Source organism: Argiope bruennichi, chromosome 5 (genome assembly GCF_947563725.1).
Source record: "Argiope bruennichi chromosome 5, qqArgBrue1.1, whole genome shotgun sequence".
NCBI classification, from domain to species: domain Eukaryota; kingdom Metazoa; phylum Arthropoda; class Arachnida; order Araneae; family Araneidae; genus Argiope; species Argiope bruennichi.
This window is the reverse complement of record NC_079155.1, coordinates 52,512,735-52,756,527: the sequence shown is the minus strand read 5'-3', so window position 1 is coordinate 52,756,527 and position 243,793 is coordinate 52,512,735. Positions and strand designations below refer to the sequence as shown.

General features: G+C 29.1%; 4 protein-coding genes and 1 non-coding gene across 5 annotated transcripts; 1 reads left to right on the top strand and 4 right to left on the bottom strand.

Moving 5' to 3' along the window:
• Positions 1–8,633: 8,633 nt before the first annotated feature.
• LOC129968570 (reversion-inducing cysteine-rich protein with Kazal motifs-like) lies at positions 8,634–130,651 on the top strand. The gene is made up of 22 exons (XM_056082590.1): positions 8,634–8,764; positions 38,619–38,686; positions 72,284–72,367; positions 84,202–84,238; positions 87,353–87,435; positions 89,998–90,079; positions 92,746–92,940; positions 94,120–94,253; positions 95,415–95,567; positions 97,864–97,960; positions 99,659–99,932; positions 104,320–104,456; positions 110,742–110,879; positions 111,749–111,934; positions 112,029–112,142; positions 113,807–113,888; positions 114,967–115,056; positions 116,895–116,956; positions 118,843–118,967; positions 125,194–125,323; positions 126,982–127,077; positions 128,610–130,651. The coding sequence occupies exons 1-22, from the start codon at positions 8,644–8,646 to the stop codon at positions 129,044–129,046; spliced, it is 2,925 nt and encodes a 974-aa protein (XP_055938565.1). The 5' UTR covers positions 8,634–8,643; the 3' UTR covers positions 129,047–130,651.
• Positions 130,652–135,646: 4,995 nt separating this feature from the next.
• Positions 135,647–158,693, bottom strand: LOC129968620 (D-3-phosphoglycerate dehydrogenase-like). Its single transcript, XM_056082702.1, has 11 exons — positions 158,458–158,693; positions 155,516–155,667; positions 150,030–150,095; positions 148,669–148,822; positions 147,094–147,226; positions 146,118–146,266; positions 143,948–144,100; positions 142,828–142,960; positions 141,146–141,273; positions 138,726–138,948; positions 135,647–136,456 (listed from the first exon to the last, which is right to left on the bottom strand). Exons 1-11 carry the CDS (start codon positions 158,647–158,649, stop codon positions 136,275–136,277), a joined length of 1,665 nt encoding a protein of 554 aa, XP_055938677.1. The 5' UTR covers positions 158,650–158,693; the 3' UTR covers positions 135,647–136,274.
• Positions 158,694–160,711: 2,018 nt separating this feature from the next.
• Trnam-cau (transfer RNA methionine (anticodon CAU)) lies at positions 160,712–160,800 on the bottom strand. Its single transcript is given in 2 exon segments — positions 160,712–160,747; positions 160,764–160,800. It is a non-coding gene; the product is annotated as a tRNA-Met (tRNA).
• Positions 160,801–200,466: 39,666 nt separating this feature from the next.
• LOC129968780 (COP9 signalosome complex subunit 5-like) lies at positions 200,467–210,012 on the bottom strand. Its single transcript, XM_056083023.1, has 6 exons — positions 209,731–210,012; positions 207,667–207,901; positions 206,306–206,434; positions 205,179–205,244; positions 203,102–203,299; positions 200,467–200,710 (listed from the first exon to the last, which is right to left on the bottom strand). Exons 1-6 carry the CDS (start codon positions 209,862–209,864, stop codon positions 200,474–200,476), a joined length of 999 nt encoding a protein of 332 aa, XP_055938998.1. The 5' UTR covers positions 209,865–210,012; the 3' UTR covers positions 200,467–200,473.
• Positions 210,013–222,912: 12,900 nt separating this feature from the next.
• On the bottom strand, positions 222,913–224,127 carry LOC129968262 (uncharacterized). Its single transcript, XM_056082118.1, has one exon. It carries the CDS (start codon positions 224,125–224,127, stop codon positions 222,913–222,915), a length of 1,215 nt encoding a protein of 404 aa, XP_055938093.1.
• Between the last annotated feature and the right edge of the window lie 19,666 nt (positions 224,128–243,793).

The following is a 243,793-nucleotide window of genomic DNA, read 5'->3' as shown; positions in this document are numbered from 1 at the left end:
ACTAATCATATGGGGAATCATTATTTTAAGGTATACTATTGCAATTTCTCAAAATTAACCTCACAAACAAATCTAGTATAAGTTTCTCAGAATTAAATTGAATTCATGGCATATGTGTTACAGTAAAATGATTTCTAAGGAATCATCTTGTTTTCGAAGGATATGGTGATCGATCAAGTCAATAATTTTGACAAATAAGTCAAAAGATTAGAATCTCCTAGACCGATTATCCTTAATAGAATATAAAAAATGGTATTCTAATAATATTCTAATTTTTTTTTTAATTTTTTTTCTATATCAGCAATTAACTAATTTTTAAATATCAGCAATCAACTAATTTAAAGGTTTATACAGATATCAGTAAAAAAAATTCTACGAAATAAATATGCATTTCCTAGAAAGAAATGTGATTAATACTAAGAAAATATTATAAATAATTAAAAATCTATGTAATAAGAAAATATAATTGAGAAAAAATGGTTTAAAAAAAGCAAACAATATTTTTTTAATTAATTTAAATAAATATATTAAATTTTTTCTTCCAAGGACAGCCGAAAAGGTTTATATTTAATATTTAGTACTTTTTGTAAATAGTGTAAAATCAGTAAACAAACAGAAAGAAATTTTAGTAAAAGGAATGGTACTAATTTTAATTAAAAAATGTATTAATTTAAAAATAAATCAGCATTTAAAAATCGAATAGTAAGCATCACAATTCCCATCTTACATTTAGAAGTTTAAAAATATGAGATACTTTTTATTTCTTCTTCTTTTTTTTATTACTGAATTTATTTTACAGTAATAAAAATTTCGAATGAATTAAAACTTTAAAAATTATTTATTTAAGTATGATTACAGGGAACAAAAGTGTGAATATGCTTATTGTAATTGTTGTAAAAAATTATATTACAATATATATATATATATATATATTTTAACATTTTTTTTTAGTTTGAGTAGCAAATTAATCAAAATAAATTTGAATTCAGTCAACATTTATTATTAATAAGAAATCTAAGGAACCAGAGGAAACATTTCTAGTTACAGACGAATATAAATTAAAAAAATAATTAATAAATAATTAATTAATAGTTAAAAAATAATTAATAAATTAGCTCAATTCCACTACACTGTAATTTTTTTAAATAAAAGGCAAGCAAATTTATATCAGTCAATAGAGAGTTTTTATACTAAATTTCTTCTTAAACATAATAAGTTATTTGCAAAGTACTATTTTCTAAATTTTATGATATTAAATTATTCAGAATTCTAAAAATAATAAAATATGCATTACTTTATTATTTTTTAGTAATTATAAAATTCTGTATTATTTTGAAGATAATTCTATTTATTAGAGAAGTTACAAAAATGTAATACTTTTCATTATAAAATCTTTTTTAATTAATTCTTTGCTATTTATTCTTAGTAGCAGTCAATAATTGCATTTTAACACCGTTATTTAACGTGCCTTCTTTTAATTTCATAATACAGAATTCTGTTTCCTATTTTTCATTCTCTTATGTTCTCGAGCTTTGAAATCTCGTACATTAGTGTGCTCGCAATGACAATACACTGCTTTGAAATTTATAAAACAATTATTATTAAACTGATCCATTCGTTTAAATTTTGTTTCAATATTAATTTACCAACTGCAGGTAGTTTAAGCTAAAATAGATATAAAGTTTTCATGATATTTATAATAACAAATTACCTAATAAAAATTACAAAAAAAAAATTAGAATAATAAGAGATATTCTTATTTTTAGAAAATTAGTTTAAGAATGTGTTCTTAAATACCTTTTTTACTGTAGTTTCGTTAGGTATGAATCTTTTCTGAAAATAGTTAACTATTTCTTCAGTATCTATAAATTACTATTGATTTCTACATTATATCTCATAATAAACGTGTTATCAATTTTATTTATTTAAGTAACAGGTCGTAAAGATTCCAAACCACATTACAAAAATGTTGCGAATATTTTATTGATAGGAGAAAAATATTTATAAAAGCCTGAAAAATAAAATGACAAATCCAAAGAAGATTAGCAAACTGCTATAAGATTTTATGTCTGGAAAAACAGAAAATACAAAAATTGTTCAAACTTAACAATGGTCGGAGACAAATATAAATTCAAAGTTTTGTGTTTTGGCTTGTACCTATTTGTTTTTTCAGATTGTATTAGCTTGTGTCAAACTAACCGTATCCAATCGCAACCGTCTTCTACATGTCTGAAGACAGCTAGACAACATTTTTGTTTTATGCTGTTTCATATAAGTCGTAACTCAGATAATGGATTCATATCAATATTTGTACAATTTGTCTGGATGTACTGAGAAAAAAAAAGTCCCTTTTCGTGTTGCAATTCCATGTTCTATAGCAAATATGACTTGTTTAAATACCCATTACGTATTATTAAATTTTGCATGCAATCTTTTTGAGGCATTTTGCCTGCAATGTAAAAGTTTAAACCCAAAACAGAGCCGGATATTTTATCTTTGAGCCGTTCAGACAAAGACAGAATTCCTCTCATTGTTTTTAAATATCTTAAGCAAATGTAATACAGAAAGTAATATCTTAATTTTTTTTTTAATTATAAAGAACAATCTTAGCTGTATTTCTTTCTGTTTTTCTGAAATTAATTCTTCTTCATCTCTGTCTCTCACTCTCTCTCTTTTCGTGTCTATTTATGTATGCTTTCGAGTCGTACAATATAATAAAAATTGTAAACGGATAAAAAAAATCTAACCTCTGTATTAAGTATAAAAGTAATGAAAAATATAGGTGAAACTTATTATTGCACTATGGAAATCCATAGAGCAATAATACATAAGATTTGATTCATTTGCCTTGATTGCATCAACTTTCGCGTTCTTAATGTAAATCTTTTTTATATTACTCAATTTACGGAAAGAATATATGCACACCCGGTTGTCCGCCTGCCTATCTGTTTGTTTTATCCTCCCAGAAGAGGGGGAAGATATCTCGAAATAAGGATGAGAAGCTTCCGGCATGGTGGTTGGTTCTTGCCACCCTGGAGGGTACATGAAAAGGTGGGGGTCTGGCTCCTCCCATCGATGATGGGACATACTTCCTCAGGGAAGCCGGTGTCCTGGCATAGGGGTAGCGCGTCTTCCCCAGATCTGGGCGTCCCGGGTTCGAGCGCCAGTTTGGGCATGGTTGTTCTTCTATTTGTGAGATGTGTGAATGTGCCCTCTTGTAAAAAGGGGTTGTGCAAGCGAATGAATGATGCGTGAATAGCTAAGTCGTACTGTTGGCCCTAGTTGGCACTACTATAAAAACAAGAGACGCTTTCCCTCCGGCTTAAATCGCTGTCTTCGTAACAGCGGGCTTGTCCATGGAAAGTGCCATAAGAAACAACAACAACACTTCCTCAGGGAAGTGTTGTACCGGGGCCGTTGATGGCCTTTAGGACTCAACCATAGTTCCCGCCAGTGTTGCTGCTGCGGCGGTCCGGTCATTCAGTTTTATTATCCGTGTGCCTTCGGGCGGGTCGGAAAGTCATTAAAGAAGATCAACTTTCCTTAAATTCAATATGCCAATAACTAATTTTAGGTTAATTTTTTATATAATAGCTATGTGAAAATATTTATGCTATTATTTATTTATTATTCCTCATAATTACGTTTGTACCTAATATTATTTAAGCAGATGCTATGTGTTCATAAAAACTGCAATAACAAACTGAAAGTATTCAAATGAATTGAAATCTGATCAATTATATTTGATAATTAATACAATCGTAACATTTTATAATTACTAGAATTAACAATTTGTTCCAATTAAATTTATTTGACAATAAAATACATTTTGGTAAATAACATTTTTTAAACAGCATGTCTGGAACCTTAGCCCAACGACCTTGTGCCTAAAATCGGCCTTGTCGGCAATCTGTCTGCTACTGACGCAAGACAGATTTTTTATTGGCAGATTTCATCTATATTTAAAATAGCAATTATAGTTCAATGTCTAATTTTTATTCATCTAATTGGTTTCGTTTTTTGAGTTACTGTTCAGAGACGGACACAATGCCAAAAATGATTTTTTCTTGACTTAGTCTAAAACGCAAATATTCATCAAAATTCTCACAGTCCTTTTTTCTTACATCTTATACGAAAAAGCAAAAAGATAAATCCCTTACCATTGTAACGGTAATGATAGCAAAACGTTACCACAATGATACCCATTAAAACTGTACATTGTGATTCAAATTACATTTTAGACTTGTGAAGCAATAGTTCCCCCCTCTATTGTTTTATTTTTATTTCATAGTACCCGAAATATTTTTCACAGCATTTTATGCATCACTTACCATTTTAATGTTGATGTGTAGATTAACACGCATGACTTGTTTTGCACTGCGAATCGTAAAAGGTTATAAAAATAAAACTTCTCGCGTCTTTTTATTTTAAGTGATTTTTCTCTGAATTTTCAGAGTAATAATCACAGAGAAATAATCTTTCAAGATTGAGCTTTTACTGGTTTTGAAAAATTTAATCTTAAACAAATAACAAAATGCTCCCCTTGGTTTTTTTTTTTTTTTTTTTTTTTTTTTTTTTTTCCTTCTTTTTCCTTCTAAACCTCCCGTGGATTCCCCCCCCCCTTCTTCTGCTAGAAGCCATTAGACTTTGTTGAATTCTATTTTTCCTTTCTTTTTTTGCAGATCATAATATATAATTATAAACGAACAAGCGCCTTCTTGTAGATTTTTTTTTAAATCGATAAATTTGATGTAGAAAAGCACTGAAGCGATTAATTTTGAATATTTCGTAACAATTCTTCTAACAATTCAATTGTATGCTACGATTTATTCGTTCAACTTCATGCAAAATGTTTTGAAAATTTGACTAATTTTCACTCTTCATATAGAATAAGCATTTAAATTTTTCTATTCGCTGAAAGTTAAAACACAAATATTTTACATACTTTTTTTAAACATTTCAGATGATAATGTTTGCGAAAAAGAATTAAATGTAAATTTTTTATTTATTTAATGCGTCAAAGATAAAGATAAACAAAGTTTATAATAATAATTTTTAAAAACACACATATATATCTGTATTTAAAAAATGATTTTTAAAAAATTTTAATTATTATTTCTTCGTCACCAGATGGCACTACAACTATGGAATCAAAATTTAATTAAATTAAACAATTAACTGATAAATGAGTTCTAAAAACATTAAAGTAATCTAGTATCGTCAAAAATCTATAAGTGTACAAAATTTCAAAATTATAACTTAATGAAAGATGAGAAAATTTTACCACAAAATTCCATCTATACAAGCCTGAAATAAATCAAGTTAAATAAAAGTTTAAATAATAAATTTAAATTATTTGTGACCAATTTCACACTGTCATGCTTCAGCATAAGTTTTAGTGGGTTGGACTTTGAAACTATTTACCATACTGTATGCCCTGCTGGTAAGAGTCATCTAGAAATGTTTTTTTTTTTTGGGGGGGAAGCTTCCGGTTTAAAAGCCGGGGTTTTTTTTTTTTTTTTTTTTTTTTTTTGTTAGTAGGTGCGGCAATGTTGAGGGATCGAGTTACGTCCATTCAAATGACAAGGATGTACCTCCTACTGGGAGGATCCAAAGAAAATCCGGTTAAAATTTGAACATTAGATAAACATGTTTAGATAAAGGGTAAGTAATCTGAAAAGAAAAGTTTTTAAATCAAAAAGCTGTAAGTGAAAGATCTATAAAATGAGTTATCGAAAATTATGATAGTTTATTTAATTTAGGAGTAAATTTTAAAAAGGCGCAGATTTTGGAAAATGTTATCCAAATTTATTTTTATTGCTATTTCAGGAAAAATTTTGGAATTCCATTTAAGTACATGTTAGATAGGAAGGAATAATTCGTAAAAATTTTAGATCAATACTTTGTAAGGTTTGATTTCACTTTGTCAGGAAAAAAAAAGGGCGTCGTAAAATACCTTTTCTATTTCTGAATTCACAAATGGAACAAAAAAGATTTTAAATTAAAAATATTATTCTACAATTACAATTGTCTTTTAATGATCGATTTTTGAAGTGTTAATAATAAAATGCACCCAGCGGAAATGGTCTATCTGAAACCTTCTGGCATATCCCTAATAAATGTACTTGTATATACTATTAATAGCATGCCACTGACGAGTGATTATAAAAGAATTTATCAGCGTGCAATCCTTGGCGATATGTTATACAAGTTAATACACAAGCACCAGAACACTGAATGTGTATCTTGGACTTCCTTCTTTTTGCCTATTGAAACCAAAATATGTCGCAAAATTACAATTATAGGTATAAAATCACCTACCAAATTTCATATGCTTATGTTATTCCGTTTTTGAACAATCGCGTTTACATACGTGTGAAAGCATAAACTAACAGACGATCAATTCCTTGATGGTCTTTGAATTGCTTCGAAATTTGACAAGTACACTTTAAATCTTAAATCTGTGTACTAATTTTTATCCATAAATCGCTCTTCGTTTTGTATTTATGGTGTTAATTTATATGTGGATAGCCGGTTATAGATAGATTTCCTTTGAATGCAATTCAATCAAAATTTGATAGAAGTTTACAGATTTTATATTAAATTTATCTGTCTAGTACAAACTGATTTTTTTTTAGTTATTGTGTTTACAGACATACAGACATTATACCAAAAATGTTTTTTTGAGACTCAGGAATGTCTGAAACATAGATCTTCATCAAAATCTCGAGTTCGAATTGTTTTGACGGTTACAATATTTTCTCTTTGTATACTTATTTACGGGAAGTAAAAAAGAATAGCAATTTACTTTGTGACGACTGTTTCTGGACCATAGAGCTCGCGAGTGTAATGTCCATCGGCAATAATTGAGACTTCAAATTTAATTTTCGTTGCTTCGTTTTAAATATTGGCCCAAAACCATAATCCTAGAAAAGATGCAAGCTTCTCTCTCCTATTATGCTTACAATTTTTAATTCTTCCAATCTTTAAACAATTTGTAATCGATGCAATTGCGTTAAATAATCCTGTATTATTGATGTAAAATTATTCTTGTGCTCATTCTTTGTGAGATTTTATAGGATATTATTTTCGTAAATAGTTATAAGGGATTTGCTATGTATGTTTTCATTCATTTTGTTTTAGACAAAGACTGTGTTGCCGCAACATGGAATTTTGGAGAGTAAGATATCGATTCAGCTATTTCTCTTGATATCAGTCCAAAATTTCAAGATGTTTCTTCTAAAGTTGTCATAAAGGAATAGCTCGATTTCCACCAACAAACTTCTTGAGTTGATCTTGTATATCAAGACAAGCGACTTTTGTAAAATAACACGGGTCCGAATCACAAAAGGTGACTTCTACAGCAAGTACTTTGCCAGTAAATTAAATAAATAAAAGGGTAAATAAAGTGAAAAATTCATGTTTAATATAATTCAAATTCACAATATGTCAGTTGTAGGGATTGCAATATCGGCCAAAAGTTCAATATCGGTATTCGGTATTTTTTAGATCTTAATACCAGGATACCGGTTTTAATACCGGTAGTAGAAATTTTAGAAAACGAAAGAAAACCCAGGTGTTTCTTTGTTTTATTTGCCAGTTTTATTAGAGAGTGTAAATATCACAAAAAATAATTTGTAACTTATAAATTATAACAGTATATAAAGAATCACAAAAAAAGTAAAGTATATTACCATTTTTTTAGTCCTGAATTTGCTCATTCTTATTTCTTTTGCTTATTTCATATATATATTTTTTTCTTTCTCTTTTTTTTTTATTCTTCAATTAAACCTTATTTTATATTTTTCTTTCTATTTCCTCTTTCTTTCTTTCGTATTTTGTAGCCTAAATCATTGACAAAGAGCTGCTATTCACCGTTCTGCTTACATCCTTCTTACTATTTAGTGATGGATTTCTATCTAGGCAGACTAGTCAACTGCCTAGGACCGTTGAAGTGAGAGGGACCTATAGGCGGATCGATTAAGAAAATCTATTAAGTCTAAGCAGCAAAATAAATTAATTTCTAAAATATACAAATTCTATGAATTATAAATTATTAATATTAATACTTGTTCAAGTATAATTGGTTAGACTTATATCTGTTTCATTACGTTAAATTAGTAATTACAATAATTATAAATAATAAATGACTGTTTAAATATAACTGTATATAAACTTAAATGTCCTGGAGTTATAAGTTCATAATAAATAAATAAAATCATACATCTTCCTACAGTTCCTAAAATAAAAAAAAGAAATTAACTTAAAAGAATTCATCAAACAGCTGATTAAGTTTAATACAAAGTGTTGAAATGTGAAGCAAAATTGACTAATTTATTAAAAGAGGAACCTTTTAATGTAACTGCTTAGGGCTGCAATATTCAAAATCCATCTCTGGTTCTATTATAAAAGTTCCTTGTCCTAACATGTAGGATTTTTCCTAGAAAACTGTAGGGTACCCTGTATATTTATAAAAATCGCAACATTACTCGGACAAATCAAAACAATCAAACGATGCGAATATCTTTCTTTACCTTGCAACTTTCCCCCTTTCGCCAAGAGGAAGATAAAATCGCCAAAAGGGCAAAGGTTCCGCGTCTCCTGCGAAGTGTGAAAGAGCAGGAGTGTGACGAGTTGAATGGGATGAATGAGAAGCTTCGTGTCGATAGAGCTGGAGATGCCCGAGGGGTGTTCTTGGATTTAAGCATGCCGTCCCTGTATCCCGTGCTGCTCCTCCTCGGATACTTCACCGCCAAGGCACAAGGTGAGAACTCTCTCCCGATCGGATAATTTCCCTATTCTCCACCGATTCTCAACCTTTTTAATAGAAATCGAACTTAATATATTGGTTTATTGAAAAGGCCTTTTGAAGATTTGTAAAGAATTTTGTGAATTCTGAATTGGTCTTTGAAATTTAATGAAATATCACTTATGATTTTGAAAATATATTCGATTAAACTTTTGAGATATTTATACATTGTATTCGTCGTAATTTTTCGTTAGATTATATGTAAACATAATTTTAATTTATTAATTTAAAAATAGGACGAATTAATGGACGTAAACACGTTTAATCACTCAATCTTTTCTTAATCACAAAAACAATCAATTTTGGGAATATATCGTTACAGTTATTCTATGGAATCTTTGTGCTATTCATGGATTGGTTTATAGTAATGTTTGCACTAATTTGTCACAACAGAGAATGGTATGATTTTAGTTTATTGGTCTAAAAAATGATTATTTGACGAAAAAAACTGAAACGTTTAATCATATAACTTTTTTATCTTCTCTGATATTTAATTTGATGGCCCCCTTCTATTTTGGAAATGCATCATTACAATAATTCAATGGACTTATTAAATAGATGGTATTAATGGAATTGATTAGGTGACATAATTTTGGTTTATTGGTATAAAGTTATGAGACGTATTAACAAATGATTCAATAGATGGATTGAATATTAATGAAGTGATGTATTATGATTTTGCATTAGATTATTCGGATAACGTAATTTTAAATCCGTGTGCCTTAGGGCGGGTCGGAGAGTTAGAAGGTTATAGGTTTAAAAATACAATGATATGGCGTAACTTAAGCATGTTCAATCACTTAGCTTTTTGGTCTTCTTTGATATTTAATTAGATACCTCCTTCTGTTTTGGGTTAGATACCTCCTTCTGTTTTAGATTAGATACCTCCTTCTGTTATCATTACAATGATTCAAAGGAATGGTTAGCAATGCTCATAGGTTGGATTATTGCAATGTTTGCATCAATTTATCACAACAATGAATGACATAATTTCAGATTATTGGTTTAAAAATATGAGACCTATTGACACAAAGATTCAATGGAAAGATTGAGATACTTATGACGTGAATTCATGTAATTTTGCTTCAAATTTTATGGATAGTGTAATTTTAAATGACTGGTTTAAAAATATGATCACGCGAATTAAGCAACGTAAGCATATTCAATCACTTAACCTTTTGTTCTTCTTTGATATTTAATTAGATGTCTCATTCTCCCTATCCCTCTCTCTCTCTCTCTCTTTTTTTTGAGGAGGAGGAGGAGAATGTATTTTTTATCATGATTCATTGTGGGTTAGATTATAATAATGTTTGTATAAAATTTATTTCGTCTTTCATCAATAAATGACATAATTTTAACTAATTGGTTTAAAAATATGAGAAGTATTGTCACAATGATTCAATGGAAGCATTGAGATGTTTACGTAGTATATTTCATGTAATTTTGCATGAAATTATAAAGATAATGTAATTTTAACTTATTAATTAAAAATACATGATCACGCGAATTAAGCAACCTAAGCAAGTTAAGTCACTTAACCTTTTGATCTTCTTTAATATTTAGTTAGAAGTCCCTTTTTTTTTCCTCGAATGTATCTTTATAAATATTCAATGGAATACTTTGAGATGCTAGGGGATTGGGTTATAATAATGTCTGTGTTAAATTTTTCCGTCAACGAATGATATAATTTTAGCTTATTGGTTTGAAAATACTATGCCTTGGCACAAGTAACTAAAGCATATTTAATAACCTAATTATTTTTCTTTTCTGATATTTAATTTGATGCTGCTCTTGTTTTAAGAATGCATTGTTTCAATGGTTTAATGACAATTTTTGGTTCAAATTATAGCGTATGTAAATAATATAATTTTAGCTTAAGGATAAAGCCCGTTTGATGCAGGAAACGAAAATTAAGAAAATAAATGATTAATAATAAAATATATTATTGCGTTACTTGTTGTTACTGCCTTTTATGTAAGACATTTTATATTTTCAATAATAAAAAGCATTTCTTAATTTTTGTTTCAAAAATTAAAATTTTTATTTTCATGTTATAGCATTTCTAAAGATACAGTTAAAATTTTTAAAAAAATTCCCTTATTTCATCAATGAGATATTTTATTTCTAGCATATTTTTGATTTATATTGTAAAGTAGACATACATAAAAAACAGATTCAAATAGAATTTAATAATATACAAAGATTCAATTTAAACAAAATGATTAAACTTAAACAGAAATGTAGTTAATAATGTGTCCAATAAACGAATAAAAAAAATATTAATAACAAAAATAAAAGGAAAAAGTAACAATTAATATTTCGTCTGCTTTTCTTGTATTTTATCTTTACCTTTAATCTGCTAGACATAAACGACACTAATTTTTTTTTGTCAGTCTGTTCAAGGTTTTTTATGTAATTCTTTCATAATTGTTTTTTCAACTCTTCCTTAATCTAATGGCTTTTTTGGCGTACTTATTTATTCAGTTATACTTATAAATACTAAATGAAATCAATGCTTGGGTTTGCAAGAGCTGATCTTATGTACTCGTAGAATCACCATTAATTTATAATTTAAATGTGTTTGAAATCATTTTCATACTGGAAGATCCACGTTCGTGAGAGTCCCAATTGTCCAATCTTAAATTAATGCAAGGAGCAACGTTTTCTTTCCAATGAGTTAGATATCTCATTTTGTAGATTATAGAATCAATAAATGCTTAAATTTAATTCCTTATCCCTGGTGGCGCCATTTCTCTCCCCTCCCCCTAGATCAAAACAAAAACGCCATGTTTTTACGTTTAACTTTATTCTCTAACTTATGTGCATTCTTCCATCTGCGCCTATTTCTTTAAGTAAAAAATGTGAATTTTTAAAAATTACTAAATAAAAGGCTTTCCCAAAAATTTAAATTATTGTTAGGATACTTTCGCAAGTGCAGATGTTCGTTCTAATTTGCTTTAGACATGGACAATTTGTTTCTTACACGAAATCCTACCACGTAACCTTTGTTTATTAGGAGTCCTTCTAATACTACTGTATTTTCTGTTTTTCCTGATGTCTGCAAAATATTTTGTGAATGTTGTTAAACATTTGGAACTGGATTTGTTTTGACTTCTGGCGCCAAAACTGTAACTTGTGTGTCAGTGTGTCATCTTAGCTTTCTTGTTCTCTGAAAATTCTGTTTGTACTTGAAATATTTAAAGACAGTTTTCATGACCGAATAGTACCTTTTAGCAATTTTTGGTACTTTATGTAAAGGTTTTCTACTTTTTAAAAAAAATTAATTTTAATTTTTCTCGTTTCCAGTGGCGCTTATTTTCTAATGGCAAATTCCCTCTCTCTCTTTCTCTTTCGGTCACTCTTTTTATTTTTAGAAAATGTCAGAAATTAGCTCAAGAATGATTAAAAATTCAACTATTTTAAAATTTTGTAAAAAAAATGATATCTGCAAAACAGGAATAAAAAAAAAAAAAAACTGGAGAGAAAACTTGTTATAGCTTACTTTTTATGGCCTGTAAAAATGCGTGCAGTTTTTTGCTTAGGTGAATTTTTGTTTGTTATTACATTTTATTTACTATTAACAAAAAGTTAAACTTTTTATTTATTGTTACTTTATTATGCAATATTATTTATATTACAAATCAGTGATAGATTTGTAATAAAATATTTCATATTTGAAAGATAGGTGTTTACTTTTTCTCACTCTCACAGTAATTAGATAAATCATTGTGCATCTTATGTAAAGTACGTGCAATATTATACTAATGAATGTTATCTTCTTCATTTTCAATTCGCAATTATGAAAATTATGGATTTCTAATAGTGTTGAGACTCTACCTGAATTTCATTTCATTCAGTCGTTTCTCCGCTAATAAGATTCAAAGATGTGGGATCGTAATGTGAAATAATCCACTCGTTATTAATCCGACTCCATTTTATTATCTCTCTAAATTACAATTCTATTTACATGCTATATTTATATTTAGTTGCCATATACAAAAACATACATTGGTTTCGCGCGCAGTTAATTCTGATTTTAGAGTTGTAAAAGCAAGTTATAGCTCTAGTATGATTAAAGTTAAAATTAGTTTTTAGCCAAAGGCGCTCGTAACATCCTCCCACCTTTTGATTTTTAAATTAGGAGGTTACAAAATCAAAATTAACAAAATATTGCATTCAAAATATTTAGAAATCAAAACATGAAATGCACATATTTGAAAAGTACATAATAAAGTTTAAAAGTTAGTTAAAACGTGAAGGTTTAACCACTTTTCTTCCACTTCTAGTTTTTGTTTCATAGTCGTTATTTTCCGAGCTCGGGATTTCGATTTCTTCATACGAAGCAACCGGTTCGTTTTTTCTCGCACCCACAGGATCGTCATGGTCTAATTCCAAGGGGTATAAACGTTGCACTGGACGCACAAGTTCCCCACTCGCTGTTTTTAGCTTCACTACTCGGATGCAGCCATCTTTCCCAGGAAACACTTCGATTACCAATCCCAAAGGCCAGTCTAGTCGCTTTTTGATATCACTTTCAATTATAACAATATCTCCCACTTGCACTTGTCTAGATTCCTTTCCTTTTGGCTTCTTCTGGATTAACAAGCTTAGATATTCTTTTCGAAATCTTTTCCTCAAGTCCTCTCGTAATTTTTGTTGATACTGATATCGTTTGGAGATATTTACTTTATCCAAAGTATCCAAATCGGGAACTCCTACCTTTGTAGTCTCTTGAATGAACATTGAGGGAGTCAGTGGAATTAAATCATTCGGATCTTCCGATAGATAATTCAAAGGTCTAGAATTGATGTTGGCTTCTACGTCACAAAGAATAGTGAACATTTCTTCGTAATGAAGCGATGCCTTTCCTAAAACTCTTCTTAAAAGCTTCTTCACCATCTTAATCATGCTCTCAAAAAATCCGCCCCACCAAGCAGCTGTTGGGGGGTTAAATTTCCACTGAATTCTTAAGACGGAGGCTTCATTGACAATCTTGTCCCAATCAAGAGAACCCATCAAATTATTTGTTCCAGTAAAATTTGTTCCGTTATCGCTGTATATAGTCCTAGGTCGCCCTCGTCTTGCGACGAATCTTCTAAAACCTAGAAGGAATCCATTAGTTGAAAGACTCTGTATTAATTCCAAATGAATGGCCCTATATACAGCGCAAGTAAAAAGCAAGATCCAGGCCTTTTTCCCATCCTTTAAATGAAGCGGCCCTGCTAAATCCACTCCAGTGCCTTCGAATATCAAGGCTTCCCGTACACGATCTTCCGGTAGTGGCGCAGGAATTGATTCAATTTTCTTGCTCGTATATCTTTTGCATCTTATACACCTTGAGAGCACTTTCTGGACAGTTTTTCGGCCCTGCAGAATCCAAAATTTTTGACGGATATCTGTTAGGACAACTTGAACTCCAGCATGGGAAGAGATCAAATGATGTTCGAAAATCAATCTCTCCACTAATGGGTGCTTACAAGGCAATACTAGAGGGTATCTAAAATTTTCTTCATCATCTCGTCTAGTAATTTTAGTTTTCAATCTAATTAGTCCATCAGAATCATTAAACACACAGAGTGATTTAAGTTTTGATCTTGCATCTTCGTTATTAAAGGTTTCTTGTTGCACGATTTGTATCACCTTTCTTTCGGCGGCATCTAGTTCTGCAACAGTTAAAAGATCTTTCATCTTGTTAATTGGATTTCGGCAATTTTGTACAAATCGTAGCATCCATGCTATCATTCGCACAATTTTGGAATATCTTGAGAACTTGTACAAATACCAGGATTTATTCAGATCTGTAGAGTTGACTAAAGTTACGACCCTCTTTTTCCTTTCCCGGAAAACCTCTTCAAAATTGTATTCAGAGTCTGTCGCTGGCCATTCTTCTTCTGGAAGTTTCAACCACTGTGGGCCCTCCCACCATCTCGATTTCAAAAATCCTTGGATTGAACAACCACGGGAAGGGAGATCAGCAGGATTGCAAGTGCCTGGGAGATGCTTCCAAGCATCCTTTGAAGAAAGACTTCTTATTTCTTCTACTCTGTTATTCACGAACGTACCCCAATGATCTTCTTTTTGAATCCAATGAAGAGCAACAGAAGAATCTGTCCAATAAAAAGTAGGTACGTCTCTCAAAGACATAGAATTTTTAATATCTGAAGTTAACCTAGCTCCAATGCAGCATGCTAGTAATTCTAGACGAGGTATTGTAATAACCTTTAAAGGTGCTACTCTACTTTTTGCCTCTATAAAATATATTTTGACTTCCTCTCCCAAGGTATTTCTCAAAAATACGACAGTACTGTATGCAACTTTGCTGGCATCACAAAAGGTATGAAGACTTAGTCCTTCGGTGCAGCCATTGATCTTTACACATCTAGGGATCTTAACTTCAGACAGCAATTTCAAATCAACAATCAAAGTTTTGAATTTTTTCTGAATGTCATCTGGTAGAATTTCATCCCACCCTAAGTTTCTTTTCCAAATATTTTGCACTAAGAGTTTTAAACATATTGTCACAGGACATAAAAATCCAAGTGGATCAAATATCTTTTGAGACGTTGACAGAATATTTCTTTTACTGCAAACATCAAAATTAAATTCTGTATTTTGTAAATCACAGAAAAGGAAATCTTCATTTGTATTCCATAACAGTCCAAGTACTGAGGTTGGAACAGTTGGCTCGTCCCGACTTAGGTCCCTTGTATATTCCCAACCTCGAAGATCAAAACAAGCCTTGGAAAGCAACAGCTTTGCTTCTTGAATGAATCGGGTAAGATCATCTTCATTGCGCACGGATGTCACACAGTTATCTACATAAAAGGAATTCTTCAATATTTCGGAGGTTTCAGGAAAGCACTCTTTACTTTCCTCTAGATGATTCATCAAAACCGCTGCCAAGAGGAAAGGACTACAAGTGAGGCCAAAAACAAGACGGCGGTGACGAAGTATCTCAAATTTTCTTGTTTCGTAATCTTTCCACCAAAGAAATCGCAAAACATCTTGATCCTCTTTTGCAATTGAGATTTGAAGAAAGGCTTTTTTAATATCAGAAATTACCCCAATGTTATTTTGTCTGAATTTTCTTAAAATGGGTGGAATTTGCTCTATTAAATTTGGTCCCTTTTCCAGACAGTCATTTAAGGACGGAACTTTCTTAACTCGACAAGAAGCGTCAAACACTGGACGTACTTTGGTTGATGAGTTTTCCTTAAAAACACCTCGGTGCGGCAAATAATAACTTGGATTTCCCTCCTCCATTTTGGGCACTTTCTCTATTATATTTTCCTCAAGCCATTCTTCAAAAACAGCCTCATATTCTGCATATTTCTTTTCATCTTTTAACTTTTGTGAAGTACGGATACAACGTTGTTCAGCTGTGGATCTATTGTCTTGTAGAATTTCTTTTGCTTCTATCCAAGGTAGCTTAACTATGTATCTGCCATTTTCATCTCTATCCACTGCTTTCATAAAATGATCCATTGCGTTTCTTTTCATTTCTTCTTTAGATTTAGTTTCAACTGGATCCATAATACCTAAAGTTTCTAATTTCCAAAGATCAGAGATAGAGCTATTTTGTATTAGCATTGAAGTCACCAGTTGAGCGGAAGTATTTTCCTCTTTTCCTCCAAAAACTTTACCCATGATCAGCCAGCCTAATTTTGTTTCATATGCTACTAATCCACATTTCAGAGCATATATATTTCCTGAGAATAACTGTCCGCAAAAGTCAGCTCCTATCAGCAATTCAATGTCCGGACAATCTTTGCCTTGATCAGAGAGTATTATATTCTTTTTCTTCAACTCCTTTTGCCAATTTCCTTTGTGGATCCGAGGTATTTTTCCGCATATAATTGGTTGATCGAGGACTTGCATATCGTAAGTGAATCCCGTATTCAAATTCTGAAGGGTTATTTCATATAGTCCATGATCTTGTTTTTCTAACGTAGATCCACCAAATACCGAATGTATGATATTTTTAACTTCAATGGGCCTCAGATTCATTTCTTTAATTGTTTTCTCTAATAAGTATGATCGCTGCGAACCACTGTCAATAAGAGCTCGTACTCTGCGTGTTTTTCCTTCTGCTTTAATATTAACTTGCAATGTTTGAAGGAGAACTTCTTCAGCAGCACACTGATTGGATAAATTGACATTTAGATTCTCTTCCACCTCAGGTGTTTTGACTTTTGGTTTGTTTGTTGGCAGATCTGGACACATCAAAGTCCAATGCCTCTTATTACAAAGCAGGCACTGTACATTTGACTTGCAAATTCTTGACCTATGGCCAGGCTTTAAACAAGTGAAGCAGCACTTTTTATTTTTCAAAATCTTTTGTTTCTTTTCAAAATCAAATTTTTTGGCATTGTAACATTCTTTGCTTTCGTGAGGGTTTTCACAAAAAACGCAGATGGTATTATGTTTTCTTTTTTCTGTACCTCCTGAAAACAAATCTGTAGCAGTAGCCACAGAATCAGAATTCCTCTCCTTACACACCTTAGGCGCAAATCCTGATCTCGCTAAGCGAATTCTTTCCTCACCTTCTATTTCTGTTTTCAGAAAGAGTAATAAGTTTTTCAGTTTTTCTGAATAAGCATTGCTTTCCGGGTCATGATTTGCTATTATAATTGGATTACGCAGCCATACCCTGAATATATCTTCAGGTATGCAGGATTCCACCAGGGGGAAAAGCATTGCTGAATACTTGTCTGATGTTAAACCAATTGATTCTAGAGCTCTTAAGTAAGTTTCTAATTTATCATAAATTTGCGACGTGCTTAATTTCCTTTTAGCTTCTGAAGCATTTATTATAACTAATTTTAGTAGCTCACGAACGTAGTATTCAATAAGCAACTCATCCTTTCCGAAACGCGATTTTAAACTTTCTATTGCCTTGCAATAATTCGCATTTGTTGGAGGATAACTGTCTATAATTTCCCGAGCTCTAGTTCCTTCACTTACACATTGGATCAAATATTGAAATTTGTCTTCATTTTCTAATTTATCATCATCATGAATACGCTTAAATTGACTCCAGAAAGCCAGCCAATTCTTAATTTCACCGTTAAATTTAACGAGTTCTATTTTAGGTAACTTAAGTTTTCGTTTAATTCTAGGAGAAACAGAACCAACGCTTTCCTTTTCAGCGTAAGAAAGTTTAGTCAAATATATGTCCACATTTACTTTCGCTTCAATCATTTTTGTGCTGTATTCTTCGATTTTCATATACTCATCTTCATACTTTTCGGTATCAGAATTTTCCAGAAGAAAACTACATATTTCATTATCTAATTTGGCCAAATCCGAATAAATTCGTTCCAAATTGCCGAAAAGTGATTTAATCTCTTTTTCCTGAGGTTCATCGACCTTTAATCTTTCAATTAAAACATTATACGTTTTCGTAAAGTTAGATCTAATAGGTATTCGCTTCTTAACGGACATCTCCATTTTTATTTCACTACTTAATTCTTATTGCAAATAAAAACAGACGTACCGTATTTTTAGCAATCACGTCCGGGTCACCACAATGTTGAGACTCTACCTGAATTTCATTTCATTCAGTCGTTTCTCCGCTAATAAGATTCAAAGATGTGGGATCGTAATGTGAAATAATCCACTCGTTATTAATCCGACTCCATTTTATTATCTCTCTAAATTACAATTCTATTTACATGCTATATTTATATTTAGTTGCCATATACAAAAACATACATTGGTTTCGCGCGCAGTTAATTCTGATTTTAGAGTTGTAAAAGCAAGTTATAGCTCTAGTATGATTAAAGTTAAAATTAGTTTTTAGCCAAAGGCGCTCGTAACAAATAGTTCTTTAAAATATTCTGTTGGTGTAAAATAAAGCTTTAAAAAGCATATTTTAATTGCACTATTTTCACTTTAAATCATATCTTTACTTGATGATTGTAGTAAAAAAAATCAATATAAAAACTCTTGCAAAAAAAAAAAAAAAAGCTTTTCTTTAGATAAGATGGTTTTTTTTTTTCGTATCTTTTTCTTTCCTATCTTTCAATACTAGTGAATTTTGAAACATTTTCTTCTTTCGAGATCATGAATTTTTCTTTCTTTCTCATTTTAAAAAAGTTCATGTAAAGGAAAATATTAAGAAGCTTTTATCTAGCACACATCTCAGAAGTTCAGAATCACTGCCGTCCAGAAAATAAATAGTTATAAAAGACTTTCTTTTTTAGAACTGAGTTCTTAAAACTAAAATGCATAGCAAAACAGTTATTTTCATTGTTTTGATTCATATCTTGTTACAGTTATTTTTTTTCATCTAACATGCAGTTATTTCTTTTTTGAAATTACATTTTTCGTTTTTCTTTTCAATTTTTTTAATATTTTATTGGATACAAACGTTGGCGAACGATAGCAATGTATGCAAATTCAGCATTGCTACTTAGCGCCATAATTTCACTCTCTTGTGTTAAACTCTTTTACTCGGTGAAACAATAAATAGTTCAGTTGTAATTCATTGTAAGTTTAGTTTGCAACTTAGTGTAAGTGTACTGAAACTATATCTGTGTGTATTCCTAAGTGGCTCGTCATATTACCATCACCGTGTTTTTAATCAATATGCTTTATAAAATGGACGCGCCGGCGTCCTGGCATAGGGGTAGCGCGTCTTCCCCGTGATCTGGGCGTCCCGGTTTGGGCATGGTTGTTCTTCTGTTGTTCTATCTGTGAGATGTGTGAATGTGCCCTCCTGTAAAAAGGGGTTGTGCAAGCGAATGAATGATGCGTGAGTGGCAAAGTCGTACTCTTGGCCCTAGTTGGCGCTGCTATAAAAAATAAGAGACGTCCCCCTCAGGCTTAAATCGCTGTCTTCGTAACAGCGGGCTTGTCAGTGGCAAGTGCCATAAGAAACAAACAAACAAACAATAAAATGGACGCGGTTTCTTTTCCTACACCTTTGAAATTCCAGTTCCAATTTAATTTAAATTCATAATTTTATCACATTATCTCTCATCCAATTTAATTTAAATTCAATTTTTCACATTTTAAGCGGGAAACGACTAAATACGTTTTAGGCATATTGTTGTTAAAACGCGAAAGATGACAAAAGTTGTTTCTACAAATGATCAAATTAGCTAAAAATCTATAGCTATTTTGTGCGCGAATTGCGAAAAAAATCGCTCGCTGCATGGTAAGAGTTCGAGAGTAAGAGGTGGTGCGAGAACAACCACCTTGAAATGAGTAAATCTAAATTTTATATATAATGTTTTCCAAATGAAAATTTGTGTCGTTTTTATTCCATGTAATTTATTCCTTTTAGAAGTCTTTAAAAAAGTAGTAGTTTGTAGTTTAGAGTGCTTTAGAAACTGAGGCAAAGGCAGAGGAGGAGGGGGGGGGTCGCTTTAAAATAATAAGTTGAAATCGAGAATATAAAATCTGAATATAAAAATATTCAGAATCTAATAATATTCTAACGAATTGTGAAGAATTATTCATTGTCATCCTGTGATTATATTCAATGCATAATAAAAGTCAGGAGAAATTTGTTTTCGGAAGTTAATTTTTAAATTTAAGTCATCATTTTAATTTCTTTTTTTAATTATCATATCTAAAATAGAAAAAAAATTATCCTTACCATTTATTTCAAAGTAAAAAAAGAAGGACTATTTATTCAAATTCTAGACAATGATAATGAAATCGATTTTTAATTTTTAAATCGGGAGTTGTGTGAATATATGCAAATAAGTGTACGAAATACAGATTTAGTTTAGTTTAGTTACATTAAGGTTCCTCTTTGAAGCAACACAAAAGCCACTTTGGGATAAATATCATAATTTTGAACTGCGGTCAGATGATGTACGATATGCCGAAAAAAAATATTAAAAATAATTTGAACTAAAATATATTTTATGATTTAAATTTTTAAAAAAAAATCGTTCCTGCTTTAAGTCAAGATTGTAGCAAGTAAATTATTTTATCGATTAATTTTTACGTCATTATCGTTTTCCATTATACTATTTTTAATGACTATAAATTTACTATTTATCATTAGGATATAATGCTTTATTCCTTTATATTATATTCTTTATATTAGGATATTATATTATTATATTAGGATTATTTATATTCCTTACTATTAGGATATAATGCTTTATTCCTTTAGCTTAGCTCTTTATTTTTTGAATTACTGTTTTTACATACACACAATAGGCACACATATTTTCTGAAAGGGCTATCATTAGGACATAATGCTTAATTCCTTTTGCTTAGCTCTTTAATTTTTGAATTACTGTTTTTACACACAATTATCACGCATATTTTCTGAAAGAGGGATAACGGCCTTTGTTGCTATGCATCCCATACTGTTAACGTTCAAGTCAAATCTCTCATGTATTTATTTATTTTTTACTTTTTTACTCAAGGATTTTTGAAACTAGATTCATAAAAACTTCGAATACGAGTTACAACACCTTATGTCTGAAGAATATAGTACCTTATATGTACGCATAACCAGAACATTTATGCGTAACTAGAAAGTAAAAATAGTAAGTTGCTGAAATACGAACCTCTAAAGATTTTTTATTCTTCTAATATATAATGTATGATATAAATTTTTTTCTTCTGATATATATGCATATCAAACTCTTAGACTACGATTTTTGCATCACACACCAAGGAATAATTATTATACCACAACGAGCTTCTTTTACAATAATGATTTCGAAAGGCGCATTTCTTTGAGAAACTTTCGTAATTTACTCGCTGTTAATATCATGCATTTCATTGTGTTTACAAATGAAGGAACTTGAGAAACGGGCAATATTTTCCGGCAAAAAACCCACTGAAGGACACTTTTAGAATTATTCGAACGATTCTGAAATACGAAATAGTTCGAGATAAAATTATTTGATTTGAAAGAAAAAAATTTAATAAATAATTTTTTGCAAATGATATTGATCGTCTAAATTGTAAGAAACTAGATACTTTTTATGTGATTTTCATTTAGAAAGCATAGTAAATTTAAAAGAAAATATTCTATATTATCTTAAAATAAGCCTAACAGAAAATATGTCTTCGTCTGGAATCATAACAAGAAAAATAACGAAATCATTTAGAAGGGCAAAATTTAATGAGAAAGCTATTTTCATTTATCAATGTGACGCTCTTTTGTAGAAGTGCTGTAAAATCTACAAAAGTGTGTGGGCGGTAATTAATGAATTGTAAAATTTCCAAGCTATCGTAATAACGTGCGCCTAAAAAAATGGATTAAAGATTTTTTGTGAGTGTGTTTGTGTGTGCGTGTGTTTTTATTGTTTTTGGCGCAAAAGTGGAGAACCGCTATTTTTAATTGACTTGGTCACACACTTATCATATTGTAATGAAATTCTAAAATGACCCCTTAATTTTTTTTAAAACTGAAGCATTTAAAATCGTGGTCTTGTATGAATCTTCTTGCGCCAATTCTAATTTTTTATGCAGTTAAAATTTAGGATGTAGACTGATTATCTTTTTTTTAATTATTATTATTGATTCTATTTTTTTTTATTTAAGATTCTAAACTATATATTGCCTATTCATTTGATGGTTTGATGATCGATATTTATATTCGTAATTTTATACTCTAGTAGATTTGTAAAATCATTGGATTATTGAACAATATATAGAATTCGACTTCATGATTAACATAGGTACCCATCCTAATTGATGCTTCATGTTATAGTTCGTATTGGTCTTTGTAAATTTTTATTTCTTACTTTTCTACACACAGACACGTATACAAAAACTATATATCTATTTTGAAATCGCCACGTTTTAAATAAATCATAAATTTGTTTGCCTTCAAAAATAATTTCTACTTCGTTTTGGAAATGTGATATTTTCTTGTTCGGTGCATTGTTTGTAGCAGTTGAGATGGTTCTAAAGTCATCTGTCATAAAATTATTCTGAAAAATCATTTCACATATTTACTTTAAAAATATGAACACCTTTTCTGTAAATCATGAGATTAAAATGATATTTGCTTTTAATAAATTAATGTTCTTTGAATAAAGAGTGAAATTTCCATTCTATGACCCAGAATTAAAAAAAAGAAAGAATTCTGCGATAATTTCAAATAATTTTGTCTAATAACAGATTTAAGAACTGTTTTGTAAAGCTAAACATTTTTAAGCTTGTAAATATTCGATAAAAAAACGCTGAAGAAATAATAATTTAGATTGTAAAATGACAGTATAATAACATATATTATTATTTCTATATATTAGATAAAGATAAAATAAAAATTGAGTAATTAATTTATTCGTCTTTAAAATAAAGCACTCTAAATTATACCAATAAAACATTACGTAATCAAGAAAATTAATATTTCAAAGTATTTATTCGTCAAAATAAAAGAATATTTGCCTGCAAAGTGCCTTTATTCTTGTTTTGTCAACTGTTCATTGCTGGGGGGGGGGGGTGAATAGATTGGAAGAAGATATTTCATTGTTTTACTTTGGAAAATATTTTTTTTTTCTCTAATGTGCAGCATGATATAAACCTCTCGGTAAAATGAAGATTTTAATTGGTTATTAGCTTAGAATTTAAAGAGAAAAAAAAGTAGCTAGGCATGATTGATTTTTTGGACATAGAACATAATAGAAAAAGAATATAATAGTGATTTGATAATAAATTGATTCGATTTTGTAACAAAGTATCTTAAATAATTATAAAGAAGATTTCAATAGTTTAGAAAATAAATACCTCCAAAGTATTTCATTAGGAGAAGAAGAGATTGTTTTATCTACAGAGTGTTCAAATTCTTATTTTGGTTACAGTTCAAGTGCGGGGAAAAGGGAAAGAAGATATTGTATTCGCACGTACTCTTTCAAATGTTTCTTTTCTTTAATGCGCACTTTTTTTAGGGGTTGGGACTCTAAACATAAACTACTTGTGTGCCAACAAAGATAACACAAGGCTTGCAAATAGTAAGCCAATACTCAATCGATTGTAAAAGAACATTTCATTCACAAAAGGCATAGGCACAAATGCAAAAAGGGGGAGGGACCAGAATATACACACAAATATATATATATATATATATAATATAAAATTTCTGGAGCAGGAATCATTTTAGAAGAAAATACCGATAAGGATCGATCCAGTATATATTTTGTCGATAATTGAATCCTTTAAAATCATAACGCGTTTATCAAGTCTGGTTTATCATACAGGTTTCTGCAATTTGTTTAAATATTATATAAAATAAATACATTTTTTTTTCAAATTTCCTTTAAAATAAAAATAATTTATTGAAAAAAATTTGCAGCCTCCACCTACTGCAGCATCCACCTACAAAAAAAAAAAAAAAAAAAATCACATAATAAATTATCTGAACTCCAGTTCGGGAAAAAATAAAAGATACCTGCAAACAAAACTACCCGTGTAATGACAGAAAAACGATGGACTTTGATTATGTTCAAACAGTGGTATTTTAATAAGATGTTAACAAAAAATATACGAAATGTTTTTTAGCTATTTAATAACTACAAAATCCTTTATCTTTTCAATTACAAATTTTAATTTAATGTCATGAATAAACATTTTTTTAATACTCAGAAACAACCTCCTTTCATCTATTAAGTATTATGTTTTATTGCAAAATTTGTGAATCAATTTTGTGTTTCATTTTACAGAATAAACAAAGCAAAAATTTTTCGTGAAGCTTTTTTTTAACAATAAAAATATAATTGCAGCAGTGATTTTTTTTTCTTTAAATACTTTATATTTTCATTTCTGTCATAAATTAAATTGGAAGAATTACCTTTCCCTGAACAACTTTTTCTAAATATTCAAATTCGAAGGCAATTTTTGATTTGTGTGCCAGAACTTTTCATAGGAAAATTGAAATAATTCCTAAGAAACCTAACTAATAGAGCTTTTTTTAAATTTATGTTAAATGACTTTGCACATGAAAAAAATAAGTATTATTTCTGAAGTTATGATTTTTCTCACCTTTACACTCACTTTGCTTTGAAAATAAATTCTTCGTCTTTTTACATGAACGTTAAGATAAAGAAGAAAAATATTAATAATTGTCTTTCATTTAAAAAAGAAAAACTTGGGCCCTTATGTCTGATGATATTTATTTTTAATGAGTCTTGTGTTCAGTAGAATTTAAATATTCTTGAAAATAAATTTTGAAATTGTGTTTTTGCAAATTAAGACTTATCAAAAATACCCTTATTGAATTTTATTAATTTTGAAATGACACTTTCGCTTTTCTAAATTAAAATTCTACTTGTTTGTTAAGTTTTTTTTTTCTTAATTTCCGTCTTTATTCGTTAAATTTTTATTAAAATTAACTCATCTCCTATATTTAAAGAAAAAATTTCGTAATAAATATTTCACTCACTTCCTGATGCACTGGAGGTGCATCAGGTGATGTGGTGAGAAAGTTTGAGGAGAGGGGGCACCAGTTCAGAAGTCCTCCACGTTGTCTACCTGGAGTTCAAAGTTACAAGGTCCACCTCAAAATAGCTCTAGTGTTGCCTTCAAAGGGACTTAATATAACTAAATTGAAAATTTCTGACAAGAACTTCAAAATTTCGTAATTTGCGCATATTTGATGGTAATACACTATTTGAACATTTATCAGAATTAATTTCTCAGTTAATCGATTAATTTAATCAGTTTTGGTTCCATATTTAATGTGTTACCTAGTAAGGGAATTTAAAGGAAAAAAATAGATTTTAAGATTCCATAATATTTATAACACTGAATTGTTGATAAAAGATTGGAAAACAGGAAAAAAAATTAAATTTATAAAAATGTACCTTTTGTACACATTAATAAAAAAGGGATTTTAAAAAATTGTTTTTAATTAATTTTTTATATTGAAATTTCAGTGTTCCTTAACAATTAAATAATTAGTTAATTTTTTATTAATTAAAAATTCTTTCATTTGCGCGTGCTGACACTGGGGAAAAATTTGTTTAGTGAGCGCAATTTAAATGAGTCGACACATGAAAAAGAGAGTTATTAAAATAAAATTTATTCATCCAGAGAAATGTTTTTTTTTTTAATTTAAAGCTATCTCAAGGTTTGTTACACTCATATTCCATGTTGTAAACACATATTAAGTTTCCACTCATAAGATTTAGTGATATTTTCTTTGAAAATTATCAATAACTTAAGATAAAATTTTTCTGCAGTTGTAAAAATCATGTGGGATTTTGAAATCTGTAATTTTTCGAGAAACTAACTTAAAGCTCTATGATACCACAGATTTCCCCATTTTTTTGAGAAGTAAAGGTTATAAATAATAAAAGAAATTTGTGCATTATTATATTTTACTTAAAATTATCTTTTGCATTGCAAATAAGTTATTTAAAATGTGTTCTTTGCAGATGCTTTGATATTTCTTTGAGTGCTAATATTAAATGGAATTTGTGTTTCTCGTATATAAGACATACCTAAAATTTTACTCACAAATATTAGAATTAAATAAGCCGTTTACTTTCCATTAGTGCGACGGTGTGGTTTCGCCAAAATTTTATCGCATACTCTCTAATAATGGTGTGATCCCAGAGAACTCCTTGCCTGGCACTGGCATACTATAGTTGTGCAATATTAATCTTTGGCGTGAATTTAACATTTTTAATGAATCCATCTTATGATCTAGGCGAATTTTTTGGCATTTAATCCCTGGCATGCAGTTAATAGTATCCGAAAATCGAATTCATGCGTTAGGTGCGTTTTTTTCAACCGATTAGAAAAAAAAGATTTTGACTACACGAGCAATTGCTTTTGTATCGTGGTCATGTTGCTGGGCTGCAAACCATAAGGTCTCAAGTTCTATCCTCGCTCATCGCAATCGGCTACAATTTCATAGAGAACTAACTATACTTGTAGCTATAAAATAGCATACCATATTTGGCATATTTAAGTCACTGAGTTTACATTTTTCTGAAAGTACAGACCGACAGATAGTCAATTCCGTGTTGAATCTGGCTCAGACTTTGATAGATGTCAATATTATAGATGTTAAATCTGCGCACTGAATCTTATTCTCTTCGTTTTGTAGTTATTGAGTTAACTTTTATCCGAACGGCCAGACAGACAGACTTTCTTTGAATAAATTTTGATAAAAATTTGATATAAATCTACGAACTTGGTGTAAAGAACCATGTACCAAATTTCATTCATCTAACTCAAAGCGTTTTGTAGTTACATTTGTCACAGACAGACATTTTCTAAAAATATGTTTTTCGCACTCTGGGAGGGAGGTGTAAAACTTGAAGTTTTGTTAAAATGTCATATTAGAATTTTTTGATGATCACAATACTTTTTCTGTACTTCGGATACTAGAAAGTGAAAATTGAAAATTTTATTTTCAGCAATGCTGGTCATTTCACCTGTTTCCTTTGCAATATTTTGTAATGGAATTTTCGCTTTCCGAAGTTAAATTCTGCTTGTTTATAAGATTTTTCTATTTGAACCTTCAACTTTGAAGATTAGTCCAATCGTTTATATCATTTCCTCATGTTTTATATAATTATGCCTCCAATTTCCGAGGAAGGAATTGGTAGTATTGTAAGATAGTTCAAAATCCAAAATTCAATTATCTGGGAAATTATTTTGGTAAAAGTGAATTATAAAATATTTAGTTTAATTAGTTTTGAAAACAACACTAGGATTGTTTCTGGAAGGGCTTCGTTAGTTTGAACCTCGAACAGATCACGCGGACGACATGTAAGTTACCCCTTTCCTCCCCAACCTTCCATAGTATACCAATAGGAGGGTATTTGCTTTACGACTTCGGGCTTAGCACGAAATACACTTGTATGGAACCTTCCTACCGTTAACCCGATACCTTACCATTATGCCGCCGTGATCCTTCGAAATCGCCAGAAGAAAAGTTTTAACTCCATTCGATTTTATAGTTATTACAACTGCTCTGATTTTCAGTCTAAAGTCATTATAGATACTTTCGTTCATTTCCCTATTTATTCCCTTATTATTTCCCTATAAATATTCTTCGTCAAATTTAATCATCTGTATTTGAGGTTGCATTAAATTATTTCTCTAATGTGTTAAACGCAAACGATTTTCTAAAATCAAAGAATCATTTAATTTTAATGCGTCAATGCAGACGATTTTAAATATGCGAAAAGTTATAAAATTTTTACTTGTATTCTTATTTTTCTTTCAGTTAAATTTAATTTTCCTAGAATGGCAACAAAAAAGTAGTTGTTAAAAATAATACAGAATTAAAAATTTTGTTAGAATAAATGAATAATTGCTTTAGATTATTGTCTTTTCTATAGTATGTCACTTCTGGTTGTGTTAATTGTGCAATGCCTATTCCTCGATTCAGTTCATATTTTCAAATGAAAATTTCAGTATAGAAGAATTTCAAGAGAAAAATTTCAGATTTTCTTGTACATCTATAAGAACAAACAAGTAAGAATTGATATTCTTTTACCATGCGATAGTATTTCACAGGATACCGATTTTCTTTTCTGTTCTTACGTGCATAATATGAATAAATAAATATTGATATTCTTCAGATATTTTTCTTCTATATTTCAGAATGCGATTCCTTGTTCTTCCTTGAATACTTTTTTTATTTCTTACTGATTTTTTTAAGCTATTTTGCAAAATATTTGTCCAAGATGTGGAACTCGCATTACAAAAAGTTTCTGTTAGTTATATCATTTTGTATTTTTTAAAAATATTTTTAGATAACGTTTAAAGGCTTATGATATTACTCTGGATATAACTATCACATTATGATATCACTATTGCCCATTACGCTGAATGAGACCCAAAACAAACGCTTTTATAAACATAGATAATACAATAATATGCTTTGGGAAGAAATGGATTAATCTATAAATGTGTGCTGAAAATTGAAACTAGAATTTTTGTAACTATTCGAAAAAGGAAATTTAAATAATTCTGTTTTTTATAAAATGTTGTTTAATTTCATAGCCGTAATACTTCAGATATAGCGAGTGCAAACCAGTGATTATTTTATAATTTTTCAGTATTTGGGCTCCTTAAATTAAATCAGCTGGAATTTTGTCTTCAAATCCGATTTTTGAAGAAAAAGAAGGAAAAAAAAAAACATTTCGGAAATTTTAGGACATACACTTGTTTTATGTTTAGTTAAGATGTTTGAAATTTTCCATATTTCTGATACGATATAATTACGTTAGATTTCCATTTATTTATACTGCATGGATAGCTCCATTTTTAAGCTGTTGTTTTCTGAAAACCAAGTTTATATTTAAATATTGTCTGCAGGTCGAAAATTTCAGACAGATAATTTTAATTAAATTACGAAATTTGTAGAATTTTTTTTTCTCTACTTATTGTCGAACATCAGAAATATTCATTCTAGATTGCATAATATTTTGTTTATTTCACTATCTATTCGTGTAACAACGTGAATCTATATATGAAATTCAGGAGTATTTTAAAAACTGCGATTAAAAATAAAATACTCAGTGAACTGAAACAATTTCGAAACTAAACAAAGAATTTCTAATTAAGACTTATTTGGGACCTCTGGTTGTTCTTAAACGAAAAGAAAGAGAAACTGAATCGTCCAAGAACCACAAAGGTATTATAGAAAATAAACTCACAGATTTGAGTCTGCTATTGCAGTCGAATAAAATTGTACAAATCCGGATCAAAATCAGACTTTTAGATTTTGCAAGTTTCGGAACTGCGTGTTTTTTTTATTGTTTTTTTTTTTTTTTTCCGTTTAAACTTTTATACTTCGGAAGTGTTTTAATACATTAAATTTAATCTAATTTAGTTATTAACAAGTATAATAACTAAATAGTAACTATATAGTAACAGTGAAATAATAAAACATTTATTTGTAGATCTCATTCAATAAAATTAGTTTCAGAGAGTAGCATATGAAAAAATTAAATTTAAAACTAATTTTTGGGGAAAAAAATTATAATTTTTTTTTAACACATTCTAAACGCAGATTAAAGAATACGTGTCATTCTGTCAACACACGCAAAGAAAGGGTAACTTCGTTGAATTGGGCCCAGGCGAATTGAAACATATGAGAAAAGTCTATGCGAAAAGTTCTGAAATTTAAGATTTTGATTTTAATTTGTACTCATTAGAACATTGGCTCTATTCTTCAAAAATATCTAGGGGTCTCGGAACCCCCGAATTTGAAACTTATAGGAAGTTATCTACTTTGACAAATTGATAAACCGGGCCTGCTGCTCACCATTTTTCAAATTTATCATTTCTTTTTAAACCAAGTGGCATTCCTGAGTCAAGGCATATGGCCAAAATATCTTTCACACCATCTCTGGTTATTACAACTAAATTTCCTGCGTTCCATTGTGTAGCTGAAGAAGATTTTTTTTTCCAAGCAAACGTTCTGAAGAGTTGGGTGAGAATTAATGTGAGCCTTAAAAGACCCTCCCCTTCCCCCTCCAAAGAGAAGGACGACACCAGATGCCAGAGGGCATTATGTTCCACTTAGGTAAATAAAGAAGTCTCTCACCGATGAGTGAAGGAAAACACGCATTCTCTACATGGAGGCGCGAAAATTGAGGGGCACGACCTCCTCCTACCGTTCTTTTCAACGCTCACCCCCCTTATGTGTCAAGAAAAATCAGAATCCCGCGTCCACCCCCACCTCCAGCCCCTGCAAGAGGAGGAAGCACGCTTTTCGAATTCGCCGCCTTGTTTGCTCTGTCTCTTGTTGCCCGCACAATGCTCGCCCGAGCGGCTTTCAATTTAACCCAAATTTTCTCTTTTGCACGAAGAGTTCTTTTTATTATTTCTCGCTTCAAAGAGAGGGAAGATGGTGGTTGATGGAAAAAAAAAATGTTGAAAGCATTATTCGAAGCATTGCGTCAGAAATGAAATTGTCAAACGATGGCTAATTTGTTGCCAGATTGTAAATATTTGCCGTGGGATTTCCAATCGTAATAACTTTAGAATCTTTGCTTTAGATCTTTGAATTAACAAAAAATATTTAGTTTTTCACATCTGTTTATGTATAATTTTGTCAAGGAACAGAAATTAAGGAAGAATTTTTTTGGAGGTGTTTTTTTCTCTCTCTTTTTAAAGAACACGAGTATTCTTCTTGCATAATTAAAAGCCATTCAAAGCATCAACTTGAACTGATTGCAGTGGATGGCTGAAATATGTTATTTGTTATGTCTGAATAAAGGAAACCTAGATTTTAAGATATTAACTCCTCATCAGTCATTTTATAATCAAATATTTATGGCTTATTTCGATAAATTTTACAGTATTTTTTTTTTAATATTATGTACAGGGACAGATCAAAATCTTTTACTGATCACAAAAATTCTTTACATAGACATGTATTTATTTTTATAAAGTGTAAATTCCATAACCGGTTTTATAATGAGATCAACTAACTTAGCTAATTAATGTATTCTCTTTTTATCTCGAAAAATTCCAAAATGATATTTGTTAATTAAAAACTTTAACGAACTAGATGGTGCTATGATAAAAAAAATTGCGTTATTATTTTAACAATTATTTTGTTTTAATATTTTGTAATCAGGAATTGAGCCAGTTTTGTCACAAGGCACTCTTAACGATCGTCTAAAGATGCCATCACAACGAAATAATTTGTCAGTCAGGGAACTATTATTAGTCAGTCGGACTTCAGCCTCTCCTAATAAATATTCAATTGCAAAATATTTTTACTATCATTGTAAATGAATTATTAGGCATGTTAATGATGCATAATGCCTAAAATAAAAATTATTGCAAAATTTTAAGAAAATTAATGATTTTTTTTTAATAATATGCGCAATTTAAACGTTACTAGATTAATTAAAAAAACAATAAAATTGTACATGAATTTGTTTGCATTGATGCCGGAAAAGGTACATGAATGTTCTTTGTCTAGAGAGATGCTACTTAGCTTCTCACAGGCTCTGGTCATGTAGAGAATTTGTAACATCCTGTATATTTCTGGTGGAATATACAGGATTGATTTTTCTACCAGGATGTTTCTGTTAGAAAAACCAATCCATTGTATTATTTTATCGTATTATTATTATTACTATTGTATTATTATTATTACTATTTAAACCATTGGGAGTGATCTCTCCAAAATTTTCACGCATACTCTGCAATAAGCTTGTTATACAAGTGAATGCCTTGCATGTCATTGGAATACAATAACTACAAAATATTACTTTTGTATGAATTTAATATTTTTACTGAATCTGTTGTGTCAACCTTGGCGAGTTTTCTCTCGATTAATCCTTGTCATGGTGTTAATAGTATTCGAAAATCGAATATATGCTTTAGATATATTTTCCTTAATCGATTGAAATAAAAATGTGATACAAAACTGCACATGTAGTCATAAACCCGTTGTCATATGGTCTCAAACTTTGGCAGGTGACTGTCTAAACTATAGATTTTAAATCTGTGTACCGAATCTTATCTATATCTTCGTTTTGTATTTATCGTGTTAACTTATATTTGAACAACCGCATAGACGGACTTTCTCTGAACAGATTTTACTCAAAATTTGATAGATATCTGCAAAATTGGTGTAAAGGCCGTATATTCATCTGTCTTGCTCAAAGTGGTTTTGATCTATCTTTGTCACAGACATACGGACGGATATTTTCCAAAAATGGGTTTTTCGAACTCCGGAAGCATAAAACATGGAGATTCGTCAAAATCTCGATTTGCAATTTTTTTGAAGATTACTATACTTTCTATAAACTACGTATACGAGAAAATCAAAAACAATATAAAGCTTAAATGTGTATTTTCTTAGCTATTCAGATGATTGCTAGTCGTGAGACAAAAAATTTCCGTTATTCGTAAAAGGTAAACAAACTGGAAGGTTATCCATTAATGTTGCTGCAAACGGTGGGTTGAAAAGTAGAATTAAAAAATGCTGTTTTAAACTCAATTATTATTCGCCTATTAATTTGGAGTTAACTAAAGCCTTATTTTTCCTTTTTTGTCACCATTTTACCGCCAAGTGCAAAATACTTGCTACAACGCAAGAATAATTCTCTTTGAATATTTCAAACAATATTGGCAAAACAAACCTCAAATGGCATGAGTTAAGTGACTCCATATCTACCAATCACAAAGCGAATAAAAGGCAACATTTACATAATTTTTTTGTGGAATAGAAGGATATATATTGCCGGAATTTGAAGACTATTTGAGTTTCAATAATTGTTTTCCATTTTATTAGTGAAAAAATTCAGTGTGAGTAAAGGAAATTTTATTGATTGTTGAAAGTTAAAGTATCCGTATAATTTGTGATAGAATTAATATTACTAGAAACAAGTGTTTCTATAATTAAGTTTCTTATGTTACTAATTTCTATGTTATTATTTCTAAAAAAATTTAATATTTATCAGAGTTTTATGTTTTCCGAAGACAAAGAAAATTTAAAAATCGTCTTCTAATTTTGTTATTAACAAAGTTATGACAATAAATAAAATTTCATTCTTTTTTGTAGCGAAATTTTGAAAATTTCTTTCGACATAATCAATACTGAATTGAAATCAATACTAAAATGTACATTCTATGTGCCATAGAATGTACAATATAGATAGATAATACAACGCATTTTCCAAATATTGTTTGCAATATAAAAAGTTATGTTGCACAATGGACTAGAATTAATTTAATTTTGCAGACTAATCTACAGACATTTAGATCTAATTTTTAGTTCTATGAATTGGTACTTGATTGCATAGTCGTGCTTATTTAATAGATAAATTTTTAATTTTATAATTATCGAATGTGAAATAAGGAAGTGGTCAGATTTGTTGGACTTAAGTCCAGATCATTTTATCGTTAAGTCTCCATTCCTGGCTAAGGAAAAGAATAAGCCGAAAATCTTGGAAAAATTCCAAATAATAAATTTTAAAAGAATTGTAGACTATATAATAGCTAATTATAAAAATGTTTAAAAAAATTGATGGGGTTTAAATGTAGTTTAAGTATTTTCTATTTTTTTTAATATCTTTACTATATACTGATTTATTGTTATTAAACTGATATAATCTTTGTTTATTAAATGTTCAAAATAAGAATTTTTCAAAAGGTGGAGTCTTTTAAAAAAATTAAAAGTAATATGAAATATATTCTAAAAAATATAAAACAGGGCAGTACAGGACATTTCATTCAAATACAAAATACATTTTGTTTTCAATCATGGTTTATTTTTCTGGGATTTACATAGAATTAAAAATAGAAATTGATTCATGATTCCGCGATGCCTGGTTAAATTATTGGCATAAAAGAAAAAAAATTGAAAAAAAAGAAAGAAAAAAAATGCATTTTTTACATTCCTTTTATTTAGAAAGAACTATTGGAATACTTTTTGACAAGTTAAAGCGCATTTTTAAAAATATAAAATATTTACTTAAAAATAAAATCCATGACAATTTAGAACAAATTCAAAACTTGCCTTTCAAAGTAAGACTTTCCTTGCTAAACCGCTACATCTCTGTCGCTCGAAAATTAAAGCAGCTATGTTTATACTACTGTTCATATTTACAAATTGGAATTCAATAAATATGGTTCCTAACAAGTGAATAATTGCTTTTCTTCATTTGATCTAAATGTACAGTGAAACTCCAATTAATCGAAACTCAATTTTAGAAGACAATTTTGAAGAAAATGTTCAAACAAAATAACAAATTTGGAAAATATTATTGGTGGGAGAGGGGACAGTAACCTTATGGTTTTTCCAAACAAGAGATATTATTTTTAATAACTACAACAGGATTCATACATAATATATTGATCGTATAAATTTTAATGTTTATGTATGCATGTAATGGATCTTCATACATGATTTAATTTATGGTTACATGTTTGAGTTTATCTTACAATACTTACAATTTCTGCCTATCCTTATTAAATTTAAAATATAAAAATATACTTATATAAAACTTAAAATATATAAACTTATAAAACTTATTATTTCTTATCCTTATTAAACTTAATATTCTTAACTAAAATTAACATTCTTTCTCTGACGGCTTTTTCATTTAATTGTTACGGCGTATAATTTTTCAAATCAATCGAATTTTCACATTTTCGAATCAACTCGATTTTCGTTTAATTAGAAAATTGGGGTTTTGCTGTATTTTCATGTAAGGTATCCCAACACGTTGAAAAGGTCGATTTCCAGCAAAAATGATATTTTTTGATGATATTGGATAGACCAATCTTTGAGCTATCCAAAACCGGTTTACTTTTATCTCTACGTTAATTAGAAGTCAAGATATTAATATTTTCTTAATGATCGGTGAACCGGAAGTTGACATTTGAATAACAGGAAGTACTGATTTAAAGGGCCAAAAACATATTAAAAATTTGTATAAATACAAATTTAGTTTTATATACGGAACAGTTTTTGCACTGCAAAATGAAAATTGCCAATGAGAGTGTTAATGATGTTTTGTGGAAATTTGTACCTAAAGATGTCTTTGTTGAGCTCCGAACCCTCAGATTAAGGGTATTTATGTCTTCAATACATTTTAATGAAGGTTTTATAGGATTACTGAATGTTCTTAAGGTTATTTTATTAGAGTGTATAATAGTGTTAATGCAGTTAGAGGCATTTGCTGAGCTCGTCAAAAACAGAATATACGAATCTAAGCGGCATTCACTGTCAAACAAAAAAATTGCCAGAAAAAAATGATTAAAAAAGGGAAATTATTAAATTCTGGGGAGGAAGAAGGTATAACCTATAAATGAGGTGAATTTTAAGTGTGTACACACATAATTTATTATTAAAAATGTTACTGTATATTTTAACTGCATTTTTCTCAAAATTGATTTTTATTTATTATTTGCTCACTTCAAATCAAATAACTCAAAATATAATTATCATATTACTATGAAATTGGGTGTACTTTGTCTTTATATTATGTTCTAGGGAAGGAACTAAAAGAATTTAGATCGTGGGAATATTTTTTTTTAATTTACAGCCTATTTTTGAACAATAACGTCATAAATTTATTAAAAATTTCATGATAAATTCTTCGCCTGGTTGTAAAATTTTTATTTATTATTATAATCACGTGATTGTAGTTCATTCCCTAGAGAAAACTACGTAGTTTATTTTGGTATAAGATTTGTGCGGATAAGAGTAATAGTTTTTGGTGTAGCCAATTTGAAGTTTTTAAAGAATTTGCTTAAATTTATGCTATTAAATGCCAATTTTCAAAAAAGTTTTAATATTTATTTCAAATATTGACATCCTATTACTAATTTTGAATAGTCTTAAACCCAGAAATTTGGTTAAAGTATATCTACACCATGTTTTTCTAAAAAAAGTAAGTGCTCCGAACGTATTCGCATATCTTAATCTTTTTTTGCAAATGCGCTTGTTTTCCTTTACAGAAATCGGTCTTCAATCATTTTGAAATTTAGATAAAAATTTGATGTATTTTGAGTTAAATGGAACATTTGCATTAATTAAAATTGAATAATTGCTATTAAAATTCAATCATGTCATGCTATATTTATTTATTTATTAGTCTGAAATAAACAGACGCCGTAACGTAAGAATTCTTTATCTTTTGACATTTATAGCAGCTGTTTATTTGAATCTAATTTTCTTTTCTTTTTTTTCTTCAATATTTAAAGTAGGCCACATGTTTTGATAAATTGCTCATTTCGAAGCTATCTGTCATATATTCCAAAAGGATTAAATTGCGTCTCGAAATGCTTTTTCTCATTTTCATTTCTATGATGGATTGAAAGCAACTTCTTTTGCGATGGAAATTCCATGTTTATTTTTAATTTAAATTATGACAAGCAGACACAACAAAAATAGTGCCTAATTTCACATATAGGTCGTTTTTTTTATTTATTTACATCTTCGTCTAATATTATAAAAGGCTTTTTTTTTTTTTTTTTCAAATCTGTATACATTTCAAAATGGACTAATTAACTGTTTTTTTTTGTTTTGTTTTTTTGTCATAAATTCATTTTTGTTCTGAAGATTTTTTTTTTACTTAATCCTCTATTAATCTAAATATTTTTCATTTAAATCCATTCAAACATGCTCGATTTTATGATCATTGATCGTGCATATTACAATGATTATAAAATCTATCTATCTAAATCTAAAATCGATTATTGCATCCAGTTTTGATAAATTTTCTCTTATAATGATAATAATTACTTCTTATAAGACTATTCTGTAAAAAAAAAAAATGATGTAATGCATCTGAAACGGCTAACATATGGCGATCACATGTGTATTTATTAAACATAGTGAAATAAAGAAGTGAAGTCAAAGTCGCTGTGAATATGGAGGTCAAATATAAAGATTTAAATAAGTTATTCAACGGCATCTTTCTCTGGCCATCAAATAGATCTATAAAATTAAATGGGCTTCTATAAATTCTATAGTCATCTTGACTATTTTCTCCATTGACAATATATATTGTAAAGTAGTATTTTTTTTTAATTCGATTTCTTTCGAAAGTAATAGATACAAGTAAAATGGATGATGTATTTAAAGGTCATGAATTTTCATATGGCATAAAAACCTTCGAAATCGGTCCAATGAGAACAATAGTTGCGACATATAGATCTTTGGCGTCGTGAATCTTGCATTTTTTTTAATGAATCTACCGTGCGAATTTGTATTTTGGGTGAATTATTTCCAACCAGTTGATACCAAATTTTGGTACAGTACTTCAGTTGTAGTCAGAAAATCACATACTGAATTTCGTTAAGTTATTGTGTTTATCATTTATTGCGTTTACATACGAATGTACAGATCGACAGATAATTAACTCTTTGACAGATTTAGTTCAAAATTTGAAAAGAATTTACACTTTAGTTGTTAAACCTATATATTTAATCTGTCTAGCGGTTAACATTTTACTTACTGGATTAACTTGCACTTTAATAGTTAGCCACACAGACTTTTCTAAATTGATTTCATTCAAAATTTGATAGAAACCTACAAAATTAACTTCATATACTAAATTTCATCTTTCGTAAAGCCTTTCCGAGTTATCGTTCACAGACTGATGAACAGGCATAAAACCAAATTTTTCGAACTTTGAGAAATATGGAATGTGAAAATTCATCAAAACCTCATATTTGAATTTTTTGACGATTTCCACACTTCCGTATAAGAAAAAATAAAAATGGCCGTTCCGGTCTTGGAAAGCTCTAAAATGTGAAGATTTATCAATATATTGAAATCGATGTGATTGGCGATGACAATATTTTCTACTTTTAAACTTCATATGCACAAATAATAAATGTTCATAAAACAACCTTTATTTTATTAACTTGAATAATTTTCTTTCTATTTTTTATTTACATTTTAATTAAAACATAAATTTAGTAATTAATTTAACTGAAAAAAGCCCATATGTCCCTTCGAAGATGAATTGAAACTTATTTACGTGAAACGTCTTATGGTAAAATTCCGCGTTGAATGGTGGCAGTGAGAGTCAAATATCAGAGTCTAAGCTTTAAAAAGAGAAGATTATATATTTGAGACCCAATTGTGCCAAGGTATGTTGGAAAGAATGCTGCACGTTGATTTGTCTTATAACTCAAAACGGCACGTTAACTTTCCAATCGCATTCTAGATACAAACTTTATAAATGCATGCAATTACTTTTCTGAATCGTTATTTCATATTCAGTGCTATGATAATTGTAAATAGAAACTCATTATCTCGAAAAAAAATTGACTTTTTAAAAATTTATTGAATTTATTTTTGATTTCTAAACACTTGTATAAATTTCGTTTTTAATAAGTTGTGCAAAATGATGGTTGAGGAATTTTATTTTTTACATTTCAGAGACTGTGACTTTAACTTCAAGTTGTTGCACTTTAGCTACAGGTTCCTGCAGATCAACTTGTGAAGAGGTAAGTAAAGTTTTTAAAAATTAAATTTCTTTTTTCATTCGAAAATGTACTTATCATTTAGCATACCGATTTAAATTAGTAATAAAATTTGAATCCTAGCGGAGTCAGTTGACCGCATTTAAATAGTTATAAATAATAGAAAAGCTGAAATAGAATTTTCTAAACTTTGTGTCTTGTAAATAATGATAAGAATTTTGACATAAATTTCTCTGCTTTGATTTAAAAAAAAAAAGATAAATAACTGAGAAAAGAAGAATTTGGTAATCAGAATAATTTATGTTAAAGATATATGCTGATTTTAGGTAGACACCGATGAAAAAATAAAATATAACAACTATTCCGATTTACTAAAATGATTATTAATTGAATAAACATATTAACGTATTTTAAATAAATGTAGCTAAAAAAAGGGCAAAAATATCTACAATATTTTAAAATTGCTTTCTTTGGAGAAGGTTGGATTAATCTAAGATGATTAGAAATATTTGTTGTACATATAAAGTAATCGGACATTCCGAATGTACAGGGGTAGGTTCGATTCTCGACTGTTTATCTTTCTAAAATTGACTGAAAAAGTGGTAAATATGTAATAAGTTACTTTGAATGGCTCGCATTTAATTAATAAATATTTTGTTTTAATATAACTAAGATATTTATACGTATGTCCTATATATCCTTTCAAGCACTTGGACAAAAATTTGGGTAAATTTTGTACACTTATTTCAGGGAGGGAAAAGTATTATCAACTTTTCAAAGAACAAAAATTAGTTAAATATTCAATTAATTAGAAACTAACAGAAAATTTGAAAAAAAGAAAACCTAAAAGAAAACCTTTCAAGCAAGTTTAACAATTTAAATCAGAAAAAATGTTGATTTAGTTTATTCTCAACGTTTTTTTATCAATGGAAACTTATCTATTTAATTTCTCAATATGTTCTTTATCACTTTCCTTATACTTCAGCATTTGTGAATCAATTTTTGCTGTACAAATATAATAAATATTAATAAATTATGGAGGAAAATCAACTATCGGTGGCTTTAAAATCGTCTGCTTCTGTTAATTTTAATTTTAAAAAATCATTTCAGTTGATAAAAGGATTTGTGTATTATAACATTTTGTACAAAAGTAGTTTTTACTTTAAAAAAATTATGCATGAAAGGTTTCCAAAGGCTCTTCTGAAGCGGTTTCCTTTTCAACTTTTATTGCATAGAATATCATTTCTTTAAACTGCTCTTTATCGTGGAATCAATTGGGAAGAATAATAATAAAAGTAATATCTAAATATTTTATTTCTGTCTTTAATTTCCTATTTCTTTTTTTATAATCAATTATTTTATAGTCTCGCTTTTTAAAAAATTTCTTTATGGATTATAAGACTTTTCTATTCTTCTAGCAAGAACCCTAGTTTAAGAAAATATGGCCAGTTTAGTTTCAATTTTTGGGGGCCTACGCTGAGAAATAGGCTCCTGATTATTATTTTTATTGTTTTCTTACCTTCTATGCGTTACATAAAACACTCAATTTACTTCTTTAATTTTGAGGAAATGGGCACATAAATAACTCAATTTAGGCTATCCACCTTAAAATAGAGTATAAAACACTATCCTATCCGAGAACAATACCATTTGGCAGACGCTTGTGTAGTCTGCGGGAATGCCGACCATCGACACCGAACATGGTTTTATTGCCGATTATTTATGCTTCTGATCCATTACGGCACTGGGAAACAATGCCAAAGATGACGCACACCCCGCGTACGCGTACTTTTCAGGGACAAACATGCTTTTTTATCTGTCTTCTCGGTAACTTGTTTATGTTGCTGTTCGGCCCACACGCGGGAAAGGGTGCAATCTCGAGTATGTGGCCGACGCTCACTTTACAAATGACATGAGTCCATTTTATGCGATTTTCCGGAAATATAAAAGTCGGAAACAATGGGACTCTTTGGTAGGTCGCAGAGGTCGTAAGTTTCACTGAAAGAAATATTTACTTCGTTGGCTCAAAATAGTTCACACGTTGCACTACCGAAAATTCCTGATAATCGCTACTGGCTTACTATGGCGTTTTCGACTGTAGACGGGGCACATTACGAGGCAACTCTTTTTTGGTTTCACCAATTGATACTGATTAGTACCGATATATTTCTTATCAACAGATTTGTCATGATATCAACAACTGATTTATTTTTAATTAATTTTTTTTATTTTCGTAACTTTGTAAAGATATATGTATTATTTATTTTAATTTAAGACTGCGCAGCATTCCACTTTTATACACAATTATATTTAAACAAATGCTTGTTGCTTACAGATACTGTAATAAATAAGTGAACACAATGAAATATGTAAGAACTTGGCCATTATACTTGACAAAATGTTGATCTTTTCCTAATATATAATAATTCAAAACAACTTGAATAAAGTGTACTGATTTATTTATCAGGCAATTAGACTAATAAGAGTTTTTAACCGACCTGTCTAGGGCCCCTCTCAGCCCAGCGGAGCAAGGCAGTTACATAATCTGAAATCTGCCACCAATAATAATTGACAGTTTTTTTTTTAACACGTAAATTTTTTTTTAACACGTACACTCCTTGCAAATTCGTTACAATTTTCTGCGACAGTGGACCTTGAAAACTTTCGACTTTTCTTTTAATTATCATTGATTATTGTTTCATTTTCATATATAGTTTCGAACAAATTGTTCGAGGTCTTTACCAAAAAAAAAAAAAAAAAAAAAAAAAAAAAAAAAGGAGTGAGAGAGAGATTAAAAGTTTCAAAGTGAATGAAATTGGAAAAAATTTCAAAAGTCCTGTTATAATTAATAGTTAAATATTTTTTCAAATTGGACTCTCCTCTGGAGCAAGAGAAAATAAATTTTTTATTAAAAGTTAGCAAGTGTTTTGAGCTAAATACTTTACAACAACCAAATATAAAAGGCCAGAGTTCATGCAGGCTGTAAATAGAAAAACTTTATTTTATTAAAACATAGATTCATTTCGAAACGGGCAGAATGGAAAACATCCCGTTAAACTGTAAAAATTTTTAAAGATAAATTTATACATTATGAAATATAAATATAATTGGCTTATCTCAAATTTATATATTGATACTAAAAGCAACAACATCTTGCTTGATGACATAAAAGCAATGCAATATTATCAGTTAAAGCTTTCTAAAATATTTTGTATGACACTGAAACAATTACACTTACTTGAATATAATGCAAATACCTTATTGTATTAATATTACCTTAATATATTGAAATAATTGAATATATCGAGGGCCTACTAAAGCCTGTCTGCTGAAAGAATTATTTTTCTTCCCTCTAACAGGGAGCATCTTTTTTTTTTTTTTTTTTTTTTTTTTTTAGAATTTTGTCTGATTTTGGTATTACATTCAAAATTGATCCAAAATAATAATGAAACTTGGAAAAAGGCTTATTTATTTTAAATTGCAACTATTCATAGCGCCGGTTATTTTTCATTGAGGAAATAATTTCATGAAGAGATTTTTAGTTCTTTTCAATATTCCCTTCCAAATATATATAAAAATTAGTCATCATCAACTTTAGCAAATTAAAGCTTCGAATCGAAATTAAGCCAAATCCATTTGATTTCTATTCGGATACGATTAGATTAGAATTCTATGTTAATCAAATAAAAATCGGAAAATGAAAGAAAAGAATTTTCGAAATAATTGAAATATGCAAATTTTTATTCAAGTTTATTTCTTATAGTTAAAATTATGCGAAAAGATTACAGATGCAACACAATTAACAGTCATCAACGGCGAATATAGCGATAAAATTTAAAAAATTATCTCAAATTTTGTGAATTACTGATACATTAAAGTGATTGTGGTAAGCAATATTCGAATATGCATGCCGTAAATCGACAAATAAGAGCTTTGAAACTTTTGTACTAAGTTTTATTTTACTGTCCTTTCAATCGATTTATGGATACATTGTTGTCCTTTTTAAATAGATAATTTTTAAAGATTATTAAGACTAGGATTATTTAAGATTTTAATGGTAAGATTTTAATGGTATTTTAATGGTAAGATTTTAATGGTATTTTAATGGTAAGATTTTAATGGTATTTTATGGTAAGATTTTAATGGTTTAATTTCAATGGATCTGAAATTTAATTTAAAAATTTAAAAAAACTTTTCCAAATGTTTCATATGAATGATCAATTACCTTTGATTTCCTAGCACATACACACAAAATTAAAGCGTTGAATTTTTTACAACACAATTAAACACATGTCGACTGTCGCCATCTGGTTTCTGACAGCAGTTGTCTGCCAAAGAACAGTGGATTAGAGTTCCGATATCATTAAAGATCCCTCATGTATATAGAAGCCTGACGCTTATCAGATTACTGGCAGATCGAATGTCCAATTTGTTTTGGGTTTTGGTTTTGGAAATTTGGAGAAGTATGCTGTTTCAAATGTCATTTGACAGTGTTACAAAATGATGAGATTCATCACAAAATAGTATTCGTATAGTATCATTTAATTAAACGAAACTTTATACACCCGAACGATTCATAAGTTTTTGAAATCTGTAGTGGAATGGAAAGCCATTGGGACATTTTTAGCTAAATAATATTGCAATATATATTTGTTCTGAAAAATGAATCATTGCATTTAAAAATTTCAATTTTTATGAATTTGTTTTTTAAAAGGTCCTTTATCTTCTTCTTAGAATGGCACGATTTATTTTATAAAATTAATTTTTGTCTTTATTATAATTTTTTAATCTGAGATGCATAATTCGTTGAGCTCATAGGATATCATAAAACAGTATGAAGTAAGCCTTTTTTTCTTCTTCTTTTTTTTTTTTTACATACATTGTCTCAATATGTAATATGCTTACGTAATAATTTCTTTTAATTCCCAAATTGTATAATTTTTCAGCTAATCCATCTAAGGATATATGTCTGAAAATAATTTTAAATTAGTCCAATGACTTGGCTTTTGTTCAAGTATTCAGATTTTTTAAATTTATTTTTATGCATTTTTACATTCAGCTATAAATGAACGAAATATATATTTAAACTCGAGATGAAGTAAGTTTCTAACTATGGATATAAAATAATAAAGCCATAAAACATAAATCTATATATTTTCATTATAATCTCTAAATATACCATATATATATGTTTATAATTCAACAAACCATAAAATATAAATTAATGCATATTTATTGTAATCTATAAATACACCAGATATGTGTTATTAATTCAACAAACCAAAAACATTTAAGGACAATCAAGTAAAAAAGTATTCAACACGTGTATAAAGCTTCCTGTTGTAGTTCTTTCTTTTTCATTTTCTCGTATACAGAAAAAAAGAAATTGCAATCGTCAAAAACTTCGCATTCGAGATTTTGACGAATCTCCACGTTTTAGATCTCCCTGATTTCGAAAAACACATTTCTGGAATCATGTCTGTCTGTGGCAGCCATGATTGATATATAATATGATAATGATAACTTAAAATATATAACATATGAATATAGTAACTCAAAAATACTTCAAGATAGATATACAAAATTCCATATTCAATTTTAAAATCAAATTTATAGATTTCTAGCAAATTTTGAAAGTATTTCATAGAAAGTCTGTCTGTTCAAATACAGGTGAATCCAATAAATGATTTTTAAAAAAAATACTTTAATGACAAGATAAACAAAATTTAATACACATAGTACATAAAATGTAGATCCTCATCAAAGTTTGAATCAAATCCGACAAGACGTTGATTGTCTGTCTGTATTTTTGCATGCTTGTAAACACGGTAAATCAAAAACTTAATCAATTACATACATAAATAAATGAAATTTGGAATATGATCTCATAATTCATATTTTGGTTTCAATCGGTGGGTAAAAAAGGTGTCTAAAATTTTTTTTGGATACTTGTGTATTAATCGAATACCAACAATTATTTGCCAAAGATCATACGTCAGAGTAAGTAAAAATCACTAGATTTACAACAAAGATCGATATTTTGTAATTATTGTTCGCCAATACCTTTCAAGCATTCTTGACCTTGCCAAGGGTCCACAAGTTTATACTGAGGCAGGAGGATAATACCCTTTATTTGAGAGTATACGATAAAGTTCTGGAAGGGAGGGGGATTCCTACTGGTTATTAAAAGGATGAATTTGCTTGGGGTAGTAGAAAATAATTCACGAAAGAAAATTAGAATTCGCATATTCGGACACCTGATGCTGGAATGAAATGTCAAAAACTGCCTATAGACTAGATAGTATTTATAATTGTTTTTTAACACAAGTGACTCTTTATATCTTGACGGTACTTAATGATACCGCTTTAATCTAATGCTGTGATATTCTTATACGACCTCATTGCTGGAGGTTCTGACAAGGATATGAATAGGGTAGTTCTGCCTGGCAGCTGAAGGTTGAAATTAAATTATTTCGGTTATTTAAATAAATATAATCCTTTTTTTAGTAGGGATTCTAAACAAAATTTATCTAAAGATATTAAAATAAAATAATCTTTACATACAAAAAAATATCCGAAGATGCAAAAATGAAATGAAAAGGTTTTTGGTAAATTTAAAAGGATGCAAACACACACATATTCTTTCTTAATAATTCTTATTTACTTTATTCTGAATTTTATTTAGGGTATGACCATCCTAATTTCAGAACAGAAAAAAGCGGTTTCTTTCTTTCTTTTTTTTTTTTTTATTATTTCCGTGCAATTAAAGAAAATATTTTAACGTATATTTGCATAGATTTGAAATGGAAGATGGTTAAATATAATAAACAGATCAGAACTTGCTTAACTCTCTGAAGCATCGTTTGCATACAAACATAATTTTTCCTATAATGAATCATGAAAAACGATACTAAGCATTTCAGATTAGTTGGCTAATTATAATTTATAACATTTTGTATCATAACTGAGTAAAGTGCCCTGCTTTTTCTATATAAATTTTTTATTTTGTAATAAAAAAAAAAAAAGAGGAGAACGTAGAAAAGATAATTCGAGTTAAAAACTAGCTTCTCCTGCCTTTCACATCTTTTATTAAATAAAATTCTATTTCAGTGCATTAAGTTATTTAAATAAATAAATTCTTTAAATACTATTAACTTTCAATCAATTTGATCTCATACTGATCATACGATCCGAAATTTCCGAGACACTCTCTCCAAAACAGTCTCCTTAATCTTGTCTTGGACTTAATATCTCTCGCATTAAAACTGTCCCAAACTAGAGCTCAATAAATTTGATCGCTTCATAATGACCAGAAAAATGTACATTGACATATTAACCTAAATATTAAAGGAATTGCAGTTGTATTTCATATGTGATTATCTGTTTTCAAATATTAACTCTTTAATTAAAGTCATCGGTGATCAGTTAGTCTGAAGTGAGCAGTTATTTTGGACGTTGGTTGAGGTGAATGCAGATTACATTGAATAAAATCTAATAAAATATGTGGAAATGCAATAAAATAAAAATTAATGAACAATGAAACGAGTTAACTGATTAAGAAACGCAGAACAAAGAAGGATAAGCGCATATATATATATATAATTTCAGAATAAAACAAATCGAGAATCGGAGTTGCAAATAATCTAGAATGTCTAATGTCTTTAAATGTATAGCAAAACTTGGAAATTAGAAATTAACTTTCTAACTAATAATTTAAAATTAAATCTAGATAATTTTTCTTTTCAATGCAAATTATTTATTTTTTAATAAAAAGAAAAGGGATAAATCGAGGACACTTTACCAATCCGGTACAAATAGTCAAAATTCGAGATTGTCCTGACTAATTTCTAGAAGTCTGGTACGCTAAATAATCTGTTTTGAATACTTTATTACAAACTCTATTTTTTTTAATTTCATACAACCACTTTTAAAATGACAGTTTTTATAAGCTGGATACTATTTGTAAATTTGCTAACCATGATGCAGAATCATTTGTCTGCATATGATTCTGCATCATATCTGCATAGAAAACAATTGGAGCTGGAGGTGGTTCTTTCTACAATAGTAAGTGTTCTGTAAGGAGAGTTAGTCAACACACTAATTAATTTTTTAAACGAAGGTTATTTGAAATATTTAGTCATACCTTCTTTCTCTATAACTTTCAAAAAAAAAAAAAACATTGGATAAAAACTTAAAAAATTGATTTTTTGGTGATATTAGTTTCGTCTTTATGCAATTTTTTTTCCAATTTTAATACGGTTTTAAATATGTTTTACAAAAATGCCTTTTCTTTTTCTTAATTTTTGTTTTTATGGACAAGGACACTGCGACAATATTTGTGTGTGCATTTTATGGTTGCTTTATAATATAAGAGTAAAGTTTTAATACATATTTTATTATATTATGAAATATAAAAGTGAATTTTTAAAATATTATATTTTAATATATTATAAAATATCAGAGTGAATTTTTAAAAATTATATAAAGATAGATTAATCATGCTTGAAACATCATCATGCTTCGATCTTTTGGATTAAAAGTTGGAATCCATTAAAAAAAAAATTCTGTGTTTTTAGACTTGTGCCAGTCTTCTAGTTAGGTGCGTTCCACAAGTGGAAGGCCGGTTGTTTTCTTTTCTTATGAATGCTGTTTAAAATGCAGGAAGCTGCCACATTATGAAACGCGTTCTTCGGTAAGGCGTGCTCGTTTGTTAAAAAAACACAAACCAAAGGGTTCGGTTATATGTTTTCCAAAATAAACAAAAAGTTAAACTGCACAACTTAATTAAGCAAAAATGTTATTTTTGACTTGTAATAATGAATATGTATTTCAGAATTCTTATTTCTCCGATGGATATTATTATTTTGATATCAGCAGAAAAAAGAATTATTGTGTCCTTCTAAATGTTTTTTTCCTTCAAGTATTTGATCGTTTTTATTTCAAAAGAAGATTAATGAATACGTGTGAAGAAGCGTGCATTAGTCACTTGTAGTCATAAAACATACCAAACGTGTATGTTAACCTAATATTGTTAACATACATGTTATTATTAACATATATTTGATCATTAACATACCAAATTCCGTATATTTAAATCATTGTATTCTCGAATCATTTCGTTTACAAGCTTGTACGGACTTACAAATAGACAACCCCCTGACAGATTTGGCTCTAAATTTGATAATGGATTAAAGATGCTAAATCTGTGCACCAAATTTTATCTATATAGCTCTTTACATTTTGTAGCTATCGTGTTTACTTGTACTCGGACAGTCGGACAAACAGATCTTTTCTTTATGGATTTAGCTCAAAATTTGACAGAAATCTGTAAATTTGGTACAAAACACCCATACACCAAATTTCATGTTTCTAGCTCAAAATGTTTTTGAATTATCGTGTTCATAAGCAGACATTATGTGAAAAAATGGGTTTTTTTCGGATTCAGGGAGATCCGAAGTGTGAAGATTCATCAAAATTCTGTGTTCATATTTTTAGACAATTAAAGTTCTTTCTTTTCTTTTCAGTATTTTCATATATGAGAAAATACAGATGGAAAATATAGTTTGGATTCACACACTCTCTATTCCGGGTTTACTTGATACAAAATTTTATTAATTTATTACATGAATATAAAATAAAAATGCTAATTTGAAAAAAGGTCAAAATTTTAAAAAAATGCACCTAAATTATAAAATTTCGGTTATCGGTACATTTTTGGACTATTCATTTAGTAAGAAATGCTAAATAGGTATTCTCTTCTTGTGTACAACTAATTTTAATTTCTGGTTCTCAGAAAGAAATGGTCTGTTAAAAATTTAACCTTTCCTCTAAGTGCATTTTCTTAAAAAGAATTTTAGCTTCCCGTCAGAAATTGAATTTGTGGAAAAGAATACGATACAAAGTTTTTTTTGGCATATAATAATGTAGTGACGATTTTTATCGGGGTTACTAGAAATCTTATAATAATAGCTATTCTCGTTTCTAATGATTATATTTTTCTGATCATAACGATTTGATCGTCGCTTAACGACTTCTTCCAAAACCTGCACCTGTTAAGAACATTTGATAATCGTAATTTCCTGTTAAAACGAGCTTGCATTTACTCAACCGTACTGTTGCTAAGCGAATTCAAACTAGTATCCGATTTTATCAGTGGCAATTTTCTCGCTGTTTATTAGTCCTGCATTTCCTCTCGATTAAGACACGTGCTCTCAAATCCCAACAAAGACACAAACAGCTCTTTATTTAATTTAAAACACCACTTTGCATTCACCAGTCACATACCTGGAATCGATCAATGCTTCAACGGCCCTCATTTCACTTACCCTGGAACTCTTAAGAAGCGAGAAATTACCCATAAATTGCCCATTGTAGAATCCAAACGATGTATTCAAATGCAAATCCCACCGAAGAACAACAAATGCATTGGCAGTCTAGTAAGTAATGCAAGCTTCTGCTCGCCCACTGGAGCGTGAGAAGCTTTGGGACAGGAAATGAAAGGAGAACTTTTACAAAAACAAATGAGAAATCTTTTTTTTTTCTTTTTCTTTTACACCCCTTTTCCCCTGGAAAAAGAAGACACGGCATGGTGGATCCGGACCCAAAACTTATAATTTTGTCAACCGAATTAAGAGTAGAAGGAAAGGTAAATCACGACGCATTGTCATTCAAGCAGATCAGAGCGATCAGCCCCAAGGTCCTCGCCATTGTGTACCAACCCCCAGAAGTAGTGATTGTCCAGCCAAAACAACAGACGTGATCGGGATAGTTTATGAGATAAAATTGGATGTTTCCAGGCAAGAAAATAAGTTTCACTTTAACACGTGCTTCTGCCAGGGCAAAGTGGAGTGGTGTCACGCAAACTCCGTCTTCCTTCACTTTCTCAGAACAAATGTCTCTTCATCAAGATATGTCATATTCTAAACTTTAATAGTGGAAGTAATTTTGTCCGCCACGTTATTTTTCTTTGGATGACGGTTGAATTGGGTACGGATATGTCTTCATTTTCAGAAGAATTGTGGAAGAAATTCTTAAGGTATATCTTGCATGCTTTAGATCTACCAAATGAATCACGCAAAAAAATCCCGAATCATTTTATGTTTCCTTTTATTACTTTATTTGAAAGAATGGCTTGTTAGATGTTATTCTAAGGTCATGCAGCTGGCTAATTAAAATGTCCGCCATTTAATAGAATCCATTCTTATGACAAATGTAATTTAGCATTTCATTTAATATATAATTGCTCATTATCTTAGAAAGCGATATAAAGTCATAATCTAATCTCTCCACTAAAATGCGAAGTATATTTCAAAATTAAATTGATGCGAGGACATGAGCTGACTACATTAAATATATTCCAAGCGCTGTTCTTGATACTATAACTGGAATATGTTTGTTAATGATCATATTAATTTTGATTACTTGAACTTTAGATTAATATTCCATTAACTCCACCTTTTACAATGCTCAGATGTTTAAATCGTATATATTTAATTTATTATAGAATTTTTTTATGATAAAATTTTTTATTCAATTAACGTAGCAATTAATCTAAATGACAAATAATCTTTTGAACAAATTTAATACGTTTCACGTTTTTATATAAATTCAAATAACGATAAGAACTCAAAATAAACTTATAATATAATTGGATGGTTAAATAAATTCTACGTTAACGATTAAAAACAGTAAAATTCGGATTGCAAATATCTCTGTCAAATTCTTCTTTTCTAAATAGACAAAATTATTAATTCAGCTATTTTCATTTCAAATATTTCACCCAAAGACATGAAATTTCTATATATTTTTTATTAGTAATTATTTGCTAATTTGTTTGTTCTTTTTATGAGCACGTTTGTATACTTGTCTCAGTTACACATCTTTACATTATTTTTGATACATAACTGAAAAAAACAAACAACTTTTTTTAAAGTTCCGATTTCATTTTTTTTTTTAGTAAAGACATAATTTCTTAGAATTTTAAAATAATCTGATAGTTATTCCTGCCGTTAATGATAGCAGAATTAAAAATATACACGTTATTTTTATTTAGTTTAGGAAAGGAAGAGGAATATACAAAATTTCAAATTATTTAATTGTTTGCTCGGTTATTTTTATAATATTTTCGCTAAATATTTCTATGAAATGATAAAATTAAAGCTGGACTCGGCGTCTTTTTTTATCATCATCTTTTGTTTTTGAATCCTTTGTTCATGTTCCTCCCCCTTTTTTCTTTCTTTTGGCATTTCGTCCCTATTATATCAAAATATCAAGTCTCAAAAATCGCATACAGCATATCGTACAAAATTTTGATGCAATCACTAGCATCAAAATTTGTTCGATTTTCTGTGGTATTTTGAGATATCATATTACTACACATATCTCATGCGGCAAATGGGGAATGGGTGAAATTATCCTTTGCAAGTATTTTGCATCAATAAAAGATTTTGGAAAATATTAAAGGTGAAAATTGAATAATGAAAATTCATGAAATAAGTATCAGACGAAATTTTGATCGGCTTCTTTAAATTTCAATTTTTAAATTCTGTGAAACATCTTTATTACGTTGCCTATTAATACATCGCTCGCCTTAGTACGTCGTTTTGTCTTGAACTGATTCATTTTTATGTATTTTAATGCTAAAAAAGATTATTATAATTCGCTGGTATTCGATAATGTGTCCACCTTTTCCAAATATTGATCTCTCTTTTTGCAAAATTTGTATTATTTTTGTCAAGCGCACTGTAGCTAGTCAAATGTAGTTATTTGACTGGACTTGATTTGAAATTTGACTACAGTTTGTCACTGTACCTTATTTTTAAATCTGGCAATGGTGGATTTAGACATTTGCTGCCCTAGACAGAGCACATCATGAAGCTCTTTTTTTTTATAAATTAGTCGGCTTAGTTTCGCATTCTAGTATATTTTTAACTTAATCAAAATATTAATAACATTTTAGATTATCTTTTATTTTAGCAGTTTTGTGAAATTATTTTTTATTTGTTCATTGTGATTCACGATCTCGCAACATCCACATTTATTTACACTATTGTTTAAGCAAATACGCATTGTTATAAAGGCAGTAATAACTTTTACCACATATTTAACTTAATGATTTATTTTAGGATTTTTTTTTATTTTAATAAGTTAGTAAAAATTTATTTATTATGAATCATGCACGGCATCCAGATTTGTACACAATTATCTTTTAAGTATACCCTTGGCGTTTATCAATATTGTTCTAATTAAATGAACGTATTGAAACAAATGAATAGTTGTCAAATTGTTAATATTATTATAATATTTAAAAATTCATAGAATTTCTGTTTTAAGAAATTGTTTGGTAAAACAGACATCTTTGAAATATTAACATGGTTTTAATCCACTTACCTGCGGCTCCCTTTCATCCTTTTTCTTATACAGTTACCTAGCCTGCCTATTCGAAAATATGCTCTGTTTATAGGAAGTAATTAATAGTTGGCTAGGTAGAGAGAGGTCGTGACAGGGAGCAAATATACATGATAGGAAATGAATATTACTATATATCCAATTATAAGAAATAAACTTTATTACAGAAAATTCAAAAAAGAACAAATATGAATATATTGTTATTCAAGATGAAACAAGCTTGGAAAATGCTCTACTTATTCATTAAGTGTTGTGTAGTCATTAAAAAGAAGAAAAAAAAAATGCTTTTAAAATTTGAAAATATTTTTGAATTTATGAATATTGTCTTATATTCTAAATATAATAACTGTAATATTCTCATTACAGAATTTTAGTTAAAAAAAATTTCATTACATTATTTGACTTAAAAAAAGCGAGATTTCGAACCAATATTCGATCATTATCATTCTTATTAGTACGTCACTTTAAAATGGTATTAGATATTTTCTCTATATATTAGAATTTACTTTAGCAACCGAATGTAAAGCAACCAAAAGAAATATATATGAAACAGTGAATAGCAATTCCAGTACTGTAACAGAACCAATCCGTCAACCTCCACAGCCAAGAAAACTGCTTTCACCGTGATGTCTCATATTCGTTTACAAACAAGACGGATGCTTTTTCCGGTTTCATCTACTCCATTTACGTAATTTATAATGACAGTGTGTTTTGTCAGCGTTGCTCTGGCCTTCCAACAAACTGTGTGTACACGCAAAGGATGCACGCCATCGGTGTACATCCCGGAGCCATCTGATTGTCTTCTTTGTGCACACCTAGAAAGATATTAAGTCATTACACCGAACGCTGAACCTTGTCGCCGGTTCGCGTCTCGTCCGGCCAGTCTTCCAAGAGTTGGAAATGTGGGAAACAAAACGTCACTTGCATCGCGTACGCAGTTGACAAGTTATTTTCAAATATTGAAATAAGTTTGACTAAAATTGAATATGGTATGTCATAGCTACAACATAATAATCAATGATCGAAATAAAATTATTGAATTTGTTAAAATAGTTAAATAATAATTAGTTAATTAATAATTAATGATTTTGTTAAAATAGTACTTATTTTGCGTAAATAATTTCCACGATTATCAGGAAATAGAATTATAATGTAATTTTCCTTTTGTCCTTCTGTTTTGCTTACAATTAGATATGGATAGACAGTTTAGTTTTCTGTACTACAGCGTGTAATGCTAACTGGTGGAACTGGTAATGCTAACTGGTTTAAAATAGAAAGAAACAAATTTTAAGCAATTTAAAGAATATACCTTTTTTTCATATTTGATATGAACATATATGATAAGAAATTATTTTTGCACTTCCATTTGATTTATAAAGATCGTGTAAAAGACAAATAAAAATAAACGTCGCTTTAATTTTAAAATGTAAATTTTAGGATTTTTTTTTTCTGTTTCCAAATTTGTTTCTAGATTAGAGTGATGAATATCCCTGGCAAATTTTGTGATAGGCTATGTAAATTATATCAAAAACATTCTTTCCTTTTTATTTTTACGATTTTGAGTAACATAATTTTTTTAAAAAAAATTATTTAAACTTGATGTATTGAAACCTACTCTCCTTAAAGTGATCCCAATTATATGTTTTGATATTTCATTTAAAAATGCTCTCTTAAAGATTCAATTAAATCATCAAAATATATATAGCTTTGGAAGATAAGGAAAAGAAAGAGAAGCTTCGAAATTTGGTTTGTCTAAATCTCTTGCAGCCCTTAATCCTGCCTTGACTACAGACTGATTTTGAAAAATCAAATCTTGTTTAGCTAATTCCAAAACACAAATGTTTCGAAAACAGAAAGTGCCACAACTGTATTTTTTTTCTTAAAATATCATCCTGATGCATTTTGATTGATTGTTATTTTTATTCCAAGAATTGAAATTTGTGCTGTGGATGAACCAATAAGAAATGAATTCACAACCGTGTATTTCGGCGCCTTTTGGATTCGTTCCATTCAGAATTAACTCATACAAATGATTATTGCTCTGATTGGTGCAAAAAAACACAAAAAGCAACCATCCTGCTGCTCATTGGTGAAATTATAATACGGACTTGACACGCATCTTTTTGCTTGAAGCCGCCAACAGAGACCGCTTGGGCACGCTTTCTTAGAACGCGAATTCAGGATGACTTTTCTTTAATTTCTCATTATCTAATTAACTTGAAGGACGGTTTAAGAAACTGAAGACAGGGGGAAAAAAAGAACACTTTTTTTTTTTCACTTATGTTTGCCATTTCCTTTCCTCTCGTCTCGAGACTATTCAGTGAGTTCCCTGGTGATTTAAAAGATGCCCCAAAAAAGCTCATTGAGACAATTGAAACAATTACTACGTTAAGTGTCTTGTTGACATGAATTGAAGTGTCAGCAAGTGTAAGGATGACATCTCTTATGTTATGGAATAGCGGGGGGAAAAGTCTTGAAGTAAATTTTTTTTTTTTTTTTTTTCCTTTTCTTATCGCACTTTCCGTTAGAACATCTGTGGGAAATAATTTATAACTAAAAAGCAGCAAAGTTTATAAATTCGATTTCAAATATTATTGAAAATTTTGAAAAATATATCAAACAACTATTTATTGATTTAGCTGCATATTATTTAAAGAGAATTTTCTAGATCATAGAGTAAATTGTGGATCAGAATGCAAAATGGAGTACAAAATAAATGGATTCAGAGAATTTCATTCAAATTCTTTTTCTTTTAATTTGTTTTTCGCTTTATAAGCAAGCACAGTTAAGAAAAATATTGCAATTTTAACAAAATTCATCAATTGTTTTTCGCGTTATTTATTAATTAACAATTACTAATAAATTCTAGTATATTTTATATTATCTCAAATTCATTACTCATTGATACCGCTAGTAGAGAATCCAAATCTAACTAATTATTCTAGAATTGTATATTCTTCGACAGTTTATAGGGGTACAAAATTTCATAACTCTAGCACATTAGGAAGTGAGTCTAAAAGCGATTACAAATTCCAACTTTGCAAACTGAAATGAGTTTAATTAAATAAATATTTATTAGAAGATTATTACTTGTAGATTATTTCACTAAAACTGCTAAATATCTACTTTTAATTAAGTTTTCTTTTCAATTATCCTTAATTAAGGCTTCGTTGTTTCACTGACTCTGGGATTTTCGAAAACCACTGAAATGGAAAGGAAATGATATCAGGAATTTTTATTTCCTCCATACTAAACAGTTCTCAAGCATAAGAATTTAACTTCTTTTCCGTGCATAAAGTTGAAAAGTTATTGATATTTAAATGCGTAATTAAATAAAAATATTTAAAATCAAAAGAAAACACTTCTATGATTTCTTTTATATCGAATATTTTAAATGTTCGACACATTTTTATTTAGCATTATATTTCATACATATAAAATAACTTTTATGAACGATATTTCATTCACTACCTAATACAATATTTTGAAATTTTGCAAACTATGAGTGCTTGATTATAGAGTATTATAATATTTTTAGAACTATTATTAATTATTATTAATTAACTCAAATAAATTTTGATTCCTCATAAGTGTTGTCACCTGATAGTGAATTTGTAAAAAATTTAAAAAATTCATAATTCATAATATTCAAAAATTCATAATATTTATAACAATACATTTTAAAATTTTATTAATAATATGTTATAAGTAAAAATAATGCAATGAAATTAAAATAATGAACTATGAATCTCCATTTATAAAATGACGTGTTTGTGTTTATTAGTGATGTCCAGACAAATCTACCGTACGTATAACCTTGAAATTTGACAGCCAGGTAATCACAACTTGACCTATAGAAAATTTTATATACCCAAATTTTAAAATTTATAGAAGAAATTTTTTATTTGCTACTGTATACGTGTTGTTGTTTGCCTGTAGTATGGTTTCTGGCGATTGTAGAGGGAAAAAAATGTTCGAAAAGACATAATGAATTTTAAAATAAGGAAGATGGATATTTTTAATAATGAAAAGGAATTTATTGTAATGAATGTTGAATTTAAAATTAAAAAGTAAAAAAAAATATTGAAATAAAAATCTATCTTTCAGTTAAAAGTCATTTTCAAAAAATGATTTTAATAATTTCATTACAAGGTTTGAAACAACAGTCATTTCTTCCATTAAGATTGTCATTTAATTAAGAAGTTTAATAAATTTGTAATTGAAAGGGGTTGGAAGTGCTGTGCATAAACGATGTTTTAAAGAAATTTTGAAAATAGTTTTACGTTCATCCAACTATACAATGTATTTTTCCTAGATTTTTCTGGAAAAAATATATATATATAATGTAACTTTTTAAAAAATTTTATTTCAATTACCAATCTCTCCCACTCCGACATTTTTCAATCTGATTATAACAACATCCCTTCTCATCTTTAATTAGGAAACAAAACCAGCACAGCAAGGAAAAGATTATATTAATTTTTTCGATAAAAAACTGCCAACGAAAATGTTGCTTAATACCTTTTATCATCCATTCCCAACGCGTCCAGCATTTTCCCACAATTCGGAGAAATCTCTCCATCGCCTCGCTATACAACCTCTACAGGCTCCTTATCTCTCGGCCTCAGGTACAGCAGCGTGAAAAGCCGTCGATACATGAATGGATTCTCCCTCTCCTCCTCGACCACCATTGTTAATAGCCAGAGATCTCACAATGGAATCGGCTCGGGATTCCGATCACGCATTTCCTCGTTGCGAGGGAAAGGGGATTCACCTCGGTCTGGCGAGTCCCCAGCGTCCAGCGAATGAGTGGACATCCTTGGATGATTCCCGTCCCTCTTGGAACGAGTCGGCCGTTCGATGATAATTATCAATGACTCGATTAAACAAAAAAAGGAATGGACTCGAGTTGGAGTAGTATGTAAGTTCTCTCAGCCTAAGGATACGTTCTTAGGCACGAAGATCTCGTGAACGTTCGTAATGCTGTAAGATTCCCAGCAAATAATATGGGAAAAAAAGTTAGACGCATGATGTCATATCGTATGACATACGTAACTACACATGCCATTTAAGAAAGAAGTATACAATGTGTTGTGATGTAGTGACACGGACAGCAGAAATATATAAAGGTTCTGGCTGACAAGTGCAACGAAGATAACTAGTTTTTCACTATATGCCACTTTTCGAAGCCAAAGATAATAAGAAGGGCGAAAAAGTAAGATTTACCTCAAGCACCATGGGGGCTAAAAATTATAGTATTTTTCGGGTGCCACTTGCTCCCATAAAGCCACTGATGATGTCACGTCCTTATACTTTTCTAAAATAATTATAAACTGTTCAAAATTTTTAAAAATGCTTCAGATATGATGATAAAAATGGATCACAAATAAAAAATATAAAGAAAATATTTTTGAAAAGTGAATTTTTGCTTTTTATTGCATTTATTAATAACTTTTAATGCATTTTAAAATATACCAAGTATCTTTTATTTGCTGATGGTAAGGAATTACCATCTGATATAGATGCTGCTTTATTACAAAGTAATTTGGGCAATTTGTATGAACTGCGCATGAACAACAAATTACTTCTGAATATTTGCAAAATACAGCGCCGTTAGTTTCATTTCGAAATCTCAGCTTTTGGTTTACTCTCATCAGATAAACCATCTTACTTTAAATCTCCCATATTCAATTTCTGATCTTGGTATTCTTTTCGACACAAAATGATTTTTCACCTTGATGGCGTAATCTCAAAAACGCATATAAAAACTTGGATTTCTCAAACGTAGAATTAAAGAATTTTCTAATGAACTGATTTTGAAGGTTCTGCATTTCATTATTTTCCGATCTAATTATAAATACTGTTGTTTCATTCGGGATCCTTACTATAAAAATAAAATTGATATTTAGATGAGATACAAAATTCTAAAAATGCTATTTGTGAATAACTATCAAGTATTAAATTTAAGCTCTATTTATATTATAAAAATGACTGTCTGTATTCATAAGATATATCTTCAATTTATCTTCATAATATATTTGACATTTCTTGATTGAAATCCTGTCGTGACGTATTTTTAATAAGTCGCCAACAATATACTAAGTTGCTGTGACCTACTAAGTTTTATATGCTTTGCTTTAACAACCAGAATTTTTCGGAACATTAGCTTATTTGGGAACATTTTTGTCAAATATATTTATATTGAGTAATTCCCAATTTATAAATTTTATAAAATGTTCAAGAACCTTTCTGGAGGGGATATTTTTAATATATTCTTTTTAAAAAAAAAAAAAAAAAAACTACTGTCTATAGCTTTCAAATTCTGGAATTTTTAAAGTTTTTGGTTAAAATTATTTAAATTTCTAATGCTTTTTTTAATGTTCTTAGTTTTTATTATATTCAGCTTTTGAATTCCTAGTATATTGATGTTTTCTAAGCTGATTATATTCCATTTTTGAATTTCTGGCTGCTGTTAATGTTGTTGATTTTGAATAAATTTAGAAATTCAGTTTTTAAGTCTCTTATGCATATTTTAATATCAGTAAATCTTCTAATGTTATTTCAGAACTTCTTAGCTGTTATGTTATTTTAATATATTTAGATTAACTACATGCATACACTAAATGATTAATGTGTGCTACTGTCTATAAGAATATTAATATAATTATAATATTCTTATTATTCACTACTTATAGCATTATTATTATTGTTTTGTATATCTGATGTTTATCTTTGTAACTAGAATTTTTTTATTGTGTGCATTTTTTATTCTAAATAAATTAATAAAAATTAATTCAGTTAATATTAAAAAATAGAGTGCCTCCTCTTCAGCTATGTAGGATGGTGCTTATAATGCATGTGCGTTTCGTCTATGAGCCTGGAAGGTTCCAAATTCGAAAACCCGATTCAATGAAAGCTCCATCTTTCACGAGAGTTTGAACCGTGTTAAATATAACGTGGCAGATCAAATGTCTTCCTACGGATGTGAATGTTTTGATTGATTATGTCGATGTCATCATCTGATCACAAGTCTAAATTTAGAAATCTCTCTCAAAATGTCATTCATATTGTTTCAAAACGAGCAGTTAACATAATTAAACTAAATAAAGTTTCTAAATATATAATGGGAATCTATTGTGGGTGTATGCCATGTATCTGAACACGATTCATTCACAATTATATGAAAAATGTATTTGGAAAAGCTGTCGAAGTTCTAGCAGCGCAACGTGTCATTTTATTTTCTCCAACAAAAGGGGTGATGGATTCAAATAATAAATTGAGACGGCACAAATCTGTTGTGCTATTAAAGCTTGAATTTATTTCATTTGGCGAAGTTCTTTTGCCTGATAATTGCTTCAGATTAAGCTTAAAATTGAGCGTTTTATAGAAGCATACGTGAGAATCGAAGGGGAACACGTGATTTTTTTTTTTTTTTTTTTAATACGTTGTTCTGACAAGATCTTTGAGATTATTTTTTTGTGACAATACCTAAATGTCATTACCTGTAAAAAATTACCAATGAATACATACACCATACTACAAATGGCACTAATTATTAATTTTATTGTTAATTTATTATTTAAAATTTTTGACCCATGAAATGACTGAGAGCAGAAAGATCTTTTGAAGTGAATATTAAATAATATGGAGACTTTCTGCAAGCTGAGAAAACAAGTTTATGATGGACATGATTCGGTCTTAATGTGTTTCAAACCAGTAGCATAACAACGTAGATGGGGGAAAACACATCCAATCTTCAGGGCCAATGATAGAGGATAATAAAGTACAGAGTGCACGAATTCCATGGCCTACTATTCCCAAAGCCTATTAATTTTATTTACTTTAGGATAATTTTAGCATTAATTAAAAGGAAGAACTCATTAAGCTGGTCAAGAATGCAAAAATTATTTTTATCAGTCACTTTAGGTAGCTTACTTTTTTATTCATTAATTCATTTATTTTTTCGTTTTTTTCGTTATGTTGTATAAATTAAAGAAAGATTTAAAAAATGTGATCATAGTTATAAATTTTTTTTATCTGATTATTCTACGGAAACTTGTAACAAATATGTTTTTGCGTTGAAACGCTTTTATCTATTCGGGCATTTACTCTTGTTTCTCCACTGTCACAGCCCGTCATAAAAAGATTGATTTGTTAGATTTATGGCCCGTGTTCAAGCTGCTGGATGTTTATTTGAACCGCATTAACCGAAAGAAGTAGAAGAAACATTTATCATGCAGTTAATTTTTAGTATTTCCAAAAAAAAAAAAAAAAAGTTAACGAATAAACGGATGAACAAACAAAACGGATAAACGGAAAAAAAATGATGTTTCTTACAAAAACCTGAAATGTTTTTTTTTTTAATCCGAACAGAACATCAGTAAAAGAAGTAATTCAAAAATTTTTTAAAAAAATCGTAGTTTACAAAGAAAAACATTTTTTGTGGCTTAAATCGGCAGAATCAAACCAAATTTGCATTACATTCTTTGAATAACTTGTGGGCAATTTTTACAAAAACTATTTCCAAACAATAAACCTCAGGCTAAAGATATTTGAAAAAAAATAAGAAAAAGCAAGCATTAAATCTAGCTAAAGAAAAAAGAGAACAATAATATTTTACAAAATATCTAAAAAAAATGAATAAATTCGCAGACAAAAAAAATTCAGTTAAAGACAACACATAAAAGCTTGTTTTATTTTATTATTATTATTTTTTTTGGAATAAAAAAGAAGCAAAATATGCTAAAAGTCGACGAGTACAAGCCCATGATATCCATTGATGCGAAAAAATTTCAAGGTTACGAGCATTTCCCACTTGCGACTATCGAGAACCACATTTACAACCACTTATTATTATTTTTTAAAGTTCGAAGTGCTTTGTTTTGGGCTTTTATTTACTAGATGAGATACGACTGGATAAAAAGAAAAGGACACGTCCGTGCTGCCACTCACCTGAAACGAAAATTTTCTTTTCACTTCGCTACCATGCATTTTGAAAGCGACGATTTGACGCGTGACTGTGTAATACGTTAAAGAACACATATATATAAAACAATTGGACACGCCTTCCATGCGCGGTTTCCTGTTTACGGCTCATCGTATTGCCCGAGCAAACTCCTTCGATAACATTGAAAAATCGTTTTGTTCTGAGAGGCTTGGAAACATGGGCCAGACCAATCTTTGAAATTTCGTCCCAGGGCGAATTTCCAATTAGGCAGGCTAGGCTTCTGCCTAGGCTGAGAGGAGACAACAAATAGGAATATTAAAAATACTACTTCGTTGTTCCCTAATAAATAAGTTTGAAAATAATACAAATTTTTAGAATTATAAAATACTAGGATAATACTAACATTTTATTGCTAGAGAGCTCGACGCCTAGCTCATCAAGTCTGAAGTATCGCTATGCGTGCCCTATTCGTTTCGTTTGCTACAATGCGGATTTGTTCCTAGCACAGTTATTGTGAAAAATAATTGTGGATATGTTAATACATTTGATAATAATTCCTAAATTCATATCAGAACAGGATAAAGTTTTTTTGGCCTTGAAAAAAGCCCTTTGCTTGATATTCGTAAGCACTTAAAAGATGAACAAAACGAAGTAAATCATGACAGTGCAAAATAAAAGACATTAGAGTTTCAAGATTATTTAAGAACTAACAGATTATTTAAATTTAACATTAAATGATTTGACAGCACAAATATAAAAAAAAATGGCCAATTTTGTAGATTAATAAAATTATTAAATTGATTTTCTTTTGAAGCCTACAATAAGCCCTCTTTAGCCTTGAAAAGGGTTTTTTTTTTTTGTTTAGTAAACGAATTAAGAAGACAAAAGACGAATGAAACTATCCAAGAAAATTTTAAAGTGTCTGAGAAAAGTGAAGAGTTCGTTTTCATATTGAGACTGTATATTGTTGTTACGCTAATAATTCATTGATGTTTATGGAAATTTTCATTACATTGTGAGAAATTTCTGCCCGTTTTTTTAAAATGAAATAATTTTTACTTTCAATATTCATCAAAAATTGGAATAATAAATGGAGTTCTAACATATATATATATTATTTATATAAAAATTATTAATAAAATCGAAGGAATCAGGAAAATAAATAGTTTTGTTTAGCTATATTGAAGTCACAGCTTGAAGCAACAAGACCATTATTTCGAGAATGCCCTCATGGCCTGTGATCAGATGCGAAGGACGCTTTTTTAATCGGTAATCCTCACTTTTCCGAACTTCCACACCACAACAGCGAAATACATCTTTAATCCTTGATGACAGATGAATGCTTTTCGTAAGAATTAGTTTTCAAATATGGAAATTTCCAGTCCCAAAGCATACCTTATCATTAAAAAATAAAATAGAAATAAAATTGTATGAAAGGATACCTGTCAGCTTCGCACAGATGGTGATAGATGCATTTTACTTTTTATATTTCAATTTCTTATTACTTTTTACAAAGAAATAATTGGGAAAAATCGGAATGAGTGGGACCTGATTTTTGATTCTAAACTCTAGTTCGAAACAATGATTTCGTAAAGTTTTAGGCTTGCTTCGCCTTTCTTTATATTATTTTTAAAAATTTATTCTTAAATATAACAGTGATAATTTCCACACAAGATATTATGCATATAATATTGTACTAATGTACTTATATTTATTATGTTCATAATATCCAGTAATTAAAAAAATGAAAAGCTATTAGTGAAAATTATGCTTGATTTTTTTTTTTTTTTTTAGATTTATCAAAACAAGGAAAAACCGTAGAATATAAATAAAATTGATATAATGGAAAAGCTATTTTTTTTTTAAATTTAAAGTATACAAAAATTACTTTTTGCGCATTAACATGCTCTGAAATCATTGAGGAAAATATTAATATTTCGATTAATTTTTAATTAAGAATTTAACCAAAAAATTAAAAAGAAATTCTGTCTCAATAACTATTTGTCAAATTTGGTAGCAAATTTGATCAAAATAGGTTTGTTTTGTAAATGATAGGTTAATTTTTACATCATATATGATGTATGATAGAATGTATAGATCATATTCAACATTGTCATTTTTTTCATAAACAATTTATGTATTTAATGCAAGTTTCAGTTGTCAAAATTGTACAAGAACCAATTTTTGGATCAAAGCTATATCTGTAGTTCGATGCAATTACTAGCATACAGATATCACTTCAAGCAAATCACACTCTATCCGGTTTAGCCTTCCTTTGTCTGCTACTCATGCTGATCTCTTGAATGGCAGGTAATGGTAATGAAAATGAAATGTAGTTCAGAACAATGCATCTGTGCATTTTCATATCTTATTTTGAATAATTCTTTTAATAGTGTTAGTTATTAAAAATACCGGTAAAAATAATCCAATTTGAAATTAATTTAGGAAATGGAGTTCTCACTTTGAAAAGTGCCTATAACTTGTAGTTTAGAAAATAAGTATTGAATTAAAAAAAAAATTAACTTTCATAAATAAAGGATGATTTAGAAGAATGTTTATTTCGGAATAACGTACTTTAAAAACAATTTGATTCAGGAATTATAAAATTCAATTTTTAAGTGCTATAGAATAGACTTCACCAAAACTTGAATTAGCGTAACTTTAAAAGTTTAGTTTTTTAACATAACTTAAAATATAGTTTTTAAAAATTAGTTTAAACGGACATAATTTTGAGGAATTAGATTGTTTCTCATCTATTATGCTTAAATAAGAAAATTTATGCCAGAAAATATTTGAGACCCAGTTCACAGTTCTGATTAAAAGTTTGGAGCTATAGGGCGATACAATGAAAGCTGCTAGAAATTTGCAGCATATTCTGGAAATATCTGCCCGAGATTATTTTCATATAGTCCAAAACTGGAAATTTCTGAAGTAATTTGGAATGAATGACACGTTTTCCATTCCAGAAATCTTGCTCCCTCTTATTTTGAAGGACCGAAATTCGATACTCTATAAGGGAATTATTCATGGTGCGCAAGAATTCGAACTACGACTCCTTTCCGAGCACGTGCGTCTGAGAATTTTTCCCTAATTTATGGGCTGTCACAGCCTGCTGCTGGCACGTAAGGAACACCTAAAAAACGACGAGAATGGAAGGGGAAAGAAAAAATAAAAGAAAAAGCAGGCAACATTTTCATTCGACACCCATTTTCACGCCATTCATCGTCTGTCGTTTTTAAAAACTCACTTTTCTTTTCATCACTCCCCCCCCCTTCGTTTCTGAACGTTAAAACACAAAAAATGCTCTTTGGTGCTCACCGAATTAGATCACCTCCCGTGTTGTCACCCTGGAAGAGCTTTTTCTGAGAAGACGACGGACGGACGGACGACAAAAAGTGCGCGAGCGAAGGAGGGTGAAGAACCTCGCTAGAAATATTAGGAACTACGCCTAAATTTAGATGACTCTTCATAGTTTTAATAGAAAAGTATTTTAGCTACGCAAATTAACATTTTCTTAAGTTCATTATCTTGTAATCATCATTCCGGAGAGTATAACTAATGTGGTTAAAAGCAGTTTGGATGAAAGACTGGGACGCATTCCAAGAAGCCTGTCACAGCCTGTCCACAATTAATCTCTAGTTTTGTAGTGACACGACATGAATGTCAGACTGGTTACTTCTTCAAAATTCGTTGGAAACAGATAATAATTCAGTTTAAAAAGGATATCCGATTTAGATTTTCTGTTAAATTTATTTATTTTTGAGCATGCATTAAAAAAAAAAAATCCAGTTACAGCGCTGCGCATTAGAATATGCTAATAAAAGATAATTACACACAAATAAAAGGAGGTGCACAAGAAATAACGAAATAAATACGCACGAAATATTTACATATCAGGGAACGATGCATCTAATGAAAGAGCATACCAGTCGTTTATAAGTTTAAAAGTTGAAGACATTTAACCTCAAGTACTTTAAAAGACCCATAGAAAACATCAAGTTCTTCTATTTATTAAAAAGCTTATAAAATATGTAAAAAAAATTTCCAATGTATTCAAATTTAATAGAGACATTTTAACTCCCAAAATTCTGACTGAAAGGGGGAAAAAAAAATGAACATAGCAAAATATTCCAGAGCAACCAATGATACTATTAACAGTTTTATATAAAAAAAAAAAAATAGCAAACAGTAAATGTAACTAAGGGATTTCAAATTATGAGTATTATAAATTGCGCTCAGTTAAAGAGAAGATATATACAGAGAAAAAATATCATTAATTCTATAAAGCGAATAACAAAAGAATTTATTTTACACTTGTTCAAGAACTGTTAAATTATTTTTATAAAACGGATTTCAATTAACCCTTTCTAGGGCCATGGGAAGTATGCTTCCCACCAAATTTATCAATCTTTGTATGAAATTATGTAGGTTGGCATAAGTTCTGGCAAATTTTTTTAGAAGGACAAACTTAGATGCTTCAGTTCTTTACCTCACACAAAATGGTGTGTCTTGATTTGTTACTTAATTATTAATTAACCAAATTAATTAATCAAATTAAATTTATCTAATAAGCTAAATGAATCCCTTTTCTTATTCTAATTTCAAACCTAAAAATATTTAAACATAGTATGACTAGAAAAAAAATGGCCCTTTTAAAGGGTTAAAGGATCGATATTATTATTTTATTCTCATTTTAAATTATTTGTAATTTTAATTGATGTCTGCTTTTGAGTTGGTTGAGAATTAATTGAGAATAAGAGATCAGATTTTCTGGATTAATTGTGACAGTTCCGATTTTTCTTCTTTTTACGGTTCAGATAGAAAATGCTTTAGTTGTGTGTGTGCTTAAATGAAATGTCCTTCGTTTCTTTTTTTTAAAATCTACATATGTTAAAGTGAAATTCATAAGTAATTTAAAAGTTAGAGAAATTGAGACTAATGAATAGATTTTCTGCAAAATATGTTCATAAATACAACATAGCAAACGGTGACCATTGATTAAATTGTATTAACACCTCTTGTTGAAAAAGCATTGAGGTGAGAACTAAATGGCACCATATTTTTAATATGGATCCAAATACAATTTGGTTAATAAAAGGATAAAGTAAATGTGCATTAATGGTTAATCTTGGAAATTTCAAAAAGTGTTACACATGAAACTCCTCAGTGGTAAATGTGCAACTCAAACTTTTTTTTTTTTGCTTTATCATGGAATTAATTATTGTTTCTGCTTTTTACTATAGATTAGAGTTTTCTATAATAATCTTCATTGATAATCATTTGACCTTTCTCTGAAAATCTACATTTATGTGAAACAATTGCTCGTTTTGTACAATTCTGCTTGTTTGTATCAATTTCTGCTCGTTTTGTTTCAATTTTAATAGTCTACAAATCAATTTTATTCTTGATTTCATATAGAACTAATCAGTGCTCATTTTTTATGTCTCCCAAAACAAGGTCATTATTTAGGAGAGACATTTAAAAAACGGTTGATTATTGGTTGATATTTTTCAAGTTAGTTTGTTATCAAATTAAAATGACATGGAAATGTTTTCTTGGATAATGGTGGGATTTAATAATTTTCTTTTCTAATTTCTTTTTAATAATTTTCTTGAATAATTAAAAGTAGACATGAAAATGTTTTCTTGAATAATGGCGGGCATATCAAATAGTTGTTTAGCTGAACTTTGTTAAAATTTTGTTTTTGAAGAATAGTATCTGAAATATTATTCTTTCGAACTTGAAATATACGTAGAATATACCCAATTTAAGTATTATTAAAGTTGAATGTGGATGAATAACTTAGAAAAATAACTAAAGATAACTAAACACATTTACATTTCTTTATCGCTTTCTAATTTCTTTGAAATTTTTCTAATTATTGATTATTTTATTACTACTGAATAATTTTTAATTATATGTAGAATTTTGTTCCATGTTTTTAACAGTCGAACATTTGTCACCTGACTATCCGGAATGAAGTTTTAAAAAGTTGGTTACTTTATTTAAAAAATAATTTTCTTTAATTTGAATCATTAACAGCAATTTCTCTTCTGACCGTTAAAGCTTTTATTGCTGTTATATATCAGTCTTATCTGTTATTTATATTACCATATGCATATAAAAATACTGTTTTGTAGCGTTGCACCTAATAATATTTAGTTAGATGATTTGAGGCAACAAAATTTTATAGTTGGTCCGAGTATGCATAAGATGAGAGAGAGAGAGAGAAAAAAAACTTCAACGCGGTTGGCAAAAATGACAAATTCAAATCCTTCAATACAACTGAGATACAGCAGATTCAGTGAAAAACAGTTTAAATTCTAATAATTTCATATGTTTAAACTGTGAAGTAGTTCAAGGTTATTTCGTTTCATATAACTCTAAAAAGTAATTGCATCCATCAATATATGTTCTACATTAATCTCTGTAGATTTTAAATTTGTCAAAGTCTTTAAACAATGTGTCTTGATCTTTGTAGGAGACGCTGTCATGAGATAAACATGGATTTGAAGTCCCGCTTATCAGAATCGCCAATCAATGAATCAATTAATCAGCATTGAAAAGAAGAAAATTTGTTCTATACTAATTCCTTTAGATTTTAAATATGTTGAAGTAGCTTAAACAATGGGTCTCAACCTTTGTTAGATCTCTTTCGTAGCTGGTCTTTTCTTAATAATGCTATTTTGAGGACTCTTGCATCAGTTCTCTTCGTTATACTCGTCTGTTTTTGATATGCCAAATATATCTTCAGAATTATGAATGCTTCTATGCATAGGAAAGAGATTTTTTGTTTTAGAAATTAAACGCCTTTAGTGTATCCACCGCTGATGTGATAAATATGTAGTACTCAGTGCTGCAATAATTTATTAATTTGTTTTCTGTATATAGGATTATTAGTTACGCATCCCAAACCTGAGATTTTCTTATGGGCAAAACCAAATGTATCAGTTAATTGACTGTCTGTCGGTCTGCCTTTTCGTGTTTTTGAAAACGTGGTAACGTAAAAATGGAACAAGTTGTTTAAAGTAAGTTTAGTATGAGGTCTTCAAAACAAAATTTCAGAAAAATTGTAACACATTTTGTAACCAATCGGTCAATGGGGGAGAAGTTTGAAATGTATACTCGATTCTCTTCCCTATACAACGATGCTAAACAAAAAACGTTCCAGATTATTCAAGTACTATAGAACTTCAATAGTCCGAATCGCTTTGTGGGAAAAAGAAACCACAAACAAAACCTTCCTGAATGCAAAACGTAAAAGCAGCGAAACAAACAGCTTTATCTGTATTAGTAAGAAACTAAGAACGAATGGATGCATGAATGATGAATGGATAAATGAAGAGAAACTTCAAGTGACAACTAAAAAAACAATTTAATAATGCCTATCAACTGTATAAGTTTTCCTTTCACGTAACGCCAAAATTAAGTTTTAATTTTAGTGAGAGTTAAAAATAAGTACGTTGTTGGGTTTTAAAGATTGTAGATCATTGAGGCAGTGTGTTCCGCATAAACACTTATCACTGGCGCGTGACTTCATCTGATATATAAAAGCAATGATGTTTTCATGTAATATGATAATATTTGAATTATAAATAACATTATTTTTATAGACATTAAATTAATACATTATAAGGAACTTTTTAAAAAAATCTTATATTTCATCAATTATTCGGACTGATTATCTGAATCGGATCTGACCCCAATTATTCAGAATTAGTTGCCTTTGGCGGCCAATTAGTTAGCCGAGAATATTGATTATATTTAATTTCATTTAACTCGTATAGATATAATGACTCCCTCAAATTGTTAATTATCCTACATATATTCTGTTATTGTGTACATGAACAGTTCTAATGGAAACCAGTCTTATAATATCAGAGCAGCGATTAAAAACGCAAACGTGCCTTTCATCTGTCCTTTAAATTTCGTGTTATTGTTATTTCATTTTTTTTATTCGCCTTGAAACTGCATAGATATTAAACAAAATTCCTTTTTCTGTTTTTAAAAATGAAAGAAAATCAAGCGATTAAATATTGGAGGAAACAGTAAAAACGATTCGAATTTCAAAGCAACAACTTAATCTATTGTTGGAAATTGGGTACAAAATATATATTTTTAAAAATTTCCAAAATTTACGAAAAATTCGAACGATAATTAAATTGTACCACTATGAGGACAATTTTTTAAAATTTAAAAACGATGTCAAATTTATTTTTGTGAAATAATATTTTCGAAAGTTATCATGAAAAAACGCCAAAATCTATCTTAATTTTTAATTATAATTTTAATTTAAAAAAATCGCTCTGCAGTGACCTAGATATATATGTGCCATAACTGGTCGTTGTATGACAAATGCGCCAATTGACACACATTCATATTCATTACTTGTAAAGATTAATTCAAATTCTACTGTAGATGGAAAAATGGAGAGGAGAACACGTCCGCTAGTTTCCAGTCTCTTCAAATAAGAGACGCAGTAACCATGGCGTTTCTTCCGACTGATTTATTTCGCGAACATAAGTTCTTATTTGAGTAGACGGTGAGGTTTGTCAGCTTCACTTTTTAAAAAGAGAAGTGTTACTAGCTTAGTTAAAACCTGGTTTAAAAGCAGATGCTTATTTTGGTCCGTAGCCAAATGTGTTTTCTTATGACGGTGGTACAAGAAATAGAAGGGGGGGGGATCAACCACTATACTTTCCCATCGTTAAGTGCTATTAAAAATTCTTCGGTCTCACGCTACACATTTTTTTCTCAATAAATTACATGCTTTTTGGTATGGTTTTGTAATATAATGAAATAATTTAAAGGAAATCCAAAATATTAGTTCTAAACAGCTTGATACTATTTTAGGCTTGGTTTTATTTTTAAGATTTCTTTATTGTATAGCGACGATAACAGGTACGGAAAAAAAAAATATTTCGCATCGTTGCAATATGGATAATTTTAAATCCAGTTATTTAACAATGAAAAGCAATGTTGTAAAATATACCTAAAAATGTTAATGAAAAGTTATTAAAACAAAAGAACTGTACAAAAATAAAATTGGCATCAGCGAAAAGCTAATTTTTTTAAAACCTAAAACGGAGTAAAAATCAGTTTTTGTGATATTTTTAGAAGTTGGTGAGAAAAAAAAATAGAAATATCGATTTATTTTTAATACAAAAATTTATTAAAATTTAAAGGAAAAAATATTTTTAGCAAAAACTAATATTTAAGAATCATTTATGAGTCAAATTTGATAACTTTATATCCAGTGGTCTGCCCTGTAGAGTATTTTCTGTGATTAATATATGTGCGTCGCATGACAAATAAGCAATTTGCAGATTTAATTCAATCCATAAACATTATCAAGTTAAAAAATAGTTCGGTGAATAAATATGTTATAAATAAAGATAATAATTTCGAGGTATTGTAATAGATTAGATGATAATGATGTTAAAGATAAGGTCACGTGCAGATTATTGTTCTACAGAAAATTAACTATCATATTTTAATGTTTCCCATCTTAGGTATTATTTAATGAAACAAATGCTATAAAAATACCAGCTAACTTTCTCTCCAAATTGTAGATGGGGATATATTTGATGATGTTAATTTCATTGGATGGATGGTACCATTAATATATTTTTAGTGTTATATAACTTATTTTTTAAAGCTAATCTTATTATTATTCATTAAAGTAAGAAACTAAGTAAAAGACTATTTATTAAATAGAATTACGATCACATCTTTTATCTTTATGAAATGATTATGTAACTTTACATACTTGATTATGTAAACAGATGATAATTTTATGAAAATATTTTATTTAAATGCCCTCGTTGATTAGTACTGTGGAACAGTGCGTACAAAGGATAAGAAACTGCAGCATTAAGTTTTATTTTTGCCTCAATTCTTCAGAATTGGTTTCAGAAATTATATAAAATGATTATTACAGTAGAACTCCAAATATCCTTATTAATTAGGGACTAACTCGACCTAGATAACTGATAAAGTTAGTTCTAAGAATGAAAGGGGATTAGTTTGTAAGTTAGTGTTTAAATAATGATAAAAAAAAATAATGTTACAAAAATGTTTAAATTTTGATTATATGCATACTATATTAAAATATCAGTGCTGGAACATATCGATTAAAGTCAGTTGTTTTATTGACTTTACGCGTTTTTATTCAAAATATTTTATTAAAGTTTATTTTTTATCTGATAATTTGAGTTCTTTTGTATTTCATCTTTCTTGCACGTTCAAAGAATGGCACTCAAGCTTTACAATCTTCTTATGCCCCATAATTCAGCCACTGTTTCTCTAATATGAGATGCCGAGTAAGTCTGCGATTTTTCAAGCTGCAATTAAAACTTTGGAATTGCTAAGCGAATTAAATGGCATCAGCTGTTTTGTTCAGTCATATTCAAGTCAATGAGTCATTTTAAGCGCATTAATTAATGAGTCACTTTCCTCTTAATGTCTTTCAATATGGCAAAGTTGTTTTCTGTTTGGAAATTCATATTCTAAATTTTAATTTCTACATAGCAAGGATAATAATGGGTACAAAAACAATTTTTAAAATTCGTTCAATCATTAGTAATATTTTAAACATTTTCATTGTAAGCACTGAGAAAGAAATTCAGACATGCAAATTCTGTCTGTCTGTTAAATTGTTTTCGTGTTATAAATACATTTGAAAGATACGAGCGGTTTTTCCAATTTGAGGAAAGAAGAAAAAAAACTTGGAAGAGGCGGAATTATTTACATTTGTCTTGGACTAGTTTTAAAAGTTATCTCTGTGAACAAAATTTGATTCAAAAACAGAAATACTACCTTCTTTTTTTTATGTTGCACTTTTTTTTATACAAGATTATTTTTGATTTTAAAGAACATTTAAATTTATACATATAATTTATTTAGCACGCATTACCATTAATATAAAGATATTAGAAAGGTAGATGGAGTTTTGAGGTTATAAATGTAACGCATATCAATTCTTACAATACAGTAAGTAACAGTTATTTCATTTTATATTTTTCTAAAATCAAATATGATGAAATTTGTAAAAAAGTATTATGTCCCATAAGTGGTGGTAACGCAATTTCGCTTTAGGACTGAAAAATCACGGTTCACTAAAATTCACTTAAATGAAACTAACCAAAAATAACTAAACAAAGATTCATATGGTTTTGTTGATACTTCTTACTGATTAAGTTATTTTTTATCTGCTTATTATCCTTACATATATTTTGAAATATTAATACATTTTTTCTCTCGCTTAGATTTCTCTGGTTGATCTCGCTACAAGCAATGATGATAGATGGCGTTATATTACAAAACTTACATCATTCTGTTCTCAGCAATTAGTAAGTTTTTTGAAAATGAATTAGTGATTGGTACACAGTAATCTTCATTTTCATGTTTCAAAAAACTGTTTTTCAATTTATAACTTATAAATTTTAACTATACATTATTTATATGTAAAGTGATAGTATGTCATAGTATAGTGTAAAAAGTGGCTATAAATAAATGAGATATATACTTTCCTACATTCTTTATTTTGTAATTTAAAATACTTAGACGAATTAAGCAACTTTATTTCATACATTGCACATTGGAATGGAATCAATTTACGTAGTAAATCACCTCGATTATTTAATTTTTATATCATTATTTATTTTTATAGTGGTGTGACACTTACGCACAGATCATTAATGTCTCAACAATTGTCGGTAGCTTATAGAAAAGTATTGACCAGTATAGGTTTGCAAGAATTATATAACACCAAGTTTTTCCCTGCAGATCAATACGTGTGGCTTATTTATGACAAAAATATCTTGTTGATTTATTATAAAATTATTACATCCATACTTAAGGATACCTCACATTATTCAGCGCATTAGAGTAGCAATTAATCCATCCAATGTAACCATTTTAATGCCACTCACTTCCCTTCTTTTATTCTACAAGCACAAGGGAAAAAATTTAAGTGGCCTTAGTAAAATACCATACATTTTTATAATCGGATTTATTGAATTAAACAAATGAATGCAAAATGAAAAACGCTAAAAATAATGAAATACAATATTTTTTTTATTATTTAAATTTATTGTACTTCAGTGAAGTAATGAAATGATATTTCAAATGTCAGCTGATTAAAAATAAATAAAAAATATATTATTAGAGGCGAAAAATTCTAAAATGGTATCTACATACGTTGTGCCTGTTTGCAGATACGGAAATCTCTCCTCCTGCCCCCCCCCCTCCCATTGAGCATACACTCGTCGAGTTTAAATTTACCAAAATAAGATTGAGTTGAACACACTTTTATAATACCTTTATACACTTTTATATACTTTAATTATATATATTGAGAAGAGAGAATTCCATTTTTACCAAACTATATAAATTGTTACATTATTTTTTATTAAGCTAAAATAGTATTATTCAAAAAGCAGATGAAAATTGACAAATCAAAGAATAATTCAAAGAAAAACGCGCCGAACAAAGAATCCGAAAAATCTCTCTGAATATACATTGCATATCAATACTCTTCGGAATAAAATTGTCCTAATGTGATAGTAACAGAGAGACGAAGTTCATCATCATATAAGTTCATCAAATAAAATGCACAAAGCCGAAAGTATCCAGATCAATCCAAATTTTAATCAAGATCGTATAAAATTTCGCCCTTTTTTTAATATTGTAAATATATTTTACATTGTTGCAATCTTGTCGAAAACTTGTTCTTAATAGTCATAAACAGATTATCAAAAAGTCATTGATCGATAATTAATGACTACGTATCTGCAACTGTATGCTAGTTCCACGCAATGATATTTTTTACTTCGAGTTTTAAATTATAGCATATCATAACGTAGCATTAAACATGTTTAATACTGATGTTTTTAATGAGTTATAACAGATAATGGAAATCAAGCCAAATTCACTTAGTCGTAATAAAAATAGAATAAAGTTTTTATAGAGTAAAATCATGCTATTTGAATACATCATAATAGAAGATATTACGTATAATATATCTTTTAAGCTCTAAAGAGAACTTCAGATTGAGTTTTGACTAATAATATATGCTCAAAATGACTCAAAGTTGACTAAATTCCTTTGTGCATCAAATGCCTATGTAATTTAATTAACGATGCTAATTGACAAATGTCTTTACTTTCGCATGAGATTGTATAGTCATGTGAATTGATTTTCTTTCTCATTTGAGCTTTCCTCTTTTTAACAAATTAATGGAATAGGAATTTCATATATGTTGCTGTTGACAATGATGAACGCTCATTGGAACAATTTTAAAGAGAGATGCACAACAATTTTCATTGTTGTAGCATCTATCATTCATTGTCAACATCATTGTTGCGGCATCTATCGTGAATGTCTTAATGCAAAAATCTCAGATATTTCTCCTCATTCGGAAAGCCTGCCGTAATAAATATGTTTTCTCCGAAAATACCCAAATATTTGAGATGTTGTCTCATTTTGCTGGTTTTTTCTCTTTCCATTTCTCTTTTGTTAGATTCGTGTTTATAAACTTACTTTAATGTATGAATATAATTTATTTTTAATGTTTATGGTTTCTCAAAAAAAGATCATTGAGATTTAAAGTCATATTATCTATCCAAAAGCTTATTCGGCCATGTGCATATCATATTATTATATTTGCTATCATAGATCAAGAGATCATTATGTTTTAAATTCACAAATTCATATGCCCTGCTCATCCGTTTAGAAGGATTCGAAATGATTGCTTTCATTCACAAAAACACTCATATAATTCTAAAATGTCCCGCCTATCTAATTAATTAATCGATCAATATTAAAAAAATATTTGTACATAAATTGGAGTCATCTCTGTTAATGTCCTTGAAGAGAAAACGGGTGAAAAATTTTCGGATGAACCTGCCCTTCTCTAAACCTCATACCTTCGTACACGCCCTTTAACCTTTCATGTCTTTAACAAGAAAAAATGCTACGCCTTTATTCACCAATAAAAATCAAGCGAATATTTTGAATCTTTCAAACAATATCGATTAGTTCCACATGAGCACGTTTTCTCAACTGTCCCCAAAAACTCACCTCCTTCTTGCGTGTTTCTGGAAACCCGTTACCGGAGGAATGCTGTGAGAAAGCGAAAGCAAACGAGCAGCGAATGCGTCCGCCTACACTCTTCTCGGTTTTCTCTAAAACAACAGCGGGAGTGGGCATCAACAGCTCTTTTTCCAGTGGAGCGCATCCCCTCAGTGTCTTCGCTTAACCTTGACCAGAGTCGAGGTTCTCACATTGTGCTATTGTCATAACGACCCGGTCTTCTGCGTACTCCATCCCTCGATAAGCATCTCACGACGTCACCTGAATACCAAAACAAATGCCAAGCGATGCGCGCACTCACTTGGAGAAGCTTGGTGACAGCTTTCACTTCGGCCTCTTCTTCGGAAGGAAAATATTTTGGGATGTTTTTGTTCTCAGGAGAACTTTGGAATGAAGAATTCATTTATAATTGAAAAGTTATAAGTTGAATGTTACAGAAAAACTGATGCGTTTTTTTTTATTGGATTATGTAATCATTAAGTGTTATAATTACAACCGAACAATCAAGAAAATTAGTTGATTGTGGAATGACAGTTTCATCCATAACAAATAAATCAATGTAGTATTTTTGTTTGTTTGTCAATGAGAAAAGTACAGAGTAAAATGATATCGTGAAAATAAATCGATAAACGTTTACTGCTAAAAATTTAAATTTTGACGTTTTTGTCATATTTGAACACGGACAAATACACACGAAGTATGAAATAATGTATTAAAGTAATAGAGTAAAATTAACTTTTTAAATTTTAAAGTAAAATCCAGTCATATTTGAAAACTTGTATAAGTAAACATGAGAATTTGATCTATTAGTGTGGCCCAGTGTAAATGAAATAATGCTCAAAAAATTGCAGGCTTTATATTCTCACATTTAAAATTTAGGGTCTAATCCACAAAACAAGACATGCATTAGTGAGAATGTGTGTTTAATCCTCAAACCAAATTTATAGTCAAAACAAATAAGCATTGGTTATATTATATCAATGGGTAAATCTAGTAATCAGATGCGAAATCTAGTCATAATGGCGTTACGTTTGTAAACAAACATAAGGATCATTAATTAGGTTTTATTTTTATAAACGAGTTTATGGCATTGGGGGCATCCTGCGTCAAATTATGAAAGTTTGTCTTCATTTTAAATAGAAATGGCGCGATTAAACGGGTATTTGTGCTTTTGCATATCTATCTATATCTATATCTATACTTATAATAAAGCTCAATGTGTGTGTGTGTGTGTGTGTGTGTGTGTGTGTGTGTGTGTTGGCGCTCTACAGGCCAGACCGTTTGACTTACAGCTACCAAATTTGGTACATGTATACCTTGGAGGTTGGGAATGTGCACCTGGGGTTCCTTTTTTCGAATTTTTAATTAGAATTTTAATTATTAATTAAAAACTAACTTTCCCGCCAAAAAAATCTTCCATTTTCCCCACCGCCAACTTTTTCGCCAAAAAAATCTTCCATTTTCCCCAACGCCAAATGAGAAAGGCTTCAATTTTTTTTCTCCCAACAGTAATGAGGCTAGGGTTAAAATTTTTCGGCGGATTATTTCAATCGATTCTGTTTATTTTCTTAATGTTTGATGCATTTAAAATTAAACATTGTTAATTAATCGATCTTTCAGATTCATTCTGAAGTACTTTTGAATTAAAATAAAACAGAATAAAGGAAATTAAAAATTTCTAATCCGCATAGCGTTACCCCAACTGGCGTAGAAAAAATCACATATTTGCGTTACGTAACTGGGGAAGAAAATTCACGCATGCGCATTCTGTTCTGATTGTTACTATGGCAACCGTTATCAATGGATGATTTAAATTATTTTTGAGTTAGTCACATGCTTTTGTAAGTAAATTGTATTTATGTTAGTTATATATTTTTTGTATATGCTTATAGTTTTAAGTACATCGTTTTTTAAGTAGTTTTTTTAAAACCTGTTTTCAACCGTTTATTTTAAACGATTCGTTTTATTTTCTTAGTGTTTGATGCATTTAAATTTAAACATTGTTAATGAATCGATCTGCTCATAATGAATCTAAGAAAATTTTGTTGACAAACTCTTGAGATATTGCATAAATTAAAAAAGATATTCTTTAGTGCCCATAAAGTTTAAACGCTGAGTGACTCTATTTTCAGTAATCAGATTATAAAAAAAATGCTTTGTTTCAGTAAAAAATATTATTATATTAATTGAAGATTCATTCTTTCCACTTTAATTTAAAGCATAAATTCTACGGGTGCTAACAGAAAATGAGAGATACGTATTACGTTATGACTGAAGGCCTTTATAATATTATGAATGAATTATATGACAATCAAAATTTGAAGTTTTAAAATATTTTGATGAAGAAGCTATTAAAGTAGAAATTGTATAAAATATTTAATTATTAAAATTTTAACGAACATTAAGATTGGCGAACCGGCTCGTCGCCAAAGGCGGCTGTACTTATATAAAGCTCAATGTGTGTGTGTGTGTGTGTGTGTGTTGGCGCTCTACAGGCCAGACGGTTTGACCTACAGCTACCAAATTTGGCACATGCATACTTTGGAGGTCGGGAATGTGCACCTGGGGTCCCTTTTTTTGAAATTTTAATTAGAACTTTAATTATTAATTAAAAACTAACTTTTCTGCCAAAAAAATCTTCCATTTTCCCCACCGCCAACTTTTCCACCAAAAAAATCTGCCATTTTCCCCCGCCAAATGAGTAAGGCTTCAGTAATTTTTTTCTCCCAACAGTAATGAGGCTAGGGTTCACATTTTTCGGCGGATTATTTCAAACGATTCTGTTTATTTTCTTAATGTTTTATGCATTTAAAATTAAACATTGTTAATTAATCCATGTTTCAGATTCATTCTGAAGTACTTTTGAATTAAAATAACACAGAATAAAGGAAATTAAAAATGTATAATCTGCATAGCGTTACCCCAACTGGCGTAGAAAAATTCACGCATTTGCGTTACCGTAACTGGCGTTTAAAATTCACGCATGCGCATTGTGTTCTGATTGTTGACAACCATTATCAACGGATGCGGACTTTATTTAAATTATTTTTATTTTAGTTGCATACTTTTTTAATTAAATTGTTTTTATGCTAGTTATATCTTTTTTGTATATGCTTATATTTTTAAGTACATCGTTTTTTAAGTAGTTTTTTAACCTGTTTCCAACCGATTATTTTAAACGATTCATTTTATTTTCTTAGTGTTTGATGCATTTAAAATTAAACATCGTTAATTAATCGATCTGGTCATGATGAATCTGAGAAAATTTTGTTGACAAATTCTTGAAATATTATATAAATTAAGAAAGATATTCTTTAGTGCCCATAAAGTTTAAACGCTTAGTGACTGTTTTCAGTAATCATATTACAAAAAAATACATTGTTTCAGTAAAAAATATTATTATATTAATTGCAGATTAATCCTTTCCACTTTAATTTAAAGTATAAATTCTACGGGAGCTAACAGAAAATTAGAGATACATATTACGTTATGACTGAAGGCCTTTATAATATTATGAGTAAATTATAAGACTATCAAAATTTGAAGTTTTAAAATATTTTGATGAAGAAGCTATTAGAGTAGGAATTGCATAAAATATTTAATTATTAAAATTTTAACGAACATTAAGATTGGCGAACCGGCTGGTCGCCAAAGGCGGCTAATACTAAATAAGAATAGGTTTAAATATAAAATGCGTATTTCTTAGAAAATTTAAAATTTGGCATCGTGATTCGTGACACACCATGTCAGTGATAGAAGGTACTTCTGCAAAAGATCTAAGGATGTGTAGTGGATTCAGCAAGATTCATCTCGCACTTTAAGAAACTACTTCCCATTAGTTGCCCGGTACTGCAAAGCTGGAAGAAATTTAATTGCGGTAATTTCTAAACGGCTAATGGTAACAAATATTAATTTTTGAATGTCAGTCGGATGATGACCATATTGAAAATCTAACAACTGATTCAAAGTCTTAAAGAGTACTTTAACGCGTACTGGTTTTGTGCACGTAACAAATCTTTCAGGATTTCAAGCACTATCTATATTTACTTTCGCCCACAAAACAGGGTCATTATAAATTTAAGCTTTTAGTAAGCCTGGTACATGTTAAATCAGCATTCTGTAATTATTAGGCATAGTTTGGAAAGTCAGATGACGCATTATACGTTTACTCTTAATTAACAATTTGTAGAGATGTCATGTGACCTCTGATAATTTATTTAGATAAAAATAAGTAAAGACGTCTTTTTCATAAACAAGCAATCCAAAATTATGAAAAGCATATCAAAATAACAGAATGCTTAGCAACAGGATTTTAATGAAGCAAGTTAAATCCAAACATCTTTAATGCAAAGAATTCAAGTTATTTAATTTTTGACTCTAATTAATCAACAATTTTTGGAGACTCATTTAATCTTCGATAAATTTATAAAAATAATTTATATAAAAGTGAAAATCAATAAAATTAAAACAGGTTCGTAAAAATTACGTCTTTTACTAAACAAATTAATAAAATTTTCTGTCTTTAATAGTAATTAAACGTTGCTCTATGGGCAACTATTTTTAATGAAATATCCTTTTATGTTTTTTTCTTCAAGTATTAAACAATGTAGATTTGAAATTCCTCTCCAAAACTACAAAATCTATTTTGAGATATGAAGTTCCTTATTAACTACAGAAAAATTTTTATATTTAATTTAGAAATAGGACATAATTTTGGAGGAGTGTGCACTTTCGTAAGATAATCCTTGCAGTTTCCCATTATGAAGACCCAGAAATAGCTAACTTATTTCTCTTAACACCTCACAACGTCTTTTTGCGCCCATAGTAACAGAGGAAAATTTAAAAATAAAACACTGTAAATAATGAAACAAATGTAGAAACCGAAGCAAAACGTTTTCAGACTTGTGATTCTGCAGAAAAATTTTTGATATCGCATGCCTTCTCTTGTTAAATTATCAACAAATTCTTTCAAAAGCAGAATATTTCGTGGGATATTTCCATGGTTTTTAATGGATTTTGTTAGAAAACAGGGGGGAGGGGGAGTATTTCAATCTCGCTTTTTCTGATTTGTTTACCCAATACAACGGTTTTTGCATTTAGCTTCGTAGTCAATTGAATGGAATCAAATATATATTTTAAACTTTTCGTTGACCAATTGTGACAAAAATTTAATACATATACATTAGTTAGATCATGGGCATATATCAAATTTTATTTCATATTTTTCAATTATCACACACTTTTATTGATTAAGCTTGCATGCAAATGAATAAACTAGTCTATATGTTGAAAGACTGGTTTATACAGAAAGTCTGTATGTTGTCAGATTTCATCAAGATTTAAAATTCTATCGATAAAACTGTTTAAAAATTTCATCTATTTCATTGCGTGTTTCAAACATCGTGTTCACATGGAGACAGAAAGGCAGACACATTTTCACTTGACGGTTTTCATCCTAGATTCTTTACAGATCTACTGTCTCGGAATAAAGATCACATATTAAATTTTAATTGATTTATCATTAACATTTTTAAGTTACCAGATAAGAAGTCCTAATAAGCAGACTGATAGATAGCCCTGACCTTGAAATGTATTTTTTAGATTTAGTGATGTCTGAAAATAAAGAATCGTTTTTCTAACATTGTAATGTTTCTTTATATAGAAGAAAGTAAAAATGTAATAACTGGAGGTAGCTCTTTAAACGTTAACTAAAAGGTTTCGGAACTAATTAGAAGATTATCAACTTAAATGATTTTAAAACGAAGAGAAGTAATAAATAGATTTAAATATGTAATCGAAATTTAAATTCAAAAGAAACACTTCGAGTTTTAGATTTCGCCTTCAAAATCACACAAAAAGCTTTAATTCTGCTTTTCTAAGGTACTTATTATTAATATGACTTTAGGTATTTTGTCTAACGTTGTTACGAAAAAAAAATTACAATATTCTGTTTTTAAGGCTGTAAATGATCTGATATACAATGAATTGGAATTGGCTAAATTTGAATCGAAAAGGGACCATTTAAGCATAAATCCGTTTGTCGTGGCTGGTTCGTGAGTGCTTTGAAAAAATAGGCAAATAGAAAACTTAACAAATTTATTGCAGACTCGTTCGAGTTACTCTGCTCAGTAACTCCTTCTCCAAGAGCAAACATTCGAATTATATCACTCTTTTAATTACACTCGCGTTAGTTTTCTAGCGCCATCTATGAACGTTTATTTCCTAACGCTTCAAAATCCAATCAATACACTGTTTTATAGATTTTATAAGCATATGAAATGGTGGATAATTACGGATTATATGATTACGTTAAGTATGCCACGACCCATTTTTGAATATTTAAAAATAATTTAATCATTAATTGATAGTTTATTTACTAATAACATCTTTTGTCTTAAAAGTATTAGGAGTAAGGTTTTAGTAAGAAAATGTTAAGTAAGTAATTATTTAGGTTTTAACTTAATAATTGTTTAAAATAAAAAAAAAATTATTAATTAAGTTCAAAATAAAAAAAAAATGATCATTTAACAGTCAAGTCCAAAATAAAAAAATTACTGTGTATAATTATGTTCTAAATAAAAAAATATTTATTTATTAAGTTCACTTTAAAAATGTCAAATTATTTTTCCTGGATCACAACACGATTTCTGGCGAAAGATAAAATCACCTCAGCAAAATCAAAGTACGTTTGTGTTATACGAGGTCTTGATAAAGTGACTACCTTTCAATAATTTTACTGTCACTTGCTAATAAAATAAAAATATTTGTGATGAATTCAAGTTAGTCCTACGTGTAAAATAATTTTTTTAATGACTGCTATTGAAAAGAAATGCACTCTGATTTTAATTGAGGATTAAATAACATTTTCACTTTAAAAAAAATCGCACGAACCTACATTTTTCAACTCCTCACTCTCCTTTCTCCGCCCCCCCCCCCCAAGAAATATTACTGAATTAGCAAAAATCCGGTAATTTTTCAGTTTTAAAAGCATAAAACCTGTGACAACCTCCAGTTGATGACCTCCTGCTAAATTTCATCATAAAAATATTAAACTAATATCTTTTTAAAAGTTTCGGAAGACTTCAAACAAAAACGTGAACAATTCTTCAAGATATCTCTGCATTTACAAACAATATTTTTGAGTATATATTATGTTCTAAAAAAGAGAATGAGCCTTTAATATCGAATGAGCCTTTTCTTTGTTATTTAAAAAGTGCAAATAGTGACTTCAATGTCAATTAACAAACGCAATTGCGCATGCCATCTAGCATCTAATTGTATGTTCCCTGCCGCTGCTCAGTAATATAATATACCAAGTAATAAATACATAATATGCAAAGGAATTTTAAATTAAACTAGTGCAAAACACTTGACGTACATCACGTGATTATATCTGACTTCGCTGAAAAGAAATTCTTTACATTTCACAAAACAACTGCGCATGCTAACTAACATTTAATTGCACTTTCTTTATGCTATGCAGTAACTTAGTAATGCAAGTAACAAATACTACAGTGGAATTTTACTTTCACTAGGGTGTCGCACTTGGTCCATTACATGTGAGCATATCTGATTACACCGAAAAAAAAATGCAACAAACTTTTTGATTAATAGGATTCTGAAAATTTTATTTTACATTAACCGCCTGTAGTGCCCAGCTGGTTTGGCGGAGTTAGTGGCTGTTAAAAATTTCAATTAAGTTTTTCTTATACGTAACTTGATCTTAATGGCTTGCTCGGCAAAGAATTTTTTAGCTACAAGTTTTGATTGACATGTATTTAGAAACTTTACACCCTTCCGTCCATCGTACTGTACATCTTCTTCATTTTCTGTCACAACTACGATCATGATAATAACAAAAAGAAAAATATATATATAATTTTTTTATTATAAGCATGCTTTAAAAATAAAACAATTCAATAGCCTTATCATTCTGTTTTGTTTATAAACATTGGAAGTAAAAAGATGAGATGAGATTCTGTTATCAACCATGTAAACGATTTGAATTTCATTACAATAATTTAAAAAAATTAATTAAAATTAAACATAAAAAATGTACTGCAACTAAAGTAGTATTATTGAATATATATATATTCAATTTTAAAATTAATATAAAAATTATTTTTGTTTGTAATACTTTATTTTAAATTAAGCTAAATTTTACTTATAATTACTTGAAATTTTAGTTCGAGTTTTAAAAAAAACTCTGAGACCTTATAATCATCCCCAAAAAGTATATATGGACTAATTTAATATCCTAGATCAAATGTTCTGTCCTGTAGCACATCAATATATGTACACATTCTCCTTTTTCATTTCTAGAGAAATCAGTGCGAATATTTATTTCACTTAATTGCATATTTATGCATTATTTTCATAGTGTTACAGTATCATTTTATTATGGGAAAATTTTACTTCTCATTACATTTAAAAAAATCATTTTATATAGTTGTGAATAATTATATTGCATATATTAGGTTACTTATAAAGAAGTGTGTTGTTTTTATTGAAGAGCTGCATAATAGTGTAGCCATTTCAAAATGAAAAAAAAAATTAGTTGCTAATTATATTTAATTAATTTATTTTACTTGTCGAATAGTATTTATTCTAGACATTCTAGACATCAAAAATATTATTTTCGTCAAATTATTTTGACATGATTAAGATTTTTTTTAAAATTAGAGATGGAGAAATATTTTATTGCTTATTTAATAGTCAACTTACATTTGCATGATAGGCATAATCTTGCATCTCACAATGCTTAAAAATGCTTTAATGAACATTTTTACGTACTATTTATTATTCTGGCAGATTTTTTTTCTGATTTTCTTTAAATAATAATAATTAAAAAAAAAGGCAGATGTAAAAATACTCAGTGAAAACAAAATTTAAGCAGAATAGAGCATTTTGTGTGTACTACTAGAATACGTTTAAACTTCATTACAGTGAAATGTGTATGTGTGTGTGTGTGTGTGTGTGTGTGTGTGTGTGTGTGTGTGTGTGTGTGTGTGTGTGTGTGTGTGTGTGTGTGTGTGTGTTTATATATATTCTCAGTGTTGTCATGATTCTTTTTTTCTTTCTTCTGAAATAGGTTCCTTTTTGGTCATGCATGAATGAAACATTGTCTGGTGAGTTTTATTTTTGCTACTATTTTTATATGCGTCTTATGTTTTTCTTAAGCATTTATAAAATAAATAATTCATTGTGTACTGAAGATTTGTAGTCTTTGATGATACTGAAGAATATATGTATATATATATAATATCTAAAAAATGGAAATTTAAAACTGCTTTGATGGACAATTTTCCAAACCATTATTCTTATGAGTTTTTCTGGGATTTTTTTCAAATAAAAAAAATTCTTGCGTTGAATTGTTTTTAAAAAAATATTGTACGAAAATGCTGCCAAAATTTTGAATAAAACTTTATAAGAAAAATAAAATAAAATTTACATTTAAATTTGCAATTTAGCTACATTTATTTTATATCATAGCATTTATTTATGAAAATGCTGCCAAAATTGTGAATACAAATATATTCATAAGATAAATAAAATTAAATTTCTAAGATAAATATAAAACATTGTTTGCTAATAGAATGGTTGTCTGTATTAAACTAAACTTGTAGTAATACTGATAATAATACTAATAACAGCTTGTTTACTTCAGTCTCTTAAAAACAGTTATTTAATTCGTTTGTTACTACACTGTTTTTATTAATAAATGCATTTAAAAAATTGGAAATTTTGAATTGAGTTGGAAAGATATCACTTCTATTTTTGTACGATCATACTTATTTGCTTTTATAATTTTTATATGGATTTTTATATTTTTCTTCCAAAAGCTTGCTTTTAAAATCAAAATTATGGATGCATGCAATTATCTACATTTATAAAAATGCTTAAATGATTTTAGAAAATTTCAATACAATTTCATTTTTTTCAATAAAGGAAGAAATCGATTAAGCCATTGATAAGCTAATATACCTTCTGATTTATATTTTAAAATTATAATCGAATATTTATAAATTCTTATTTAAAGTTAGAGTAAAAAAAATTACCAGAATAATTTTTTATTTATATCGGGAAAAATTTCATTTTAACGTTTTGACTGACAAAATAATTGGCATTTATTTACCTAAACAAAAATATGCTATGATAAGTTTCTTCTACGAACAGTGAATTTATGCTTTTATGGTTAATAAGTAATTATTGTAATAAATTTATACTGTCCAAAGTTAGAAATCCGATTTGAACTTACATGAACCACTCCTTCGTAAGTGAGATTGAGTAGTTATTTCTTATTCCAGAGAATTTTTTTAATTATTTTTTATAAGCTTAGCTGACAGCGTCTAAATGTTGTTTGTTACTCAGTCGTTACTCAGATTCTTCTTGTCAGCTGGGAGAAGTTAAAAAATGATCTCAACTTCCGCTACTGTCTTTCCTAGAAAAGAAAAAACGAGTTAAATAATCTTTTATTGTTTGCTTTTTAATTATACTGTGCGAGCTTGTTTAATGATGTATCTGTTTATGCAGATCACGTTTCAGCTGTACAAACAAACGCGTAGGAATAGGATTTCCTCTTGCCATCGATCAAACGAGGTCTTTTTCCAAATAATAAATGATATAATTTTTTTTTCCTTTTCCTAAAAGATTCACAGCTCAAAAACTTATTTTTTTACCCATCCTACTTTTCGAACTAAAAGCTTTCTTAGTACATGCGCATTAGAACGGAAAATTGTTCTCCCATTTTTTTTTCATGGTATTAATTACTGTGTATAATGCATTTCTTGTTTCATTACTATATCGGTTAGTTCCATACATACTCAACGGTTACTTGTACAGAATTTTACTAAAATCTCGAAGCATGTTTCTCGCCACATTCCGGCGGAACTACCATTTAATTGGTTTCCAAGAAGCACTTTTTTTAATTTGAAATTATAAAAATACCGGATGTTTGAGTGATATTATACCCCTACTCGGAACTCTAGAGAAAATCAAGTGGTTGTAATCTTGCCACGTTTTGCTGACATGCATTCAGTACCGGATTTCCTATAAGATGACTGACAAATAGATTTTTAAAATCTTATTATCGTAATAAACAATAAATAAATTTATAAAACACGAGTTTTAGGATTTCGTAAAATATTAGGATAATATTTACACTTCCTAAAATATAATTGGTATGTCCCCATTTGTTTCATTATGTTTGCTTTGTTATTACAGTATTTATAAACAATGAATTTTTTTTTTTCATAAACATGAATGCTACTGCATAGTAACGAAGTATAATCAATAAATAAAAACATTAATACTTTCGCGAACTTGCCGACATAAAACTTAAAATACATTTAAATGTGTTTATTTAAAATAATGGGCTCATAATGTTCATTGCCAAGAACTCAAAACGCCTAAAATCGCCACTGAATGCATTTCAAAACATGTGGAAACAAATGATGCAAAGTTTCAAAAAATGAATTATAGGGGAAAGTATTTGAACAAGGAAGTTTATAGAGATCACTATTTTTATTTCATTTCAGTCGCCCTTTTCATCTTAAAAGCAATATATTTAAAATTTTAGAAAAAAATCGCAATTTCTTTAATATAAAAAAAAATTAAAGAAAACTTTTTCTTTGGTGGAAAAAGTCTTGAATTGTGCACTTAACTTGGATTGTGCACTTGGCAGCAAGATTTATAAATTAAGAAAATTCCGAAAATAAATGGATACCGGTTAATATCCATTAGATTAGCATATTTGTTAAATTTTTATGCAAGCTAAAATGTGTTTTATTTATTTTTAACTAAATCGTACAAAAACAACTTACTGTTATTTTGAAAAAAAAAATATTTATTAGAATTTTATATTGGACGCCTTTCTAAAATTTGATTTCTATAAGTGCGGCGAGAATCGAAAAAGTGTGAGAGCTATTGGCTGATCAATTAGCTTCTGATAAGCAATTCTCTCTTAGCAAAATTAAAGATAAAGCGTTCAAAGCACTGTGTGTAAAAGAAAATCTTCTAGAATAATTAAGGCATTAAAATATGCTCTTGAAATGATTGCGAATGAGAAAAAATATTACCCTTCATCTAGAAATGGAATCCTCATAATTCTTTTCTAGGCTGCATCTGTATCCATTGTGCTTTCGTCGTCTAATGAGCCATGAAGGCAGATGAGTTTAGATGCACGGGAAATTTTAATCTCTTCGAACTAGAATTCTTTTAATTTTTCTTTGTTTCTTTTGCAGAAATTGATAAAGGACAAGGCTTCTTCGGTCGTCCCTGTTGTACATTACCGCAGTCTCAAGCCTGTATCATGGTCTGCCTCCAGGTAATGAACATACTGAACAGAATTATTTGCATTCTTCATCCCATAATCAATCATATTTCTGTGTGAATAACTTTGCATACGACAATCCCAGAAGAAGAAGAATCGGTGTAATTCGTTAAGGTTGAAAACATTCGAAGCGAAAGGGTTGCCACTTTTCTTCCCTTAGGAACAGTTTTCTTCATTTTTGGTGATCGATGATGTATGAAATTAGCAACATAAAGTGAGATTTATTCCAGAAATCATTACTTTACAAATGTAGAATATCAATTTTATCTTGGCAAGATTTTTGAAATGAAAATGAGGTCTTAAAAAGATCTTTCCATATAGAATGGGATCGCTAGTTTTAAAAGTTTAAGAAATTTTCTTGTAAATAGTAAATGAGGCATGTTGAGAAAATCATCAGTAAAATTACATAGTTACATGTTTTGTATAGCCACAGTGGGGTCTGAATTGCATCAGGATATCGTACTAAAAATAATTCAGAATAATTTTATAAGTTTTAATATATGCCAATACTCTAAAGTCTATTCATAATAGGTATTTTGTAAAGAAAAAATTCCTGCCAACAAGCTGGAAAGAGGAACAGATTCCTTATTTGTATAAGTTAAATGCAAGTATACTACATTTACACATGATAAATCATCCGAAGAATCAAGTCTCAAAGCCAAGAGTCTATAATGAACCCACCATATTTCATCAAATTGAGAACAACAAAACTTAAAAGTATATTGTAATAAATATTTATTGTATCAACGAGGATGAATATCAATTGCTTATCTTCTAAAGATTGTTAAATATATAAGAAAAAAACTTGTAATCCAAAAAATGTAAGCTAAACATTCTAACAAATAGCCGTAAAGTCTGCTTATAACGTATAAGGTACTTTTCTTTCTGACTAGCGACGACTTCTAGTTTTTCCATCTTTTCACATCTAATTTCTGTAACTTTAACTATCCATCAAACTTTCGTATCAGGTAAAATTCAAACATCTAAACCAAATGCTTGCTCATCTATGTTTCGCCAAAATCCCTTTCTCGGATTTATACAATATCTGAACGCTTTCTCAGGATCTCTTCTGAATTCCTGTGATGTGCATATCACTTTAGTTTGCAATTGAAATAACTATTTCCCCACAACTTTGTTACTATTGAAGACAGAAAGATTTTCATATTGGGTAAATAATCACCTCAATATAGCAAATAAATTTTATATTAAAAGTTTTCTATTAACAATTGCTTAATAGTTAAGATCTCACATTGGGAGGTAGGGAAATTAGGGGCGATTTTCAAACCTTAATTTTTAATTACTTTTTTAAACCTAGCTCTCATTACTTGCCTTCCTTTCCACCTTCCTTCATCCACTTTTCTTATGAAAGTAGAGAAAGAAATAGTATAAGGAGGTGAACTTTATTTTTTTGCCTTATATTTTAGGAATAAGGAGCCAACTTACACCTTCGGGCTTTCCCCTTTATTTTTTATTACGATATTACTTTAATATTCTCGCTACTGAAATTCTTCCTGCTTATTATTATTTAATTTTTATCCTTTATTTCATTTGTTATAAATCATTCAGACAAAGATAATTTTTCTTCAGTTTGGTATATAATTTTTTTTTTTTAGTTTCTTTTTACGCCAACATTCCTGCAGAATCATTCATAACTCACAGGAAAACAATAAAATCTGCTCATTTAACGCTATTAAAATGAAGGAAATTTGTTATATCGAATGTAAGACTTTGAGCTTTGTACCAGTTAGATACTTTATTTTCCCTTGTACATTTTTAGTATAAAAGTTAATCATAATAATCAATTCATCACAGAGATTTTGATAAATCTATAAAATAGTTTTTCTATATACCTATGAATAGGATAACACAAAATCTTATGCTAGACTTATGCAATTTAGTTAGTAGCTTTTGCGTTAATGAGGATTAAAAAACAATATTCTGGGAGCTATTTACAGTTGTAGCCGGTCCATATTTATGTGAATGTAATAATTTATAAACGCAATGAGCTATGTGGATGAAATTGAGCACATTATTTTCTATCAGAATTGTAAATCTACATCAAAATGTGGGCCTAATCCGTGAACGAATCGACTTTCCGTTCATTTTTCTATTGGTTTGTACAAGATTTGAAAAGGTAACAGATAAATGACCTTCAGTATATGATCTAAACATCGAAAGTTTTAAATTGGTTTCACTTTTTGAATACAATTAATTTATGGAAAGATCTGAAAAATGTGTATTTAATTTTTTTTTAACTGTATGACGATTCTAAACACAAACGCCCTGTATTATGTACGCTTACAGGAGAATCAAGGAGGAGATAGTGCTGCTCAGAGTAGTACTATAGTAGAAAGTAGTACTGTAATCTATCCACAAGAACAGTAAAACTTTCAAATATTTCTGCAGCACAAGATGCCATTAGCATTACAACAAAATTATCAGCAAGTTATTTGAAAAAAATTGATTTCTTTCCTTGGTGAAAGTCCATCTGAATAAAGAAATTTTATTTATCTTCTGCACATCTATTTTAATTAAATTCATTTATTCTTTTCATAGGCTAAGGACCGGGACGAGCTCATATCCGCCTGCCGCCCGAGCAACGAAATTACTTTCTACTCTTGCCTCGAGCGCCAAGAAGGTAATTATAATCATTACTCATGAAGTGCGTGTTCTAATTGAATGGTTCGAGTATCAGTCATGGTATTTAATTATCACTTCCTTATTATCACCCATTATAGGCTTAGTGAAGAGCTTTCTGGTTAAATTTTAAGTCGATGATGATACTATTAATAACCAAAATCGAATGTCATTTGATGTCGTAGTTATCTGGTTCTCTAAATAAATTTCTCTAGAAGTTTTTTATGTATGATGTTTAATGTTAAGAATTTCAGCCTTGATTTTTAATTAGATTTAGTTGGCCTTAATTATTTTAATTATTCAGATGGTTTAGCCGTAATAAATGACTTGACAAAGCATCCAGATTTACGAGTGGTTTGTAGAGTTGTAGTGGTTACTGCTTCTGCAAGACAAAAGATTGAGAAGCAATTCTCCAGAAAGTTAACAGTTACATCCAACACCCAAGCAACACAAAGACTAATCACTGATCGTCCTATAAACAGGGAAAACTCAACAAAGTATTTTCGAAAATCAGATCGCGCAGCAAAAACGTAATAGAATATAGACATTTTAAAAAAATTTTGAACTGTTAAAAACTTTGAGTTAAGTTGATAATCCATTTCACCAACATTTATTTTTTCATTTTATATTACAATTTTAAAAAATTAAGATAAATAGCAGACACAGAAAGAAACAAAATTACAGGAAAAATAAAAGAAAAAGATATTTGAATGTCACAGACGAAGTCTAAAGCTGGTTTTCAAAGAGGTATCCAGTACTGCATTCATAATGTAATATAAAATTGGTAATTTTATATATTCTAATGCACAGACAAGCATGAATTAGCAAAATAAAAACAAATCTGATATCAAATAAATATTGATTCTTTTTTATTAACGAATCATTTTAACTATGTTAAAAAGGGGGAAAGTTAGTAATATTCGTTAATTTTCATTATTTGCATCAATGATTAATTAACATTGGCAGTTATAATTAAGTAAGTGTTGCAACTCAATATTTATTATTCTCTAGAAATATTGTTCACATTGTGAGATAAATCGTTTAGACATAATCTCTATGTCCGTGATCCCCCCCCTTCCAATTGTCTGTCTGACATTAGACATGTGTATTTTAATAGCCTCACTCACTGCTTTTTGTATTTATGAACTCTTCTAATGGAGACTAGCCCTGTGACATCAGAGCACTATTAAAAATTTTAGTCAACATTATCTGACTTCTAAATTTTGTTATTATCACTTCCTTATTCGTTTTGAATATTAAACAAAATCCTTCTTCTTTAGCTTTCAACAGTAGAAGAAACGGGGAAAATGTTTTGAATTTGAGGATATTGTGTAATACATTGCTGAAAATTAGGCAAAAAAAAATATTCTTAAAAAATTGCCAAAGACCAAGAAAATTCGCGCTGTTAAGTTGATATCATTTAAAAGAAGTTTTTTAATTTTAATTTTTAAACGGCGTAAAATTCATTTTTATGCAATAATATCCTCGGTATTAATCATGAAAAATCATCAAAATTGAACCTAATTTTAACAAATTAAAAATTTAGTTAAAATTTCAAAAAAGATCGCTCGACCCTCTAAAGTAAACCTTTGTCAAATTTGATAGCTGTATATCAAACGATCTGGTCTGTAGAAACGCCAACATACACACACGCTTGAACATTTGTCTTTATTATTAATAGAGATAGAGATGAAGGACAGAAATCCACAGAACAAATAATAGTTTCACTTGAGAGACCCTTGGCAATCGTCTAGGGTCTCTTAATGGTAAACCGATGCCGCACAAAGTGGCTATCAAAAATTTAAATCGATTTTGCCCAAAGCAAGAGACTTAATACTGTTTAAAGATTAGAAATTTAACTATTAATATGTACAACATTAGCGTTTAACATGCAATTCTAACTAGATATATATCTTTTACTTTTTCTGTTTCAAAAAAGAGTATAGAAAATTAAAAAATAATTGACTCACAATAACTAAAATCTGAATTTCTACGAGTTCTTTATTGATGAAACTCTGAAACGGAGTTTCTTTTGTTTACGTATGTAGTCGATGCACATGTTTGCTATTTTAAATGGTCACGACTGAAACATGTTTCAATGTTCCTGCTGTTTATCTACTTCAAATACACACTTTCAAGTAAGAAAAGAGAAATTTAAAAATTTGCTTCATAAGCTGGAACTTATGTTCAACGAAAAATGTAATTTCGCTTTAGTGTAGCTTTAGGAAAACAGTGATTACAGTACCATGTATGTGATTGCTACGTCGCAACTTCTTGTTATTCCATGGCATATTTTAATTGTTACGATAATTTTAATAACTGGCAAATATTTATTTGATCTGTTTGCCTAGTTGCCCTAATAAATACCCATTGAATACCCCGAATATTTATTTTGTATGTCATGAGATGCAATATTTGATGTCTCCTTCGTTATCTCACCACAATTCAAAGTGGCGAAACTCTTCCTCAACAATCCTCGTGTAAGTCGTAGTTGGAAAGTTAAACCAATTCCAAAAGTTAATTATATTCTTTGCCGTTACAAAATCTCTGTTTTTTTTTTTAATCTTAAAAGGTAGCTCTTTTAAACCAAATAACATATAATTGTTCCATCAATCAGAACTTTTAAAAAAAAAAAATCTGAAATGCATTGAAAATGTCGTTTTCCAGTGGGCCAGCAATGCTGCAGTCGAGCTGGCAAGCCTGAGTGTGCCAGTGCCTGCAAAGAGCTCTTCGCTAGCACCACCGAGCCGTCCGTGCAACTGAGGACATACGTGAACAATATGTGTGCCCACGATCATCCGAGTGTTGCGAAGTGTGTAAAGAACTATACACTCCTCACTCCGGCTGAAAATCCAGCCAGAAGTGAGTTGACACTTTTTTTACTGAAAAAAAAAATTACTTGCTTTCGATTCAATCAACGCTGTTTTAACATTTAGTTGCATACATTTCTATAGGTGATATTAAATTCGTAAGTGCTTGTAAATATTAATATGCTTATTTTATTATTTTTAATAATAGTCGAAGTTGATGAATTCATATTGTCTCATAATAATAATATCAAAAGAAAATATAGAACATAATATTTATTATAAAAAAACGAGATTAAATTGAACAATAAATTAGAGATATTGCTCCTAATTTATGCTTTAAATGCTCAAATGATTTTTTTCAATAATTTTTTATTACATTTTATAATTGTAGATAGCATATACCTTAGCTCCGAAGTTTTTCTTTCTTATTCTATTTTATAAGAAATGATTTGATGATGTCTAAAACTCGTTTTATGCTTTTTCTTTTTTTTCAAAATTCAAAATAATGGTAGATTTTGGAGCATAATTGACGTGAATTGCTGATCTTTTGTTGACTCTTCTGTAAAGAGACATGTCTATTTTCTCTTTTTCTTTGCAATCTTTGCATTTATTTACAAAAGTTTGTTTTTTCGGAGAATCAGCATGAGTGTAAGATTCACCATACAATTATCTATGGAAAGAAGTTCCGAAATTCTTGATGATGTCATTCTGTTGTACTTAAATTGTTTTGCATCTAACATAATTGTACCTTTATGCAACTTTTCGTAGGAATTATTTTTTTATTTATTTAAAGATCTAGACAACTGCAAATTCCGTTAAATATTCACCTTACAGTTATTATTATGGGACAAAGAAAGTACTTTTTTTGCTTTTTCGCATACGAAGTGAATAAAGAGAAAAAAATATAATTGTTAAAAAAAATTCGAACTAGATATTTCTAAATATCTTCACTGTGCAGATTCCCTGAATCCGTAAAACACATTTTTGGAAATTGTTACCCAGAATTTTACAAAATTTTATCAAAACCATTCTTGATTTTTTTTCTCTTTTTTGAATTCTAATTATCTGAGTTTACAAATAATATAGCGGCTTCATAAACTTTAATTAGAACTACATGAAGTGTAAAATTGAAATTCGACTTATGGTTGAAAGGGCTTAATGAAATGCTGAAAAAGCGTTTCAACTTAGTTTCAGCTCTGATGTACTTTTTTTTTTTTTTTTTTTTTTGCAGATTTGCATTGTTGCGACCGGTCCTCCAATGCAGATTGCCGACTGGCGTGCCGGAATATTCTAAGGACGCAAACAATCGGCCAGGAGATAGTGGACAATCTTATCGATGGGGGATGCGGTTTCCCAATGCCACACGTACGTATCTCTAGCAATCGTTTATTGCAACATCAATTTTTTGGGGGGAGAGAATATTAATTGCACTTTTCACTATAAATAGCACATGAAACGGTAATGCCATGCACTTGGTATCATAGAATTATGATTCGAATACTTATTTGATAAATTTGATACTTTACACTTGTTCCATGAAATTATAAATCGAATATTTTGTTGAATACATTTGATTCTTTATATTTGTTACATCAAATTATACTACGAATACTTTGTATTCTGTAAGTTTGTACTTTACATTTAGTATTTTGAACTATAAATCGAAAATCATTCATTTTTATGATTTGAGTTTTAAAAAGGAAATATTTGAAAAAAATTATATTTTATGACATATACAACTCTTTCTTTAGTTATTTAAATAAAGTCTCTCACCAGATCTTGTCAAATAAACTTCTTCAAAAGGAAAAATAATTGCTTTCATTTTGAACGAAGGAAAAAAGGACCTTATAGGTACAACTAGTTATAGAAAGCGTTCATTTTATAATGGGAAATAATTAGTAAAAACAATAATTTTTTTCTATGGGCATCACCTTGTTTTTTTTTTTTTTTTTTTCATTTCAAAAAGTTGAATTAGACCAGAATAATTCCTTTTTCCTTAATATATTTGTATTGCCAAATTGTTTTTATCGTAGTGAATGCAATTCAATTTAAAGTGTAAATAATTACGATGTAGATTTTTATAAATATTAGAAAACAAAAGTTTTAAAGATACCTTTTAATTATATGATCTCATCGTCCATAGTTTTTATGATACCTCTAATATTAATAAATTCTTCCTAATAAATTGTGGGATTTGATATAACAGTTATCAAAAAAACTTTAATGTTTCCTTTATCTATTTACATTTTTATAAAAGTACACTTTATATACTTTTAGTTAAAATTTCTATAGCTATAGAAAGTAGTTATTTCATTTTTTTTTTGCCTTGATTTTACTTGAGTTTACTTAAATATGTTTTCTATTTTACGTGATCTATGTATTTCGTTAACTTCGTTATAATAGTATGAAATACATCATACTATCATAGGTCGCATATGAATAAAAATTCGTTTCATTTCAAAATCTGAACAAATATTTGAAAAATTCCACAAAGTGAGATTGAAACATTTTATTTTGTTATTTAAGGACAAGCTGTGGCAGTGTTTTCTAACCAATGCCGATTCTAACAAACCGGAGCCGAAATCAGTCTCCCGTCTGGACAATCTGGGAATGGACAGTGCGAAACTCCAGTGCTGCTTTCGGGCGGCCACGATGACGTGTCAAAGATTATGCATCAAGGTCAGAATGATTTTACACCAATACATACACAAAGACACATAATCTATTAAAAATCAAAGAAATGTTTTTAAGAGGATTTAGCGGGTCAATGCCGACATTTCGCTTATTTTTTAATATATTTTAATTTCACATAAAAAAAAATCGCTCCAAAGTACATTTTCTACCCTCAAAAGTATATCTGAGCTCAGGATGGTAGCTCTAGGTCAGACGTCTACCCCGTAGAACGCCAATACACACGCACGTGTATACATTCATCTTTATTGTAAGTAAAGATATATTTCTTAAGCTTACTTGCAGAGTTGCTTGCTTTTGATATTTAGCTTTCCATACGCAAAATAGTCAGAATGCCATCCCTACCTCAAGTTTTAATTATCAACTGCAATATTTTGCACATAATAACTTGTCTTGCTCGTGTTTTGAATTACAGATTTTTTAAAAATCTATTTCAAAGTCAAAGTCGCAATTAATTAAAAAACATGCTTACTTATCTGAGATGTCTTTATTTCTTTTGAAACGAGTTAAGATAACAGAAAACATCCAAAATCCGATTATCTATTTAAGCACATTCAACTGTCAAGAGTATTTTTCTGTTTGTGTCAAATAAACATGTCCAAAAAAATATGGTCTTCTTTGCATATTCTCTGATTTAATGTATCGAAGTTATAAAGGTAATATGAAGAATATTTCTTTCATTTCAACTCTTTTTAAATTTCGTAATTATTAACATATTAGTGTCACATCATCATTTTCACATCATTTTCTATGCCTTCTAATGAAATGACATTCCCTGATGGTTGAATAATCCATCAGGATAAAATAAAGAGCAAATTTTACAAGCAATTATGCAGACATTTATGAAACAGAGACAAGAATAGAATTAGAATAGAATAGTTGACAATGATCTTTTTACTACAATTGCGGTATAAAGTTTGGTAGAAAGGGACGTTTACATTCAACTAAAATATATATGATATATATTTATCAACATTATAAAGTACATTTATCCTTGAAAGATTATGGTTATTATTCTCAAAGAGCCATTAATTATAAAATCTCAAAAGTGCTTTCTAAATTTTAAGAGCGATCTTTTAAATTTGTATTTCGAAATGAAATAAGCAAAATTGTCCTTGCGTCGAATTATATGAAAAAATATCAGTGAAATAGCAATTTCAGACAATTGAGATAAGCTTTTGCTAGCAATCAGTAAACATTTTCTCAAAATCTTTTATAATGAATATATTTTAGTAAAATTTCAAATAAAATTATCGGATTTTTAATATATAAATTAAACATTATATTCTCAAACGCCGTAGATATATATAATTTATGTATTTCTTTTCTTTATAAAATGTTTATGCTGATAACTTACCAGATCTCAATAGTATATGTTCATTATAATCATTTTTAAAGAATCTTATCATAGTAACAATTTCAATTAATAATTTTAATGTCAGTATGCGATTGCTATTTTATAATACATACATAAATACATAACGTACATAAATTTTTTACGTTCTCATATATGAAGTGTACAAAAAGAAGGCATTGTAATCGTCAAAAAGTTCGAACTTGAGACTTTGACGAATCTCCAAGCTTCAGACAAACACATTTTTCATATTTTCTCCGTCCATCTGGAAACACGATAATTCAAAAATGAATTTAAGTTAGACAGATGAAATGTGGTGTATGAAAGTTAGCACTATAATAACGAAATGGATAAAATTTGGTACTCAGATTTTAAAATGTAAATATACATCAATCTGAAATCAAATCAATCGAGGTCGATCGTCTGTCGGTCTGCATTTTCACAAGCATGTAAATGTGATAAATCAACAACTTAAATATGTGGAATTTAATACGTAATTTTGTGATTACAGTTGCAGTTCTGTGTCAAATGTTGGTTTTAATTAGACAGAAAAAAGCGATCAAAAGATACATTTTATTTTCTGATACTTGTGTATCAACATCATCCTAGCGATTAATTGTCGAAGATCACTGCAAGCTGGTAACTGTTATTTGTTAATTGTATAAGATTAATGATACATTAGAGAGAATGCGAGAAAATTTCGGGAAGATCTTTCTTTCTGATTTTCCGTATTATTCGGTACAAATATCAATCTGTTTAGTTATGAAATGGCCGCTTTTAAGATTTATGATAGGAAAATTTTTTTTCAAATAGAAGCAAAGCGCTATAAGAAATCTCGTAAGAGTTTGAAAGTGAAATCTTTAGTACCATTAATTAAGACTGTTAATTTTATTATAAGTTATTTAACACGTTTTTCCTTCCAATTTACAGACGTACAGCAACGAATGGGAGGAAACTTGGGGGGATTTTGATCGTCAATGTCAATACCAACTGGCAGAATCTCCTATGCTGCGTTGTTTGGCTGAAGGTAAATGTTGACTAGCGTATCTCTTCCCTTTTTATCCTAGGACATAAAATCGATACTGTGGTGGTTTGAAAAGAAAACTGAATATTAATCATCTTCAAATGTTTTGTTACTATAGCGACATGAAAATATTTTTTACTTTAATTAATTATCACTATTCTTCCTTTTTTAATCACTTATTAAATTTAATTATGCTTACTGACAATATGATAAATAAAAACACTATAAAACACGTCACATTTTATTATAACAAAAGCGCATAGATCATTCAATAAATTGGAAAAAGAGAATTAGCTCTCCTACTGTCCTACTAAATGATTTTGCAATTTATGCGATAAGGAAATATAATGTGAACAGGAGTAGATTAGACTTTGGTATTATTAAGGGACAATGACATGGAGTTATACTTGTATATTTCAACCGTTCAGTCTTTTTAAAAACAATATTTTTTATTATTAATTATTATTAACTTTTTAAAACAAAATTATTATTGATTAAAACACCACATTTTTAATCATTATTATCTTAATATTATTTAATAATAATTATGGCTGCTTATTTTTATATTTCATTTTTAGTTTGATTATATATATTTCAATTAGTTTGATTAATCTTTGCTGATAGTTAAGATATTTTAATTCAATAATTTTAAATTTGTAAATTTAAAAATTTATATAAACACTACCGAAAAAAAGAAACAACGAATAATTTGTTTAACAAGAAAATATAACACTTATTTTATCATAGCAATGTCAATTATTACAGCAATGTTAGCTATTGAAGCCATAATTTCTCTAATAGATTTGTTGTATGTTGTTACTGTTGTTTCTTATGGCACTTCTCATAGATAAGCCCGCTGAAGAAGTTAGCGATATTTTAAGCTCAGAGAGCGTCTCTTGTTTTAGTATCGCCATCTAGGGCCAAGAGTACGACTTAATTACTCACGCTATGAGCTTTGTACGAGGCGGACTGCATTCATGCATTTCACTCACTCATCCACAGATCGTAATTTAGACCTGAGGCAACGAACGATCACCTCTGAACTAGTACCTCCGGTGGTATTGTCTCGACATAGAGGACTTTGTGGCCATTACAGATCTGTACGTGCTCCAGGCACCACATATACGTGGTGTCTTCGGCCGGCGAGGTTCGAACTCGCAACCCAAGGGATGCGAATCCAGCGCCCTACCAACTAGGCTATCCCGGCCCTCATGGTGTTACTACTAAAGTCAAATTGAAATATTGAATAATTACTATGCTTGGTTATAGGGAAATGAATTTTAGAAGTTTAGAGAAAAACTGAATTCATCAAGTTAAAATAATCAATTTCTGGGCCCTAGTGCACAATCGTCAATTCACCCCTAAGCATATCTAGTTTTGTTGTTGCTTTACATTCTTTTTGGAATGAAGCTCAATGATGATAATGAATATTTATTAAGACATATCTTCCTCTATTTCTTTTTTCCCCTTCCCCATCGTCATAATTCGTCCAACTTATTGCAAGAATTACAGTCTTTAATATCACTCAATCACTCATCCACCTATCTCACAAAAATATCATTTATAAATCCATTTCTGTTTCGTAAGATTTGCCTATACCATTTTTCATGCCAGCGGTAAAATTAAATTTGTCTTTTTATATACCTTGACATTTATTATTTAAATATTGTTTTAATCAGAACTGTCTCTCGCATTTTACAGTGGAAGAACCTTGTGAGCTGGGTTGTGAGGGATTGAGCTACTGCACTAACTTCAACCACCGCCCCACCGAGCTGTTCAGGAATTGCGACAGCCGTACCGACCAAGCCGCCAAGCATGACGTCGATTTGTGGCAACAGGGCATCATACGCATGCCTACGGTTGACATTCCTGTCTTGGATATTTCCACCTGTTACCCGGAAACATGGAAGGCCATTGCATGCGCCTTGCAGATCAAGCCTTGCCAATCAAAGGCTCATGCCAACATGATATGCAGGTAACATTATTACTTCTTACGACAGTGTTTGGTAATAACAGGTCATCACTTTATATATATATATACAATGTGTCACAGAATCCACTATTACTTTGCATATCAACAGTTAAATGTAAATAACTCGCTATACGGACATCTCAGACTGCTTCAATGAACATTTTCATGATTTCACTTACTGCAACTCTTCACTAATTAATCGAGCTGCAAAATGTTATTAGAAATACTCTGGAGAGGGCTCACTCTGTAAATATATAAACAAAATAGGCATTGTTAATATTGTTCAAAAATAGATTTAATCTTCACCAGCTATTTGTTATGACTTAATTATGAAAATTGATGACCATATCTTCCAAAACTGTTTTCTTGCAAAAAAGCTATTGCATTATTTAAATTTCAAAAATTACCTTTTTAATTATATCAAATCCATTTCTGTACAATTTGTTTTTCTTTATTTTTAACACTTTCAAAATTTAATGTACAAAATGTAATAATACTTTTAATGTTATGATTAAATTAAAATTCCTTCATCAAATCATCCAGTCGCTTGCTTTTACTGAAGTTGAAATTAAGATAGAAAAAAAAATTGACTTTCTTTGAACATTAGACCCATAATAAGCATATAGCATACATACTTTTTAATTTGAAACAACAATAATCTGTAGCAAATTATTTCAATTAAATTTATATTTTTCTGATGTATCAAATAACAATTTGAATTAAAGAAATCCGTTCCATATTAATAGCGTTGCAGTCTAAAATAATTAAAAACCTATGAGGACAGTCTGATCACCAAAAGTGGCCAATTTAAAAAAGTTGATCTGTTAAAAAGGCTGAGAAAATCATCTGATAATTTCTAGCATAGAAAACTAGAATAAAGAGAAATGAATAACTATTTATTGGCCAAGTGGGTTTAGGTTTCCCCAGGTTATACTATTCTAGAAAATATATTTTACCAATGTGCAGTTTTTATATCTGCTGTAAAGTACTGAAGGACTAGACACTTTGGTGAGATGGCGACAGAAACTAAATTTAGTTGGTGCCGAGTGGCAACGTGGAGAAAGAAGCGTGGAGCGGAATGATGTGGTGTGCGTGAAAAGGGAACACAGGAAGGAATAGTTTATTAAAATTTAAAATGTTTCATGTTTAAATGTTAGTCTTTGTAAAGTTATGTAATGTAGTGATCATCCCTATGTGTCAAAAAAGAAATAAACCAATTCGGTTTAAAAATCGCCCTGTTTCTTTGGAATAATCCACGCTACCATATTACACTGCATTAAAATATACATTTATATATGAATTTTTCTCGTTTCGTTAAATTTCATTACTTTGTGTGTAAGATCTTGGTTCCTCGTTTTAAGATCGCTGTTTTCCATCCATGAATCTGTCTGTCAAGGAAAAAAATGTAATGAGAAATACTAGTTTTGCAACTATTTTGCTATTGCATACGCTGATGGAGCACTTCTCCCTTTTTCAGTTTTCGTTTGAATAATTTTAAATATTTTTCTTATTATTTTTAATCATAAATACTTTTTAAAAACTAAACAACTTCCTCGAACTTCCTTTCACGTCCATCTCAAACTAATCAGGACCGACAATGCTGTAATAGCAAAGATATGATGATATTTAATAGTTGAAGATGAAGTTATGGTTAAGTAATATTTATTGGAGGAAGAGTGTTATTGCTGTGCTTTGGCTGTGATGTATCCTACATTATTCAAAAACTGGTAGAGTAATGCTCGCATTAACAACAAATTGCTTACTACAGTATGGTGGAAGTAGGGATTGCAATACCGGACCAAAATTTCAATACCGGTATTCGGTATTTTTAAAATCTTAATACCGGGATACCGGTTTTAATACCGGTATTAGAAATTTTAGAAAAAGAAAGAAAACACAGGTTTCTCTTTGTTGTATTTGCCAGTTTTGTTAGAGAGTGTAAATGTCACAAAAAATAATTTGTAACTTATAAATTATAACAGTATATAATCACAAAAAAGTAAAGAAACCTCTTATTTATTTAAATCACAAAAAAGTGTAAATATCACTATTCAGTCTGGGGTACTATTACAACTTTTTGAAATGTGATCTTAAAAAAACATAATGCATCAATTGTACTGTCATTAAGCCTGAAAAGTAATTTTGTGTAAAAATTACCAGCTGTAGAAAACGCTCTTTCGGCATCTACGCTAGTTGGTGGTACTGTTAGCAATGCGCGATATACTTTTTCCAAGTATTTACTTCTAAACCCCTCATGTTCAAGTAAATCGATTTCTCGTCAGATGGTTTTGGATATAGCTGATTTCTATATCGTATTTTGGTTCGTTAAAATTTTTTTTTATTTATCGCTAATTCTAATTTTTGTTCAAGAGACAATTCCTTATCACTATCGACAGTAGTGACATCATAATCTTCGATAATTGAACCCAATTCTTCTGAATGTGGATAGGTTTGTGTGTAAGAAATTTTAAGAAAAATTACTCTAAACTTAATCAGATTTGAATTGGTTATTTTCTTTTCTTATTTTTCATTTTCATTTTTAAAATCACTAAAATTATGTAAATACCATAAGACATTTTCTATTTCGGTATGCCTTTCTCCTGTGCGATTTTTCAATGAAATATATAATTCTTCAGAGAGTGATGTGTGCTGTTCTTTCAGTGACTGCAACATGAAATTAATTGTTGCATTAGCTATTAATAAATTAGAATCTCTCAGACATAATGCATCAATAGTCAGTTTTATTGGAAGTAGAGCTGATATAGTTTTGGATATTAAGTCGAATTCACTATCTGAAAAAATAGTTTACAAGTTTAAGTCGATTATTGCTTTTTGGATTGGATTTCAGTTTCAAAAATCGTTCCATCATTAGGAGTAAACTGTTCCAACGTGTTTTAGAATCTAATATTAACATATATTATGTTTTATTTTCAGTTAGTATATATTTTAGTAATATATCCTTTTTTACAGGGGAACGTTTAAATATGTTAACAATTTTTCGAACTTTATAAATTATAGGGAGCAATTCTTGATAGGTTAATATTTCATCCTCATTAGCAATATCTTCTTCAATAATTACATTGTCATTATCTTCATTGTCAATATCACTCTCACACTTACTCTCTTCTAAGTTGGAATCCGAAGTTTCTATATCCACAATATTTGGATTTTTCTGTTCTTTATTTTTTTGGTATAATACATCTATTACTCCTAATTGAATTCCATGTGCATAGATAGCACAACTGCTGATTTACACCAATCAACTTTCTAACTTTCTTCATAATTGTTGTTCCATCAGTCGTTATGGATACAATATTTTCTTTCAGGGATAATCCATATTTCGCTAATTTAGATTTAAGCCATTAATTAGCTAATTAATTTCGCCCGTTAGGGAGACATAAAAACAAAAAATGTATACTATTTTGCTATGTTCGCGATTCCTGAACATATATTGGAGACAGTTTAAAAAATTTCTAGTAAATACCGAAAAACCGGTATTTAAACTTTTGAATACCGGTATTACAAAATTGTACAAATGGCTCAAAATACCGGTATACCAGTATTGCACTCCCTAGGTGGAAGTTAATACATATATGCACCAGTTCATGAGAAAAATTATCACAATTTATTGAAGCTAAATCAGAATTCTACCTGAAGTATTACTTAGATATTCTGAAGGGCTTTGAACAGACTAAAACGCCATACTATTTCTTTATCATTAATCCTTGATCTATGCATGAACAGTAAGATCTGCGATAACCAGAAGGAAGTTGAAATCTTGCTTTTACCCGAACTTCGGAGAGGGATACTTTAACAATTAGAACGAATTATTTACCTACGAAACTATAAAACCATGTGTAAGAAATTCTGAAAAACCATAGCAGTATTAAGTAGGCTCTTGTTAAAAAATGTTGCAAATGAAATCGTTTCTTAATTTTAGAAGGAAATTAAGTCTGAGACGTGAAAAGGGGAACAATAATACAAAAAGTAAAATTATAAACAAAGAATAAACATGACACAAGAAATTAATGGGAAATATATCTTCCAAATAAGCAAATAATTTCACAAAAGAATAACACGATATTATATAAAGCATCATATTATTCCAAATTATATCAGGTCAATGGAAATTTGTGACCTGAAACAAATATTTTACCTAAAAATTACTTACTCTAATGATTAATCTGTTATTTCAGTGCGAATTGCCCGTCAACAGGTTAAACAAATATCCATGTACAGTCCGATCATTAAAATGATTATGTGTGCATGTAGTATTTTGTTCTGAGTAGTTTCGGAAAATTAAGCTCGTATTTTTGTTTTGGTTAGAAAATAGGCGCTCGTATTGAAAAAAACAAGTATCACAAGATTTAAAAAAACTATTTTTTTCCAGAGATGATTGCATCAAGATTTTAAGCAACTGTGTTGATCGTAGCAGGCTTCTAGAAGGGCAGACTCCATCCACTCTCTGCGATGTCCTTTCACCCCCTGGGATAACATCGCCCTGCATATCCTTGGCTCCTTTCTTAGGTGAGTTGCTGTAATTGAACAAAACACTCAGTGCTCAAATATCAAGACAGTTTCAACATTTATGTTTAATCGAAAATAACAAATTAAACTGGTATTCGTTTAAAAGAAAAAACTTTGGAAGCAAATAATGTGCAGATATTTGAAACTTGATTATAAAAATAATATATCAAATCAGACTATGATATCTCTATCTATAGTTTATCATATCTATAGTTTATGCAAGTGTAAAACCATTTTAGTTTCGTTCTTTTTCCAACAATAAGAAAATGGCGTTGTATCCGCTACTGACGTAATCAATTATTCGAAAAAATAGCAGGAATTGAAACATGTATTACTATTCTTTTTTAATTTTTATTTTGCCATCGTTCATACGTGTATTTCAATGAATTAACCTCTTAAGTCCCCTGTGTCCTCCTAAGAATATAGAATCCTCAAAATGCATTCTATACTCACATTCCGCATGGATCATAGTAGTTCAATATTAATTTGTTAGACCACCTGCAGCATTAAACGATTCTTCAAGGTGGTTAGTTTACAATATTTCTTTCATACACTACACTTCTCAGGTGACATAAGGTTAAAAAAAAATTATAGAGAACTATCTGGTACCCGGTGCGTTGCTGCCGCAGAAGAAATAATTTTGGACATATCGTTTGAAATTTAAAATAGCTGTCTTGTTTAATTAGGAATGATAGAAAGTATGATATTTATTTTCTTATCGGCAATGAATACAATCATTGAAATTTAATGAAATATAAAGGAGAAGTGCAAATAATATTTATTCTATTTTTTTACTTTATTACTCAAGTGCTTTAGGATAGGCAATATTTTTTTGTTTTTCCGTCTTTAGCAAAAACAAATAAATTTCTTGGCTGTCCGACTCTTGAGCATCCAGCATACAACTGGCCATATGAAAAATGTAGATTTTCTAGATTCAATCTGCACACTTGAAGTGATTGACCTTGAGCCTTGTTTATGGTCATCGAGAATGCAAGTCGAATGGGGAACTGCAGTCGTTTGAATTCAAAAGGCATGATGGTGGGGATAATGGGAATGCGTGGAATGAGCACATCTTCTCCATTCGACTTTCTGTTAAGAATAGATGACTCGATTTTTGCCTCATGTCGATGTTTGTTTTCTAATTCTGACGCGTGTGATTGGTTAGCTTATAAACGTTATCTTTCGATTTTTGCAGCATGTTGATCTTGAGATTTTGAAGCATATGAATTTGCAATTCATAAAAGATCTGCGTTATTGCTTGCTTGTCGTTCCTCGTTTGTTTAAGAAGCTCGAATTAGCTGATTTCTACGTGCTGCGCTGGTAGACCTATTAAGTGACGAACGTTTGGGAACATATCTTTTGTCAAAGCAATCAATCGATATATGTTTGTATAACCGAAATATCATTTGTCGATTCACTGAATAAATAGTAAAATTACTGTTTGCACTGGAAAATTTCCATTATATATAACTTACCTTGATCGGCATCGATAATAATAATTCTATTTTATATACTGTGTGAGATAAACTCTGAATAATATGTGCTCTTGCCGCAGACAAAATATGATGCACGCTGAAGGACAACTTCCTGTGTAGATGACTATTCATTAATGAGAAGAAAAAAATTAGCGCTTGCATTAAATATTTTCGATTTCATTTCACTCATATTGAATTAGAATCATTCATAATAATTTTATTTTGTTTGATATATGTGAGATTAACTCCGAATGACATGCGCCGTTTGCCATTTACTGTTTGTCTTTTGTCATTTGTCAATTTTAAAATATAACCTTCGAGCAAGGTGCAAGCAATAAGTTGGCAAAGTTTCATCACAGTCAGTTGAAGGGTATGGTAGCACATAAGGTACGAACAAACAAAAATTCATTTTTATATATTAGATATAATTGTAGAAAATAGTGGCCACCTGCAAGCAAATGTGGGATTTCTCTTTGTCCTTAAACTGTTGCATAATTTAGAAAAATTTGAAAAGTGATGTCTGTTTGTGCATTTTGAACTATCACAGTTTCAATTGCAATGCGAATATGTAAGCAGTATGAAATCATTGATTTCTAAATCTATCTCTGATATTAAAATATAATTTGTAATTGAAATTGTGATTTCTGTAATGTTTACTGCTAACTGACTTGGCCAACAGCATATTCACAACCATGTTGCAAATAGTGACAAAATTTTGAACTTTTTTTTTTTTTTTTTGCATACACCATAATTCCTTTTGAATAAATCGATTAGTACGTAGATAAAATTAAGTAGCTGTATTGACCGAAGAGATATTTATAATGGGCTTCCAAACACTTCGCTTCATTTCATAGTCATCACGTATTTTAAATTATTCTCTTTCTATTCATTTTTTTTAGCCACATTGCACCAAAGTGATTATTTCTGTAAAAATCTGTACACTGAAGTCGAAATAACAGGAAGAAAGGGTTTTATTATTTTCTTTTTAATAATCGTAACAATACTTGAACTACTTGACCTACTTATTTAGCCTTCTAAGTGGATAGCACATCCTATTTCATACATTTATTTGTTGTTAGTTGTTTTTGGAAATCAATTGATTTGCCAGAATTTATGGTTCCTAAAAATTTCAATTAAATATTTTATGTATATTAAGCTTATTTTTTTTGTATTACATATTTGTGCACCGCTTAATGGCTTTCTCAGCAAAATATTTTTCAATTCCAAATTTTGATAAATAGATCATTTTCGCTATTTTAGAAATCTTACACTGATCTATTCATTGTGCTACACATTTATCTAATTTTCTGTTTGCATTCTCTTGTTATGAAACAGTAGTATTTAGAAATGTGCGCACTTTGAAAACCTTCACCACTTGGAAAAAAAAAAAAAACTTCAGTTTTTGATTCTGAAGTTAAACTTTAATTACCAGTACAGCAAAATTTTAAAGATTTTTTCAAAATATATCTTTTGCTAAAACCAACTCAACATGGCAAAATAAGCAAAATAATCTTCATATCATGATCATCAACAATGGAAAAAAAAAGCTAGGGTGAAATATTTCTAGCAACAATAAAAATCATTAGAGCTTCACTTCAACAATGAAATACATTGTTGTAAAAAATGCTTACAATAGTTTTTTCAAAATTAATAAAAAGTAGGAAAAATTTATACTGCAACAAAAAGTGGTACCTTTGAAAAGGTAAATTTTTTTTAATTTTAAGATGATCAAAAAATTATTATCATTATTTTTTTTTGGCTGTAATATTTTGAAAAGTTATCGAAAATGTCATGATATCACTTAAATTTTAATGAATTAATTTTAAAAGTGAAATCCCGAAAAATCACTTTTAAGTGCACATTCTTTCTTTTCAAAATATGTATGCGCCATGTTTGGTAGCTTTGGAACAAACAGTCTAGCCTGAAGAGTGCACACACACACACACACACACACACGCGCGCGCGCGCGCGCGCAAGCAAGCACGCACGCACAGACACACACATACACACATACACCATTTTTCTGTTTTATTAACTAGGCACGGATTAATGATTGGCTGAACATATCGATTAGATATTGTATGTAATTTGGTCTTAGTGGCTTCCTCATCAAAATATTTTTAAATTAAATTTTAATAAACGTTTCTCTATTATTAAAAAAAAAACTTATACTGCTCTGTTCGTTGTAGTATGCATTTCCCTAATTTTTTGTTTAAATCTTTATACATCCTAACAAAAGTATGCAATATTGTTGGGAAAAAAAATGCCCACTTAAAAAAATTATGTCCATTTCTTGATTCTGAAATTAGATCTTAACTATAGACAAAATACAATTTTAAACATTTTAATGAAAACATATGGAAAAATAAGCCAAATATTCAAATCTTGATAATCGACACTGTAAAGAAAACCAAAGGTGAAATACTAGAACCAACAATAAAAACGATTTAGGTTTCATTCACAATAATGCAAATATTATTGTAAAATATATTTGAAAAGATCTTTAAAAATTAAATAAAATTAGAGTAAAGAATTTTACTACAAGTAAATTCGTTTTAATTGAAGAAATAATTTTTTGAATTTTAATATTGTATAAAAATCATTTTTATACTGGAATATTTTCAGTATTTCATTGCAGAAAAAAAGAGAGCTCTTTAATTTTTAATTAATATTTTAATTGAAATTTTGAAAGAAATCGCACTAAGATATGTGTATTCTAAGTCTGACATCTGTAGATAAAATGCTCTGACATGTAGAACGCTAGAACTTACAGAGTTACATACACATTTGTCTTTATAATTTGTAGAGAGAGAGAGAGAAATTTTTAATCATATAAAAATTCAGTGGAAATATCTGATTTTTTTAAGTATGTCCTAATGATTTTTATATTCTTAATTTTATCTAAATCTTTATTTTAGATTTAAATACTAAAAATTTCAGCAATTCATTGTATGAATTAGACTTAGCTTTGTATGCGAAGGGGTTAAACTTGTAATTCTCGTTACACCTTTTCGATCCAAAAACATTCCATAACCAAATTTTTGGATGAAAAATTTATCACGACTATAAATATATATTAGCATACGTAACTGAGACATCGAAATGAAACACTTGTTAATAATGACTGAAATTTTAAAAAACGATGTAACTGTTTGGTAAAACATTTAAATATTTTAAACAAGAGAGTTTTTAAAATTATATTTGTCTGCTAATGTTGAAAAATTTGCTAAAAAGGTTCACAAGTCAATCCTTTCACTGAGTCAAAATTCTATACTACATTTATATTTGAATTTGACCTATATTTCTTCTGCATTGAATTAAACATGTACTTTAGTTGTAATTCATACATCAATTTTTTACCACAACAGTTGTTATTATCATAAACAATTCATATTTACTTCTTCCATATTCATGTATCTAAAGTATATATCTTAAAGATCTTCACACGTAGTCAAGGTACAAAAAAAAAATTATTTTTTAATATGTATCTCTCACTGGATGTAGCTTCAATCATTTAAAAATGCTGTTACATTGTCATCACACATATATGTATTCACATCTAATTTGAATATACACTCCGCAAATGAGAATAATCAACTAACAGACACACGTTTTATTACTGTCATTCGCAGAAAGTGATTTTCTTAGATTGATGGTTTATTCAGTCTGATTAACTGAACCATGAATCTGGCTTATCGCATTCATTTCCGTTGTCGCCAGGTTATGAGTTTGGCATCCTTATTTTAACCACTCGCAATTACTCCGTTAACTGCCCAATGGTGAATATATTAGTGTTGGACGCCACGCTTGGCTGCATCATTGTGACGAGATAATTTACACAATTTTCTCTTCAGATGTGCAATTAGGTAGTGCGTGCATCGTATTTTTATTCTGAGGACGTGGATTAGTGTCTGTATATTCAAAGCATGGCACGTGGCGAAGTTACAAAAACAGCTATTTCACATTTAGAAGTATTCTTTTTCTTTTTAATATTCTTTATTCTGGATATTGTATTTGTTTATCAGTCTCTTGTGCGACAATAGAATAGTATTAACACATGCGTTAACAAATTTGTTTTTAATAAGGTAAATGGAAGGGAATTGCGACTGGTTTGTTTTACTTTTGATGTATAATATGTCTTTTGTTGCAATAGGTTGTCTGGACACGTAAGACAGTTTGTAGAATATATTCGGATATCATTTATTATTAATATCAAAAAGAATTCATTCCAGGTGCATCATAATCATTTAATGATTTGTTATTAAATTTGCTAATCGTGATTTTCCTGTGACGATAGAATTCTATAATCAAAAAGAACTACGCTTAACTTAGTTTTAGAAATGATATACCGGATGAATTATGTTTTTTAAAACTGTAGGATTTTTTTTCATGTCAATTTTAAAGACTAAAATTTCTGTGCGCTATTTTGTTACCAATATTGATGGTAAGGTTAAGAAGTAGGATTCGAGGCAGGAATTCTCTAAGCGTTACCAAGTATTGTACCCGTTATATTTGCTATCGAGGATTAAATGTTTTCATGTTTGTGTGGTTTGCAAAGCTTTTAAAATGGATCCTTTCATTGAGTGGGATACATTTAGTTCCATAACTAAATATACCAAAGAAATATTTTGATATTTCTTTAGCATATTTAAAATACTGTACTATATACTAAGCAACCAAATGCTATAGAAATATTTATATATTTCTTTAGTATCTTTGAAGTGAGACGTTAACCTAATTAAATTAAACTTTTCAGAATTAAATGAATGTTAGAAATTATGTGAACGCTTTTTTATTATTATTATTTCAGGGGAGAGCAAATACACGCAAACTGCAGCTGATGTAACGCACCCCTGCAAGGCGAGCACCTGCGCCACTAACGAGGTGTGCCTAGTAAACAGAAGCTGCGACTATGGGGAGCCTTGTGTGCCTTTCGTCTGCGTACCAGGTAAGCATTTTCATGAGTAGTCTTCATATCAACCTCACCATACCTTCCTATATCAAATCTAGATTCCAAAATCGTATTAATGTCTGTCAGCTTACCAGAACAGAGTTTATGATTAATCACATCAATGTCAGCATTAACAAAAACAACTATCAAACCGATTTTTATATTTTAATATAATTTATTATAAATTCTTATCTTTGTCCCTTGATTTCTCATCTGTAACCGATATTGATTTCATGGCTAATACTGAAAAATTTGCCATTAGAGTTGATCTCTATAGACGCTTTTCTTCTAATATATCCTTATAAATTGATAATCGTTCATCTGTACTCTTCATAAATGATAATTCTTTAATATCTAATCAACAAGAATAGTTGCTTTAGTGCCCTCCTTTTGTAGCTTTATTCATTCCACCTTACATTAAAACGTTTTATCGGTTACCATCTTATCGTAGTTGGAATGTTTAATTACTATTGATATATAAAGTAATTTATTGATAATGACCACAGAGAAGTAACATTTACGGTTGAAATATTGATAAATTCAATGCCTACTAATATCAGTTTCTTCATATTGCAATCCAAAATACATTGGATGATAACTGTGCATAAGAAAATAAAGATTTTTGAACTGCATTTTTTAATCAAAACATGGAACAAATAATATTCGGATAAATAATAATAATTTGAAAAAACCTTGGAAAAAAATAACTGCTTAATATTATTCATTCATAAGCAAGATATATATGCTTATGAAGAAATAATATATTATTTTATGTTATTTTAAAATAGTAATATTCAAATAGATTATAATTTAAAAGTATTTAAGATTCCACAACACATTTTACATCTATGATTCATTGTCTACAGGTTGTCGCATGGGAGCTGTATCGCAACTGGTTGTGCCTTCTGGAACGTATACCCAGATACCAAGGCTGTTCAAGGGCAAGCACTGCAATTCAGTTTGTTACTGCAATAAACAAGGAATGATCGACAATTGCGTAGCCATGCCCTGTATCAGCAAGAACCACTGCACAGTTCTTGGAAAAGAAATTCGTAAGTTTCAATTGCTTATGTCAAATTGAAATTGCTCATTGCATGTGACAAAATGTAATCAGCTTAATGACTGACTTTTTGTTGTCTTTTACAGCTCATCAAGGACAATATATTGGCAATTGCACTATCTGCTTTTGCTTTGCTGGAGAACTAAGATGTGCGAGGACCTGCCCCAAAGAGTCTTTTGCGGACATGGAACTAATATCTGGTATATATGCCCAATATTTCTTGAATTGTTGATAAACCCATTCACACACACACAAAAAAAAACACCGCATGAGCAGACGAGACGTTACTTATTAAACTAGAAATATTCTTATTCTGTGAATGGGCATCAGAAGGATTGCTCGAATAACTCGTGCCGTTTTCGACATTAACAGTAAGCCCTTGAATCACCCGTGCCTCGTCCAGAGCAAACCTACATGTGGATTGCCTTCTTAAACGCGTAAAATAATGATACTTTCAGAGATGTTGCACTTCTCAGTGAAAAATATAAGCTTACAATTATATCAGTAAAATTGATGATGTATTCTGTTTAAATCGCTAGCAAGAAAAACACGTCACCTGCATCTCGAACCCCAGCTAACTCACTGAGGTTAATCTTTGATCAATACTAATAAGTTTTAACACGAGAAATTATCCTTTGTACACTTAATCACTTAGAATATTTCGATTACGAATAACGCTGAATCTGTTCATCTTTATTTTTAACAAAGCATTTTATTGTGTAAGCACAATAAAAAAATTTTTGTTGTCATATCTTATAAATTTAAACGAAAAATTCTTGTATATATATTTATTTCGTGTAGAGGAAAAATAAACGTAGTTTAGCATCTGGTAACTTCATACTAATAATTACGATAAGCTTCTAAGGCGTAGATAGAAAATATTTAAATGAATACTAGATTTCTATTTTCTTCATACATACAGCTTTGATCATTTACATAAATAAAAGTGTAGAATCGGCCTTGATAATAAAACTATTAATGTAATAGTAACATCACTGACGGATATATCTTGTAATGTTCAATTACCAATACTAATATCGGAATACTTTTGTAACAGACAAAATTACTATTTATTTAATATGGATGCCAGAAAAGAAAATAGGACATACTTTTCAAATATATGAGAAGGAGATAGAATAAAAGTAAATCAGGCAACTTTTAAAAACATTGCCATGAATTACAAAGAAATAAAAATAATAATAAGCGTATTTAATAGTAATGAATCGTACAAAACCCGTGATTCTTTGTGATGCAAAGTGATTAGAAATCGTCATTGTATGTTTTATCGATATAACGAACTACTGTAGCTGCGGGAGCCGATTGATTTTATTACAAAATTGTGAGTTTGAGAAAATGTTCAAATCACGCGAGTTTAAATCCAGAAAAATTATTCTTGAGTGTCGGCAAGATCATATTGCATCCATTATTGTCTCAAGATTGGAAATTAAAATAACACCTCCTGTGCATCTTTGTCATCTAATTCTTTGTTTACTTTGAATGCCCAGTTCATAACGCAGTATTAAACGAGCGTCTTATTATTTTGAGTGCATATCATCTTTGCAATTAAAAAAAATAATCCTGATAATAAGAAGTGTAGTTTACTTCGGAGATAAAAGATATTGTAGTAAGTAAATATTGAATCTTTTCTCCAGCAAACTAACCCATATTTGAAAAAAAAAAAAATCACATGTTTTGCATGATGAAGAATTGGACTAGTAAATTCCTTTTAAGATTGTTTTTCATTTAAACATTAAAGAATTTCTAGCTTAAATGAAACATTCAAAACTCATAACAATTAATAATGTTGAATTTTTTTTTCTGAAATTTAATGTACATAATAAAATATATCGGCTTCTTTGTGTAGGTCCTTTATGTACTTGCTCCCAATACTATTCCCCGGTCTGTGGTTTGAATGGAAAGACTTATACCAACCCCTGTGTTGCGAGGTAATTTATTTTTCCATTCTTTAAAAAAATGTTTATTTAAACCTTCTAAAATTAATATCATGTTGCGTTTAATTTGTTGTATTTTTCAATTTATTTATGATAAAACAAATTCAATAAATGAGGATTTCTGTTTATTCAGGCTATATGAAACTATTTTATTCTTATTTAATTCCATTACTGTTGTCCAATGCTCATTATAAGAGTAATCAGAACTTTTAATGCCTTTTTTTAATTTTTTATATGAATTAAAATTGAATATTTGGTATTATCTTTTCATGCATACATCCATATAAGGATGTGAGAGATTACAAGTAATCTAAAACGATCGTATCAATATACTGTTGCGCAAGATAACGTTAGCCTTTATAAGGGCTTGCAAAAATTTTATTTGCCTAACATTGATAAAAAATTAAATCATGCATATCCAACAAGTGATTCTAAAGATGAAATAATTTTTTTTTAAAATTGGACTTACATTAACTAGGTTTTTATTTTGGATAAGTCTATTTCTATTTTTTGAAGAGTTCACATTCGAATGTTTTGAACAAGATCTCCAAATGTAGATCGCGTCCACAAGAAGTGTGAAATAAACGAGTATTAGAAGCGCAAAAATACCCGAAAGGCTCTCCTTTAACTCTTACTTTTTTTTATTTTCACTGTCATATTCAGTAGCAATTTTTAAAAAAAACATAAAAGATTTCTTTAACAGTAATGAATTATTTAATGGAACTTTCTAATTTTAGTTATAATTCATGCTTCATTTTTTAAATTTTTAAATTAGGGATCGTTGTAAAATATTTCGAATAATAATAATATGCATCGAAATTTTTTTCTCGCCGCAATTATTTATCAGTGAAAAAACTGTACTTTTTAGACAGAAATAAAAACGCTGTCTAATATTTTCAACTTTACCCCTAAAGCGAAACGATATTTTGGTATTATTTGATTTACTAATCTATTATGAATTTGAGTTGTATTTGATAAATTAGCAATTTTACAAATTCAAGTGATGTTAATGTTTTTCTCTTTAATTTTAGTTGTAATAATCAAATTTTATTTGTTGTATCTCAAATTTTAGATGCGCAGGATTGAAGGAATCTCATTTTCGTCCTGGATCTTGCTTCGAAATGGATCCGTGCAAAAATGTTACGTGTGGGAATAAAAAGAAGTAATTAAATATTTTGTTTCAAAAATTCAAAAAATGAATTTCAAAACAGCTTCCATAATGTTTTCTCTTGAAATATTAAAAGGAGAGAGAGAAAATATATTATCTTGCTCTCTCTAATTTCTGGTTTATATTGATCAAATTTTCAAATGTTAAAAGTATTCTGATTGCTTAAATTTTGGATAACTAAAAAAAATTGAATTTATAATTTGTGAAATTATATTAGTTTTCAGCGATATATATTTCAGTTATTTTCGAGAAACAAAAATGGGCCGTATCTTGAAAAACTTGTTGTAAGAAGTGAACATATTAATAACAAATTTGAATACCTGCTATAAAAAGCGTCTTGAATTAAGTTGGCCAAGATTTCCATTTTTCGAAAATGCAACTTTTTTTTTTTTAGAAAATAATTAACTTTTTCAAAAACATATGTTATTTTAATATCATTTCCTAAAAAGTGTCCGTAATCTTTAAAATCATGAATAAACGATTAGGGTTTTATTTTTGTGGCTCTCCTCTTTCAAATCCACAAAATAGTGATACATCCTTTACTGCCCGTCGGTACCTAATTTAGATATCGCATATATATTACAGCCTTCATCATTGATCATATTTTGACTAAGGAATATAAATTTTGACAGATTATTGTGTGGCACAAGCATATGCAAATTTCAAAATAAAATGTCCAAATAAACAAGACTATTCTTGAAATCTTGGGTCAAGAGTTCACATTTACTATTTCTTGTAAGGATTGCTTTGATGATCAATAAATCTAGATTTATGACAGTAAATAAAAGTTGTAGAATGTTCAGAAACATGCACATATTATATAAACATGCACAACTTACAACTCTCTTCTGTAAATCAGCTGTTTACAGTATTTTAGCATTAATAGGAATCTACAAATCGGAACACATGAATTTTGTCGTTGTAAGTCAAAAGACCTCTCATTAATATGATGTGAAAATTTGGAGTACATACTCGACTATCTGGCTCCTCATTTGATTACTATTCAAAATTAATAGATGCATCCCAAATCCACCATTGAAAATCCTAAAATAAAACAAATTAATTTCATTTGACAAATAAAGAATCCAATAAATGAATGTCTTTTAATTCATATCCATAATTATTTAATATAACAAATGGATTTCTTTTAACTTCAAAATTATATTACGTTTTAAATAATCGTGAAATAAACGTTATCATTTGTTTGTCGCATTTTTCCGAATACTCGCTTCAAAATCCGTGGCTTAAAAAAATATATTATCTCTATCTATCATGTTCTCTTCAGTGTAGTACATTTTACTTCATTTCGAAAACCGTAAATTTCTAGCTTATTCAAAATGAATGAAGTTTGTAGTAAGAAAAGTGGTCCATGTATTTTGTTTTTTCTTATTTGGAATAGATAGACCAATACTACACAAAAATAAACTGGAATACAATAGATTCTTGTAAAGAATTTGAAATTAAGTTAGTGTTAGTAGATTTTTAAATGTTCAAAAAATAATTTTCATATTTTCAAACATAGAAAACACAATTGTTATTTTTTTAAATTTTATTTACATGCCTAAGTAAAGGAATCATGCATCAGTAATAAAAGTGATGTTAAAGCCAGGATGCGATTTCAAAATTCGTATGAGGTTATGATGAGTCAAAAATATCAGTTGTTTCGTCTAATTAAAAATGATAATGTTTTTGTCATTTGGAATGTATATATAAATTTTCTTATTTTTCAAATTTAAAGTTTTAAAAATACATGAAATTGATGCTTAAAATTGTAATTAGAAACATGTTAGCACATTAATTTCCTAACAAAGAAATGTTTTATCTATTTTTAGATGCGTTGTTCGAAGACAAGTTTGCCTCAGCTTGAAGAAGAAATGCTCCCAATACATATGTGGTTCGTACTATTTGCTGCCTAGTAATTTATATACACAAATTTTTGAAACAATAATTATGCACATAAAAAATAATTTTCGGATGCTAATAATATTTGCAAACAAATTACGCATTATATTAAAAACAAAATGAATTTTAAACATATTTTGTATATAAAATATTGTATTTAAACTTGAAAATTATTAGCCATTTTTGATATTTCCACTCATTTTGCTAATTATAAATAGAAACAGCGCTCGGGAATTGAATTTTTAAATTGCAAAAAATATTTTTTCCCCTCCATTTTGGAAACCCATAGGCTTACCACTAAGTAGCTTTCCAATTAAGTATCTTTGTAAGTTATGCTTTCTTTCTTTTTATTTTAGATTATCATACTATGGGATGAATTCATTGAGAATTATTTCAAATTAGTCAATTTAAAAAATAAGACATTTACAGAAATTTTTATTTTTATTTTTATATAGTATTTGATTAGAAAATACCAAATAAAAAACTTAAAAAATATTTTTCTAAAAAATAATCTTGAACCTTATCAGTCACCTTAAATTTGTTTGCAAAAATCTTTTAAAATAAATTGGTACCAAATTATTTTTTTATATGCAATGGGATTCAGAAACCACTGTCAAATTTAAAAATCAAACGAAAGAGAAGGGAGAAATATCGTTTGAACAAAAATGATTGAAATGAAGCAAAATATTTTTTTTTTGTCATGAAACAGAATTAATTTGTTACATAATATACAGTTTAAACTACCTATAGCTTTATGCGTAGCTTATACTTGCATATTATACAGTTGGTGAAGAAAGTGGTTAAATAGATAATAAATGATTCCTAAATGCTCAATTCGAAATCATCCAGTATTTAAGTTACCAGATGAAGAACCTGCATTTTTTACAGCAATAAATACTCTTAATGCAGTGACAGAGTATGAACAACATAAATATTGTTAAATGCTACCAGTTAATCTTTATTTCGAAAAAAAAAAAAGAAAGAAAAAAGAAATCGATTTAATTTTTATCCTCTCTGTGCAAACGATATTATTTCTATCTTTATTGGTGTGAATCGTTGACTTCGGTAATTGCTTTGAGTTTTTGAGACATCTTTTATATTTGTATATATATCCTTACAATTTCCCCCAAATTTCTTAAAAAGTTGTTCTCCTGAAATTATACAACTAAAATATATTCAAAAAATAACTTGTGAGTGTATATACAACTTTAAAACAATCTGAATCTTTACTATTTTCAATAATGCTTGCAATTTTGCAAGAAAAGTAATAATTAATACAATCTTCATAAAAATAAATTTTCAGTTTCTGATTTCTGAATTAAAATCGCCTTTGTCCATATTTATTCAAGTTTTTGCATGCTTTCAGTTATCTTGACTTATTTCAAATTTATGAAGATTTGTTTTCGATTCTGCATTCATTTTTCGATGTACTAGAATTTTGGAACTGTACAGTTCCAATAACTGTATTATATTTAATATTTCTAGAAAGTAGTAATTTGAATTCAACTCGAATGATTTCATTTAATACCAAATATTTATAATTATTAATTTTAAAATTGCCTAATATTTATAATAATGAATTATAAAATACATTTAAACTACAAAATTAAAAATAATAATAATAATAATTTTTATAAACGCGATTTTTTATAATTGAACTAAAATACAGAAAATAATGTTTTAATCAGATATATTCAATTGAATCAATATTTCAATTGAAACTGAGAAAAAAAAAGATTCATTGTATTTCTTAGTTTTGTTTCTGAATCAAGTTGTTATAATACTAAATATTTAAAACGACGTTTTGGAGCAGATTGAGTGTTTGTCTTTATATCTATAATAAAGTAAATTTTAACTTTTTTTTTCTTCCCTCTTTAGTAAACAAAGACAACTGTGAAGATAAACCCTATTCTCCTGTCTGTGATACGGAAAATGACGAACACCCCAACGTCTGCCTGCTTTTGCAAAAGAAAAGAACTCTGGCTTATTTTGGAAAATGCTTGGTAAGCATGAAATTAACTACTGTCAGAACCATCTTAACAAATGGACTCATTGGGCTGTATTTCTGAGAAAAATTTACTGTGCTGATTTTATTTTAATTTTGAATCAAAAATTTAATTACAGTTTTCAATATGTTAAAAGCGTGATTAAATCTTATAAATCGACAACCATATTCTTGCACTCTTATATTGACATGAATGTTATCTCATACTAGCTGGAGTGGTCTGTCCAAAACTTTTTCGCATACTCTACAATAGACTTGTCATGCCAGAGAACGCCTTTCATGGCATTGGTGTACAATAGTTACAAAATATTGACTTTTGATGTGAGTCTAGCATCTTTACTGCACCTGTCGTGTGATCCTTGGCGAGTTATTTGACGATTAATCTTTGGCATGCGGTTAATAGTATCCAAGAATAGAATTTGTATTTTAGATAAGTTTTTCACAACTTATTGAAACAAAAAAATGTAATATAAAATTGCACTTGTAGTTATAAAATCCCATACCAAATTTCATATATCTAAATCATTGCGTTTTTGAATTGCCGCGTTTACATGTTTCTGAAAGTACAGACCGATAGATAGTCAACCCAAACTTGGATTTGACTCAAAATGTGACAGATGCCTTACACTATATATGTTAAATCTGTGTACCAAATTTTACCTATCTAGCGCTCTTCGTTTTGTACTATCGTTTTAACTTATATTCGAATTATTCGGATAGAGGAACTTCCTCTGAATAGATTTTATACAAAATTTAATAGAAATCTGCAAACTTGGTATAAAGACCATATACCGAATATTGTCCGTCTATATCAAAGCATTTTTGTGTTATCTTTGTGACAGACAAACTGATATTTTCCAAAAAAGTGTTTTTCAATCTCATTGGGGTCTAAAACGTGGAAACAAAGGCGGTGGTAGCAGGGGGCCAATTGCCCCCCTGTCGGCAGCCTCTTGCCTCCCCCCCCATCGGCGAGAAATTCAGAGTTTCGTCGGAAAAAGTGTTCACCCTTTCATAATGGTTGTAGAGAGTTGAGCATTATCAAATATGATTATTTAAAATCCACCTTAAAGTTAATATACTGTAAAGAATCGAAATATCCTAGCAATGGTTCAAGTATTTTGGCTATATTTGGTAAAATCGATTGGGGGTAGGTCAATAATCGATAGGGCAGTAGATCAGGTCAATAATATGCCGTATTTTGCGGACAATTTTTGATAGACCAGACTAAGAACTGAATGCAATGGATGTCGAAGACGTTAAGTTCGCAGATTTTCAGACATTTGATTCAAATGTCTTTCATTAAGCTATAATTTGTAATACTTTTGGCAATATAACTGGCAAGGTAACACGTGAATAAGATAATGACAAGATGGTATTCTCATTTTGCTAGCAATTTTTGGTCGGTCGACTAAACTCAATGCGGTGAGTGCCGAAGGTGTTAAATCTGCAGATTTTCAGACTTTTGATTGAAATGTCGTTCACTTAGCTTATAATTTGCATTAGATTTGACAAAATATCCGACAAGTGAATAAGATATCAGCCGATAATAAGTATATAAGTTATTCTGCCGATAACTTTTGGACGGCCGACTGTGAACTAAATATGTTGAATGTCGAAGAATATATTCACAGATTTTCAGACATTTGATTCAGATGTTATTCATCAAGCTTTTGTTTATTTGTTTGTTTGTTTCTTATGGCACTTGCCACTGACAAGCCCGCTGTTACGAAGACAGCGATTTAAGCCTGAGGGGGACGTCTCTTATTTTTTATAGCAGCGCCAACTAGGGCCAAGAGTACGACTTTGCTACTCACGCATCACTCATTCGCTTGCACAACCCCTTTTTACAGGAGGGCACATTCACACATCTCACAGATAGAACAACAGAAGAACAACCATGCCCAAACCGGGACTCGAACCCGGGACGCCCAGATCACGGGGAAGACGCGCCACCCCTATGGCAGGACGCCGGCATCAAGCTTTTAATTTGCACTACTTCTTGCAATATAACCGACAAGACATGTGTATAAAACATAAGACATGTCGCATTTTGTCAAAAAATGTTGATCTGTTGGCTAAGAATTCAATGCGAAGGGATGTCGACGAGTCCAAATTCTCAGTCTTTTTATTTAAATGTCATAATGTTCATTCAGCATATAATTTAAACTATGTTTAGCAGCATAGTCAATAATCTGGCAAATGAATACGACGTCACATTTTTTCCAACTAATCTTTATCCTTCGGCTAAGATTTTATCATAGATTATGAAAAAAAAAAAAATGTTTTCATCGGGCACTTCGATTACCTGCCAGTTAAATTATTAAAGAAATTGAAGCTTTTTATATTATTCATGAATAGGACCATAGAGTTGTTTTCCATAATTCATAATTCAAATCCAAGTTCTAAAATTAATCATCATCTTATTCATATAATTGTTACTTCCTCGGTAACGAATTGATAAATCTATTTTATTAATTTCATTATGGAAATTGCCTGACTAAAATCTAGTTAATGGTTAAACTAAATTAAAAAAAACAGCAACACTGTTTTCTTTTGACACTCTTGTGAGTATGCATGCTAAGAAGAGATTTTGCTGTAACCAATTTATGTGAATTCATTATAAATCACTGGAGTAAGTAAATTGTATAATTGTAAATTAAATCCATTTAACAATAAAATATCTGTTTTCTTTTGCAATATAATTTATCAGGCTACAATTATTACACTAAATAAATATTAGCGACTGCAGTTGACGACAAAAAAAATATTTTTGGTATGGTAGCATTTTAGCTACACTAAAAGAGTTTATTCCAGTATGCACTAATTTTTTTTAAATAAATTTCTACCTAAATGCTTAAGATTCTGCATTCAATATTATGGCTATGTAATCGGAGAGCGTATCATTTATATATACTTTTCTTTCAATTACTATTATCAGCAAAAAGTATATAATTTGAGATGCTCCTAAATTTTTAATAGACTTTGAATAAAGATGTCTTGATAAAAAGATGATTAAAATAGTTATTCTTAGAATATTCATAAATAACACATTAATCCCTTGATATACGAATTTACTTAACTTCCCAATTAGATAGCAGATCTTATTTGGGATAATTATTGTTATTTTAATCCCTAGAATAATATAAGTGCATTTGAGGTAATGATGCGTTTTCAAGTGATTTTAGCGTTTTAAATTACTTAATACTTTCACTTAATTGCAGATTAAAAATTAAATAATTCCATATGCGAGTTAGACTCGCCATTATATATGAAGGGGTTAAATAAAGCCTATGCATGCAACTGAGGGGATAAAACTCACCTTTTGGTAGGAATATTAGCTTGTAATAACTTCGAATTAAAAAAGTAATTAATGGTACATAGAATAGTTAGAAAGTACATAAATAAAAATGAATTCATGTTCAAGATCTAATTTTTTTTTCAAATAAAATGCATTGGTTTTTTTAAGCCTAAATATATATAGAAAAATAAATACAAGGGGGATCTGACGTTTAAGCAGTCCATTTTTCATATCTTGTATAGAATTGTAAGTTTCTACATATATTTACAAAATATTTTCTCCGGCCTAACATATTGTATCTTTTCTTCATCCTATATTGTTCGTGTCCGAACTATTGTAAATTTTTGTTGAGTAAGCGCACTTATTTTCCTCGGATTCGAAACACATCTTAATTCTTGCTCGTTGTTGCAATCCTTACTTAACAAATATTTTAGCTAGGGGACTACGCAAAAAAATCTGTTTTTGGAGAAAACATCGAATATTTTTTATTTATTTTTCTGGATTTCTAAAACAGTTACTTTTATAAAACTTTTTGTTAGTATAGTAAGAGTATGCATTTGTCCATTTAGTATGACACGTCATTCTGGTACAATCTATGTTTCTATCTATATACTACAATCTAGAATGGAATATGACTATATTTTTTTCTAAAATTAGATCGCAGAGAAATTAAATCTCAAGAGTCTCATAAAAAAAATAGACTCAAATATTGACAATTTTTTGATGGTTAGTAAAAGAAACTGATAACCTGTTTTTTTATAAATACCTTTTATAAAGTTTTAACAATGAAAAAAAGGATCAGCATCTGAATAAAAAAGAATTCAATAATATTTTATTTTCTTTAATTAAATGTAAAATTATTATGTTATTTTGAAGCCAAATTAGAAATATTGTGCTTGCCCCCCCCTGTCGGATTTGTCTTGCCCCTCCGTCGGCAAATCTCTACCGCCACCTCTGCGTGGAAATTCGTTAAAATCTCGAGTTTGAATTTTTTGACGATTACTTTACTCTCTATACTACATATACGGTGAGATAATACTAAATTATGTATGTAATAGAAATTGCTTTCATTATAAATGATGAAGTAAGCATGCTGATACAGTACAAATCGGAATAGTATAGAATATTACAGTACTAGCCGGATTTGGTGACCAGTTGGTTCGCCAGTATTAGTTGTTGCCAAAATATTCAATGAAATATTTTACATAGCTTTCTTGGTAAATTTTTTTTAAACTACATATTTTGATAAGTATATAACACGTGCTATATTAGAAGCCTTTCACCGCATATTACATTATGCTATGTAATTCCTTGATATTTTATCATCTCGCCTAAATCTGAAATTTAATTTGAAACAGAAGTAATTAAATTCAAATAATATAATTTTTTTAAATTTATAAATGGGTACAATTTAAAATTTTCTCATCATTGCTAAGTTATTGAATTAAATCGTAATTATATGAATAAGTAAATTTCAAAAAGTTTAATAAAAATTGTACTTTAAACAGGAAACCTACGCCTAATAGAAAAATAAGCCATATCTTTATACCTTCAATGTCAACAATGGTAGAAAAATTCAGGATGAAATAATATATAAATATCTATTGTAATCTTATAATTAGACAACCATCATTTGGAAATCTTACATAAATATGAATATCATCCCAAACCAACGGGGAATCATTTCCTCGAAACTTTCTTACAAATTCTCCAATAAAGATTTTATCTCCTTCCTTTCACATCAGATTGCGGATTTGGGGAAAGGTATGCATTGGGCATGGCATTGGCAAACATTAGGTGGGAAATAAAGTTCTTTAACCCTTTAAAAGGCCATTTTTTTCTAGTCATATTATGTTAAAATATTTTTAGGCTTGAAATTAGAATTAGAAAAGGGATTCATTTAGCTTATTAGATAAATTTAATTTGATTAATTAATAATTAAGTAACAAATCAAGACACGTCATTTTGTCTGAGATAAAAAACTGAAGCATCTAAGTTTCTGACTTACTAAAAAAATTTGTCAGAACTTATGCCAACCTACATAATTTCATACAAAGATTAATAAATTTGGTGGGAATCATACTTCCCACGGCCCTAGAAAGGGTTAAAGTGGATCTAGCCTTTTTACTGAACCTATTATACGAATACGTTTTTGTACTCTTTTTTTTTTTTTCGACCTATTGCAACCAAAATGTGAAGCAGAAGTACAGTTGTAATCACAAAATCAGTACCGAATTTCATTGATTTACGTCATTGCATTTATGAGTTATTGCGTGTTATTATATTTTTAGTACATGAACCGTTGCTGTACCGAAGTACAGACAAACAGATAGTCGAATGTTTGACAAATTTGTTTCCCTATTTGATAAGAATTTACATTTTAGATGCTAATCTTATATATCAAATTTCATCTATCTAGCTCTACATTTCGAAATTACCGCGTTAAATCGTACTCGAGCAACCTTCTTCAGGATTCCTGATTCTATCGAAGAATCTTTGTGTAAATATAAATCAATCAAAAGCTTACTCAGACTGATATGACTCGGAAACTTGAGAAGAGGGTTGTGGTGAATAGCATATAAGCCAGTTAACAACTACGCTATTAGAACTTATGCTTTTGTATCCTGGTCATGTTACTGGACTGCGAACCACAAGGTACCAGGTTCTATCCTCGCGCATCGCAATCCCCTAAATATGAAACAATATTTTTAATTATTCTAATGAAAATCAAACTCACTTAACTGTTTTGTCAAATATTTTAATCCCATTATTTTCTCCATTATGAAATCTATGATTACCAAGATTTTTTCTCATTGTTATATTAAATACATTAACTTCAAAGAAGCTTTCACTTGTCTGTAGTTTGCCGTTTGATAAAATGAAAGTTCACTTTTAACTTAAAAAATTTCTTATGAATTCTTTTCAGAATACTTGCCAGAGGAAAGGTCAAGTGTGCGGACACGACGGTCGGGAGTACTGGAGTGAGTGTGCTGCCCAGTCTGAAAAGATGTCCATCGACTACCGAGGATCTTGTGTCAAACGACAACCAACACCTGGTGAGATTATGTGTAATTTTCCATAACACTTTTAAAATGTGCAAAATATTTTACAAATTTTAGTCAAAATTCTCAATAAATGCTAAATAATTAATCCAAGTTCAGAGGGTATTAAAAAAGCTAACAGCTGGCTAATCAAAGCTTAAATGAAGCTAGCTATATTTCCCTAAACATCAATTATCGGAGCTTAAAATTAAGCTCCTACAAAAGTATCAACTACTCTTATATATTTAGTTGAGTTATATATTAGATTTAGAATGATTCAGGAGCATATTTCAAATTTAAATTCTGATTTCAAACATATTTCAAATGACCTATTTTTTAAAAAGAACATTGTTGTTTCTTATGTTAAAGAAGAACATATGTTTAAAAAGAACATTGTTCTTCTTCTGTTGTTTTTTAAAAGAACATTTCCCTTGTTGTTTGAGGGAGAAGTTACTTCAGTCATCCTTTTTTTTTTATTTTCTTGTATATAAAGAAAAAGTATTCTAATTTACAAAAAAAAAAAAAAAAAAAAAAAAAAAATGGAGATTTTGACGAATTTCCACATTTTTAGATTTCACATTTTTTTTTTTTTTTTTTGTAATTTTATTATATTGTATTTAACCATTCTGGCTGGTTTCAGTTTTAAAGGTTTGGTTTCAGTGCAAGACATGATTTTAATAAAATTTTTGAAATTCTACTGTATTTACAATCGCAGTTTCTATTCAGAATCAAACAATGGTGAAAATCCTTTAGACTTGCATCCATTTTCAAATATTTCTGCTCTTTCTTAAATTAAAAAATATATATTTGGATATATTTGGATGTGTAAAGATGCAGAAAATAAGGATTAAATAAATTTGAAAATATTTTGTTATGGAAACTCGTTAAGGTACAGAAAATATTTAAAAATAATTTAATAACCACTAACCTTGGTGAATCAATTAGTCCTCAAAGATAAATACAGGTAACAATAAATACAAAACTTTCTTTATTCTAAGATATTCAAAATTACCCAATATTAATTTATATAAAATAGTTTTTTTTAATAAAAAGTGCCCCATTAATAAATAATAATAATAATAAAATAATGCCCTGTTAAACCATTAATAGTATTCTTTATGATTTTTCTTATTTTTAGTGTATTAATACATTTAAATATTATTTAACCAAATTTGATGAAATTGTGAACTCTGAGAAATTCAGCAATTGTATATGGAAAATGATGGTCAATTTAGGGGGGAAGCATATTTTGTTTATATATACAAATATCATTTTAGATCGAATTCTTTTTTTTTTTAATACCTTCAAATATAGCTTTTTTTTTATGATGTCAGCGTTGAAAACAAAATTCCAATTCTTACTATGGATGAGGCAAAAATATTTTAGGCTTTATTTAAATAGTTTTTGTTAGTTAAACATAATATCTGTAAAAATGAATCGTTTCATTATTTGATAGTTCTTGCTTTATTTAATTTATATCGTTGCATTAATTTAATATGCTGAAATGAAATTTAAATTTCCATTTATTTGGAAATTTAAAGCTTTTAACATTACTTGAACGATGATGGCTCCAATAAAGTATTAATCAAAATAAAAGTCAGAATACTCTAGTAGTCTTACTTTCACATGCTATACGTTCCCTGCTTGACTGTAATCCATTTAATACTTTTCAGGTGATAAAAATGGGTGTTCTGCCGTTTTCTGTCAGCCTCTTCCTTCAGAATTTTGCAGTGGAATAATACCGCCTAACTCATGTTGTCCTATTTGTGGTAAGTTCATCTGATTAAAGACATAGATTTAAGATTTCTTTTCACTCAATTAACGTATTCATCAATGATTGATTGTATTGCCATTGGGTTTTCATAACAAAGATATTGTTCATTTTGAATTGCTTTCAAGCAAACAAACAATTTACTCGAATATTTATCTTAAGGTATGTGAATATATTCGGAGAAAAAAAAACAATCTATGAAACCAAAATATACCAGTTAAGCGGCAAAAGTCTTAAAAATTGGAAAGGGGTAGGGGGTAAAAAGAGATATAAATAAAAAAAATCTTGTAGTTTAGTGGTTTATCAAATGATTTGTTTAAAATTCTGCAAATATATTATCTAATTCCTGAATTAAAAATATAAACTATATTTCTGTCTATTCCTTAAATATTGGGGTTTAACTAATAAATAGTACGAAATTTTTGACTTTTTTCACGTTGTTGAAGCATTAAAACAAACATAAAATATTTTTAATTGAATAGTTTACTTATTCTTTAATGCACAAACTGCAGAACATACTGAAAAATTATTATACCAAATTTGAACAAAACATATCCGACAGATTTTCATTTGTAAGGTTTTTCGAAAAAAAAACTCTTTCAAAGATTAAAATTTGAGAAAATGGCATTAAAACGTAAGTGAAGACAAATACGAAATTCAATTCAATTTCTCAAAGAAAAAAAAATAGATTTAGAGACAAAATTCTATCGGTTTTATAAAGAAATCTGTCCAAACATTAAGAATATTAAATTTTAAAAAAAATTCATAATTTCGCAAAAAAATCGACTTTTTAATGTAATTACCTACCTTAATAAGTATAAATTAAGTGATGACAATCAAAAGAGAATCGAAATGATTATCGTAAAAATATTGTGTTACTCTATGATAATTAGGGGTCATATAAAAATATTTCTCACCAAAAATATGAATTGGATTATGATGAATTGGATTGGATATGAATCAATATATATTGCATTGGAAGTAATCTCCAAAGCCAATATATTTCTTGAACTTTCTACCATCCAAGTTTTGTTTCATTCTTTACAAAATACTTTGAATGATGAACCTGTTCTGTAGAGTCTTTATTACTAAGAATAAAAGGGGGAAAATCATGAAATTGTCTGAAAAGCTAGAGAAAACTAGTCATAGAGGATGTAAAAGATTATTACTTAAAAGAAAATTTTTATTTTTATTAAAAAAAAATATGTTTTAGATTTATCTCTCTTCTCTCCCTCCCCTCTTTCACACACCAAAAAAATTAATTTTTGCCGAACCCAAATTTTTTTTTTTGCCAAATAAATTATTTAATTTTTGAATTTTGCTTCATACGATATTTGTAATATAGAATGCGACTTATCTACATCATCAAGGCATACCATCACAATCCGAAGAAATAAAATGATTGACCGTGTTTGTGATGGAGTGGTGTGACATGTTTTGGCTAACAAGCCACACTGAATTCTATATTTCAGTTGATATTCTACTCTTAATAATTTTTATGGAATAAAAATGCAATTTTATTTTCTTCAGGAGTTGCTATCAAACTGACATACAGTCAGCGTCTTCTAGACCAGGTGGTGGAGGCCATACATTCGATGGAGCCAGTAACCATCGCCAAAGTGGGCCAAAAGCTGCAGGAGCACATCAAGACGGCCGAGTGCGATGTCAGCACTTATTTGGACGAGGACTTCACGATTGTGGCACTCATTACTCCCAACATTCCACGGCCCTCTCTCCTACAGATCGAGGCATGCTTCCAAGAAGCCTTGAAGCTGCAAGCCCTGGTGGAACAGAGAAGCCCTACCCTAGTCACGGAAGTACCTTTATCAGCATTGACAGGTAGTTATATCGTGCAACCCAGTCTAAGCAGCCAGAACTCCGGTTCTGTGATCTTATTCAATGTCTTTCTCCAACTTGCAGTTGCTCTGTTGGCATTGAGAACACTAATGGCTGGTAATGTAACGTAGAAATTTTTGCAAATGGCAAGGATGTAAAATATACCGATAAATACCGGGCAGAATGCAAATATAAGGTATCTTTGTAAATGTTACTAATCGGTGAAAAATATTAGAATGAGAAAATCGCCAAGTTTCTCGTCGCACAAGTATAATGGCCATTATTAGAGAATAATATTTTGGGATAGTTCTTCCTTCCGTGTAAGAGATGATATTTGAAACCATATGAACCTCGATATCGCTGTTCAAGCAGTACAGTTCATTGTTGAGATTCTAATCAAATTCAGAATTTTATTTGGTGAAGATTTGCTTTTATATACAATTCCTGTAAAATTATTCTATACTGAAAATGAATATTTACTGCAGACACTGAATACTGAATGCTACACACTGAAATGCTGTTGATACTCAGTGCTATTATAATGTATAATATCTTATAATTTGGTTGATTGTGAATTCTTAGCACTTCTTTTTAGAAAACAGTGAATCTTCAGTGATCTGGATTTAGAAACGCAAATTGTTTTCAGACCTTCAATTTTTATGTTACTATAAAATGTAGTGAGATTGCCCCAAGTCTGATAAAAATCTGGCGACACAGTGTTTTACCCCCCCCCTCTTCAAAACTTAAGTGTTTTACTGAATAACACTGAAAATTAGATAACCTGACAGAAATTGCTGACAATTTAAAAAAACTGACAACTTTTGTTATTATCTAGTAAGGTGTTGCCATAATTTCACTTCGTTTTATACAGTTTGAATTTCGTTTTCGCCAGGCGTAATAAAAATCCACTTGTACTCTGGCTTAGTTGTGAAAAATATGAAATTCAAAAAAAAAAAAAAAATCCTTTTCTTAATCCAGAAAACATATAAGCTGAGGAAACAATTATATTTTCACTTATTTTTCTAAATATATATATATAAAAAATGTGATATATATTTTCAACCAAAAAAGACGAAACATTGTTTACACTGGAATGCGATGAAACTGGAAGCGTACAAGTGAATTTAATCTATTGTCTTACACTGATTTTTTTCATCAGTTTATGTCATAAATCGTGTGATCAATCATCATCATTATTCATTGGAAACAAAGGTATATTTGCAATTTTTTTTAGAAACGAGATATTCGCGTGTTCGAATATAGTGCCTTTATGTAAACATTATGCCGCTGTTGAAATATTGTAGGATTTGATGAAGTTGAAGATATTCTTGTTGTCTCTATAGGAATACTTTTATATCACTCCAAGGTGAGTGTCTAGTATGCAATATTATAGTACCATCACACATAACATCAAAAGAATATATATATATATATATATCTTTTATTTATCTTTCGATGTATTTATTCATATGAAATTGTGCGTGGTACCTTCAGAGCTATTGAATTTCTTGCAATGTTTTTTTTTAAATCTCAAAGTTTGCCTGTTTTATTTGTCCAAGATATCGAGAATCAACGAACAGGCATTAATTAAGAAGTTTTAAAAATGTATTTTAATATCTATTGAAACGCAGCCTTTTTCTTTAGTGAGGAGCTACCTTTGTATATAACTGCAGCGGATCTCAATGAATGAATTCACTAGACACTGATTAATTTTTGAAATTTTCAATAGAATCAAGGTTTGGTTTGGTTTGGTTTTATGGCGCAAGAGCCATTTTTGGCCATACTGCGCCTCAATAGAATCAAGAAAAACGGCGATGTTTTGATTCACATTCTTAAATTACTAATGAATGTACAGTATCTTTTTTTTTTTTTTTTTTGTAATATATCCAACTGTGTATAAAGATATTTTGTAAGTAATATTTGCTCTATAACGATGTAAATAATAAACGAAAATTTATTTATTAATGTGCTTTGATGAAATATTATTTGAGAGAAACTTTCTCATTGCAAAGACTTGCTTATCTATGTTAATAATAGAAAGTTTCTTTTAAATAATTATTTGAAAAGTTGGGAGCATTATTTAAAGAGATAATTAAGTTTACTCATCATCTTTCATTGAATTAACATAGCATAAAATGCATATATTATGAAATAAGTTTTGTTTTATGGTCTGATAATTATGTGATACAAAGTTCCTAGACTTGTGACTAGTTTTTCCTTTGTATATTTATAAATTCTGGAATAGATATGGTCAGCCTCGTTTATGCGGACAATGGCTTAATAAACTTAACGATCATATGCATAAATAATTAATAAGTGAATAAATATGTATTTAAAAAGCACTTTTGGGGGTATTTTATAAAATAAAAAAAGGGACATTAGTTATACGGTAACAGATTTATGTCTGTGGATCAGTCTGCAAGACCTGCTATTCATACAAATGAAGGCAGTTTTTCTTGCTTATTTTTGCTAATTATTTTTTTTACGGAAACTACAGAAGTATGATTTTTGTTTTCATGGCCCTATTTGGGCGGATTCGAAAGTTTAGAACATTTTTGACGAAGAAGTCGGCGAAACATTCACGGAAATATCTGAGTTAAAAAGCTAACTCCTGATTTCTCGCATAATTGTAGGATGCAGTAACCATGGATCTGTAAAAAATGACCAAACCAAGACAGGAAATGCTTTTTAAGTAATATTTAATTACAAAAGGGGTCCTACACACAGTATTAAGACTTAATAAATAGATTTCTGTATTTACAGGTTTGTTGTTTAGCTTTTCCATAAAAGAATAAAACTTTTTTTTTTTTTTTGTATGTACCTGTTAAACACATCTTTTTTACTTTCTCGTATGCGCAGTATAGAGAAAGTGCAGTAATCGTCAAAAAAATAATTCGAGATTTCGATGAATCTGCAAGTTTTAGACCTTCTTGAGTTCGAAAAACACATTTGTGGAAAATGTCCGTGTCTGTGACAAAGATAATGACTCAAAAACAACGCGAGCTAGACAGGTGGAATTTGGCACACGGTCTTTATACCAAATTCGCAGATTTTTATCAAATTATGAAAAAAAAAAAAATCCATTCAGGGGAAATCTGTCTGTCCGGCTCTTTGAATGTAAGTTAACATGATAATTACAAAAAAATATAATAATATAGATAAAATTCGGTACACAGATTTTAGATCTATAGTGTAGACATCTGTCAAATTTTGAGCCAAATACAACTACGGGTTGATTGTCTGTCAGTCTGTACTTTCAGAAACGCGATAACTCCAAAACGCAATGACTGAAATATATCAAATTAGGAATGGGAATTTGTGACTACAAGTGCAGTTTCGAGTCAAATTTTTGTTTCAATCGGTGGAAAAAACGTGCGTCTAAAACAAAAATCCGATTTTTGGATACTATTAACTCATCCCAGGATTAATCGCTAAATAACTCGAAATGACACGACTGATTCAATGAAAGTGCTAAATTGACGCCAAAAGTTAATATTTCGTTACTATTGTACGCCCACGCAAATGAAGGCGTTATCTGGCGCGGCAAGTTTATTAGAGAGTATGCGAGACTGTTTTGGTGGGACCAATCCCGATGGTTTAAAAAAAATTAATGATTAATGTTCTTTTTAACAATATTTTTATACGAGTTTAGTTATATTAACGTCCCGTTTGAAGCAACGCTAGGGCTATTTTGGGACGGACCTCGTAATTTTGAACCGCGGTCAGAAGACGAGGACGACACCCGAGCTGGCACCCCCCTCTCCACATCACACCACACCAGTGGGAGGAAGTTTGGTCATGACAGATTTAACGTGCAACAGACCCCCTTACACGACGGTTCTTCGGTGGAATCGGGTCTCGAACCTGAAACCCTCCGGTTCCGAGGCCGAGACCTTACCACCAGGCCACCGCGGCCCATTTTTTACGAACAACAGATAATAAAGTGTTTACCGTATCTGTATAAATACTTTCATTTGAATGATTACATCTTCGTTAGCATAAATCATTTTCACTATCAAAATTTATTTATTATTAATCTGTTGTGCAATGAACCAATTTCTTTTTGAGTAAATGGACGAAGGTGAAATAAAATATCTTTTGTATCTGTACTGTTTCGGGTAAGCACGGCTGGCCATATTTATTCCCCTAGAAAATGATTTGAGATATTTTATAAAAATATTTCATATAGAAAAATTATGATACACAAAGTTTATTTTTTGCTGCTTCTTCGCAAGCATATTAATGCAGAAAAAAAGAGGAATTCTTTTGTGAAATTTTTTTTTTTATAACTATATACATTAGTTGACATACAATGTTCCTCGAAAGAAAGTGCTAAATTTTATTTATATTCCTCGAATTAATACTCGCTTTATATAGTTCCTAAAAATTAAAATGCTGCATGAGGCAATTTTTTTTACTAGCTCTTTAGAGCCACTTTTTTTATTTTTAAATATAACAGGAGTTGAATGTTTAAATATTTGTACATATTATGCATGATGATATGTGCTCAAACTGCTTCTTGTTACAGCTTAATTAAAAAAAAAACAAAAACTATAGAATCGCCAACTAATTTATTTTATCCTTTTTTTTTTTTACCCCACAATATTTTAGCTTTCTAGCATCTATTTATTTGAAGGGTGACTTATGTTATTTTTTTAACAAAGTATTTTCAATTAAATTTCATAAGTGGCCTTTAAAAATTCTATTTTTTCTAATAAACGTTCTTTTTAGATTTTATAAAAATAAAATTTAAAACTGTCAATTGTGAAATCAGCTGTGAAATTTGGAAATTTCTTTGATCACAATTAAAATTTCAGAAAAGAGGTACAATGAATACTAAGGTAGTAAAAATATTTAGTAAATTGAATCTTCTTTCCTAGACCAATTTAATCTTTAAAACTGTTAACTTACGCTACAAAATAATTAATTTAACCAAAGATACATATGTACTTTTATTTGTATTCCTCGAACTAAAAATAAGAATACAAATTTTCTTATTTTGTTATTTAAGAACAAAGAAATTGTTGCAAGGACAGTTCTTTCAAAAAGATTTCACAAACTTGATAATATTGTAGCAGAATTTGAAATTCTGAAAATTTATTTTCAAAGAATTTCTAAAACTTGATACACTTCTCACATTCTGTACAAAGAATTTATACAAATAAAATTAAATTTCATTTTTATTCTTATCAAGTGTAATTTGTTTTTTGTCAAAACTATTCATTTGTGGAGGATAAAAGTACATTTTATAGTTAATATTTTCATCTAGTTTAGTATTAGAAATTTTATGCAACTTTGTTCCTATGTCAATTATTCAATCTATGTGCCTTTAAATTATATGAAAGTACTATTTTTCCTTAATAGAAATATAATATACTTGTAATGGAATTCACAACTGATATGGTATATATTTATATACATTTGTTTATATTTTGTATTTTTATTGTAAATCTTTGTAAATAAAAATTTGATTTTAATGAAAATTTCTTATTTTTTTAATGTAGAAAAAGGCAAATCTAAAAAAAATGTTGCAAAATATCTATATTATTCTTATTTAATAGCAAAAGGAAAAGTACATATTTAATTATAAAAGTTACTATGACAAAAACTATGAAACTATAAAAGTAACTAGTATAAAAGTTACTATGAAAGTACTGAAAGTTTCGAGAAACAGATGCCATGAATTATAGAAAACATTTTTTTTTTTTTAAATCAAAATCGGTTACAGTAAACGATGTGTAGTAAATTTTGAATTTTAATTTTTATTATTGTAAATTCTCAAAGCCATTTTTGCGTATAAAGAATAAATTTATTCAAAAAGTGCATGTAAGCATTTGTATTTTCATCATAGAATAAATAACATACTGTAGAGCCATGGAAGAGAATGGAACGGGTCATTTAGAAAAATTTTCTGGTAAAACTTTTAAGGGTGTTGATAAAGTACACACCTCAAATATGCAGTTATATTATTCTTATTTATTTATCGTAAAAATCAATCTTAGTATTCTATTATTATCTGTTTTGGTGATACTTCTGCTTAACCTAAATTTTTAAAATTTCAATTTTTATCATCAATCTATAATTTCATGTGATTCACATGATTAAAGAAGTCATATATTGTTAGGAATCTGCAATATTTTTTCCCACACAGCTCTAAAGTAAGAAAAAAAAAATGAATGAAAGTATGGTCAATGGTTTTATTCATCTTGATGGGAAAAAAAGGGGGAATTTTGATGATATTTCGATCAGAAGAAAAGATACTTATCTTTCTAGAAGCTCCTTTTCTCTGTCACAGAGACTAGAAAAATGCGAGAAATAGAAGAAAAGCAAGCCAGTCAACAGTTGACTATGTCTGTGTAATGTATGTTTATGTATACAAATTTAAAATTCACATGCAAAATTTTTAAATTATGAATAACATAATTAAAAGGTACCTGTTTCATATCATAGTATCTTACCAAGATTTTTTTTTTTTTTTTTGTAACTTTTAAAAATTTATACATTAAAAATATACAACAAAAAAAGGTTTATTATCTAGTATATGCTACAAGACATGAGAAATCTGAGCAAGTATAATGTGCTTTGATCTCAGCAAAGTTTTGCAGCTGAAAGCATATTTTATATAATTATATGTATGTTATTTAAGTGCAATTTTGTATCTTTAGATAAAAAATTTAAATTTTTTTCATTAAAACTTAATTTTTAAAGACTTAAAAAATCACTTCATTAAATGCCATTCTAAAAGCCTTTATTTCATTTTTTTTTATGTACATTCAAACAATGACACAAGACAACATATTGAGGCAATAATCTATACAGCTTTCTAATAATTTTAAATTAATATGTAAAAGTTTTAAACAATTTTTTTACTAAACATTTAACAAATCTTTTTCTGGAATGTAAATATATGGCACATACACACGTAACATTATTCTGACTCGCATCATATATATACACATATCTATCTATATAAAAATTAAGAAAGTCATAACTTCCACAAAAATGCCATTTTATAAAAATATAAAAATTAAAATAAATTAGCATAAAAGTAAATCGACAATCAGAATCAAAAATTCAGAGTTTTTTTTGTCAATTTAGAAACAAAATATACATTAAAAATTAAATCTTGTAATAAAAGAATGATTAATAGGAAAAAGTATGAAAAGCATTTAACAATAGATACATTATTATTAGATTAATGCCCTAATTTTGAATATGAATTTCCCCTTCATAAAATCTAGATATATTTTGGTAAATATATGCCACAAAAGGAAAAAAAATGATTTTTTTTTAATTGATAAAATAAATTATTATTTTGCTTATAGTATTAAAAATGTAAAGAGGGAGTTCAAAAAATCTTTAAAGCTGCAGCTGCTGCCAAAAATCTACATATCTTCTTGCAGATTTTATCTGTTCGATCACTTCGTCAGGCATTTCTTCTACCTTACCTCTAGTTTGTAGAACACACCAACTGCCTTCACTATCCTTTGGCCTTTCAGCCCATGCAATATTGTGCACCAGATTATTCAGAGCTAAGATTCCTGAAACAAATAATAGTAAAATATTAATGAAACACTGAATTTTAAATAAATATCAACATGCCTGACAAAGTTTGGACTGTTATCTAAAAAACAATGCTTTTTCCTTTCAGGTAAAGGGAAAAACACTTACAATAAAATAAGTGGATTACACAATACTAATAAACTGAAGGAATATTTTGTAATATAATTGTATTTTCAGAGTTTTATAGAAAAAAAATTCACATGTCATATCTTTCCAATGCATATTATCACACTAATAAATTGTTATGCAAGAAGTTTGATTTTGCACAATAAATTTAAATAGTTTTTAAGTTTTATAAGAAAGTAGGCGTTTTCTATATATATACTTTTTTTGAAGAAATACAAAAGTGCTATTCATTGTTTAAAAATAACTATGCAATTTATTACCAAAAAAATGCAAGCTTGAAGTTGGCGATTACAGTTAATCGTGCAGAGGTTTAATGTAAATGGTATGTTGTAAACTATATAATTGAATAAATTAGAAAAAATAATGTTGTATATACATTCAACATTAATTTTATAAATATATACATTGGTGGCTCTTGTGCTGTAATTACATATTAGGTTCTGTAACTTTTTAAACAGATATGCATGCAAGAAAGTTATTTTTATATTTATTTCTAAGAATGTTTTATAGTTCAGCTAAAATAAAAGATGCAACTGAATAACATGTAAAATTTTATAATAAATAAAATATCAACAATAAACTAAAATAACATAAGTTTCCAAATCCATAATATTTATCCAAAAGTAAAATTAATTTTCTTTGTTTTATTTTAAGCAAAAAAAAGAAAAACTTTTAATTATATTATTGATATATCTCAAAGCTGAAATAATTGCAAGCATTTTTTTTTAAAACTATATTGGTCTTGAATTTTCCTACATACACCCTACTAGATTATTCCTTTTTTAAGATTAAAATGTAATCACATAATTTGGCTAAGAGAACTTTTAATCAAAATTATAATTTGTCTAAAAACCACAACATAATTTCTGTTTTGCATTTTAATTGTTTAATGGCTTTATAATACACCTCAATGCAAAGTAAAAAAAATTTTAAAATCTATACGATACAAGATAAGCATAAATAGTAAAACAGCATATAAATATAAAATATTATGCAAATGAATACAAAGAGTTTAAAAAACAACACTAAACATTTGTGTGGGGGGGAGGGAAGAAAAAACATTGTATGGTATAAAAAAAGTTTAACTATATTGCAGGTGATAAACTGAAATGAATGAAAAAATTTATGTAAATGAAATTAATATACTGAAAAATTGCTGGGGAGCTATAGCCTTGCACAACTTATAACGAACTAATCCTGATTATAAAAACGTAACAATCTCCATAAAATTTTCAGAAATGATGTATTTATACCTCTGGTAAAATACTTCAATAACTAAAATTATGGAATCAGAAATCAGTTTATTTCCCACTTACATGTTTTCTAAAAGCTCAAAGAACTTAGGCTTAATAGATTCATTATTTGAGCAAATAAATTTCTTGTTCAATAAGAATATTAAAAAAGAATTAGCTTTGAGGCATATTATTTATCTTTACCTTCTGCATTACACTTCTTCTCATAACAATGTATGGAATTTATTTGTTAGCTGGACACCAGTCAAAATGATGCCATACTGCATCATAATGGCAACAAACACGCAATTTTTTTAAAACTGGCATTGCTTTCAAATAAATCACTGTAATTTTATTTCATGTCAAGCTTTCAAGTAAAGGCAATTCAAAATTGACGGTTCCAAATTTCTAGTAAAAAAAATTATATATACCAAATTATGATTTAAGGAAAAATTAATTTATTTTCAGCAAATATTGATTTAAAAAAAAAAAAATTGGGATGGATTTAGTACATTCATTGCCACAGAAAAATTTCTAGTACACCAGGCTTATTTATAAAGCACTAATGATGATCATTCAAATTATGTTTTTTGAATTGTAACATTTTTTTCGTCAATAATATGTAATATTTTTTTTAATGTCAGCTAGACACCAGCCAAAAATCATACCACTCATTTCACATTATGATGATAAAATGCAATTTTCATCAAATAACACAACTTTTAAAAAAATAATTTTTTTTTATGCTTCATGCAGACAGGATTTTAAAGTATGTATCAACAATTAGTGAAAATGCAATGCATCTCTAGACTAGTATTGAATATAATAAGTTATTTTTGCACAGAGTTTAACATTTTGTTGAATTCAAATAAAAAAATGTAAGCCGTACCAAAGACTTTAAGCATTAAATCATTGGCATTAGATCCTTTCACGAAAACTAAGTCGTTTGAAAGGTAAGGCACTGTTTTAAATTGGCAATTATCAATATTGCACAAAGCAGGTTCTCCATTATTCAAGGTCCCTAGAATAGAGTGTGTTCCTGTAATACCAGTTGCTGTCAATTCAACTGATACGCTGTCCAAGCTTATGTGATTGTTGATGACTTTGGTGACCTAGAAACAAGAAATAATTAGATGAATATTAAATTCAGTGATAAATGATAATATCACAAGAAAATGCATAATAAACTGAATAAACTGAAAACAAATTCTGCCTGGAAATTTATTTAAATTATGACTAGTCACTTTTGGTGACCAGCTATTTTGATAGATATATTGCTTATATTTAATTTCAGTTAAATCATTCTTCATGTCTATGATTCCATTAAATATTCAGACATTAAAGTCATATTAATTTAATAGTCTTAGTTTTGTTTTATTCATTATATACTTGAAACTTTCCAACAAAAATCAGTTCTGTGACATCAGAGCATTTTTTTTTTTGTTGTTGTTGTTCATCTTCCAAATTTCGCAGTTTTTTTTTTGTAACTACCCTTTTTTTTTTAGTTCAACTCGTTAGCTACATTACATATTCAATAGAATCCTATTTTAGTTTTTGACAATAGAAGAAAATTCCACATTCAAATGTTTGATAAAACATGAAAACAAATTCAGTTTCATTCATAGCACTGAAAAAACTATTGCGAAATATATTTAAAAATTAATTAAACGGAGACTAAAAAATTTCACTGCATTAAATGGGCACTTCCAGAAGTTATGTAGCATTTTTATGAAGTATTTTTTTTAACTTTTAAAATAATGTAAAGAAATTTTTAGCAATATTATGCTTTGATGTTATGGCAAAAAACTAAAGTGGCAAAAAAGTAAAGTTTTTCATTTAAAACTTTTAATTAAAATTTTGAAAAACCCATTCTTAATGGCAATCTAATACCCAAGAAGTAACTCCCCAAATTTCATGCTCCTAGCTTCAATACTTTATGCTGCATCATGCTCTTTAAATCAAGACAAATTTTTATATACAGAGAGAAATTTTATTGAGGAAAAAAAAAAATCTGTAAAAGTGAATAAACAGAGAAAAAAAAATCATAAAATAATAGAATCTGAACCCTAAAGAATAAAAGTTTTGAAAAACTTTATTTTTATTTCTTTAAAATTTTAAACTACCAGGTCTAGCAGTTTCTATCCCTTAGTAAAAACTGAAATTTTATGACATTGGTTAAAAAAATGACAATTTTCAAATGGACGGGGACATTAAAAAAAATACCACAAAAGAAATCACTATCATTGAAAACTTATAGCTTCAAGTTAAAATTTCATCATACTAGATTCTGCGTGATTAGCTGACATACTTACACACTTCAATTAATTACAATTCAATATAGTACAGTAAAATTCCTTCAATAGCCATTCAAGGGATTTCTCCAAAATGACATATTACAGAGAATGATTACTGAATGTGTAAACATACTAAAGATGTGCCAAGGTTTTTTTAGAGCAATTTCTTTCATATTCGATTTATCTCTTCAGTGCACACCAGATTCCTTTTGCTGTATCCTTATTACACTTACCAGGCATAACTAAAATAATTTTTCCAATTTCAAAACACAAAAATTTGAACTTTCAATAAACACAATGCATATTGAAGAAAGAAAAAGCGCAGGGGGGGGGCATTAAGCATTATCTTAATGCATATTGAGATCCCCGGAACTATTTTGTGGATTTCTTCTCCAAATTCTTCTTGTAGGTTTTTTTCCCCTTGATACATCCGGTAAACATGCTTTCGAATTACCGTACTTAATATATGGAGAAACAAAACAAAATGCTTTTTTTGCACTCTTTGAGGAAATTAAGTCCTTTATAAGGACACTTATTCAAATTAAGAACTTTTAAAGTGCTTAAAAAAAGGGTTTTCAAATTTAAGCACTTTTCATGATGTTGCTCACCCTGGGATGATAATGAATCGCATTGCTGATGTTTAAAAAGTACAAGTTAATGAATATTATAGAAACTTACTTCTGTTGTCGTGTTGTTACTTATAGCACTTTACAAGCCCGCTGACAGGAAACTTTCTTTATGCACAATTTTAATGTTGTTTAATTTTTTAAAAACAATAAATTAATGTTTCACATACAATTTTTTAAATATCTGATTAAACATGTAAGGTATTTAAGTGCATTTTATTAAAAGAAACATAAACCTCTCAATGTCTAAGGCTACCAGGTATTCTTACACTGAGAATAGTAAAAATAAGTACAGTAAAAGAGTATCTAAACAATCAATAGGTAAACTTTCTTCATAAAATATACAAATATTTAAATAAAAATTATCAATTCAAAAATAATTTTTGTACCTGAAAGCCACGCTCTCTACCTAATTTGACTGCATTTACATAATTTGCATCAATACCACATCTTTGTTTAAGTATTCCCATAAGAACAGCTGTAGCGAAGAGGGGTTCTTTTTTTTGCAATTCACGTCCTAAAAAAGTTATTACATGTTATACAAATAACATATCATCCAGTATTTATTTATTTATTTCAAAATGTTAAAGTTAAGAATGATAAGAAAGAACAATTGTAATTCTATTTCTTCTTATTATCAAAAAGATACTATTATGTTTAAAAACAGATTTCACAATATTTGCTTCTTTGTTTAGCTTCAGCTACATGTTTATTAGCTATAGAAGTATAGTGACATAGTGAAATTTTACAGTACTTTACAGACAAATATTTGAACAATTTATTTGCTTTCTCTCCAATTTGTTTTTATTCAAAAAGTGTAATTAATAATGACTTATACATAAAGTAAAAAGATTTCTAACATTCCTGTTTTAAAACTCATGGGATTTTTTACATAAATCCATTTAATTTTAAAACACTGAACTTCAAAAATATATACCTTATTAAATATTTCAGCCATTTTTAATAAATGCAAGATTTGAAATGAAATAAAGCGATTTTAAAAAGTAAAAATACAAGGCTTGTAAAAAAAATGACACATGCATAGAATGAACCATACATCGTAAAATTACCAGATTTACCAGATTTCTGTGCCTGCAGAACATAAGATTTAAAAAATTTAAATCTCTAATCTAAAATACTATATCATCATATTTTAGTTGTTGCATTCTGAGTGGATCGATTTTTATACTGTGAAGTTTAGAGAAAAAAATATCTGAAAGTTCTATCAACTCCTGATAGAACTTCCTTTAAATAAATAATTTTCACATCACACAATTTATAGCAAATATATCAGCCTAAGAACATTATTACTGAAGTCGAATAATAATAAGCAAAACATTATTGAATGATAAATAAGCAAAAGTTCCCAATGATTTACGATTTTCAATACTATATTTCATTAAAAAACGAAATTGTACTTTTTTTTTTGCTTAAATCAGATAATTTAGACTAAATTAGTATAAAAATTGCATTTTGATGCAATATTTTCATTGTAAATATTTTAATATAATGTTATGATATGATAATAATTTTTTTTCTACAAATGATTAAAAATAATAAATTTAATATCCACTAATTTATACAGACTAATTTTTCAGGAAAAAACTCACATACAAGCAGATTACATTCCAAGAAATTGATAACTAGAATTATTAATTGAAATAACAAAAAAAAAAATGCATCTTAATTAACCCTTCCACTACTGACCTCGTCCTACAGGCTGTGGAAATTCTATCCTGATGGGTTGGTTTCTATTTCAAAAATTATTGCAAGGACATTATTGGTAATAACTCATTTTACATCCTTCCTTTTACATCCTTTATTAAAACAGAAAGCTGCCTGCAAGGACAGAATTTGCTCAGCTGGTTAGGTGGGTCAGTAGTGAAAGGATTAAGTTAATAAGCATAACAGATGCTAAAATAACCATTTATTCTAAAATATAATATTTGGAGGGATATCACAAGAAATTAAAATTTTATCAATTCTATAAATTATTGAAATTTCAAATAATATTTCAGTGATAATTGTTGTAAAATAACAACCAATAAAATATTGTGAAAATTCTACTCACCATAAACATTAACAGTTACAGAAATAGTTTTATCGAAATCAGTAAACAGCATTGAAATAAAAGCTCCAAGAGTTTTACTAATCTTTGCCCATTGACCATGGAGCCTGGACAAACTATATGCTGGGGAGTTGACCTGAAAAGGTTAATGAATTTGTAAAGCATAAGAATACTGAAAATATAATCTTGTGACAACCTGATCATTCATTTTTTTTTTTTTTTTTTTTTTTTAATAATTCAAGCAAAGTTTCTGACAGGAAAAGAAAAAAAGCATCTAGTATGGTTTTCACATTGATGTAAAATGAAAGTTTACATTATATATAAGAGAAAGAGCTTATTTGTTAGAAGAATGATATAATTTAGAAATCATTTTATATCTAAAACATAATTTTGAACATTTCTCATTTTAACCAATTTATGAAAGAAACAGAGGTATATAATCAGATCAATATTCCCAGATGAAACAAATACATTCATATAAATATTTTTTAAAAAATTGCTTTTTAATATTTTATTAAAAAAACTTTAAAAATAATATAATAGATTAATTCAGAAATTAATCTATTATAGATAGTTAAAATGTGCATGCTTGAAATATGAATCAAATATTATTATGCAAAATTCAAATATTAACTAGAAACAGAAATTTAAATAACCTATGAAGTTCTGTAAAAAAGAAAAAGGAATATATATTTCTAAAAAATGAAAATAAGGCATTTACAAATTCAAATTTGCTCAAATACTTATCTATTAATTTAATTCAATTTTTCAATCATTTAGCTATTTATTAAAACTAAAGAATTCATATTCAAATGGATCACTACAGTTAAATGAGAGAGTGAAAAATTAGTGTTTATCATAAATCATCCAAACAAAAGCTCAATGGAATGTAAACTGCACATAAAAAGTTGGAACAAAATTAAGCGAAAAGCAAATCTTTTAAAATACCACTGAATGCAATTGATTTAACTTTTATTATTTACATTCTCCACATCATTTACATGTATATTACATTTTTTTTTTTACATAGATAATTTTATTTGATTCTTTTAAAATTGCATTTGGAAGAATTAACATTTTTAAAGCACATTTACTGAACTAAAAATAAACAGTTCAAACTTACTATTCCATGAATAGGTTGCCCTCTATGAAGACTAACAAATTGTTGTGCTATTTCTTCTGCAACTCTGCATTGAGCTTCATATGTACTTGCTCCTAAATGAGGAGTGCAGATAACTTTTGGGTGCTGTAGCAATTCAGTACATTTAGGAGGTTCCTATAAATTGAAGAAATAGTTATAAAATCTGCGTGCTTTTATAAAAATTTTATTTCTGATCAACAGGAACATAGTCAAATAATAATAGAAAGAAATACTCTTATAGAAAAAAAAAAAAAATGCCCTATCTGCATAAAGTAAATGGATATCAAATTGTTTTGCATGCTTGCGTATTAAATAATATTTAAAAAAAACAGACATTTTTTTAATTGAAATTTACCTAATGAAAGCAGCATAATAGAAAAAAAATCGAATCAAGCAATAATTGTATTGTTCAAATATTAAGTGTAAAACAAGAATTAGTAATGAAATTGCGCAATCCAAAAATATTAAGAGCAGAGGATATATATAAAAAAGTTAATAAGCAGGTGCAGAAATCTAACTGAAAATAAAGTTAATTAATAATATGTTTAATATTAATTTTCAAAGATTTCTATAGTCTATAAATAGCACAGTATATCTTTAAAAATATCAATTTAAAATTAATCAAAGGTTGTTTCCTTTTAAGTCCATGCATAAACTGTATAATATATGAATTGGATTTAAAATAAATATTTAACCTGTTTAAAAAGGAATAAATAAAATTTTAACTATTAATAAATTCATTTAAATAGGATTCTAAGAAAAATGAACAATAACTAGAGACAAGATAGAAAAACAGTTTCCTAATAATGCATAAGTAACAGATTCTAAAATTAAATCTTTATATAAAAAAAAGAGTATATATTTTTAAATTTGCAAATTTAACTAGCTATCAATAACACATTTCTTGCATTCTGGAATATATTAACAACTTATTATTTACAAATCTATTTCAATTAACTGCCTTCTTCAAGTAAACAAGTTATTTTCATAAATCTGGTACTCATTTTCAATCAATTTGAATGAAAAAATTAAGACATATTTCCAAAACATAAAGCATCGTAGAAACTAAATGTAAAATTAATTTCTGGGCTGGTTCTGATTTTATTTTCCGACTGTTTAACGATTAATGTTTGAAAAGTAACGAGACAATTATTTTAAGAGCTTTTATAAAGTTATAATTATTTTAAATACTTTTAATAATATTAAATTTTATTTATATTAGATTTAATATTCGATTATATTTATTTTATTTTAAAATTAGTATATTAGATTAGGATCAATCAGACTAGACATGTGAAGAGTTCAAATCACAATTTTGCTTTTCACAGAAAAAGCAATTCTTATTATATTATTCTGAAAACAGAAAAATAAATCTACATTATGCTAGCAAAGCCATTTACAAACCAAAATAAGGTTAAACTATATTCTAGACATAGTACTTTAAATGCTGTTGGTGCAAAAATATTTTCAATATATCGACTTTTGATTTATCTTATTGGTGTAAAAATGACATTGAACAGGAAAAGAATAGGCTCATTAAGAATTGCAAATGTGAAAATAAAACTTCTAAAAGCAATGCAAATGTTAATGCTATAGAAATAATAATATTATACTCCACACTTAAAGAAAATTGCAAGATGATGCAATACAGCCAGAGAACATTGTTGCAAAAAAGCCTACAAATAATCAAAAATCCTTATATCCTAGATATAAAATACTATGTAATCAGCAATAAGTAATGACATCTGGATTTTTCTTTAATTACTACATTATTAAAATATTATATATCTCACAATGCATCAAAATTAAATTGGCTGAGATTATTCAGTAAACTCTTCAGATTATCAATGGATACCAAGTCTCCATTGTTATTTTTCTTTAAGGCACTGATTGCTCCCTATTTGTTTGTGATATGAAAATATACCAATTGGCAGATTTTAATTAAATTTAATTTTTGATGTATGGCCTTGTGCACTGAAAATGGTAAGTATTTAATCTATTACAACTTCACTCAAATGCTTCTTCTTTAATGTTTAAAATTGATAAATTAGTAGCCGAAATTGGTATTATTCAGATTATATTCCCAAAACTACATAACTTGTAAACAAACTTGAAGAATTTCATAATTAATATTTAATTACAAGGAATTTACCTGCGTGTACACATCTAGACCTGCTCCTCCACACTGCCCTGATTTTAAAGCAGCAAGTAAAGCAGTTTCATCAACAATTCCACCACGAGCACAATTAATGATTTTAACTCCTTTACGACACTTGGCGAAAACTGCTTCATTAATCATATCTAAAAAGAAAGTAATAGAAAACTATAACAAAATCACTGTTAAATATTGCAAAATTTTAAAAAGTAAATGACTAAGTCATTGATAAGCAGTACAGAAGTATTTTTTTCAACTGTTTACAGAAATTTATTTTAAAATTTAGATGTCTTATGTTTTTCAAACCTTTATCTTCTTACAAAGTTTAAAATACAATTAAATTATACTATTTTCAGTATTTATTGTTGCCACTATTATGTCATAATAGTGGCAACCTGCCAATATTATGACATGCAAATTTCTACTTGTTATAATTAACGCAAATTAATTATAACAAGTAGAAATATGTTATTGTTCTGCATAAACATAATCCACAGTCTTAAATAATAGTTGTTGATTGATAAAAAAAACAAGGTTCAAGTTGAACTCATCATAGCAGATACTTCCCAAAAATAAACAAATATTTCATCCAAAAGAAACTGCATGGCAAGGGTAACTAGAACCTGGGGTACAATATGATTTTTTAAAATCTCTAGCCATTGGTGACTTTTTCAAGTACAGAAACCAAGGCATGGTACTGTTTCTCTTTTTCCTCATATTTTTCTTTAAAAATGAACTGGTGCTAAGGGCATTAATAACTACTGAATTATATATGTTGATAAAGTAAGCTAAAATAGCAAATGAATTTCGCAATAGTATAAAATATATTAAAGTAATATTTATATAACTTTCTCTATGCTGATGGTAATGTCCTTCAAGCAATCTAATGAATTAAATTATTATTGTATGCAAACATTAACAATTTTGTAAGTAAAAATTTAAAATACTGAAAAAAAAATTAATAATGATTTACTGGTAGTTTGTGGTATTAGAGGAGTATGGACAGTAATGTAGTCAGCAAGAAGCCAGATTTTTTCTAGTTCCATACTTTCAACATTGAATTTTTTACTTTCTTCAGCAGGAACTAATGGATCAAATCCAATTGTCTAAAACAAACAAAAAAAGTTAATTTTATAATATCAGCCAAAATTTTGAGCTTACTGAAATAATAAAAAATATATATAACTAACAGCAATCCAAACAAATAGTTTAAAACCAACAGCTGCATATTGGTTATATTTAACTTCAACCAGAAATTAGTTGTATATAAATACAAATAATAAATCAAAATTTTACTAAGAAATTTGTACAGTAGCAAGATATAACAAAGAAGAAATACATAAAATAATAAAAATAGAAAATAAAAAAAATAGTATTAAATATATTTACCTATTAAAACAGGCATAAACAACATTAAAAGTATAATTTATATAGATGAGTGATTATGTGGGTGTATTATATAATGCTTACCTTGATGCTATTACTAAAACATTGGAGATACGTTTTATAATTTGAAATAAGATGAGGGGAAAAAATATAAAATTTGAGCTTGGTACATCTACTTTACAAATTAATACTTTATTTGAATGTCAGTTATTTGATAAATTTAAGGTGGGTGAGCCCCCCCCCCCCAAATGAATATTAAACAAAATAAGAGAAAGAAAACATTCAGAATGTTGGTCTTAAAAGCAAGAATTTTCCATTAGCTACTACATTCTAATATATCAATGAAAATCAAAACTTCAATACAATTTTATAACGTTATATTATTAATATTTGCATAAATTATTTTTGCTAATTCATATTACCACTTAAAATCATTAGAATAAATAATTTTTTATTGTAAATTACCGTTTTAATTCATTATACAAACTTACCAACATTAGTTATCCATCAATAACATTTTTTATCTATATATTAAATATAATGTAGTATTGATAAATTATTGAGAAATAGATATTTCCAAAGAATTTTAATTAATTAAAACATATTTATATATTTTGAAACATTATTGAAAATTTTTAAACAGATTTAGAATTTTTAAAAAATTATATAGTTTTATTGATCAAACAAATTAACACAATTTGATAAACATTTACAAGTTTTTTATTCATTAAATAGCAAATACTTTTGTTTTTTCATCATTCCTCAATTCAACATCAAAACAAACTCCTATATACATTTTTGATATGAAAAGTATCTCCAGTGTTTTTATATTCATGCTAGAACAATATTCCATTTGTTTTGTTTTTATAACCAGGCTAAAAATTCTTTCGCCATCAGCATTGCTGTGGGTGAGGATTTGGAAAGAGGGTATTTTTGGCATTTTTTAGTCGTTTCCCATTATATATCCACGACTCCGTAGCTGTTGGAGGATATACATTATATTATATAAGAAACATTTTATCTGAAAAAGTAATAGTATTATTCAATCAGTAAAGAAAATGTAATAGCCTGCTACATAAATATTTAACTACATAAATACATAAGAAGTAACTGTTCAACTAATTTTAAAAATAACATAAAGTGAAAAAAAAAATTTTCTAACTTTCATTCCAAAAGACTGCATTCTGTGAGCTACTTCTCTCCCAATACGGCCAAGTCCAATGATAGCTAAAGTTTTTCCATCCAACTCATTGGACATGAAACTTTTTCGGTCCCATTTTCCAGCTTTTAAAGAAGAGGCTGCTTCATATATATTTCTAACAAGAAAGAATGAAATCAAAATACAATGTATGTTATCAATTCTACATAAAATCCTTCTATATTATTCAGAATTATGAATTTAAAAATTAAAGAATATTTAGGAGATTCTTAGATTATCGAACTAAGACCAAATGCCTAGATTCCAATATTTAAGAATTGATATTTAAAAAATACATAATATTTTTAATACACAAAGTTTATTTAATATTAAAAAGTACATTTATCAGATAAATAAAAAATTAAAATAATAAATAGGTAATTCAATAAAAATTATTTAGTGTAGCATTTTAAATTACACTATGCAGATACATAGTGTAATACCTCTTATATTTATTATACAATAAAAAATTCAAAAATTGATTACATTATAATCAATAATAACTGTGATTGGCATTTTACAAAATGTTAAAAAAGGCAACATCATGGGTGAATTACATATCAGTTTCTATGCATTATAGCTTATATTATATACTATCTAGATTTTAGTGTAACAGCTTTCTTTTCAAACAAAGTTTTATAACATAAATGCTTAAACACTTTTGCTCAAATCTAAATTTATATTAAATATACAAATAACTTTTAAATTCAACAACACTGCATTTAGGATTATTTAATGGGCATAATAATCAAATCAAAATTTTCTGCAAGCTGTCAGCTCAAGAAGTCACCGATTATGAAATTGATTCATGCTTTACTTTTTTCTTAAGTTTATATATATATAAAAGAAAAGACAATTGAAATTTATTTTATAAGCATTCATCTGCAAATATTATTCAGCATACAAGTTATAATGGAGGAAGCTATCAATATCTATCAATAAATGATACTAGATAAATTATAACCGAGATAAATTTTGTGTGAATTATGCAGCCTTAAATAAGATGAAAGCAAATTATAAAGTAAGGTAACATCTGATACCCAATTCTTAGAAGGTATTGCTTTCCTATTCAAATATATTTCATTTTTGGTGACTTTCACACATAAATATTTTGTCTACATTGGAATAGTACATACATGTATGATGATCTTAACAGCAAAATCAAATTGATGAATTGACATGTACAAAATAAATGTTTTTAAAAAAATTAGTAGTAGACAAAATCACAATTTAATTTAAAAAAAAAAAAAAACAGGAAACAGAGCATAGTAAGATATTGCTGAAAATGTTTTAAGAAAGTTAATGATGATATTAAGTTAACTTACCGTGAGAGAGAAGTTATCATTACACATGTTAATTCAGCAGCACTTAAAGTATTTCCACCAGGAGCACTAAAATAGATTGAAATGAAAATAATATAATAAAATATCTGACATAAGAATATTAACCCTCCTGGCGGCGGCTTTCAGATTGCTATCCTTACCGAAAGCGGCACGCCGGAATAACAGGTTCAACCTTAAAAATGTCGCGGTTTGGTCAAAAGGATTGCTTTCCCCTTTTGCGGTCAGTTCAGCGCTGTAGGTGGGAAGTGATTAGCAAATTTCATGCTGTGAGTAGCTGGTGTTTCTTATCGTAGTCTTTCGATTTCTAAGAGCATTTTTCTTTCAGTGCTTAGGAAGAGATTGACAATAACATCGATTGAAAATGCGAAAATGTGATTGGTTTTTTTTAGAGGTTTTTCGATTATTTTATAAAACAATACATAAAATTTATGTTAGGAATAAGTTATTATCATGTTTATTTTGATACTAGTCTAGTTTTTATAAATTGAAAGTCCTCGTCTAATATTTTTTTCATTGCAATATGTTTCGCAAATTATTTTATTCTGTAGTAGTGTGAAATTATTTCTCGACATTACCTGCAAGTGAGTTAATTTTTTTAAAAAACCCTTTCAGCGCATTGCCAATTTATTTATAATTTGAAAGTCCTCGTCTAATATTTTTTTCATTGCAATATGTTTCGCAAATTATCTTATTCCGTAGTACTGTGAAATTATTTCTCGACATTACCTGCAAGTGAATTAATTTTTTAAAAAAACCCTTTCAGCGCATTGCCAATTTATTTTAATATTTTAAAATGCGTGTTTAAAACATTAATTGCGATAAGTAACACTACGTTATAACTTTGTTTCTTCAGTATTCAAAAAAAATAATTGTGTAATTAGGGAATTTCATGCAATGTTTCACTTTCAAATATATCGATTTTCAGTATTTATCTGCATGAATAAAATTTTATAATTAAATATACTTTACAATATTTAATTGGCAAAGCTAATTGGCCAGTTATTCAATAATGCTGAAATAACTGGTCGATGCGCCTTATGACTGCAACAAATAAAAATAATTGTCAAAATATTTCTTTGTAATATTCATGATACAAATTTGGCCTGGAAAAATGACTCAAATAATACAGATTATTTAGACTCATAATTAACCATTTGCAACTGGAATTTTTTGAATACCTTCAAATCAAGTTCCTACAGAATATTAAGTACTGTTTTAAAATAAATTACAATTTTTGAAAAATCTCAGTTTTAAGTTTTTCGGGTTAGAATCAAAGCTCTTACTATTTTGCAATCGGATAACGACAAACCGTGGGGTAAACGAATCATTAAAAAGAAAAATCCGAATTTAAAAGCTTTGCAAATACAATTGCATTGATCTTTTTTACTTATTACTTTTACATTATTTATTGCTTTCGGTGATCAGCACATGTGTTACGTCGAGGTTACTAGCCAATATAAAATTTTTAATTAAATGTTTTCTTCAGCAAAACATCTTGAAATTTCAAATTTTGATAGTCATATAAGTCATACTATTGCAGACTCATTGTACCATTCTGTATTGCAGATTTTTTGAATTTTCTGTCAGCTCCTTGACAGTAATTCCTTAATTTAAAACGGGAGTGAATAAACTTCAATTAATGCAAAACCTGTTTTGTTGAAACCAATCAGGCTTATTAAATTTCTAAATACTGGGAATAGAATCATTCAGCAATAAAGTTTTATGTATATACTGAATATTTCTTTTTAATTTTTGAAATGACTCAGATGATTTCTCATATCTCTTATTCAATAAAAATTTCCAAAAATTCCTTCTTATTCTGTAATAATATTGAAAGTTATGATGGAATACACTTCAAAATCTCATTTTATTTTTAATTCATAATTTTTAAAAGTTTTCAGAAAAAAAAACATTTTACACATTTTTACTTTCTAAGATGCATATTCCATTAAGATATATATGGAAGCTCTAATAGACGCCACGCACAAACATTCGTCTAAGTTAATAATAAAGATGGACAAGTGTATGTGTCATTATTTGTCTGGTTGTATTGGTACTTTTCAGACCAGACAGTTTGAAATAGAATTACCAAAATCTGCACCTACATACTTTGGACAGTGGGAATCATTTCTTTAAAATTTTAATTAACCCTTTCAAGAGACAAGGGAAGTATGCTCATCACCAAATTCACCAATTTTTGAATAAAGTTATGTAAGTTGGCATAAATTCTTACGAATTTTTCAATAAGGTTTGAATTGTAGATTAGAGGTTTCAATTGTTTATCTCAAATAAAATGAAGGGTCTTGATTTATTTCTTAGTTATTAATTGGAAAAATTAATTAATAAATCAGATTAAATTGATCTAATAAGTTGAATGAATTACTTTTCCTAGGCCAATCTTAATTTTAAAAACATTTTACTCCAACATGACTAGGAAAAAAGGGCCCTTTAAAGGGTTAATAAAAATTATTAAAATTTTAAAGTTCATTCGAAAATATCACAGTAGAAAAATAATTTGTACATTAATTGTGAATTCAAAATTTTTTCCCACTTTTAATTAAATTAAAAATATTTTAGCATATTTTAAAAATATATTTTATTTTTAAATTGAAACTAAACGTTTTCATTGTTACCCTTATATTTCATTCCGGCGTTTTACCCATTGATGATGATTTAGTTAAAAGGTTAAAAAGATCTAAGCTAAAAGCAAAGGGGTAAAAATTTCTTTACTGAAATACAAATAAACCATGTGGCTGAAGAGAATGCTCCATAATTAGCATCTCAATAAATAAGACACTAAAAGTTCAAGATCTTAATTTTACCTCAAAGAATGAATTTTCTTGGTGATACATTCAAATGTATAAATGACGCATTGTATAAATTATATTAGAATAATTTCGTATTTTATCGCTGATAAATGGTAAAAATTTAAATAACTTTTAATTAACAGAAGTTTTAATTAAAATTTTGAAAATTTCCTCTGGAGGTGAACATTAACAGTTTTCTAATTATTTAATGGCGAAGTGTGTTCGCTCTAAGTCAAACAGTTTGATCTGGAGATCGCCAATACGAACATTCATATTCATTATAATTAGAGATATTCGCTACTTTAATAGAAATATTTGCAAGCAACCTTCATGTCTGACACCCTTGTTCAAACTAGTTCTGTTTTTAAAAAATGAAAATGTGAGGCTAAAGCTTATTAAGAATAAAGTATTTCAAATTACATGGAAGTGGGTGTTTCCGAATTTTTTTTACTCTCGTGATCAAAAATAAAATAAAACAAAGATCATATCCCGTCTTGTTTGTTAAAAATCACATCCAGTGAACTCGAACTGACCAAACAGGAGAAGAAAATAGTCTAAATGCCAGTTGTACGCATTAAAAAAATTTTAAATGCTAACATATGAGATAAAATTAGATCAAGGAGTTAAAATAATGGCAACAATTTTAAAATTATTAATTCTCACATTTAACTCACACATTCACTCACTTTCAAGTGGATTAAAATTCGTAGATTAAATTACTCAGCATTAAGAGTAAAAATGTCAATATAAACCAGTTTCATATAAACAGAATCGTGCGATGTATATATAAGATTGTACAGTGAAATAAGATTAATATTTCGATACAAAAAATAGAACCTTTAAAAACTGCGCTTATATTAACTTTGAAAATATTATTAAAAACCAGAGGAAAAATATAAAAACAATGAAACTTATATCTCTACAATGCTTACATTTTTGTTCGAATTCGTCAAAGAGTGTGAAATTCTATAAGGTTTAAAGAATGAAACAAATATTTAATTTTCATATATAGTTTATTACGTTATAAAAATAAGGATTTAATGTAACGAATACTAATCTTTCCGAAAAATCGCACTTTAATATATTGGTTCTATATATCTCCCCGTTTTGAAATACACTTATTAATGAATACTAAAAAAAAAATAATTCATTAAAAGTTAAAAAGTTTTGTTCGTTAAGTAAATTCTGTAAATAAGTTTAGTGTCTTATTTTCAAAAATAAGTTGCATAAGCAATGTCAATTCTAAAATCCTTAAATGAAAGCACGCTATAAAAAAGAAACTTGTCAAATTTTAATATTATATTTTTTATTTATTTTTTACATTAACTATTTTCTTATGCTAGAAAGCTTTAAAATCTTATGTTTTAAATTATTAATAATAATACGTTTATGTATGTATTCATTCCAGGTATATATTTCCATACGTTCAATTTTATTCTCGTTATTTAAATTTCATTTTGGATACGTAATTATTATCAAAATCTCAAAAGTAACGCCTCAGAACGTAAGCGAGATTTTAAAATGCTTAAAAGGGCGCGAGCAACAAGTCATCAATCATATCGTCCACTGATAACGATTCACTTTTCCTTATCTCACATTTCCTTCTCATTATCTCACAGCTTGGGATTGGGGGTAGGGAAAAACTGGAACCCGTAAAAATACGGGCAGTGACAGTTTTAAGGGAGTTTTTGTTTCCGTCTATAGACGGGTCCGCCGTTTTGAAGGGAGAAAAGATTCCGTCTTTTTCCGGGGTTGCCGCTTGGAGGGTTAAATGAAAAATAAACAAATTTAACCAACGATTGTAAATACAAAAATAAATTATAATAATTTATCATTATTATGTTCATTTTTTTTTTACTATTTTATGTCTATAATTTTTACTATTTAATAATTATAATAATTTATCATTATTATGTTCATTTTTTTTTTTTACTATTTTATGTCTATAATTTTTACTATTTAATATTGCCTTTATAGATTAATAAAGTAACATGTGGTATTTGTGCATTAACAGCATGACAATAATTAAACACCCCACCCCTAAAATCAGGATAGATGTTGCTTATTACAATCAGAGATGAATCACAAAAGATGTAATGCAAATCATAAATAAAATCTCATAATGTTTGCTAATGATATATGGTTAAGAAACTTTGCCAATAATGTGCAATTAAAACAAATTACAAACAGCATGAGATTAATGCACAAGTATCATAAATTTTATACATAAAAAATAGTCTAGCATATGTGCCACAATGTTTCATTTTTAGGTACTGCAATAAATTTACATAAACGAAAAAAAATGAGGAAAATTTAAAGCAACTTTTACTGTTTAATTAATAATTCAACAATAATTAATTTTTAAAGGAAGCTATAAATACTAATCAAAGTAATAATAAAGTCTGATGCATCTTCTTTGAAAAGTTTAAATACATTTTGATATCTTAAGTAATTTTATTGGAGTTTTTTTCTATTTAAAACAGTTACTTTTTAAATTTCATATATGTGAATTGAAATCAAAGAAAAATGACACGATAAATAAAAATCCCTAAGCTAAATTTTTTAATAATGTAACTAATATATATTTCAGATTAACAGTATATTCTATTTATGCTAATAACATAACTTATTAATGTTATAATAATTACTACAATAACATACTTAATTACTAGAACACCCTTTTCAGTTGCAGCCTCGAGATCAATATTGTCCACACCAACTCCAGCACGTCCTATAACTCTCAGATTTTCTGCTGCAGCAAGGAGATCTGCTGTTACTTTTGTGGCTGAACGAATAATCAGCCCACTAAATTGCTGGAAAGAAATTTTGATCAGCTCATTATTAATCAAGAATACTAAAACATGACTTAATTAAAGCTTAAAAAGTTGCATTAATTTGAATTACATATAAACAAAACTAGCATGCTCTAAATAAAAAGAAAAAGAAATTAAATAAAATGCACTTAATAATAAACATGGCAAAATCATATGATACTGATCAACTAAAAAAATTCCAATCAAAAATTTGCAATGAAAAGTAAATCAATATATCATTAGAAATCTTTAAGTTATTAAAGGCATATTAGAATTAATGTTAAATAATATTTCAAATTTTTTTGTTATCTAATAGGCAATCAAAATGATCTCTAAATTCATCAAACAAAAAAAATATGTCAAATATATGCAGCTTTTTACCATCATTTCTTTAAAGGATACATAGATCCAACAGAAATTCATAAAAATAAATCAAATTTTCTTTTTATTTTAATTATTTGTATATAGATTATAATTCCCATTACTATCATATGGATAAAAGTAACCAATAAAAAGAATGTAATATTTGATTATAAAGTATTTAAAGCACAAGTATGCAAAAATTCAATAAAATATTTCATAAAAAACAACAACATAGATTTGTTTATTCACACAGATAAGATATTTCATCTTTACAAAAAAATATAATAAAAACATTTATTAACTTAATAATTGCTATGAAATGGACATTTGTATCAGTACAATATCATATAGTACAAATGCAATAAAACAATTTAAATTTAAAAATAAAAAAAAACTTGAAAAAGAGGTAAAAGTGAAATTTAGTGTGCCCCTTGTTGCGCCAAGGATGCCAAGTCGCCAATACATACTTCCGGACAAAATAAACAAATACTTCCGCGGAACAGTTACAGTTACCATTTCCCGCCATATAATTAGGACTTTTTACTGATAAGTATTGTTTTTTTTTTTTTTGTTTTTTTCCCATAGGCACCGGGCAGAATTTTTTAACTTTAAAAAAAACATCCTACGGCTTCGCTAGTAGCAGGAACCTAGTAGTTTCGCTAGTACATTGAAAATAAGGACTGTGTGGATACAAAATTTCAAACAAGCATCCTTTCATAACTTCATCTCCTCATATATATATATATATATATAACTCACAATTCATCCATTCTATAGGTTCGAAATACTCCCGACATAACAAATTATGAAGAGAACCAACCGTTAGAACACCAAAAGAATTACGAAAACTGTGAAGAATTCCATTGCAGCTGTCTTTTAAATTAAGAATGCAGACGATTTTTTAAAGCGCATACTGAGAATTAAAAATTGCAAAAGAATAAATATTTTCTGTTCGTATTCACATTAAAAAAAGGAAAGAAGAAAATAACTTTTAATTATAAGCTTAACTTTCTTTATTTAATAACCTTTTAATTATAATAAAGAGCAAAATTAAAATCTTTAATCGATATTTTTTTAATATTTTTAATTTAACATTTTTCATAATATAGTTGTAGTTTATTAACAACTCAACCATTGCAAAAAGTAGTAAACAAAACAGCATTAGGGTTGCTAGAAGAGCGATCCGATGGGTTGCAATATTGGCGACAAACTCGAGAGCACACTATTCTTCACTTAATCCAAAGAAACCTTCATAAACTAATTAACTCCATAATATAATAAATTTTTCCAAGCATGAACACCAAGAAGTAAAATAAATATATTTAACTGAATAATAAAATGGACAAATTATTCAAAAAGTGCCTGAGATATTAAAACTATTGTAAAGTTGTTACACAAAAGTAAAGTAACCGATCTGAAGAAGAATAAAATTTGATTCCAAAAATGTTGAAATCCGCATTTGTTGTTTTTAAAAAATGTATCACATCTGCTAAATAGAAGAGATAAATGTGGTAAATAATTACTGTTTCAATACAATAAATAAATTTATTTAGAATGCATTTCAACAAAAAAAAAAGGAAAAATTCTATTTTTCTTAAAACAATGATAATCATAAAAAAAATTAAACTAAATATCATTAAAGTTTCATTTATTTATTAATCTTCGTTTAATAGGTATATTTGTATGTGCCGCTTTAGTTCTTTCCATCTTATCATTTAGTCAGTCCGGGAATGCTTAGAATTAAAATTTCCCCTCATAATAACTGAACAATGCACATTATAGTTAGAGCGTAATTATAGGCGTTGCTTAGCAACGAAATAGTTTTTTTTTTTTTTTTTTTTTTTTTTTTTTGCTATCATAAAATAAATTGCTTAGTTGCAGTATTCTGTTCCATCCACAACCGGCTAGAACCGCTTTCACTTCCAGTTATATCCCAGATGAGTTTCAAAAGCCGCATCCTATTCCAATTCCGATGTAAAAAAATTACCGATCCACACAGAATTAAGAATTTAAAATTCATGTGGCTAAAGGTAAAATCGTGCAATTAAAAATAAATTATAGAGTAAAATGCAGAGTTTATAATTCACATTATAAATAAACTACTTATCATACTTTAAATAATAAATCAAAGAACTATAATAAATTTAAATGTAGTGCATTTTTGTGCAAGTTAAAATATAAGCTTAATAGCGCAAGATAATAATGATAAATCTGATCAAAACTGAAAAAAAATCCATGTCTCCCATTGATTAAACACACCTGTTAAATTACGCATATTTACAAAAGTAAGTGTTCATATATTACACTTTTCATAACAAGTACCGAAAAATCATATTCTGTCATCTTAATGAGAAAATCGTCAAACCACTTTTTAAACTACAAACAATTAACTGTCACATTAAGATGAATCTCCCCCAAAATACCTACTTTAATTTCCTTTTTTAGTTCATCAGGCTTCAGTCCGACTTTGACGACCACAGGAATATCAATGTCTTGCAGAATCTCCACACATTTGGGATCCACGGGCTCGGGAATGAGGACACCTTTTTCGAAATTCATAACTGAGGGATAAGGGAGGACGGTAGAGGAGGAGTATTTTTTGCGAGCACCAAGTACCATAACACGATTTCAAAAGAACCTGTCCGTCAAGAGAGTAGATATGGCGATGTGAGATTTGTAAACACGCACTAGGGTTGTCAGATACATGCCAATTTACTGAAATATCGCCAAAGAACGATTCATTGGACACTATTCGATCTTTCCATTCACGAACAGTATTTTACTTCTTTTCTCTCTCCGCCCCCCCCCCCTTTTTTTTGTAAATAAGCAGCATAAGAATGCTTTATCTTTGAATTATAAAATTATTTCATTTAAATTCTGTTATCATCAATTAAATCACGTTTAAAATTAATAAAAAAATTTAAGCTATTTAAGTGAGTTAATTCAGAAAAAAATTATTTTTGTCCATTATATAGTATTTTTTATGAAGAATTAACATGCAAAAAAAAAAAAAAAAAAAATTCAATATCTCTGACTTTCAGAGCGAAAAATAAAATGTAATAAGCATAAATGTAATAAAATGTAATGTTTATTCAAGCTGGGACATGTAATCAAAATTAATTCTAATTGCCTAACTTAATTATTAAAAGAACTTTTTATTGTTGATATCTATTTATAATTACAGTAAAAAGTTTAAGAAATGTGTCTCTAAGGAAAATTCTCATATTTAACCGTAAAAGAGAATGAAATGAGTTCTTAGAGTATTGAAATAAATATGAGTATTATGCATATTATGGTTTTACACATCTCACGAAAATTTCTCATTAAAATACATAAAAAAATCTTACAATCTAAATTTTAATAAATTTACTGAAACGAAGCTTCAGTGTATCATAATGTGGAAATTTTCTACTCTAGACGTGTTATAGTCATTAAGGACATAAATAATCGTTCATTTTATCTCATCATCATTCTGTTCCAGAACTCTTGCTAAAATTTATATCAATTGAATTTTGTGATAATCAATGACGTCAGATGATAATAAAATGCTTCATGTTTAAATGTACTAAATCTTTTTTTCTTTTACATCTTTTTTTGTTTTGTGTTTAAAAGTTAATTGGATATTCCTGTAATAAATATTTTAATTTTTGCTTTTTAATTTCTCAAGGAAATATAGAATATACAATTTTTTTAAATAGAAAAATGGAAAGCACCAAAAATTCTAGAACGTTTTAAAATTTTCCTTTCCTTTTCTTTTTTTTTTTCTTTCTTTCTATCTTTATTTATTTTTTTCTTTTCTTTTCTTTCTTTCTTTCTCCCCCCCTTTTTTTCTTCTTCTTTTTCTTCTCTTTTCTTGACAAAAATGTACTACGCATAGAGAAAATTTTACCTTGATAATGCTTATTAGCAAGTATACATTTTGTAAAGTGTATTACAAGATTTTTAGGAAGCGAGTTGCATGATATAAAAAAAATCTTTCAAAACATTCTTGAAGATAAAATATTGGAAACAGAAATACTAAATTTGGGAAGTAATTATTTCCTAAAAATTACTTCCCAAATATGTAATAGGTGCTCACAAACAGAGTATTTTATAAAACTTTAATTGAATTTTAAATTGAAATTATTCGAAATTTAAGCATTTTTCCTCAATAATTTCAGTTTATGATTGTCTCTTTAAAAATAAAAATAAATAAGTTTTTTAGTGACATAAATTTTACTTCTAAATTATTTTTTTAATTTTAATAAATATTTAAATATATTTATTAAAATTAACAATACTTTCCAATTTTAAACCGCAATTATACTGGCACTATTGCAGTTGCTGTAATTAAGGTTAAATTAAAAAAATAGTTTAAAAATAACCGAATCAATGCTAAATCATTATATGCAACAAAGTATCGGGATAAAGGTTCGAATCCCCTTTATTTTATATTATAATTAATTTAATTTTTTTAACTATTTAGAATTTGGTTTTTAAGAATGTAATATTTTTCTATGGTTAGGACAAAAAGAACTTGAAATTTCTTTTCTACCGGTTTCTGAACAAGAAGTCTAAAAAATAAATTTGATAAGAAAATATTTTATAAATGAAGCTAGGGAAATACATACTCAGAATTAAAAGATTTATCTACTACGGTCACACAAGTTGAGAATGACCGAAATGAAAAAGAAAAAGAAACTGCCCCGGGTGAGGATCGAACTCACGACCTTCAGATTACTCAAGAGAGTGATTATGAGACTGACGCGCTGCCTACTGCGCTACCGAGGCTTCGACTGCAGTTGCATCGCAAAAGTTCATATACATTTTTCTTTTAACGATTCGAGTTGCGTGAAGATAAATATTTTTTTTAAGTGAAAATGATTAATAAAAGTGAGTTAAAACTTCTGAACCGACATTTAAAAATCATCTGGATTGACTAGTTTATTTTTATTATTTGTAACTCTAGGATTGCGAATTCATTAGAAATCGAACGACATGCGATTCACCGAAATTCAATAGTTTAGAAAGGAAACATAACTGTAAAAAAGTATTTCTACTTTAACAGTGTTAGTTAAAAGTATGATAATTTAAAAATATAACTGTTTAATATAAATAGCTTAATTATTGTAATATTATATTAACTATACGCCTTTTAAAGTGTTTTGTGTTGTTTGACTAAATTGTATAAATTTGGGAGTAAAGAAAAAAAAATCGGGACAAAAATTGCTTCTGATTGAAAAAAGGAGTCGCGGAGGGTGGGTGGGGGTGATCTAAAGAAGATATCTCAGTTAATTAAAAAAAAAAGTTATTGCGAACAAAGAAGAATTCTTCAGTTCATTTTTTTAAAATAAATATTTATCTTAAAAAGTCAACCAAATAGTTTTTTTTAATTTAATTTTTTTTTTTATTTTGTGCATTTTTTCCTTCTGTCATATTTTCTTTACTTAAAAAAATTAATCAACTTCATAGCAATTTTAGAAATGTTCATTTAGTTTGTTTGTTTTTAATTTCATCATTTTCCCCCCATCTCATCATATCTAACTTTAGTAAAATAAAGGCATTAATATTGGTCACCTAGGCACTACCAAAGACTATCTTTTAGAGAAATTATAACCCCTTGACCTATCCCATGGTTACGCCACTGGAATTTTTAGTGATCAATGAAAACATTTATCTTATTCTGTTACAGAATCACGAAACTGACGAATTATTGACGTTTGATAAGCATCATTACTGGTGCTATATTAGATAAGTCACTTATCAGCATTGCTCAAAAATACGTCAAGGAAACATATCTCATCTTATCTTTATCGCAGTAACTTGCGAAAATCTTTCAAGTCGAGCTTATCATCACGGTTCGTTTTCCACTTTCAAATATGACTTCGACAAATTTTTTTCCCCTTTCTTTCGTGTCAGTTTTTTTTTTCTTTTTTTTTTTTCAAAAAAAAAAAAAACAAATTTTACCAAACCTAATCTGTACTAATAATACAGATAAATGAGTGTACATTAGTTAGTGGCTAGTTTGCTAATAGGATAAGTAAGGCAAGGCAAGTTCCTGGATGCCATTGCAAGGGGTGCACAAAATTGCGGATTAAATTAGTTGAATTTAATTAAAAATACTTTTTGAACTCTTATCTCTCTGGTCAAAAGTAAAAATTCTTAAAATCAAAAATAAAGATTTTTTTCTTCCATTTTAATGTTTCTATATATTCAGTTGCGAAATTATTTAAATTCCATATGCAAGCATCTCTTCTGAAAGAGCGGTCATGGACATTTGACAATATTTTTTTGATTAATGAGCTAAAAGGCAAATATAAATATATTTGTCTCAGCTTGTGTGTGTTATGCAAATTAATATAGTTGAATTTAATAAAACAAAACTCAACGGGATATCGGATTTTATACAAATAAACTAAAAAGGTTATAATTTATTCACAAAACATTCTTATCAAAGTGCTAAGAAATGATTAAAAGATTGCATAGAAATGCTATAAACTAAATTGAATGAAAGCCTGGAATAAATTTCATTAATAATAAAAATGCGATGTTTAAAGAAATTTTTGGCAAAAAAAAAAAAGGTATGTAATGGTAAAGAGTGGATATAACAAAAAGCTATCTGTTGCTTTTTGAGCTACTAACATTAACGTTGCATTTGAATGAGAATTCTTCTCTGAAATTCAGCTCTATTTCCTCCAAGCAATTCAGTTTGAGAAGTTCTGACAGACAGTAATCATTTAATTTTTGCATAATATGGATAATAAATAATTAATCATATAATTGCTCTAAATTTCATTAATCTAGAATATATAAATTTCATAAAAATGTTAATTATTTACATTTACTAAACTTTAGTGCCGAATTCTTATTTTCACTTTTAAAAAAATGCAATATATTAACTTATTGTCGTCATTTAATTTAAAAATAGCATTTTTGAATTTTTTAAAAACAAATATTTAAGTTTCAATAAGTTAGTTTCTTATAAAAGTAAATATCTTAGTAAGTATTTTATTCTTTTTTTATATCTTTAATGATCATATCGTCAATTTTTTTTAGTTATTTTCTAAAATTAATTCAACAAAAAACAACTTTCTGAATATTTGAAATATATTTTCTTTAAAAACGAAGCATCTCAAAGACTCTTGTGAAACGTCTATGTTATTTAAATCTTTACTTCGATATTAAAATAAAAAGAATTCTGAATGAATAAGCAATTGAAATGTTTTACTACTAAAAATTGACTCTAATTTGATTTTTTTAAAAAGTATATTAATTATTTTTTTTAAAAATACTTTTGAATTAGATTTCTACCATCTTTAATTTCGTATGCAATTATTTTCAAAATTAAAACGATACTTTACATTATCATTTGTACTTCAGATTAGAAAAAAAGATTGTCTCACAAATATCTTTTTGTTCAAAATTCGATTTCTGGTATTCATAGATTTCTATTTGTAGAACAACTTAAGCATGTGTCATGATATTTGAATTTTTTAAAGAATGGATCACTGAATTTATTAGATGTTCACAAATTATATAATTAATTTATTTATACCAAATAAATAAATAACATATTAGTTGAAAATGTTTCAAATGTAATTATTTAGACTTAACTTCAACTCTTTACCCTGGCATAACATTTTTTTCGGGGGAGGGGGAGAGGATCTGAGAATAGTAATTTAAATAAAAGACTGGAATAGGGTGTTATTTTGGTAAGTACCCTGGGCGTCATTTTATGTATGTATGCCACTGGCATTAGCAAGACTGACTCAAACAAGACTGACCGTTAAACTTAGAGTTACCAAATCTGGCAAAAATATTCTTTGGAAGGTGGAAATGTCCACCTTGGATGGATTGCTAATCCATATACACAATGAACATAAACAGCACAAAAGCTAATAAACCAACACGCCTCTAATTTATATCGCAATTTGATTCTTAAAAATATTTTTGTGAAGGAATCAATAATATTACCATAAGAGATTTAATTAGAAGTAAATACAATCAATATTCTCGACGCACCATGTGGTATCCAAAAACATCTAGTAATTAGTAAGCGAATGCCCTCTTTATACAAATAGAACCAACCATCTGGAAATAAAATCATTTCTATAATCACAAAATCAAACTTCGCTGTTTTAATATTTATTCCATATCATCATCTTTTATCTCATGGTGCAATAAATAAGGACATAGTTAACAAAATAAATATAAATGTCACTAATCTAAAAATTATTTTCTAATCATTTGAATTTAAACCTGATTTTATTGGTGTTTTTCTTTTTCAAGGTTCTTAGGGTCTAATTTATGCCCAGTGTTAAACTATATTATCATGTGGAAATAAAACGTTTGAAATAAATGCCTGCTCAGCTAGATTCGAAAAAATTTCCTTTTAAGTTTCATAACCTCTAGATGCATTTCTACAGCCTCTTTTACTAATTCCCGCCTTGCATTAGCGACAGCGTCGCTTTCTAATTATGGATTTACCAAATATTTTTTAAAGGATGCTAAAAAATTGAACATTTTGTTTAATCATGAAAAAGAAGAATAAATTTATAATTTCACGTTGATTGCTGTTTCATCTACTATGCTTTCTTTTATTTACTATATATATAAATATTTATGAGTTGCAATAGTTTCCCAGTTATTCTCAGGATGTAATAGCATGATAACATTTACTGTCTTAAATTGTTGCCCGAGCAATTCTTTACTAGTTTCTCATTCCAGTGTCATTCCTTTTGGGAAGTTCCCTTGCTGAAATTTTGTAATTCCGCGGATTGACTTTTTTTTTTTTTTTTTTGCTCTATTTTTGCTTCATATTCCTAGCAATAAAACTGCGCCGCATTTCTCTCCAGTGAGCATGAATCAGATTTTATAACAATAATATCTAAAAAATATTTCCCTTTTACATCAACAATAAATGCAGTTACGACGTTTTTATCAACGATTGCAATTTCCTGCAAGACTCTACATAAAGTGATGCACAAAAATGATATGTGTGTGTGTGTGTGTGTGTAGTGACATTTTAAACTCTAATTTAAATCCCAATTAATTCCCAAAGTTTTATCTTAATTTAATCCATAGTAACTTTATTCTAAAATATTCTCTTATTTCCTGATCCAATTCCACTTCCTCTACTTAATTAATTCAAGAGAATCTTTGTAAAAATGCTTACATTTGCACTTTCACACGCTCTGCGACGAGACAGAAAAATGTCCAATAAGCACATTCTTTTTAAAAGATCCCTGTGTTTCCCTTACTTGTGATTGACATGCGTCAGAAATCCCTATCAGAATCTTATTAATATATTAGCATTGTAAAAAAATATTTTCCCTATCAATATCTCATGTTATATAAGACGAGGGATAATTTATTTCTCGCTCTTTCCCACATCTGTTTTTGTGCCGCGCAGAGAGCGGACGTGCCATGTCCGCGCCTTCTTGTAAATAAATCATGCCTGCCTCCCGAGAGAGAATAAAACGAATGCAAAGTCTCTTCAATGTCTTCGAAACTGCCATCTGCTTCTAAAATTTTAAGTGCTTACATATATATATATATATATATATATATATATATATATATCGAGATTGTATTTGTAAGAAAATCACTAAAAATGCCAGGAAATTTTATCTAGAGATCGCTGCCAGATTTTAGTGAAATAGATTTTTATTCTTAAATACAAGAGCAAAAATAATAATAAATTATGATGATTCAGAATACCTGCTATTTTCAATTTTTCGTGCTGATAAAATATATATATATAGATTTCATTTCGTCATTTTATATTGAGAAATAAAACGATCCCATAAAAAAAATAGCATATGAAGCAATAAATATTGTCATTATAAAAAAAAACGAATTTGAATTATTCTTGATCAATGGTGAATACCCGATTAGATACGCTGCCTGGGGCTCCTATTTAGTCTAAAAATGTTATTAGCCCAGGTTAAAAAAAAATTTTAGCCTCAGGTTAAGAAGTGCAATGACTAATTGCCAAATAAAAAAATGTGTTAAAAAATATGAATCATAAAATATTAAGACTATAGAATATATTCAGATTGAATGATCAAAATTATCATCAACCGGATTAAGATATAATTAAGATTAAGTTTATTTATTATATATTGGAATAATAATTACTTTTTTAACTTATTTACATTTTACTTGACAAGATATCTAAAAGAGAAAAAAATTTATGTTGTATTTTTTTGAAGTTTCTTACTTCTTTATAAACCCTCATAATAATTAAATACTCTTCGTTATAAATAAGGAAATTACTAACTAATAACTATGACTCATTTATCTAGAATTTTATAACTTAAATAATTTTGTTCAGTAAAAATATTGTGTATTAAATATATTCGATATTGAAATACCAAATAAATATATATTCTTCCGCAAAGTTATTAATATAAGAAATTAAATAAAAATAAATCATTAAAAGAATGATTAAATAAAAAATGAGTTTAAATATGAAACTAAACTGAACTGTTGTAAAAAAAGGAGTCTGCATAATGTGGACTGTCTAAAATCAGAAATTTTCTTAAATCCGTCATTGTATTTGGGATTTTTTTTAACTAGTTGATCGACAATAACTGGCAAAAAAAGTTCTATTCTATGCTTTTAATTCAATGGTTTAATTCACTGATGAACTTTTAAAACTATCCCATGGAAGTACACAAGACAATAATGAACCTTATATTCAAATAAAATTCTCTTCTAAATTCTTAATATGACAAGCTGAATTTTGTTGTTTCTGTTTCTTTCTCCTGTACTTTCCTCATATGCGTGTTTGTAAATGGGATTTTTTTTTTTTTTTTCGTTCTTATTTCGTCAAATATACGGATCAATCTTCATGTGTTATTGGTCTCATTATGAGCATAAGAACTTAAATATGCTACAAGATAGACAAATGAAATTTAATAGGCGGTATGACATTTAATTTCAGACGAATTCCATTTACAAAATGTCTATCTCTTAGTGTATATGTGAAAATAAACACTAGCTACAGAAAAGAAATTTAGCATAGGATTTATCACTAGGATAATAAATCTGTACTAAATTTTGGACACAATTCACCTATTCATAGATTTGTCTACTCTTTTATGCATTTGCAAATTAGATACTAATCTTAGCTTTTGAAATTAAGACCATATATTAAAACTGACCAATCCGCCAATTCGTGAATATGAGATTGTAATAGTTAAGATACACTACAAGACGAAAGATAAATTTCAGTATATGCCTTTTCACCAAAGCTGTAGATATGTGTTCTGTTTTGGACTAAGTCCCTGATAAGTAGTCGTCCAAATATTTATCTGTTTGGATGAGTTTGGAGTATAATAATTAAGAAAAATACAGAAAGCTAGATAAACGATGTGCATATTTTTATTTTTAGATTGTCTAAAAGTAATTGTGAGTCAATATACCTAATTTATTATAAAACTTAAAAATAACTCTGAAAATATTGGCTGAAATCTGTTTTAGAGTACAACTTCATGTCGTTAAGGATGCCACCAATCCCAAGTCACCAAAGTAGCAAGTGCACAACTCAACAATTCGAAAAATTAATAAACAAACCAACAATAGCGATATTAGAAAAACAACAGCGCTTACATGTTTAAGTTATCATATTGGCGATAAATTCAAGAGACATGTTGAAATAGATTTCAATTGAAATATCATTTTAAAAACTCTTTAAAGCTAATATGATGAATGGAGCCATTGATATTTTTTTCAAAAGCTATATTTTGCCATGGTTATAGCCGAATTGCCGAAAATTTATGCACTTTTTCTTTTAAAATTCTGATAGATTGGATAAAACTTCTAAGTAGTTTGTTTACTAATCATTGATTTAGATAAATAAAAGTCGATACGTCTCCTTAACATCAAAATTGTAGACAAATCTCCAATTCGAAATCAATCGATATAAAAAATAATAATAAATAATTCTTTCTACTATTCTTTGAAGTTTCAGAAATTTACTTAGATGAAGAACACGAGAAAATCAAAGGGAAAGTTACCCTCGCTAGTTTTAAATCTTTAAACTACTCAGTTTCGTCTCTTTGACATTTGCGGCGCCAAAGGGAACAAACAGATCAATTATCTGCAGGATTTAAAGTAAATCCTATTCTAACGTATTGCGTTAAAAACCTAACACATTTTCTCTAATCTTTCTTATATGCGTAGAGAAGATTTAATTGTCAGTATCTGATCTCAGTTTATTTAGGAATTTTCTAAATCTTCTCGGAGTCATGGCAGAGAAGATTTGTTTTATGTACATGTAACAGTAGAAGATTGGTTAACAACATAATTCGTCCGAAATGATTTTCACCATTCGAATTGTTCGTTAACCTGTATATATATATGTTAGCATTATTTTATGTGAAGCAGGATGTAGTTTGAAGACAGTGAAAAGACTTTTTACATTTTTAAATTCTTTTTAATCCATTCCGGGAAAGCATAATTATTTACAAGGAAAGACGCGGACACTACGCGTTCGCCACAGCGCAGCACAAAAGCGGAAGTCGGGAAGAAGCGAGAAATAAATTATCCCTCGTCTTATACAACATAAGATTTTGATAGGGAAAATATTATTTTACAGTGCTAATATATTAATAAGATTCTGATGGGGATTTCTCACGCATGTCAATCACAAGTAAGGGAAACACAGGGATCTTTTAAAAAGAATGTGCTTACTACACAGTTTTCTACCCCTTCACGCCGAGAGTGTGAAAGTGTCGGCGTTTAGCCGATTCAGCAATTTTATAAAGCTTCTCTTGAATTAATAAAGTAGAGAATGTGGAATTGGATCAAGAAATAAGAGAATGAACTTACTATGGGTTAAATTAAGATAAAATCTTGGAAATTAATAAATTGAAATTAAGAGTTAAAATATCATTACATATATATATAATAATAATATTTTTAAATCTAATTTAAATTTAATTTATTTCCTAAATTTTATCTTAATTTAACCCTTATTAATTTAATTCTAAAACGTTCTCTTATTTCTTGATCCAATTCCACCTTTTTTATTTAATTCTTTCAACACGAGCTCTGTAAATCTGCTGAAATTGGCAAGTTCCCACACTCCGAGTGTGAAGGGATACAAAATCTGTCAAGCTACGCAAAATTAATATGGTCTAAATTAGCATAAAATTTTTTAAAATTAATTAGGATTTAATTTAGATTTAGAGATATCATTACACACACATACACACACATTATGTTTTTAGTTCAGATTTCCATCTTCGCCTGCTCACCAGTAAGTTTGCAGCTGCTCCTCATAGATAGATAGATTTAGCATTTTGGTTTGTTCATTTTTTTTTGTGGTGGTATTAACATATGGCAATATAATATCGTTCTAAAGAGTATCGATCTATCTTACCTTCATCCCATTCCTCAAACATGGATTTAAAATCCAAATTTATAATCTTTTGCGAAAAAATAAAAGTTTGCAAAAGGTAAGATAAAATATTATATTATATATAACATTTGTACATAAAATAATAATAATAATAATAATGTTAAAAAATAATATAAAATTTCTTTTTATATTATATTCTGTGTAATTTATATTCTTTGCTATATGTTACGTATTCTATATAAATTATATCTTTTGTGTTAGCTTCAAATGTCGGAATAACGTTTGTTAATATAAAAGAATGAGATAGCTTCAGGCTCATTGTAAACTTACTTCGAAGTATCGAAAACTATTTAGCAGAAAAAAAAATCCAAAGATTTTTAAAAAGATTATAAAAATTAATATAATACTTATGCATTTATTTGTACGCATATATTTACATATAGTTTTATTGGCTAAGATTTTATATGACTGAAAGTTCTGCAATAATGCATGTCAAAACTGAAAATAACTCATTCTATTGAAATATAGGAATAGTGACTGATTAAGTTTAAACACTTTCATGGCAAATAACGCGACAGAGCATCTCGCCATTTGAAGCGACATTTCGCCAATTCTTTTGAGCGAAGGTGCGGAAATGCCACATCCTTTTGATTTAATTAATCAATGGTCGTTATCTGCCTGTTATCACTATTAAATTCCTTCTCAGAGTCGCCTTTTCAGTTCTCAAATCAAGTCAAAATCTAAACACTGCTAAAAGAAAATATACCTCCTAAATGGGGCTTTTCGAGCTATGGCCAAACATATATATATATTCAAAATTACCAAATTTGTCTTCAGGCAATCATTGAATAACTTACACAGAATATGATGAATCAGTAAGCCGATAAGACTCATTTGTCAGTTCTGAATTTAATCTCGGAAAAAATAGCCATTTTTTATAGGGAATTTGAATTAATTAAGAAGCATTATTCTTGAACATAAATGAAAAAAAAACAATTCTACATTTGAATTGAAGAATAAATAAACTCCAATTAGATAATACAGAAATTTATACATTGAGCAAGGTCAAAGCATACAAAGATTCAGAGAAAGAAGTCAAACGATGTCATGTCGGTCATTCAATGAATTCATGTAGTTCTTTCACCAATGTTTTTATTGTAACAAATGTAAGTGTGTAGACAATTGATTACAATAAAGTAGATCAAGGAAATTGTTCAAAAGTATCCTTTAGTTGTCTTGGCAACAATTATGTCATCTGGATTATTGCCAGCACTCCAGCGGCACAAATTACTTCGTTGAAGGATGGCACAACATTCAACCTTAAGAAAAAATCTTTCTCTTAATGATTAGATACCTTTTAGAAAGATGAAAAGAAGTGTCTTGTCATGTTAATAGTTTTTGACATTATATCTGCATTTCGGTGATCTATTACGGATATCGACTGAAGGAAAAATATTTGAAACGCATTGCATAAAAGTTAAAAAACCGCAAACAAATAATGAAAATTTTCTTATCACTAGGGTACATTATGAGTAAGAATTTACAAGCATTATATATTACTCATTTCTAACAATCAACAGTTTAGTCCGGAATATTGGTTATATTTAATTAAGGATAAATCATATAAATATAACTACAAACGCATGATACCGTGAAATTGTAAGACATTAAAACCGCGTTACGTTACGTATGTTTTGTTTAGGGCAGGGATGGCGAACCAGTGGCACGCGTACCATTGATGGCCCGCGGTAGAATATTTTGGGCACATCACCAATCAAAACGATTTGCCTTTTAGTTCAAAATAACAAAGTTCACGTTGAAGTATTACGAACAAACGCGAGTGATCAGTCGTTGTGCGCATATTCCCATTCCCTGCAAGTGCAATAAAAGATAGAATTAATCAATCGACGTCTATGATTAAATATGTTAGCAAATATTGTCATATGAGCGCGGCAAGTTACTCGGCTGCAAATGTCATTGATCGGCATATCAAGCCTTTTCAAGAGGTCGAGTTTTTGAAGGAAGCCTGGTTAGCATGTGCGTCCTCACTTTTTGTGAATTTTAATAATAATGGTAAGATAATTCAGCGCATCAACGATATTCCTCTATCCAGAAACACAATAAAAGAAAGAATCTTAAAACTGCCCGGAAATGTACAGATGACATTAACTGCGCTCCTTTTATATCGCGGTGTCTTGACGAAAGTACTGACATCACTAAATATGCACGTTTAACTATTCTTGCTCGATATTGTGTAGGAAACGTCATTAAGGAAGAATTAATTGCAATAACATCGTTGCTAATAGCCACAAAGAGCACAGATATTTCTAAAACTGTCAAAAATTCGTGTGCTGTGAAAAAAAAATTGATTTGAAAAGCATTGTTTCAGTAACAACTGAGGGTGCTCAAATATGGTATTCAACCTCTTATCGTCGCAGACTTTAAATAAGCGAAAGTTTGATGCTTTGTTGGATGAAGTCAGCTCGGTGTATAATGATTTACTATTGTATAATAATCTTCGCTGGTTGAGCTGCGGGAACATACTTCAAAGATTTGTTGACTCTTGGAAGAAATCAGACTGTTTCTGCAAAATGAGGGGGGAATTGAACAATATCCATAGTTGTTGGATATTATGTGGCTTTCAAAATTGATGTTTTTTAAAGACATATGCCAACATTTCAATGAAATGAACGTAAAGCTTCAAGGCACAAATAAAAAAAAATTGTAGTCGTGATGGATTTCATTCGCTCTTTTGTCACTAAACTGCGTGTTTCCAGAAACAATATTACAAGAAACTACAAACTTGGAAAAAAAATCAAAAATATCAATTCCCAAACATGAAAAAGAATATAAATATTATATATCAGATTTAGATGTACATGAGAAACCAGACGAAAAAAGAGTTATTGAAGAATTTATTTCGGTAATTGATTCTTTAATCAAGGAATTTTCAGCGAGATTATCTCAGTGCAAACAATTATCTGAAATTTATTATGTACTCCGATGTGACTACATTTGATAAACTGAATTTTCCCCAATTCGATTGGTTGGAAATTGTAGAATTTGAAATGCAACTGGTTGATTTCCAGTCTAGTTCAATTTAAAAATTGAATGGAGCAACAGAAAAATTCGAATATATTGAAACAGAAAGATTAACAAGTAATAAAAGTAAAAATGGCAATAACGAAATCTTGAAAACATGGAATTCGATTCCAGACACATTTAACTGTTTGAAGAAGCTGGATCATGCTATTTTTACCATATTTTCATCTACTTATGCCGGCGGGATGAGTTACAGAGATGAATAACATTAAAGACTCGCTTAGAAACCGTTTATCAGATGATTCCCAATTCAGCAGGCGTTCTGCTAAAAGCAACACCTTACAATCCTAATATAAGCTATTTGTCATTTAATCTGCAACAACAGAAGCCACACTAATATTACTTTAATTTGAATTACACTTATAACTAAAACATTTACTACAATACAATGCAAAATGTATTTTTACGTAGTAAATAAAGAGCCTTGAATTGTTAGTATTCAGTTTTATTATTTTCCCAATAATCACAAATCAAAATTACTTGGTGGCACGTCTATACCTTATTGAACATTTCTTTAGAAAAAATGGCACGTTGATCCTTACAGGTTCGCAACCTTTGGTTTAGGGTTTTTCAAAAGCCGGTTTTTTAAAGTAAATTTGTCACATTTGAAAACCGGTTTTTAAATAAGAAAATCGGTTTAAAAAATTCATATTATTATATAAAGATTAATTTTGAACTTATTTGATTTGCTATCCATTCCTTGCAACGGGCATTAAACATATTTTTTCAACGTTCATTTCGTCAACGTTTTATATGTGGAATGAAGCTGAATATCCTATACTTTTAGAGCTTCATAAAGTCTTGGGACCGATTCGTCTAGCAGCTGAAGGCTTAGAGCGACGAGATGCCAATTTATTAACAAGTGAAGGAATATTTGAATTTCTGTTAAACGAACTAAAAAAAATTAAACACTGAAATAAGTTTGAAATTATTATATGTTTTAGAACGAATTCAAGAAAGAAGACAAGTAGAATTACCAACTTTTTTACTGTATTTGCAAAACCCACAAAACATTTCTAATTCAGTGCAGAAATCTAGTATACTTTCTTTTGCTTCAAAAAGCGAAATTATTAAGTTATCTGGAAAGATAGTGTCTTGAATATTTCCAAATTCTTAAAAGGAAACCGATTATGATGAAGAGCAAATAGAAGAAACTACTCATCAGAGTAATGGTTTTTTAAAAAAAAGCTATGGGAAAATCAATTCATAAGTTTCTTGAAGATCCTGAAGAAAAACTTACAAATCCAAAGATAAAACTGAATTTTTATTCAGTTTATATTCAACAGCTCACTTCCGACTATTTACATAATTCTCTTCACATTAAAAAAATGTTTAGTTTCATATCATTTAAATAATTTTCTTACAGCTGGAATACTAGGCGTCTTCAATTCTAGACAAATAATTTAAATTTAAAAGTTTTAATAAATAATTTCGTAAAAAAAATAACGGAAACAATGCAAAGACTAATTTTCAATAGCTTTTTTCAAAAAAAGCAACAACTAGAAATTATAAGTTTTGGGATAATAAAATTTTTAATTTTCTTGCTGCATTAGGAAAAACATTTTACTTCGCATCTAGGCTTAATTTGAAACTGATAAACATATTAAGGTGATAATGAAATTCTGTTGAACTATTTTACACTGAAATTTTGTTAAATTTTTTTACAAGAGTGGAAATAATTTCATTCTTATTTTAAAGATAGCTTATAAATGAACCGTCATTTTTCATATGTTTTTCCAATAATCCATTGAAACCACAAACTCAAGGAAGGCATTTCAAACGTCCAGTAGTTAAAGTCATTGAACTTTGATAAATATTTAGATAAAAAGGAATCGATTTTAAAACAATCCTTATTTTGCTTATAACTACAAATCATTTCGAATTCTAGGCAACTAGAGATTCAAAAAAAAAAAAATTAGTCATTACTTTTTAATTTTCGAATTTTCGTAGTCATTCAGAAACCAATATGCCATTTAAATGAAAAATTTTAGCTATTTCCCATTTTGTCTAAACACATAAACCGAGGGAAATTGACCCGCGTTAGATGAAAACAGCAATTTTCCAGTAAAGGGAAAGGAGAGATGGAGGTTATTTTCATATTCGAAAAAAATTGATTGACTGTAAACACACTTTTATTTGCGATTTCGTGAATTCTTTATGAACAGAAATGGAAATGGAAATTTTATATTCCATCTAAGAAATATTTTCAAAGGTTATAAAAAAGCATTTTAAAATTTTCTATCAAGTAACATTATCAATCGTACAAAAAATAGCTCTTTGTTAGAAGCAAAAGTTGAGCGAACATTATTATTATTTTTCTTTCTTTCTTTCTCCACTCAGAAAACCATCTCTAGAAAGCATACTAATTGCTTCCTGTTTCTAGAAGAAGCGAAGTATTTTATGGCAGCGCACTTAACAGATAGAATAAATTACTACCAAGTACGCTGAAAGAATAGCCGTTCATTAGAAATGTCATATATTCTTGAAATTTTACAGAGAGATTTGAATACATAGGATAAAAATGATGCATTAAAATAGATTTAATAAAGGGACTGAAAAATTTAAAAAATAATAATAAGTATTTCATATCATGATTTGGTTAGTTGATTATCCACTTTGATACCATTTATTTGTAAAGCTTTGCGCATTTCGATTATAGGATTTATTTAAATATTAAAATTATTTAAATATTTTTGCAAATAAAACTATCTTTTTTTTTCGTAACCATCTTATGGTTTTGTTTAAATTCCTTTCATTCCTTATGAGCGACCCTACTTGATTATTTCTATCACTATCTGATAGATATTTATATAGTCCATACAGGTCTTTGAACACGAGCCGTGAATTCTACCAAATAAAAAACACACACTAAATTCTAGCTGAATCAACAGCATTTTCCAGCTTTTCACTCATCTCACAGCTGTTTCATCTTGTTGAGTGAAGGTTCATATCTTTCAGAATGGTGACACGCGCAATCAGCGGAAATGACCGAATTCCATTTCCGTAACTGTTTTAAAAATTATTCGATGCGTCTTTCTTCTATCTCTTGACTCTTTGATCATTAAGTTGTTTTATTTTACTGAAACACGCATGTACGGCGATAATTTTCAGACAAATAAGGTCATGGATTCTATATTTCTTGTTTCATTTTCTTTTCGCCAGGATCTTCAATAAGGATTTATTCACATTCCAATTATATATGTTAGAAAATTGTAAGTTATATAAGTTATAAAATCGAGACTAATCTCATTTCGATTATATCGCATAATTATACCATGTGATACATTTTGATTTTAGATTCGTCGTCAGGCGAGAATACAGACTAACATTCTAGGGAATTTATGCTTTAAAATGTATTGGGTACTGAAATTTTCTGGGGAGGTTTGGGCAAGTCAGTAAAAAACACCAATTCTACCGGGAATAATTCCTTTAGCACTAAACTGTGCTGTTATACACCGTATGAATTTATTTTAAATGAAAAAATAAATGAACTTAATAATTTGGTATTTTTATGAACATAAACTGGTAATTAATTCTGTAGGAAATAAAGCTTTTTTACAGGAAGCTTTTTTGTAGGAAAACATTGGGGCAAATCGTTATTTAATGTTTCCGTGATTATCAACTGTCAACATTTAATTGATCCAATCTTCGACTTTATAATACTGGATACATAATATATGGAGTTTATATATAATATAGAGAGTACATTACAACTTCTTTGGTAACATAGTACGTATATACTTGTTTATTGTCAGGGCGTCTTGATTTGCCTGCACAGAATGTATTATGACTTGTGCTCCCATCAGTGACTTTACACAAGAGTCCCCAATAGCGAATCGACTATTCATCAATGAAAAAAAAAATTTTTTTAAGAAAAATAAATATGAAAGCACAAAAAGATAGATTATGAAAATAAACTAATTTATTTAATTCTGTTGTCTAACCGGATTCGATGAATGGCTTTTTATAAAAAAATCAAACTATAAATTGCCCAATCAATCCTTCTGCGATATTGCAATATAATGTCTAAAATTTGAGGTAGCCCATATATTGGTACCTGTTCGTCATATATAATGAAGAAAGTTATCATGCATTTTGGAAAGAATTTCGTCCTATTTATTTTTATTTGATTTTGAGAGATATAAGCACATTTTGTATTAAATGTATATATCAAATTTCCTTTATCCAGCTTTGTTGCGTTGTTTAGCTATTGTGTTTGCATATGCACGAACAGACTAACAGTACCTCTTATCGTACATAGCTTCTTTCATTCAAAGTTTTGCACAAATCTTCAATTTTAGTGTAGATAGTAGTTATCAAATTTCTTTTGCTGTTTTAAATAGTTATTTTCAAATACATACGAGCCAATTAACAGACAAATAATATACCGTTAGATGGATTCGGTTGAAAATTTAAAAATCATCTAACACTTTGATATAAAGATCACGTATCAAATTCATTTATTTTGCTCGTAGCAGTTTTGAGTTATCATGGTCGCATACATGCAGATAGAAAAAGGGTGTACTTTCTTGTACTTTTTGACGGATTTGATCCAAAATTTGATGCAATTTTATATTTTGATCTTGAGATCGTACAACAACTATTATCCCTTTCGCTTGATCTTTTTGTGAGATACCGTGTTTCTATACACACAGAAGAAATGGCTACTAGGCATACATATCTGTAATCCTAAAAACAATTTTTTTCGAACTCAGGTGGTCTGTAAAGTGAATATTCATGAACATTTTGAAATCTCATTGTTTATGATTAGAATGCTTTCTATTTGTATAAACTGTATTCCAGGAAGTAAAAGAATTATAATAAAGACTCAGTCACGACCGGAATACAAAATAAATGTCCTGAACATAATCATTTGTACTCTCTTTTACAAAGTGAAAGTGAGCGAAATAACTCCTGAAACAAATGAAATGCGTAATAGTAAATTCTTGCCGAACGTGATTATTAGGGTAAAGGTAAAGGTAGGGTATCAACAAGGGTAAAGTCGCATTCCACAAAATTAAATTTTTATAGAAAAAAAATATATTTACTATAAATAAAAAAAGTAGTGGCAATTTCAGTAGACCGCATAATGTTGTAATTAAGAAAGAAAAATGAAATCAGAATTGATTGAAAGAATATTTTACTACAGGTAAATAAATAAATACATGAAACAAATATTTTCATTTAAAAATGTATTGTCCTTTGACTTAGTAAACGACAGAAGCAATTCTTTAAAAAGATTTTACGTTAAAGAGAGCAGAAATTTTCAATACGACTCATAAAAAAGTCTTCTTTCTTCATAGGATCTTTTCTCCATTGCTAAATCAAGACAGTTTATGTACCTTTCTTTTTTTACAACTCATTTTAATTTTTATACGTTAAAAGAAGCCTTCTTCGTCATTTCTGATTTCACTGCCAACTGTTATTACAAGAGCATCCAAATTTTTTTATTCGTCATTTTACAAATATCATTCTCAATACATTTTTGACTGACTTCTTCTGCTATAATAACTGCTTATGACATCTAGCTGGTACATCGGTAATATTTGTTGTGTTAATTTCCATCAATTCGCGTATAAATTACTTAATGTTAATAATTCCGTCAAGAAAATATTTATAAGAATGAAATTGTAACACACATTAAAATTGTGTTATTTTAAACCTTTCACCTGTTCTTTTATTTATGTATGAATCATACTAAAGGAGCCAAATCCCATGATATAATAATGCTGTAAAACATATTATTTTCTGGAAAATTCATCTTCTACTTTTTACAGTACTGTAACTTTCTTATTCCACATATAAACTGAACAAATATTAAATAGAACTCTTCTTTTAATAACTCTTAACTTTTAGCCATAGTAAATGATCCTGCCATTATATATTCGACGGAACAATGAAATTGATTTGAATTTCAACTCAATAATGAAATCAATTGCTAAAAACTGTAAAAAAAATGAAATTGTCAAAATTCAGGAAAAATTCATTCGAAAAACGAATTGGAGTCATTATAGAAACATTTCTTTAATTAAAAAAAAAGTGTACAAATTAGTCTTGTGTAGTAATATTTTTGGTGTTATTACAAAAAAAAACTCCAGCATTCGAATTTCACTTAATTGCAAATTAATTCAAATTTGAATTAAAAAATTTGTGAATATTGCTACGAGGTGTATATCCCCACCTTCCAAAATATACTTCTGCTAAATTAGGTAGATCTGACGGTTTGTCCAGTAGAGCGCCACATACACAAACATTCATTTTTAATATTTGCAGACATATGAAACGTTTTATCGCTGATTACTTTTGTAGTTTGTAGCGTTTCATAGAATTCAGTTTCAATTTAGCACTGACCTATTATGTACATTATACACATATGAATGGAACTCGACCGTTAAACGAATAAAATGAAAACAATTGAGATAATGTTTTTGTTTAATTTCGTGTTTTGCATATCCGTGTCCAATAAAAGTTTATTGTAATTTGCTAATTTCCCGCTATTGCTCGTGCAAATATATTTTTAATTTCCAAGAATACCTTCTTTGTAAAATTATCAAAGTGCTCTCAATTCACCCAAAACATATCAGAAAGATGAATGGATCATAATTAATAACCTTGAACAGCTGGTTGTTCCTGGAAAAAGATATACCACATGCGTATAAAGTGATTTTTATTATTGCTCGGAAACATGTAAAAAAAAAAAAAAAAAGAATGAGAAATTCGATGATTTAGTGTCTCATTTCAATCCATTTCTTGAATTGTTTAACATTGCGTTGTGATTTTACCTTGGGGAAAAAGTATCATCTATGACAACACCTATATTTCATCTAAATGAGAATTATTTCTGATGGTATCACAATTTAATTCAAATTATTAACTAGCAATTGAATAATTTATTATTTTATTTCGATGAATCAAGACAAGGTGTATAGTTAAGATAAGTATTTTTAAACTGAATTATTTATGGTAAATTTAAAAGATCACTCTTTGTATATGATCAGATTTTATTTTTATTTGCGAATTTATTTTTCTCATAATTAAAATAGAAAATATTTTATACTGATAGAAAAATAAAAACCGAATTTATGGATGCCTTGAATCGTAAGTACTTATATATAACTAAGATTTTAAAAAACCATACAGGAAATATGTTAATATTGCATTTAGTTACTCAACTAGCCGCCTTTGGCGACCAGCCGGTTCGCCAGTATTACCGCTCGCTACAATTTTCAATTAAATATTTTAAGTAACTGGTCTCGTAATAGATTCTCAAACAAAACATTTTTAATCTTCAAATTTTGATAGTCATACCAAACTTATACTGTTGTTTAGATCGTTTCGTTCAATTTACTATATATATTTTACTAACGTGTTGTCATTTGTGTAAATTTAGAAAAACTCAACATTTTCATAATTTTAGGCCAATTAATCTTGAGAAACCTGCGCGCTGATTGGCGTATTTTCTTTGAAACGATCGATGGAAAATCTAAAATTATCCTTTTTTATTGAATAGTGATATTCAAATTTTCATAAATCAGTCAGTTTAAGTGATTGATTTAGTTGATTGGAAATTAACGCTTTTTATTTAAAATATTAGTGTTTCAAGAACATTTTGTTAATCGTGATTTCCATAGCAGAATCTTTATGTAAAATCAAAAATTCATTTATTAGAGCATTTATTGAATCAAGTTACATAAAATATAACCATTTTCCATTTAGACCATTTTAGCAGATCTGTGTCTTACTAAAGGCTTACAAATTAGTAGCTGTGTGGCTCTGATTTGAATGGATATCCGGTTCATATTAAACAAAACTTGCCTTAAAATAAAACTGATTTATTGGATTAATAATATAGAGAGTGGAAAAATTATAAAATAATTTTTCTTGAATTTATTTTTTTAAAAAAAATAATATTTCATATTTGTTTCATTTCCTACAGACACGTGCCGAAAATTATATTTTTGCAGATTTCATTTCCAAAAAGATTTAATTTATTTTTAGTTGGAGCTTTAATCAATGTGATGGCAACACTTTGAAAAAAGCTAATTTTTTCCCATGAATGCGAAACGTGCTCGTGCAGCTTAAATTTTATATTTATTTTGTACTAAAAAAATTGTTGAAAAATATAGTTAAAATATTTATTTAAAAATTCATTAAAAATAGAAATTTAATTTTAAGGTTAAAACATTGGTATCATTTAAAAGATAAATTTTTGATCTTTAACTTCATGTAAAAATCTTTTTTGTGCGATAATATTGTCGGAAGTTATAGCAGAAACACGCCAAAATTTCGCTTAATTTTTAAATAAATAAAATTTTAATTAAAAGTTCGAAAAAATAACCCCCAGGTGCACATTCCCGGCCTCCAAGGTATACACGTGCCAAATTTGGTAGCTGTAGGTTGAACGGTCTGGCCTTTAGAACGCCAACACACACACACACATACACACACACACATTGAGCTTTATTATAAGTATAGATTAGTCAAATCCTTCAAATAGAAATTGTAAGACAAGACATGTAAACCAAGTCAAATTGTATAATAGTTAAAAAACACAATTCAGTCCCCCCCCCCTCCTCAAAACCATGTTTATTGAGTTATAAAAAGAAGGGAGGGGAAAAGAAGAAGTAGGAAAAACGGCATTAATATAAAAGCTTTCTCTCTAATGTAATTTTGTTAGCGATTTTTTTTCCCTCGATAAATGCATTTTAGATAACCATAGTTTAAACCTAACAAGCAAACATTTGTAAAGTTCAATTAACAAGCTGTCACTGAATTCCTTTTTCTAATTGGAAAATCCCTATTTGGAAACTATTTTTCTCACAGATTTTCATTTATTTCAGTGAATGTTGTTGATAAATTTAGTAAAATTATAAATTTAAAAAATGAGACTTAAAATTTGAGTTTTTATTGCATATTTATACGTAGCGATTATTAAATTTTTATTTGCAGTATTTATTAAATTTTATATTATTCAAGCCACCATCTACAAACAAAACATTTTTTTCGCCACCTAAAATATAAATATCGTCAAAATAAATGCAAATTATCGAATATGCTATAAAATCGGAACTATGTTCGATAGTTTTGCATTTGTTTTGATGATATAAATAAGAAAGTAAATATCAGGAGAAAACACATTCATTAATACAGAATTCCACAAAAGCATATTATCGAAATAAATTTTATGAAATGTTCTAAAATTTAGTAATCTCTATAATTTTTAACCATAATGAACTATTTCTACCACAATATTAATGATACGAATTTTAATTAAATTTAATTTACTTTGATTCATCATTCCAACTGTCAACAACAACAAATCATTGCGATGAGGCAGGTGAAAAGGCGGATTTCAGATTGCAGCTGAAAAGTATATCTATCAATAAAATCCGCTTCTAGGTGCACATTCACACCCTTCTAAATAAGTTTGTACTAAATTTGGTAGTAGGAGGGAGCAACTTCCGTTGTCTAGAACCAATACGTGAGCATACACATACATAGACAGACATATAAACCTTCATACAAACCTTTATACAGATTTAGTTGAGATGGTGATATAGAAGAAGAATTTGAATACAAAAGAATATTCGCTGCTGAGCTTGAGAATGGGACCAATAACCTCAAAAAATCATTGCTAATTTTAATTGCGATTAGTAATGCTAGTACTTCTGATATTTAAAGTCATATTCGTGTTGCTTCATATCTTATTTTTGAAGGCTTATTATACAAATCCCTTGTTAAAATAAATATTCTTTTTTCCCTTTTTTTTGAACTGCCAAGTATCTATTTCCGTCAGACTCGAAAGCTCCGCGCACCGAAGTATCTGACCTTCAAAGCAATCAGCACGTGTGTTGAAAACTGAATCAGCTCTTGACGTATAAGTTATCAGTTTTAACTGAAAATCTTGATGATTCGAAATCGTAGAAAAAGATAAAAGAAACCATTAGGAGATGTCGCCCAGAACCTTTCTTGCTTACTCCCTAATATTATCACCCTTCTCCGATTGCAGAAAAACTAGGAAGCTGGGGCCAAGTCGTGAACACCACGGACACTTAGATTTTTATTTCCAGAATACCATACATGGCGTTTTGCGCTTCGTAATATAATGGGAAAAAATTGCATACCTTTTGTGCTATTTTGCAAACCGATAAAAATTAAAACAAAGAATTGCCAATTTAATAAAAAAAAAATCACTTTCCAAATTTCATTCATCTAAATCATTGCGTTTTGAAGTTTATCACATTTACATGTATGCGAATGTACAGATCTATAGACGGACAACCCACGACAGATTTCGTTCAAAATCTGATCCAAATTTAGATTTTAAAACTGGAAATGAAATTTAATCCATCTAACCCTATATGTTTTTGCAGTTATCGTATTTTCTTGCATTCAGATATACATATAGACTAATTTTCTGTGGATTCCGTTCAAAATTTGATAGAAATTTACATACGTGGTCTTAAATCCATATATCAGATTCTTTCCGTCTAGTTCAAACCATATTTAGTATCGTATCATTAGTGTGACAAATTTCCATTGGATTTCGTTCATATTTTTAAAGTAATCTAAAAATTCGGTGTAAAGATGCCAAACCAAATTTCATTCATTTAAATGTTTGGTGCAAAGACCCCAAACATCCGTCTAGCTCAAAGTGTGTTTACGTATTATTTTCACAGACGGTTACATGAACTTTTTGTGGATTTCATTTAAAATTTGATAAAAATCTAGAAATTTGTCATACAGATTCCATACATAATTTCAGACCCCATACAAAATTTCATCCTCCAAACTTCAAACATTTTAAGTTACCGCCTTCATAGACTGACATACGGACATAATTCTATTTTTTAGTTTCAGGGAAATCCAAAACATTGAAATTCAGCAAAATCTCAAACTCGGTTTTTTGTTTTTTTATGATTGCAATTTTTTTTTTTTTTTTTATGCTTCATATACAATTTTTTTTTTAAAGCAATTTTTTTTAAGTAATATTCTTTCCAATACCACTAAATTTTGACGTATTATCTTAGTCTATCCATTTTACGAATATCATAAATATTCAACTTCAGATGAGTGGATAAATAAATTTTAATTAATACGGTTCATTTTTCAAAAAGCAAGACTCCTTTCAGGGCACTAATTTTGTTGGTATTCACCACTCGCGGCACCTGTCAGCCGCTTTGATTAACATGCCACGAGGAGCTGCCGGCTGCGTCAACATAATGCGTCAAGAACATCAAGGTCCAGTTCTTCAGCTGATGCAATAGCAAGAAGATAACCGTTTTCTCAACCGGCGAGCAGGAAGAAGATCGATAACGAGCATACGGAAAGTGCGATTGCTGGATTTGGCGTCTTATCGATCTTTTGGCACATTTTAAAGTCTTCCGTTGTCAGGATAACAAACTAAAATCTCTATCAAAAGGTATCGCCATTCACACAAAGTGATTGATAAATTGTTATATTATTTTCACATTTTGCAGGATTCAGGATAACATCGCATACGATATCGGATAATATTTTGCTTTAGTAAGGACAAAATTCATAAAAATGATTCTTTTTTTACTTTCTCGTATATGAAGTATAGAAGAAGTATTGTAATTGTTTAAAAATTCGAACTCTGTATTTTAACGAATCTCTACGTTTCACACATCCCTGCGTCCGTAAAGGATATTTTTCGAATTATGTCTGTCTATCTATCAATGTGCGAATGAAATAACTAAAAAATGAGTTGAGCTATTTGCCTGAAATTTAGTTAGTACATGTAATTACGACCTGATTTGTAGAATTCTGTCAAATTTTGAACGAAATCCATTCACAGAAAGTCTGTCTGTCTGGCTGTTGGATACAAGTGAACTAGATAATTACAGACGCAAAGATCTAGATAGATAAAATTTAGTACACAAGTTTAAAATCTAAAATATAGATACTAATTCAATTTTGAATCAAATCTAACAGTCGATCGTCTATCAATTCAAATACAATAGCTCGTAAACGCAATGACTTTAATGAAATTCAGTATATCATCTTGCGACTATAATTTTGTTTTAAATTTTGGTGTCATTCGGCTGACAAAAAGGCATCCAAAATATATATTCTCGAAGTAGATTCATTAAAAATATTAGATTAGCACCAAGGATCTATATTTCGTAGCTATGATTCACCAGTGACATGCAGGTAAGCGAGGCTTTACTCAAGGGCCACAATTTTATGCGGAGGAAAGGAGATATAACCTTCATTGGAGATTATGCTAGAAAGTTCCTAATCTATTGTTGGAAATCAGGCAAAAAAATAATTTTAAGAAATTACCAAATTAAACAAGATTTCGTACGACTATTAAATTGGAATAATTAAAAAGACATTTAAATTTTTTTTAAACATTGTAAGATTTATTTTTGCGCAATAATATTTATAAATATGGTAATTCAGCTTATTTTTTAATTAATTGAACTCTCAAAAATCGCTCTAAAGTAGATATTTCCATCCTCCAAGGTGTATATATATATATATATATATATATATATATATATATATATATATATATATATATATATATATATATATATATATATATATATATATATATATATATATATATATATATATATGCCAAATTTGGTAGCTGTGGATTAAACGGTCTGGCCTGAAGACATAGAAGTACACGCTCACACGTATGCAATATATATTCATTTGTATTCTTCAGTCAGAGGTGACTCATGACTAAAGGTCATCCACTGTTTTTTTTTTTTTTTTTTTGCAATATTATTTTAACCAGATGATTAGTATTAATACTGTAATGACTTAGTAACCGTTATGAGAGACAGGAACCAAATCAATTAAACTTGACAAAGTGGATTATCATTCATAATATTCCGAAACTATGAATTTTTAATCTGCAGAATCAAATTAAAAATTGATGTAAATAACATACAAATGTATTTTAGATTATAATTGAATTTTTTATACGTTTCATAATATTTTCATTTATTAACTTCCATTTTATGAATTAGTTTAGCATTATCCTTTCATTCCTTAAAATTTAACATACATTATACTATTATTTCTTGAATCGATCATAGTGGCTCCATAGAAAGTTTCATCCTATTGATTATAGTAACTGAAATATGTTGTCCGATTCTGCTCAGGAAGTAATATGTAATTTTTTTTGGTATACAGAAAACCTAATAGATGGCACCACGAGTATTGCTTTAGTATTAAAATCCGACAGACAGATTCGGATGCAGAAATAAGTTTAAAAAAAAAAGATGCTTTTTTTTGGTTAAAATTAATTTTATGAATTAAATAAATCTTTACTTTGATGCATGAAATTAAATTTAATAAACATAAGCCATGAAAAAAATGTAAACACTCTGAGATTTATTTAAGAAAGAAACCCCATACTAGCTTATATTTGAAGATTCATTAAGACTTACATATATGTTAAAAATACATATGATCAATCAATATAACCTCCATCTTAGTTGCTAAAAATAACCTTCTTTAGTTGAATAAAGCTACAGACAGCGAGCGCGACAGACTATTATTTTCCCAATGATTATATATATATATATATATATATATATATATATATATATTTCTCTCCCAAAACTGATTCGGATTATTTGGAGTAGAATTACTAATGATTTACGATACAGGAAGCGGGACCGAATGTAGTTCTGCAGGAGCCATTAGAGATTTATTTGCCTCAAAGCATCTGTGCTTCAAAACTCATTTTAAAACAAATATTTTGAACAAACTGATCTAACATAAAGCATTTAATTGACTTTGTCTTTCAAAGAAATTTTTTTTTTTTTTTTCAATTTCACGCGTATAAAAATTAATTAAATTTTAAAGAGTTCCATTTCATTTTTTAAAAAACAAAATTGTAAAAAATGTAATCTTTTGAATATCTTCTAAATAATTAAATATAAAGCTTAACTAGTAACAGACAAGTAATGAATAAAACTAATCTGCATGCAAATTTGAAAACGTGACAAATAAAAAAAAAAAAAATAAAAAATTAAAAACCCTAGGAATTATGTTCTAAAATTTCAATAATATTTTATTTTAATTTGAATATTTTTAAACATATTATAATATATTAAATGGAAACGCAAAATTAGATAACTCTGAAAACATTGTAAAACAATCTCGCGATTTCCAGGTCACTTAAAGTTACGGAGCCCTTAGATAATTATCTTCTTTTCCTATTTGATAATACGGCTCTATTTCTAAGAAAAAGGGGAAAAAAAAATCAGAAATTTGAAGAAAAAGTCTATAATAGAACAATTCAGTCTTTTGTATAGCATAAGCTTATTTGAGTCACATTGCCTCACCCGAAGGCCCATAATTAAATTGAATAATTCGAACACCTCGACAGCAAAGTGGGAACTATTGTTAAGACCTAATGACCATTAACGGCCACTATACAAGTCTTTCCGTAGGAGGCACTTTCCGTCATCGGCAAGAGGTGACTCAACCCCACAACGTTACTATACCCACTAGGATGGCGGCAACCAACAACCATACCAAAACCTCCTGCTTCCGATTTTTGAGGTGCTTGGCAGTGGAGTTTTGCATATCAAAATACAATTTTTTGAATATAGATTTTTTGAAAACACTTAAACTTCTTTTCGTTTATCAAGTGTTCAAACCCACAATTACTATCACAACAAATTCTGCTCAAAAACCTGCTTCACTTTTAAATACTAATAATTGAGAATTAAAAACTACGAAATCTATAATTATAACGTGAGTACATGAATCTTAAAAGAAATGGTAGAGTTTAAATAGGAAAGAACGAAAGTTAAGTAAAATGCCAAATAAAAAATATAATATGAGACATAAATTATCAAATAAAAGCATTAGATAAATGAAAAAGAAAAATATAAGTAAATATAAAATGGATCATATTATAAAAAATAAGATAATAGTATAAATAAAAAATTAGAGATAAAACGTTTCTTACATGAGAAAGTAAAAAAAAAAAAAAAAAAAAAAGACGAAAGCGACTTACATGATTTAAAATAATTTCCACGTGGAAGTAATAAAATTGATCTATTAGACAGAGATATGATTCAGATTATAAATAATATGAAACGCGTGCTTAACTTTATATTATTTAAAATATAAATGTTGAAAATATATTTAAAGGAATCGGTGGCAATTTATGACTTACGTGTTTTATTTCAATTGTGTGATTCAAAAGATTTGAATATTCTTGTTATACATTTGTATGAGATTTATTAATTAGGTATGTTTCTCTAATTTTATTATTATTGATAAAAATGCATCGAAAATATTGGATCTGTTCATTAGTTCATTAATTTAGCTACTTCTTAAGCATATTTATCGATTACTATAACTGTCTAATGGAAAATGTTACCGGGAAAAAATTTTTTAAAAAGAAAGAAACTAATATTTAGAAAACCACCCAATACTAAAAGGATGGCTACTAAATTCTTTTACAAAAATTGAATCATTTTATTTTATAGATTTAAAATAGGAAATGATAAATATATCACTATGATGAATATTATAAATGAAAATTTACCAAGGAATAATTTTATTCGAATAGGAATCCATCTTTATCTATGACCAAAAAGAGACTCTCATGCTATTGATAGCACAAATAACTTTAAGAGATATTCTGCGCTATATTCATGTAATTTGAAAACTTTAAAAGAGTTCATATTGATTAAAATTTTTACTTACAGGACATTCGCAATAACAAAAAAAAACCTTTCTGATTGATGTTCTTTTTACTATCTTTAAAATAATTCTAAAATTTTGCTTTGTATAAAAATATCGTCTGCACTAATAGAATGTTGTCGTGTACAGAAATAGAAAGATAAATTATTTTACCAGACGATTAAAATTAACTTTTTTTTTATTAATATTATTCTTTGTTTAAAAAAAGTAAAGATATATTAAATAACTATTTCATAAAATTATAGATCATTTTTGGTGATTTTTTTTATAAATTTTTTTTGAATTTTTAATTCTAAATTTAAGGAGTTCATATATTTAAATTTTTGTACCGTTCAAAATTTATACTATTAGGAAATTATTTATTTAAATCAAAATATATAGAACAAATTTGACACAAAACAAATTTATTTGGCACAAACATATTTCTTGAAGCAAATTATTGAAAATTATCCGTTTTCTGCGACTAGCTGGTTACCCGAACATACTGATTGCATTTAATTTCAATTCAATATCTTATGCATAACTTCATGTCCATGATTCTATCAACAAACTATTTTTAAGCATGAAATTGACTTACATACAGTGGCTCCCAAAAGTGTTCGTACACTAAAGAAATTTGCAGAAATTGTGTTCTATACTTCTTAATAAAGCATTTTATTAGTTGGTTTTTTTTAATTAGCATCTTTAAATAGTTCTTAATAAAACTGAACAAATATTTTTATAAAAAATCAAGTAGTATTGTTCTAAAAAATAAATAAATAAAAAAATGTCACAAAATTAGAACACAAAAGTCTTCGTACATCCAAACATTATTTATTTAAATTCATCATAAAAATATCTTTTGCGGCTTATTTTTCTTCTAATTGAAAAATACACTAAAATCGTTTGATTTCAGTATTTAATATCACAATTATTTATTCTGTTTACTTTATTCTTAGATATGACGCGCATTCGTAAAGAAACGAGTTTAGACATACGAAAATTAATTATATTTCATTTTAAAGCTGGAAAATCAATTAGAGGCATTGCAACTATAACTAATCTACCTCATTCAACGGTGCAAAGCATAATAAAACGTTACAGAGAGGGAAAAAGGATTGCAAACAAGCCTCGTAATGGTCGCCCTCAAATTCTGTCAGCTAGAAGTCAAAGAAATATTTTGAGTAAATTTCTAAAAAATCCACGTCTGAGTGCAATAAAGTTTACTTCACAATATAATGAATCAAATGGAACTTCTATTTCCTGTGAAACTATTCGTAGAATTCTTCGGAATGCTGGTATACATGGCCGTTCAGCACGAAGAAAATTCTTTGTAAGTCAGAAGAACAGAATTGCTAGGCTTAAATTTGCCAAATCTATGATAAACCAGCCAGAGAGCTATTGGAATCGTGTCTTATTTGCAGATGAAAGTAAGTTTAACATCTTTGAGTCGGATGGGAGAATCATTGTATGGAGAAAAAAAAAAAAAAAAACGAAGAACTTAATCCCAAGAAATTAGTTGGAACAGTAAAACATGGCGGTGGAGGTGTCATGGTTTGGGGGTGTATGTCAGCGGCTGGAGTAGGCAATTTGGTATTTATTGATGGTATAATGGATCATAGAGTTTATATAAATATTCTCAATAATAATTTAAGAGTGTCAGCACAAAAATTGGGCATTTTAAACAACTTTGTGTATTACCAAGACAACGATCCTAAGCACACGGACATGAATGTTCGTCTTTTTTGCCTCTATCATTGCCCTCAAACCCTTAAAACACCAGCTCAATCACCGGATTTAAACCCTATAGAACATATTTGGAAAGAATTAGAGGTGCGAATAAGAAGTCACGACATTAAATCGAAAATTCAACTGAAAGCAGTAATGATCGAAGAATGGAACAAGATCGGTGCAGAAGTAACCGACCATTTAGTTAAATCTATGCCCAAACGTTTAAAAGCTGTTATAAAGAATAAAGGATATCCTACTAAATACTAAACATTTAGAAAAATTTAGAAAATTTCATATTTATTGATGTTTTTTTAAAGTGTATGATCACTTTTGTGTCCTGTTTTTGTGCAATTTTATTTATTGTCATTTAAAAAAAAATAATTTGCATCGTAATTAAAATCTATTCTTCACTGCTTTATTAAGAACTGTAAAAATATGCTATGAAAAAAAATGTCATGTAAAAATAAGAATATATAATGGTAAATAATGAGGTTTTTAATTGATTCTTGTTGGTGTACGAACACTTTTGGGAGCCACTGTATGCTTTGTTAAGTACATGAATTTTCCTAATGGAGGTCATTTACATGATGCTATTAATAACGCAACAGTCGGTTGATCTGTTTTTTAGATTTCACGGTACTGTAATTTTACATTCTAATTCCATCTGTAAACTATATACAATATATTAAACAGAATCCTTCTTCGTCAGGTTTTCAACAATGAAAGAAAATCATGCGATTAAATATTGATAAAACAATGAAAACGGTTTGAATCTCAGGGCAACAATGTAATCTATTTTTAAAAATTAGGCCGATAAATAAATTTTAAACAAATTATTAAATTTTAGGAAAAATTTGGAAGAATATTAGTTTGGCATTATTAAAGAAACTATATAAAATATCTTAAAATCATTTTTATGTTGTAATATTTTCAGAAAAGTTGAAAAACGTCAAAATTTCGTTTATTTTTAATAATTAAAATTTCAAAAAAAAATCGCTCCGGAGTGGATATTTTTACCGTCTAAAGAAAGTATTTATGTGCAAAATTTATTTGACTTTAGATCTGCCTATAGACTACCAACACACACACACACACACACACACAGAGAGAGAGAGAGAGAGAGAGAGAGAGAAATTCATTTGCATTACCAGTCGTCTTTGGTGACCAGCTGGTTCGCCAGAGATACTGGTTATATTTAGTTTCAGTTAAATCGTTTAGATGAAACTTCGTGTCTATAATTCCATCAAATTATTAGCCATTAAAGCTGTGTTATTTTCATAGTCTTGCATATAATATGTTCATAGTATCTGCTTAGAGTTATTTTAATGGAGGCCGGATCCATAATATCATAGTGCTATTATGTCCGGCTCATTTCTAAATTTATTTAGTAGTATTGTAACTTCATTTTTTATTAAATAAAAACAGATAATATTAAATGCATATCCAGAAATATAGATAATATGAGAATAGTAAGACAGTGTTCTTGTTAAGCGTGTTATTTAGGGTTATTCTGATACTGTTCGTATTTATATTATTCATAAGGTCGTTCTGATTCATTATATATACATGAATTAAAATAAGCCCTTTAAAATAAAAACAAAATAAATGCAAAAGCAAACATGTCCATGATTCTGTCAAATTATTAGATATTAAAACTGTTTTATTTTTATAGTCTTGCATCTGTTCGTTGTACACACTATGAGCTATTCCAAAGGAACTTAGCTCCATTATAACATAGTACTATTACGTCCGATTCATCTCTAAATTTATTTAATGGTATCGTAACTTCATATTTTATTCATCTTGTAAACTACATAAATATTAAACAAGATCTTTCTTTAACTTTCAATACCATAGGAAAATCAAGCAATCAAATATTTGATGAAACAATAAAACGATGTCGGTCTTATTCATAACATTGACAATGCTTTAGTGAAATGTACTTAAAAATATGTTTAACCCTCTGCCTACTCCTTCGATCCAACTCGGCCATGCAGTTTCTATACAAACGGGCTGTATTTGAGCCGGTTTCTTATTCAAATGACGAATTCAGGATTCAAAGCGAAAAAATCTTTAATGATAACTTGCTTTACATCCTCTGTTCTCGTTTAAAACAAATTAAACGTTTATAACGGCCTATCAGTATAGAACATTCATGATCTGGTTGGGTCTTCTTAATATTGAAAGGGTCAAAAGTTAATTGAATCTAGAAATAGGAATTTACAACAATTAAATTAACATCATTGAAAAAATTATTTTGTAGATTTTAAAAGGGTGAAAAAATTATTGTTGTGCGAGAATATTTTTGGAAGTTATCGCGGAGAAACGCCACAATTTACCACCATTTTTAATTAATTAAAACTTAAAAAAAACAAACTCCGAGTTACATATCTTACCCTCCAAAATATATCTGTGTCCAGTTTGAAAGCTTTAGATCAAACGGTCTGGCTTGTAATGCCAAGACACAAGCGACCCCCCCCCCCCACACACGCTAATCTTCGTTAAAATATAAAATGAGATAAAGATATTTAATTTCACATCAGTTTGAAACATCTGCAGAATGTAAGTTTTTGCGATTGTTACTTCAGGAAAATATACATGATCCATTTCAAATATTCCGTTTACATTATAGTAGCTCAATGTTAATTGAGCGATACATTATCGCGTTCTTTTTTCTGTCTGACTCATGAATAAAATAAATTCAGTTCCTTCTGTTCTATGCGCAAAATTTCACTTTATTTCATTAAATTTATATCCTACTTTTAAGTAGCTCTCGAGTTGCTGAAAAACTATGTGTAACTAAATTCAGTCTTTTTTTCTCCTTATTTATTTTAATTTCAATGCTCGGGAAATAGGACATACTGTTTATCAGTGAAGCTTTAAACTTTAAATAAATTTAGAATTAACTGATCGCTCTTTGTTTAATCAATCTTTGGCTGCAGAAAAAGGCCAGTAACAAAAGTGACAACAAATAATAAAAAATTATCAATCTTTTAAATAAAAACAGATGAATAAATAAATAATGCATATCCAGAAAAATAGACAATATGAGAAAAATAAGATAGTGTTCTTGGTTTAGGGTTATTCTGATAATATTCGTATTCATGTTATTGATAATGTCTTTCTGATTCATTACATATAAACGAATTAAAATAAACCCTTTAAAATATAAAAACAGAATAACACACGCAATTCTAATGAATAATTTCAAAGTTTTTTTTAAAAAAATTGATGATGTACCGGGACGCCGATTACGACAAAGAGGATGACCAGCGATCCATTGCCAGCTATCCTGAAGGACTTCGTGAAGAGTATAGATACCTGCCCCACCTCGCCAATCCAGTGCGGAGGACCAACAGCTTAGACAATGTGGCCCGCTTCCAACGCTACTTTGACCTGGTTCGGAAGAACTGCGGAAGGGCCTTTGAATGGCGGCATTACACACGGATCCTGCATGATGGCCTTCGACGTTTCAAGGCCCCTGTCGTTCTCCGACGGATTCCCAGCACACCCCATTCGGAAGCATCCGCTTATTTCACAGCTTCCGAAGCAACTGTCAAAACGCCGAAGACGAAATTGACGCCAAGGACATTCCGCAAACTTTCCGTAGGAATGACCAATGGTCAAACACTGGCCTCTCCTTTCAATAGTGGCAGCTCTTTGTCTGTCCGTTCACATATTAAAAAAGTACGCATTTCTGTTGTATTATTATTGTTGATAAACAGCTGGATTATCGATCAGAAATAAATCAATAACAATTCATGAGCAAATGCCATTAGTTCAATTCGATACAGTCATAGTATTTGAGTTCTGAAGAATTATTCTCAATCTGTTTCCACAACTGAGCCAAACACAACATGGTTTGGTTCTTCTGATCTTTCTGAACAGTTCTTGATGTGTAATTGTTTTTTATTTAATTCAAATGAATGACCTCCACGAATTTGAGCAATGACAGAAATTTTAGTTTTTTTTTAAGACCAACTGTTTATTAATAATAAAATCTTTGCATTTACATTTTTTTTATCCGTCGTTTGAAAAAAATAATGTATAATATGATATAAAGAGTATTTTACTTCGACGCGATTTTTTTTTACGCCAAGGAATTATATTATATTCAGAAATTTTTATTTATTTTTTCAGTTATTATTAAAAAGAAAGCTTCTGCTACTTATTTACAAATCGAATGTTCTTTAAGAAATAATAAAAAAAAGGTATATGAAAGTAGTAGTTTTTTACGTTGAACAAGAAAAATACTGATGAAATATTGTTTTTAAAATTTTCGTATACAAACAGAAAATATGTAATCGTCAAAAAATAATAAATAAATAAATAAATGAAATGAATTTACGAATCTCCACTATTCAGACCTCCCTGAATCTACGAAGCACATTTTTGGCTTTATATCTGTTTGTCTATGAACACAATGAGCTAGTCGAATGATATCTGATACGTGGTCTTTACACCAATATCAAATTATGATCGATTCCCAGAGAAAGTCTATCTGTTCAAGTGAATGCGATGACTGCGAAATGTAAAGAGCTGGGTATATAATTTTAGCATTTAAAATGAAGATTCTAATCAAATTTTGAACCAAATCTGTCAAAGGCTTCATCAGTTGTCGGTCTGCACTTTCAAATGCATGTAAAAGCAACGATTTAAAGAGATGAAATTCGGTATGTGACCTTGAGACTATAAATGTAGTTCTGTAAGAAATTTTAATTCCAATCGGTAGAGAAAAAGTTGTAAAAAATATAAATTCGATTGTCGGATATTTGTGTATCAATCAAATGTCAGTAATTAATTCTAAGGATCACACCCTAGATGCAGTAAAAATGTTAAATCTATGCTAAAGATCGATACTTCTTAATTATTGTTCTCCAATGATATGCAATTAACTTTTTCAATATTTTAGTACGAAGAATGCAACTCACGTTGATGAAAATAAAAATCTGAGCACTCGTGGTTTCAAAATCTTGCGCAAGATCCACAATTTTATGAGGAAGGAAGATAATACCTTTATGTATGCGATAAAGGATTTAGGAATTTCATTCCCGCTCGTTCATTTTAACAGTTGTCACCAGCTCCATCATGAATTAATGTGGAAGAAACTCAGTGGCGTAGGGAAATAAATTGCGCCAGAGGTAAAATATAGGGAATTTTTCTGCCCCTAATTGTTATCAATGGCTTAGTAGGTAAGAATAATAAACAGGTTCTTGGTATTATTTTTTCATTACCTCACAATATTTGGTTATAAAAACTGATAAAAAGGTACTAATATTTTGTCTCCAAAATATTCCTTAAGACTAAAGTCTACCCCCTTCTACTCTTTACTAGGTCACTGGAAAAAGTGATTGCATAATTTCTGTATCGTGCCAATTATAATAATGGAGGGTCAATTCAAGTGAAGTTAGACTCGGGGAAAAAACATTAATGCCATATCATTAAAACTTGAGATTTCTTGTGATTCCATTGTCTTCTGAAAGAAGTTTAATAGATTCCAAAATAAGTATGTTTCGACGGATGTGACAGGTTATTTGAGGATTAACTGAGTTCATAGCATCGATACTATCATCAATATTTTCTCGCCTGTTAGACTTAAGTATAAGATGCGGTTGCCAAAGATGAAATTTCTTGATAATTTCTTATTCTATGTGGTTATCAAGACAATTTTTGTAGCAATTCTAAATGACATTTGTTAGCATTTCTGTGATCATCGGAGATGGCGGATTTTGGACGGTTGACGTTTCAATGCGTAAGACGTGAAATTACATCTTGTTCGTAAAATTTAATCGGGACATGTATTTTGCGCACATCAATAATTAACACCCCCACCCCCCAAATCGCCGAGTATTTCATAGTTTACGGCAATTAATCGCTGGCAACTGATAAAGCTCCAAATATGTTGTCATAGATAGTACGTTAATAAGTTCTTTTTGAACCTAAATTTGACTATGTTTGCCAATGGCATGCGGTTAATACTTAAATTGCAGTCTAAACGTTCTCGCCTACATATAGTTTTATATATAGTCACCTACAATGGCGTGATGTTATTTAAAGGTGATATCAATGTGACGGTCTAGTTCAACACGAATATAGCAGATTTGTTATATTATCAGATGGTTTTGTTGATTTCTTTATTGCAGGTTTGCGAAGAGACGAAGAACCTTGCTCGCGATATTCGTTTGAAAGTGGACAAGATTACCAAGAACAAGACCTACGAAACAAAGGTAAAGAAACACTCGTCTCGAACCGACAGAGGCCGACTCTCCAAATATCGCTCTCAAAGTAAGATTTAAAAGATGATTTGACGATTCTATCATGTTCGCTAGCATCTACTAGATAACTTGTTCAGGACATTAATTTATTTCATAGAATCTTTATAAATTAGTCATTTTCTTGGATATATGATTTAACTCGTAGAAAATAATGGCTATTTAGAATCAATGATATATAAAAATAAAGGCTTTTTTTTCTTCTTCTTCATGAGCACAACAGCACCTTGCAGACCTTAGCTACCTCAACCACCTTAGTTCTTCCAGCACTACCTTAGCACTTTCCAGCGCTTTCTATCCCCCGTAACTCCCTTCCAGTTTTTTATCCTCAGAACGCTCAGGTCTCTTTCCACATCATCTAGCTATCTAGTTGGAGATCTTCCTCTGGACCGGTATCCCATAGGATTTTTAAAAGTGGATATTTTGAGGGCATTGTTTTCAGGGCTACTCCAGATATGGCTGAGCCATCTTAACCTATTGCTCCCGGTTACCAGTGTTATCTGTGGTTGTCTATAGAGTTTGTATAAGTCAAAATTGAATCTAGTTCGCCAACATCCTCTCTCTAGTACTGGGCCAAAGAAAGTTCTAACGATCTTTCTTTCGAACATGTTCAGAGAAAGTTGAGTGTCCAAGTTTCACTTGCATAGAGCAGAACAAGCATAATAAGAGTCTTATAAATTCTTAGTTTAGTTTTCCGACTGATTAAGTTGGGTCATAGTTGTTTTTTCACTTCAAAGAAACATTTATAAACAATTTTTATTCTTTTGTCAATTTCCATTCTGAATTTATTATTGTCATTAAACATTGTGCCAAGGTATTTGAAATGATCGCTTTATTCGTAGGTATGACCGTTAATACACAAAGGAACACTGCGATTTATAGTTGAGGGTGGGAATTCAATAAATTTGGTTTTATCTTCGTTGATGGTAAGGCCTATATTTGAGGCAGAAGTTTCAAAGCATGAAAAGCCTCCCTCACTGCCCTTTCTGACTTTCCAGTAATATCTGTATCATCTGCATAGGCCAGCAGTTGAATGGATCTATTCCGCTGAGTGCCGTTTCGGTCTAATCCACTATCTCGGATACATTTCTCCAAGGCAATGTTAACAGGCAGACAAGCAAGGGAATCTCCTTGACGCAGGTCTCTCTCTGTTTCAAAGGGCTCGGATAAATGGTTTTAAAAATAAAGACTAGTTCACACAAATATATGAACAGAAACATGTAAAAAAATGTAGACATAATATTTTGTGATATATTTTAAAACAATCTTCAACTAAAAACTCGTTTCCTTTCGTAAACTGGAAACAACGGGTTTCTCATCATTTTTTGTTTTTGGCTTTTCGAACATTGTTTTTCATAGTAAGCAAGATGATTAATAAAAATTGAAACTCTTGGCTTTCAATTTTCACAGAAATCAACAAGTGTCTTTCACTAATGCTTTTCTAAACTTTTGTTTCAAGTTAGAATCTGTTATTGAATTAGCTTCTGGGATCGGAGACGCAATTTGTTTTCGCAGTTAACGTATTGAAGTGAGAATGGCTCCTTAAAACAAGAAGGTTAAAAAAAAATGGTGATAAATTATAAGTCTGGTTGATTGTCAATTCGAATAAGTTTACTTACCATTATTTCCTTCTTGTTATTTCACTTAAAAGTAATTTTTTTTTGAAAATATTAAATTCAATTTTCTCTTAATGCCTAATAAGATGAAACTTAGTCATTTATTTTTTCCTTGCTTTTCGTTTTCCATCAATTATAGTTCATGAAACATTTTGGATGTTGATGATTTTCTCGCTATTTTTGAATCGAATTACATCTTATAGGGATAAAGTAATTTTAGCAAATAAAGTAAAAAATATAACAAATTAATGTACAGACAAACTATTAAAGAGGTCAAAACATGAGACATTAACACAAAACACCCTGTCTCTACAAACAGCATTTGTTAGAAAATTGCAATGCGATTATGAAAAAAACTTTGCCATTAAAATGCAGAATAAGTCAAATCTCTCATAATAAATTGTTTTGTACCAAAAAGATAACATTTACCACAATACATCACCACAGATTAAAGTTTAATGGATTCGATAATGTTAATGAAAATTTAGTGACATGGGTAACAACAAAATATTTTTAATTAAATTTGAAGAATTAATAGAATGTTAATTACAAAATGCTTAATTGATTAATTCTAATTTTGACACATAAAAATGTAAACTTATATAAATTATCTGGTAGGTGATGATTTCAGTTTTACCCTCTTTTTTTTTAGTACTCTTTTAAAATGTTCCACTTTTTTTCCTCCCAGGTGATGTTGACATTACTCGCTGTGGAGCTGGAGATATTGACACAAGGCAAAGACAGAGGCCCACCACTTCTGGTGCTTTGCACCACTAAAATAATTAATTCGTATAAAAAATTGGCATGTTTTTTCTCACTCCAGATATACTATTAATTTTTCTATTGGATAAATTTTTTTTGAAAAGTTAGATCATCTGATGTTTTACAAAATTACTTCGGCTTTTTGAAAAACAAAATTCACAAATTTATGTTTGTTTCTTGCATAAATATTCCTTTTTCCCAAGATACCTGATGCCAATTTTCTTTCACAAGTTTCAATTAAATATTTTTCAAGAAATTGTAAATAGATTAAAACACAATTGAGAAAAAAAAATCTTCCTTTTCATGTAGTATATTTTAAAAGTAATTTGTTCAATAGGCTTAAATTGAAGAATAGATATAACATATGATTTCAAATCTATCTTCCTTAACTGAGAATAATTTAGCTTTACTAATGCTGTGAAAATATTACTGTGATTCAAGTAACTACTTTGTAAAAAAAAACCTAATCATATAAAAAATTTATCAGCATTAGAAAAAGGGAATTCAACCTATATAAATATGCTATTATTGATTCATCCATAAATGTTTCTTCAAAATATAGCAATTTTTTTCAAAAACTATTCTTTAGCGATGCAATACATATCCTGCGGTTGAATATTATTTGATTGATTTTATATGAACGCATCAGCTGAAAACAAATACGACTTTAGCATTCGATTATCGGCTCTTGTTTGCAAGATATGATGGCATTAGTATTTACATCAATATATTAAATTAAGCTTATAGTATAGACACTAAATCGATTCCTTACCCTAAAAAATTATGCAAAATGATTGGAAAAAGAACTACAGCAACAATCTTGTACAATAACTTAAATCAATAATAGAAATGAGAGAAATTAAATACAAAAGAAAAAATATTATTTTGTTCCATTCCAAACGCTCATTTTGTTTGACATTTTTTAAAATAAACTTTGTTTATATAATCTGTTTGCATATTTCTACAGTAATTTGACATTATATGAGACAGTATCTGTCTAGCATTGGTCCAACATTTTCTTTATGATCACGTGAAATTGCTTATTTTATTCTCTACAAGTATATCAAGGTTTTTCAGAGAAATAGTCTAATTTAGATTACAAATAGATGCACTTAGATCATCGGCATTAAATTAAAAAACTTTCCTCTTAATAAATTTCATAAAATTGTTAGCTATAAAAATATTCTTGATAACAATTGAAATGAAGGTGCTTTGGCAATCATAAAGATAATCACTTTTAACTTTCTTTTGTACTTCCTAAAAACAAACATATTCAAGAATAAAATACTTCATAGGTCAGGAGAAAAAAATATATAATTAAATTCTGTCATAATTAGCAAATTGGCTTACTGTGCACTTACATGACACCTCACCTTTAAGATTTTATTTTAGTTTATTCAAAATTTATTTTTGACCCAGGAACTTAGATTTTTTAAATAACAATTTAACTTATAATAATTACAAATTAATATTTAACGGAAGACACCAATTTTTTTTTTCAAATGTTAAATTCTGTATGATTTTTTGTAAAGTTTGCATTGTATATTCTAATAAATAGTTACTGTTAAAGATTTGAATAAAATAAAGAATAGAAAAGGAAGGTACTGATTTAAAAAAAAAACTTTTTATCTCAAATGTAATAGTTTCATTGCTTATATAGAATAACTAAATAATTACGAAATAAAATTTATTACATATTAAAATTTCTTATCAATTGAAAAAAAAAAAAAACTCAATTTTTTTTTATGAACAGATTAGTAAAAATGAAAATGGAATCTATTCATATAATTAATGCTTATTTCAAATTAAACAAAAATATAAACAGGAGTTGAGCTACAATTACAGTACAGTTTTATTTAGCAAAAAAAAAAAAAAAAAAAAAAAAATACATTTGAAAAATCATCACAATTTCAGATAATCACATGCTAAAGTTTTTTATTGACTTGATTGAATAACCGGTCTTTAATTATTTGCGACATGAGGCCATGAATCACTTCAATGGTTATTTTGCAGCTGTCCTTTGTAGCTTTGGCAAGCTTGTCCTCACTTTTCTTCTCATGAGGATCCATTCCCAGGACAAAGCCACAACGACCCAACTGATTTTCTGACTGCTCTAGTTTGTCAGACAGATCAAAAACTTGTCCTGTTGTGTAATCAGCATTCTGTAAAAGTAAAAAAAATACTAATGTAACTATAATCTAAAAATTGAAAATATAATATACTAAAAAGCTATATAATTATAAATTCTAAGAGATATTTGTTAATTTACAATAGATTGTTTATATATTTTAGATATTGCCCAATTTTTTAAATCAGAGGATTTGTTAAAAATAACATGCATAACTAAATCCTAATTTTAGGGCTAAATATTTAATAAAACTTAACAATAATTAATGAATAATAGGTGTGGAGAAGCATCAAGTTTGACAAATTTGCAAGAAAAACAAGTAATGTCTTCTAGTTGCATATATATCTCTAAAAGCCATAAAAAAGGAGCAAAGTTGATTGCTTTCTTAAGATCAATTTTTGAAATATTTAAATATGCCAGTATCTTTTAGCTAAAGCTTAAATTTTGAAGTACATAATTTCCCAAAAATTCTGCCACACATCAATTACGAAATTAGGCAAGAAATTGAAAGAAGAAATTCAGAAGAAAAGCCCTGGAAGAGTTTTTAGGGGATATTTATTTATTTATTTTTCTTCCCCCTTGACCAATGTCAAACATTACAACATGAGTCTTGTCATCATATTCTATTTTACTAGCTCATTCTATTTATGCTCCATATTGTATTGTAACAATTTAAAAATATATTAGGGCAACAATGAAGATAATATCATATAACAATTAAATGAACATCTTACATTTAACAGTCTTAGAGAATCTGTACCAAATAAATCTTCCGTATTTGATTATTCATTATTATTTTCAAGAAAGATTTAACTTATAATTAACAACCAAATTGTTTCCTCAAAAGCAGACCGTACAAAGGTTCACATGATAAAAGATGTGTTTGAAGGAGTACATATCCATATAGCATGTAAACAGAGAACTGTCTAGTTTTATTAAAGTGCAATTGATATGAATACACCAATTCATGGGAGTCAGGAACAATCATTATATTTATCAATGGATATCTTACACCTTTAGTAAGAACTAGAGAAACAAATAATTTTAATTACAAAAATGAGGAAGATTGATTATAAACACTAAGTTTATCAATGCTTTAAAAAGCAGAGCTTAACATTTTTTGTACTCAAAATCCTTTTAAACATACATCTTAAAAAATTATTATAATTTCACTGTTATTAAAGAAATTATCATATGAAATTAAATATAAAAATGCACACAAAAATTCAACAATAAATTAATACATAAATAATGAGCTATTATGAAATATTTTGGCATGCTATTTTTAAAAGTGTTCCAGAATAAATTGAATTGGTTTTCTTAGTAACTATTGCTTAATAGCAATGCAGCATTTAATAAAATTGCACACTCTCCAAGTTTCAAAATTCTTCTATGAAATTTGAAAACCAATCCACAGTTTAAGATGTCTAGGTTTTAAGACTGGGTTAATATTAATTTTGAAAATTTCAAAATTTTTACAAAAGAAATATCTTTAACAATAATGCATAATTCTTTTTTAATTTTGAGCATAACTTTTTTTTAAAAAAAGGAAGTTAAAAAACAAGCATGATAAAATGTTTTTTTATTAAGTAAATTTAATGAGAAAATGTTATATATATTCTAAGCCATTTTAATTTACTAATGTTGAGGCAAAGAGAAACATTAAGTAAAAACTTTTCTGCATCTATGAAAATTATGCATAATTTTCTAGGGTAAAAGGATAAATATTTAAAAAATAAAAATAAATGTTTGTTGGTATCCCAAGAATTTATAAATGTAAAAGAAAATTATTAAAAAAAATATTAAGAAAAACTAATGAATTAAAGAAAAGATTAATAATGAATTAAAATACAAACAACAAATTGTAATTTTTGAATAGAATTCCTTCACTTATACAAAATATATAAGTACCAACAATTTGGATTTTAATTAAGATATTTCATTCAGAAAAACATTAAAATGCCATCGAAAAAGAATTATTTGTCTATCAAATATGATTTCCACAATAAAGGAAAAAACACAAATGTTATACTTGAAAATATTATAAGATATACATAAAAAATGTTAATCAAAAGATTGGAATAATAGCTATAAATTTATGTATTATTATTTTTAACCTAAAGAGAAGATGGCAAGAATTCTCCCTTTCTCTCTTAAGGGGGGGGGGATCTGCCAAGTTTTAATTTACAGATGCAGCAAGAATTATATATAGTTAAGTTCAAAATTATTTAACATTTTTTAAAAATTAAAGTCAAAAAATATCATATTCCTACATAATAGAAATAATCTGTTATTATATATTAATTCACAAAGTCAACATAAACCATTAAATATTTTTTTGCTGATGTAGTTTTTATAAAAAGAACAGCAAGCAGATTTTAAAGCAAAATTACTCAATACATAAAATAAATAAAATTTATCTTACTGTAAGAAGACTAGAAGAACTCAAGGTGTTCACCCAGTATTTGTTCCATAATGAGTCAAGCAATCTTCTGTCTAATTTGGATTTGAAGTAGGAAACATCAAGAGAATAATACTGCTTGCAATGGACTCCAAAATCCTCAATTTTATTCAAAGGAATGGTTTGGTATTCAGATGGACCTTCATCAGGTGGTTTGTAACCCTAAAAAGAAAATTTAGCAGATTAATGAAATTGCATGTTAATGAAAATATTTAATTCATTTTTTTCATTGGTTTCAACAACATTTCTAATGTGCTCAGATATGCCAATTAATATCTAGATAAAAGAACAATTATTATTCTTTAAACTTTATATATAGCAATTTTGTCTACTTTGAACTTAGTATTAAAATATATTTGTTTAAAACCTTGTATTATTAATTCTTATTAACCAAAACCTTACAAGTTTTTGCACATGCTCTCAAGATGCATTAATTTTACCAAAATGACGATGAGTAAAAAAATAGAGGAGATGTTTATATTTAATTTAGCAATAAAGTAAACATCCATTATCAGTCGAATAAGGTGATGTGCAAGCTGTGGATAATTCCAAAATTACTCCAACCACATAAACAAGAAATATGCAAATTTTTAATTAAAATAAAAATATATTCATCAAATGGTAAGAAACAGGAATAAAATAAATGTTAAAAGAAACTGCATCCAATGGGATGAAGATCAAGGTCTTCATCCCATTGGATTAGGAATGTACTCATTTTAGAAACCATGCCATCCCTCAGTTGGACAAAATCAACTATAAGTAACAGTCTTGGGAAGCATAAATTTATGATTTTACACATCCTAGAATTTAGAAATATAAAAATTAATTTAGAGATCAGGTAAAAGCAACCTTTAATTTAAAAAATCTTTACTTTATAAACATTAAATAAATTTGGCTGTTACATTTCCTGCTCGCCCCACTCACCAACACCCCAGAATCATGATGCGATTCTTTTGAGATCAGTATGAGATTCTAGCTCCTTTCATTCATTCACCATATAATTACAAATTTCTGCTCATAATAAGAAATTATAAAGAGATTTCCAACCTAAAATAAATCTAAAATTTTCTAAATTACATGAATTGTTAACTAATTTTTCATCAATTACTAAAAACTAAATCATCAATTTCAAAATTTTGAATTTTCTTATAAGAATGAAAGAGAGATGTAAATATTAGAAAGCAAAAATAGATACTTAAAAATTCCAAATGAATTTATTTCCTTTCTTTAGCCTGTTTTGAAATAAAGATATTAATGATATTAATTTGTAATTAAAGATATTAATTTGAATAAAGATATCAATGTCATAATATTAATGACATTGAAATAATTGCCAAAGATGGCAAATATTAAGATTTATTTAATCATATCAATAGACTTTGATTAACTAGATCTGATTACAAAATTGAAATTATATTACTTTTATTACATTATTTTAGATTATACTTGAGAAATAATGATGCAGCATATTTCATTAGCATATTTCAAAATGGCGAAATTAAATGGCACTAATCCAGTGAACTTCACTCTGCATGTACAAGTTTTAAACATCTATTTCTTTCAGTTTTACTGCATCTTTTTATGAATGATTCTATAATACTTTCATTGACCCTAATTTCTTGTCTTCGATTTTTGATCAAAAATGTTTGACTGAAAGTAATTGTTTTCAATGTATCCAATTAAAAAAAAAAGCGTCATCTCAATTTAAATGTGAATGAAAGCAGCTGAAACCCAGGTAAACAATCTGAATGTGCAAGCCATTGCCAAATGATAATTAAAAAATTCAACTTGATTTGCATTCCACATAACTGTTTTACACATATTGATTGAAATTTAACTGTTTATGACAGGTCTCAGCATTTATTGCCCTAGTGTATAGCTTAGAATTCCCATGGAAAAGAAAGAGGCTGTTTTATTAACTATATGACACTGACTGAGATTTAAATATAAGTTTAAATAAGCTATTTCGTAATGAATTAAAAGAACTAAACCATCATACTCCCATATGTAAACAATTCATACTAAGGAATAATTTTCATACTTTAGGATATGTCCTGAAGGCACCTAGGTTTACTTTGCCAGCTGAAATTGTTCGCACTGGATCAATCTGTAACGAAGATGAAAAGTGACTATAAATTAAAACATATTTACAAATCATATTTATTAAAAAACAAGAAGATCATTAAATATAAAAGTTAATAAGGTTAAAACCATTTTCAAACTTTCTGCAAAAAAGTAAGTATTTAAAATAAAGAGCAAAGTGATAATTACTATTCATAAGGAATTAGATATGTTGACAAAAATATCAATATAATATGAAAGTACTTGCAATAAAAGTAGGGAAATGCTAATAAGTAAAATAGTACATTTCACATTTAATTTTCACTTTTTTAAAAATTTACACTAGCTTTGCATTCATAAGGAATGTTGTGTTTATATTCATAAGACCCTCTTTAATAGCAAGGAAAAAAAAGCATTATGTTTTTAATAAAAAAATTTCTTTAAAAAATATACATATAATGAAAAGTATTAAGGAACTCTTAATGTTAAAGAACAACAATGAACCAAAATGAAGAATGCACATCAGCATTTGAAGTAAAAAAAAGAAATGACATATTAAAACAGGAGTTATTATTTTATATACAGTTCTTTTTAAAAAGAATTAAAAAATACAAAAAAGATTTTATTATAATGAAAAGATCAAACTTTAATTAAAAAAACATTAAAAGACCTCTAATGAAAACTTATAAAAATGCTATCTAAAATATTTTTTTATTAATCTTTGATTGTACTCCATTTTTGTAGAGATACACAAATCAAAATATACTATGCTGAGAAGCTCTTTTCATTCTGCTGAAGCTCATACAATTATTCTGATCAAATTTTACTTCTTTAAAAACATTATAAGTTGCGCATTGATGCACGCAGCATTGTAAAAATTTATAATGTTAGAGAATTTGTTCGCAAATAGTATTTTAACAACCAGTCAACCAAACATAGGTAAAAATTAGGTACTGACTATTCACATATAATCACATAACATTTTAAGAAAAAGTAAGACTAAAAATTTCAAACTGAAAGTAAATTAATATATTACATGGTATATAATTAATAAGAAATTCAAAATTGAGAAAAAAAATGTTTGAATGTAGAATTAAAAGTACTCACTACAATAGCAACAAATGGTTCTTGAAACTGTTGGTTTAGCATCTGGGTGCTCACATCAATACCTGACAGCCAGCAGCCATAACCAGGATGACTATGATACCATCCAATAACATTTTCAAGTCTTCCTACCTATTTATTTTTTTTAAAAATTCAAATTGGTTTTAAGTAACATCCATATTTATTTAATGTATGTAATAGGACAGTAATAAAAGTTCAACCTAAGTTTTCAATCTATTTGAATCATCTTAAAAATATTTAAAAATTTTAATAAGATAAGTAGAATAATAATTCATATATACAGATACAAAATTATTATAAATAAATATTAATAACACTTAATACAATAATTATTACTAATCAGGAAAATAAGAGACATTTAGTTTCTTTTGAAATAAACAGATTGACAATGCAAGATAATACATTTTATAAATTTTCACTTTTCAATATATTGATTTATAAATAGATAAAATATATATTTCATATCAAATTCAATTATCACAAATCAACAATCTTCTAAGTAGTAATTACTAAACTTTTTCGATTTTTAGCAGTCTTGGTGAATCCAATTTCATTCAAAGACTCATGTAAAGCCTCAACTAATACTTTTGGCAAAACCGCAATTTTTTAAAATCAATTAGATAAAAAAATTAATAAAACATATATTATATTTTGGAACAAATTGTACTAAATATCATTTGTTTCATTGCACCTGTTGATTAATACACAGTTTCTTAAATCATAGAATTAAATTGGATTCTGCTACTTTTTTTGTTAATAATTGCTAAAAACAGGTTTCTCACAAATAAGAAGTAGCAAATGTTATACAATTTTCCAAGCTACATCTCTGAGAAATGGATATTCATCTTTTGCTGACAACCAATACTTGGTTAATTGTATGTTGTTACATTTTGTTTTAAAGGCAAAGATAATATAATTAACAAAATATAACAAAATAATTAGCTTTCCTCTACAACAGTACATGCAAATGGAGCAATGACATTAAATGGATTATGAATTCATGCATAATTACAAACAAACATGTTGTGATCAATCAAATTAAATTAAAAATACAAATAAGATTATGAAAATTAGATATCTCAGGCTTCTCTTTAGAGCAGACTGAAACTCCTTAAGATATCCATGACATACTTTGAGAATTACTATTTAAGAAAATAATTGCATACAAAATTTATCACAACAATTTCTGTAAATACTGGTTGAAGAAAAATAAATATCAATTTTACTTCTTCATTTTAAGAAATATATTTCATACTTCAATAAATGATTTTAATTAAGACACTGTCAATAAATAATTAACACTGGACAACTAAAATAATAATAATAAAAGACTTATTCCTTACTTGCTTAGCACTCTCAGTGTAAGCAGCCATATATTCATAAGCTTGAGCTTGAGCATTAACTCTGGTTTCTGTACCTTCAACAGGCAAGGCAAAAGAGTCCATTACAATCATAGTAGTAACATCTACTTTGCCAATGAGCATTCCCATCACTTCCAGAGTACCTCCTGAACGAGCATGCATCACCATTTTCAAAAGTGCCAGGGCAGATATTTTGATATCTTTGAAAAAGTGAGGGCTGTAACAAAAATAAAATAAAATGAATACTGAAAATCAAGGCAAAATAAATTCCCATATGATTTTTTTTAAAATTAACATTTAAAGATGGGGAAAGTGGAACTAAATAATAAAAAAAAAATTTTAATGTTAAATTTAAATGTACTTCTCCTCAGAAATAAGAAAAATCAGCCAATTATAAAAATCTTTACAACTATTAGAATTGTCAGATTTTAACTATTAATTAAAAAAAAAGTGTAAGAATTGCATTATTTTCAAAAGACAATACATCCTTCGAAATAAAATATTCCAGCATGTAGGAAGGGAAATATCGCTTTTTTTATATTTTACACACACACACAATAAATAAATATATAAAAATGAATGTAGTGGTAAGTTGTTTCAATATTCATTTTCCTCAATTACATCATCAATTTCAGAGCAATTTGATTTAAATCATTAAATAAAAAGTTACTAGGAAAATAATATTTCAATGAATCAAGTAAAATTTGTAGCTAATAAATCTTATTTTATCATACATCATATATATGAATGTAAAAACAGCTCTTTTTAATTTTATAACAGAATTCTGTAATAAACCTTTAGAGATCATTATTTTTGGCACAACTACGGAGAAGTAATTTAATAACATTAGTCTGATATATGCACATATGTGCATATACATATATATGTAAAAGCTACAGAGTAAAATGATATTCTGACTATTTGCATAAAACAAAGTTTCAGTATCTGGTGACTTTAGTTTAGTTATATTACACTGGGAAGCAATACTAGGGATATTTTGAGATGAACCTTATAGTTTTTATCTCCAATCAGCAAACAAGGATGGTACCAGAGTTGGCACATTTTACTACAAGCTACTTGACCACTCTAAATGGAAAAATTTTTGAGCCATAAAGTCAGATTCAAGTGCATCAAGTCCATATACATGATGGATCTTTAATGGAACTTAGTTTTGAACCTAGTACCCTCCAACTCTGAAACCAAGACCTTACCACTAGGCCACTACAGATTCAGTATTTGATGGAGACAAAACATTAGTGTTATACACTGAGATATTGCTATCTTAAATTAAAAAAAAAAGTTCCAAAAATCAGAAATGATTTTTTTTAACAAATAGTAAAAAAAGAAAGTGAAAATTTCACAAACTTTCAGATAATGACAACTAACTAATAATTACTGCTCTTAAGAAATAATAGCAATTAACTAATGCTGAAATTCCATGAACTGTAAAAGCTGAGAAACAGAATTATTTCATATCTAATTATTAAAACTAAATATAGTTTTTTTTCTAGCATCTTAAAATATTTTAAAATTTTTTTATTTACAAGTATAAAACTGGAATAAATTTTTCAAATTGTAATATAAAGTCAAAATTTTGATATATAATTACTTTATATTTTGTCATCTGCAGCAATTTCAAAACTATGAGCATATTAATTTTATACAACTTCAAAAAAGACACAATAATATAGTTGAACTAACTGCCTTTTCATATATAAATTCAGATAGAATATAGATATCAATAAAATAATTTTTTGGAAAATTACAATCGTCAAAGCCAAGTTTTACTTTATTACATGCAGTATTTTGTCTAAGGTAAGATGCAGTGTACTTGAACAAATATTTGCTTCAGCAAAGATAAAATAATTAATGAGTTTCATACTATCAAATTATCATGAATATTATAAGATTCCTATTTAAAATTTCAAGCAATGTTTCTAAGATTTTATTAAGCCATTATTCTAATGAGGGTGGAATATACATCATATTCAAATCCCACAGATAATAATGTACAATAAATACTGATCAAATTTTAATAAGACTTACTCTCTATCCCAAGGTTTAGCAGTTAAAATATCTTGCTGCGTCTTTTTATCATAGCAGTAAATATCATCTATACTTTGCACAGTCTCTATATTATTGGACATTTCCCATGTCCTCTGAGCCATAATCGAATCCATTTTTTATTCTTGCAAATATGCAATATGTGTGAAGGATACAAAAAGGTCGTCAGATTAAAACTTTAGGTATATTTAAATCAAAAGGATGTTAAAGGTATACCGACAAGTGACACACAGAAATGAAATAAACAAAACAGAATAGCAGGTTACAAAAGATATAGGGAGTTGAGTTGTAATATAAGTTCTAAAGATGCTTTCAGCAATCTTGCTCTAGTATGAAATTTTTATTTCCATTAATTTTTTTGTAATTGAGGGTTATGAAAAAATTCTTAACATTCACAGTGTTTTTTTTTCAAATACATTGATTCAGGTTTGTAATGTGAGAAGTTTAATTTGTTAGATATTTTAAAGTCCTTGATGAGCCGATCTTTGAGCACACAACAAATATCAAATGCGATGATTCTTTATAGAAAGGGAATTAAAATAATTTCCTCTTTATTTTTTAAAGTTTTGAATTTCAATATTTGAGAAAGTTTTCATTTTGTTTTGAAAAAATCGTTCCTTTTCCTTTAATATAAATGAATATTTTCCTTGCGCAACTCCATTATAAAGATGCATAATCCATGATTTTTTGAATAACAAATAATATTGCTATTGTTATTTTTAAATATGCGTTCCAAATATCTGTTATTTCAATCATATTATTAATTAAAAATTATTACTTAATATTAAATATAAAATTTATTAATTGTAATTAATACTTAATTTACTAATTTAATTAACGTGTGATTGAATTAATTTATCTGTTTCAGCTTACTTCTTAAATTTTATTTTTTTCCTCAAAACTATTTATTTAATTTATTTATTAGAGTGAACCATTTTCTGGAAAAGATGAGTTAAAAATATATGTCATTTCTTTAAAATGTTTACTTTAGTCCTATATTCTACCAATAGATGGCGCCAGCAGTAAACAGATACATGTAATCAAAGTCAATCATGTCACGAGCAATTAAAAATGATCTGTATGGAATAGCGTATCATCAAATACGAATATCGGTCACTTCCGTAAAGTGGAGCGGTGACTTCGCACTTTCCAGTGAAACCTCGCACTTTCCGGTAAAATTACCGCTCCGATAAATTTCAGTGATATGTAATTCAATGATACGATACGATAATTCCAATAACCAGTTCGTTCACTTTTCAATCCAATCACAAATTTCTTTCGAGAGCTTCCATTGGACAGATCGTATCGATTCTTATTTTCCAGTAAAGTCACCACTCCGGCAAATTTCAGTGATATCGTATCGATTGTTACTTTCTATCGTGATCCAAAACCTGTAATCGAAATATCATCAGTAAGATCGTATCAAGGATTTGAATCACACCCCTCTTTGAAAAGTATTGATCACTTGTATTTGTGACTTTTTGATATTGGTTACGTAATAACCGCTCTGAAAATATTCGTCATCCCTATTCCATTAAAGCCATGAAATTTGGCAATTCTACTGCAAATGATAGGCCATATTATTTCTCTTTCCAAATGAGTGAGATTTTAGTTTGAAATATCTTTTCGGTGAATTAAACAAGAATTTCAGGCGTAATAATAAGTATTATCTAAAGAATGAGAAAACTTAACTAAATACAAACTGAATTGAAAAGGCTTAGAATTTTTTTTTTTTTTTGAAAGGTGGCGAAGAAGAAATGGAAATTATTTCTCTCAAGATTCTCAACTTAATTGCATCCATGCAAACCACTAACGTTTATGAGAACTATCTTACATTAACGGCAGAAATTTGCGAAAACTGCTTAAGAGTGAATATGAAGGGAAGGTCATGTGGTCATGATTCCCATCCCCCCCCCCAAACTTTAAACAATATTTTGCAGTCTTGAAGAAATGATGTCATAAAATTGAATACATCTGAGAAGTTGGCCAAGTTATATATGATCATTTGATATAAAAAAAATTGATCGAATCCTTTTAGGTAAAAGAATGAGATAAATTGGTTCATTTTTATAATCCAATGTTTTGTCTCTTTATATATCCACTTTCGTAAGTAATAAAGGTGAATATGTGTATTTGTGTATTGGTGCTCTACAAGCTAGACCATTTGATTTACACCTATTAAATTTGGCACAAATGTAAATGGAAGGCGAAATGTGCATCTCAGAGCGATTCTTTTAAAATTTTAATTAATTAAAAATTAAACTGAATTTTTGCATTTCTTCGAAATAACTTCCAAAAATACTATTGCACAAAGATAAATTTTGCCCCATTTCAAAATTTAATATATTATTTTAATAATATCAATTTAATAGTCGTGCGAATTTTGAGGAATTTTGGCAATTTTAAAAATATTTTCCCCCCAATTTCCAACAGTGGATTACATTTTGCCCTAAAGTTGAAACCATTTTGATTGTTTCATCAACTATGAAATCGTGCATTTAAAAAAAAAAGTTATTGTTGAAAGTCAAAGAAGGATTTTGTGTAGTATCTGTTGTAGTTAAGAGACATATAAAAAGTGTAAAGTTACAATAGTATGAAATTTAGAAGATAGGTGAAACGGATACTTACATTTGTGCTATGATATTAGGAGATTGTTTCCGTTAGAAATTTTCATGTACACAATATGTAGAGCAAGTAAGATAGTTAAAATAAGAGGACTTTATTGTCAATCAATTTGGCAGAATCATGGACTTGGAATTAATTATATCTAAACGATTTATCTGAAAACAAATACTAGTGAACCAGATGATCACCTGAGGTGACTAGTTAAAAAAAACAATCTCTTAATTGATTAACAGTCAATTTGCATTATAAAATCACTATTACGATCACTAGGCGTATGCCATTCTTATACAGTCACTCAAGACGACATACTTATAAAAGAGTACTATGTTACATATTATCAAAGTTGTGAAATATTCTATATAGTATAAATAAATCATTATATGATCGTGGTTTATAGCTTTATATTATTTAAATTTAATGTTAAAGATTGGCAATCATGGAAACTTTAAGTAATGACTTGCATTAATATGTCCTAATACTTCCTACGGAATAAACGAAAATTAGAAAATATCAACTCTAATTTTGCATTTAAAATATGGTAATGCAGCGTATACCTGCACAATTTAGCCCCGAACGTCTTCTTTCAGCCGATTTTGTTCATTTTATTGATCACCAAACTCCACCAGAAAATTTGAATGCCCACAACGATTCTTGAACATCCCCCTCCCCCTAAAATTTAAAATTTAAGCAACGAAAATCAAAATGCATTCACAAAAACAATAATTTTGTTGTATTTATAAAAAATTTAATAATTTATACGTTTTAAACAGAAAAAGCATATATTCCGGGCGTTTTTTAAATTTTATTTATCATAAAAATTGACAACTTCGTCAATATTTACCCACAGTAAAAATATACTTTTTTCCCTAATAGATGCATATGTATAATACACATAAATATTTATCTTCATTAAAATATTACAATACCATTTGAAAAGAAACATTTTAAATTATAGAGAAAATATTTTCTGATTACTGTAATTTAAAATAACAGGACTTTTGTGTGAAATTATTAAATTAAAAATCACTTACTTTCAAATATTTATATATATAATCAACAGAGCTTAAAAAGAAAGTTTACTCACAGATATGAATTCATTTAATAAAATGACTTAAAATACGAAACAACGTTTCAGACAAAATTTTGTATTAAAATATTAAATTAGCAGATTTTGGTGTTCTTTGGCTATTCGCACATCCTATGTAAATTTAAAATAATTGGTAAAGCCAAGAAATGAAGTCATATCAACAGCATCGATTTAGCCAATTTTTATTTCAAATGAACTTATTGCTCCCCAATGGTCATATGAATTTCACATCAAATCAGTTAAGATGTAATACATTTTAATACATTGATCGCCATGGCACATGATATTGTTTTGATCTACTGGTTGCAGAAAACAACCGATTCGTTATATATGCAAGTATATAAAGCATATGTGACTCATACAGACCAATTAAATTATCCTCCTCTCCCTCCCGCATAAAACTGTGGACCTTAGGCAAGGCCGATAACCCCACGAGTGCTCGGATTTCTGTTTAAGAATTTCACACATGAGAATTTTGTGCTTCGTAGTATAGTAAAAAAAAAAAAAAAAAAAAAATCGCTATTTGTGCTAATTACTTGACATTTTCGAACAATAGTTCCGAATTATTGATTTTTGATGCAGCGTCTTTATTGAATTTAGAATACGTTTGGTAATTAATACACAAGTACGAGAAAATCGAATATGCATTTTGGACTCTTTTTCCCGACAGAATCAAAATATAATTTGATATAACTCTCAACTGTAGTCGCGAGATCGCATACCAAGTTTCATCTATTTAAGTCACTGCGTTTTTGAATTATTACACATGAGAAAGTATAGAACAACAAACAGCCAATCTCTTGACAGATTTGATTCCAAATTCGATACAAATGTACACTTTAGATGCTTAATATATGTGTCAAATTTCATTTGAAAAATATGTTTTTCATATGCAGGTAAGTCTAAAACGTTATATAAAAAAAAAACGTCAATTTATATATATTTTAAGGATCACAATACTTTTTTTTATGCTTTGTACACAAGATAGCAAAAATAAAGCATTATAAATATAAACGCAGAGAAACTTCATCATATAAAACTGATAAAGTTACGGCGATTAAATTTTAATTAGAGGTAAACGTATGCTTCAAACATCATAAACCAATCATCACATCAATCGACAAATCATGCTCATTGCGTATCAAATATGTTTTTCCATTTTCATGTTGATTTACCATTATCCAGCGTTATCAAATGAATTTTAATCGTAAATCCTTCATACTATGTCAGATATAAAGTCATACATTACAATCTTTAAAAGTATGTTTCAAACTATGTAGAAGATATTCCGGTCAAATTTTTTCCAAAAATTGCCTCCTATTCTAACACCTTTCATTAGGATCTTCGCTATCTCGCTTCTGATATTATTACTATTTTGCTGAACTGGCAGAAATGGCATCGTACCAATTTGGAACGATAAATGAATTATTTTTCCATCGATTAAGGGAAGATGTCTAAATTTTCAATTGAATTGAAAGTTTGAATGTCCTTTTAAATTTTTATAAATTTTTCCAAAATACTCAAAATTTAACATTTTGCGTCACGGTCACATTATTACGCGATTTTGAAAATTTCTAATTATTGCGAATTGTCCCTCAACTAAAGAACGTTTCATTAATGAAATCATGATGCAGATTATTTCAATAATTAAAGTATCATTTTTTTAATGGAAAAAATTTCTTTTATACCATGCATCTCTTTATGAACAACTGCCCTTCATAACAAAAGATAAATTTCTTTATATGTTTGTCTTAATCAAACAGAAATCTGTATTTAAACTCATTGATTCAGAGGAACACTATAAATTCGATTTCTTTTCCAGGTGCTCTTTTTTAAAAAAATCCTTTAGAATTTATTCTTTGGTGTTTCGAAACACAATATCTTAAATTTATCTAAAGCCGCCGTAGATTTGAAGTATTATCTTAGTTACATGTTATATAAATGAGCGATTCAGCAGAAGACAACTTTCATGTAGACTGCTCAGTATGAAGTTCGAAATCCTGAGCTTCTGGTACTCCAAACTTCTACTAATTTAACTCTCTCATACTTGAGATAATTCGAGTTCTGATACCTCAGAATAATGGAATGGATAAGTATTCTGAGTTTCTATTAAAAAGATAAGAGAAATCTATCCCTCAAAAACTGAAATGACACTCCTGCTCTTAACAGCGGACCCCATTTAACTAATGGTTATTAATGCAATGTATACTCGTTTTCAGAAAGCCTCTCTTTGACCTAAACTTACATGGGAAAGCATCTCTAACGATAAAAACAAACGGCTCGGGTATTCAACAAAGCAAATTTGATGAAATGGGGGAAGGGTCATGATGATATACAAGTGTCTTGAGTGCCAGCTGCATTTTCTATAAACACGCTTTTGAGACTTTTTAGTACTAATATAGTTAACCTTTTGTCTGGGTAATTTATTAAATCACTATTTAGATGCGCTGTTTGCAAGTAAGCTCAAATATTTTTTAAACAAAGTGAGCTGATACTATATGTTACACGATAATAATATGATATAATAAAAATCTGCAATCGTAAAAATAAACACTCTAACCTGCGAAAAACGTGGGATGCAATAGAAAATGGACTGATTGCCAACCCGCAGAAATCGCGGGATAAGCAGCTGCAGGGTTAAACCATTCGCAAGCAATCATATTTTTGTGAAATGAGATTCGAATCCAGATCTTCAGTTTATGCAATAGTCACTTAGTCACTGTAATGAAGCTCTTTGAATTGAATTTGAATTTTGAATAATGGTTATTTATTATATCAATGTATCTTGAAAATTAAATATACCTTTTAATTTGATTATTTTTAACTACTCCTTCCCATATAAACTTCAGACATAGTCGACGTTCATGAAGCAATTCACGGAGACGAAAGCCGTTATTCATAATGTGATCTGTTGAGACGATTATAACTCGTGACATCAAAAGTGTTTCATTTCAAATGAAATATTCTCACTTAGGTTCCTGACTATGTGGTAACTCTTCTGAAAACAGAATATTATGCATCCCAAAATAAAATTCTGCAAAGCACAGGGCCTGATCTTAGGATACCTTTTTTTTTGTTTCTGCAAGCTGCATGCAACAAATAAACACATAACCGTTGTTATGATTGTTCATTAGATGCATTAGTCATTTTATAAAAATGGTCCAACTTAAGTAGTACATAAGGATTTTCATTACTATCAATGTTCACTATATCCTAACATCACGCTTTCCATTGTTCCTTTTAGGGGGGGGGGAGAATTATTTACAAAACCACATATAAACAATACAGCGCTGTTTATGAAGTTTTGGACCAAGTTCCCGCTCAATGATTGCAATGGTCTTCAGGTAAACGTTTGTAAAGATTCGAATCAAAATATATCTTTGGCATATATTTCTTAATGAAATTCTCTATTGTAGGGGCTATACTTTTTCGTTTCTGATAGGTAATAGCTTAATCTTTTTAATAATTTCTGTTGATCCGAAAGTATTGATTGATTTGATATTTTCTTTTATGATTTTCCTTTATCTGATAGAAAAAGAATGTTTGATATTTTTCGAATTATGTCTATTTGCTTTATGGATTCGAATCCAAGAATTACATTTCATAATTTTCTTCATCCGTCTTGCCTGTTGAGCAGCTATTGAACAATCTTACGGAAATGTTCAGAAGAAGAGAACAATGCAATAGCCACGCCTACTTTTACATTCTGATTGAGAGTTCAGCAGAAAATTTCCGTGAGCTTTAATGATTATTTTTTGTACAGTATTCTTTTAACGATATCCAAATAGCTGTGTGGTTTCGTAAATGATTGTTTAGCACACGTCTTTACTACGACAATAGATATTGAGCAAGAATTTCTCTGTACTTCGAATAACAAGAGGGTATGTTGCTTTGCTTATAAAGTTTATGCAGTATTTAGGATAAATTTAGTGAAATTTTGATATATTGTATATCATTATTATTACTGATTTTCCACTTGGATTTTCAACTATCTTTCGTCGCAAAATTTCTATTACAACTCTAAATAGACATTTATGGGTCATGTATCGTTTCAATTTTACTGAGAGAGTTGGATGAGAAACTACGCTGACGCAAAAAGTATTTGTTTCGTATCAAATTAAAATCTTAAACGTTAAAAGAAATTTTTCTTCATTTGCAATTTCGATGGTTTCAAAATTTGCCCTCATTATTTTATGTCATCCTGTATTATTGGTGTATTACGGTTTTTCATAATATTTAGAATTAAGAGAACGTGTTAAGTGATGGTATTTTTATTATAAATCCTCAGATTTGATGCCATAAGATTCCAAGTTTGAAACCCGATTCTATTAGATGCTCCATGTACTTGGGTCTAGCATATTTTAAATATATGGTTTACATTTTCTGGTTTGGAATGAATTGAGGGGAATTGCATTCCAAAACACAAATGCAGTTAAAAATTTCAAAATGCACCTCAAAATTGTGTTATAATTATACCAAACTTGTTTGTATCCTATTCAATGCAATCAAGCTTTTTTAATTACAGATCAAAAAGTTACCGGAGCTATTTTATTTTTAAACGTGAAAAACAGTTTATTATGTCGTTTTAAATTAAATAAATGGAAATAACTGTATTTCGAATCTATTTCACTTAAGCTGATTTATATTTAGTTCATTCTTCCAGAAAAGTCAACTTATTTCAAAGTGTAAAACCTTCTGCACACGCTGAGAGTTCATGTTTTCGATTATACTTAACTTTTGGACATGAGCATTTCGTTTCAGATTTCTATTACACAATGTTTCTTTTAAAACTTAAGTTATACTTCATTATTTTCATAGCATTCGTCTTTAAATTATTTGTCAATGAATCTTTGAACATTTTTCATAAAGTAATTTTCCGGTATATTTACCTTAGAATTTTAACAAAAATTCTTGATTTTCATATTTGGAATTGTTTCTTGAGTAATGTAATTTAACGTAAATATATTTAACTGCTTAATTATTCCACTATTTTTTGATGTTGATTAAGACTAAGAAAAATTTCACTAAACTTAGTTATCCTTAACAATGAAGTCGTTAGAGGGTCTCTACCATAGAATTATTGCGCAGGATGTTGGTGGAGTTTGCTGAAAAAGGGCTTTTGTGCCAATAAATTCAACCTTAGAATTATTGGACCCTAATTCGTTTTAATTTTGAAATCATCGAATTCCCATTTTTTTATTTCAATTCAAAGAATAATTTTAATTTATTACATTTTGAACTAGGGCTTAGTCTAATATTCTACGTATAAGATTCGAATCGCAGCTTAAATAAAAACTAATAGGCGACCTTTTTGAGAAATTTTATGTTTAATGTAAAAAAGTTCCAATTGAATGTTATGATTGAATATTATTGATTTATGAAATTGCGATAATTTATCGAAGCCATGTGGTAAATATAAGTTTGCTTATCATCGGTCTTAATAATGCTTTACTCTCTTTCCTTAAGTTATATATGTATTACTTTAAAAATCAGAAGTGATGTATAACATGAGCAATGCTGCAAATATCTACATTACAGAATAGCGAGAATAGCGATGTCTTGCTTTTTTAGCACATATATAAAATTTTCAGGTATATTTCTTCAAAAACAGCAAGATACTCAAAATACGATTTTTATTAATTCGTTTTTTCCGTTTCATCGACTGTAAAATTTGTACCGAACAAAAACTTTCATTACCAATAGATGGCGCCATAAAAAGTCGTTAACTTATTGAGAAGTTTTAAAACGATTGCAAAATTTACCTCCAGACTAAAAAGCAGAATTTTTTAAATTTATATACCACGTTTCAAAACGGGTATGTTAATAATGGTTCTTACTCTTGGTCCCGTATAGGATTATATCCAATTTATATTTTTACTTTCTTTCTAAAATGTTATTTTTTAATCTATTTAATAATGTGGCATATTAATTTTTTCTATTTAAATATTTCTTCATGGATTGATTTCCGTTCCCTTTCAGCTCCATTGTTTTGAAAATACTCTGCATCTCCAAATGGCAGCCTCATACCGTCAGTGCTGAAGCATTTCAAACAAGTTCGTCTGAATATTCTGCTGGTTTTAAGCATCTGATTTATAACCCGTTACTGATTGCAAATGCTTTGCTAAAAGGAAAGTAGTCTAAATATATGCTGCATAACACAGTTCAGCTGCATGTTGTATCTTCGTAACATCAAATGGCTTTAATGGGGAAAGACGGTTATTATTCATTATTCCAGCAAACCCTAAAATTAAATTTCGAATCAAGAGTGTACAACAGATTTGGATGATTATTTACGATCACTTAATTTTTGACTGCCGTCGCATTTTCATCGATTATGCTTGTCAACTGTGGAAACATTAGGAAATTCGCTTGGCGACATTTATTCGAATTGTCGTTTGTTACGATTCAGCAACATTGTTTCCTTGAACCAATCGGCACTTTGATGTGTTCTAAGGCAAAAATTACTTCCTTTCCATTCAAGATATTTACGATCAGTTGAATTTCTGACGATAGGTTTTGAATTAAGAAGATATGCCAAGAAAATGACATCAATGAAGAATGACAGTTCTCTCTCTATTGCCGTTTACTCTATCAGCAACAGCAGGTAAATCCTCCTCCTTTTATCTTTTTGATGTTACGTTTGACTTAAACCAGCTTATTCGTGAAGAATCAAAGCAACTGAGAAATATTTTCATAGATATAAAGCAAATGGTAGAGCTTTTTCTGAAATCGCCTTTTAAAACTGAAGTCTGATGAAAAATTAGATAGGATTTTAATATTCTCGGAAGAATTGTGAATTATATACAGTAAATAAAATTCTATAATCAAATTACAAATGTCGTATAAAGTAAAATCAAGTAGGCTTCCAAAATAATGCAAGAAATTGGAAGAACTCGTTTTCCAACAACTGAAAAAGCATTCTAATGAGCCCATATTGTTTTTATTGAAGTATGTTAATTGGGTTTCTAAAATTTAACACTAGGTGAGAACTTCAGAAATTAAAGTTAACTTAAACGTTCTAATTAAATTTCATGAATATTTTTGGCAATTTCAGTTTTAAAAAATTGAATCCTACTGTTTATAACTTTCTTTGCGTGATTATCGAGACTTAGTGTGCAATAACTTCTCGAAATTCAACAAAATGACTTTTATATTAGGAAATCAAATTTATTCACAATATTAGTTACTTCAAAGGATTTCTTCTGAAAATTATTGTAGAGAATGAAATATTGTAGATACTCATCAGGTATAACTTTGTTCATTAACATTTGTCTTTCAAGGTTTTTATCAGGCTTTTATTTCTTCTAAATTTATGCTTCAGTTACAATTTTGAACAGAATCAAAGGTGAAGACAGGTTTGAGTTACTTAAAATATTGTCTTTCTGTGGAAGAAATAAAAAAGAGGAAAGAGAAATGGAAATTGAATTATTTTATTAAAAGCTTTAATTTTTGATTACATTTAAGAGAAATAGTAAGTAAACACATAGTGAGTAATCTAATACATTTATATGAGAATAACAACCCGTGTAGGAAATGTTAATCCTATCCATCATAAAAATAATTCTGCTTCTAATAGAGAAATTTCCAGTATGTGACGAGGCAAATTTTTCAAAAAAAAGTGAAATGTTTCATTTACATGTGAGAAAAGTTTAGGATAAAATGTCATGCTCATCTAAAAATAATCCAAGATAGCTTTCTTTTTTAATTGTGTATCTAATCAATAAAGTCGGATAAATGCAAAATCTTTTGTTTCGAAAAACTGATGAAAAACACATCCACTGTAAAGAAATTCGAACTTTGTTTCTTCTATATTACTTGAGATTTCCGAAATTAAATGAAATACTACCTGCAAATTGTAATTTCTCGAAATTTATCAAATTAAATTTTAATAAGGTGCTGACATCTCGTTTGTCGCTAGGTTAATAAGAAAAAAAATTGAGTTCCGAAATTACTTGCATTTTCAAATCAACTCCAAATTTCAAGTTTTGGAGAAATTAAAACCATTTTTCTCTAGCAAAATACAAAATTCAATTAGTTTGAAATTCGCAAAGTTTTTATTAAAATTTTGTGAGTGTCAAATTTTGTTGTAAAAATCTACAGTTGAATTAAGGCAATTGAAACTTACAACCAGGTATCGTCGACAAATCGATCGGAATAATTAAATCAATTAGCATCTTCTCAATTCTTTGCCCCAAATCACTTCTAAATATAGATTAGCTTAACCCAGATGCATTGTTTAAAACGGAAGGTCGGTTGGTATCGCAGAATAATAGATTTTATTACTGTGAAGTAATCAATATATTTTGATAGAATGTATGCCATTCGTGATATACCATGATTTAGTTGGACAAACTGTATATTGTGAAAAACGATCTCATTGTTATATTTTTAAATTTAAAGTTTGAATTGACTTTTGAAGCAATGTTTTTGCTAAAAAACAATTCGCCTGATTTTTAAAATTCATCTAAAGTTTTAAAATGTATATGGACCAAAAAAATTTTTAAACTTTGTCATTAATCATTTCAAATGTTCTAACTTTTGAAGTACTGCTTTCAATGTAATTAATAATTTTAATATTTCGATAATAGATTATATTCTATGGTCTAAAAGAAATAATTGTCCTTAAATTTACCCGTTTTACAGGATTAAAGTGCTTTTGCAGTTAATTTGTTTTTATAGCCTTATGAGATAAACGACTTTAAAGTTTCTACGGTAATCGCGCGAAGGGAAAAGTTTGATTACCAATTAGGCATTGGATACAGCAATATGTCAAAATATTTTGTATCAAAATTATGTAAAATCCTGAATGAAGTTCATTAAGAAATGAGATGCTAAAATTACAACCTTAATTCGTGATAAAAAGTTTAATGAAATTGGTGATGTCTGTAATGCGATATAATGTTTGTAAGGAGGGAAGACGGAATGCTTAACTTCTGTAGTGCGGTTTAATATGTGCGTGTGGGGGGTGGGGTGGGGTGGGGTAGGGAGCTAGAGGGTAGTTTCGTGGAGTGCTGTAATATGTGGAGGCCAGAATGGATAATGTCTATGGTGTGGCATGAGTGCAGGCAGCAGAATGGGCGATGTCTGTGGTGTGATGATATAATGTTTGCAGGGAGCGGATGTCTGATGTCTGTGCTGTTGTATGTTTGCAGGGAGCGGATGTCTGATGTCTGTGCTGTTGTATGTTTGCAGGGAGCGGATGTATGATGTCTGTGCTGTTGTATGTTTGCAGGGAGCGGATGTATGATGTCTGTGCTGTTGTATGTTTGCAGGGAGCGGATGTATTATGTCTGTGCTGTGGTATAATGCTTGCAGGGAGCGGATTGGGTAATGTTTTGTTCTATGGCGTTGTGTAATGCTTGCAGGGAGCGGAATAGGTAATGTCTGTGGTGTGGTATATAATGTGTGGGGGAATCGGATTGAGTAGTTTCTGTGGTGTGCTATGAAGGACATTACATGTGGCGGGATTTGAGTGGGTAATGTCTGTGTGGTGAAACGAATGCGGGGCTCGGAGCGGGTAATGTCTGTGTGGTGAGACGAATGCGGAGCTCGGAGCGGGTAATGTCTGTGTGGTGAGACGAATGCGGGGCTCGGAGCGGGTAATGTCTGTGTGGTGAGACGAATGCGGGGCTCGGAGCGGGTAATGTCTGTGTGGAGAGACGAATGCGGGGCTCGGAGCGGGTAATGGCTGTGTGGAGAGACGAATGCGGGGCTCGGAGCGGGTAATGGCTGTGTGGAGAGACGAATGCGGGGCTCGGAGCGGGTAATGGCTGTGTGGAGAGACGAATGCGGGGCTCGGAGCGGGTAATGGCTGTGTGGAGAGACGAATGCGGGGCTCGGAGCGGGTAATGGCTGTGTGGAGAGACGAATGCGGGGCTCGGAGCGGGTAATGGCTGTGTGGAGAGACGAATGCGGGGCTCGGAGCGGGTAATGGCTGTGTGGAGAGACGAATGCGGGGCTCGGAGCGGGTAATGGCTGTGTGGTGAGACGAATGCGGGGCTCGGAGCGGGTAATGGCTGTGTGGTGAGACGAATGCGGGGCTCGGAGCGGGTAATGGCTGTGTGGAGAGACGAATGCGGGGCTCGGAGCGGGTAATGGCTGTGTGGTGAGACGAATGCGGGGCTCGGAGCGGGTAATGGCTGTGTGGTGAGACGAATGCGGGGCTCGGAGCGGGTAATGGCTGTGTGGTGAGACGAATGCGGGGCTCGGAGCGGGTAATGTCTGTGTGGAGAGACGAATGCGGGGCTCGGAGCGGGTAATGTCTGTGTGGAGAGACGAATGCGGGGCTCGGAGCGGGTAATGTCTGTGTGGAGAGACGAATGCGGGGCTCGGAGCGGGTAATGTCTGTGTGGAGAGACGAATGCGGGGCTCGGAGCGGGTAATGTCTGTGTGGAGAGACGAATGCGGGGCTCGGAGCGGGTAATGGCTGTGTGGAGAGACGAATGCGGGGCTCGGAGCGGGTAATGGCTGTGTGGAGAGACGAATGCGGGGCTCGGAGCGGGTAATGGCTGTGTGGAGAGACGAATGCGGGGCTCGGAGCGGGTAATGGCTGTGTGGTGAGACGAATGCGGGGCTCGGAGCGGGTAATGGCTGTGTGGTGAGATGAATGCGGGTATCGGAGCGGGTAATGACTGGGATCTTAGGGTGGTTGGAAAATTTTGTGCCATGCAGTGAAGTTTCAGTGAGAGTTGTTGATGAAAAGATTAAAATGAAATTATTAGCATACTTATTGAAACGTTATAGGCTTGAGAAATGTTTCTTAGTTGTGTTAGATACATCTGAATTGTCTTCAATTTGGTAAAAAGCATTATCACCGAACTCTTCCGTGTAGATAAAACTCCATTTACAATGCGACAATTTATTTTTGCGAACTTTTCTCGGATCTCGATTTGCACGATTTTTCTATTTCAGAAATATAATGGTAGAATTACTTTTCTGAAACCAATTATGCGGTAATCGATAGCATTCTATGTATCAAAATAAGTCTTTGTCTTTGCCTTAATGTAGTGACAGCTTCTGCCCGAATTTGGATGAATAATGAAATTTATGATAAAATGACTATTTTTTGCAATGAAATATATTTTTAAAAATTTTAATTTTTCGTATAATTTGTTTGTCTGATCTTTACGCAATAGAAAATTTAGCGAATTTTTAAATATTGATATTGAAATCAAGGATAGATAAGTTATTTTAGTCTAAATGATTTGTATCAGATTTTCAAACTTAACATCACAGGATCAAATATTTCAAACAGGATTAGCTATTTGTACATGGAAATAGGTTATCTGTCTTGGGTTTAATAGTTATTTATTCTATATGTAAGTAATTGCAGAATACTATATTAAGAAAAGGCAATATTTTCTTCCAATCCCCCCCCCCATTCCATAGAAAGACAACTTTCTAAATTTATAAACCTGCCTTCAATTTCGAATTTTTAAAATTTCAAATCAAATCGATTAGTAATTATTTTTAATAGCATAGTTCATTTCATGCGAAATGAAAAAATAAACCTATGACATCAAATCTAGTAAGGTCGTATAATTTTTTTCAATCAGATGCAGTTATGAAATGAAATGGTTACAGGAAATATTAAGTCTTCCAAACTTTTATCCTTTTTTTTTTAAATCATAAACAGTAAGGATTGTTGATCTGAGTTAATTTTTTCGATATCATTTACATAAACTGCGATAACGAAAAAAAATCGGAAATGATTTCGAAATTTTTGTGTAATATATTTTTGAAAAATCCGTGCGACAAATTTCAATAAGAACAATGATGAAAGAAAAGCATTTTTGCATATTCAGGAGTTGGAAAAGGGACTCTTTCTAATTCCTGCATCATTCTGAAGCTTTGATTTCGCTTTGTTCGACATTCGTGGGGGAGGGGGGTTAATTAGCATTTATTTCGGGATAATTTTGTACATCCGATAACTTTACAATAATTGATTTCTACAGGGTTTCAGTTTGCTGGAAACTTTTGAGATAATCGAGAGAACTTTTTCTAATGTAAGCATTTCTTTGTTGCTATTGCTACTTGTCTATGAGAATGCTGGTGCAAGTCAAATACAACATCAAAATCACTTGGATTTACTCACTGCTGCTTATAGATATTTTAGGGAGAATTGGCATTAATGATACTTTCTTGGTATGACTTAGTATAATTATCTGGTTTCGACTTCTATTAACAGGAACTAAATAGGGGAGAGATTCTTGGGCTTCTTAAGGTCATTTTAATTCCACGTGGAAGGTCTTAATGGTCTAAGGAGTAATATTACTGAATCGTGATGCATGACATTTCTTATAAAATAAGCTGGTGAATTTGCTTATGATTTCTACGTCAGTTGACAAAACAGTTTAAAATTGCCCTTATTTATTCGAAGACGATCTTATGTGCATCATCCAGCAAGCAAAAGGTTTGCTCACGCAAGAAAATCTACAAAATGGATTATAGATTCTATAGATTATAGAATCGATTATAGATTTAAGTAAGAAAAAGCAGATGCCATTAAACAAATGTATACCGCCTTCACAAGTCTTTTGAAAACAAACAGGACAAACTAATTTGTTCTCTGAAATGAGCATTGGAATCTGAAACAATGGATGTGGCACTTGCATACAATATGTCAGAGGATTTCAAGATTTTTTTTTGCCCTACAGAATCGGAAGAACTGTGATGTGACTTAAAAATACTGCGACCATCTTTTTTATATTATTCATAGAAACTGTGTTGTAAACCTGGATTATTGATTACTTATTGCTTATTCACCATTTTTCTGCAAACATGATTTTTCCCAGATTTGAATATCTCAAAGACCTACAATTGTTGTAAAACCACTATATCTACTGGAAATGTGGCTTGGCACCTTTAATTTATGAATCATAAATCCATAATCTAGGGAACAAGTTAACAGGAGTATATTCTGCTTACATTTTCAGTTTGTTCACCAGTTTAATTGTGAACTGTTGTTATCTAAGGATTTGTCAAACATTCTATATCTTCATGGAAATGGATTAAAAGCTTTTTCCAACCATGTAGTATTTAAAGTAATAAGATTTTCAAGATTTCTTTGGCATTAATTGAAGTTTTCTAGCTTCCTGTAGAAAAACCCATCTTTTTGTTACCGTAAATGAGGCGTTTATCTGAAATATCAAAGAAATGATGTGTTTCAAGTCGCATACAATGTTCATCACCAGGAAGAGGATTATTTTGAAAAGACCTCCATCTTCATCTTTTCAGATTCCAATTAGGATAATTGTCGCCCAAGGTAAGTCTCCTTTAACTTACTGTCAATGAATGTTTTAATCTCTAGTTCAGTCTTTTTTTAAAACCTTTTAAGTGCATATGAAAGTCTTTTAGGGTATGTGGATCAGATATGTAAAAATTTACATTGCTAAATGTACTGAACACAAGAGAAAAACATAGAAATTGTTGTAATTAAGTTGGCAGATTTTAAGTTGAGTGCTACTAATCAATCTAAAAGTTCCCATTATATGCACTTGCATATATCAAATTTGACTGAATGTGTATTGTATGTCATTAATAATGTACATTTGATTACTAATATACAAAATACATATAAATTAAAATTATTGACTTTTTTTTAATAAGAAGGTTCACATAATTTATAAAAACTAGCAGGAATGGTATGGTCTTCCCTAAACTTTCTTGAATAACCTTTAAAGAATTTTCTTGGGTATTAATAGCCCATGCTATTGACAAACAATAGTTTCGAAAAAGTTACTAGAATATGATCAGTGGGACGGGATTAATACATAAATACCAGAAAACCGAATGTACGGTTCTCAAGTACCGGAAACGGAATTATAACTATAGTTACCAAATCACATACCAAATTTAATATATATTCAGTCTTTGCGTTTTTGAGTTGCCTCGTTTACATACGTATGAAAGTAGATCCACAAGTAATCAATCCTTAGACGGATTTGATTCTAAATTTGATGTGTATATAAACTTTGTATGTGAAATCTGTGTGCATAATTTTATCCATCCGCCTCTATTTGTTCTGTACATATACTGTTAAGTTATATTAGGACAACCGAATAGAACATCTTTTGAAGCGATTTCATTCAAAATTTAATAAAAATTCGCAAATTTATATACCATTTTTCTTCAGTCTAGTTCAAACCGTTTTTTCATAGACATAATTCCAAAAGTGTTTTTCGAACTCGAGAAGTCTGATTTGAGAAAATTCGTCAAAGTCTAGAATTTTTTCGAATTTTTTGACGACTAACAGTAATTTCTATATTTCATATGAGATTCTGTTATTGTATCTGTATGTAAATATAAATTATACATATGATACGTGGAGTACAGATATGTTGAGGTGTGCTCAAATAAAATGGCTAATGGATGCTACTTTAGTATGTTTTGTTAGGTCAATTGTGTAAGAATCTGGGTTTAGTAAATCTGAATTTAAGATTCTGTTTAGAATATCAGGTCACAGTTGTACCCAATTTAACTTCGTATAGAACAAATGTACCCAGATCAATCGAAGACTTATCGTGATATTTAAAAACTATTGTTTAAAACATTTGTTAGAAATTTAATTTTTGGAAATCGATCAATAGCGTTAATGAATCAGAAACAAATTTTTTCTTTTATTATAGAATTGGTGACCTGACTTCCTTTTTAGTTACATTCGTGACTTTTTCAATCAACAGTGTTTAATATTCAAGTTCATTTATAATAGCCAGATACTTATTTAATGTATATTTATGTATAATAGTGCATGTTTAATGTATAATAGTGCATGAAATAGTAAAGAAAACCCATTTTATTTTGATCTAGAATATTTTTGAGGTGTATCCCAATTCCTATTCAATATAACTACAAATGTTCTAATTAATATTCAATAAGGAATTGACATTTCATTCGCATACTATCAGTTCGAAAAAAAAAATCATGAAACCCTTTTTGGAATATAGAACGTTTATGGTTTATACCTTAATAGAATGGAACCTGAAGACGACATATTACATACGTGTCTTTGATTGACTTTCTTATTTTAAAACACCAAGCCTTTTTTCATTAACAAACTCTGGAACTATTTAGAAGCATTCCGGAATTCTCCAACTTTCAATTAAAAAAAATCATAGCGCATGATAGTTTGCAATAAAGTGTCCAGAATTCAAGTTAAATCTTGTTCTTCTTTATTAATTTATTATTTGTGATTTGAAGAATATTTTGCGATTCATCTTCGGAATATTTATTTCTAGTTTTCTGATGCATGAAGTTCCTGCCAAAAATCTGTCGAGAATGGCAAATGGCAATACTTGGGTGAATCAAATTCCTCAAAAGACAGCTGAATAACCATTATATCAAAGTATGAGCAGTTTCTCTCATAAAATTACTTTGTCTCATTAGATTACTGCAAGATGGTAGATATCAAATGTGTTAATTTCACTTGTTCATGCAGCTGTGGATGATACTTTAGTTTTGTTTTAAATGGCATTTAATGACCTGTAAATTACCTTGTTATACACTAGACTAATGACATTTCATTGTTTCTGGATTAGTTATCTGAGAAAATGTCGTCTCATAATACTTCAGATTCTCAAGATACTTCCAAATCTTTAACCCAGACTTCTCTGAATGGATTTCACTGTAAGACGCGGTGTAATGAAACAGTCCCTGCTTTATTACATCAAAAAAATATTTAGACTGAAATCTGGAACATCATGAGAAAAATCCTGCTCCAAGAATAAGCAGCAATGGAAAGCAATCTGTCCTGCCAAAAATGATGCATAGTCCCAACACCTTGGATTCCTGTTGGAATATCATAACTGTAGGTAAGTAAATATATGTATGTTGTATTTCGTTTCAGCTCATTTTGTCAATTCATATTACAATAATTGGAATGCGGAGTAGCCCAAACCTATTTTTCTTTCTCATATTCGTATCGTAGAAAAAGCATAGTAATCGTCAACTAATTCGAAATCGAGATTTTGACGAATCTAAACGTTTGAGACCTCCCGAGTTCGTAAAACATATTTTTAGAAAATATGACAAAGATTGATCAAATTTCATCCTTAAAAATGCTAGAAATATGAAATTTGGTGTTGGTCTTTACACCAAATTAGAAGATTTCCATAAAATTTTGAGCAAAATCCGTTCAGAGGAAATTTATCTGTACATCTGTTCGAATATAATTTAACGATAACTACAAAACGAAGAGTTGATGGATAAAATTCACTTACCAGATTTAACACTTATAAGAGTCGATACCTATCAAACTTTGAGCCAAATCCAACTAAGGTCTGCATTTTCAGAAATATGTAAACGCGATAGCTCAAATACATTAATTTATGCAAAAATTCGATTTTTGGATAGTATTAACACATGCCATATTCATAGATTCAATAAAAATGTAAAATTCATGCCAAAACTAAATATTCCAAAGCTATTGTATGTCAATGCCATGTACGGCTTTCTCTGGTATAAAAAGTTTATTAGGGAGTATACAATAAAGTTTTGGGAAAACTACTCCCGCTGGTTTTATATAGAAACAATATTCAAAAATACTCTAGGCTCAATAATTACAATGTATATTTGTTGCTCAAAGTTTAGTAATTAACTTATCAGATATTTTCATGCGATGTTTATAAACTATTTTATACCAAATGCAAACACTTCAATTTCTTGGGATTCCGAAAACTGAATTTGTTAATAAATAGAAACACGAGCTTTATTAATCTAAAAGAAAATTCTATATTTGTAATTGCTTCATTCGAAACACGTTCATTATCGATTGAATTCGTAAATTTCCTACTTAGCCTGAACAATACTGCATTTTCATTGTTCGGTATTTGATTTCGCTTATATAATGGCTAGATACATACTTGATATACAATGATCGCAATTTTTCTAATTTTATCTATATCTTTTCAGATCTTAAATCTAATTTGCGTCAAGATCGAAAAAGATCTTTCAAACAAGTCTCAGAAGATTTTATCTTGAATCATTATTGCATTTTTCCTGGAAATTCAATCCATTTCAAGAATACAAGCGATTCTGAAGAACATAACTTGTAGAGTTATGAATTCATATCAAGTTGTACGTGTATCACTAAAATGCCTTTATACTGACTTGGCATACAATGCCATAGCTGACATACATGGAATTGCTAATTTTTAGTTTTAAGTCTGCTAAGCGTGAAAGTGTTAAGTAATCTAAACTGCAAAAATCAAGCCCTTCGTAATCTCAAATGCCCCTTATATTACTACAGGAATAAAAATATCTCAAATTGGATGTAATTAGAAAATAAATTCGTTCAAAAAAAATTAAAACTTGTCAAAATACTTGTGAAAATGCATGTGTAATATGTAATGGGATTTTGCTTGGAGAAAGTTTCCAAGACGGTTTCTGATGCAATTTCATTCTTTCAATGATTTTTTTATTCCGTAAAAATGCTTAAAAATATATTACTGATCTTAATGCGTACACAAGTACCTCAGCTGCATGTTACTTTAAATGCATGTTATGAGCGTTAGATCAAATAGAATATCAGCTAAGATGGAACATAGTCTATATATTCTTAGCATTTATTGTAAATTGAAATAGGATCTAAAACAAACGAAAAATAAAGCGGACTTGTTACAACCTGACTTTAAGTTCCCACTTTTGTTCAAAATGTAGTGCTTCTAATAATTTCTAAGGGTAATCAACCAGTTGAAAATATATGAATTTTTTAGCCATTAAATTCAATTCTTTGTAATTAACTTTAACTTCTTATTAACAGAATTGGTGACCCAACAGAAATATTGGGGGAAAACAGTTCATGTTACTATATTTCCCACGTAAAGAGCAAAATAAATGAGGGCAATCGCATATCGCTATCGATATCATCTCATTTTAATAAGGACGTGGAATTCTTGCAGTCAAAATTCCCAGATATTTGCCCACTTGTCGGATGCTTTATTCCGGGCATTGGCCTGTCATTTTCCTAAGTCGCATACTAATTTGTGATCTGATTGGCATCCCACTTTTGAAGTGCTAGTTTTAAAGTCTAACATGAAATGGAGATTACTTTCATTAGTTAGATTTCAGTGATAAGTTGGTTAAAGAAGGCCAATCTAATTATTCAGTCTTTAAACATAAATATTTCAAGTTTTTTGAACGATAAAATTGTGTTCCCTGTAGATAATGGATGAAATGGAAATTATCGGATGATATATATCTAGATTATGTAAACTTCATTAGTGGCTGTTGGATGTTTTCGCATGTTTCCTAGTAAATATTATTCTTTGGAATATTTCGTCACAATATATCAAATTAAATTCGTTAACATATTGTGTATATATCAGGATTGTATTGTATTTATTGTGTATTTATAGTAATACACAATAAGTAGCAAGTTTTAATATTAAATATAATTCGCAGATATATTGAAAATACTTGAATTCAACTGTTCAGTTTTTGTTTAACATTGTAAAAAAATATTGAAATATAAATTATACGAATACATTATGACTAGCATTCATTCATATTGTGTTAAAACTTGAACTTCCATTAAAGAAAACTCTTCAGTAATATTATATATTAATTAAACATTTCAAAATTCTAATAAGTTTAATAAGCAATCTCTTAAACATCTAATTTCATTTTCTGAAATCTTTATTAATAGTATAAAGTGTATTAAATTTTCTCATTTATTGCATCCATTTACAAGTTATTTGCTAAATCTAAAATATTAAATTTCGGAAAATGATTTTTTTTTTAAATCTCGTACATTTTAACACAATATCCTAGCTAATTATCCCCTAAATTTTTGTTGAAAAATCTTTTAAATGAAATTTAAGATGCCCTTTTATTTTCCAACAAAGGATTATTGATGCTTGACCGGCCGGCAAGTACATCAAGAATCCTTCGAATTTCGGAATGAACCATTAAATCATCATGCCTGATCAGCATGATGATCGGATGGTTTTTCAAATAAATAAATAAATAAATAAAAATAAATGTAATGCGCGCGTTCTTAAATTGGCAAACTACATGCGAGAAATTTAATTACAGGCGGTTGTCGTTATTTATAAATGAAATGATAAAATATTAAATGGATGTGATAAATGCTTAAGTAGGTGACTTATACAATACAATAAAATAAACAAAAGTATTTAAAGTTAATTTTAATAAAAATATAACTACAAATAAAAAAAATTTAGTTAACTTTTGTGTATTAATACTTCAGAAACTGCTTCTAGAAAATTTAGATCATTAATCATTCTTTGATATAAAAAATATATATTATACAATTTTTAAGTTTATTGAAATGTTTGTAAATCATAATATTTGAAAATAATTCAGTATAAAATTGCTCTCAATCCTGTTTAACTTTTTGTTGTATTATGTCTCAGCTGCTGTATCTCGATAGAATTATCAGTGTATTATTCTTTTTCATATTTCATGTTATGCTCAGAATTTGTCATTCTTGTTAAATGTGAGCAGCGGCGGTCTTGTAAACCATTTTAAATTCTGTGTAACAAATTGTCAATAAAGTTTTATTTCATTTTCTATCGCATCATTATTTTTTGTTAATCAATTCATTGCACTTCATCTAAAAATTTTAAGAAAATTGCGTTTATTTCATTCTTATTAGTAAAATGAAGTAAATTTAAAAATGAAATGTATTAACTGTTTGGTATGTAGAATTAAAATTAAGAATATTTGAATACTTTTATCAAAAAGTGAAGCAAAATGTGCCACAATTCATTTTCATTGATGTATTAAGGTGCAAGAAAGTCCTAAGTAGCAGGAGAGGTAAAAGTTGATTTGCCTTTTCCTCGCAGAAATTAAGTTTTCAGAAAGGAGTTGCTAACATTCTTGGAGATTAAGTTCAAGTGTCGAGCAGAGTTGACTTAGAATCTTGCTCTTAACACATTGATTAGAGAGCTGAATTTCCTGCAGTGAAATGTATGTAGACCCTCCCTGGTCACCGGTGCCCCCCCCAGGGCAGTCAAGGTGTTAATGTTGATTTTCTTTCTTCTGTGGCGTTGACAAGTTCGGAAATGGCATTAAATGAAATAATCTAATAAAATGTTCTATTTAGTATTATACAATAGATTTTCAAATTCGGTTAGGAGGTGAAAGACTTCTAGTGTTTCGTTTTCTTATAAAGAAGGGAAACCGTTTAAAATAGCCCAGTTTTGAGTGATAACGACTTCTTTTACGAAATGAACTAAGGAACAAATTCGGCGACAGTACTTTCTTCCTCTTTGTATCTATTTTGAAAAATCTCATGATTAACGATAAATGTATCACTAAATGCTATAAATTATATTACTCGGCATAGTACATGGACACAGAAATCTCTGGTAATGAGTTAGCTGATTGGGTGCTGCAAAAACGGATTCTTAATTGGGGCAATCGCTAATAACCTACGGTAATAGGCAATCATAGACTTTCCATTGTTATCTATGAAATTGAAAACTCCATTTATTTGAATCTTATACAATGCCATACCCCCGACATATTCGAACACAATTTACCACACGCCTTAGTAACTAGAATTAATTACAATATAAAAGATTTTTTAAGGGGGTTGAAAAGCTCAATGTATTTTTTTCCCTTATGAAAAAAGCTATGGACAAAAAATACTTGAACTTCGTCTTAAAATATAAAAACATCAAATTATTAAAAACTATATTTTAAACTTCATCTAAAAATATAAGAACTTTATAATGGTACTAATTTTTGTCATATTTTATTCCGTTTTAGTAAGTTTTTCAAAGTTAGTAAAGGCATAATTTTTATAAATTTTTTTTGCCGAAATATTAACTGTTTAAGAGTATATAATATGTATTTAGTTGCTTTTAATATGTAGAGTAAAAGTGCAAATTATACGCATATTTATGAAACTTGGATAAGAAGGTGCGATTTACCAACATGAAATTTTACAAAATCTAAAATGTTACTCATAACGAATTTTATAATTTTATTTCATCTATTAAAGATGTAATTTTTTAATGAATGCCAAAAGTTTTTTGTTTTTTTACTTGTGCCTTGGACATTCTCTGGTCTAACTAAAAGGTAAGACATTATTATTGACATATCTGCTTCGAAGCCACATTCAGGAAAATGTCTTGTTCCCAGTGGTGTATTTTGGCATTATGAAACCACAGCCCTTCTTACTCGGTGGCGTAAATTTGTTCATCTTAGTACTGAGATGTATTCAAATGGTACTCAGAAGATTTCTGGAAGTTCAAAGTGAAACCTACCCCCAGAATGTAAAAAAATGCGCCACTGTTGTTCATAGTCCTTTAGTTCTATTGGCGTATTTTGTGTCGGAGATAATAAATCCGTTCCGAGATTGAAGAGTTGCATTTTAAGATAACAAATTATCTTGTAAGGAAAATGAATATATGTTCAATTATTTATGTCTAAGATTCCATGTCCACGTAATAATTTACTGAAAATGATTTTTTTAAATGATCCTCTAATTGAAAATCATGTTCCCGCCAATAATTAATGCTACGCTTTTCGATTCATTCACAAAACGATTTAAAACATAGTTTGTGTTCAAATAGTGCAATGAAGAAAAATTGCCGCCCTGTTTAATAAATCTAAAATTGATAGAATAATAGGATAATTTAAAATAATGAATTTTGGCAAGGAAAAATAATTTTACTGATGCATAAACATTCTATGTTGCTTAGCATTTAATGATTTTCAGAGTGAAAACTCGTATCAGACAATGACATACCTAACATAATGCCGGGTTTACACTCAGCCAATTATAAGACTGTCAGTAGGCAATGCATGCACAGAAAGGCTGAAAAATGCTGTTCGGTCGATGGCAAATAATTGTCCAGACAGGACAACTTGGTGCTATATTGTATTTTTTTTCTTACTGCGCATGCATTTGTAGAATTTGGCGGGTTTTTTGGAGGGGGGGGGGGCTTGAAAAAACTGATCACTTATCATAGATTAATTCCGGCATTTCTTGCTCTTTGTTCTTTTTGATGCGAGGTTGTGTTTGCCAGCTCAGGTGTAATCCTCGTCATCTTACCGCGGTTCAGAATTACGAGTTCCATCCCAAAATAGCTCTAGTGTTGCTTTACAACGGGACCTTAATATAACTAAACTAAAAATAAAGCCATTGTGGCCCTTACTGTGTAAATGAAAAATGAACTTTGACAGTTAGATAGTAATGAAAATACATAATAAATCTTTTTTTATCTATGCCTTCTAAAATTTAATTACTATAACTTTCATTTTTTTCCCTGCTTGATCGTCTATTTTCGAAAAGCTTCATGTGCTCCTTCAAAGTATCGAATTAGAAATACTTCGGCAATGGTATCCTTAATGAAAGTTTTGGCTATTTTTTTCATGTTTATCGTAGAATCAATTAAAAATTAGTTTAATACACTGTGTAAAAATGGAAATATTAATTGTACCCTCGAAAATTCATGACAGAATAAATCTTTCTTAAGAATAATTTTTTTATAAAGAGATGTTGCCAACAAAATTAATATGAAAAGAAATAAAATATAATAGCAATAAGTATTTACAAAAAAAAAAAAAAATTAAATACGGCACGTGTCTACTACAAAGGTATTCACAATTTCAAAATTATAAAAAGTCCGGGAGATAATTTCACATTCTTTTCCTAAGATTTAAGTCTTACAATTGATGCATGTAAACTTTAAGATAATGACTCTAAAATGATTCACAGACTGCATCATTTAAAATATTTCATTCACAACTTTCATTATATTTAATTGATTTAAGAAAAACAGTTGAAATTTGCAATAAAGGACTTTGAATAACTTTTATAATTATTGCAATCTTTCTGAAAGTGTTTATATTTTTATAATGTCCAGATATATTATATTCTTAATAAGTATAAAAAAAAATCTACGAACTAGTTTTTTTTAAATCTATTTATTTCCAAGATTTAATATCAGCAGTCCATATGTGAAAAGCGAACCAAACACAGTTAAGTTGAGTTTCGGTGTGAGTTTTACAACATTACAAGCTGTCATTTTGGGAAATGATTTGTTCAGCATAACATTCAGATAGTAAAATGTTCCATGATCTGTGCCGTTTCGTTCGATTATTTCATCTTGTAGATTGGCTAGAGCTAAGTAAATTTTTTCAGCCTGAACAGATATTTGTGAAGCGCAGAGTGTAACGCCAACGAGAGATAATGGTACCACAGTCATTACAGGCATATTTTCCCATAATGTTGCCAAAGCTATGTTCCCTCTTAGAAGCATAAACGTTGCCAGCGTAAAATACATAATAATCATTCTGGAGCACAGAAAAAGAAAGCAAATTAGAGATACCACATTTTCTAATTTATGGGCTGTTTGAAATAGCAGAGCATGTTGTTTAGTTTTAAAACGCAGAACTTCGCATTTTAAGCAATTTTTTTGAAAATCATGAAGTTTCTCGTGAAAGATACAAAGCAAACAGCTACATTTGTGGTATAAAATCCCACACATTGCAGCCACTATACTAGGAAATATGTATTGGCTTGTAAAAATTAATAACGTCATGCATAATGTAATAGCAATACCGATATAATTCTCCTCGAAAGACATAAAGAAACTGTAGCAAATTTTCAGTGTTTTTTCTGTTGATATCCAAATAGTACAAAATACAGCTGAAGAAACGGAAATAAAAATAGATAATAAGATCGCAGCATTGATGGTTTTATTTTGATTCGGTATGCCTTTTCCTTGAAGAGCACTGATTCTTTGATATTGAATAATTAGTTCCCTGATGCAGTTCTCCTTGACTTTTACGCTATGCCACAAAGGTATAGCAAATAAAGAAGCGCAAGTGAAAGCAGAAGCAATTCCAAAATCCATCATACCAGCACGATAAGCTAACATACTTATACATGTTATATATATTTGAGTAAAATACAACAAAATGGGAAAAATCGGAGCCATTTTGAAGCATTTATCCTTATCTTTGCTACGAGCATCAATACCAAAAACATTCAACACATTCCATAACATACCATATTCATTATTATTTACATAATTAAGAGCAGATTTTTTAATGAATAATTGTTCTTTATTCGGCATAACTGCAGAATTAGTGTTATTAATTCACAGATACTAATTCGATTAACATAAATTCACAAAACAAAGGCTAATTATTTTTAATATAAGATATAGTTAAATGTTACTAAAATGGTTAAAAGAGTATTGGCAGAAACAGTGATATACTCCTTAACGCTGGCTTCGCTGAATGAAAATGAAAAATATTTACTCCACATGATAACAAACTTGGTTATCAATGCAATCTTTGGTCATCGATATTAATTTCAAATTTATGATTACATGCACACAGCTTTTGAAATATTATGAAATTTACATGTCACGTTTGATACACTATTCATATAAAAACTCCCATCCAATTAATTAAACGAACTATTCTGACAGAACAGACAATAACAGGAATCGAAAAATATTTCGTGACTAAAATTAATAGAACTCTAATACAATCAGTGTGTTCTGTGACCTTAAAAAGTAAATATATAACTGGATCAATAAGCTCGATTCGTTAATTTATTCTTCCTTCTGAAAGAACATGGATATCAACACAAAAGCATTCTCTTTGTAATAAGGTATTGATTGTTCTTGATGGAGATGTTTAGATAATCGAATACAAAACATTCTCTATAGTAACTGGTGGATAGGATTGTTATGTTAATTATATGTATATATATATATGTATGTGGATCGTTACTGTATCGTTAAGGCTGAAATAGAATGAAATAATCAAGACGGATCTAAAAAAAGCTGACAGTATTTTTGTTTTCTATTCTACTTGGTGTATGTAATCACTGGTCAGCAATGGTTAAGCGTATTACGGAGTCTTTAAGGTACACACACTCCCGAGTATCCGGCGTAATGGCGCACAAGGGTAGGCCAGATAACAAAAAAAAGCCGGATAGGCCAAAAAATACCAAAAGACAAAATTTTTATACCAAAACTAATTGTTATAATACGTATTTTCTCACTTCTTATTGAGTACTAAGCTTTCCTTTTATCTCAAGCCACGCAGAATGTGAATGCTGCCGCGATCTATTGAATCATAGAAGCAGTTGCCGGTAACGTGACTTGTTAAAATAAAAGGCTCTGTATTGGTAGCTTAGATATATTTATATATTGCATTGCACGTTTCAAGAATTTATTAGAGAAAAAAGTAAATTAAAGGATATAAACTGTTCACATTTTAATGTAAATTTTGTAATGCTTATCTTAAATGTAGGAAACATAAGCAAAACATTAATGTAAATCGTAGGTCTAATTCTTAAGAAAATTGACTCAAACTGATTTGGTTGTTGTTGTTTCGAAGACAGCGATTTTAAGCCGGTGGGGGAGCGTCTCTTGTTTTTATAGTAGCGCCAACTAGGAACAAGAGTACGACTTTGCTACTCACGCATCATTCATTCGCTTGTACAACCCCTTTTTACAGGAGGGCACATTCACACATCTCACAGATAGAACATCGGAAGAACATCCATGCCCAAACCGGGACTCAAACCCAGGACGCCCAGATCACGGGGAAGACGCGCTACCTCTATGTCAGGACGCCGGCCAAACTGATTTTATTTTTCACTGATAAATGATTATACAGGTATGAAAAGGTAACCATAAGATAAGAGTCAAGACTTAGTTTTCGGTAAAGTCCTTAATAGACGACTATGAATAACGAGCAGAACGCTGCTCTTTTCCTGTCATAACTTGTATTTTGCACAAGACTCGTAGGAGGATCGTAGCAGACGCCCAGTTCCAGTGCCTTAGCAATGTTGCTAATGCAACACCTTTCCTTCTTCATTTAATTACGATAAAAGAAAATTAGGCCGGATAGTACGGAAACCAGATAGTCGCGAACCGGATATTCAGATGTGTACTGTAGTTAGATTTAAACAATAAGCAGACATACAATTGCTTCAGGCACCGTTACCAAAAAATTGCAAAATTTCCTGAGAAAAAAGGTAAAAAAAAGTTTCTTAAAGTACTGTTACGGAAATTTTGCAGAAATCGAGGTTCGGTGCTGTGGGTGTGCTGTGAACAGAGTCCAACAGGTTCAATAACCAATAACGATGCTTTATTCTAAACGAAACACGAACACACATGGGTAACAAAGGACAGCTGAAGCGTACAGCATTCACAGTAAATAGCAACACACAAGCAACAAATCAGTAATAAAAAAATCATAACAATAGAAAGCAGTCAGAGAGAACTGTAAGAGAGAGATTTCGCAAACATTTTACCAAACAATTCCGCAATAGTTAAAAACGATTACGTGACTGGATAGTTTATTCGAAAGCAATTTTCCAAACGCTCCGTTTATTGTTTCCGTAATTCGAAAACAATCTGTTTATTGTTTCTGTAATAAAAATTTAATAAGAAACCTAAAAGCGTCGTTATAAGTAAGTGAAAGTTTGTTACATTATCCAACTTATTTAATTGCAACATTTACCAACAATTAAATATACTGGAAATAAGTTTTCTTTTCGTGCTCTAACTTTTAAAAAATTGTGCGACTCCAAATTCAATTAAATACAATTAATTGGGAATTCCCTATTAATTAAAATTAAAATTAATAGGGAATTGAAAAAAACTTTATCTTAACAATCATTTAACAACAAAATATCATTGAAATAACAAAATATCTAGTTATTCAATGTTTATCTCTTCTGAACTCACATAGAAAATTATTTCAAACAAATATAGAAAGTTTAAATTGTCTACTAAATTTGATTTAATTACAGTACACTTCAGAGTATCCGGTTCGCACCTATTCGGCTTAGTTTTCTTTTAGCGTAATTAAACGAGGAAGGCATGGCGTCTATTAAGTCATCTATTAAGGATTTTTCAAAAACTGCAAGTTTTGTCTCATATCTTAGGGATACCTTTTCATATCTGTGTAATTGTTTATCCGTGAAAAATAAAATCAGTTTTAATCAATTTTTTTTTAAGAACTAGACCTACAATTTACATTAATGTTTTGTATATGTTTCTTGCATTTGAGTTAAGCATTATAGAATTCATGTTAAAATGTGAACAGTTTATATCCTTTAACTTACTTTTCTTTAATGAATTCTTGAAACGTGCAATGCAGTATATAAACATATAGAAACTACCAGTATAAAGCTCTCTATTTTAACTCGACACGTTACCGGCAACTGCTTCTATGATTTATCGGACCGAAGCTGCGTTTACATTAAGATAAATGAAGGGTTTAATACTCAGTACGAAGAAAATGTACATTATTGCAGTGAGTTTTGGTATGAAAACTTTGTCTTTGGTATTGGTGGACAAAGTATTGTAAGGTGGTAAAGTAAAAAAGATGGTAAAGGTGGACAAAGTAAGGTAAAGGTGGACTGGTATTGGTGGACAAAGAAATGAATTAATAGAACTCCGGCCTATCCGGTTTGCTTATTAACGGTCTGCCCTTCCGCCACATTAGTCCGGATACTCAGGAGTATACTGTATATATATCGGGAAACATATCAAATATCTTAAAAATCAAAACGTTAGAAATAATGTAAAAATAACCAAAGACGTTTCTATAAACTTAAATTGCAAGCTGATATATGCTATCATCAGAAATTATCTGTAGTTGTTCGACAGGTTCTCAACAATGATGTTAAAGTAATATTAAAGGGATTTTTTTTGTGTTTTTTCTTTAAAGTAAGAATTTCTGACAGTACTAAGAAAGAATAGGGTGATATCTTGTAAGAAAAATTACTAAAAACTAATTTAAATTTGAATAATCTGTACTAAATGTTTTTTTAAAAAATTAATACGGATTGAAAAAGTTACACAGAAATGAAACTGATATCATAAAAAGGTAAAATTTTGAATAGTTAGTGTGTGAAATAAATTTTCTGAGATAATTTTCTCTAAAGTTGCTGTAGAAAGCAGACAAAATTTTGGTTATTTTCCATAGCCTGAATCCTCTGGTGTTGTTGAACACCTGTTTTCATTGCTCACAAAATTCGTACTTCACCTGCCTCTGTTTAAGCGATTGATCTATATTTGTTTTTAGACAGCATTTAGTTATCATTTCAATACCATTAAAAATGATGTCAAAATATATATACAAAATAAAAGATAAATGTTAAAAAATAGTGTCAGGTTTTATTTTGCTTCCTGATAACACACACATGTTGCTTCTTGATAAGCCGAGAAGGAGAAAACACGTGTTGAAATATTGAGGCCGAGATGAGATTTTGAAAGTTCATTCATAAAAATATGAAAGCGTCATGGCCAACCAGTTCCGAAAAAATAGATCTCAAACTTTCTGCATGGTTTATATGCTAGTAAATTGTCAGCATCGGTTTGGTTGGTTTGGTAATATTAACGTCCCGTTTGAAGCAACACTACGGCTATTTTGGGACTGACCTCTTAATTTTGAACCGCGGTCAGATGACGAGGAATACACCTGAGCTGGCACCCCCCTCTCCACGCCACACCACACCAGCGGGAGGATGTTTGGTCATGACGGATTTAACGTGCAACTGATCCCCCTTACACGACGGTTCTTCGGTGGAATCGGGTTACGAACCTGAAACCCTCCGGTTCCGAAGCCGAGACCTTACCGCTAGGCCACCGCGGCCTGTCAGCATCGGTGAACAGCCGATTAGCGCGTTCGTGGAGACACTGGCTTCACATTCGGTCAGGGTCCGATACTCAATATATTTCTTTCCAAAATTATTTAAATTAAATTAACGATTTAAAATAGTTTTAATTTATTTTTTCTAAGTATGTTATGTTATTTATATTATGTTATGTATGTATGCCAAAAAATATGCATTCACCTAATACTTGAATTATAATGAGAATTTAATTTTAAAACAGCAGAATAATTATAAAATAGAATAAATGGTGATAAATAATTTAAATTACTATTATCATCATAAAATCACAATAAAGCTTTTAATTTTTGAAATTTCAAGAATAACAAATTATTTGTTCTTATCTACGAAACCCAGTTTCTCTCGGAAATTAAAGAGGGCAGCTGATAATTTATTAAATACAGAAGCAAACATTTCTGATTTTGATAATCGAAAGAAAAGTGTAGAAAACATGTGTTAAGTTACTGAAAGAGCAGGCAGGTTGCCCCAATTTTAAAGATCGTTCAAATTCAAACGAAGGTTAGGGAAATAAAACGTTTTCACAAATACAAACATTTATTTCAAAAAAAAAAAAAAAATTCGAGCAGAAATCCGAACGAAGAATTACTATCAGAATGCACAAGCAGAAACCAATAAGAACAACAAGAATAACAAAAATAACTAAAGTATATGTGGGAATAACGCTTCAACTTTATTTAGAAATTCTTCAAATTTACATTTCCTCTAGTTCTGAAAATTCTGTGCAGATATGCGAATTCTGTTTGTATTTCGCTAAGATTGGAGTGTCCCATACATTCTTTACTTAATTCAACATAATTTAGATAGTTAAAATATTCCGAATATCTGAGTTTAGTAACAAGTAAAGCATTAAGTTAAACTGTTTGTAAATTTTTGATTTAAATTAAGTAACTAAAGAATAAAACACATTCATAATTATGTTTCTGTCTAAAAGTTAAATTATGATTCAAGTATTAGGAGTGATATGTCGGCGGTAGGTTTAATTCAGGCGGTATGCCAGCAAGCAATAAATTCGTCGATAGTGATCAATTGAGAATAATGGACTTAATCCATATTAATTATAAAAATAAATTTATTACTATTAAAATACATAATGAAGGATCAACAATTACCAGGAAAATAAAAGCAAAAGTCCTCTGTATGAGTAGGACTGGTAAAGTGAAGTATTTTCCAACATGATATAGGGGGCGACACCATATCTACAATTAACAGGAAGTAGCAAGTAGTACAAACCAGAAGAATTTGCATTTATTTTTGCACTGAAAATAAGTATTGTAACAATTAATTAGATGCTCAGTATAAATCGTTAATCCCTGATTTTATACTTATAACAGTCATTAATCTCTATTTGTAAATCGTTAGTTATATTTGTAATTTTGGAAATTTTCTTTTTAAATAACGTATTGAACGCCGAACCTTGAACTAGATGACACGCACTGATTAATTGTTTAACAATGGCGATAACTTATTATCATATGAACCATGTCAAACGTTTGAAGGCTATATTCTTAGAATTGGCTGATTATTTGGTTTTAATATTTTTATAGATGAAGATACTAAAGATATACTACCATTATACTAAAGCTCATCCGGATTTCAATGTTTCAATCTATTTGTATGCCTTCTATTTGTAAGATGTGTCATGTGTCACTCGTTAACGGCAGGCTTTAGACACCTTACATCAGCGATTC

What these genes read in the sequence shown, in the direction of transcription:
- LOC129968570 (XM_056082590.1), top strand. Translation starts at nt 8,644, where the DNA reads ATGAATGAGAAGCTTCGTGTCGATAGAGCTGGAGATGCCCGAGGGGTG. An exon ending in GTCAAAGATTATGCATCAAG is followed by an intron (nt 95,568 to 97,863) that starts GTCAGAATGATT and finishes TCCAATTTACAG; the next exon opens with ACGTACAGCAACGAATGGGA. An exon ending in ACGTGTGGGAATAAAAAGAA is followed by an intron (nt 115,057 to 116,894) that starts GTAATTAAATAT and finishes ATCTATTTTTAG; the next exon opens with ATGCGTTGTTCGAAGACAAG.
- LOC129968620 (XM_056082702.1), bottom strand. Translation starts at nt 158,649, where the DNA reads ATGGTACTTGGTGCTCGCAAAAAATACTCCTCCTCTACCGTCCTCCCT. An exon ending in AACTAAAAAAGGAAATTAAA is followed by an intron (nt 155,668 to 158,457) that starts GTAGGTATTTTG and finishes ATTTCTTTCCAG; the next exon opens with CAATTTAGTGGGCTGATTAT. An exon ending in GGCAACCTATTCATGGAATA is followed by an intron (nt 142,961 to 143,947) that starts GTAAGTTTGAAC and finishes TAACCTTTTCAG; the next exon opens with GTCAACTCCCCAGCATATAG.
- LOC129968780 (XM_056083023.1), bottom strand. Translation starts at nt 209,864, where the DNA reads ATGGATTCGATTATGGCTCAGAGGACATGGGAAATGTCCAATAATATA. An exon ending in ACACTGAGAGTGCTAAGCAA is followed by an intron (nt 206,435 to 207,666) that starts GTAAGGAATAAG and finishes AAAAATAAATAG; the next exon opens with GTAGGAAGACTTGAAAATGT. An exon ending in CCTTCAGGACATATCCTAAA is followed by an intron (nt 203,300 to 205,178) that starts GTATGAAAATTA and finishes TTTTCTTTTTAG; the next exon opens with GGTTACAAACCACCTGATGA.
- LOC129968262 (XM_056082118.1), bottom strand. Translation starts at nt 224,127, where the DNA reads ATGGCACAAAATTTTCCAACCACCCTAAGATCCCAGTCATTACCCGCT.